Consider the following 262,439-nt stretch of genomic DNA (forward strand, 5'->3'; position numbering starts at 1 on the left):
CTGGGTCACCGTGTCAAGGTCGCCCCCCCACGTCCCCCGACAGGGGAACGTAATCTGTACACATTAGCCGCTCCAGAGCAGCTTACTGCAGAGAAGATTCCGCCATAATGCCGAAACCGCAGAGGAACGAGGGAGGGATGCTGCTGAGTCTGCAACACCACCCAGGAAGAGAAGGGCGGCCTCGCTTCAGTCATTTTCTTTTAACCCCCCCACCCCCACCCCCAGAATCCCCAGCTAACTAAATCACTCCGCACTCCAACCAGGATATCACACCCAACAGTCTGTGCAGACATGGGAAGTTTCTCCCAGCCGGGATGAGAAGTGGAGCCTGGTGGCGGCCCCTTAGATGACTTCCTCTCTGGCTCGCAGTCTTCCAGGATGGGCTGAGAGAAGCAAGTCATTTCTCACAGTATGGGGGGGGGGGGGTTAATTTATATCTGGGAAAATAGGGCAGAGTGCTGCACTGATGAAACAGACAGAGTGTAATTAGGCCAAGGTTATCCTGCCTCACACACACACACACACACACACACACATTAATCGCTATTTATTATTAATTGCTTTGATCACGTACAATTGGGCGTCGGCAGCTTTACTTGCAAACACTCAGCACTTTGAGGCGTCCAGGACTGACAAATTATTCAGTTACTGTGCCCCAAAGGAAGGAAAGTTTTGATTTATGCGTACAGTTACCTCGCAGCCCTCTCACACATCGTCTCTGATCAAACCCCACTGACACTCCCCCTCCTCCCCCTCCTCCTCCTCCTCCTCCTCCTCCTGTGATCTCTCAAGACAAGGGAAATGTCTGAATATATCAGGAATCCTCAAATCTCTTCTTTATTTTCCTCTCCGCCCTCCTTGCTTTTCATCCTCCTCTGCTCGTCTCCTTGCCCCCCCCTTTCCTCCTCCAGTTTACAATACGTTTACTCCTTTTCACACCTTCATCACTCCCCTCCGATCGCTTTCATTTTCACCGCTGTCAAAGCCCACACCTTTCTCCCTGCAGCTTTCTCCTCATTTCCTGCAAAAAGGCGCACCCCCCCACACACTGACACCGACACCCCCGCCCCTCCCCCGCTGCAGCGCCATCAGCCCATGGAGCAGATGGACTGGCTGGCTGAATGACTGGACTGTGCTCCATCAAACTGACTCTCTGTACACTGTTGCTGTCCTGTCATCTTAATTTGACCCCTGTGGGAGGGGATCAGGGGGTGGGGGTGGGGTGGGCGAGAAGCTGCCGAATCTAGCAATGAGCTAGCATGTTTGCAGGATTGAAAATATTGGAAATAACCTCGGTTTTTGATGGTTTTGTACCAGTGGTATTCTTGCTATCATCTTCTCCCAGGGTCTCCCCCCCACCCCCCACCCCATCGTCCTCTCTCAGACCCAAACTGTCATTCCGAGCTTGTGTGTATCCAGTTAATCAACTAATTCTGCAGTTCTGCATGAGCTGGCATCAAAACGTCAGAGGAATCAGCTTTTGTTTAATGTGATCGCCCCCCTCTGGTGAGCCATATGAACTGCCTTTGGCTCTGAGAGGAGTCAGGTTCTGGAGCACTTTCTGGGCCAAAGAGAGCCTCTTTTCCTCCTGGAGCGGCAGATGGCAGCTCACCAGTGCACGGGCAGGGCGACGCTGCCAGAGCAGCATGTAAAAACACACATACGAGTGGATGTTGCGAGACACTCGCGCGTCCAACAGCGATTTGATGACTGTATAACCTGCAGCAACTTCTAGAAATAGCAAGTTTCCGTTTGAATTTATGCTTCTGGGTTTGTTTAACATGCTCAGTGTTTGGAAAAAGCTGTTTTTAGACAATATGTTGTAATTCTGGAGGAATCTTCCAGGTTTAATCCATTTCAGTTCAGACATCAGACCAATCATTTCCCCGTACTCTGACACCTCTATCTAAGAGGTTTTCTAATTTTAGCTTCCTCAAAAACGTGCAAAAAAGCACAAATGGGATTTAAACAGGGCATATTGGGTGGCCGTGCGAAGTTTCCACTCCTGCCTCTGTTAATATGACCACCGCTGTCACTTTGAGCCAAGTGGGTTGACACTTTGATGAGGGCACGCTAAGCCTCGCTGAGCGGTGCGTCACGACGATATGAGGCAGTTAGCTAATGTGGTGTAAAAGGATTTAGAGGATTTGACCCTATCAGTGCAGACGACACTCCGAGAGGCTCTGTTAATGACGCTAAATGAGCCTGTGCCTGCAGCAAGGCTCATAATGGTGTGGCATCAAAGCCAGGCTTGTGTTTGTACAGAGCGCTTTTTTTCATCCGGCTAATTGCTACGTGCTTGTGGAGCTAATATGCACGTGCTTACAATGTGTTACGACATTGTACCAACGTATTAGCACACCAGCGCTCGACGCACCCAAAAACCTGACGCCACGTGGCTCAATGATACCATGTTGACTGTAAACTCTGTTGATGTTTTCTTTTCTAAATTTCTGGTCCCGACTGATGTCCAAGAGGCAGCACCATGACTTAGCTGGAAATCCTGCAGCCAACCAACGCCCCCCCTCGGTCAAATTCCCTCGCTGGTGTCGCCACCACACTTTGCTTGCTGTGTTTGACCAACACGGCACAGAGGCTTGGTGGCCAGAGCTAGGGATGCCTGCTGGAGGAGGGAAAAACCAATAGATGGGAGGATAGCAGGAGCTGAAACAGATGGAGGGATGGGTGGAGGAAGAGGGCAACCGGCCGACTGAAAGGAATGTTCTGTATCCCAAATTCTCGGGGGGACATGCTGGGAGACGTGGGCAAGGGCTCGGTCTCTTCCTGTACTGGAGCATGCTGAAGAACCGGTCCAATGTTGTTCTGAATGTAATATGTGTCCTCTGTCTGCTGGCATGTTCCGTAACAGCACATAGTTGTGGAGGCGTCTGGAATTGTTGAAGGCCGCCAACCACTCTTCTGTTTTCATGTTGATGTTCCAGAGAAGCAGCAGGAAGCTGGTTTGGAGGCGACACAGTCGTCTTCAGCAGATGCACAGCTGGTTTGGTGCATATGTGGGCGCGTTTGTGCGGCCGTTTAATGCTGCTGGGGTTGAAAGTGTGTGTGCCTACTCAGCCGGCCGTAACACTCTCCCCTCCGCTCTCTTTCTTTTCCAGGAGACACCCGCAAGTACGTCGGTCTTGTGCATTTGGCCCCAGGGTCTTTTAGAGGCTTGGACGACCTCGCTACCATGAAGGGTTTAGGGGCCAACCGCAACAGGCACCTGTCTGACTCCTGTGACCCCTCCTCGGGCCATCCGGAGTCTATGTACCCTCAGAGGAGCGGCGCCCTACTGCGCAGCCCTTACCTGCTGAGCCCCACAATGGACCACTATGGCACCATGGAGCCCCACCTCTATCAATCATCCAACCCGGGCTCCCTTCCACCGGACTGTCTCTTGCCTCTCAACAACCAGATGACCAACAGCAGCACCTTTCCCAGGATTCAGTACAACTCCTACGACCAGTCTGACTTCTCACCACCAGACGACAGTATTGGGGGGATCAGCACGGGGACCATGGGTACGTCCATGTCCATGGGCATGGGAGCCGGCATGGGGATGGCGGGTCTAAGCGGGCGGACGCCGATGATCACGAGCGGCTCAGCGACTATATCCCATCATATGAGCAAGGCCCAGACGCCATCCAGTCTACTGGACTTCGAGAAGCAGCTGCCTGTGGGCTGCGACGGCTTCAGCACACTGCAGTTTCACCGGACCTCCGCCATCGCCGCCGCCAAGCAGCGCACGGACAGCCCGGGCCGCATCCGCTACATGCTGCATTCGGTGCAGAAGCTCTTCGCAAAGTCGCAGTCGCTGGAGACCCACAACATGAAGGGCAACGTCAACGGACGCTCCACGGGCAGCGGCGGGGGCTCCTCCAGCACGGAGGATGGAGGGAAGCAGCACCGCAGGGCCAAAAGTAAAGACCGGGGAACCAAATCGGAGGCCAAGCGCAGGCCGCGATCCAACATGTCAGGGTACTGGAGCTCAGACGATCTGGACAGCAGCGACCTGAGCAGCTATCACAACGCCATGGCCATGATGACCCTGGGACGTCCGTCCGGCCACGACGTGCAGGGGGGGGCGGGCAGGTACATCCACAGCGGCTACAACACCATCAGCTCGTCCAAAAGCAGCAGCGACATGAAGTACCACGGCCTGGCCGTGCCGGGAGGCGGACAGGGAAGCGGAGGGGTCGTTTTAAGTGATAGCGAATACCTGAAAGGAGGATCCTGGTCCGCGCTGACCGTGGGCCACCCGAAGCCGGTCATTCACAAGGGTTCGGCTACTCTGGACAGATCAATGCTCAAATCCAAATCATGCCAACAGGATCTAACCTGCAATTACCTCCAGGTTGGCCAACGAGTGAGTGCCGACAGAAAGTTTGACTTTTACTTTCCCTCCTATAGTTATTATTAGACCCTCTTTAATGTCTCTTTCTCCGCCTTGGTTCTCCTGTAGGGTGACTGGAGCAGTTCGTTAGGCCGCAGCAGGGGCGCCAACGAGATTCCCTGCAGGCGAATGCGCAGCGGCAGTTATGTGAAAGCCATGGGAGACATGGAGGACAGCGACGACTCGGAGGGAAGCCCCAAGCCCTCGCCCAAAATGGCCGCGCGTCGCCAGAGTTACCTCAGGGCTACGCAGCAGTCTCTGAGCGACCAGCTACCCCCACGCAAGTAAGACAGCCCGCCGCTACACAGCAAAGCAGCAGCGACGCTCTGATGTTTGTTAGCTTCCGTGATTCAGGCTCAAGCCTGCAGACGCAGAACGGCGTCGAGTTTAGGAGTTCCGTTGTTATAATTCCACTTGTAGTTGCCCGATCCTGACCATCCGATCCTGCTCTCTTCTGTCTGCTCCACCCTGATTGGCATGAGCAGCAGAATCCTGGATTACACCTCGCTGCAGGGGGAGCTGGATGCGCTGTGGTCTCCGCTCCACAGCGTGTCCTCCCTGCACCAGCTGGGCAGGTCTATGAGCAGGTCAGTGGTAGGCCCGTAAGCTGCATTCCAGGGTCAGATCGTTGGCAGAAACGACTCTGCGTTCGCTCTCCTGAGCTCTCTGTCACATCTCCTGCCAGCTTCTCTAGAACTTGTCATTTGCCCGACGTTTTTAGTTAAAAAAAAAAAAAAAGGCCAGCTGCACCCCGTTCCATAATATTAGGGAGGATGTGGATGTGAATGGCATGGGAGCTAACTGCCGCACCACCATCTCTGTGTGCCAACAAAGAATATGTGGAAATTAAAGCTTTGAGCTGCGGCTGATTAAAATTGAAGCTTTTCTTTGGTCTTGGCACCAGGAAGCGTCACCCGACATCGCCGGCTTTGCATGCTCATAATGAAATGGACCTCCACAGTTTCATAAATGAAAGTGGAAATGAGGAAGAAAGAGGTCATATCATATCCCTGCGGTTCCTTTAGGCCTCGCTTCATCTCCGATTAACATCGACTCTTCCTCCATCTCTGCACTCCTTACACCCCCTTTGATCCTCCTCACATTTCTTATCCTCAGAATCTCTTATTTTCTTCCTCCGTAGCTGTCTTCCCGCGCTCAGAGAGCTCTCTAATAACCGTAGCCTGGACAACCTAGACTGCATCGGGGGTACACGCTGGGATGATGATGATGACTTCAGCCAGGCCTGCAGCACCTTGGGCAGACGGAGCTGCATGGGACAGGTGAGCGCGCACCGACCCGGCGGTTCATCCAGCATCGCGTCTACAGAAGTCTGAATATCTCTGAATCACAGGTTTTATGCCAGAGATATAAAAAAAGGCACTTTATGGAAATGTTTTCAGCAACGGGGGCGTTTGGATGGGAGGTTTGGTCAGCGGTCACAATGCACAGTTCATTTGAGTCGCTCCTAACGCACATTCAAATCACCAGCGAGCTCGTCTTTCTCTTCCTCTTGAGCTTCTCACTTTTAATCTCTCTAATCATTAAAATTTGCCTTTTGACGGATGCTTTTTGCATGTCTGACGCCGGCACTTTGCAGCCCGATTCCATGCAGTCGCATAAGAGCACGTTGCCTGACTGCAATAAGGTCAACGATGTGGTGAACAAATCATCTTTTTCATGAACTTCTCAAATGAGCCAGTGCAGGCAGTTAGCTTAGGCTTTGTGTCCAGCCTCTGAAAGGTCAGTCATTTTCCACAAAAGTGTCCAATAAGCTGCCATTCTTGATTCTTTTCATCTGCCTGTGCAGCAGAATGACAACTTTATTTCACCTCACTGAGTCCTCACAGGACCAGGAAACCTGCAACTTTCCTTAAAACAAAGTATTACTTTTCTCCGCTTTCTCTCCATGCATTCATATTTCTGTTCCTACGGACCTATTTTTGACTTCACACTTCCAATCAACAGAAATATATATGATTTTTTCACATTTCTACCTCTCCAAAAGCACTCTCACAAATAGCAGACTGTTCGGGGACTGCAGCTGCTGCATAAAATATACTATTATATATTATCTGAGTCATGGTTCATACTTTGTGGTTCATAAATTTGTGCTTTTTCTATATATGGAAACTAGATAAATATGCAATAACATGAATTTGATGCATGAGCGTTAAGCAGAATATCCCGTCCTTGTTTCACTGGGCTTTGTTCTAATCACTGCAGCAGTAATTGGGTCTGTTTGTTGTTCCACATTAACACAGATTTGGGGTTTTAGATACAGCTGCTGAGATCAAACTGCTTTTCTCGCCACGTTTCCGCTCAGTCTTCAATAAGTCTGTCCTCGTTTCAGCTAAGAGACCTGGAAATGAGTCATCACTATGAGGACCGCAGCTCTGAGTCCACATTCAGGGATTCCCGCTCCCATTCTCAGGACAACTCGGAGCCTCCAGATCTACCAATGCCGACATGCTTCCGATCCCGCAGCCACAGCTACCTGAGAGCCATCCAGGCCGGGTGTTCCCAAGATGACGACACAGCTTCAGTGGACTCGGGCTGCTCTCCACCTCTGGCTGACACCACTGTTCGCACCTACAGCACCAGCACAGGTGAGTGTTGCCTTTTGTATCTATGAAACTGTTTGAACTGGATACGGTGAGTCAAAGACACTAAATGGATGGTAGTGGTAAATTTGGGATACTTGTGTCCTTACATAAATACCATATATCAAAGGTAAATATTTTTCTATTCATTCTAGAACATTTTAAAGGGTGCAATACACCCGAATGTCCACATAGGAGCGCTGTTTCATTCAAACAATACACTCCAGACTGGAGACTTCAATCGCGTCCGGCTTTACAGTTTTTTCGGGGGGGGTGGCCGGCAATACATACAGAGACCTGATTGATGCGTTGATTCTTCTAAAAGTAATGCTATATAGGTCCATAGATAATATATTTAGTAAGCGTGTAATTTAATCTATGCATTTGTGCATCATATCAATTAAACGTCTGCTTATACGGCTCTAAAAGTGGAGAAAGTAATAAGGCCGAGGCGGCCGTGAACGCGTCGGTTGACAAGCAACCACGCCCCCTTCTGGACCCAAACAAAAGACGCTGGACGCGTTTTTACTCGCACAGCAGCGAATTCTGCTCTGGTCACTCATCTTTTATCTGCACCTGACTGCTGAGAACGAGTAGGTTATGTGCTTATTTTTCACCTTATCCCTTTTACCTTATCACTGAACAGTTTATCTGCTTTTTAAACTAGTCGTTTTTGACAAATGAAACCTTCAGCGTATGTGAATGTTGCTTTAATAATTTCACTTTAGTATCAAGACGCGATTTAATTTGAAATGCACGACTTACTTTCAGCAAAGTGTCAAATGTTGCACAAGTGTCAGCTTGTCTATAACTTATTTATGGACAATTCATGTAATTCTAGGCGCATGGTGGTGTCGGGTTACACTTTTACATCCAGCAAAACAAAAAATCAAAAAATAGGAATTTCAAAAGTGCTGATTCTCAACATTCTAACCAGTACAAAGAGTTATTTTAAATAAGCTGCTGCTCAAACTGTTTGACTGGCTGTTTGTCTGGGCCATTCCTTTAAATGATAGAACCTATTCTCATTAAAGCTTCTGCTTTTTAGTTGCTGAAATGGAAAAATGGAATTAAAATGGATTATTTAAAGTCTGTCCCACTTCAAAATAAAATCCTATTATGTAAGTGCCTTTTTTTAAAAACAGGATCTTTAAAAATAGTCTCTGGAAACAAATGAAGTGTATTTGTGCTCTTTGGCCCATTTAACCCAGAGCTTTGGTTTCTGGCTTCTCTGGAAATCATCAAAAGTGCTGTTTTAAGAGAATGAAAGTTTCTTGGTTGAATACTACCTTTAATTTAGAGCATTATTTTAATTTCCCAATAATCACACTGATGGAAACATTCAGTGAGTAAAATCCTGCATCAATATTTGTAATCTATTATTATTGTAACATTTCTAATTATAATAATTTAAAATCTGTATATCTCTGATATGCTCAAATATATATCTTCTCTCCAGTTCGGTTATTACCGGACCCTGGACCTTTAAAGTAGGGGTACTGGTACCAGGAGATTTACTGAAGGGCAATAGAGGAACTGATGGGGAGGAAATCCTGAACTGGACTCTTTTAGATCGGTTCTGCTAGAAAAAGGGATAGTTTCCCACCCTGAAAGCATTTATGTGAAAACCTGAACCAAACGCTCCCTTTATTTGTGCTGCTGCGGGTCCTCCTGCGCTGCCAAGAACCTACTAGATGCTGACTGCAACGCACGCACCTCCTATTTATAAGCGCGCCGCTGAAATCGGCTAATAAAAGTAGCTCGGCCCGCATTCGTCTCGTCTAATCCGAGATGTGGCTGCTGTTATGAATTCGGGCCTTGTTTCTGCTGAGCTAAGCAGATTGTGTGGTATTAAGACCTGCGGCTGTTTTCTGTGATGAAAGCGTGATGTGATGTTTGGAAAAGTGCAGAGCAGTTATCTGAGCACACACACACACACACACACACACACACACACACACACACACACACACACAGCTGTCAGTCAGGTACCCTGGGGATGGAGGTGTGGGTGTAGTCTGCTTGGATGCCACAGCATCGTTCACTATCCAGCGTTTCTGTCACGTCAGGGAAGTTAGACAGCAGAATGGAACCTCGCCAGGTTCTGCAGGACGTCGTCTGACATCAGTCAACGATGTGCGCTGATATTCAAACGAGGAGCCGCGAACGCGCTGGGCTGCTCGTGGCGTTGACGATTGACCCACGCTGCGTCAGCAACAGCTGAAACACTGAAATGTGAAAAGAAGCTCAGACGTAGATTAAAATGTACAACGAGAGTGTTGTTTTGGGCGTTTGCTCAGCAGCACGCACGATCCCGGAAAGGATTTTACAAATTCCGTTGATTTTTTAAAGACGGAATCTTTGGTGAAAGCGGCGCAAAGCTGGGAAAACTGTCATAAAATGCACTTTGAGTCTGTTGAGTTCCATCCGTGGTTTCTTCTTTCTTTATTTTAAGTTGGTTTTGATTTCAAATGTCCATTTTTTTAACTTTTTAACTGAGGATAATAGAAACAGTCTTCATTTAAATTTTAGGGTCGTATCAGGGCCCAAGGTTCCACTTTTAAACTATAAAAATGACAATTTAGAGGATGAAATTAAAATTGAGGGCCTTTTTCTTAATAGCTGTTCTTTCATTTCTGTCTCTTTGGCTTCAGTCTCGACCTGTATTACCACCTGTAAGAAGGCCGCCCCTCCGCCTGTCCCACCCAGGACCACGTCCAAACCTTACATCTCTGTAACGGTCCAGAGCAGCACCGAGTCCGCCCAGGACAACTACCTGGACCAGCAGGACCGGAGGTCAGAGGTCAACAGCCAGTCCAGTCACGCTCACAGCAACTCCTCCGACAGCCTCGACAGCACCCGTGCCAACAGCTTGGCGAGGGGCATTCCCCGCCCCCCGCACATCATCCCTACGCCCATCGCCATTCCGAGAGAGCCGGTCGGCCCCTCCACTTCCAACGCCTCCACTGAAACCAGCGACTCGGCCATCCAGCGCGACAAATCCGGACTGAACAGCGGGGGTCTGGCGGCAGAGGAGCCCCTGGTGGCACCAGTACCCAGACGGAAACTCTCCTCCATCGGCATCCAGGTAACCAGTGCTGGTACCAGTCAGCTGCTGCTGCTCTTGTCTCAGGAAGCAAAGCGGTTTAAGTCCAGATGTTTTACCTGCTCCTAGGTTGACTGTATTCAGGAAGCTCCCCGAGAGGAGACGCCTCCATTGGCCAAATTTCAGTCGATCGGCGTGCAGGTGGAGGACGGGTGGCAGTAAGTCCTTCTACTGTCCTTGTACCAATGTGAGAAATTTATATTATAGCCACACACACTCTTACACACACACGCCTCTGACTACTGTTTGCCTCTACAGGAGATTAAACGTCAAAGCTAATTTAGCCTCCTTGTGTGGCGCCGCTACGCTTTGTTCTGGCAATTTCTCTCCTTTGATCAATTTACCTGACACCTGATATTTGTTAAATAAAGGCTGAACCTTGACTTAAATGGTGTAAATTTAAAAGAGGTGTTGAATTTTAGACTGACAGCAGCTAAGGAGCCATCAAATGTCTTTAGTTTAGCAATATTCTTGATTGATTTACTATAACCTGAACATTTGAACATTTTCATTTAGAGATTAAGCCAATTAAATCCAGAAGAAATCCTTTTGAAGGATGTGTGCATGTTGGAGTTTGAGATGAGAGATTTTGTGTCATCGTAAGCCTGAATGAGGATGTTCCAACTGTAGTTTCTCTGCAAATCCCAATTTTGCTGATGTGCGCGACACATATATGTCAGACACTTCCTGTCTGATAACAGGAAGTTAAAATAATGCTGAGTCAGTCTACACCACTCATGTATTGTCATAATAAACCAATAAGAGACGTTCTGAGTGCTCGGTTATTCCATAATAAAACCCCAAGACGCTGCTCGATTCTGGTTATTAATCCATCTTTTATTGGGCTGTTTGACTGATTCAGCACATTCGGAAGGTGAACAAACGTGTTTATTTTGTCAGCTGGAACTCATAAATGTGGCCAGAAAGCTAATAAAGTTTCCCTTCTTGTGCTTATTTTTCAGGCCCAGTGGCTCCAGCAGCATGACCTCAAAACAGGAAACCGACTCAGACACCCACGACCCCCCCTCTGTCCCCCTCATCAGTCATGCCAAACACTCCGAGAAGAAAGTCATGGTCAACAGCGCCAGCCAATCCACGAGCCCCCCTCCCCGACGGGACTCTTTAGATAATGGCGGCACTCCTGGCGAGGCGTCTTCGCCCCCGCCCGCCCCCAGGCAGATCCTCAAGCGCTCCACCACGCGAAGCAGCTCGTCTTCCTTCTCCGAAAGCCTGGACCCGGCGCTGGACCCCTCATCTTTACCGCCTCCCGACCCGTGGCTGGAGAGCGGTAACGGGAGCAGCAGCAGCCTCCCCCAGTTCGGGGGCGGGGGGACGCTGTGTCGGAGAGACGGCCACTGGTTCCTGAAGCTGCTGCAGGCCGAGACGGCGCGCATGGAGGGCTGGTGCCAGCAAATGGAGCAGGAGACCAAAGACAACCAGCTTTCAGAGGAGGGTAAGGCCACGGGGTCAAAGGTCGCACCCCTTTTACGCCCTGAAGCAGAACCTCCTGCATTCTGCCCGCAGCAGCTCTCATCAGACATCCCCAGCACGGAAGGGTTGGGGCATTAATACCAGGGGGCTGCCACACACCAGCATCTCCGTAAGCCCCCAGAATTAGACAAATCTTCTCTGGAACTGATTAAACCTTCAGATTAGATTAGTCGCCCAGCATCAGCGGCGGGCGGGCACACGCCCTGGCACAAAGTGCGCAAAAGGCTGGTTTTGTAGCGCAGGGTCAGCGAGGTCGTCAGCTGCAGGTCACAGCGGCGCTACGAGGGAGACGCACACAGTAACAACCATCATAGATACCAGACGTTGCAGCTTCCCCCTAAACTGAAAATATTTTCGGTCTTTTTCTTCACATAACTTCAATTCAGGGATCCCAGTTGTGTTGAGGGCAGATGTTTGTCCTAGTTCTGACACAGCGGCAGACCAGCGCGGTGGCTAACTGAAGCCTGGTGTATCTATGTGAGCTAAGATGCTTTTATAGAGGATAATGTTGTCCAATACGCAGTAATCCTCTTCATGCATCCCCGTGGAGCTGATCTGGCGGGCCCTCCCAAACCGCACCTTTAACTGTTCAGACGTTAAAGCATATTGACGTTTCTATGTTCTCTCCTCAGTGCTGGGGAAGGTTCGCAGTGCAGTGGGAAGCGCCCAGCTCCTCATATCCCAGAAGTTCCAGCAATTTCGGGGACTGTGTGATCAAAACTTGGTGTGTATTGTGCTTCAGATGTGTTGGTGTGACAGACAACAGGAGAATTAGGTCGAAACTTAATTACAGTGTGATTATTTTTCTGCTTTAATTAAATACTGTTTGCGTCACATAGCTGCACTTGCAAATTTGAAGGGCACATTTAATCATGATATCCACATTTTAGTGGTGGTGGTTCAGTCTGCAGGGCACTGGGCTGAGAAGCGGAGGGTTCTCAGTTCAAGCCCCAGTTCAGACAAAATTTAGGAGATGTTGTGGTAGCAGGGGGAGGTGCCAGGACACCTGAGCACCACCAAGGTACGCTGTCTATGTCCAATGCAGCTGAGATAGGCTCCAGCACCTCCACATGAGACCCAAAGGAATAAATCAGAAAAAGCAAGCAAGAAAAAAGATAAACATGTTGAAAAATGAACACTGAATTACGAATTCTTCTCTTTAGATTATTTATTAATTTGACGTGTGGCGTGGCTCCCTCTAGTGGTATAAGTGAGAATAGCACTAGATGATCACGGCACGTCATATGTGCAGTAAAGCAACGCTCACGCGTACAGTGCTAAGAGGAACCCACTATTTAATTAGGATCCCATGACCAACAGGAGGATGATATTTTAGTTTTTCCTTGTTCCCACATCCTCTGCCGTCTCCTCCATCCTGTGTTGTTCAGAATGTGAGTGCCAATCCGAGGCCCAGTGCCCAGGACCTGGCTGGTTTCTGGGACCTGCTGCAGCTCTCCATTGAGGACATCAGTCTCAAGTTCGATGAGCTCTACCACCTCAAGTCCAACGACTGGCAGCCCGTGCCATCGGCGGCTCGCCAGTCACCCCCTGAGCGGAAGGTACTTCCCACACCTGCTGCCCAGTGCCCTGGCTGGGGTAGGAAAGCCGCCGAAACCGGCCTCTCTCCTCCCACCACCACCGCCATTTCTCCCACTCTTTTTTCTTTCTTACCTCCCCTTTCAACGCCCCTCATTCCGGTGTGGGATAAACGGAGGGCTTCCTGGCCAGTACAAAGAGGCCACAGAGATCCCTTTAGGCATGCATGGACAACTTCATGTCAAAGAGAGCTTGGCTTTGGGTCGTTTCGGCGCGAAGCCCTGATGTGCGCATGCATGTGTCACTCACTGGTGTGATTGTGGCAGTGGGGCATGGCCAGGATGTGCGTCGTGTGGCTTTTTCCTCCTCTTTCCTTTCTTTGTATTTTCTGTGTCCTTGTCCCATCTCTGATCCCTCTCTGTCTGTCTGTGTGTCTTGATGTTTCTAGGTGCCGTTAATGGTCTTGTTTGTGGGTTTCCACTCCTGTGATTGTGCTTTAAGTTTGGCCCTGTCATCGATTCATGTTCCCATTTTGTCTCAGAAAGTTTTCCTGAACCGTCTTTGCCTGTTTTTACCAGTCGATGTTAGCGAGATGTCTCTGTCCGCTAAAGTCCCGTCTGCCTAAGCAAACAGAGCCTCTTGACCAGGTTCCAGGTGACATTCTCTCACTCTCTTATCTGTGGCTGCCTCTCTGTCTCCCCTGTGTCATGTTTCACCACTCCAGGAGGAGGACAAGGCGACCCCTTCAGCGTCAAAGAAGCCCGGTAAGGGACGGCCGCTGCTGAGCCGCGAGAAGAGCGCCGACTCCTCGTCTACGTCTTCTTCGGCTTCAGCGGAGAAGCAGAGGCAAGAGGCTCGCAAGCGTCTGCTGGCTGCCAAAAAGGCTGCGTCCTTTCGCCAGAACTCCGCTACGGAGAGCGCAGACAGCATCGAAATCTACGTCCCCGAAGCCCAGACCCGCCTCTGAGACAGACGACGGCGGGCTGGGATCAAAAGCCCGATAAGTGTCATTGCAACACCTGGAAAAAACTCATCTGCAATGCGAATAAGCTGCTTTGAGGAGACACAGGAGGGGGTGACGGGGGAGGAGCGAGCACGTCGACGGCTGGTCCTCAGAGAACAAGAGGAAACAGCAAACTCTTAGAAATGTCCTCCTGCTGTGCAAACCCTCTGCAGATGAACCGCATCACGTCTCGTTGCTGCTGTTTATCCACGAACGCGTCGTCGCCATGGCGATTATGGACTGAGAAGACTCTTGGTAGACTGTTTTGAGGATCCGCTCTGAGGAGAGAAGGCAAACACTGAAAGCACTTCTGACTCCATCCTCTTCCCAGATCATTGGCCATCTTGTAGCGTTGCACAGCGCCACCTTCTGGCCATCACACACGCGCTACACCCATAAAAACTCACGTGTGTACGTCTTCCTCATACTTATTTAATTCGTCCCTTCGTTTTGTAGGGGGAAAAATCTCTTTAGATCTGGTGATTATCAATATTTTTTCAATGATGAATTTGACATATCGGTATTTACATAGTTTTAGCAAAAACTGTGCATACCTGTACTGTAAGTGTGCGTCCTTACGATGCTCTCCTGTCAAAAAGCTGATGAGAGTCTCTACAGTTCCGTTTCTTAGTGGTTTTGAGTGGAAACACGAGGATCAGTCAAAATGCCAGTAGCTACATTTACACCTAAGAATCATTTTTCCCCTCTTCACCACTCTGGAACTGGTACTAACGGTACCTCGGTACTGTCATTCAGGACTTTTGCAAGTGCTTTTATGCCCCACGGTCATCCTCTTTAAGGGTTTTATGAGAGCGATGTAGCAGGCTAGTGCAGGCGGAATGGTAACTTTTACACTTTTGTCTCGGGATCCATTTTATTTCCCTTCATTCTCTGTTCTCATTAAACATCTTACAGGTTTTATTGGTCAAACGGGAGCATTTCTCACCACTTTTTCCTTGTTTTCCCGACATATGTTCAGCATTTTCTCCTTCTTTCACAGAAGACGGCACAAGCCAAAGATGAATTTGCTCTTTCAGAGTCACCCGTCCAGTCAGATCTGAGTTGTGTGGAATGAGAACAGGGGGAGATTGCAGCCGGAGTGTATCTGCGCGTGTTTGCAGGCTTCATGTTAGCTTCCCATGGACACAGCAATACTGGTGATTGCTTTGTGGCGGTTACAATATTTCCAGGGAAGGTCATTTTTGTCCTCTTGGGAGCAGCAGAGGAAAATATCCCGCGAATGTTAGTGTTTTAGACACTTTGGAAAGGGATCTGTGCTGGCCTTGGACTGTTTTGCATTAAGGGGGAAATTGTGTACGCCATAATTGTATTTCTCATTTGAAGGCAGTTCCCCAAACACCAGCAGGTCTGAAACTTGTCTCTTTAGTCCTGTGAGGTGATGGCTTCAGTCCCCCTGCCATGGCTCGCTGCACAAACTCTTTTTTTTGACCGTCTTCTCCCCAGTTCCAAGCAAACATAACGTCCCCTTCCTCTTAGTTAGCTGCTCACCCCTCCAGCTGCAGCAGAGCCAGAAATCTGAAGGACAAACGGCAGCCATCGGCTTTTTCCGATTCAAAGAGCCGATGGCTGCCGTTCTTCCCCAGGATTTCTCCTGACGACAGGTCTTTGTTTTCTTGTTGTGGATGACTCCTAGCAAGGAAAATACCTCAGGGGTGTCAACGGCTTGTTCCTTGATTGCTGTCAATTCCCCGCATACCCCTCCCCACCCCCATAGTTAGCATTGTTAGCACTTGAGTTCCTTTTGTTTGTCTCAAACTAAAGTCGTTGGCTCGATTTGATTCCTGACTGCCAGAAGCTCAGAAAATGGGTGTCTGACAGATTAGGTGTCTCACACCTCTCTGCAAATTATTATGGAAAGTCAGCAGCAGTGACACGTTGAGGGGAATTTAGAATACAATCCCTGTCTATTTTAAAGCAGGAACACAGATTTTTTTTTTAAAAAGAGTTTCTATCGAATACACTGAGCATGAGAGCTGAAACTGAAGAGGGAAGTTGTAGCACCACAGACGACTGACACGGGTTTGTACAATGCCCTGAAATGTGCGTCACACACTTCTAAAGGAGAAAAGTTTGCAGGCTTGTGCGTTTTTAACAGCCTTTCTCTGCAATACACACATCCTGGGACACACCTCGGTCTATTTCCCAGCGAGGCTCACCCACGATCCAAACAGCTGCACAGTGGGAGGCAGTGTGGCCGTAAAGCCGTTGATTTAAGGGTGATAATGGTCCCCGCGTAGGCTTTTAAAAGTCTAAACGGTAACACTTCACATCCGCTGAAACAATGGTCTGTTCTGCCGCAGGTTGAATGTTTGTTTCCACCCATTCGTCTTTCTGGGAAATCTAATACCATTTAAACAAATGTAAAAGCAATCATATCTTTAATTTAGATTTATTTCCCCACTTGGATGACATATCCCATTGCTCTATTCTGGAGCTTCAGTTGCAAACCAGAGGAGGAAACACTCCCTAAAAGCTGAATTTAGTCCCTCCTCTACTGTAGTTTCAAGGCCTCCTCGCCAACAAGCGCGCTCATTAGCATCCCTGCTTTGTTCCACCGAGTCAGGCATTAAAGGGGTGAAGGGGTGAGGGGCAGAATCTGCACCGTTACAGGAAATATGATCATGCAAAAAGTGTTTTGAAACAAATGCAAGGAGCGATATTTTACAATTTAAGCACATTGTTTCAATAAAGGAAAATAGGATTTCTTTATTTTATAGACTGAAAATAGTTTGTGGGGATTTATTTTAGGCATATCATCTGAGAGTGAGTAGGTGTGTTGTTTTAAAAGAAACTAAATTCTTGTCAATGTAATCTGGGTATTTAAAGTATATGTGCAATAATGAGTTAAACTGTTAATATTAGATGAGGCTAATTATCTTTGCATTCCTTCCCTGTGCTTTTTAAAGTCATTTTCTGTATATAAGGGCAAAAGCAGACTGAAAACCCTCTTTTACAGGCTGTAGAGCTACAGTATTTATACTACTATAAAGCTGTTCTAATGTATAATGAAATACATTCAATAAAGGCACAAAATACTTTCTCAAGATAATTTCGCATGGTTTTATTTTGCCTAGAGCTGTTTGCTTTTAATCGAGTGTCTCATAAAGCATCTTTAGAATATCGCGTTTTATTTAGCCTCCGGGTGTTAAAATGATATAATTTGACTGACGTGGCGTGTGTGGCTTAAGTTTGGTAATTAGCGACATCTTTACTGCGATTCTTGGGGTCGTTAATTGCCATTTGGATCGCGCCAGGATTGAATCCGTCGCAAAGTTGGTTTAAATCTGTCAGAAACACGCCGAGGCCGCTGCAGCCGTTGACGTTTATGATTTATATAACCAGAACATTTTAGGTTCAGCGTTACGTAAACCCGCACCGCCACCGTCTCTCGCACATTAAAAAAAAACAAAAAAAAAACTGACTGCAGTGGTTGAAAGGAAGAAAAACGTCGCTGTTTTTGTGTCTGTGTAATCGCGTCGTGAAAAGAGCGTCGTTTGAATGACGGCCTTATATTTTGAATGAAATGGTTCTCCCGTCACTCACAGTGACACCGAGCCTGTCTGTTATCCGCCAGAGCCTCCTGATTGGCCAGCGCCAGCGAAGGAGGCTCGGCGGAGCTTCGCGATTGGCTGGCACTCGTTAAAGGGGGCGGGCTCACTCCGGCCGAGACTGTCAAGATTGGCAAAGCGCTGGCGCTGCTACGTGCAGGTAAAAAAAAAAAAAGGAACAAGCTAAACAAAACAGCACCGACACTCGCGTCCCGACGGAAAGAGAGAAGCGGGCTGGAAGATGACCCGGTGCTAGAGCCCAGCGATAAAGCCCAGAGAACCGTCCATCACCTCCAATCTCCTGGAAGAAAGTAAGTGCGGTTTCGCCAACCATCGCTCGGCTCGGACACGCTTTTGTCCAGCAACTTGGACCAGCTGCGCGTTTTCGGGGGAACCATCAACAAAGAATGAAAGCGCTGAAACGCGGTGAGTCCCGTCTTTATCTCCTCCAGGTGCCCCAAAGTGTGCGTCGAAGCCCCCTCTCGGGGGTTTCCCATCGGTTTTGGATGATTTTTGTCCCCCTCCTCCCCGCGTTCCAGCGTGTTTGCGTTTAAATTTGGAGGGACGGCTAGCCGAGCTAGTTACCTCCGGAGACAAGCGTGGTGTGTCCATCTGGCCAAGTGACATGCAGGAGGCTGCTGCTGCTGCTGCCTCCTTTGTGCGATCTACAGGGCTAATTTAGCTCCTAGCCCAACGGCTCGGCTACTTTTTTTAATGCTTCTATTGTCCTAACACGACTGTATGAGATGGTGATTAATGAATGGTCGAGTAACGTTTACGGACCGTTATGATGCCGTTGTTTGACGTTCCGGGGTTATTGTAGCGAGGGCAACTTTCCGCTTTTAGCAAACAACAACAAAAAAAAAGTTTAAATGATTCCCACAGTTTAGGAAAGGTTAGTCTGCGGATAATCCCGCGTCAATTGAGTGGGAGCATTTTAAATGTGAGTAGATGGGCAGAGATTTACCGTCTCTGGGGGAGGAGACGCTTGGTAAACAAGAAGTTTAGGAGTTCGCCTGGTCTGTTTGTGTCGCCTGTTCGCTGGGATTGCTGCCACATTTTCGATGTTTTCTTTTTGCTAATTCAACACACCATTGTTTGGATTTTTCTACTAGGTGCTTGGCCGATCCTAATTGCATTTTTAGTTTCTTTAAATTGCAGTGTGCCAAGACACAATGACAGCGTTGCTTCATAGTTGCCATCTAAATTGATGCTCTTCATACTTGAACAATGCAGCTCTGCTCTGTCAGTGATTTAAGTGCCCTGGTTAACAGACTCATTTAGTCATTGCAATGGTAAAAAAATTCTATTTGCATTTGCATGTCTGCCAACCGGCCCCTTTTCCTAATCTAACCTTGTTTAGGACTTCCCCTCCATTCCAGGAATGCAGAATTCAAAAGATTTTTCAACTGCTCCAGCAGTCTTGAGCCGGAGTGGCATGAGGCTAAAACGGCCTCCTTCACACAGTCAATAGGTTCCTGAGCCAGTAGCTACTGTGATGTTGATATGCACACAATCTTCTTTGTGAAGACAGGCGCTGCCCCAGGGGTCAGGTTTCACCCAACCCCAGAGAAAGACATTTACTGCATTCTACGGCCCACCCCTGGGATCAGGCATGCTCCATTTTGAGGGTAGAGTCCCTCCAGTGGCCATCGGGACTGACACAGACCCCACAGCAGAGTTCAGGCCACCGAGCCTGTGTTTAGATATCAGTGGCCAGTGAAACTTTTAACAGTCCTACACTACTCGTCAGCTCATTCATAGTTTTCTGAGCGTATTATATTTGATTGGAGCAATGCAGGCAATTTCTTGCACAAAAAAAAAACAATCAAATTTTAATCAAGAAACCAAATTTGCTTTGGCTGACAGCCCTCGTCTGCCCTCTTTTTCTCAGCCCTGGAAGATGAGCAACGCCCGGAGCAGGGCCACTCCTCGGCTCTGTCGGACAGCGACGACGGCTCCCCGCTCGACCTGTCGGGCAGAGGGCTCTTTGGGAAGCGCCGTCGCCGTGGCAACCTGCCCAAGGAGGCAGTGCAGATCCTGCGGAGCTGGCTGTATGAGCACCGCTTCAACGCCTACCCGTCAGAGCAGGAGAAGCTGAGTCTGTCGCGTCGGACCAACCTCTCCGTGCTGCAGGTGAGTCGACATCAACATGAATCCAGTTTAAAGTGGATTTAATGCTTTTTGGAGAAAAAACATGTCACCTTCAGTATGAGTACCCCATTTTACTTGTCTAAGGCACAGAACACTGAAAAATCCAGTTTGAGACATCACTGTTCCATTTATTTTGGGTATTCCACCTCAAATAGACGGCAGCAGACGCTCTTGCTGTGTTCTGTTCAGCAGAACAGTTAGCTGCTTGTTTCTTCCACCCGGTTTATTTAAGCTCATGTTCATTATTGCCAGCTGTCTGGAGTCTGCTGTTCTGTCGTGTGTAGGACTTCGCCACTAGAGGGCGCGCTCGTGATTATCATTTGGTTCTATTGACCCTGTTGGCTTTCAGAAGCTCGAGTGAGATTTTCCCTCTTTTCACCAGATCTGTAATTGGTTCATCAACGCACGGCGCCGACTGCTGCCCGACCTGCTTCGCAAAGATGGAAAAGATCCCACGAAGTTCACAATCTCCCGCAAAGTCGGCACTAAAAATGAAGGAAATTCAGCCAACGGCGCAGGAGCCAGCTCTCCAGAACACAGCGTGTCCCAACAACGACCGTCCGTCATCCGGTCGACCCCCACGCTGGACCTCAGTCTTCTTGGGAACACCGCCACGGCTATCCTGACCGGAGCGTGTTACCCCAGCAAGGAGGGTTCCGTTCAGGCGCTGTTGAAGCTGGACACTCAGAGTCTCTTGAGGGAGGCCGAGGAACAGAGCGCCCGTCTCGCCAGTACGAGTGCGGCAAGCCCCACCAGCGGCCTCTTCAACACCCCTCCCCCGACCCCCCCAGAGCTCTTCCCCACCCAGGACTTCAGTGATTTGAGACTTCTGGTTGATGCGGCCCTGCAGAGGGCAGCGGAGCAGGAGAACCTGAAGAGGCTCCAGGAGAGTCAGAACCAGTCTACAGGGGAATCAACGACTCCGCTCATGGACACACAGAGCAAACCTCACTGTAGCGACACGGGGCCCACGCCACCCCCAGAGGACAGCCCGAAAGTCCTGGATACTTCCAAGGCGAAGAGCCTGGCTGTGAAGACCATACCTGTCCAGGTACCCATCGTGAATTCCTCAAAACCTCAGGTTCCCCTGTCCCTGGCGGTCTCTGTCCCAGCCCCTGTTTTGGTCTCAACGTCGAGGCTCTCCCCAGTCTCGAATAAAAAGGTCATCTGGACCCCCGTAGAGAAGGACACCGTCAGAGATTCCAGCCCGAACCAGCCTTGCGTCCTCTCAGCCCATCTGCCGACCTTTGTGCCGGTGTCTTCCGCAGTTTTGGGGCAGCCGAATTCCCAGAAGGCCGCCACTCCGACACCACCAGATGCGTTCGGTGCGTCGGTGCCCGTCTCTGCTCCGTCCGCAACCACAAGCTCAGACCCCGGCTGTCCTCCACACCAGGGTTCGTCACACAGCCCCGCCCCTAACACAACCGCCGCCCCTCAGACCAACACTGCCTACGCCCCTACCAGAGGAGTTCCATTTTACTTGCCACTGCACCAGTCTGCCGCACCCACCACGGCCCCATTTCCGCTCTCTGTCCACACCCCGGACATGGCGTCTTCCCAGGGTCCCGCCGCCGTCCCTGCTTCCTCGCCCTCTGGCCTGCCTCCTCCTCTTCATTCTTCCTCTGCAGCCATCAGCAGCAGCAGCGGGGCACAGAGGAGTTCTGCATTGGTGCCCAGTATTTGGAGCATGGTCCACGCTGACACCAGGCAGCCCAGCTCTCTCCAGGTGGCAAAGACCCCCATCGCTACCGTGTGGGGCCCACAGTACAGCCAGTACACGGTCAGCGAAACGGTCAACTGAAGCCGCCTGTTTTTAACAGCTGCTCGGACACTGTACATAGAATTCCCGTCCCCCCTCACAACCCCATGAGCTGGGACAAACCGACTTTGCTGTTTCAAGCAACCTTTTTAATATTAAAAGTGTTCGTTGTTGAGAAAACATTCCTCGCTGTATAAAGGATTTGATGACGGTTTCCCTAATACCTTCCCACGCTGCGACTGATGATGGGATGGGAGAATATCCCCGGAGTCGCTGGGTGTCATCACGAGCACCAGCAGTAAGCCTCTTCCTAACAGTGCGGACTTTATTGAATGTATCAAAAAGCTGTGATCCAGGCTGCCGTCGTCCACGACACCAGTTGTTCCTGCCTGCATCAGCTTCATAGATTCCTCTAGTTGTGCAATTTTTTTTGTCAATATTTAAAGTCTTTGTTTGAGTACATCATGTATTTTTCTTTGGGGATGAGCAGAAGGGACACGGTGCTGCGGCGCGCCTCGATGCGTGGATCTCTGAAGCGTCTCCAACCCTCCTCACACGTGGCGTTGCCTTCCCTCTCTCCCGTTCTCTTGGCTTTGCCTGAGATTGCGATGCGCGACCTAGAGCGGCGGCGTGCGGTTTTCATTGATTGTTGCGAGCGGTGGGGGGCTTGTGTGCAGCAGAGAAGGTCACGGATCTGTTGCAGAAATCAATCTGAGCGGTGAGGTGAGCAGCTCAGAGACCCATCAGAGCTCCTGACCTGTAACGCAAGACTGGCTGAGAGACCTCGCCTCGTCTCAACGCTCCAGATGTTGGAACGGGCCCGCTCGCTGCGTTTCAGCGACCACTGTCAGGACTCGGAGTAGATCGCTTCGTTCTTCCCAGCCGGGTGAAAACGGGAGCCTCTTTTTTTTTTTTTTCTCGACGAACATTATTTTCAGTTGTGTTTAGAATTGTTTTCTCTAGAATTTTGGATTCGAGCTGTAGTTTCCATGAAACTGTGAACATAAACCAGACAATATGGCTCAGATTACCAGCAGCAGAAAGTCATCTTAGCCGTTCATTTTTCTGAGCTTTACCTTCACTCAAACCGTCAGTGATTGGGAACACTGACCCCCCCTCACCCCCACGAAAGCTTCAGTCCTGTGCAGATAAATGTGCAAATATACCTCAATTTACACAGGTCACACCAGGCTTGGGTTATACATAGAATACTAAGTATTACAGTAATAGTTTTTTATTGTTCTAGCACCTCATCAGATGTACTGGAAGTGGTTGGCTGCAGATCAGAGGTTTTCCTTTTATATATACAAATATAGTTGGGTTTATGTGTTCTTTTTAGGCGCGCAGTGGTGCACCAGTCGAAATGATGATTGTAAATATTTTTGATTTTTTTTTTTTTTTTTGTTTTGTTTTGTTAGCATGACCCTTCTCTTAAAATCGTAGTTTCTATCCAGCCAAATACACTCAACAAGTTGATGGTGGGAATCTTGTTTGACTGGTACCAGTGTAACCCGGCTGCTGTGCCTTAAACTACAGCTGAGGGAGTTTGTCCCTTTTTTTTATACGAAAACTTCAATAGTCTGTGCAATATATGCCTTAATGTTAAAATGTGTTTGTTTTTGTATAAACATTTCAAAGAAATAAAAGTTCAGTTTTTTCATAAAGTGCTCTTCAGATTCTTCCTCAGCCTGTATCAGTGTTTTGTTCATGAGGCTTTTGATGCTGCTGTTGTAACAAAAAGGGACCAAAAAGTGCACAAATATACATTTATTTGCCTGAGCAACTTCATGACATCTGAGGATCCAAAACCAGACACACCGGATCCTTTGACAGACACACGACCAGATATATGAAAGCTAATTTCAGATTCAGAGAGCTTTGACGCACCACGTATGGACAATGAGACGCGAGCTAATAAGAGTAAGGCTAATTTTCAGAAACCTCAGCGGGTCGGTTGTGACGCTCGCTGCATCTCAAATGTCCAATCGGGCTTCCTGTGGTGATCAAAAAGGTCAAGAAAAGGTCACCCACCTCCCTTTGGAAAAGATGCCTGACGAATTATAATAAATTTCAAAGATGATGGAGGATAACATAATAATGATAAAGGCTGTTTGTAAAAAAAAAAAAAAAAGAAAACTGCTGTTTACATTTCGTCTTGAAACACCTGAGGAGGGCGGAGCTAAAGGAACTGATGGTGTTGTAGAAAGTGTTCAGGGTGGAGGAGGACCCTCCCGCTACTCGTCATCCTTGTCTTTGGCGCCGTGTTTGAGGATGCGGGTGAACTCTGCGTAGTTGAAGTTGCCCTTCTTGTCGATGGGCGCCTCACGGAACAGCTCGTCCACCTCCTCGTCCGTGAAGCGGTCGCCCATGGTGGTCAGCAGCTCCCTCAGGTGGTCCTCGTGGATCACCCCTAGGGCGCAGGAGATAGCGTAAAGACGGAGCTCAAACGGCCGGGAGAGTGCCTCCACGCGCCCCCCCCCGACTCACCGGAGCCCTCCTCGTCAAAACAGGCGAAGGCGTTGCGGATGACGTCCTCGGGGTCGGTGCCGTTGAGCCTCTCTCCGAACATGGTGAGGAACATGGTGAAGTTGATGGGCCCGGGCGCCTCTGCCATCATCCCCTCCAGGTACTCATCAGAAGGGTTCTTACCTGAGGACAGAACCCAGGTTTGCTGTAAAACTCTGGCCAACATGTGTGCCGACAAGAAATAAGATCTAGATCGTGTCTGAGACGGACTCCCGGGTCCGATGCTTCTGTGCACGTACCCAGCGAGGCCAGCATGTCGTGCAGATCCTCCTTGTCGATGAAGCCGTCCCTGTTCTGGTCGATCATGTTGAACGCCTCTTTGAACTCCTGGATCTGAGACTGGTCGAACATGGCGAAGACATTGGAGGTGGCCCTCTGGGGGCGCTTCTTGGTGGTCTTGCCCTTGGCGCGCTTGCTGGACATGGTGGCGGCTGGATCTGGACCTGCGTGCATGCACGTGACAGTCACATGACCGTTACGATCCCTGCCCCAGACCTCCTCAGTCTGTCTCAATGGCAGGTGAGGTGAAAGCGCCCCCCCCCCTCCTGCCTAACGCAGGCAGCTCCATGTTTAGAGCCATCACTCACGCTCAGGCCTCTGAGGATCTGTCACGCTGCGTCTCCCCAGCGGGCACCAGCAGGTGACGACGGCGGATCATTCACGTATGAGATGTGACATCGTGCCCTTCGAGGCGCTGAGCTGACGTAAATGCTCGGCCACAGGAGACACGACAAGCCCATTAATCCTGCCGCGTTTCACCAGGAGCTACAGGAGCGTGAGGATTCTCTTGAATGATGGAGACGAAGCACCTCTTTTTTAAAAAGACGAAATTTCTCAATGGGGCCTTGTTAAAATATGGAATAAACATGGCTTTATAATGAGGGCAGGCTTGAGTTGTCACATGACATTATTTTCCTTTCATGCCAAATTCTGCTACAAAAAAGTTAATTGATTTATTCTCAATCGAGTGAGCACAATTGGATCTATCTTCTTTTGTTTGTGGTCCTGTCACGCTCCTGAGAAATGGTGGAACGCTTCAGCTTCTCGCCGCTGTTGCTCCCGTCTGAGGTTTGACGGAGGCCGTTTCCATTTATGAGCGCAGTTGTTTGAGCTGCAGGTGTGGAACAGCAACTTTTCTAATAGCTGTAATATGGAGGCTTTGCTGTGAACTGCCCCTGGAATTCCGCCCTCTCGTCTGGAGCAGGCCCAATCAACCCAGCAACGAGCCACATTCTTCTTCTTCTGTGATTTCACCATTTTACGTGCCTGAAGAGGAATCATTCCAGTGGAAGCTTCAACAGCTCTGGCTCAAGCAGCATGGGGGTTTGACTGACGTGCATTTGCTCCACTCTTCTCCGCTCTTCTATGGACGCTTTAATCCACCCAGATGATGACAAAGCTCCTCTGTTCCCTCATCGAGCCAGCACACACACACACACACACACACACACACAGACGCGATGATATCACCACTCGGGCTTTCATCCCCTCGTCCTACCTCCAGGTCATGTGGGTCACCAAAGACTGACCGACAGGAATCCCAAAAACAAACACGGAGGGGAGTGGAAGTCCAGCGCTCCTTGTCTACGGCAGCACATCAGAGGTGTGTGTGTCTGACCAGTCGCAGGTACAACGTCAAGAGTTGCGCACTTTTATAATGCATGTACACACTGGTGTATTATCAGTTGGTCTGTCCTCACCTGGATCAACAGATCTGATAACTTTACACCTTTGACAGCTCCAGACTAGACCCGTGACCCCAGGAGTTGCCCCCCACCCCCCACTTAACCCCCCCTTTTTTATGCCGTCCCGCTGTAAGAACCGTTTTCTTACCTCGGCTTCAGGCAGAAATATTTGTCCCTCAGACTCCCCTTTGTCTGGCTCCAACACAGCAATACGAAAGGGAAGCAGGCAGTCCTACTGGAAAGTTTGTTTAAAGAACCCCAATCCTGGTGGGCCCCTCCCACTCCCACCCCAGCCAATAGGGAATCCGCCCTGTCCCGTACAAAGACATCCCAGGCCAGGCCATTTGTCCATACAAGGCAAAAGAATGCGCAGCTCCGCAGCCTGCTGCTGCCTGCGACGCTGCTCAGGATGTTTGTGAAAAAGGCAGAAATGACAGGAACTACGAGGAGGCTGCCTTATTTAGAGAAAAGGGCCTAAACATTCAGAGGTGGTTCCCTGCAGAGGAGAGAGGAGAGAGCTGAGCAGATGCAGAGCAGGTTCAAAAGTCCTGTGTTTCTGGGGCGAGACTATGGATCTCCTTAAATAGGCAGCTCGGCTGGACATCAGCAGGGCTCCGAACACACAAGGAACACCTGAAACATGTCATGGGGGCAACATCTGTCCTGTGTTCCCTCATCTCTTGATGCCTCATCTAAACTAACTCTTTCGAGGTTTTAATCCAAGAGCCTGTGGTTGTATTTAGGGTGAGAGCATTTTCTCCACACCTCTGCAGACACGCATCACACCTTTATGTTCCAGGTTTTCATGGTGTGTTCTGCAGATGTTTCTGGTTCAGCCTCGTTCTTTATATCACATCTGTTTCATGCCAGAATATTCCGTACTATTGCATCACAGCTGAGGGGTGTGTTTTTTTAGGTGATTTAAAACATTATGCATTGTAAAGGGTCATTTTTCATTACGTCAGTGGTGAATTTCTGTGTTGTAATTACTTAAATAACCAGTGTTTCAATTGTTTGTTCCTCTTTAATTTCATCCATTTCAGATTTGGAAAAGCCTTTTGGATAAGATTCAAAACTTATCTAAGTCCAGTTGCTTACTGAGATCATGCTTTGTGTAACCATGACCTGGATGAATAACAACCCACATTGACATTATTTCTTCCTCTAGTCTTTGTCTTTGGATTGTTTGGTTTGCATCCTCCACCTTTTCTATTATATTAGGTTGTTTCAGAGTGTAATTATTTCAAAATAATGTGTATTTTTGTGCTGGTAGTATTGTCTGCCTTTTGGATATTAACTTGGGTAACAAGGACCACAATGACAATGCATGGAAATATATAAGAAAAATTCCAATTATTAGTTATTTAAAGCAACGCAGTGCAGACGGATTTAATTATATATATGACTGAGAACCTTCACAGACAATTATATATGGAACTTAAATTACAACTGCTCAATGCAGAAAGTCTCGTCGACTCTTATGACGCTGCACAGTGATGCCCTCTGCTGGGCTTCTGTAGGTACTGCTTTATACATGCACACTTAGAATATCACTCAACTTTGTGGCCTTGTACGTTCAAATTCAGGGTAAAGAAAGTAGAAATTACCATACAAAATCTTTATCATTCAATACTTTTGAGCTAGCAATGTTTCATTTCCCTCTCTGGAACTTTGTGGCCGAGTTCCACGTCTTTGTTGACCGACATGATGCATTTTTCAGGTAAACTTTATTATGTCTGCATGTGTTACTGCAGGTTGACTCCTGCCAGGGGGACCTTTCCACCGAGTTGAAAGTGGAGAGCAAAGCTTTAAAAGATACAGCGTGCAGCCATACAATAACTAAACTGTGGCTTTGTCTCACTTTTGAGATATAATTCATTCAGTTGTAACATGGCATATTTTACAATTCAATCCATATGCTTTTCAGAACACTGAAAACTAGCGTGCAATCTCAAGCAAGTATTATTAAATTGTCGTACAGTGAGCGTAGAAATTGCAACAATAAGAATATTACTATAATAATGGCAACAAGAGACGTGTTTTGTCGGGAGAAACGTTTCTAGAGATGCGGGTCACGTGTTAGTTTCAAGCGATCTCATTGGTTCGTAGTGTGGTGACGTCGTTTGCGCAGGCGCAGCACACTAGGAAGTTTCCAGGATGGCACTTGTTTTCCAAACTCTGGGAAGAACCTAGGAAGGTAAGATGTCATCCACGGGCTGAGAGTTCTGCAAGATTTAATAAGCTGTAATCAACGGCTGAAGTCGCGACGCGTTCTGTTCGTTTGTTTCGGTTGTGGATGAGTTAACGTTCAAGCAGCGCAAAGTTCCGGATCTGAACGATGAAACAACCGGAGTCGTTTGAAAACAAAGACGACATTTAGAGTCACCACTTGACCAAAACTCGTAACCTCTGGTCTTAATCTCAGAATGAGGGGAAATAACTGCGTTTTTGTTGACTTTGTTTTGTTCCGGAAGTTACTTGAGCCGTTGTAATTTGTAGTTTTCCCCAAATGCATCCGAACGACTCGCAACAATCTTTGAGATGACGTCACAAGAGGTGACGTAACAGACACGTTAGAGGGACTGACGCAAAAGTAAAATCCTGGCCAGCGCGAGTTCTGTGCGTTCACTTGGATCCACACATACGCGCACCTCATTAAACACGCCCGTCCACCTCTATCCTGCACACGTCCATGTGTCAGGATGATACTTCAGGTTTGCCCTGGTGTTGCTGCATGGCCAGGCTGATCTTCATTCCCTCTGGGCTCTCTGACCTTCCCCTGCCCCAACGAGCAGCGCAGGTTGTGACGCCCATCACATTTTGCAACTTATTTGTTTGACATTCCGCATTCATGGCTGGGTGTCCGGGTGTTCCAGGGTGTAAAGCGCTGGTGTCCACGAGCTCTCTGGGCCATCTAGAAAAACTGGGGTTTGTATTTCCACGCGGCTTGTTTGAATGGTCTGTCCCAGCCTTTCAGAAACTGCTGGCCTGGCTGTCATGTGTAGTGAAGTATGAGTCCACTGTGGCAGAATTGGAGGTGCAATCGTTTGAGTTTGTGGAAGCATTAGAGGCTGAATGTACTGGGACTCTCGTTTTTGTGTTCTGGGTCAAACTAGAGTGAGTTTCAATATTGTAAAGTCCCACTGAGATTGGAATGAGTGCGTGTCATTTCTCTCACCGCTGGACAGGATAGACTAGTGTTGACAGGTTCCCCTGGGGGGGTGGTGTGGGGGGTGTTGGGTAAAGCTCCTATAGTTGGACAAGAGTTTTAGCATTGTCACATGGCTGAAGGAAACCAAAAGCAGCCCAGGCTGGTTGGGAGGGGGCGTCTCCATCCTTCAATGTGGGTAAGAAATGTGGTGATTTGTGCTATGGGCCCGAGGATGCGACACGCAGGGTTCAGTCGGTTAGAAGATTTCTTACGGTGCATTTTAACGGCCCTCTGCGAGTCCTGCTGCAGGACGGATGTCTGTTTTCTGTAGCCTTGGACAAATTTGACCTTCTTGGCCCAGTAAAGCTCCTTGTTGAGCCAGCTTTGGAGTGCCAAGGACAACAGGATATAAATGGATTTTCTGTAACTGGAAAGTAATCCTAGAAATTAGCTGGCAGATTTGCACATAATAACCATTCTGCCTCTTGTGTTCTAAAAAAAAAAAAAAGTCTTATTCTGTCAGGCTACAGCGTAGCCCCCAGGGGGACGCTCACGATCTGGTTCCAAAGGTCACATCTTGTTTTGTCAAAACAGGAGAGACCTTCTTCAGTTAGGGTCACGTTGAGCTCCAAGCTGAGCTTGGTCAGCTGGGCAGAAAATCTGCAAATTCCTGAGTTCGTAAGATGTTCGTACAAAAGGTCAAACTGCAGGTGAGAGTCAGATGTCTTGAAAACTGTAGCGTTTTGATTTACTCTCCAGACCCAGACCATGAATCTCGTGGGCCAGTTGGCGGAGACGGTTTTCGTGACGGTGAAGGAGCTCTACCGAGGCCTCAACCCCGCCACGCTCACGGGGGGAATCGACGTGATCGTGGTGCGCCAGCCGGATGGCTCGTTCCAGTGTTCCCCATTCCACGTCCGCTTTGGCAAGCTGGGCGTGCTGCGCTCCAAGGAGAAAATAGTTGGTGTTGTTTGGTTCCTTTGAAGCATTTGGCCCGCTCTGTTTTGCTCAGTGGAACAGTCATTCTCTGTGTTGCTGATTCTAGGTGGACATTGAGATAAATGGAGAACCAGTGGACCTCCATATGAAGCTGGGCGATAATGGAGAAGCATTTTTTGTGGAAGAAAATGAAAACACTGGGGTAAGTTGATTAATATTTAATGTAATCTCTAGTTTGTTTGTTTATTTTTTTGGTCTTTTCGGAGCAGCATCTTACCCAGAGAGCTTTTCATTTGAAATTGTTTTATTTGTCATCTTCTCAGTCCAAGGTGCCAGCACATCTGTGCACCTCCCCGATTCCTCTGGAGATTCCCGAGGAAACGGAGGAGAGCCCAGAGGGAGCTTCCTTGGCTGTGTCTGGCACCCGCAGGAAGAAACGCCGCCGCAAACGCAACCGTCCCGATAACCACCCGAGGGATGCGGCCAGGTCCTCGTCAGAAGAAAGAGACACAGACTGGGAGCGGGAGAACGAGGCCGGGCTGGAAAGTCCTCCTACAGAGCAGCTAGTCAGTCACTTGCAAGTCAGGTTAGAAACCAGGGCAGAGCTGGTATCACCTCAGAGTTGCATATGTTTCTCAATCACTCAGCCACGTATTTCACCATCTGTCCCAGCAGCGGTTTCAATGTTTTTTCCCACTGTATGTTAGTAAATCGGTGTACTTCTCACTGTCGGAGGAGCCATTCGAGGATTTCGAGGCCTCGGAGAACAGAGATACTCATCCCTTCTCGGATGGTGAGCAGTCGCCCACAGAGAGGTGACTGCTTGATTTGAACCTCAGTTTCAGTTGACAAAAATGATGTTGTGCTTGTTCATTCATGTCCTTCCTTTACTTCCATTAACTGACCTGTCTGCTCCTTCCTGAATGTGTCCCAGCTTTAGCAACGTGTTCTACAGCCGCCCGTCCTCTCCAAAGAGCGACTCCGAGCTTGTGGTCAAACCCCACGATTCCACCGGGCCCCAGATGCAGTGGAACTGGGGAGGATTTCCCACGGTGTGACCAACACACACACACACACACACAGACAGCTGTGGTTTTACTGGCTCAGTGTTGATTCACGATTGTCGCACACCGTGTCAAATTGCTCTTTCTGCCCTTCGTCTGACAGCTGCGTCAAACGCAGGAGACGCCACCAGAGTCGCAGGGCACTCATTTCCGCACCATTGAGAGGCAGGACTCCTTTGACCTGGGCTGTGAGCCTATAATCAGCTGTGGGTGGGTGGGGAGTGTAACAGTGGTGAAGCCTCAACCCAGGACCCAATCTCTGGACCTGTGCAGCCGCGCAGGGCTAACCTCCCCTGTGTCGGAGGAGGACGCCTCGTTCGTTGACCTTACCACCCCCAGTGAGCTGTTCGGGTCATCTTCTGAAGCAAAGACCGACACAAACTTGACAGTAGAGTTTGAGTCCACATCAGGCAAAGAGGAAAATGTAAAAGATCTAGGGGACAGTCCAGAATCTCTCAGCGGCAGAGGTAGTATTGAGCGCTTTATCTCTGTGTCTGAAACAATCAGCCCTGCAAACGTAAACGGCTTTGCACAAAACCAACCGGCCAAAGGGAGCAATGATGGTAGCGACACAGCAATAAGTCCCAGTAGAACGGACTCAACACATCAGGATAATCAGTGTCCGTTATCAGTGCACGTCGACCAGGGTTCGAGCAGCAGTGCTGCTGTCAGTGAAGGGGACAGTGGGATAGAGCCCTGTGCTGAGGGGGAGGAGGGGGGTCCTGGGTTGCCGGGAGGCTCACAGACCAGCAAAAGTGCACCAGCTGATGTCAGCGGGGCTGCTGCAGATGCATTCTCCAAAGCAGAACAACAGGATAAGAAGAAAGGTGATGTTTTTTTCCAAGGTCTTTGATTTGTTTTGGTACTGTGACAAGGTTGGTTAAAGGGACATTGTGTCGCAGGGAAGCGAAATCACCACCTAGGCCCAGCTGATATTTACCTGGATGATCTGACCACTTTAGACCCAGAGGTTGCTGCACTCTATTTTCCCAAGAGGTAATAAAGGTGTAACTAGTCACTTCAGGCCTTCAAGAATGACACTTTTCCTGGTAAAATGGCTCAATAGAGAAATGGTTCTGTTTTGGTTCTTGTCCTGCAGTGAGACAGAAGCAGCCGCTGCCTACCAAGGGTCCTTCTCAAGCAGCCAGTCCCCTCAGTCTGTAGGCAGCGGGGCCATGGACAGCGGAACAGAGTACCTGTCCGACTCCTACCCCTACAACATGGACGTTAGCATGTCCCTCTGCGGCCAAGAGAGCGACACCAGACAAATCACCAAAGGTAAGCTAACATTGGCAGCTAATATCAGTGGCAGTTGGTCACCGCTGGACAGCTTTGAGTTTCTTGCTGTTTTCCACATTATCCAGAAAGGTTTATGGAGCACATTGTGACATACCAGGACTTGGCCAATAACCCCGGAATCATCGAGGATCCAAGTCTTGTCATCTGCATCAACTCCAAGTAAGTTCTTAGAAAAATGTTACTCACAAAACCTGCTTTCTGAAGAAGTGGCTCTAAAATCTCCTTTTGTAGATATTATAATTGGGCCGCGGCTGCTCCGATGATCCTGTCAGCAGCGGCTTTCCAAAAAAATCTACCCAAGGTATTTTAATGTCTCCGCCTTCAATGTTCACAACATTACAGGTTTTGAACCATCCCTGTGTTGCTGTGTTTCAGAGCTCAGTAGAGCAGCTGGTTAAGGACAAGATGCCCAAAAAGTCTGGACGCTGGTGGTTCTCCTGGAGGAGGAGAGACATGAGCAGGAGCGAGGTACGACCTAGGACCTTCAACTCAAAATCCGGTTCCCCAGACGTGCCTGATGACGCCTTCCTCTTGTTTTTTAGCAAAGGGAATCAAAGGAGGAGGCAGAGGAACCGCCGCCAACAGATTCTCCTACAGTCAAGTAACTTCTGCTGTTCACCACATTCTAATTTCACGTTCGCCTTTCAATTTTTATCCTATTTTTTCAGATTTTATGTTTATATTCATACCTCCAGAGTGTACATCGGTGTGTTTGTTGTCCTCCAGAGCCACACCGAGTGACATCGGCTTGGAGAAGGCAGCAGAGCTTGACTCAGAAGCTCCAGATCAGTCAGCAGAGGCTCTCAGCACCACTCAGCGTATCAGCCAGATTTACTGTAAATCCCTACGGCTGACCTCTGAACAGATAGTAAGAGTGTTGCAGAAGGATGAAAAGCTCTGGTCCTGTTTGATACTATCGTTAACTGTGTTTCTCAACACACAGGAGAAATTAAACCTGCGTGATGGACCTAACAAGGTGATGTTCAGTGTGACCACACAGTACCAGGGCACCTGTCGCTGTGAGGCCACCATCTACCTGTGGAACTGGGACGACCGCATCGTCATCTCAGACATAGACGGGACCATCACCAAGTAAGACCCGTTATGGTCTGAAGGGTGCTAAAGGGAGCTGGGTATAAATGGGACGATTCTGAGTGTTGCTTGTGTTCCCCACAGGTCTGATGCTCTGGGTCATATTCTGCCTCAGTTTGGAAAAGACTGGACACATAAAGGCATCGCCAAACTCTACCACAAAATACACCAGTGAGTGGAACCATTTTTAAAAAATGATTTACTATTGACACTACTAAAGAGTTAACAAGGGCAGCGCGGGGCTGCATTGTTGGCTCGGTAACCTCATAACGAGAGGTTCAGGCTCTCTCTGGGTCTTTCCTGTGGGTAGTCTGCATGTTTTCCCGCCTGACTGGAGACTCCAAGTGTTTGTGGGTGACTGATGTGTGTCCTGAGGTTCTGGTTTCCCTGCTCCTGACAGAAATGGCTACAAGTTCCTGTATTGTTCAGCACGTGCCATCGGTATGGCCGCCATCACTAAAGACTACCTTCAGTGGGTCAATGACAGGGGTACCGTCCTCCCTAAAGGCCCGGTGCTATTGGCTCCCAGTAGCCTCTTTTCTGCGCTGCACAGGTAAGACCGCACCCACAGGTACAGTCGCGGCCTACCCACAGAGATTTACTCATCTTCTCTGTGCTTTCCAGAGAGGTTATTGAGAAGAAGCCTGAGATTTTTAAAATCGCCTGTCTCAGTGACATCAGGGACCTCTTCAACCCAAAGAGGCAACCCTTCTACGCCGCCTTCGGCAATAGGACCAACGTAAGCGGCGCTAGCCACTCGCTTAGATTTCTGAGGCCAGATTTCTGCCTGACCGCTGCACCTCTCTCTTACAGGATGCGTACGCCTACAAGCAGGTGGGAGTCTCTGACACTCGGCTGTTTACAGTCAACCCCAGAGGAGAGCTCATCCAGGAGAAGACCAAAGCTAACAAATCCTCGTATGTAGTCGGACACCAGTTTCTCTTTTCTTTATTTTCTTATTTAATGATATTTTGTCATCATTCATGGCGGTGTGTGTGTTTTGCAGGTACAGCCACCTCAGTGAGTTGGTTGAGCATTTCTTCCCTCTGCTTTATTCTGAGGGCAGCTCATGTGCTTTGCAGTGTCCTGAATACAGCGCCGTCTCATACTGGAGGGAACCTCTGCCAGAACTGGACCTGGACACATTACTGTAGACACGAGAAACCGAGTTTTTCCAAATGTTTCGGTGGCATCTTTTTAGCTTGCGAGTTGGAAAGGTTTCTGTTGTGGTGACTGAGCTGGACTTTTCATAGAGAAGTAGATGAGAGAAGTTCCAAAAGGTGTGGACCTTTCATTTCAGAAGTGTGTATTACGGTACTGCATCCATGTGCGCACACTATTTTGCTATCTTTCAATGAAAATCCTGCAGCCATCATCTTGAAAAATGCCTTAAATGTTGTTGTTTTTCTTTGTTTGGCAATGCTTGCACAAGTACCAGTCATTCCAAAACACACAGTCCAGTCAGCACAAACTGCTGCGTTCGTGTCCTGTTACAATCAAAGGTTAAATCACAAACGCTACCAACCCCTTTTATTCCTCTGAGATTAGAAACACCAATGTTTGTGTATGCTGGTTGTACTGTTACCAAAGAGAGTTTAATGTCTCTGATACTTTATGATTGTATGTTCAAGCACATCATTTGCTGAATACATTGAGTCTGTATTTTTTTTTTTTTTTTTTACATATTAATGTGTAATTACACATCTATAGACCATATCTGATTACTGTGAAACACTAGCATGCACGCCTGTCTTCCTGAAGACGTGGACCTATTGTGCCTTCATGCTAAGATGCTTGTATTTATTATGTCGTGGAAACGTCATTTCCCTTCAAACCAGACGTAAAAAGCAACCAAATCATGCACTGTGGTCTGTGGTCCGCTTGAGTGTCGTTTATGTGCTGGACTGGGTCCAATGCCCTCCCACATGGTGGGGTGGAGTTTTGGAGGTGCGGTTCTATTCTCAACCAGGAAGCCTGCAGATAAACACCAGTGTTCCGATAGGCAAGGCGTGTTTGCATTGGCTTCCAATTTATAGGACTCTGGATCTAAGTGAGTGTCGATACGGTTGTGTGATGTACGCGGAATTATACAAAGCTTTACTTTATGAAGTATTAAGTTTATGATTATCACAATCTGGATTCGAATAGTTTCGGTAATCGGTTTGTGAACGCGTCTGTCGCACTTTTGTTCGCCTCGTGTGTGAATTGATAAAGTGCCCAACCGATTATTTCAGACAGGTTTTATCTTAATCCAGGGGACATTTTGATTGACGCGTCGTGGTCTCCTCTTTTTTTATGGAAAAGCAGATTAAAATAAATTCAATACGCACACCGTTGTGTAATCCGATTGTCTGCGTCACTCATGACTTCAAAACTAATATGCAGTAAAAACAAAGAAAAAAACTCTTTAAACTCAATAAAGAACCACCATTATATGCAACTGAGTGTCAGGGACACTGAGGAAACATAATTTCTTGTACCTACTCATAAACTAGCAACTGGATTAACTCCTAATCTCACCATGTCTGTTTCAAAATGGCAAGAAGTATCCCAAACAGGACAAGACTTGAAAAAACAAAAATAAAAGCAATCAGGGAGCAAAGACCTCCACCTAACCTGTAATTTCCCCTCATAATGGGACTTACACCTGTAGTATCGTATCGACTGTCTATAGGCAGGAGGAATACAAGGTTTCATTCATTTGTCAATGAAAGAACCTACATTTATTCAAAGTTTCACACCCACAATTTTTAACTATACTTTTCCATTTTCCAGCATCTTCCTCCATGTCTACACTTGAGATGAATGTGGCTCAGAATAATGATCTGGACCCGTTGGTTCTGGAGCTAACCTGCCCGATCTGCTTGCACCTCTTCTCTAATCCGGCCTCTCTTCCCTGCGGTCACACATACTGCTTCGCCTGTCTGCAGACCATGGGGGAGGGCCTGGACCAGCACTGGTGCCCTGAGTGTCAGGCAGAGTTCGGTGGAGTTGAAGATCTTGTGAAAAACTTCAAAATGTGCAGCATCGTTGAGTCCTACAGAGCCGCCAAAGAAAAAGCCCAAGCCGGTATAAACTGCTCTTTGAGTTCTGACGTGAGTGTTGGAGAAGAGCCAAAGACTGGAGACGAGGACATGGTCCAGGGGAGTCAGACAGCTGGCCATGGCTCTGAGGGAAGGGGTGGCTTTCAGGTCGCGTCTGGATCCTTGGAACAGCCCTGTTATCCAGAACAAACAGAAAAAGCCAGGAAAGAAATGGATGAATCTAAAATCCTACTGGCATCTCAAGTCAAAGAGTTAAATCTCAAGCTGGAGATGGCAGAGAGCCTGTTGACCAAAGAGCAGGAATGGGAGATGGAGGCCACCACCACCACCAACCAGCTAAGAAAGAAAATATCCGGACTTCTCGGTCAGATGGAAAACTCGTTGCAGAGCTACTGCACACAGGTGATGCAGCTGCTCGAAGAAGAGCTGGTTGGAGGTGAGGCAGATCTGAGCGGGCGAGTCAGAGGAGCTTCTGAAACCACGAGGCAGCTGAGAGAAACGGTGCTCAGAGCTGAGTCCCTCCTGACCAAACAGGATAGGTCTGAATATCATGAGGAGCTCCAGACTCTACAACCACACATTGTAGAGTTATTGACAAAGCCTGTGGGAGAAGAGAAAGACCACCCTGACATGAAGTTCAACCCCACTCAAGGATGCCCCAAGCTGGAAAAAATGAGCTCCGAGCTAAGGGAAAGAATCAGAGAGATTCAACGTGTGCTGCAAAACACTTTTAATCCTTCAGAGGTGACATTTGACCCCGAAACTGCCCATCCCAACCTAATCCTCTCCGACGACTTAAAGACGGTGACCTTCAGCACCACCAAACAGCCCTACCCTCTCTCTCCTCTCAGGTTCTCCAGCTTCTTCCAGGTGCTGAGCACCCAGACCTTCACTGAAGGTGACCACTGCTGGGAGGTGGAGCTGGAAGGCTCCCCGTGGATCATTGGCCTATGCTACGGTGGGAAACTGGAACGCAGTGGGTTGGCATCTGCCCTGGAAAGCAGCCAGAACTCTTGGTGCCTGATGTGGTTCAACAACCTGCTGACGGCCTTCGAGCAGAGCCACAGTGTCCCGCTGAAGAGGACCACAGTGTCACGAAGGCTGGAGATCAGACTGAGTTTCAAGACGCAGAGGTTGAGCTTCTACAACATCAGCCCCGTCAGCGGGAACACGCATGTGTACACATTTAATGTTAACCTGACTGAACCAGTGCACCTGGCCTATAGGATGATGTCAGGCCACCCAAAAGCACACGTCACCATTTGTTCATGTCAGTGCAATTAATGATGTATTATTTGTTTTTTGCCAAAGCTAAATAATATTCTTAAATATAATTTAAGACTTGAAAATTGTAAAAATATAGAATGTGTCCCTGGTTTCTTAATAAATAGATTCCCTGTCACTTTAGATAACTGGTACTAAGATATGTCCGCTTAAAGGTGATGGCTGCTTTTATTTTGTCATGTGGATAAAAAATAATTTAAATAAAAAAAACAATTATTAATTGTCTGTATACTCGCAGTTATGATTATATGTTCATTTGTTTTATTGCCTCACTGAAATAAAACGGAGCGAAACGTATTTTCTTTATCCACAACATTGGGGATGAAAACAAAACTCACGCGCCGTCGCATGATCCCGCGAGGTTTGCTGAGCTGTGTCTCATCTCGCGAGAAATGATACGCTTGTTGGGTGGTGGTGATAGTGTCAGGTGACCACGCTAACGAAACCACAGCCATGTCTCGTTTCCGCGATCAATTAATCGATCGATTATTGCGTGTAAGGTGTGTGCAGAAGACATATTATTGCTGAATCTTTTTGTCGGAGTTGTAAATTTGAAGCAGGAGACTGATAAAACGGTAGGTTTCTGTATTTATAACCAGATGTCTCTTGGGTCGGAGTTATTGCACTTGCTTGGTGTTTGTTTTGAAGCTAACGTCATGTAAAAGAAAGTCATGTATAATCAGACCCTTATTTCAGTATCACATCGGAATATATTTATCTATATTACAAGCATGAATGTAAGTGTTTGGAGTCACTAACTGTTCCTTATGTGATAATAGCTAACACGCTATAAATAGCAACGAAGGCTAACAACTAATCTTCTTAAAACCATAAGTGAAAGTATGAAAGTAACGCCAACGAGCAACGAGCAACGATTCGTTTCACTACGTAATCATTAACCAGCTCCGCTATAAAAACAGCTGAGATCTGTAATCTTCGGATTTATGGACTGTTTCAAATTTTCTACTTCCAAAGACGGCGTAAACAGATTTTAACCAGGTGGGTTAGCTTGTGAGACGGGTTGAAACTTTAACCCGAGCCACACTTTCTTGGTAAGAACATCAAGAACCCTTAACAGGAACATCGCTTTAAACAATGTGCTGATTAAAGTGGAGAATTAGGCTGCACCTGTCACAGCATCGCGACCACCGCGCCCCTCGCAGTCCTCAAAACGGCTTCATCCCTCAGGATAGTCGAAGTCTAATGTATTTTATTGTCTGTAGCTCGCATTCTTCAGCTGAAATTATGATTTTTTTAAATTATTTGCTGTATGTGTTTTGGTATTCTTCAGGTCTGACACCATGTTAGCCACAGTGACCTCTGCGGTCAGCTTCACTTCATACAATGGCAGTATTTCAACCTCCCCGCTGGAGAACACATCGGTTCTCCCAACGTGGCAACCTGACCCTCAGTCCAACATCACCAAGCCTCACCAATGCCTGCAAGTTCTGTACGAGGACATTGAGAATTCCAGGTAGCATCTCTTTAAGGAAACAATGGAATCCCATGACTTGCTGCTGACAGTATTGCATTTGCACAAATGTAAAACGCATATAAAAGCTTAGACTGCCTTCTCAGGGTGCGGTTCTGGGACATTTCACTGCTCGTGCCGAATGTGGCCTTCTTTGTATTCCTGGTGTGGAAGTTTCCCTCTGCCAGAGCCAAGATCAGACTCACCTCCAGCCCCATCTTCATCACCTTTTACTTGCTAGTAGGACACCAAACACAATTCAAACTGTTTACCTTCTTAACAACTAGATTTCTCTGAACTGTTGATGCCCCGCATGAAAGTAATTTGTCACCTAATATGAAGGATTTTTTATTGTAGGTGTTTGTTGTGGCAGCAGTTGGAATTACCCGGGCCATCGTGTCCATGACAGTGAGTGCGTCCAGTGCTGCAACCATCATTGACAAGGTTAGAAACCACTTCAAGAATGGATGAATGAAGGAGTTTGACCAAGGTTCACACGTATCAACACACATTCATCTTCAAACTCATAGCTGACAATTTGAACTCACCCTGAAAGCTTCTCATCATATGAGGAGATTGGCTTAATGCAGATTTTTCTTTTTTTAAAATAATTTTTGTACAGTTCAGAATTAGTATACCTTTAATCAATAATGTTCGAACGGAAAAATGTTAAATTGCCCTCATACGTTTTTATTTAAATAGTCTTGATAGTTTTCCTTCAGAGAATAAACATTTTTTTGACTTTTCATGTCTAATAGAAAAGGAATGGTTGTCATTCTTTACATACCACTCAGATGCTTTTTATTTTTAACGTTTATTTAAGTTTAGTTGTTCATAATGTATTGATTATTGTTTTGACGATTGAAGTTTTGCATATGTGAATCCTCACAATCGTTGTTGCCTTTTCAGGTGCTCTGGGAAATCACCCGCTTCTTCTTGCTGGCCATTGAGCTCAGTGTCGTTATTCTGGGACTGGCTTTCGGTTAGTTATTTCTACCAAGTTCACTTCTCATTTACCACACACCTGAAACAGCATGTTGGTTTAGACCAGTGCTTCTCAATTATTTTCTGTTACGCCCCCCCTAGGAAGAAGAAAACATTTTGCGCCCCCCCCCCGTGACTATAATTAGTATCATTTGTCTATGAAATTGTTATAAGTACACCTCTGCATAACATTGTATCCTTATTAATATTAAAGAAAACGAAAAAAAGAAAGAAATATAGACCAAAGCGGGATGATTGTTGCCAATATTCGGCACGTTTTTGCCGAAAAAACTCAAGCGGCTGATCAGCGTGACTGGGGTGTAATGTCTTTAAGTGACGCCTTCATTTATTTGGCTTCATGCTGTCCTGCCAACATTTTTAGACACAGTAAACACACTGGTCTTTCCTCGTCTCCCACTGTCGTCGCAGTGAAGCCAAGCGCTATATATGCTTCGTCATATTTCCTCGTCTTAGCTTTCGGGAGACTTTCGTTTGTCTCATTATCTCCGTCTCTCTCCGCTTTTCTTTTCATCACTGTTAAGTATGTTTTCATGCCGTCTCTTGGTGGTTTGTTCACTGCACTTCCTATCTCTTGCTCTGTGGTGTGCGCGCGGGATGTACAATTACACTTTATTCTAGTACGGCAAAAAAAAAAAAAACATGTTCTCCAGGGTCACACGCGCCCCCCTGGCATCGCAGGGGCGCGCCCCACTATTTGAGAAGCGCTGGTTTAGACACTGTTCACTTTCACAAGGTTTCGTTGTCCATCTAATTATGTGCCTGACTGAAAATCTGTGCTGCTTTTATATCTGTTCAGTGTATATATTTTTTTTACCTTCTTCGTGTCTCAGGTCACCTGGAGAGCAACTCCAGTATAAAGCGTGTACTGGCGATCACAGCCGTGCTGTCTCTGGGCTACTCCATCACACAGGTAATGACCTGGAGGTGATAAGCAATTCTCGTGGCGATTCAGCTGTACCCTTGTGGAAAACTGGACTTCTTCATGCAATGACATTGACACTTTATTCCAGGGAACACTTGAGATCCTGTACCCAGACAGTCACCTGTCCGCCGAAGACTTCAACATTTACGGTCATGGAGGACGACACTTTTGGTTGGCCAGCTCCTGCTTCTTCTTCCTGGTCAGTAGTCTGTGACCTTGTTTGTTAACATGTATTTGGTAACTCACTTAACCTTTAATTTTGTTTTAATAGGTGTATTCCTTTATTGTCATCTTGCCAAAAACTCCAGTAAGGGAGAGGATATCTCTTCCATGTGAGTTCTGGGCTTCAGAGTAGCTTTTGTTTTTACATGTGATCTTCTCTCTACTCTCCTTTAATTCTTGCTTTTCATCTTTTGTCCAGCCAAGAGGAGTTTCTATGTGTACGCTGCCATCCTGGCACTGCTGAACTTCATCCAAGGTGTAGGCAGTGCTCTGCTGTGTGCTGGAATCATCGAGGGACTCTGGTCAGTAACATTACTGGACTGTAATCAAAGATGGCTGATATGAGGTCAAAGCCCATCCTCCTCATCGTTTTCTTTTTAAATGACAAATCAAACACTAAATGTTCTCCTTAAAAACTGGCCAGTTAAATATTAGCTACAATAGAAAACAAGCTCAGGGTGTTATGGTGGCATCCTCTCTTGTTTTGTGTACCAGGCTCCAAAAATGTACTATTTAGATAATACTTTAATTTTTCTTTTACAGCTGCGTTGATGTCACAACCTTCCTGTATTTCTCTACGTTTGCTCCACTCATATATGTCACATTCCTCAAAGGCTTCTTTGGGTTTGTAAAAAACATCTATTTAAAATACATCACAAAATTTATTGCACTTTAACCAGTTGAAACCTTTCCCCCCCCCATTTTTTCAACAGTTCAGAGCCCAAGATCCTTTTCTCCTACAAGTCACAGGTGGATGAGCCTGATGAAAGTGACGTCCACCTTCCCCCGACCGTCGCTACGACCATTGGCCGCAAGGAGCCGACGGACCAAAACCTATACAACTCCACCCAGTTCGATGGAGCTGGTCCCAGTAGCTCCCGCATGTTTGGACACCTGGATGATGTTGCCTCTGGACCCTATGGGTCTAGCAGCATTAACAGCGTTGAAGCAGACCACTGGAGACCCGTTCGTGTATAACATGATGAGGAGAGACCAAAAGTTTTTGAACTTAAAGGTTTTTGTAATCTGCTGCAGATCAGAGGACTTGGCTGAAGAAAACACAAAACTACGTTGGGAACTTATTTTGGCTTGGGTTGGTGCAGGATATGTGAGTGGATGAGGAGAGATGATTGCCAGTGTAATATCAGAGGGACTGAATGTTTTTAACACTGTTGCCAAGCACTCTGCTGCTACACCGTGGCCCTGACAAAGCTCCATTAGATCTATTTCAATGATTTATGGAACACGGCTGACTTCTCACATTTCTTAGAGCACATTTCTCTCGACCCAGCATAGATCTGCTCAATCCTCAGTGATGACCTTTTAAAAAAACTCACGCTAAAATCATTCTTGGACATTCCCAGCGACTTTTCACTGACTCTGTTGTCTACCAGTGTCTGCTGTCCCTCTTCAGACCATAGACCAGCTCTAACCTGTTTTTATTGGTGTATTTTGTCTTGCCGCTGCCCCTGTAACCCAGTGACAAGTGTTTAATGTTTGTTGCTGCAGTATGATGAGTAACAGGACTGTCTAAATGCAGACATTGTGTCCATGTATTGGGGGGGAGGGGTTTCAAATGTCTGAGCATTGATGGCAAATCCTGCACTTGTGTCTCAGGCTTGCAGTTATTCCTCACCACCTCTTATTTATGTAGTTGTTTAGTTAATTTGATAGAATGGATGAATCATTCCTTGCCTTTAAAGCACATTTATCTGGAAAGACGTGTGTCTTCAACAACACACACAGGAACCTCTTTTGTATATTCCAAATTAGATAGTGTAAATCTTTCATCTTTGCTTGTGGTGAAAATTTAAATTCTTCTGATTTTTGCTGCCAACATCTGTATTCCGTGTGTTCCATGTCTGAGTTGTGTTATGAGTGGTGCAATTAAACCCCAAATGTTCATTTTGCAGCAGTAAATAATGTAACTGAGATTATTTAAAGATGTCAAATTCTCTTCTGAGCAAGCCGGGCTTCGTCATTTGTATCTCTGATGGAAATGTGATCCAAGATTCTCCTCGAATTGCTATATATTTTATAGATTACAGTTGCTGACAGTATTTGTAATGGTGAATGCAGGAAAAATACTATTGTTTCTAAGGAATCGCAGCATTTGCTTGACTTTTAGAGAATTCCGAATCAAGTTTCAGTGCGAAATCTGCTTCCTGTTGCAGACTAAAGATCATTTGGCAGAAAGAAACTCAAGTGTGTACTGGATTGACATTTGGTGTTTCAAGCGTTTTGAGATGATTTCCCTATTGCCGCCTTATTCATCTGCATTGATTGTTCAACAATCGACCCGATTGATGCAATGTAATGAGCATTTGATGTTTCAAAATAAAACATGGACTCTGCTGACTTTTGTCTTTATGGGTATGACGTTGGGAACACGCCATGCGGTGGCTAGTTCCGGTTTTTTACAACATCAGGGCTCTACTTAGTGCTTTTCTTAGGACAATTACACACACATAAATGTGTCTTATTTGTGTTGGTATACCATAACGTTTTGCAAAACAGCTATTTTATTGTTTCGGATGGTAGTTTCCGTTTCGATGTAGGTCGGCTGTCCGGATCCCACTGGAACTACAACTCCCATCAACCCTTTCACTGTGATTTCAGGTACACCGCCATCGATGATTGGCTCTAAATTATTTCATCCAACGAATGAGCGTGGAGGATACTGCAGCGCGAGAATGACCTTTATTAAAGTGTTTTGAGCACCGTTGGCCGTGGTGGCCGTTGTCATTAATGTCCGCCTGTCCCGGTACGAGAGGGAGATATTATTTTGTTCAAACTGGTGGGGATAAAGAAGGCCGGTCGAGATGGGAGGCAACGGCAGCACGAATCGGAAAGTGTCTTTCGGAATGGACGAAGACGAGAAGGTCACTGTAATTGAAGGAGTGAAGGTGCATTTATTATTATTACACGGTGGAACTCAAGTATATCGAAGCTGATCGGATACAATGACGCCCCAAAGTAAAGGTGCTTAGCTAGCGAGCTGCTGTTCAGGCCATGTCAGAGGTAACCGAGGGGTTGACGGGTCCCGTATTACCCCTGAATGACCCCCTTCCTCTGCCCCCCTTCCCCTTATTTTGAGGTTCACAGTATTGTGACCCTCACAATACAACAGTATTGTGATCGGTTACTCTCAACAGCGACATTAGCCTGAAGCTAACCAGCTAATAACGCACTCACACATGCGGTTCCACTTCACTACATTCTCACAGTCATATAATTTGGTTCTTTTCTGTGTCATCTAGGTCCTAGATGCTTAATAAAGTTGGTTGTGAATTAAAGATACATTGCATTTCATGTATAGGTCCTTTTGCTATATACACAAGGGTGGAAAGTGCATGTGTAGACATTTCCTAATTCCCACATTTTCCTTCAGCTCTCAGCAGATGTGCTAAGGAGAATGAGAGAATCTGAGCAGGCTGACAACACCAAGTCACCGTCATCAGTGTCTGATAACCAGAAGGATCCATCGAGTAAGCTCCAGGCTGTCGTACAGAGATCTTTGTGGGACAGCCATTGTGCAAAAGTTGTTTTTCCATTGTAGCTAAAAAAAACCCAACCTCACAGCGAGCATGAAAGACAACCGTCTATTTACTGTTAGACTGTGAAACGCATTGACTAATAGTGTTGATGTTTACATCTTTGTTCTTCAGGTGCAAAACCAACGGGACCCTCATCGACCGAAATACAGGAAGAAATCCGCAAGAAGTGAGTGCCCATCATATGGAGGTCTGTTCTTACGTGAATGTAATGCTAGCACTTTGCTGCCCTTGATTTGTGATTAGGATCGGAACAAAGTACCATTTGACTGTTTCTTTAGAGGCCAACTTCAACTTAGTGCCTAAGAAAAAGGACTGAGTGTTTGATCCTAGCATGCATTTTGCATGTATTTTTCTCTATGTTTGCTATGTTGCCGGGCCAGTGAGCTAATATTGTGCCGTGCTCTGTAGTGAAAGTAACAGGCAGTAAAATGTTCTACAAATGTGAAGCGTTTATGAACAACATACAAGCTGTCAACATGCTGTCCTGATTTACTCGTAGGGCCAACAGAAATGTTGACATGCTGCTGGAACGCTCGTATACCGGTACTTTCCCTGGCTTCAGTCTATTTACGAGTCGGCATGTTCAACATTGCTTACCCGCTGCAGTCAAATGAATCTCCTAGTTGATGTTTATGAGAGTAATTTATGAGAAATGTGAGGTAATATTAGCATTTGTTTAGGAATTTTCCCACCCAAGAATCATGGTGATTTTGCTGGTTTATAATAGAGAGAGATAAGAACTGAGATGAGACAAGCCAAACACTGAATGTCCAGAGAGGGATATCCAGCCTCGGAAACAGTTCACATGGAAATGATTATGCAGTTATTATCTATTCATGACCGCTAATGGAGGTTAGAGTGAAGTGAGAGGTCCAAGGTTAAAACAGGTCTTATCTTGTGTTTAGTTTTGAGCGTCAACAGTCCCTGGTGCAGGAGCAGTTGGCAAAGTTGGCCCAGCGGGAGAGAGAGTCGGCAGCAGCCAAAGGCCTGGACGAGCTGACCCCCGCCTTCATTACTGAGAAGCAGAAGGCCTACAGAGAGCAGGAAAACGCCAAAATGTTGGTGAGAGACGGGATTTCATTTACATCCAGATCACACAAGGAGTGGAGGGCAGGAACATCAAATGAGGGGCAAATATCCTGTATTTAATTAGTCATTAACGCTGAGTTGTAACCCACTTGTTTATTGATCAGCGGTAATCATTTCTGTCTCTTTTTCAGTCTTTGTTTTTCAGTTATATGCTCTTGCTTTTTATAAACTCTTTCAGGCTCATTTCTCTCTCTGTCCCCTTCATTGATCCATCCTGGACTGTCTGCTTTGATTTGCCAGTCAGGTCTAATCGGTATTGATCGAAGCTGCTGGATTAACTGACACTAGTGACTTAATGATGCTTCATTAAAAAGCAAAAGTTACATCTTTCTTCTCTGCTCTGACTGAGCACCTTTTGACCCTGTGAGGGGGGACGAGGACCTGATTCTTGGGTATGGATAACAATTTAGTCAGAACTGTTAAGGCTGGGAATGAAATTTAACAGCCAGGAGTCTGAACTTGTCTGAAAATCCATAGTTTTGATAGTCCCAGGTCATGCTGGTTAATTCTACTCCATCAGGCTTTTATGCTCATCAATAAAGCACAATAAGGCTTATTTATGATATTGACTCTGCATCATCTGATAAGAGATTGCTCCATTGATTGTTAATCTCCGAGGTGTCGGGCCTGTGAGCCACGAGTGTTTGGATTTCCAGTTTCTCTTCATGGGTGACGCACCAAAACTACTGTTACTCCCTCGTGCACGAGCTCAGAAGGAAAAGCCTGAGGTGCCTGAATGGCAGTGACGTGGTCACTGTTCTTTTTTAAGCTTCCACCCTTATGAGCTTTACTTTAGTCTTTGCATTTTTCAGCCATTTATTCCCCGGCTGAAACAACTGGATGCTTTAAAAATCATCACCTGCTGTCTTCATCAATTCAACATTATTTTAAACACGCACTGCTCTAATGCCAGCATCCGAGACCACTACCATCTAGACCCCCTCCCAGTCTGTTTTATTTGCCCCTTATTTTCCTGGTGGAGGTTGAGGGAGGTCTGTGGAGGAAACACCTGTCAGAGATCTCTGTGACTCCCCACAATGCCTCGGGCTGCTTGTCAGAACCACTAACATTAGCCATTTATTCCTGCCTCTGTCCCCCCCCCCCCATCAGGAGCATTTGTGTGGGCATGGCAGCACTACAGTGTGTTACACACCTGTTTATTAAAGAGGTTCAGAGCTCATTTACATGATGGCGTGTGCGTGAAAGGACTAGACAATAGCCATAAAAAGTCTCCTGAAGTGGTCCTGTGTCAGGTACCATAGAAACACCAACGGTAGTTCTGTATTTAGTATTTATTCTAAAAAAGGTGAGACGAAATGGGATTAAACCCTGTCAGTGACCACTAGGTGGCAGTGTCGGAGCATATTTGCTTCAGCAGGGGACCGACAGCAGGATGGATGTGTGTTCCGCTTAACAGTGTGTGCTCTTGGGCAACATGCTCTCCCACCATTTATTCCCCCTTCACCTTCTCTGTCTCCCCTCTTATCTTCCTCCTTTTCACCCCTTAGCTGATGTTCTCAGTGTGTGCATGCGTGTCTGTAAAAGATCACCCAGAGTGAAGCATCCGGCACTGAACGGCCAAAAGAACGATGATGAAAACCAGGGCGAATAACTCAGCATTCCGTTAAGCCAGAGCCGAGATGACAAACACAGATGACCACCCCGGCCGATGATGAAACGGGCTCGTTAATGTGTTCCTGCTGTGTGGGAGCATCAGGGAACGACTCACCACAAATGTTGTTTTGAGCTGAACATGCAAACCATGACATTTGTGCAGTCTCTGTCTTCAAGCATTGGTTTGAATGTGTAACCTCGCACACATTTGTCCCTTTTAAATGCACGCGCGATGCTAGATTGTGTGATTTCAAAGAAACCAGCCCCCGCCACACCCCCACCTTCTGAACTTGCCCGTGGATACTCCGATCTGTCATTTCACATCACTTCAGCTCCCCTCAGTGTTTGCTTTCTAAAAGCAGATGGACGCGTTGTCTGAGGTGCGCTCAGCCAATCCCAGAATAATCCCCTCATGGATATATTTTTCTCCTTCAGCGAAGAAGCGGCACGTGTCAGAAACAATAACAGTAAAACCTCTGCGTCTCGGCTGATGGCTGACACATAACCCGGACAGTAACAAAGCAAGATGGCCACATCATCCATCCACCCATCCTCCATCCATCCATCCATCCATCCATCCATCCATCCATCCATCCCCCTCCATCCATCCACCCATCCATCCATCCATCCATCCACCATCCATCCATCCCTCCCTCCATCCATCCATCCACCCATCCATCCATCCATCCATCCATCCATCCCTCCATCCACCATCCATCCATCCCTCCATCCACCCATCCACCCATCCATCCACCCATCCATCCATCCACCCATCCATCCATCCATCCACCCATCCTTCCATCCACCCATCCATCCATCCATCCATCCCTCCCTCCATCCATCCACCCCTCCATCCATCCATCCATCCATCCATCCACCCACCCACCCATCCATCCATCCCCCCTCCCTCCCTCCCTCCCTCCATCCATCCATCCATCCATCCATCCATCCATCCCCCACCCATCCATCCATCCATCCATCCATCCATCCCCCCCACCCATCCATCCTTCCATCCATCCATCCATCCACCCACCCATCCATCCATCCATCCTTCCACCCATCCATCCATCCATCCACCCACCCACCCATCCATCCATCCTCCATCCATCCATCCACCCCCCACCCATCCATCCATCCATCCCTCCATCCATCCATCCTCCTTCCACCCACCCATCCATCCATCCATCCATCCCTCCCTCCCTCCCTGCCTCCTTCCATCCATCCATCCTTCCATCCACCCACCCACCCATCCATCCATCCATCCATCCATCCATCCATCCCTCCCTCCCTCCCTCCCTCCCTCCCTCCTCCTTCCATCCATCCTTCCATCCATCCATCCATCCATCCATCCATCCCTCCCTCCCTCCCTCCCTGCCTCCTTCCATCCATCCTTCCATCCATCCATCCATCCATCCCTCCCTCCCTCCCTCCCTCCCTGCCTCCTTCCATCCACCCATCCATCCATCCATCCATCCATCCACCCATCCATCCATCCATCCATCCATCCATCCATCCATCCATCCTGTCAGCACAGAGCTTAGCTGTCGTACTTCCTTCCTATTTTATATCCTCTCAGAACAGCAATGGAGTTTTCCTCCTCAATATGTAGTTAACAGTTATGTCAGTTATGGAAGCATGAGAACAGGGAGAAGAGCGAGACGCCTGGAAAAAGGACAGAGGAGCCGAAAGGCGGAGAGAAGAGATGTGCTGCACGGTGCCGTAATGGATTCAGATGTCTGCCTCTGACAGCCAGCAAGCTGGATAACTAGCACCACTAGTTGGTGGAAGATGACAGACGGCTCCAAGGCAGAGAAAGAGTGCGAATACAATAAATATTGATTAAAAACGGGAAAGGGAAGGAAGCGCCGAGTGAGAGGGGTTTATGCTGAGACTGAGCAGGTTGACGTCCCAGGGATGCTCTCTGGCGAGGAAACGCTGCTGCAGCACACAGATAAAAACTCCCAAACTCTTCCTGCGTGTTTGCACATGCTAAACCACTTGTTATCAGCGGGCATAATCACAGACTTGACATCTTTTCCGCACGCCATAGCAGCTACGGCCTCAGCACGCGCTCGCGCGCCATCACGGGAACGCACACGCGCTCATTGGCCGACTGGAGTGGCGGTAATTGCTGACGAGCGGAGCCTTTACTGGCTGAGGAGATTCTGATCGCAGGCTGGCGGTAAGGGAGGAAATCTTCAAAGGAGAGATTTTGTATGGAGGAGTGGAATAGCCTTCCCAGCAGGGAGCGGTATTAGCGCCACAACACATCTGGATTGGACCGGTTTGGAGGGAAAGTAATGTGTTCCAGATGCTGGTTCAAACGTGAGGGTGTAGGCAATTTGTACTGGAGTACTAAAAGTTTGGCTCTGAGGGGGTTTGGGATTTTAGGTGAATCTTAATTAAGAATCCATTTTCTCGTCCTCTTGGTAGCATCTTAATCCATTTAAAAGCACATTTATCACAGTCAGAAAATAAGGACGCGCGGCGCCGATTTGATGTGCGCTAATGTGGCGAATGTAATCCCTGCCAAAGATTGTTTCGCGTTAACTCGCTGCAGACATTTAACCGCCACCGTTTCCTTCCATGTGGAATCACCGTGTGTCCATCATGCACAGGTGACGCCGTCATGGATGTAGAGGGTCATCAGTCTTAGCCAGAGGTTTCTGGTGTGTTTTGGTGTGTTAATAAGCTTCTAACAGCAGAGCAGAAAGCTGGAAATCTCTCTCTCCTCTCTCTCTCTCTCTCTCTCCTGTTCCAGCCTTTTAGCTCTAAACAAAGAGAAAACACACTGTAGTGCTTTCAACACCCTCAAACTTTGTTGTGCAGCATTTGCCTTTGTGACAGGGTGCGGGTGCATGAGGGAACTCTTTCCTGGGCGTGAGTGTGGGAGGAAACCAGGGCAATAACCTGTCGTTGCTGAACTCAAGAACGTGCTACCGTGAGGTGACTGTGCTAATGAAGGCAGCACCCCGAGTCACCAGTGTTTTATAGACACGTCAACATGCTGTAATGTTCTGTTTTAGCATCCGCACCCAAACAGGAGTGGTGGTGCGGTCATTACCTGAAGCATGTGTAATTACCACATGATGAATCTGCCTCCCAGATTGCAGCCCTAAATTAGACTGTGGAGATCTGTGAGCTGGAGTTGTCTCCTCTCTGTCTGTATGCTTGGTTTTTTAACTCCTCTCCCTCCCTCTCTCTCTCCTCCCTCCCTCTCTCTCTCTCTCCCTCCCTCTCTCTCTCTCCTGCTCCCCCCCTCTCTCTCTCCCTCCCTCTCTCTCTCCCCCTCTCTCTCCCCTCTCTCTCTCCTCTCCTGCTCCCCCCCTCTCTCTCTCCCTCCCTCTCTCTCTCCTGCTCCCCCCCTCTCGCCCCCCTCTCTCTCTCTCCCTCCCTCTCTCCTCTCTCCTCTTCCTCCCCCCTCTTTCTCCCTCCCACTCTCTCCCCCCTTTTTCCCCCTCTCTCTCCCTCTCTCCCTCCTCCCTCTCTCTCCTTCTCCCCCTCTCCTTCCCCCCTCTCTCCCTCCTCTCTCCTCTCTCTCTCCCTCCCCCCTCTCTCCCCCTCTTCTCTCCCCCTCCCCTCTCTCTCCCCCTCTCCCTCCCTCCCTCTCTCTCTTCCTTCTCCCCCTCTCCTTCCCCCTCTCCTCTCCCTCCCTCTCTCCTTCTCCCCCCCCTCTCTCTCCCCCTCTCTCCCTCCCTCCTCCCCCCTCTCTCTCTCCCCCCTCTCTCTCCCTCCCTCCCTCCCTCCCTAACCTCCCTCTCTCTCTCCTTCTCCCTCCTCCCTCCCTCTCTCTCTCCCTCTCTCTCCCCTCCCTCTCTCCCTCCTCTCTCCCTCCCTCTCTCTCTCCTTCTCCCCCCTCTCTCTCTCCCTCTCTCCCCTCCCTCTCTCTCTCTCTCTCCTCTCTCTCCCTCCTCTCTCTCTCTCCCTCCTCTCTCTCTCCCTCTCTCCCCTCCCTCTCTCCTCTCTCTCCTCCCCCCTCTCTCCCCTCCCTCCCTCTCTCTCTCTCTCCCTCTCTCTCCCCCTCTCCCTCCCTCCCTCTCCCTCCCTCCCTCTCTCTCTCGCCTTCCCCCCCTCTCTCCCCCTCTTCTCTCCCCCTCTCTCTCTCTCCTTCTCCCCCTCTCTCCTCCTCCCTCTCTCCCTCCCTCTCTCTCTCCCCTCCCTCTCTCTCCCTCCCTCCCTGTCCCTCTCTCTCTCGCCTTCCCCCCCTCTCTCTCTCTCTCCCCCTCTCCCTCCCTCCCTCTCTCCTTCTCCCCCCCCTCTCTCTCCTGCTCCCTCCCTCCCTCTCTCCTCTCTCCTCTCTCTCTCCCTCCTCTCTCTCTCCTCTCTCTCCCCCCTCTCTCTCCCCTCTCTCCCCCTCCCCCCCTCTCTCTCTCTCCCTCCCTCCCTCCCTCTCTCTCCTCCCTCTCTCTCTCTCTCCTCTCCCTCTCTCTCCCCCTCCTCCCCCCTCTCTCTCCTCTCTCTCTCTCTCCTCCCTCCCTCTCTCCTCTCCCTCCCTCCCTCTCTCCTCTCCCCCCCTCTCTCTCCCTCCTCCCTCCCTCTCTCTCTCTCCTGCCCCCCCTCTCTCTCTCCTCCCCCCTCTCTCTCCCACCCACTCTCTCACAGTCACAAATGAAGCTTTTACATAATTGATTTCCCAAAAACAATTTCAAACTGCATTATGGTTGCTTTTTGGTGTTGGAGGTCAAAAGTTCTCATTGTCCTGTCACATCTGTCTTTCACGCACGTGCCCCCGTGCACGCTCACTGACCATCGACGTCCCAGTCCTGAATCCAACATAAAATGTTGCAAAAAAGAATCAAGCGCAACGACATCAATTTAGTTTCAATTTAGTTTTGCCTGGTGGCTGGTTGCAGTAGTTTGTATTTGATTACCGAGTTTGTCTGATTACTTGATAAATATAGAAGAAGAAGCAACACCTTTTACTTATCCTTCACCGGCCTGTTGCTATGGTAATCCCCGCTGTGACCCAGCGCCAGTATGACAGTGTAACTGGTGATCAGCCGCGTAATGTAGACTGAACAGTTTGATGTGCCAGCAAGACGGCGAAGTTTAATTATGTCCTGACACGAAACTCCGAGCATTTTGCAGAACCGTGATAATGGAGGGCGCCCCCGCTAACCTGTGACACTAACTTTCCATCCCAATTATCACTTACTATTCACCAGCGTCAAACGTCCAACACCTTATAGGATCTGTTACTAAATTAGAATGGATTTGATGGATGGTGTAATATTCTAGTAGTAGGGTTGTGGGGCCAGAGTTCTCCCTGGGGGGGGGGGGGGGGGTCCACACAGGTGCGTGCCAGGACACCATCATGTCCACCGTGACCTCTCTGAGGACAGGCTGTCTGTCCCGGAGTTGATTAAAGTGGCTCACAAACCTTCCACAGAACATCAACTGTGGTTCACCCTGTGTGAAGAAGCAGTGTGAAGTGAAGCTCCACTGTCCAGTTCCTGGTGGACCCCCCCCCCCCACTGTGGTGCACAGGGCCTGGCAGGGAGTCCACCTCCTAAGAGAAGCTGCAGAGGGTGATAAAGTCAGTCCGGGCGACAATCGTCTGGCGTACCTGGATCGCCGCCTCTCGTTGCCTCTCCAGAACGAGGAAGATCATCCGCGACTACCTGCAGCCGACCGACACCACCTGCTGCACTCAGGATGGAGATAAAGGAGACGCAGACAGAAGAAGAGTGTCTGTGGGACGCCACACTCCACGCCCACATCTTTAATTTAAAGTGTTTTTCTGGCCCAGATGTTGCCTTCTTTGAATTCCTTTAAGCACCTTCAGCTGCAGCACACTCGGTTGTCACCATGTCTTTTTACAGTCTTTTTATTCTACCTGTTTTTTTCATCTTTGGCTTGAGCTCCTGCTTTCTTCACACCCCGTCTATCTGTCACACTAACCCTCGTGCTTTTTCTCCTCCTTAGCCAACAGATTTGGATGCCTGGGTAAGCAGCGCTGCCACTGCTGGTCTCTCCTTTTTTTTAAATAAAAAAAAGAACCTCAATTCATTCCTCTTTTCTCTTTCACACCCTTTCTCTCTGTCTCTCGTCGCCATTCAGATGTCATGTTTCCATTGTGCATTAAAGCAGGGCTCTGATTGTGCCGCAATGACTATTCTACACAAAAACACTTTTAGAGGTATTCGACTAGAAAATTACACATCATCTGGGCTGCTAGCAGAGGTGATTTCGCATGCACGCGCGTACGCACACACGTGCACGGAGCCCTTAAGCATCAAACATCCTCTGTTGAAAGAATAAGTGGAGTGAGCGTGGCACAGGGATTTGCAGGTGGAGTCTTTGGGGATTCATGTGCCTATTAAATGCAGATTAGATTAGATTAGATTAGATTACAATACATGTAATTCCTGTCTCGCTTTCTACATGACGATTTGTCTGCATACCTGTGTTCAGCAAAGGGTATATGCAGATTGTAGTGGTAGATGGGCTGCTCTGTCATTACCTGTACATCTGTATATAGCAGTTTCTTATTGAGCTATATACGTATACGCTGTATGCGTTACTGTTACCAAAGGTCATTACAGCATCCCGGTATTTTTTTCAGTAATTGCCATGTGCACATGTCAAAAGGAGGATTTGACGTAAGGTTGAAATTTTAACTTAAAATGGTCAGCGGTGTCCTTAAAAAAACAAAAAACTGTTTTTTTCCGTAATGCCGACGCCATTAATCCTCCTGGTTTACCACAACACACGTGTGTCAGCTGCCCCGTGACGCCCGCCGCTAACTGGTACCACGTCTATGTGTGACTCTCTTTACACCTCTGCTGCGTGCATGCGTTCATTCCAAACGTGGTAACTTCTTTTGTGTTTCTGTGCCATGTCTCCCTCTGCTTGCATGCTGCTATGACCATGGCTCAAACTTTCACCTCGTCTCAATGCCAGCATCACCCTGTCAGCCCCTACAGCTTTTTGCCACCTCACTTTGTTTGTAAGTTGCGCTATTGTGGAATACAGTCATTTACTACATGCATAAACCTCGGTTTTATTACAGATTTTCTATGTAATGAATTAATTATCTTTCTCTAAAATAAGGTGATGTGAGATGTTTCATTTAATGTTCCAGCTATCTGTTCATAATGTGGCTTTTTTAGCTCTTTTCAATACATTCAAGTTCATCAAAGACATGTTTTGCTCTTGTTCAGATCACATTTATATTTTTAGCTTTAAGTCTTCCCTTTTCCTCCGAACTCGAGCTATTGCCACCTACCTACGCAGGTCACATTAATGCAGTACATTATCACATCTCAGTAATAAGCCTCCTTTTAAAATAATTCTTTACTTTACTCCTCTTTCTCTGTCTTTCCTCAGGCCAGGCAGTTGGAGAGTAAAGAGAAGGAGCTGGCGAGTATCTCCGGCTTCTACAAAGAACAGCTAGAAATACTGGAGAAAAAAGTAAGAACTATTTTCCACATGATCAGATCATGATGTTTCTTCAATGGTGTCAAAATGTTTGCACTGAATGAAGCCACATATACAACAAACGCTGTCATTGTTTAGGCAGAATGTTTTATTCTGTGACGAAGGTTTGGAGTGATATCTCACTCTGTCCTCGGAAAATAAAGTTCTTGTGACACCAGACAGCCTGTTGGGTCTGGAAATGTCAGGCCTCCGTGTTGTCATGGTGCTTAAATGTAATCAATGAAAGTGTTCCTTCTTGTTGATGGAGCAGCACTTCTTCTCCTTCTTCTGGTTTGTTTTGTCTTTGCTCGATGCGTCCTTTCTGCCATCCGAGTGGTCTTCTCAGAAAAAAGGAAAATGGTTAAGTATAGGTGCTTTTAAGAAATTATGACCTGTGTTCCTTCTACCTGCAGACTAATGGATTGTTGATATTTGGCTCTGTAAAAGCCCGAAGCTGAGCGGCTTGTTAAAAGCTGGATTTATGAGTAATGTACAAAAAATCAGGCAAGAACTTCAGTGAAGGACATGTTTGAACCAATGGAGGAGATAGAAGAGAGTGAGGTAACGAAAGGAAAACCCAGGGTCCCATTGATGTAAAAATGATTAAAAATATCACAGGGCTTTGAATCAAGTTAGCACAGTAAGCACTTTTACGTTTATTAGATTAAATTTCCGGCAGTATAATAAGAAACGGTACACACTGGACCCTTAAAAGAGGCTATACGAGCACTGAAAGCTGAACACAAACACTCTTTCTCCTATGTCTCTGTCCATCACACCCACATCTTCTCCCTTCTCTTTACACTTCCCCTTTACCTCTCTTTACATTCCCCTCTCCGTCTGGCAGCACCCATCAGGCATGCAGGGACCTTATCTGGTCCCCAGCACTCACCTCCTTTAGGCCCCAGAGAAAACCTTTTACATAGGCAAGTTAAAGGCGCGCCATGCAGCGGGCAGCGTGTGCTGCAACGGTTGAAGGAAGAGGCTGATTGGCAGAAGAGCGGAGGATGCTCTATCTTTCTCCACTCGCCACTGCAGCCGCTTTTCCATCACCCCCCCCCTCACTTGCCCATGGCTGACCTGCATGTGGATGAGGAAGAGAGGAGGAAGGGGACTGAGAGCAAGAGATAAAGAGGCTATATGGACTGTGCATTAAATTGACACTGTACCCTGAGCGGACGTCCATTTCCCTCCTTCATTTTTCAATCTCGTCTTCCATTCTTCCTCTCCTTTACCATTTTCTCCCTTCCACTCATCCTGTCCCTGTAAAATATCCCAGTTGAGCCCAGATGAATAACTGCTGAGATTTGGCATTGTGATTGATGAGATCACGCACGTACAGTAAACCGACGTGTGTGTTTCTGAAGACAGCTCGATTCGCCATTAGTCAAATATTAAAGCTGCCTGGGCTGAATAGGAGATTTATTATAAGAACGCGTGGAAGGAGTCGTGCTCATTGAGCAGTGCTGCTGTTTGGACGTGTTAATGATCTGAGGCAGATATTTAAGCCGAAGGTAAGAGCAAGCAGATTAGGAGGAGAATCCGGTGATAATTGGTGTGTGATCTCCTCTTGAATCAACATTTTACTCTGCTTTAGCAGCGCTCTCTTCTAATAGTATAATAATTCTGTGTATGAGGGAGACTGTGTGTCTGAGTGTGTGTGTATGTGGTTAATTATGTGTAGAAAAACACACAGAAGCACTCTCCTGTGTCCGGTTTGTGGTTGTTGCCCATTACTGAGGCGACTGGGTGTTCCGTGTTTACACATAGCATGTGTAACATCACCCAGTTTGAACCTCCACTCCTTCCAAAACATACCAGCACAGTTTCTTCTGCTCTTTCAGCATCCTTTCATCTGTTTCATTGACTTATGAACCATCCCCCATCTCCTCTGACGGTACAGGTGAAGCGTATCTCTGTTCTTCTGGCAACATACCCCGTGACTTTGTAAACAACTCTCAGTTTAAAATTCACCTCTTTTAATCCCCCTTGAAAAATTAATCCCCCCTCGTCCAGGCGGGGAGCCTAAGACAACCCCCTCCCGTGCAATCCTGACATTAGCCCGTCTCGATCCACCGTGGCTGGAGGGTGTTTAAGTGGAAATGCATGCAGGGATCATCTGAACACTCACATTCTCCAAAACACCACAGATTTTGTCACACACCTGCATGTATGCGATCCCATACTCGCTCAGCACATGTCCTCCCGCACTAATCCTCTCCAGAAACCCCCAAACCTCGCTTTTCCCACACTGGGAGTTATCATCCTCACTCTCCCCCCCTCTGCACGCCGGGCTTTTGTCCCTGTTGGTGCAAATGAGGAAGAGGCGAGGAGCTTAGAAGGTGTGCGCAACAGTGATAGTGCTGCCACTTGTCTGGAGTCATGAGAGCTGGGACTGTTGCCTCAGTCTACCTACAACAAGGTGGCAAATACACAGCCTTGTGGTCCTCCTACGTTTTCAGTGGGTTTGCTCAACCTTCTAGAGCACGAGGACAGCAAACTCTGTCAAACTTGTGTTCTCCTCACCATTGCCTTGCTAGCATGTTCTCTTAGCAATCCATTTTATGGTCTTTGAAATGTTGTATTTAGCCTAAAGCCTTGCTGCGTTACTCGTTTCTAGCTGTGAATTGTCAAAATCAGACGTGTAGGACGCTCCGCCATGCATGGCCCAAGGGCACAGGCAGCGGACGGTCCCGCTCCCCAGCTGCCACTCCAGTTCTTTAAGCACCTCTAACGCCTTTACAGCGAACAACTTAAGGAGCTGAGAAGAGATCAAACGGCGTGTTCTCAGGAGAATTTAAGTTCTTTAATTTAATCTGATGAATCACTTCATTCAGATGTGGGATTTTCTTTTCAAGGGTTTCATAATCTGAGGTATCCATGGGTTTAAATCCCTGTTGGTCTTTATTTTTTTTTATTTAAATATCTCCACCTCGACACTAGAATTCCCACAAGTCCCAGTCCTCCCCCCGTGCCCGCCGAGCCCTCAACCTTAGGGTAAAATCCAAGTCCCTGTCATTTACTCATGGCTTTATCCTCGCCACCGCGTTAGCGTTACTTTAACATTATAACCAGCCTTTAATAAATGTGCAGAGACTGGACCAGTGGGCAGATTCTAAAACTGGGGAATATCAGGTTGGAGTAAAAGATGCCCGTGACGTTGCTTGAGACTCTTCCAGCAACAAATATTCAGATGAAGCACGTCTGTGGATCAGCCATAATGAGATATGAAAATGACCGGGGGGCACTGGAGGAGCAGAGTTAGCGATCGGTGAGGTATTTGATGCCATCTCTTTCCTCGCTCAGTCACTTCAATTATTTCCCTCTCACATCAGCCCATCTTTTGGGAATATACGGAATAATTAAGTAAAAGCATGAGCGGCGCAGTTATTGGTTTAAAATGGTAATTACTGTGAGTGAAGACGTGCGAGAGGCTCGCTGACGTGCGAGTCGAAGCAAATATATGATTTTGAGGCCTGCAGAGGCGTCGCCGTGGGGATCTCGGACATCCTCGCGGCACCACGCCCCTCTGTGAGCAGCTCTGACCTGTGACCTCACCTCCACTTCAGTAAGGACCTTGATCCTAACTTGATTTCATCTTCCTTTTTCATTTTCTGCCTCTAGAACTTTGACAACTTCAAGCAGACTGTTGACCAGTACAACCAGGCAGCTACTCAAGCAGAGACTCGCATCCGGTAAAGATTTCAACACCTTCGTCACCGTGGTTAAATTGTTATCACAGCATCCATTTCTAAATGATCTCCAGTCTGATGTTTTAGTCCCAAATCTTGCCTGGGATTACTGCAGATCAGATGAAAGGTGACTCATTAATTCAGTTTTATTTTTAACTGTTGTTCTCACCTCTTTATTCTTCATCAACACATCCTTTCCCTCTACCTTGCTGAGCAGGTGTATTAAAATGTGAAACACTTCCACAACAATACCTGAAACAGTCAGAGCAGGAGCCATTTACTGCCTGTTCCCTCTGCTGCCAGCAGCAATAATCCAAATTCCATCCACCTCGGCGGCAATAAACAGGACAGTTGGATACATCCTAAATTGTGCTGGTATTTATTAACAATAACCTAAATTAATCAAGATAATAAACCTTTCCCTTCTGGAAACTGAACATGGACTTGTGGGCTACTTATTTTTCATGCCCATGACCAGTTGTAGATTTTTTTAATGGAGGCTTTTGAGGTGAAGATCAGCATAAAATCATAAAAGTAAAGACTCAGATCAGCTTTTTATCACTTTGTTAAACTCATTGTGTTTCTTACTTACCATGGTGAGGGCGATTGGGTTAATCTGGATAACAGAAGGCTCTAAAAGTAAATCTCAGTTGATTTTTAAGAATCTGCAGCGCACTTCTATTAGCACACAGCAGGACAAATTCTTCACAACGGGCAGAAAAGAGCAAAAATGGATTGCTTGGATATATTTCTAGGTTTTAAGCACCTGAGACACTGGAATCATCTCCACACAGAAACAGTCCGTTTAATGTTCTTCCCATTTGAACAGTTTTGTGCGTGTGTGCCAACAGTGGAAACACAATCAGCCAATCAGATCACAGATGTGCAGCCCACGGGAGCCAGCACGCCCCCTACCGGCAGTGGGAGTAACTACACCGTCCTCACTTCCGGAGTACAGTCATGTAGGGCTGTGTTGCTTTTGAAGGAGTCAGAACGTTTGCCTGAATATGATCTTGATCTTTTGCAGCGCAGCAACAGTTTTTAACTTACTGCATTGTGAAGAATCCCAAGTATGTGAAATCAACCAGAGACTCTGAGTGTCCATTCCAAATGATAAAGTTGCTGTAGTCTCATCCGTGGGGCGGGCAGTCATCCCTCGCCACGTGACCGGACTCACAATTCAATGACTGTCAGCTGCACTAATTTTGAGCTGTCTTCCAGCCAACCAAATGCCAATATAGCAAAAGGCTAAGTAAAAATTGTGATGGTTGCCACGGGCAACTATTTGTACATGCAGGGAGCGTCGCTGTTTACCATTTAATTCCTAACTGTCACATTCACTCCCTGTCTGTCTGTCTTTCGCTCAGGTTGCATTCACTTCTCTTTTCATGAATATTCCCTCAGCAAGTGATTTATTTAATCTTGTCGTTTCACCCTCTGCTGCACGCACGCATACACACCAGACACACACACACACACACACACCACAAACACACACACACAGAGCACAATACACACACCGGCACAGAGAAATTTCCTTTGAGCGGAGTTTATCTCATCCACACACATTTGCAGTGCATTTAAAAGGCACAGGTCACACACACACACACACACACACACAATAATTCAGTACATTTGTCCACTAAAGCAGCCCCCCTTAGCTTCTGTTTAGGTCCAACGCCAGTTTGTGCGTGTGTGCACGTGCAGCAGCTGTATCAGCATCGTTTGTCACATTCTTACAGTTAAGTTTTGTTTGTGATCCAACATGGGCAGTTGTGTTTTGAAAGTCAGCGTTTCAGAACAAAAACCAGTCACCTTAGTTGGCATCTGGGCTTGTTGTTACAACAACCTCCTGGTCGCCGCCGCGAGGCAACAGGTGGAACTCGGCAGCAACCAGGCAGGACTAAAGCTATGTTGTGTTTTGCTGTAGATCAGGACAATACAAAAAAAACAACTCGCGCTATCTTGCCTATTTTATTTGTTTATTGCCGTATTCTGTTTTGTGACTATACTGTTTATTTGCTGTTTTGCTCTGTTGGAGTCTAATCTGTTCTCATTTGCTTTAGTCTGTTGCTCTTTTCTATCAAGCTCTGTTTTTATCAGCTGCTGGTAAACTGGATATGAGAGCTTGTACAGGATGCAGCACTGTGAATAACAAGCTGCATCTTTGAGTGTGTATGTGTATGTGTGTCCTTTATATATTTCAATCCTTCCTGTCGCTGCAGAAGGTAATTTAGTACAAGCAACAAAGCACTCGAGGATTACCCTCATGTCGGATTAGCATTCACTAGCTGCATTTGCCGGAGTGTGTGTGTGTTTTCCTTTGTTTGTTCCTTTGTGTTGTGTAAAACGATTGTTGGTCTTTGTCTACACACCTGTACTGTTTGTGAAATAAGATAAAAAAAGGGAAAAAAGTTTGACTTTGACTCCAGAGAAACTCTCTACATGTATTATTCATCTCTTTCCCTGGGCTTCACACTGTAGCATGTGAAACTTTTCAAACGCAGCCGAGACACTTTCTCACACCCGGGAGGTTTAATAAGATCATGTTAATTAAAATAAGCTTGAACCGATGTTCCCATGGTTGCAGCGACTCACACTAGCCACCTGATATTGAACATATGTTCAAAATGATCAGTCAAGTTGCATTTGTGCACCTGTGTTTGGGATTTGAATGAATTATTAAAGAGCGGTGTGCATCCCTGAACCCGCTGCTGGCACCGAAGGGCCACAGTGCTTCACCGCTCTCACGGTGCTCAGAAATGAAGCTAAAATGCTTTGAGCTCATTTGCACCTCCTCTCTGTCCTCCACAGAACGTGCAACACCGCGTCGGTCTGCACGGAGCTGCAGTCTAAGGTGCTCCAGTGCTACAGAGAGAACCCTCAGCAGACCCTGCACTGTTCCAGCCTGGCCAAGCAGTACATGGCCTGCGTCCAGCGAGCCAAGGTGAGCAGTGAGCAGACCCGTCCTCTACCGGGCGCCTAAATGTTCAGGCCCAAACCTCCTAGATGCTACTTTATTGAAGATAAATCCGGCCCAGTTTTTCACTGTCAAAAGTTAGCAGGAGTCTTAAACCGCTTGTTTCTTTTTTCTCTCGTAAATATCAGTATTGAAGCAGATTGGCCTCTTGTCTGACTCCTTGTAATCACTCAGTGACGGTGAAAAGCAGCCTCCAACGTTACTTCTACTTGATTGTGTTTAAGTAACAAACTCAGCGTGACCGCGTCCTGGATGATGGAGGCTTTAATTTGCCTCCGGTTTTTAAAGATGACAGGGAGATGGCAGCTAATGAATCCCAACCTGGAAGGAGCTTCAGAACAACAAAAAGGGGAAGAGACAAATGCTTCTTCTACACATCCTTGACTGACTTAAAGACTTAAATAATGACGAGGTAGCTGGGTTTATGTATAAATCACATCAGGTATTTTGGAACTTGGTGATGGGAAGATTACACCGTTATTAGTGTATTAAAATCAGTTTTGGCATTCAGCTCTTTTAAATGCACTCTGCTTTCTGTCGATGCTTTCCCAAATACCCCTCAGACCCTGTGCTTATCTACAAAGTGCTGATTTCACCCAATTTTTCCATCAAAAACAGTAATGAATGGGGCAATTTGCACATTATTATCATGACAAAATACACCGATATTGCTCCTGGGAAGACAAAAGGCAGCAAACAACAATCGGAGAATCTGGCAGTTTAAACGGTCGATAAAAGCGACGCAAAGGCTCACAATAAAAGCAGTCAGTCCTTTTAAAGATGGTTCAAAAGATCCATTTGCCACTTTGTTGTTTTGGAGAATTGAGTGGTATAAATTCAGAGTAAAGGAAAGCTGTTTTTCTAGTTTGTTTGGTTTGGGCTTCTCTTTAAAAAAAGAAAATTCTAATTCAGTTTCCATCTGGCATATTTATGACGAGAGCGTTTTGACGTGTGAGTGACAGTCAGAAGAATGCAGGCGAGCGAGCCGCGGAGAGGAGCAGACAGATGGAAAAGGAACTGCAGGCTGCTTCCAAGGGACTGCAGTGGAATTCCTGTAAGGAGAAGCTTTCGTGAGGGAATTAGTGAGAATCTTCCTGAAACGACGCCAGTGATCGTCCTGGTTTGGGTGGTGCGCACGTGGGTTCCCCCTCTGTGATGCAACACCTCCCAGACCGACCGCACGCTATTTATTTAAGTTTTCGTTGCACCTGGTTGCAGAAGAAAGCGTCGGCAGTTCAAACGCTTTATCCCCGACTGCGCCCCTTTCTAACCTTTCCTTATCGGGATAAGCCAACCGAAATGGAATCTTGCTTTTCAAGAGTGATCCTCACTTCTCCTTTGGAGATTGTTGGATTTTCAGGTTGGCCTTTAAGATTTCTGAGGAGTGCTTCGAAATAAAATGATGTATGAATGTTCCCACGACGTTATCGTCAGATCTCTGTTTGAGATCTAATATTATATTCTGTGCATATCTGCCACTGGCTCTAATGGGAAACCCTCTTTTCTCTGCTGCTATAGGGAGATTTCTTTCTACCCTGGGCTCCAAATAATAATTTGATTTGAATGTTTAAACCCAATTCCACATCACAAACAGTATCCAAGATAAGGCGCAACCTGCGTGCGTGTTCAGAGGAGACTGACTCAGGTCTTAATTTGAGATCTATTCCCACACTCGCTCCAAGAGCCCCCTCGCGGGACCAGGTTGGGGGTCCAGGCCAAGTCCACAAAGCAAATACGGGCGGATGAGCTGGATATGCAAACGCTCGTAAACCTACAGCAAACAGGATAGAGGCCGCCGGAGAACGCGCTCGCCGCGCTGTCACGTCAGAGGCTCAGCATCGATCCCAGCTGCCAATAAAGGGCAGGAAGGACTCGGCCGTCTTCCTCAAACATCCATTTTCTACCTAAACAAACACGGCGCTGGCGCCAGACTGAACAGACAGTAGGTGGAGGAGCCTCTGTCGGTTCAGGTGTTTTTGAGGTCGTGTTCCAGGCTGTGATTGGGTGAGAGGCTGGTGGGCGTGGCCCCCGACTTTTGTCAGCTGACCAGTGGAATGCTCCTGGACCCGGTCCTTATCAGCCCCACTGCCTGTTGCTGGGCAGAAATATCAGCGATTTAATGAGCGAAGGCAGCTCTTCCTGTCCCTGTGACTTTCCAGCTTTGTGTGGGAATACCGGGAATGACGTGGCTGTTGAGTTGACGGCAGATATTCTTGCTGCTGGCAGCCTAAAAGCATGATTCTTTTGTTCTCCGTACGCGCCTGTGAGGATTTTCTACAGCAGAGCCTTTGTTATGTGTGATTAAAAAGAAAATGCTGTATTCTGCCCAAACAATCTTTGTCTGAAGCCGATACCTTAAGGTTCTCCATATTCCCACTCCTCATCTTTGCCTTTTGTTTCTTCTCCTCCTGGAAGCTGAATGTAATCAGCTTCATCTGTCTAATACGATGTTCTCTCTTCACTCCTCTCTCCACCTTGACTTCGGTGGAGTTTATCCATGCATATACCTCTGCTGTATACCTTCCTCTTTGTCATGGCGCCTGTTTGTCAATCAGTCAGAAACGAAGCGCTTATCTCTTTTCTCCGCCACTCTCCTCATCTCGACACATCTATCTCACTTTTTCTGTCTTCTGCTTGAAGTCCCCCCAACTCACTATCTACAGTGGCACAGCCTTCCATAAATGTCACTCAAAAACTTCCTTTACCTTTTGAGTGTGCGCGCACGTGCACGTGTTTCTTAAACATTCTGCCCTCTGCCATCTGTTAAAGACTGATGCTTCAGACTGTGGCCCTGCACCTCTGCTGCCATCGGTTGCTTCATTGTCATGCATATGTGTGTGTGTGTGTCTGCAGGGGTCTGTGTGTGTGTGTGTGTGTGTGTGTGTGTGTGTGTGTACCATAAATGTCAGCTCACGCAGGCCTGTGAAGCCTCGTGATTTTCGTCTCCTTGCTGGTGTGTCTTTTGATAGAATCTTACTCTCGGATCGCCATTATTGGAGGTTTAAAGTGTCCGTGTGTGAGAGTGTGTGTGTTCCATTTAATAGTCTTTACACTCTTTTTCTTCTTCCGCCTCAGATTTATTTTGTACATTAGTGTCCACTTTGATTGCATAGTTGGTGACATTCCGAGATATTTCAGTGTATTTTAAAATCCGGCTGGTAGTCAGACTTGGCCAATAAATAGTTTACTTTCTGGCTCCAGATTAGAGGTGAAAAGGTTATTTCTGTTCGGAAAAGTGAAGGAACGACAAAGCAGAGAAGGAACAGAGGAAATGTCAATCACACCGAAGAGGGGAAACATGAGAGCGAGGTCAGAAATGCCAGATTTAAAATTGTAAAGAGGAAGTCAAAACTCTGTGTGTGTGTGTGTGTGTGTGTGTGAGTGTGTGTGTGTGCGCGCACCTGCTTTGGCCTTTCTGCTCTTATCTGATAACACAGCCGCAGGTTTTGCTGCCATTTTTGCTCCGCGCCTTATTCCAGAGGGAGCTCCTGTAGATATTAATGCTCCTGTAGATATTAATGCTCCTGTAGATATTAATGCCCTGGTACGGACGCAGCAGCAGTCGTGTTTATGACCAGTAGCTGCTCTATTTGACTAACTTACTGTAACGTAGGTAAAGCCGAGGCGCGCAGATGTGAGTGTGAGTGGAAAGGCAGGCTCACATAAATCTGAATTCAAGTGGGATTCGTGCACGAAAGCCGACGGACCCGACGTGGAGCAGCTTCGGCGTTACGCCAGAAGAAATATTGACACGTCTCTGCTCGTTCCTCACAATCATACGCGCTCGCTCGCCTGATTTCTTTTCTTCGCGTCTCTTTCTTTCCCCTCCTTCCGTCACTTGTCACCATGACGTCCTTCATCTCCAAGGCGACCACCCTTCGGAGGCACAGGTCACGCAGAGATTAGTTGCTCACTCTGGTGCCTTCCCTCCATTGTTTAGCGCGCCACCCCCCATCATATCTATAGAAAGACTCCATCAGCATCCAGAAAAACGTTTGATCCGCGCCGTCACGCTCCGCTGACTGCCATCCCGGTGAGGAGGGACCAGCCTGGGGGGGGCAGGTTGGGCCAAACTGACCCACGACGGCGTGAAAGTGCCACGTGTTATCGAGCGTATTGGTCAGCGTGTGGGGTTCTACGCTCCCCTTTTCTTCTTCTCTCACTAATCAGCCGGTAAACCGCTGAGCAGTCAGCAAAACCAGTCCGGTTCAAACGGAACCGACTCCATTTCTGCTGGTCCTGCCTGGCAACCGCCGCTGCTCCAGCGCTGACGGGAGCGCCGCTAACGGTGAGCGCGGAAGACAGTTATTGATTTTCCACTCGTCTATTATTTTTTGTTTTTCCACAGAAAATGCGAGCGGGCGCGGCCGCTGCCTCGGCGCGCACGTGTAGCCGAGCGCATCCTCGGATTTGGCGCATTTGCTTATCTGTGGGGTTGCTGCATGTCTGCGTATGGCCCAACAGAACAGAACCAGGGAAGCACACACACGGCGGCTTCTGTAACGCTCGCCGCGTCCTGGCCGAGGAACAGAAGCCGTCTCTCGCCGCCTCCGCCGCTCGCTAATTGGGTGGAAACTGGCAGGTGGAGGGAGAGCCTGTCTGCATGCTCTGCGTGCTTTTCTGTGAATCAGCACATTAGATGTAATTTCTTCAGACACCTTTCGTCTTCAGCACCAGTCTGCAGTAATGAAGAGAACTTGTCGGCTCATGTTTGCTCTTTTTGCTCCAACCGAGTGTAAATAGTGCAGCATTTCAGATCCAGCCCGTAGTTTAATGTGGTTAAATGTTGGTAATAGCTAATGAAATAGGGCAAGTGAGAGGAAAGGTCTAAACTGTTGTGTGTATCTTAGCTACAATAGCCACAAAATTAGACATAAAAGTAAAGGAAAAATCAACATTTAATACAAAATGAGGCAAATAAAACAAGCAATTTCGGTTACCCTCCGGAATAGCTAAGGAGCAATTACTGTCCCGCGTCTTCATTAAAAACTCAGCTGGGTAATTAAATCTCAGGGCAGATCTTAAATATTTGGATGCCCTCTCTGCCCCTGTCTTTGAATCATCCAAGCGTGGATGGTGGCGTTCCAGATTTGGACCTGTGGAAACCTCCGACTGAAGTCGGTGTCAGAGGTGTCGGGGGTCGGCGTCGCTTCAAGAGCCGGCTCATGCACATGCATGAGGAGTAATACTGCGTCATGCTGCGCGGACCTGGCCGAACGCGCCGAACGCCCGGGCAAAAGCGAAGGTGTGCATGAACTGCTGCATCCACAGACAGTGGCACTCTCAACGTGTGTTCCTGTGCAGACACAGACACACCCCCCCCCCCCCCCCCCCCCTGTGTGAGGAACGTGAGCGGAAGTGTAAAGAAAATCCCCCGCCACAGTTACTGCTCATCTCCAATTCAACGGCACAGGCTGCGATGCCCTCAGATGCACTTGGCAAGTGAGCAGCTAACCTGCCCATCGGCGTATCTGTCTGGCAGCCAGGCGCCGAGGTAGTTAGCATGCCAACTAGCCCACCCAGTAGCTACAAGCTAATGCTCCACTAACCCCGTCTTCGCCTCTGTTCCCTCAGTCGCGTGATGAAGACACAAGAGCTGTTGTCGTCTGCAGTGTGGCGATAAATAAATGCCCTTTCATGAGGGCTGTTTCCGTTGGTCTTCGTGTTGTTGCTTAATGTAGACTGTTTAATCAAGTAAGGTCACATTTGGACGTGCAAATAGTAATAGACAACCATTTGGGATGTCCTAAGAACCGCAGCATTGGCCTAGATCACAAACAAAAAAGCATTTAGGGGAAAATAATTGGGTTTTTTTGTGTTCAGTTACTAAATAAAATCTTTAATAATGGAAAGTAGATCCACATCCCGTCTTTCATCAGGCCCTCCGGTTACAAAAGCAGCACGCACCACTTCAGTCCTGCACACCGAAAGCTCAAAATGGCTTCTTTTTACCGCAGTTCTTCCAGTTCACAGTCTTCTGCGTGAGCCTCCGCTGATGTTGTCAGTTTAGCTCCGAGAGCTGGTGCCATGGCAACCACGCAGAGTCTCACAAAGCCAGTAAAAAGCAAAGCTGTTAGATTTTAGGGTGGAGTTCAGAAATCGAATGTGAAGCGTGCATCCAGCGTGCTGCTCTCTGTGCTGTTGTGGGATCGGTAAAGCTGTAATTACCTGCACGAGTCGGCGCCAAGTCACCCATATGATGGTAATGTACAAGCCAATATTGTTTAAATTAAAGGTACCATTTTCAGATTGCACTTGTAAAAGGAAGTGATGGAAGCTGAGAAAGGAGAGAACATTCCCAGATATTCTCTGATAATACATACGTGAAGAGGCCCTATTTCCTGGCGTTTTCGGCACTCCCCTGACCCATCCCGACTTTTATGTCTTTCCTCCTGGGTTCTGTTAATGGAAATGTAAACCCGTTGATTTCCCTCCTCATTCCTTGTCTCCCTCTCTTGTTTTCCAGAGCCTGCTGACAAATCACGGCTGAGAGCGGAGAGCAGAAGAGGCGAAGGAGGAGCGTGGCTGCATCCACTTCCCGGCCCCTCTGTGCTTCTCTTATTAATCCCTCCATTTATTTATCCACCATCACCGAATAACCGTCATCCTTCTCCCGGCTCGCCGTCCTTCTTAATTTCTGAGTGTATTATCTTGACCTGTCACTCCGGAGTGCACGACCTGTTGATTTATTGTCAGGTTGCACCGGCACAACCCCGACTGTGGCTGAAATAAATCCCAGCGGTTTGGTGATGAGACTGCAGGTTGTGTGTCTGTCTCCGTGTGTGGCGGGCGCGTGTGTCTGCGCTGCGCGCTCGCTGACGAGACGCTCCGCTTGTCAAGACGCGCTAATAATACTTCCACTGTGGGGAAATGGGGTCGCGTGCACCCTTCTGACAATACGTTTGGGGCCCAGGGGCTTGATTATGCACCACGCCCGTTATTAAGAGAGGAGAAATGAAGTGGAGGAGAGGAGAGATGAACAATGTCGCGTGCGTCGTGAACCCTCGTGTGCGTGCGCCGCCGTGCAGCGGCGCCGAGCAACACCCCGGACAGGCCGCGTATTGTCCCTGCTATTTGTGTTTCCATGGTGACAGGGAGGGTTGGCGCTGGCGGCAAGGTGTGGAGAAACCTTCCAGATAACCCTGAAGGTCAGCACGCAGCCACAGCACACAGCATCACTCAGTGTTCGCTAACTTAACCCCCCTCGTGTGTGTGTGCGCGCGTGCGTGTCCGTGCGCACGCGTGCGTGTGTGTGCGTGTGAGAGTTAAGATGCGTTTCCACTTATATGCGGACATGCTTGGCCACCCTCGGAACGACAGAGGCTCGTTATCACACAGTCACACTGCAGACGCACACCCGGAATATTAATGGACTTATAATGTGGTCGCACGCTCCTTCCCGGATACGTGCACGCGCTCGCGCACGCCGGTGGCCGTCAGCGCTTCGGCAGCAGAGCGCATTTGTTTATCATAGCGGCGAGAAGTGATCTATTGATCACCGCCGGACGCCTGCTTGACACCGCGGCATCGACCGCCGCGCAGCGACCTGCGATCCCACCTGGAAATCTGAGGGCAGAACCACTCGGCAGCGCGTGTCCGCGGGCCCGGTTCTGTTCCTGGGCCGGCGGACACCTCCCTGTGAACGCAGCGGGGGATTAGGCGTCTCCAGTCCAGCGGACGGGACGCACTTATTACTAATATTAAAGGCAGCCAGCATATTAGAAGTTTCAGCCCGTGACTCTCATATCCCCTCTCTGCCTGACATTTCTTTACAAATACCAGTCTCTATTCACTCTGTTATTGCCTTCTCCCATTCAGCAATTCTCTGATTAAACAAGCCGCTGAAAGCCCCGGCACCACTATCTGCCATTTGGCTTTTATTAGAAACCCGCCACTTTAATTAAATCGGCTAAATAACACAAATATCAGGGATATTTCACAAAAATATTGGATAAGAGAGCACAATGGCTGGGAAAACGCGGCCTTTTATGAGATGTTTCGGGTGCGGTTGGCTGCCGCGGCCAGATCAGCGATCAGGATGTGTTTTATTTACAAAATGACCCAATTTTATGTGTATATATACATATAAAAATAAATATATACATGTACACACACACACACACACACACACACATATATATATATTATTTCCACATGTAAAAGGGTGAGGAGGGTCAACGGGCCACTCCAATGCAGCAGTTTGCAGCACACGTGCACGAGTGGCCCTGGTGCGCGTGCACGCTGTAATTGTGGCGGTTTGTTGCAGTAATGTTCACAGCCACCCTACAGTAATTGCTTTTTCCCATCTTCTTCACTGCAGGTGTTTTTTCTGAGAAACAATTATTGCTGCCAGAGCCTCTTAAACATCTTGAACCACGCGTTGCACAAGCACGTGCGCTCATCCGGAGACTCCGAGCGGCTCGGTTCAGATTTAACGATGGAAGTCGGACAGTGTGGGAAACGTCCCCCCACCCCTGAGGGTCCACTGCGGTGCCCTCTCCTCTCCTCTCCTCTCCTCTCCTCCTCCTCTCCTCTCCTCTCCTCTTCCTCTCCTCTCCTCTCCTCCTCTTCCTCCTCCTCTCCTCTCCTCTCCTCTCCTCTCCTTACCTCTCCTCTCCTCCCCTCTCCTCTCCTCTCCTCTCATTTCCTCCTCTCCTCTCCTTCCTCTCCTCCTCCTCTCCTTTCCTCTCCTCTCCTCTCCTCTCCTCTCCTCTCCTCTCCTCTCCTCTCATTTCCTCCTCTCCTCTCCTCTCCTTCCTCTCCTCTCCTCTCCTCTCCTCTCTCCTCTCCTCTCCTCTCCTCTCCTCTCTCTCCTCTCCTCTCCTCTCCTCTCCTTCCTCTCCTCTCCTCTACTCTCCTCTCCTCTCCTTACCTCTCCTCTCCTCCTCTCCTCTCCTTTCCTCCTCTCCTCTCCTCTCCTCTCCTCTCTCCTCCCCTCCTCTCCTCTCCTTACCTCTCCTCTCCTCCCATCCTCCTCCTCCTCCTCCTCCTCTTCCTCCTCCTCTCCTCCTCTCTCAGCCAACTTGGCAGCGTTCATGTGAGAAGTCGACAGAGAGCCTAATTGGAATGTGACTCACCATTCTGTTCCCGTGCACAGTTGTGCCGAGCTCGGCGGCTAATTGAATAGTCTTTTATTAAACTGTGTTAATGTGAACTGGAACTGGCTGCTGGTGAATTGAATTAGACCCCCCCTTCCCCCGGCCGCCATTATAGTCACAAACCGTATACATGCATCCACGCAGCGCGGGGGAGCTCAGGAGGACACCGAGAACCTCAGCGCGAGGGGGGTCGGCGGGCCGCCACATTGGTTGGCGTGGGTGAACGCGAGACTGGTTTGGAATTTCCAAAATGGCTTCTGCCATTAACTTCCATTCTTCCCATCTTGACCTGACGGTCGAAGAGTTTCAAAGTAAAAGCCTGAACCCGCCGGGGGTCCTGGGATCTTCATCTTTGAAGGGGTGGAAGAAGAGCGGAGGAATCAGACGGGGCAGAGAGAGCGAGAAGAGCCCTCAGAGGCGTCGCGAGGAGGATATCTGCTCCTCTCCCGCTTTATTAGATCACGCTGGTGAATAAAAACAATCCCGAAGTCGTTAGAGCCCAGTCGGAGCGGCTCAGAGGGCAGCGCAGCTCCTTGACCCAGCTCAGCACGCGCCAGGACGTGCGCCCGTCTCCGAGGGCGTCTGTTTCTGTGTAAATGCACGAGCACGCCTCCTCCAAACCAGCACGTGGCTAAATCCTTAAACAGCAGCTGGGATAAGCCAGCAGCCTTATCGCTCCTGCTCCCTCCTCATTCTCCTCCCTCACTGTCTTTCCTCAGGAAACTATTGTCCCCCCTCCCTCTTATTAATACCCCCACCCCCAGACATTACGCCGCTTATTCCGGATTCGGAATCTTCTGGCTCCTCTGGGGCTTTGCTTCCCATTCTTGCGGTGGGATCCCTCGGGATTTTACAGCGGCAGGATTTCACATCACGCCCGGAAGTGCAACAGGTCAAGGTCACCGTCCGGGGTCGCGATCACCGCCACCCATCAGAAACTACATCTTGAGGCTCGTTTTCTGACGTTTTTCACGTCCTGGGGATGTTTCTGATGCTCCGCGTGCGTTTGCGTCCCGAAACGCCAGAATCGGCCGCGAGGAGCGGAGGAGCCGTGGAGCCGTCGGGGTCCAGGCTCTCGTCACACACTCACTTCTCCTCCTTTGTCACGCTGATGCGCTCACACACCAGCGCAGCCATCAATAATGGCAGGGTGCCGCTTGTGTAATGATCGTATCTCCCCGGACTGACGGGGGGCTCTCGGCTTTGTCTGACACACAAAGAGAAGAGGCGGAGTGAGCAGAAGTGACCACACACACACACTCATGCCAACATCGCTACCTTTGTTGGCCCATTCTATTGACTTTCATTCATTTTCAAGTCATGACAAATTCAATGTTGAAGCCTGAAATTTAGGCTCTGAAAAGACAATGGACGCCCACCACATGAGTGAATTATATATAGGAACACTCTCACACACCAACGCTATCAGAATTCCTCACGGAGACCTCGTGTGTCAACAGAAGGTTTATTAACTGCAGAGAGCAGCTATGCTTCATATCAGCTGGAGAACATTAAGATCTGGGTCTATATTCTCTCTGCCAGGCCGACGTCTTCTCCGGATCACCTGTATTCACCTAGAACTCCTGAAGGCACGTCCGGATATTCCGTTTTTTGTTCACTCCTTTCCTTTTCCTGCAGCCTGAATCGTCAGGAGCCAGGTTCCACACTGACAGTATGATTTTTACCTTAAACCCCCAATTAGCTGCCTCCGCCTCCGTGTTCCATCAGTGCTGCGCAGGGATTCCTGCCCTCGCCACAGCCGAGGCGCCGCCACCAACTGACGGCTACTCTTAGTAGGCGCGAATCAATGTTTCGCTTTTCTGGAAAGTTCTGCATTTGCGGCCGATCCACTGAGGACATGGAGTGTGTTTGTGTAGGGGGTGTTAGTGACAAGGTTAGGACCCGTGAAAGGCTCCGTCCGTCTGCTGTTTGCTAGCGGGGCCGTTGACAAACGGCAGGAAACGCCAATCAGCTGAGGAGCGGTCGAGAGCGAGCTTCTGAATGGACTGAGGATCTCTGCAGGTGTGTAGCCACATAGAACACCGCATCATGTGACTGACAGGTGAGAGCTGCAGGGCCCAAGAGGATGTGGGAGGTTAGAAGCCACCTACAGGGGGCAGCATTGGGCTCAGAATCCTCTGGCAGAGACCCCGAGACGCTGTCCAATTCCTCTTTAGGGTCAGTTCAGGTTATAGTGGCTCCACCACCGTCTTGTTTCCTGCTCACAGACGGGGGGTTTATTCCCAACCTCCTTCCCAGAATAGATTAGCTGACTGATCTTAAGCTGCTGTTAAATGCAGCCATTTGTTGCTTATTCTGGGCTGCTGTAAAATCCTTATTTTGTTCCACGGCGGCCACCGTAGCCTCTCAGGACTGACATCAAAGTGCAGACAGATTCTTGTGATCTCTTCTCCACCGACTTTTCTCCTTTACTCGGGACTTTCAGGACTCCAAACTCTTCCTGAAAGAGGTACCTTGAGGGGGGGGGACCCTTTTTTCAAGTTTCTAAGACTTCTGGAGGGGCGGGGGGGTGTGGAAGGATGCTGATTGGTGGAGCTGGACAGTCAAGATACCCCCACAGTTTGCCACATTTTCTTAATCACCCTGGTAATTTGTCTTTCCCCCCTGGGGAGGACGCTCCCCATCAGAGTGGCCTGCCTCTGCTGCCCTGATCCTGGACACCACCCACCCCTCCGCCAGAGCCGCTCCATCATCTGTTCCTCAGATGCTTCTACATCCTGTCGACTATCACAGCCCATGAAATTGATTCCTTTTATCTGTGTGTTTGCGAGCGTCGACACAGGTTGCTACCCCCCCCCCCTCGCCGTACAGTATCTGTTGCGTCTGTGTCGTGCGCCAGATACTCATTTCATGCTTCATTTGTCGCCTCACAACCTCGGTTAATAAACAAGACACCCCTCCTTTTCTTTTCCCTCCTTTCCTCCGGCACCTCTGCGCCAGGGCGTGTGTCGCCTGTCAGACAAGCCGCCATCGCCGCGTCGGTGAGGGATTACACGCACTTCAGCCAATAGATCGAGTCGATCGCTCCCAGATCGATGGGAAAGCGGTTCTGACGCCTCAGAGACGACCGTTGTCCGTCCGTCCGTCCGTCTGCTGAAAGAAAGCTGCTCAAGGCCAGTTTTTCTCTCCCATCTGCCCACAATGCACCTGTGATGCATTAACACCTAAAACACACACACAAAAGCTGGATTCTGCCTCTGTCAACTGTCCTCTTCTGCCTTTTCATCCGTCTTTCAAGGCTGCTGCAGTTCAGGCTCTTTGTGTTCGAGCCTTTTCTGTTAAAGAACGTGTCCGTCGTGCAGGAATATGGCTGTGAGTCACGGCGATGGTGCGCTCTGCCTGGAGCCAAGCATTAAATTTAGAGTTTCTCTCCTTCGCAGCGTTTGTCTGTTATTAAAACAGATCGGAGACAGTGACTAATCTGTTCCCTTTGGTCCGGCAGCCAGTAATCACACTTCCACTGTTCTGCTCGCTCATCCCTCCGTTACCATCAATGCCTTATCTCTGTTTTCCTCCACACGCATGTTTGCTTGTGCTTCTGCTGGGGTTTTTCTCGAGCACTTATTAAACAGTTCTCGCGCAGGCGTCTCGTGGCTGCGATGCTAAAATGAGTGGCTGCCCTGCACGTCCACATGCATCGATCTCCCCGCAGCCTTTGGCCGGATCTCACGTTGTCATCCGAGCGGAGGTCACCCTTTAATGTGTGAACATCCCACCCTGCCCTCCCGCCCCCAGAAGGCAGATGAACCTTGGAGCTCAGACGAGGCTGTAAAACTTTGTCCCTGAGCTGCTTTGCACAGCGTCCAGCTCTTCTGCCTGATTTGTTCCCTGAGAGGAGAGAAGCTGCTGCGTAAACCGTAAACCTTGTAAACCTGCAGCTGCAGGAACACGACCGTCCACCAAGCAGCACAAATACGGGGATTTGAACACCTTTTGAAAGCCTCAAAATCCTTTTAATTATTGTCTGTGTAGATTCTCAATCATCCAGGTCATTTAAATATTGTGGTAGCAGAAGGCGACCCTCTATTGTTAGCCTAGCCGCTAAGTTTGTTTATTAGTATGTGAGTTCACAATATACAATATATACAATATATATACAATATACAAAAATCTGTGTTTGTGTTTTGACTGAGGGGGAAACGGGGTCTGTATCTAGAGCGATAAATATGAATAAAATAAGCCATAATTTTCTGCTTCAGGTGGCAGATTACGGTATGATTGCCGGAAATGTTTTCAGAGTTCAAAAGTTCATCACTTGTAGTCATGTGACCTTGCAGGATGCACGACGCACGAACTTAACTTTTCTACTAAATGGGGGACGAAGGTTCACACTCGTCCATCGCTACGGGCGACTGAGCTTGATAATCGACTGGGAAACTTTAGCCTTCACTGAATAAAAGCACGCCGAGAGTCTGGTATTTCAACTAAAAGTGAAGTAAAACTGTCCAACTATTGATTAGGAGAGTTTGAGTCAAATGTTTCTATTCCGATAAAGGCAGAAATATGCAGGCAGGAGCCATAATGTGGAGTTCTGCAGCTCAAATGTATTTCAAACAGGGTGTGACAGCAGCAGACAGGTAAGATGGAGGTAGCGTTGACTGGAGAGGCTGTGATATATTGGAAAGCAGTCTGTGAAGCTCGACTCATTCCCTCTCCCCGGGGAGCCCTCTCTGTCAGCCTGCAGGGGAAATTGACCTGTGAGTAAAGCAGCCGCTTCTTTTTTTCCTCTTTTTTTTGGGATGGTTATTTATTGAAGCGGTAGAGAGGAGACTTGATGATTCGCTGACAGCTTCGGTCACTCGCGCATGTCTCCATGCGCGCAAATAAATATGGAGGCAGTGCGGGGGCGAGTTTAGCACCATGGTAGCTTAGCGTAGCTCAGCGCTCTGGTTTTATTCACCATCTTTGTTGGTGAAGTCAAAATAGTAACTTCTTTTTTTCATTAGGCTCTCAGAGGGACAAAGAAGCTCAGGCCAAGAGGATCTCACAATAGCGTTTATTGAGAAACACGCCGCCCACTCCGGCGGGCCCGCTGATCTGATGCTGAGCGACATGACCTTCAAGTCCAGCCCAGCACCACAGAAAGCCCCCCAGGTACTCTCCCATTCACAATCACCTCCCTCCCTCCCTCTGAAAAACCCTGCTTCCTATCTGGGGCTTACCCCGCTCCGGTCTGAGACCTGCTGTCGTTAGCTCTCCGCAGACGTCACGTAGCCACGGCAGCACCGAGGTGCAGCCATGCGTGAGTTAGAGCACCTAAATTATGGAAACACGGGTGGAAACATCAGATTTCCTTTGGAGTTCGTACGCAATGATGTCAGAGCGAAGAGGGGAATCTGCTCCTCGCCGTGTCTGTCGTCTGTCTGTTGTACTGACAGCTCGTTGTCGTTAATTCTACCTGATTGATTATCTTCCGCTAACGCCGCGACTATGCTAGTCCTGTTCCTACGATCTTTTTCTTGCCACACGTGCGCAGATGTGAAAGAACGATATGAATCAGATTACTTGCTATAGATGCACAGAGACATTGGATCACTGGGGAGAAATCGTTAATAATCGGGTCACAGACCGCATTAAGCCGCTCACATGATCTCTTGAATAATCAAATGACCGAAATCAGACGATGATCAGATTTTCACGGTGACGCAATCCAGCCCGGTGGCATCATACATTCCCCAGCCCCTCCCCCTTAGCCCCGGCGCCCTCGGATCCAGTTTGAACAGGCCCGATTGTTCTTGGAGGCCTCGGCGGATCATGTGCCTCTCAGCCACATCAGAGAGTTCAGATAAACACGCTTTTCCTTTTCATTGGGTTTGTTTTTAGCTGAAGTAGCTTTGCTAACTGCCTGCAGCCAGTCGTGTCCTTGCGCTCGTTAGCGGTCCAGCGGATCTATTTGTGACTCCAGAACGGTGGAATCTCGGATGTTCTCCGAGAACATGGGACTCCCGTCAGAGGGTTTAAAAGTAATCCGGAATTCCTGCAGCTTAAACTTTGTCTCAGTGACGGCGCTCGAGGTCTGAACCAGGAACGCAAACAGTGCGTCACCTCTGGAAAACCATCCGGGAGCCTCCTCTCAGTCCACCCCTGCTTTATTTCTGCTTCGTCTGTGTCTGTTTGTGAATCTCTGCGTCTGTTTCAGGATGTTTAAAAAGAGAAAATGTGAGAAAGTCCAGATCAAACTCACACAGCAAACCAGCCTCTGTTCATAGTTCTATCTTTATGAGGACTTTTATATATATATAATACACTCCCCGGGGCCTTGCCTTAACCTAAAGGCCCTAAATCCAAATCTAACCTTCAGCCTTAAATGAACCTTTAAACTCTCAAACGGTCCAAAAATGTCCTCACTTTTGAAAAATGTCCCATCGTTGCCAGTAAAATACAAACTGTCCACACAGACCCAAACAAGATGTTGGAGATGGTTCAAAACTGGAACACGGGTGGGCTCTGGGATACAGCTGTGTGTGTGTGTGTGTGTGTGTGTGTGTGTGTGTGTGTGTGTGTGTGTGTGTGTGTGTGTGTGTGTGTGTGGTGTGTGTGTGTGTGTGCGTGTGTGTGTGTGTGTGTGAGAGAGAGAGAGAGAGAGAGAGAGAGCGTCAGAAAACTGTCTTTTGGACCTGGTACTAATTTAAGAGCCGTTTCTTTTTTAACTTGTTACACCAAATTCAATCAACATGCTTCTTGTTGCCACGGCAGCAACGGACACGCCAGAGAAAGCAGCATTACATTTGGTCTTTCCTGCTTTGTCACTATTTATAGTGCACGGATGCAGTTTGGCAACTCCAGGCCATGAATTCAGGCAACGCTGCAGAGGATCGATCTTCTTTAAGTTGGTGTCACACCTCCCAGACTCTTATAGGTTTTAACTGGAGACCAGAGTGTTTCATTGTTTTGGGAAGCGCTGCAACTCTCTCGGCTTTTATTTTGGTTTAAAAAAAATCCCGAGGTCACCGTGACTCTTCCATCCATTTCCCGTCACAGAGGGTGCCCAGAAGAGCGAGGACGCCCTGAACGGGTCGCCGCTCCGTCCCAAGACACACACGCAATTCAGGTACGGCTTCAGGAACACGCCGTTCAGAGCCCGAGACTTTGATCCGGCCTCGTCCTTCACAAATCCTAATCCGGTTAGAGATTCAACGGACGCAGTGGAACCGAAGATGCACAAACATCAAAGACAGCGGCGTTGCATTAGCTGCACCTCTCCCATCCATGCACAGACATGTCAGCAGTGACATTGGATCAGTGTGGAATGACAGCGGCGAGGTCTCTGAGGCTAACAGCGAGGACAAGGCTAGCAGGACCGGGCGGGTGTGGGGGATGGGTCAGTCAGATAAAGGAGGGGCCACACTTGTACGATCCAGGTAACAGCGTGGAAAGGTGCAACACCTGCAGTATTTTAGAGGTATGCAGCAGCGGCAGGAGAACCGTTGACAGGTCTTGTCTCCACGCCATCAGCGGCCTCCGTCTGCATCACCTGATCAGTTTGAGACGCACCACACGGGTAATGGATGGCGGCGATGACAGCCCAATCACCGCGCCATGCTTTTCTCATCAATCACGACCTCCTCGGCCTCACTGCCGCTTTGACTTGTTTGTTAAAGCGTCCTCGCTGTCTGCAAAGGTTAAAACCTGGTCGTTTGACTCGGCTCGCCGTTCGTGGGCGGGGCCTAAACTAAAAAGTGCTTTTAAGAGCTGCGCCATTTCCCTTTTTGGTTTGTTTGGTCGCGGCGCCATAAAAACTCCGAACCAGTCAATTTGCATTTAGTGAGCGATAAAGGTGAAGCGAGGGATGGACGGGGGGGTAAAGAAGGACAGAAGACTGAGTGAAAGTAACAGTAAACAGCGGGATGATCGATGAACGCCTCGACGTGACTCAGCTCTCTGTTGCCAGTCGGCGTTCCTACGGCCGGCCGGCCGCCTCCGCGACGAAGACAAACGACCCGGCAATGAAGGAAAATGAGGATTTTATCACCCATTTCCCTCTCACCGTTGCTGGCTCACACTCCTGAGATTGCCAGCGTGTGTGCGCGTGTGTGTGTGTGTGTGTGTGTGTGTGTGTGTCAGCAGTAGGAAGTTAACCAAATGTGTGTCTCCCTCTCGCGGCTTATGGTCCTGCACTGGCCCAAGGGTGCAGTTTACAGAAATCACTCACTCAGTTGGAGGCTGGTGGAGCCATGCCCAGGGTCCGGAGCACCTATACGTTACCTGTGTGTCTGCAAGTGTGTACGTGCAAAAGAGTGTTTAAAAGGACATTCATCTCTTCCTCGGATATAATTACGCTGCCCAGGGGCATCCTGGAGTCGCCACGCTCTTCACTTCCTTCTCAGATCCCTCCATCCCTCACTTTCAGCCTCCCTCTGTCACACTTTCCACCGACCAAAGGCTGAAATGACGGCAGGAAGTTGTTGTGCGGATCCCGATCTCGAAGGCGGCTCCTTGTTCTCCGCACACCCCAGCAACCCCTCCGACAGCGACCCCGCCTCGCGTCTGGAGCTCCGCCTCGGGGGAAATCACGTCTCGCTTCCCCTCAATTCATCCAAAATATGAATCGCTCCCAGATCTGCTCGCGAATGTAATTAAATACGCAAAATTATTCGGTATTCGGGGGGAGTGTAACTGTTACGGCGGAAGCAGACGACGTTAGCGGGTGTGATCGGGTTTTAATCCGCAAAAGCTGGAGCCGATAAAGCGCTTTCGCGGCGATACCTGGCAGGAATCCGCCACCTCAGGGAAGAGCTGGTGTATGACCTCCTGCTCGTGAATCCCACGCCCCCGTGGGCTGCTGGGTAATGACACCTGCCCATGTGATGTCTTAAGGGGAAGAGCTTTAGAAAAGGCGTGATTGTCAGGGTCTTGGGGTGCAGCGACCACGTGAGGCCTCACAGGCGAAATATACAAGTCTGCCGCTAACGTGCTAACGTAAGTTTACCTCAAGACCTTCCAGTAACATCTAATGGTAGCGGCCACGATCAAAATGCACAATCTGCCCCAAACTAGCATCTTAAATCATGTTTCATTAAGATCTCAACTGTATGTGTTTATCAGTAACAAACATACAGACATATGCAGCTAAAAAAAGGTAATCTGATTACAACACGTAATTAAATTGAGTACTGTAATTCCATCTGACAACTAGGAGCCTCCGCCTCAAATATGATCTCATGTGCTTGTTTCACCCGGTCTGCTGATGAAACAGACCAGGCTCCGTTTTTCTGGGCGCGCAGTCAGAAATCATGTCCTGTGGACCCTGGAATTCTATTGTCCCCTGTCCTCACCAGCGCAGCCATCTTCAGCCTCGCTCAGGGGCATAACGATCATGTGCCGGCCTCCCTCACGCGCACGCAACCGGGCGTAGCTTCGTCTCCGGTCATGAGTCGGTGAAATCGGGCATCGCGGCGGGCCGCTGTTATAAAGAAGCCACACATATTCTGACACAAGCCGGGCATTTATCAGCCATAATGTGATTGTGCTGACGTGCCTCCGCTCTCGGTGGCAGAAGGGCAGGATGGGCCACATGGTCGGGGGTCGGCCCCTCCCCTGGGCCCTGCTTTTACTCACAGCGGCGCTGGCTGTTGTTTGCTCAAATGTCATCTGTCAGGAGAGTCGGGCTGATCACAACTGACCATTCCTGCTTTGAGCGCCGCGCCTCCTGCTCTTCTTCTCCTGTTTTTGTTCACTATCACAAAACAACAACAACAATAAAACTAAATACAATTTAACTTTGTAGAGTGTAGAGTCTGTAGAGGTGACAGTTTCTAAGCACCTTTACAAACCCAAAGCCTGAACCCTGAACAAGCTTCAGCAACAAGAACCCCCCCTTCTTTTTAACAGGCAGAAACCTTGAGCAGGACCAGGCTCTGCCTGCTGTATCCTTTATTAAATGGGCAGGTAGAGTTTTACAGCTCGTAAAAGTCTCCGGTAACACCACTAATTGTTCACCTGAATCTAGATCCAGACAAAAGAGGAAGTTGTATCAGGTGTCAACGGTGTGACCTCGGCCCTGTTGCACACAGCTCGTGTAGTTCCGGGTCTTTGAGATTCAGCCCAGTCCAGCCTGTGTGAGTGGAACCACCTTTAATTTCCCTTTTCCTTCAGGCTCAATTTTAATCATTTCCATCCAGGAGTCTTCACCTCCTACTTTATCATCCACCTGCTTCCCCTCCCTCTGTCCGAGCCTCTCCTGAGAGATCCGTTCCACATTCCTCTCCTCACTTTTTTAACCTCTGCTGTCCCGCTCCTCCCATCCTCGCTCCTGTGGGAAGCTTCCAAACCCAATTTCAGAGTAATGGTTCATTTTGACCAAGTGTCACGACTCTTTCAACCACAAACGTCTCCTGAGTGACGGCTCCGGAGATGGAGGGAATGCCAGTCAGATTGCTGTTGAAGATTAGAGAGGAGAACCAATCTCAGAAGGCAACTGCTTAAATATTCTGCTCAAATTTCTTTCAGGGATGCTGCTGCAAAACTACTTCACATTCAGAGTCCACGGACACTCTAAAAGCTGGTTCTGGTGCGGGCTGATGGGTTGTTCCTAAGGGGGCCGTTTCTAAGGGGGTCGTGTGGCTCTCAAGGGCCTAAACCAACAATGGTTCTGGAACAACCCAAAAAGTCTGAATGCTTGTTTCCATACTGTTTTTATCCCATATGTGAAATAACTTTGCTGCACTTAAACGCTCCTTGGGGAGAGGTGGGAAGCCACTGTGCAGTCCCAGGGGAGCATTTGGGGGTTAAGTGCCAGGGGTTGGAACCAACCACCTTCCGGTCACATGCTTCTATAGGCCTCCATTCCCACCTAATTAGAGTGAAATGAGTTAATTTAGACGCAACAAGTCACACGTAAAGTTCTGGAAGTTTCTGTACATGCTTGAGTTTGGCCTTGTATTTAGAGAGTGTGCTAGAATTGGCGGCATCTAGTGGTGAGAATAAGCATTGCAACAATTACCAGCCCTGCCAGGCTGGGCGGGAGGGGGAGGTTAGCTCCCAGAGGACATAAATATCCTGTTTGTCCATTTGAGGCTGCTGTAGAAAAATGGCAGAGCAACACTGTAGCGCCAGCAGAAGTGGAACCTCCTACGAGAACAAAAACGGTTCCAGCTTTTGTTGGACCGTGACGAAGGAGGCGACGCTTCACATGTAGCTGAGAGGCAGAGCAGGGGCGGGATGATGCTAGAACCACTGCCTAAAAGAGCCCCATCCAGGCCAAGAGAAATCCATTCTTTTATCTCCGTCTCTCAGGACACACTGGCCGTGTCTGTTTGCTCCAGAGAGTCCCGTCCTCATCAGGCTGCTCTACCTTCCCCTCTTCTTCCCCACCTTCCCCTCCCCCACCACCACTTTGCTGGGTTCAGTTCTTGACAAGGCCCGACATCCTGCTTGTTGCTAAATGAATAATACATGCAACACTGTGACACAGAGATAACAACTGGTGACAGTAAAAAAGACACGAGTTTCGGAGCTTAGAGTCCTTTTTTTTTTTTTGTGGACCGTAGCTAAACTCGTGTGTGACGGTAGATTCGAACTGTGTTGCGTTCACACTCTGAAGTTGCTGGTTCCATTCCAGTAAGGGAGGCGGGGTTGGGGGGGGGTTGCCTGTATGAATTCCACGTCTTTGTGTGTCAGTCACAGCGCCGGCTCTCGCCATGTTTTCCAGGCCCCCCCGTTAGTTCCCTGTAACTGTGTCTGCCCTACATTTTATCATCTCCTCTTACCCCGAACAGCCCGAGATCAAAGCCGTGTGCCAGGAGCCAGCCGAACACGCATGCATTATCAATCATGTGTGCGGCTTTGTGTCGCGCAGGAAAAAAAATAAAAAATCCTGTTGAGTGCAGATCAAAGGGAAAAGGTCATCAAAGGGAGAATAATTTCCAACTTGTACGGGGTGGGTTGACATGTACACAAACACAAGAGGCTCGGACGGACCTTTTAGCGGCTCGGCCGCGCGCTGTTGTTCGTGTTTGTGCGCTTGCAACAACAGGAAGTGTGACCGGGAACATTTGGTGTAATTGGTCGCCCGACCCTGGATTCAGACATCTGAAATGTACGCGCTATACTTCAGAGAGCTTATTATTTCTCTCTCCTCCCTCTCTCTCTTTTCCCAAGACAAGGAATTCCTTGCAAAAGCTCGATATGTTATCTCAAAGCGCACACGCAGAGTCTGATGAGCCCCGAAAAAATAAAAATGCCGAATTACAGAGAGCTGTATTCTCGCTATTTCCACGTTTATTAGGAAACAGGGGGCGGACGGATGGAGCGGCGAGGGACGGGAGTTTGGGTGGGAAGGCAAATGGGGTTTGGCGTTGAGTGACTTTTTCGGGGATGGATGGAAGCGGTTGAAGCTGGTGCGGAGCGCCGACTCAGCGTCGTCCATCGCTCCAGGTGCGGCGGAGGCGCCGCCACCTGAGACAGGAGGCTGCTGATTGATGCACTTTGACTTCCAGCTTTGCGCGTTCGACGAGCAGCTCAGGAACGTGTCTGTGCAGCCCTGTGGCAGACGTGCACCAACGTGCACGGCCACTTTGTTTCCAGGTACTTAAAAGTGAGGTCAGTCATGTCTTTAACCTTGAAACGATGGTGCACCTGACCCAGATGAATGACTGTCATTTGTATCCAACACTCTCTCCCTCTCACACACACACACACACACACACAAACACACACACACAAACACACACGAGAGGACTTTGCAGACTTAGGGGACGTGGTTTGACCTCTGAGGAACACCACATGGGTTAAATCAGGTCATCAATAAAGATTAAGAACTATGTTGACTAAACTGACTAATTAAACTAATGGAGTTTTCCTACCCCCCACCGAGCCTGTCCACCTGTGTCATGACCCTAATGTAAATCAGTGTTGAGCGCTGAGACGCAGGAGGTAAATAAATATCGTGACATTCAGGAAAGTCAGTAAAATGGAGGATCCCTCCCCAGGCAGACGAGCCTGAAGCCGGGAACAGATGTCACAGCAGAACCTCGCATGCTTCAGATGGCACAGCGGCTCAGCACCTACACGAGATGCATCTCGGGAAGGCGTGCAGCTGCACGACAGCCCTCTGCCTTTAAACACGGATCAGGAGCTCAGCTGCGCTCGCCGCTCCGCGCCACAGTCCCTCTGATTGCATCTCTGCAGTTGTTTGATTTCTCTCTCGCGAGCGCGCACAAATCTGCGTCCCCGACTTGCCTCCCTCGTCCCCAGCGCCTCCTAATCGCTTGTTTCTCCCTCTCTTTTTCTCTTCTGGCCCTCGCTCTTTCGTTCTCACCTCCTCTTCAGCCTGAGAATCCGTCGAGGATTCACCACAATAGAGTTGTAGACTGGATTAAGCCGTGCGGTGTCTGATGGAGGGGGTGTGGGGGAGGGAAATCAATGGGCAGATGTGATTTCCTAAGCCACTAAACATCCTCTGACACACAGACCAATTAGCTGTGTCAAATGGGGATAACTTTACTATGTGAACGAGGTCATTAGATAAGTATGTTTGTAGCTGCGTGTGTGTGTGTGTGTGTGTGAGAGAGGGAGGGAGGGAGGCTATGAGATGGAGAGGTTTCTGAATAGAGCTCGGTGTAATTCCTTTGTCTTGATTACCTGCCTGCATTTCACACGAGCGTCGGGGATCCTATCTTGTCGCCCTCGTTCATTTTCCAGAAATGAATCCAGAAGCAATTTCTGCCTCGCGCGGCGAGTAAACACAGTTAGAGGAGGCTCGGCTGGTTTGTACCGACGCCTCAGTACACCCACGGCTTTTCATTCCTGTCCTTTCCTGTCACACCTACGCTCGCGGAGGGAGGGAGGGAGAATGAAGGACAGGGTGAATTGTTTCATTTCATTCTTTGAGCTCAAATGGAACAAACCCTCTTCACATTTCACTGTTTTTAATTGGTTTGATGACGTCAACGTCACTCTCACTCGTTGGACCTTAAAGAACGCCCCCGAAGAAGCCAAGCACATCCATTTCTCACCTGGACCAGATTAGCTCGTTCCTCCTGACTGGAAATCAAGTAAATCCTCTGGTGGAGAGTATTTTCCACTGGAATTATGGCTACCTGTTGCCTGGGGCTAAGATATGGTGGCTGAAAACACGGAGCAGTGTCCCTGATAAAAGGGCCCCTGGGGACACTCAAAACTTCTTAAGAGCCACTGGAAGGGAATTAAGTCAAAGCAATGAACTTTACCACGGCTTCCAAAGCTTCTTTAATACCACAAACCGGCCAGGACGCAGCGAGTAAACACCGCCATCACTGATCTTTTCCCTTCCTTCCTCTTTTAGAATTCCATAGGCTGAGTTTTATTCTGCAGGATGGCTGTGCAGGAATCCCAATCTGAGATCTGTTTCATATGTCTGCAAAGGATTTCACCACCTCTTTAGAGCAGTTTTAGTCTTTTCAAGCTGGAATTGTGTCGGATTCACCGGGACATGACAGGAGATCGGAGAGACGTTGGTGTTCGCTTTCATCCCAAGTGAAACGAGGCCGTTCATTTCAACAGGGTTCCTGAATGCAGCCGACTCTGGCGCATCTTCAACAGCCCTGAGACGCTTCCAGAATTAGGATTTCTGAAATATAACCTGGTGAGACATTTCAGAACTTGTTTATTTGGTCATGGTTAAGGAAGCGAGCACAAACAGCTTCTGGGGGGGGGGGGGGAGTTGCAGCAAAATGCTTGAATCAATGTAGAAAAAGCTCCCAATTTCAGTGGGTTCGATCAGTCACTGTCAGCGTTGGTCTATGTAACACTTTAAAGTCACAAAGTGCTAACTTATATTGGAAAATGTACAACAAAATGAACGCTAAAAGCAAGTCTGTCATCTCCGTCTGCCGTTTTAGCCAATAAGCAACACGGTAATTGCATAAATCCCCGTTTGGAGCTTCCTGGAACGGCCGCTGCAGCCGGAGACTCATCAGCGAGCTGTGAAGAGGTGCCGCAACAGGTCGCATTGTTTAGCATTTAAATAACTTGTTGTCCCTCTATCTCCTCCTGCAGGAAAATTGCACTGCCAGGCACATCTTGGCGTCCCAGCCTATCGTGGTTTTCCTGCAGGCCCTGGATGAGCTCGGCTGACTGACTCCAGGACAGCTGTGAGTTAGGGGCCGTTCAGCACTCTGTCAGGGATGCACCGGACTGAGCCCCCCCCCCCCCCCCCGAAGGTCCAGTAAGTAAATAAATCCAAAATCCTCTGAGGACTTTTGATTTGACTGATTGCGTCCGTCATGAGGTCATCCAGCTTTGAATGGAATGTCCTCCTCCTCCTCCTCGTCCTCCTCCTGTTCCTGCTCCTCCTGCTCCTCCTCTCCTCCTCCTGTTCCTGCTCCTCCTGCTCCTCCTCCCCCCCTCCTCCTCCTGCTCCTCCATGGATGCTCCAGTGCCTGGAACACACACACCTGAAGACAAACTTTAATATTTAGTGCCTGTTCCTTCCTTCTGCGGAGCAGCCGTGTGTGATCTATAACCCTCGTGGTGCCATGGCAACTAAGAAATGAAGAGGTGAGTTTACAGCAGGAACTCCATGAAAGAGCTTTTTTTGTTCTGCCGGCGTTATCGCGGTACCTGCTGCAGACCGCATCGATCCCCGGCGGCCGCGTCACCTCTTTGATTCCCTTCGCGGAATAACAGGAATAAGGGAAGAGACTGAACGTCTGCTACACTGCCCCAGATTCTGCGTTTGTGGAATTCATTCGAGCCTGAGCTGCCTGTGACTCCGGCGCGGCTCGGCCTCCGTCCACAGGCGCTCGCGCTGCCTCCACCTTCTCAATAATTCAGCAGAAAGTGGAGACGTCACCCCTGGTATAATTACCGCGCGGCGCTGACACGCTCCTCTGTCAAGGACGAGAGGGGCCCGAGCTTTAGAGTCCCGAGGAGGGCCGGGGGACCTGGCAGCAGCCGGGCTGTGAGTGGCAACAGCCTCGGATAAACACGCTGATGAAACTGCAGGTAATGCAGCGCCGCAGAAGGAACGCAGCGGCCTTTCTGAGCGCCGCTCCGCTCCGTCTTGGCGGTCAAGAGGCAAAACAATCCATCAGAGATGTGTGTGAGTGTGTGTGTGTGTAATGTGATTACAGCTCTGAGAGCGGCCCGGATGCCAGACCTCCATCATAAACACCAGGAACTTCCTGCCCAGACAAAGCTGAAGCCAAGATATGAAGAAAACAGAGCTGAAGCCTGGCGCGGAGCAACGGCTCGGCACCGGACGGGCAGGACGGTGGCCGATCGCTGGACACGGATGTTGGGATGCACCGGATCTGGACCAGAACGTCCCCGAGAGCAGGAGCGTCTTTGATGTAAAAGCCCTTCAGAGACCACCAAGAGGATTCACAATCACTTTCATTGATGTTTTCATGCATCTGTGGGGGGTTTTTCTTTCATATTTTCAGCTCGACAGAAGTCTTGTTTTCCTTCCTCTGTCCTTATTGTCCCGAGGAAAACAATCGATGAGGGAATAAACAAAAACATGGAATATTTTGACCTCAAACGCCTGGTGCGTCCCAGTCATCCCCTCCCTCACAGCCTGGTGAGGAAAGGCCACGTGCACGTGTGATGGCGCCCTGACATAAACAACCTGCTCATTAGGTGCCGATTTGGCCTGATCGCAGTGTTTTCGTCACACATCATCAACCTGCGCCGCTAATTAACCTTGACGCTCTGACCAACTTATTCCATCAATCAGTCCAGGTGCTTGAATTCCATGAAATGCTTCACTTAATGCCTGTTTTGACAGCCCCGACCGTACGCGCGGCCTTGTTGTGGCACCTGTCGAGGAGGACGCCACGGCCCAGAGGAGGAGGTGACGCGGCTGAGGAGCTCCGCTGAAGACAGGTGATTCACGTCTAATGGATGTTAAAGCGGCGGACATGACTGAGGATCTCCCCGGTGGTGTACGCTTACAGTTAATTGATAACTGGGGTCTGTGAAGAGATGCACATTAAATCACGGCCAACGAGCCCGCCTATGAGGCTCTGGCAATTTAAGGAACAAGTCTCCAGAGTCTCTTTAGGCTTCCCACAACTGAAATGTACTTTGGATGAATAATTAACCCACATTACGTGGAGATGTTTCCTTTTCCGATACGAGGTATGCGGAATGCTCAGGTTCCGGAAGGCTTCCATCTGCTCCACCTCAGCTTCTGAGTGTTGCCTTCCGTGGTCAGAGCCAGTTTTTTTTTTTGACTTGTTTAAAGCCATCTGGACATTAATGACTTAATAACTCTTTGCTGCTCTCTGCTGTGGACATCTGTCACCTTATTGACGTTTGTCCTGCAGCAGATGAACAAAGATGCTAACTTGTGGTAAAGTAATGACTTTAATGAGGAACTTTGATCTGTCCATTTCCTGGGTTGCTGAGGGCTGTCCCGGTCCACCCCGATCGGGTCGCCGGCCACTGGCGGCACCGAGGGTCAAGAGCATTATAAGCTAATTGACAAACGATTCATCTGTGCAGCTGAACACCACCGACTGGTCCAGAAATGAAGAGGTGTGCTAATTTTTGGTGTTTCGTTGGGCATTTTCAACCCCTCCGCGGAGCAAACAGCATTTTGCAGCCTTGACTCGTGCATACTTCATCTGTAAACAAACATCCCAAGCCCTTATCTGATCTGAGCCGTCTGTCGGCGACGCGCACAGATGGCGCCGCTCCATTAAGGGTCTCAGATCCTGAGAGGTGAAATGGGATTAGAGTGACTGTGCAAACAGATCAGACAGGTTTAGCCAGATGATATCCTGAAACTGTCCTGCGGAGCACTTCCCAGCCGTCCTGTTGTTGGCTAATTAACGGCCGATTACCTGTTCGGTCGGAGCCACGCCACCTCAGGTTAGCGAGACGGCTCCATTTCACCTGATGACTCAAATCTGATTAGAATCTGTGCAAAACCTTGCGTAGATTCTTCTAAAGGTTTATGAGGCCTAAAGGTTTTAAGAATTAAAGTATTAGTTTTGAAAGTTTTTAAGTTGTAGAAACCAGAGCTAACCAATCTCTGATAACACACAATAACATTAGCATGCTACTGGCTAATACAGGCCCTCCTCTACTAGCACTGTCCTTTTCTTCTTCCAGGACAGGTATTCACTCCTGCCAAGCTGTTGACTCACTCCGAGCTGCAGCCAGACCTCGCGCGCTGGATGCTCAGCGATGCGTGCGGAAGGATGGAATCGTGCTCGCCCACAGCTCTTGACTGTCTGCTACACCTAAAATGTGGTTCTGAAGATAAAAATCTCGGCACCTGGACTTTACAGCCAAACTTGAGTTTGTGTTCGTCTCAGACTCTATAAAACGGTCCTGAAGTGGAACGGGCCCGACGCGAGCCGCGCCGGGTCAAAGCTAATCGATGCGTCGGTGTTTCATTGTGAGATGGGGAACGGCTTTGTCCGGAGGCCTTTCACGTGGTAACTGAGGCTAATCTCTGATTATTACTATGGCCAAACCAACCATTTCTAATTGCAAACAGTGAGCGTTTGAGAATCACTGCAAGCCGGGCGGTGCCATGGACTCAGGGGAAATTTTCTGGCAGGCGCAGAAATTCAGCTCTTTTATTCGCATAACACGCACTTGTTTTTTTATTTTTATCTTTCCTGATTTAAAAATCTGCATTCACCCTAACTCTGAGAACCCCCCCCCCACACACACACACACACACACACAGACACACACACAGTGTAGGAGCTTCTTGCCCCCTTCACCTCGGCCCTGCAGCTCTCCACTTTACTAACCTGAGACGCTGACATGTTTTTCCAAACCTTACATCCAGTTTACGCCCCGGGTGACGGCGGATGGCCCAAATATTACCCGTCGTTCTGTTGCAGATGATCAGGAAGAATTAAAAGTTGTCCGCATGGCCTTTGGGGCGCAGCTTTATATCCAGGATCTGTCTTCCGAGTGACATTCACTGTACGTTAGTGTGAACGTGTCGGCTGATAGGACACGACAGAGGGGCCCGGGGCCTCCTCATTTAATTAGGAGCCCGACTTGTTTGACTCACGACTAAACCTGTCTCTCATTGTCTGAGGGCAACGTCTATTTTAATCCTCAATTACAGGAAGTATTCTCTTCGATGTTTTCCTGCGACGACACGGCCCCGCTCTGTCTTACAGTACTTTCTGATGTTTCCTGTAAATGCTCGAACTCACCCGCTGGCGTTAGCAAACCTAAAATCCGAAACGTCATCATTCGCTTCAGGACAAATGATATTTGCAGGTAAGATTTGTCTATGGTTTTGTTTTCATGTTGAAGTCTCCCTGAACTTCCTGCTATCATGTGAGGGTTTCTGCTTTGTTCCCTCAGACAGCAGCGTTCTGCAGTAAATAAACACACAGTTTTCTTTTCTCGTAATTTTGTGTCTTTGATTCTGTTTTTCTCTTGGATGTAAAGGTGCAAAAGCAGAATTATATCTTCTCTTTTTTTATGATATTACAAAGACTTTTTTTTCACGAGAGGAAAAAGAAGAAACAATCTAAACAGAGACAGGATGCTTCCGTTAGGCGTGAGAAACTATTGTTTTTTGCATTAAATGATCTTTTTCCTGAGGCTGTCACTCCCTCTGTCCAAGCATTATTCGCTGGCAGGACCGTGGGCTTGATGTAAGGACACAGATTTGACTGTGGTATGTAAAAACAGAAATTTCAAGAAAATAAAATGAGGAACGGCAATTTCAAAACTCAACAGTGATCAAAAAGCCATCTTTTTTTCAACCTGCTATGATGAATTTCAACAATATGGCCATGAATTAAAAGCTGAGGCACATTATCAAGTATATATCTTTCGTTGTATGTGTTCTTTGTTTCAAATATATATGCCAGTAGGAATCTCTGTGCCTGTGAACAAATATATACCTTAACATATGCTTTATTTTCATTTGTCCACTTTGTCGAAGGCCTCTTGGAACATATAAAACGGATACAAAGGTCAATAAAGAAACACACATTTAAAATTATTAATTCAAATCTTTAATTTAAGTAGTATCTATAATAATTGTGCAGCAGTGGACGAGTTTAAAGTACCTAAACTAGGGGAAATCTTGTCTGACCGCTGACTCTCACTCGTCCTCCCGCTTGGAGCGTGAGCCGGAGCGAGGGCGCCCTCTATGAGCGCGGTGTGGTACTGCAGCGGCGGATGGCCTCCCTTCTCCTCCCCCCGTCTCTCTCTCCCTCCCTCCCCCGGTCGGAGTTGCATTCCTCTCCTCTCCTCCCCATTCACACGCAGGGAGCCGTCGGAGAGAAAGCACCGCCGCTCCGCGACCCGTGTGGAATGCCCCCAAGTTTTGGAATTTAAAACCATGGCGAGGAGATCTTCCCGGAGGATCACCTGAATCCGTAAGTAGCCATGAACTCAGACGCGGCGGGGGTTTATTTTCCGCGTGGAAAAAAAATGCAAGTTTTTTTTTTTAGTAGGAACCGGGTGGAATATTTAGGCTGCGTCCCCCCCCCCACCCCCTTTCCCCTCGTTGCTCCGTGTGCTGAGTTCACCGTGTTTTTCACCCCGCTCTCGGAGTTCAGGAGAACCCCGCGGAGGAACGCTCATATCCGGCCACTCGTGTCGGCGGTGCCGGCGTCTTCGCCGGGGCTCCCCGGTGAGACTCTCCCGCACCTCCGCTGTTAAACTGCGCACATTTCAGGCTCCGAAGTTCTTTGATTCACACTTTGGTGCCCTTTTAACGAATTCGCCCTGATCACCTTGTTGGAACAGGGGGGAAAAAGGTTGCGAATTAGCTCCGATTTGCTGCAGCGGTGGTGAGTTTGGAGCCGCAGTAAACGGAGAAAAAGGTGCTTTTAAAGCCCGCAGAAGCGCCGGCTGCTGCATCCGGACGGTGTTTCGGTGACTCCGGCGTGTTTCCGCGGCTGCTCCACGGTCTCGGAGGAGGAACGTCTCCACCAGCGTGCGTAATTACAGGTATCGGCGGCGCTGCCACGCTCCCCCGGCTGGGAGCGCGGACCCGGGGAGCCTGGAGGAGGCTGCGCCGCTTCACGTCGCACCTCCGCGGCCACGCTTGTTTATTTCTGCCGCGTTGGAGCGCAAACTGGCCCCGGATCCTAAACGGCCCTGAGGGAGGAGTTGTGTTGGATTTCTCCAAGGGGTGACGGCGGGGCGGTTGATGTAAAATGGGGGAGAAAAAAATCGATCCACCTATTAGCTTTGGAATAATTAGGAATCTTGTTGCGGTGGTGTGAAAAGGGCGTTAATCTGCTAACGAATGAAAGGCAATTTGTAAGCTTTGTTATTCGGCAGCAATTGAATTTTCCCTTCTGAGGGCGGATGGAGGGATGAGGGATGTCTGGGGGTGTGGAGAGCGCAGTGGCCATCGCTCCTCTGTTGGCTCCCCAATCCGATCTCGGTTAACCGGATTAGAGCGTCCGCCGTGACCCCCTGGACTCATTTGGAGAGTTTGGCAAATATATATTGGTGAATTGTGCCTGATGGGGGGAAGCTGAGGCCGTTTTAGCCAGGGGAGAGGGGGGGGGGGCAGACAATCACTGCAACATCTGCTGATTATTGGATCTGATCTCCTGTGACACCACTTAAACACTCTGGTGTTAAATGAAGAACTCTTTATCATCAGAGACGTGACCCAGTTCTGCCTGGTCCAGCCAGGCAGCAGCTTCTTATTGACAGGTCAATGGTGGGACCGCCTTTCTTATGTAAATGATGTGTGTGTGTGTGTGTGTGTGGGGGGGGGTCTCATCCGTGACATGGGTGTTTGTTTAAGAGGTGGTGACCAGCCTGACATCATCCCGCCTCACGGGCTGGAGGTGCACAGCAGCCGGCCGCGCGTGTGCCTGGACGCTCCTGCGTGCCGGAATGATTCGGTTTTCCTGAGATTTCCAGTTCTCCCTCTCAGAGCTCCGGCCTCACGCAGCCGAGGATCCCAGAAAAATCACTTTTTGCGGGGGAATCTGACCCTTTTTCACATGAAAGCGGGCAACTCAGCCAGAAAATTACAAGTAATTTGCCTCAATCTTCCCTAATTATGATACAGATCTGCTCCACAATGGAGCGGCGCTGTCCTGAATGCTCAGGGTTCGCCCCCGTGCAGGCTGGCTGAATATGCTGGGATGTCCAAACTTGGGAATCTGGGCTGACACATGCACTTTGCACCCCGCTGCCTTTGTCCTCCTCCCCCCCCCCCCCCTCGCATTCCTTCAGACCTTTCAGTGAGCGCCATATTTAAGTTCTAATTAGATTGGAGATAGATGACGGAGCAGACTGAGCCGTGTGGCGTACGACGCTCCGTCTCTCCTCCTCGGGAGATAATGAAAGACGTCACGCAGCCACCGACGGGAGGATTCAGGCTAAATTCCGGCTTTCTCGCCGTTCATTATTTTAAACCGACACCAAAACCTCGTCTTCAGGCGTTTCCTTTTTTTCTCGCCTTCTCTCCCTCCGCCTGGTTCTCCTGCTTCCAGACTCTCTGGCTTTCCTCCCAGTTTGTTCCCTCCCTCTGGTCAAGAGCCCGTTGTTGTCTACAGCCGCCTCCGCCCTTCCACACCTTCCCCGTTTCTTCCTTATTTTTATCCTCATTCTTTCCTAATGTCTCCAGCACTGGTTCAGTCACGTGCTCTTTCCCCTGAAGAGCCCTTCCACCTCAGTCCTCCCCCCAGTCTTCCTCTTTTCAAATCCCTCCATTCTTCAGACGTTTCCCCACCACATCAGGACGCTCCTCGGATATTTCCTCCTGGAATCTGCATGATGGGATACCGAGCCCCCTCTCATCATCCCTGCAACGTCCCAGCAGGAAACGCACGAGTGGAATCGGCTCCGACGCCAGCACGCGCTGAACACTCGTGATTCCCGTTTCCACTGATGCCGTCGGATCTGAAGCTGCAGCTTGGGTCGTTGCCCCGCAACAAAAGGTTGTGATTCCATGGAATGACAGATTCCGGACCACAGTCTGACTCCAAACAACTTTTTGTCAACACTTAAGTAACACGATCAAACTTCGCTAACAGTTTTCATTTAGCACGTCAGCCCGTGTTCCCGCTCCTCCACCCCATCGTCACACCTCTCCCCAGCTCTCTCTCTCCCCAGCTCTCTCTCTCTCCCCAGCTCTCTCTCGCTCTCTCTCTCTCCCCCAGCTCTCTCTCTCTCTCTCCCCAGCTCTCTCTCTCTCTCTCTCTCTCCCCAGCTCTCTCTCTCTCTCTCCCCAGCTCTCTCTCTCTCTCTCTCCCCAGCTCTCTCTCTCTCTCTCTCCCTCTCCCCAGCTCTCTCTACCTCTCTCTCTCCCCCTCTCTCTCTCCCCTGCTCTCTCTCCTCAGCTCTCTCTACCTCTCTCTCTCCCCAGCTCCCTCTCCCCCAGCTCTCTCTCTCCTCTCCCCCAGCTCTCTCTACCTCTCTCTCCCCACTCTCTCTACCTCTCTCTCCCCAGCTCCCTCTCTCTCTTTCTCTCCCCCAGCTCTCTCTCTCCCCCATCTCTCTCTCTACCTCTCTCTCTCCCCCAGCTTCTCTCTACCTCTCTCTCTCTCTCCCTCTCCCCAGCTCTCTCTCTCCCTCTCCCCAGCTCTCCTCTCTCTCTCTCCCCCATCTCTCTCTCTCTCCTCTCTCTCTCTCTCAGCTCTCTCTCTCCCCTCTCTCTCTCCCCCCAGCTCTCTCTCCCCCAGCTCTCTCTCTCTCTCCCCCAGCTCTCTCCCCCTCTCTCTCTCTCTCTTTTGGGTGTTTTTCCCTGGTCTCTCTTGGGATTGTTCAGGCCTCGAGGTGAGGAGCCGAGCAGCCGCAGCAGGGATATTAAACGCACTAAAGAGGGGCCGGCGGTGGTGCTGCAGCCCCAGGGCCATGCTGCAAACACCCACACGCACACACGCACGCGGCCTTTGCGTCGACAGGCTTTAATATGAAATAAACCCGCACGCCAATACCTGGCGGTCCTGTCTTGACTGACTGCTCAAATAGGAATGACCTCCATTTGGCCCGAATAAGAGGCTGGGATTGAGAGTCAAAGGGCGGCGTTGAACTGCAAAAGTGCTTGTGTGATACCAATCATATCGGGGGGGTGATTTCTGGGCGCCGGTGAGAGAAATCTGGTCCCATCCAAACGGTGGAGATCTTGAAGGCGTCTGCGAGTTTCGTCACATCTCCGAGGCCAATCGGTTGGGTTTAATCTGAATCGGAGAGGCCGCGTGCTGCTGTCGGCTGTGTGGGAATCTAAAATAAAAGGTGGGGTTGGGTTGTTTGACACCTTGACCTTCTTCAAAGGTTTCCTCTTGCATCCCTCACTTCAGACGTGGCTAAATAAATAGAACCGCTGGCAGAGCTGAAAATTCCTCAGCCAGAAAATGGCTTTTTTACTTCCACTATCTCTGTCGTGCTCATCCAAGTGAACGGTCTGTTATGTATAATTAATTTTCTCCTCTTTCCCAGTTTATTTTTATCACCCACTTTTAAGCATTCCTTCAAAGGACCCCTCCCCCGCTTCCGTCCTCCGCAGTGCCTGCTGAAAGTGACAGCTGTTGGAGTACGGGGGATGCTTTTTGAAGCAGGCACTAAAAAGGCCACTCGCTGGAGATGACTTGGAATAGAAAAATATCTGCTTTTCTGACAGAATCCGAAAACACGGCTGCTAATCTGCCTGCAAATTGATAATGGGCCCCGTCTCGCCTGCTGCTAGGGAGCGAAATTTGTACAGACTTGTTTTGTTCGTGGTTGCTGATGAGCTTTGTTGGTGTGTAAAGAAGAGCGGTTGGTTTCTGTAGGATACAAAGATGTTCTCTAATTCCCTGGAATGCTGGTGCTTGGGTTTATTGACGGCGATGATGAATACTTGCTCGCCAAAATGACAGTTTTTGTTTGGAGTTCTAATTTTAAGAGAGACACCCTGAAGGTCAATCTGAGGGTCTAAATTGGACTGTGTCTGGGACTCTCACTATATCCTGCTGGTCTGCAGGGGCTATCCCAGCATGCAACACTCTGGCAACCTTCTGTCCCTTTAACTCGGATTAACTCGAGTGAAATGAGTTCATTGTCAGCCATAATGTTCTACCGAGAGGTAAAATGAGCCCGGCTGCATGTCGTCAAGAGAAAACCCAGACTGCTAACCTGTTCGGCCATGGCCGGGACTCAAACCCAGAACCTTCAAAGGTCTTCTAGTTGTCAGAGCCAACACCCTCAGCCAGTGTTTTCCACATGTTACGTGAAAACTCCCCTCCGCTGAATTCCGGTGGTTCGGTACCAACGACTCGTGTCTGGCCCTGCCCGTCAGCATCATCGGCGCAGGGTGTGATGCTGATGCTCAGAGAGTTTCAGTTTGGATGAGGGAGCCTACTGGTTGTTTACCGTGCTCACTAGAGTCTGTCTGCCTCTTCAGGCATGTTTGGCTTGCTAATGAGAACCGCTGTGTGAGAGCGGAGCCAGCGCACTGCCTGCGTGTGCCTGCGCATGCATTTGCATCCAGAAGAGGGGGGGGGGGCAGCGCTGTGAGTTGTTGATGTGCACGTGACATGGAGGAGGTTTGTGTACACTGATTGTGTTAGTGTTTGTGCTCGAAGAGTTCTTACACATTTATTTAAAGTTGCAATTAGTGTTAATGGCACCGAACTCCACAATTCCCGGGTTCACGCCGTCGCTAATGCTTTTAGCATGTGCTCTTCTTCAGGCGCACATGCACACCCTCCTGGTTCCAGTTGTATTTACCAAGAGGGAATCTTAAATAATTCAGGTCTGCCCTATCCAGCCCTGTAAATAAGACTAATAGAAGGTGGGCCTTTGAAGAGAGCCCTTCGCCCAGGGAAAGCATGGCCACGGGCAAGTCAATAAATCAGCAAGCTCCCTGTCTGGCCCCTTTACTGTGTCTGTGTTGCGAGCTCATCAACAAAACCCCCATGTTAGCGGAAGCACGGGGGCAGGATGCTCTGACAGTTCAGTGGTGTCGCGCCTGAGGCTGTGGCGGTGACAGTGAGGCGGTGGACGCACATCCATGCAGGACCCATACATGTTCGCTGGCTGCCTCCGGCCAAAGTTGCCTCCCATTTTGTAATGTTTCTTCCGTGGAATGTCCAAATATCTCCAGGATTTAAGATGTCTATTAGCATATTGTAAACAGCAGCTTGTTAGCAATACGTTAGAAAGAAACTGTGGAGATTCCCTGCACCCATTGTCTCATGTCTGCTGTGGACTCACGTTCAAGTGGTCAACAAATGTTACCTGATTGTCCCCTCAAAGGAGCGCCCGAGCCGGATAGAATGTCCCGCGTCTCCACCTCCTCCCACCACCCCCTTTTCTCTCTGCGGCCTCTTTGTCAGCCCTCTTTTGTGCTCCTCTCAAAGGGTTAAAGAGGGAAAAGTGATGAGTGGCCCGCCTGGCTTCCATTGTGTGTTGGCATTGTGCCACTGCATAGCATGTCGACCACAGACACATGTACAAGGGACTTTTCTTTTTTCACCGGCTCAACAGTTAGCCAGTAATTCTACCCTCACCTCTTTCAAATCAATGCAAATGCTCTCAAAACAGCAGCGGAACAATGTTATTGCTGACATTTCATGCAAAATGCGTCTTGGCTCTGGGAAGCCTTAAACAAGACGTTCCGAAACAGCTTTTGGATGTTATTTGTTCTCTTTGTCCCAGCTGAGAGCACCTTTCGCTAACTTCGCACAACTTCAGACACTTTTTTTGGGATGCTCCTGGTTGTTTTTCCTTTGCTCCCTCAGTGGAAACATGTGCTCAAAGACCATAAAACCCCAGTTTCCCTCCTTTTCCTCCCTCACATTGCTTGTTAGGGGGAAAACCACTCAATGGCGTGTTGTGCAGAGTATCGGTGGCTGCGCCAAATTTTTTGAGGAGACCTGGTTTCCCTCCTTGCCACAGTCACACAAGTTGTGGGGGTGTTTTCAAGTTACCTCTCCCCCCTGTTGAGGAGAGGCACGCAGGGCAGGGGGGTGCTTTGGAGTTAGTACTCCTGACCGGACAATGGAGGAATGGTGGGAAGGGGGTTGGTGTATTGGAACTCAGAATAGATGAGAAGGCCTTTGAGGAGAAGGCCTGCAAACTTTAAGGTGGGTTTGTTTAGGGAAAGGTCAGAGGTTAGGCTGATCCCTATTTTAAAGGCGGCATGGGGCTGTGCAGGTTTTATTACCGGGGTCCTTGTGTTGCCTTTTGACCAGCCTGGGGTGGACCTCTGAGAAGCCATGGCAGCACGGGGGAGGGGCGTTTAGGTGGCTGTAACCACGAGCTGCACATTGCTATGCCATGATGGATACGCTCATGTTTGGTGACCTTTGACCTCAGCCTCCACTCCACCCAGTCATAGGCTGTCATACAGGTCATCAGAATGCTCTCACATTAAAAAAAAAGAAAGCAATAGAGGCACCGGCCTACATTTAGTCTCTTAGCCGGTTTACCCCAGCAGATTTTTTCCCCGTGCTGGCAGGTTTTCTGGGGTGGATAAGGAGGCAGAGCATGTGATGAAGCAGCGAGCAAACACGATGGAATGTGTCAGCGATACCATTCTGCTCGCCGGGCCGCCACATTCCGAACGAAATGGGGCGTGTAACTTGTGACTTGTGTGATGTGCTGATGTGTGGCAGCTGGGAGGAGGTGCTTCCTTTCTATCCGTGTCTCTCACTGAGATCCAGGAATCCCTCCGTCTCTGCCGCGTGAAGGCTAGTTCACGGCTTTTTCCCAGAGTGTGACCTCATTCCGCTCTTCAGATGAGCGCGGCATTGCCCCCGGTGAACCAGACGACCCTCTCTGGTTGCCCTCTGACATTTGACGGATACTGTTTGTCCAAATGGCTCTTGGGGAATCAATGATTGTTCAGCATAGCTGGAAAACAAAGCTATAAACAAGCAAATATAAAAACATCGAGCCGCTTTGTTTGTCTCCGGGACACGGCTGAGCTTCCCGCAACGTGGCGCAAAATCAAGAGACACCTAATCGTGCCCTCGGCAATCGGAGCCTCATCCAAACTTGGCCGAGGCGCAGACACGTTCCCAAACGTCTCCCAGTCTGCTCACAGCTGCGGCAGCAGCATAAAAGCTCCGAGCGCTCAAGATTTGTGAAAGGGCGGGATGGGGGAAATCTGAACAAAACGATGCCAGCGCCTGCACCTTGGCCAGAAACATTGGAGGGAAAATAAGACAGCAGAGAGGCGAGGGAGGGAACTTGGCAACGCGATCTCGAAACAGAAACACGGCGGAATAATAAACAATGTTATTGTGGGGAGAAACTCCCCGTTCTTGGCAGGGCCGCGAAAACTGAAGATGTGGTGAAAAAACAAAACCTTTGCTGAGTCAACCTTTAATCCAGGAGCGGAGCAGCTGCCGTCGCCGGAGTCGCTCCGGCTCTACGGCTTATGGTCTCCGAGCCAGACAGATGTGAGGAGGGGGCGGTGAGCTCAACAGACGAGAAGTTTGGTTTCAGAGAAATGGAGGGAATTTAACTCACCCACTCGTCAGCCTGGTGATTTCAGGGAATTAGTGTTCTATTTGTCTAGTCTTGGCAACGATGGTCATCAGTCCACCCACAAACTCTTTAAATCCCTCAAAGTTTACAATAACCAATGATTTTGCCAAATACTGATGCAATTTCTAAACGATATTTAACCGTGAACGATCCACATTTACAGTATTTACAGTCACGCTGTCTGACTGACCAACATTTTAGGGGTCAGTATGAGTTTGGGGAGCTCAGATTGCGCCGAACAACCTTAACTAGGTCCTGATTTCTGCGTGCAGACACATTTGATACGTGTGGCTGTTAACGGGCGGCCAGTTCTTCGCCCTGATTCAAATGTCTATCATCATCAACACAGAGAGATGCCATTTTGTTGTGCCTGCTCGCCTCCTTTATCAGTGTGCCTCGCCCCGTCTTACTCATTCTGTCACACTCCTATGGAGGACGTGATGAAAATGGCTGTTTAATCATGCAGAGAGGTCAACCAATCAAAGGGCCCGGGCTGAGTGATTTAAAGGCCCATTCGCGGCACAGCTGGAGACACGGAGCGAGCCGGTTTGGAGCTTGATTGCTGTTTGGTGTGAAGGTCCCATCTCATCCACTTACGACTGGTCTCCTTCCATAATTGTCCCTGATGGGTTGATGTATAGGCAGTCGGATGGATGGGTGGAGTGGCTAGAGGGCAGATCTGCACAGAGATGTGCACGTTAGCATTGGCATCAGCCTTTGGTGATGAGATTTGTATAAACGCGGAGTCAGCAGCTTTTCAGGCCCCTCCTCATGTCAACGGTATAGCGATCCCACAGGAGAGGCCCGACTGTCTCACCTGAATGTCGGTGGGTAACGATGACAGATGGTCTGGAGAAGCAGGGGCAGTAAACACAGATGGGCAGTGAGTCCTCAACCAAAATTAAGCACTTGCAGTTTTAAGCTGTACGTCATCTGCATAGAATTTGAGCCTTTTTGAGCGGCGGCTCCTGTAGTTGTGGCCCTCCTGAGACCGTAGAGGTGACTACAGAGTTTTCTGAAGTTTATTTTCCAGATGAGGAGTTGAGCAAAGCCTCCTCGGCCATGAAAATCTGTAAATGGGTGTAACGTGTCCACTTAAAACAGTCTCATTGGCTTATTTTACAAATGTGAGCCCTAATATTGCTCTAACAGTAGTGGATCTCTCCTCTCTGTAAATGTTCTCAGTTGATTGCACTCATACTGGACATAATGTTTCCATAATTGCTGAAGACAAATGTAACCCAGACGAGAAAACTGGTCGATTGCTTGAATGGTTTTTTTCTTCATTGTAAGTGACCTTACAATTTTTTTTTTAGTCAGTTCACAGTTTTGTGTGAAGCCAAATATTTAATAATGAAACCTGTCACTCTTAATGTGCACTTAGAGGTTTCATTTGCTTTGGGTTATTTTACTTGTGCAAGAGAGGTGCATTGGATCACAAAAGGGGAGCCCGAAGTGTTGCCAACTCGTTAGGCTAAAAGCAGGTAATCTTTGAGAGTATCTTCAAATAAATTGCTCAAACTCCAAAAAAAACCCTTTCAATTTGCAGCAGAAAAAAGCAGCTCATACTCCTATTTTCCAAAGCTTTAGCATTAAACTTAAGCATCTCGGTAATCCTTCTGGCTCTTGATTGACTTTTTCGTTCGTGGGCGACCTTTTTCCCCTGAACGCTGCTGCAAATTTGCCGACCACTCCAGCAGAGAGCCTTCCCCTTTCTCCTCTCTCTTCCTCTCTTCCTGTCTCTGTGACCTCGGCTCGGCGTGTACTGATGAGTGCATGAGCGGTGTGCGTGGCTGCGCGTGCCGGCGCTGGAGAAGCCACGGGAGCTCCATTTGTTGTGTAAATGCAAGCCGCTAATTGACTGCCGGGCACGCAGCCTCTCCTTCACCGGCTGAACCCTGCCCTCCGCTGCATCCCGGGGATCCTGCCAGGGAAATATTTGCCCCATGCACTCTCCCGCTCACTCTCTCTCTCTCTTTGTTGGAGCACGTCTGGCACTGGGCCAAAGCATGGATGGGCAGGCGCTCTGCCTCCTCCTGCCTGTTTCAGTGTGGAGCTCTGGTAATGAAAAGCACGCTGCATCTATCTAGGGAAACACGTCACACACCACACACGCATTATTCATATCAGGTTCATGTGTAGCTGGACCAAGAGGAATTCTTAAACCAGGTCTCGGTCCAGTTACAGGATCCCAGGTGCCCTTTTGACCTTTCTGACTCCCCATAGTTGGCGCTCAAATGAATGACATGGAAAAATCTAAGGTGGGAACGAGCGTCCGTGACTGTGCAGAGGTTGTAAAGTGCTGAATCATTGTGGGTCTGGTCGTGAGGCATCAGCGCCGCGCCGCGGTCCCTCGGTGGTTATAGACCGTGCACCTTTTAGACAGAAGCTGTGACGCAGAGGCGATTAAATCCATCCCATACGCCCGCGCAGGTGTTTTGGCTCTGCAGCAGGGCGGGATGACTGTCCAGAGTGTCGCATGTTCTCATGCAGGAAACGCAGGAGGAATTACAATTCATCTGTGGCAGGCACGTAAACACCGCTGCACAGGATCCGACCTCCTGATGGCAGGTTTTCCCAGGCCGGTGTATTGTTCTGCAGAGGTAAACAGCGGGGAGCGCAAAGAGGAAGAGGCAAACAATAAACTGACACACTCCTGATACACTCTGTTTAGACTGTAAACACCGGAGAGAGCGCGCGCGTGCGTGTGCGCGCGTGCGTGCGTGTGTGTGTGTGTGTGTGTGTGTGTGTGTGTGTGTGTGTTTGTGTGTCCTTCCCCAAAACAAATTCTAGGCTTGTGAAAGAGGAGGAGGATAATATTGTAATGCAGGAGCTGGTGTGAAGAACTTTGCTGATTCGCTGTTATTAATCTTTCCACCACTGACTGAAATGTTCATTGAATTCTGTCTAATTCTGTTCCGACACGTCTCTAAGTATCAGATCCTGTCACCTCACACTGGTGTGATGTGATGTCCGGTGTGCTCGGTCATGGTCCCTGCAGGGCGTTCACTTCAGAAGCAGTCTACTCTGAAACTGAAGGACAACTCTGGCTGTTTTATGGCTGCAAATGAGACACAAAGAGACAAAAGCAAGGATTTAACATCAAGCTTGCCACTTAGACTCCCGAGTCAACAACAATAGGATTAACTGGCACGCTCAGTAAGTAAAGCCAGGGCCAAGCTCCTTATACTGTCAAGGGCCTTTTTATTGTATAATAATGTGACCTGAAGTTTCTGTGACACTTTCAAATGCCTTAAACCTTCATAAATAGAACTTTCTGCAGATTTTATCAGAGAACCGATGCCCAAGTAAAGGAGATGACGTAGGTGTACTTTAGAGATTCTGTGCAACGGAAGCATTTGTTTAATCCCCCATTTGGTGTCCGAGCAGAAGCAAACCACAAAAGAGGGGTTAATTTTGACCACAGCGCCATTCCAGTCAAATGCATTTCCTGTTTTGATGCGGATTGTTTTCTGCACCTCTCTTCTGTAGAGGCCACTAAAGCGTATTGAATCCTATTGACCGTGCGCGGAAGCGAACGACGGGCAGAAAATGGCACTGGCTGGAAAGTAGAGCAGAGGAAGCGAGAGCTGAGCGGAAACGAAAAATTAAACACAGGGCGAGTTTTTAGGGAAGGGGCACACGTAGGCCAGTCGCTCTTCCCCCTGCCAGCTGCACCGGCGGTATTATAAGCAGACACGCAGCGTCGAGCCTGAGTCAGCACGACTTGAACGCCGGCCCGAGCCCGCAGCCCCGGGGCCCCTTGTAAAGCACACAGGCACATGTGCGTACGGTGTCAGACCTGTCGCCCCGGTCTCCTTAGCCCTCCAGCCTCGTCCCTGACTGGAAGCGTTCAGCCAAATGCTCTTAATTACTAGCTGCCGCTGCTGCCTGCTCTGCCCTGGCGCCACTGTGGTAAAACCCCAGCCCCCTGAGTTTCTGCGTCTACACAACTGCCTCCGCGGCACTTTCAGCTCGTGCATGTATAGATTTCTTGTAAGATTATGTCACTGCAGGTTGATTAAGAGAAGCCTGGAAGAGCTCCGGTGCTTGTGACTGCTCAGCGGAGGCGGCAGGTTTCTGCATCCTGCAAAGGCGCCTTTCAACCCTGCCATCTTTCTCTCCCCGTGCTGTTTGTTTTTAAACTGCAACCACAGAGGAAAACCCTTGAAGAGCACGCTGAGTTAGTGCTTGATTCTGAGAGGCTAAAGGGACTGGAAGACTGTCAGGGAAAACTTTACTTCCCCTTACTTCCGATGTTCTGGGAGCACTTAAGTAACAGAGTGTTGACTTCATAGTTTCAGGAGATGGAGTCAAGATCCTGTTTCACTGCTGTTGTTTTTTGAGGTTTATGTCTGCCGTGAGCCAAACGTGCGTGCGTTTCTGTGCACATTTGTGTGTCTTTATTGCTTAAATACTTGGTCGTACATCAAGGACCACAGGAGACAAAGATGGCATTGCACACACGGCTCCCCGCGTATGTTCCCACTCCATATATCTTCCTCCTTCCTGTCCCTCATCGCATCCTGTCATGTTCAGAGAATTTGGTTGTGGCAACTGGCAAGGGGCTCATCAAAGCTGTGGCTCTATCTGACACATTTCTCCCCCAGGAACCCCCTCAGCGCAAACACATAGTTGGAGCAATGCCAGCAGTCCTCTACTGCTGCTGCTGGCTAGCTAACGAAGGCAATGTCGCAGTGAGAGAATATAGGAAGACTAGCGCAGCCAATCCCAATCCAGCACTGTGGATTTGGCCCAACCAGCCCCACAGGCATGTTTTCCATGCGTCTGCAAACGTACCAACAGCACAGTAACCCAAATTAGCAATATTAAAATGTGGGTAGAGATTTTTGGGTGAGGTTGCAGCAGAAAAGAAGCGGCGCACAACTGTCGTCTGTTATTAAAATGGATTGTAAGCATATGAGAAGGTAGCAGAACAGCAACGCACTTGTATTGTTGAGGTTTCAATGTGTGCGTATAAGTCTAAAGACACTTCCTGCTTAGATGCATCGTATAAACCAATCAGAGCCCAGTGGGTGTGGCCAGAGGACCAGGGGCAGTTCAGCTACGAGCTAAACAGCTTTTATAAGTGACATGTGCCATGTTTCTTCTGCATAATAAGCACAACTGTTCCCCTCTGAGCCTGCAGTAATGAACCTATAATAAAACCCGTTGTCTCAACAACCTGGTGTCACAAACATCTTGGATTCAAACCCATCAACAGCAGAACAAACTTAACTCAGACATCCCCCAGCTCGGGAGATTTATTCGCTCGGTCGGGAGCTTGTAAAATAGTGTCGCTTCACTACAGGCTTTCCAGGATTTCTCTTATTTGACATGCTAACAGCTTTAAGAGGTTTTTGACGACGGTCACAGTATTTGTGGTCAGCCTATATAATCTGCCCATCTATTTTGCCGAGAGTCTCTCCTTTTATCCTTCTTTCCCCAGCGAATCAGCTTACAGGGCAGCTTCGTGTTCTAGTGTGCTTGTTAAGCCCCATTTGAAGCGGCACTATATCCCTTCTTGAGCGACAGATTGATGCGCGTGCCTGCCCAAAAAAATCGAGATTGAAATAAATTCTCCCGCACTAAAGTCTTAAACTGTTTGCATCTGTTTTGTGAGTGTAACAAATTACTGACCCACAGCTGTTCAGTGAAAGTAAAACCCCCTCAGTTTTTATTTAAATCTTGATTGTGTTAGCGTCACATGCTGCTGAAGTCTTCAGATGAGGGCTGAGGAATAATGCCCCCCCCCCTCCCCAAAGAATGAGTAGTCTGCATATCAAATAAGAGATTCAATCTGATTGAAGATGCTAATGTAGCCTTTGGGCTAAATGAATAGCGCTTGGCCGTGCTTTGTTTTGTTGCATTTACTCATTATGATTTAACGATTGCTGCGTCTCTTCACACAGATACCGCCAGAAGGAACGGATTCACTCCGTTTGCTCCTCAGAAAGGTCAGGGCGCCCTCGCAGACGCGCCGTCACGAGTCAATTCTTTCGGAAAATGCACTTTCTTTTGGGCAATTGAGCCGCGGACCTGCCGGTTGCGTGTGTCTGTGCAGCTGCTGGAATTCATATGAGGCTCTCAGGTGGAGATGTGGCTATTCGCAAGGGAAAAGCAAAGATCTTTGTGACGAAACGCTGGGTTTTCCTGCATTTCTAGCTGAATTTATGCTTTGTGTTGTAATTTTGCTTGACTGCTTTATAACAGTAATTTGCAGAAGGTAAATCTCTACTTTCTAATATTCATAACAATGTTTTATGGACGCCATTTGCACCACTTTGACACAGTTTGTGTTAACGCTCAGCAATATATGATAATGGCGCGTAAACAATGCCCCGGTCGTATTTCCAATCGGGCTTGAACGAGGAGGAGAGCGGCTGAAATGAGCGAGGGGCCGCGGCGTTATGAATGACGGTCGGCCCACGGGGGCCGATGGAACATGGCAGGTCATTTGCCTGGCCGCCGCTGCCGTGATGTATTTGAACGCCACGGTGAGGCAGCCGGGCCAGGGATGAAGGCGCTTATTCAGCAGGCTGGAATGCAACAGAAATAGACTTAATCAGGCCGGAGAAAAGAACATTTAAACAGATCTACAGGAAGAATTCCTGGAGTCCTTTTAGGAAGACCTTCCACAGACCTCCGGGCTCACTGATGGAAAATATCCTTGGTTCCCCTCATCTTCTTTTCCCTCTCAACTGGATTCCCCTCACTCACCACTCCCCCCCTCATGTTTGCCCGCTCCACTCCCCTTATCTCTCTTCCTCTACGCTCAGGTTACTGTATTTCCACCGTGCCATGTCCCCCCCGTCTCTCCTCGTCCCTCCTCAGCCGTAACATCACTGACGGGCGGCTTCCACTTCCATCCTCATCCTGTCCCTCCTTAACTTTCACCGGCGGTGCTTCCCACCCCTCTGCCAGCCTGGTGGGAGCGTCCAATGTAAACTTAGACATAAATCCAGTTACACATCAACAGAACACACGCACACGCACACACACACGCCCTGTTTACACAAGTGCCAGCTTTACTAATGGTGCTGTCTGACAAGTTGAAAGGCAGTTTCGGTAATGCGACCTGATGAGCTTGTCCCCGAGGTATCTGTATGTTTTATGTCCTGATGCTCCTCGGAGCTCCCTCCCAGAGTTCCCTGTGACTCACCCCCCCGGTGAATGCTACTGGCCCTTCTGGACTAACTAGCTGGTTTAGAACTCCATGAAGGGAGGGCTTGCTTCAAACTCGGAATGCTGCCACTTCCTGTTTCTTTATTGCCTCTATGATTTGTGAGTCTGCAGCCTTTATTTCCATCCCTGTAGTTCCTGAAAAGCAGCAGAAACTTAGAAATCTCAGCAGCGAATGTAGCATCGAACTGCAGCTTTCCTGCATCTTCCTCATCTTCAAATGCACCAAGAGATATATCGGTGTCCGTGGTCAAGTGGAGGCTGCATTTAAAGCCTGTTCTGGTCTACAGCGCCGCTCTGAGTACTGGTTGGAAGTACTGGTGTGAGCCGGAGTGGTGCTGGGTATGGTTATGAGGCCCAGCTGCCTGCTAGCTGAGAATAAAAGTTTCCCGTTTTCCCTAACATGCACAGGCTGCTCTCCTCTTATCTCGCTCCATTCCTCCTCGTTCCACCTCAGTTGTTATCTGAAAAGGTATAGCCGGCTCCCCTCGCTCACCCCTCTCTCCCTCCCTCCTTCCTCGCCTCTTCTCACCTGCATCTTCTCTCTTTCACACATCCTCTTTCCCCCCTGAAATATTTGTCTGCAGACGATGTGAATCGTGTATCCTCTGATATAATTAGGAGGGTTTTGTTTGGTGGGGCTGCTGCAGTTGCCGATGCTCTCGAATGAGCTTTGAGGCGTGCTCGCCGCATTTACACCCCGGCTTCTGTCCCCGCCGCTGCCTTTTATAGCCGGGCAGTGATGTGTGCAGTCCTGCGCGCTTCATCAAGAATACAGCATGTGCTGATGATCTGGGACGAGCCAGGAAGTCGTCTGAGCTCACAGGCCCCCGCTCCCCTCCTCCATCACGGATGGGTGTGCACACACAATCGCACCGGGGCCGCCGCCTTGAATATTCGCTGGCTCAGGGCTGAGCTCCTGAGCTAAAAACGGCGGCAGCAGACGAGCTTCCTTTGTTGCCGCTCCACAGCGTCGCGGTTGAAGATAATTGGCCTTCGCCTCAAATGACACGGATGTAACGGTGTCATTTAAGCTAAATGAATGGTCTCGTCCCCGGACGGGGCGGCGTGTCTGCTCAGGCTGTGAGCTGCTGCCGCTCAACCCGCTCGCCGTGGCGACTCGCCGCATCGATGGCGGCCATGTTGACTCATTTGATGCCGCGCTTTGCAAACTTAACCTGCAAATGAAATTGAAGTGCCTGTAATGTGGCACATTTAGCGCTGACGGCGGTGAGGCCGCGGCAGATCTGCTGTGTGGACTAGCGCGTTAGCGTGCAGTCGGGGACATTTCGTTTCGACACATTTAGCTGCGTGATTTCGCAGCAAGCAGACGGTCATTTTTTCAGTTGAAACCAGACGGCAGATCTGCTGGGATGGCGCTCCAGCAGAACTCCCACCAGAAGGAGCGATCCGGGCGAGGTCCTGAACTTTAGGCGGCGCTTTAAAGCGCTCGGGTCAGATGAGGGTCTCTGTGATGGAATCTCTTTATCTGCAGATGCATATTTCTTCTCATTCCTCAGGCTGAAACAGTCGTGCCGCAGATGGGACGGGCCACACGGAACATGCTCACACCATCGAGGAGTTCTTAATTAACTTACGTGGCGTCCAATAATTAATAATTCTAAATCTCAGTGCATCTGTTGGTTTGTAGCTGATGAATTTTTACATGTGTACCGATCAAATCCCCGCGTGCTGCCAAAAGGAGCGTTTCCTCTGCTACTGACAGCAGTATCTGCTCCACAAGATGGAGGAAGGCTACATTCCCGCTGCCAGTAAAACAAAAAAAGGATGCTTTCATAATGCGACTCCTCTTCCACCCTCTACTGGCACCGCCGGCGCTGTCCTCAAACCCTTGGAGGGCTTTTTTATAACGCCATAACTGTTCTCACTGCGATCAACGCTGTTTTTATAACACGGTGCAGCGCGAGTAGACTCCAGCGCTGCGGTGTCAAAGGTCAATCAAGCCTCGTGATGGGAGGGAGGGAGAGGAAGCAGATGGGAGGGAGCTTCAGCTCAGCGCTGTAATAAGCTGTTTTGGGCAGAGCGGGCTGCATTCCATTACAGTTAAATCAGCAGGGAGAACACAAGGAGCGCTACGAAAGAATGCCTGGGTTTTGTTGCATCAGACGGGCGGTTTGTGTCGGTGGGTGCACCGCTAACAATCAACAGTTTAGATCACGTCTCTTGATTTTTCGTGGGGGAAAAAAGAAACCGCCTGCATGTTCAGAGTCTCAGTTTCAGTTAGTCAGTTAATCCAGTGTCCACAGGACACACAATAGGCTCCAGTCACCATTGTGTCCCCCGTCTGGCAGAACCTGTTCTTACCTGTGCGCTGCGAGGCAGAAACACCTGCACAACCTGCTCGCAACCAGCTGACCGCAGCGTGATTGGCGGTATGAATGACTGTGGCAACCGCAGAAGAGATGTGGTTAACCCTCCGTGTGACTGGCACGGCTCAGGAGGTTAATTCAAGCCAGCCCAGCGTGTGGGAACATGCAGGCGTTCTGATAATTAATGGCGCCCGCAGGCCAGATTTGGATGTTGAATATTCGCTTGTTTTGTAATGGCGATACCTGGTAATTATCGCACTCGGGGGGGAAATTCATTTTCACCGAGGTTCTCGGATCTTGTGTTCCGTCTCTGTTCCAGCCCGAACGTCTCGGATCTGGAAAATGAAACCCAACAAAAGCTCGGTTGCCGTGGCCTCGTATCTCTGACACACATCGTTTGTCATCCCAGTAACGCCGTGGCTGTTATGAAACTTTGCTCGGGACAGTTTGGTCGTTACAGGGAAGTGTTTTTGCTCAGCTGCGCCGTGCGCGGCGTTGAGAGCAAGTATTCATGTCAGTGTTCCTGCAGGGGGTCTTCTGGCACTGCCCTGCGTGTGGGACGGCCTGCGTGCCTGGTGATAGGTTAATGTTGGTATTTAAATTCTAATTGCTTCATTATTCAGTCAAATCCACGGATGCTTCCAGCTGAATTTACCGACTATATTAGCTTTAGCATTAGCAGCCAGTCTCCATGATATTGATTAAAGCGCTATGATAATATTTTTGTGAATATGTCCAGGTACTTTGGCCACTCTTTACCTGCTGGTTCTGCTTGCTCCACTTGTCTGTTAAAACTGAACTTTTTTTCTTTTTTAAATCTTGGATTCTGTCTGGCTGTGTAATTCGGTAGTAATGTTATTCCTCCACCACACAGCACAACTGAACAGCCTGTTCTTGTGTTTCATCACCTGCTCTGATCGTTCAGCTCCACTCTTGTTCTCATCAGATCAGATCTTACAGAAACAGTTGGGCTGCAGGCAACAGTGGGATATAACCTTGATGAACAACTGGTAAAATATTAAACTCACTGCACTGTTGCTGCCTTGTGACTGGGCCCGCTGAGGCCTTGACCTATATATCGGCAGTTTCTCACCTTCATTCTCTCTCTCTCTCTCGCTCTCTCTCTCTCTCTCTCTCTCGCTCTCTCTCTCGCTCTCTCTCTCGCTCTCTCTCTCTCTCTCTCTCTCTCTCTCTCTGACACACACGCAGACACACACACAGGATTTGTCATGGAAAGAAAGACCCAGCCGCACAAACACAGTGAGAGATTAACAGTAAACCACTAATCTGACGGGGGCTGCATTTGTGTGTGTGTGTGTGTGTGTGTGTGTGTGTGTGTGTGTGTGTGTGTGTGTGTGTGTGTGTGTGTGTGTTTTCCGATGGATGCTTTTTTGAATTGTGGGCAGGTTTATGTGATGGCTGTTCCTTCCATTCCTCATTTGTGTGTCAGTAGCTGGAAAGAGGGGTGTCAGATTTCCAGGAATGTCGCCCAGGAGATTTGAAATGCGGAGGGCACGAACCCGCTCAGGTGTTCATCTTATTGGGGAGGGGGGCAGAAAGACGGAGGCAGTGTGTGTGTGTGTGCGCTGTATGTGTTGCTGTAGCGACGGCGCGAGCGTGACTGGGCACTCGCTCTTGTGCTCAACGGCCAGTTCAGGTCCAGTTTTCATAAACCTTAAGTCCAAACAGCTCCAGCTGCTCTAAACACAATGGCTCTTTCATTCCTGACTGTCTTAGTGGGAAGATAAAGTAGAAGGCGCGCGCCCAAACACTCAGCAGTTACATATAGACGGTGTGTGTGTGTGTGTGTGTGTGTGTGTGTGTTGTGTGTGTGTGTGTGTGTGTGTGTGGTGTGTGTGTGTGTGTGTGTGTTTGATGGGGTGACGAAGTCGCCGGAGCCATTCGTGCCTGCCAGCATTCCAGTCTGGAGCGAATTTTGTCGCCAGCGTTGGGGTTCAGAGAGGTCGCCTGGGCCGGGGCGGGCGTTGTCGTTGTGCTTTTAGAGGCTCGCGTTTGTCGGCGAGAGTGTGAATTCCGGTGTGAAGAAGGAGTGCTCTTTAGAACTGTGCTCTTCCTCTTTCACGTCTGATACCGGTTTGGTTTATGATGACGTGCTGCGTCATGACGGTGACATCAGTGCTGTCAGATGCAGGTGGCCTCTGCGGTGTAATTTGGCGTTATTATTAGCATCGGCGTCGCTTTGCACAAAACATCCGTTCGGACGTTTGCAGGTTTTTACCGCTGCATCTCTTCATCGTGCTTCATCTTGAGCCCCAGAATGATCCGCGTTAAAGAGCCGCGTCTCACGCCGGCCTCACTGTTGCTCCCTGTTAGGAGTTTGATTACGTTGTGATTAACGGATCCCCCTCCCCCGCCTTTGACCACCAAGAAATTCAATTATTCTCTTAGTCGCCGGTGAAACGACTGTGAAGAATTCCTCCTTTGCCAGTTCATTAAGTCAGACTGAAATAGAGTAAACCGAAGATGACGTCTGAGGTTCTTCATCATTAAAGGCGCAGCTGCTCGGAATGTCCAGACATGGTTTTATCTCTCCAGTCGGGCTGGTGGTTCGAAGGTCTGCGGTGTCTCTGTCTCTGACACACACACACACCACACACACAAACTGGGTTCAGCAGAGGGAGACGCTGCGCTGGTGCCTGTCTTCCACTAAACTGATTTAGGCCGCCTCTGAAACAGCCCTCATAAGGGCTTTTTATACGCCCCATGACCTGCCCGTCAGCTCGTTCTCTGGGCCAAAGCTGGAGGGAAGTGATAAAAATGCATCAGATTGCGCAATACTGTCCAACATCAACCTCTGATGTTTGGCCTGTTCACGGCGACACTTGTTTGCATCGTTGCTCGTGCTTCGTAAGCCTCGGCGTCTGTGGCCTTTGGTTCATTTCTGCACTATTGAGCAGCTTTTCAAGCGTTTTAGATCATCTTTTGTCAATATCTTATTTCCAGCAACATAGGTGGGGGCGTTTGGATGCAGCGTGGAAATTTCAGTTACCAAGAAAACAGTTTTAGGTGTCGGGTGAGTCTGATTGTGTATTAGACCGTTGCCCCCAACGCATGGCGATGACTTCTGCGTATTTTCATAAATGTAGTATTTAGTTGGGAAAACAGCCTAAAATATCCTAAAATTTCAACACAAATTGCGTGTCACCCCTCCAGCCAGACTTTGTGTGTCTGCTCGGCGAACGCCACGCTTCCCCACACCAAGCCGTGCCCACGCCGGGGCGCGCTGGGGGATGGTAATCCATTCTTCCCATATGCAGATAGTGCCGGTGAGATTAGGCAGACCCTGGGAGAGGATTAAGGCTTCAGGGCTTGGCTCCCCTTCCATCTCCCCCTCCTCTCTACCCCCACCCCTCTACCACCCGCTTCCTGCCGCCTCGCCGTGCTGTTGGAGCCCTTGGACACCCCTCACCCACCTCCCCCTCCTCTCGCGGGCAGAGCTGCAGTCTCTCGAGTGTGCTGGCTGTTGAGTGAAGAGGTGGAGGGCAGATTAAGTTAGAGAACCATTATGGGTTTTTTTCCCCCCAGATGTCTGTTTTGATTTCTGTTATGTAGTGTTATCCCAATCGTGTGTGTGTGTGTGTGTGTGTGTGTGTGTGTGTGTGTGTGTGTGTGTGTGTGCAGATGCAGGTAATGTGTGTTTGTGTATGCAGTTTGTGTTGCACCATATTGCTCCCAGTCACCACCTCGGCTAACTCACGGTCGGGTTTTGGAGTTTGTTTACGAAGATGCTGACGTTCCGTAAACACGGTGTTGGTGAAACCTGGTTTCCACGGTAGCCAGTGTTTGTACAGCATCCACATGTTACATCAACATGGTTAAGAAAGCCTCCGCGCAGGATGTGACTGTGCGGTGAAACCTAAGATTTTCTCATTGTAGATTGTTTATCCCCTTTTCTGAAACTGCTTAAGTGGTTTGGGTGTTGTAAACAAGAATGTTCCCAGTCATTTTGCCTCTTAAAGGTACAGATGGAGCTGTTGATGCGGGTTCTCCTCGGCGGGTTGTTTTCTAGCTCTCTCTCCAGGCACGCGTACGTCGCCGTGGCGCTCTCCCATTTCTCGAAGCCCCCGTCCCACCCGGCATCGCGACCCCTGTCTCAGCTGAGAGCCACGTGTTGTGCCGCAGTTTAAAAGACAGCCAGTATATTGGAGCGCCGCTGCTCTTCGTCCTTCTTAATCACCATCCCTCTCTCCTCCTGCTCTTTCTCCCCTCCAGTGGTGAGTGCTGTAATTGATATGCCACTGGCAATAAATCAGCTGAGCTCGCGGGCTGAGAGCCGACCATTATCTGGACGGGCAGGTTTAGCTTCTTTGGAGGGGATGGCGCAAGAGGGAGAGTTTATCCACCTTAACTGACGAGTCCACCACCTCCTCCTCTTCATCCGCCACCCTGTGTCTGTGGGGAAGCCCTGTTGAGTCAAATAAACTAATGCATATTAAATCCCTCTTGTCTAAGCTTGATGATCTCTTACATTTAGTCCCGTATTTCAAACCCATCAACTGATAGGGTGTCCAGATACCAAATCCAATCAGCTCGGCCCCTCGCAGCTCACCCTCTTAAATCTTCTCCTCTCATGTGGTTTTGTCCTCCACTCCCCTGATATGGCGGCTGCCCTCAAAATCGCAGATTTGCCTCATTCCAAAATGATTGACCTGATATCACTCGATGGTGCTGGATACGGCTAACAGCCTAGCTTCAGTTCAGTGCATCGGACTGTTCCCGGGCTGCGTATCGGGCAGTTGGGACACGCAGATGCTGTCATTTGAGCTCCTCTAAAGCCTCAAATCGAGCCAGAGCTGGTCCGAATGATGAGGAAATCACTGTTTTTCACATATCCCCTGGTCTTTTTTGTCGTGACCTGGCAATGACGAAGCCTTCGCCAAACGTCACCAGATTGGCTCATCGAGAAGGTTGTTTGCTCCATCCCAGCTTTTCCCAGACCTGGCTGGTTTCCAGTCGAGCCACAACTGCCTCAACAGCCTGTTTGCAGCGGCTGAAACCGATTTGCATTTACCGTCTCTTCTAAATAAAGTCTCTTCTAAAGTATCTCAGACGTTCTCAAGGATGCCTGCTTCGACCAGAACACTCACTCATCCCTCTGAGGGTTGTCAGCTCACCGCATTTCCTGACCTCTTTAGCAGCCAGCTGACAGATAACCTTGCTCTTGAGTGGCCAAGCACAGGAAAGAGCGGGACGTAGATAAGGCCAACAAGAAAAAGAAAAGTCCCATTCTTCTTCAGTTCTCTGTCCCCACTTTGATTTTCTTTTAACTCCTCCTTCCTTCCTCCCCCACCCCCCTCCGTCTCCCCATAATGTGTCTCGTATATTCTGATTTGGTCTGGTCGTAAAACTCAATTCGCGAAGGCGCTTTGATCGTCAAGGTGAAATCCAAGTGTCGGGGTCCCTGGATGAATTGCATCCCCTTTTACATAATCGGAATTTACAGGAGAAATAATTTCCTGCTCTTGCAGGGACATGATTGGTCTGTAGCAGCACGTGCCTGGCCAAGCCTCCTCCTCATTATCGTTCACATTGTCATTGGCAGACACCCAACGGGACAATGCCGTCTTCCTCTCCTCTTCTTCTCTTCCAATACCTGTTCTTGACTCAGTCATTCACGATGTATTTGTTCTTTACCAGCTTTTAATTGCACACAAGGAAATAAAGTTGTGCTGATTGAGTTAATGACAAGGAATTATCTTAGGAAGCTTTTGTCAAAGAAAAACGTAGGCGCCACAAAGGTGTGTTAGCATACACACTAGTGGAGTAGCCTGGGCTGTTTGATTCCCGACTGGATCATCTGAGTCATGTTCTTGCCTACTTGGTTAAGCTGCTGTTGTGTGGAAATTATTGGATGGACAGGAAAAACAGGAAGTGCAAGAGCTGCAGTTTTGTCCAGTTCTGCATTCCTGCTCTGGGGTCAGGCTCTGGGCGTCTCCATTGTCACCAGCACAATATAAATAAAGCTAAATTGAATTGATTTCATAATCCTGTTGGCTCCAAATGAAGAAATGCCTTTTTTTCAGTCCCAACCTCTGGATGGCTGGACGCTAGTAACCAAGCAACCTACTTCCTGTTTACACAAGTACACATGACCAGTCTGCACAGAATAGTCCTCTCGTATGCTTTTTAGCCGTGTTGGCGTGTACGTAGACCTCATCTTACAGCCTGTAGATACTCGTAACATGAATGGGTGACATGAATGAAAATTCTCTTGGTATTTGCATACAATCTGAAGTGCGGCCTGAACCGTGAGTCAGAGAAAACCAATAAAAATGTGCTGACTCGGGTGTGTTACGAAATCTGTTAGCGCAAAGTTGAAAAAGAAGCTTGCCTGTCAATTGAAGGCAAAGTATGTAGTGAATAATGTAATCTGGGGGAAGTTGGTGTTTTTGTCAGTCAGCTGTGTTGACACAAGAAGCTAATACCTGTACGCAGTTGCCAGAGCTGCAGGCTGTAATTGCCACGGCTCCTGTATAGCATATGATAATGTTGACACCACCACGGGAACTCTTCTGAAAAGACCCGGCTATAAATCGCTGGCTGTCAGGGTAACGACGCCCACAGGCCCACGCTACTCTTGCCAAGCCGCCACGGTGAAGTTGAAAGTTATGAAAAATTAAAGAGGTTAGTGTAACTCTTTGCAGCGATGACTGGAATTAGCCGGGGCCTTTAATATTCGGCCCACGCTCGAGTTATCTTCTGCTATAATTAAATTCAGACACACACTTGCCTTCCAGACTTGATTTGATATCATTTATTTATCACCGGGGTGAATGTCAGCCTGAATTTCTTTAAAACTATTCTCAGTCTTTTTCTTTTTTTCCCCCCTAAACTCTGACCGTGTATTTTTCTTCGTGTCTTTCAGGGCTCCTGACTCGTGGCCCCGTGGACGATGTTCCTGATGACGGCTTGGAACAAAGAGAATCAAACAGTGGATCAATAGGACTCTTCTTTCCCCTCCTGTCCTCGTCCTTGTCCTTAGACTATTTTCTATTCCTCGACAGGGAAGGAAAAGAGAACCCTGAGCGGGACTTGATAACAGCACTTACGCTCTTTCTCCTGTCTTTGTCCTTTCCCACCCCCGCCCCCCCCAAGACTTGCCTCCAAACAGCCCAGACATGCCTTCCCTCGCGCAGCCGCTGACTGTCCCTGGCAGAGGGAACCTTTTCCTTCTCTTTGGGATCGTGCTGATCGTCACCTTGTCGTCCTCCGAAGGCCAACCCACCCGCTTCAAACGCTTTGCTCCAGCCGAGTGGGGGCTCACACATCTGGCAATCCACAACAAAACCGGAGAGGTCTACGTGGGAGCCGTCAACTGGATTTTTAAGCTATCTAACAACCTGACCAAACTGCGGAGCCACATGACTGGGCCAGTGGTGGACAATGAAAAGTGTTACCCCCCACCGAGTGTCCAGTCTTGTCCTTATGACCTGGCGCAGACCCCCAATGTGAACAAGCTCCTTCTCATAGACTATGCACAGAACCGCCTCATTGCCTGTGGAAGCACCTCACAGGGAATCTGTCAGTTCTTGCGCCTGGACGACCTCTTCAAGCTGGGCGAACCCCACCACCGTAAGGAGCACTACCTCTCCAGCGTGGCGGAGTCGGGGACGATGTCTGGGGTCATCATCAGCTCCCCGCACAGCCCCACCAGCAAGCTGTTCATCGGAACCCCCATCGACGGCAAATCCGAGTACTTCCCCACGCTGTCCAGCCGCAAGCTGATGGAGAACGAAGAAAACGCCGACATGTTCAGCTTTGTCTACCAGGATGAGTTTGTGTCTTCTCAGCTCAAGATCCCCTCAGACACTTTGTCCAAGTTCCCCGCTTTTGACATCTATTATGTCTACAGCTTCAGTAGTGAGCAGTTTGTCTATTACTTAACAATGCAGCTGGACACGCAGCTCACCTCCCCCGACGCCAGCGGGGAGCAGTTCTTCACCTCCAAGATTGTGCGCCTCTGCGTGGACGACCCCAAGTTTTACTCCTATGTGGAGTTCCCTATTGGCTGCACCAAGGACGGGGTAGAGTACCGCCTGGTGCAGGACGCGTTCCTGGCGCGGCCGGGCAGGCAGCTGGCCAGCTCGCTGGGGATCTCGGAGAATGAAGACATCCTCTTTACGATCTTCTCCCAGGGTCAGAAGAATCGGGCCAAACCACCCAAAGAGTCAGCATTGTGCCTGTTCACCCTGAGGAAGATAAAAGAAAAGATCAAAGAGAGAATTCAGTCCTGTTACAAAGGAGACGGGAAGCTCTCTTTACCCTGGCTGCTCAACAAGGAGCTGGCCTGCATCAACTCGGTAAGCTCAAATCGGCTTTTTCAAACCTTCTAAAGAGCCTTTTCTCTATCTACAGACGTTCTTTTTACCACATCAAATACGTTCATTTCCAATTAAAGCAACTGCCTCACTAGCATACATGAGAATAAACACACTCGAGTGCATGTTTGACTGCGCGACACTGACTACTCCACGTATCACGTAGCCACCGGCGTGCTACACGTAGCATTATTAAGTGTGAAAAGGTCTGATTTTTCCTCTCCGACAGTCATCTGATTCACACACGCTCATCTCTTCCTCGTGGTGTTCCGACTCACTCAGAAGGGGAGATAGTTAGCTAGGCCCCCCGGATTTGTGCGATGTCACTGAGGAGTAGTCTCTCACACCCCCTCATCCACAGTAACGTTTGTGGCGCTGCAGTGTGAGGAGCTGGGGGAATCGAATGAGATACTATTGATATTTACCCACTGATCCATGGAACATGGGGCTGCATGCGTTAAAGAGGCCGTTGCTCACTCGCACCTCTTTTCTCTGTATTGTCCCCGGCCTTCTCTCCTCCCTGTCACCCCATTAGTCCACCATCCTCAACCTGCCCCGACCTGAATCCTCCCGTATCTTTGTTCCGTGCACGTAGCGAGCTCCTCTCTGTCGACCATCTGTCTCCGCAGCCTCATCTTCTGCCTCTGCACACTTAAAAATCAACCACCCGCGCCCTCCATGCCGCTCGCTGTTAAAATAGCTTAATTCAGAGACCTCTTCAAGCTAAAGCGCTCCTTTTAAATGTCAGCGTGTTTTCAGACGCACAACACACACACTTGTGCGTGGAACTCCTCCTTAACTGGAGTGCACAGGTGTGTTTTGTGTGGAGGTATAGAATTGATGTGAATGCCCCAGGCTGGATTCTCTTTCACCTCCTTTCTGCCTCCCGTCTGTCGCTCTCTGTGGTTGTAGCCTCTTTCCTGTCGGGTGGTTCTCTTCATTCACGGTCTTTTTTGTGCCCCCTTTCTCGAGCCCCATCAGCCCGACAATAGCTCTGAGGACAGAACAGGCAGACGCTCTCATTTGTTTCAATTAGACGTCAGCACCGGTGCAGCAGGAACTCCTGGGCAGTGTTCAGATAAATGTTTAGAGCAGGTCAAAAATGGCTTGTATTGGGAAATCAATCTAATCTTCCCTCGTGAATAATTAATAAAATGCCAAATAAGAAAATAGCCAATAACGCGATGCTGGTGGAACGTATGCTGCAGCAAGATACGGAAAATTCGATCAAGAATGCAATTCGGAACAAAAGGGAGACTTACGAGCTGAAGTGCGATACTATCTTGTAATTTACGTCGGCAAGCCAATCAAACACGCGCGTACAAGTGCCGCGACACCGCCCGGCAGGCTCAGCGCATTGTGCTGATACGCTTCCCACCTCATCAGCATTTAGCTGGAGGAGAAAATTATTGCTATCATGGTAATTCTCAGGAGATCGATTCTCCGAGCTCAGTGGAGTCTAAGCGCTGTGCTTTGTGTTGTCTTTTGATAAGACTCCAAACTAGACATATTGGTTTTCACCCGCCCTTCCCCCCCGCCCCCCCCTCCCTCCTGGCTTTGGAGCTCGTAGACCTGTTTGCTTGTTGCGGCGGCACAATCACACCTAACTCCAGTTAAAGGTCATCTTCATTAGGAACCCTCACGAGGACGCCTCCAGAATGAAGCTGGCATTCATTTTGATATTTGCTCCCCCCCCCGCTGCTTCATCAGGTCCGTTTCTATGGTTACGGGAGTCTTGATGAGGACTGTTGTAAATTATGACTGCTTTCATAAATAAATCCAAATCAATCTCCAAAGTGCCAGCAATGATGATATAATAGCCAGGAGAGGGATTGATCGGCTGACCCAGCGACAGCAGTAACCTGCACCGTCCGACCCCGGGGGGGTTACTGACGTCAGCCCAACCGTGACCCGGCGTCAGCAGCCCAATACTGACCTCGACCCTGGCCAGCGACACAAGTGACCTATCATCTGACCTCAGATCAGGACCTATTGGTGTCCAGTGTGAGACCTGGTGCGGCTAACGTGCGAAGGTGTCAGCTGACTGGAGCTAAAGGAGCTCTGATGGATTCACCTGTCAGCAGTTTCTAGAAGAGCAGCTTCATAAGTTCTGAAACAATAACTACAACCTGTGATCAGACGGCAGCCGATATAACGTGACTCACATCGAGTTACAGGTGAGATTTCAATGAAATATATACATTTGTAATCCATCAATCTCCCGTTCCGCTCTGCCATTGGAGAACCCCCCCCCCCCCCCACACACACACACACACACACACACACACACACCTCAGGCACACCCCCCTCCCCCCCAGCATTCCTGAACTGCGTGTGACTGTGGGAAAGCTGTGCGTCGTGGGAGAAGGTGAACATGTTTCAGGCGACCCTGCCACAGAGTGGTGGACAGCTGTTAGCCGTGCAGCCATGATGGATGGCCAGGTCAGAACCCCCCCCCCCCCCCGTCCCCGTCCCCGTCCCCCCCGGTGATTAGGATGGTGTGTTTATGAACACTCCGAGATAGGAGGTGGTGAGATTCCCTACGTACGTGCACCAGTCCTCTTACTGGGTTATATTTGTCTGCTGCATGTCTGTTTTTGTCCCTGAGCACTCCCTGTGAACCTTGACCTCCGCTCCGGCCTGAGAGCGAATCAATACTGACATTTCCAGAGAAAGGTGCCACGTGGGTGGGTGGGGGGGTGGGGGGGTGGGGGCGGGACACGAAGAGTCGGCGAACGCTTAAATGAGACGGAAGAAAACAAAAGGTGAATGATCTGGGCAGGTGGAAAATTGAGCACGTCACAAGGTTCTCAGACTGCAATTGCTCAATGTCGCAGTAACAAAGCCCCCCCGCCCCCCCCAACCCCCCCGCCCGCACCTCCTGTTTTATTCATGCAGAAAAATACACCAGCAGTCAGACTTATGAAGCTGCTCCAGTTCATCAACCTGCCTGTTGGTCTCTGTTTGGGGCTCTGGATGCAACTCGGTTGCCTTGATTTTGCCCCCTGATGGCGGGCGGCGTCCGTGCCCCCCCCGCCCAGGACGCCTGGTTTGTGCTCAACACGAAGGAAGAGGTGGACAGAGCAGAGGAAGATGGACGGTGGGCAACAGAGGGTTTGAGGGACAGAGCTGTGCACAGACGACGAGGAGGGGAGTCTGAGAGGAAGAGTGAGCGCCGCCTCGCCGCCGTCGGCAGTGACGACAGGAGGGAAAAACTGGGTGACAAGATGAGGAAGAGGGTGAGGGAACGCCAGCTGCCGCACCAGGCGCCGCCCGGCCGCGGCCTCCTCAGACGCCTGCCTCGCCGTCACGTGGGCCCCCTCAGTGGCGATCTGGCTCCGTGTGTTGGTCTACGGCGGCGGCGGCGTCCGTGGAACACGACTGAACTCACGTCTGTTGTCAGTTAACTCCGCCAGCAGCCACACGACGCCCCCCCCCCCCCCAATACTTCACTACCATTTGAATAATGATGAATCTTATTACTCAGAATGGCATCATCACAGGGGAGGGGTTTATGGAGCAGGTCAGCTGACCTGGCTGGACGAACGCCACACTGATGTTATATTTAAATTAATGTAAATTTAGGGTTGCTGCTAAAATTCCTCACATTGTGGCCAGATCAAAGCACCAAAAGCCCGATTTATTGGTCGGTTTCTTTTCCTTTCTCTGACTTTCCTCCCCCCGGGACACCTCGTGGTCGGCGCTCCGTGACGCTCCCGCCGGTTCTCGACACTCATCGACACATCGAGCTTCTTTGTCTGGATCACCTGATGGATGATGCGGCGTTGAACTTTGTTATCGGCCGGCCCATCAATCAAACGAAGAATCATTTCTGTAAAAATCCAAACGCTGTCACGTGCGGCGCGGCGCTCACACGGCGGCGGCGGCCTCATCGCCAAAACAATTTCTTTGATTTTACGGGGGAAAAAAGCATTTGCATTTAAACCCAAATCGTGGTGAAAAAAAAAGTTTATTCGAGGAAAACAATATGAAAGAAAGGCCCAGCGCCGCTTCCTGAACTGGAAAACCTTGTCTTTAGAGCGCCCCCTAGCTGAGGCGGAGTCCTTAAACACAAACATCTGTCGTGGGACATGTGGCAACTAATGCGTTGGCGTGATTAGATCTGATGGAGCCAGAGTTAATTGTTTAGCTAAACGGGTTAGTTGAGTTGTTATTGGTCCTCGTGGCTCATCTTTCCCTTTATATCAAAGACTGCCTTCACGTGCGCACAAGATGCTGCCTTTATTACATCGCTGCGCTTGTTAGCACGCGTGCTAACGGAGCCCCGCCCACTCCGCTCGAGTGCGGCTCTCATCCTATTATTAAAAGACAATAGAGAACCTTTTAGGCACGACCCCATGCAGACTGCGTGAGCTGCTTAATTCCGTCTCTCTCCTCCTGACCTTTATGTCTCTCTCCGAGGAGTGTTTAGCTCCACAAATCCCCATCTCCAGCTCCACACTAATGATACTAATTGTCAGTGTAATTATGTATTGATCTGTGCTGTGTGTGTGTGGGTGGTGTGTGTTGCATACATCATTATCAGGAGTAATCAACAGATGCGGAGCTGCCTTTGCACTTTGTGCTCATGTGTTTGGCTTTTTAGCTTTTGTTTGCAGCGGCGTCGTTTCAGATTTCCCTGAAAATTCATCCTGGTTTCAGCTTCTTTTGACCACGAGTGCTCGATATTGATCTGGGTGTCCCCCCTCCGCCCGTAATGTCCCCCCTCCACCCGTCACGTCCCCCATCCGCCCGTCATGCTCCTCCTCCGCCCGTCACGTCCCCGTCCCCCCTCCACCCGTCACGCCCCCCATCCACCCGTCACGTCCCCCCTCCGCCCGTTACGTCCCCCCTCCGCCCGTCGCGTCCCCCCTCCGCCCGTCACGCCCCCCCTCCGCCCGTCACGTCCCCCCTCCACCCGTCACGCCCCCCCTCCACCCGTCACTCTCTGTCGGAGTACAGTCCAAAGTCAAGGTGACAGCTTTGGGAAGCGTTTCTGAGCCGATACCAGTTCCTGGAGGCCCCGTCCCTCCGCCTGCAGGGCCTCATCGCAGAGCCGAGCCCACGCGACCCATAAATATGGAGCAGGTGCAGTTTATTAAATTATTGATCAGGGACGTGTTTAGGGAAGAGCTCAAGCAGCTCGGGAGCAGATCAGGGACGGCGACGCGGCCTCGTTTGCTGTCCGAGCCTGGATCTCTTGGACCCGTTGTTCCCTTCCTTTGAATGGTGTCATGTGAGGGCAGCGATGAGCCAGTAACATTTGATTTAACGCCGCGTGTTTGTTTTATATTCTCGTCCCACACGCTCCTGGCCTGTCAATCAGCCGCTCTCCCGACGGCCTTCGGCTTCTTTATTAGCTTAAAGGTGTAACGACCCGACGCCGCCCGGCCGATCCAACATCGATCAGTAATATTGATTTTTCCGGACCTGTTTTGAAGATTTCTGCATGTTTGCGAAGTCTTGCAGTAACGTTAAGATTTGTGTGTAATATGTGAGACACACACACACACACACACACACACACACACACCACACACACACACACACACCGATGTGGTGTGTGAGTTGGTTTAGTGACATGGTGAATACTTATGAGCAGAGTTTTGACTGACTTTTCTCCCAAAGGGCAGCATTTGCTGGGGGGTGGGGGTGGGGGGGGTCACACGTGCGTGCTGTACCTGCGCCACTCACCTGCAGCTGAACCTGTCACTGTTTTCCTTTCACTCAAACATCCCTGAATAAGCGGCAGCAGTGTTCCCAGTCACCAGCGCCGGGCCTGTTCCTGCACGCCAGCCAGCCCAGAGTGTTTCCATATGTTTTCCTCTGAATGGAGCTCACTATCGACAGGCTCCATTTGAGGCCGGCGTCACGTGTGTCCCCCCCCCCCCAGTAATGTGTAACGCAGCGAAGCGTTTCCCTTCCAGTGTTAAGTGTGTGCGTGCAGGTTTGGCGCAGCGAGGACGGCTGCATTTCATCAGGTTGCGGGTGAAGCCGCTCCGCTCTGAGATGGTCCACAGTTGTGGATCACATGACCTCCAGCCCTTTCTAGAAACCACTTAGCCTTTATAGACGAGAGGGCCCTCATATTTTACACCACCATTTCTGGGTTTCATATACAGTATATTTCCTGTGACCTTGAATATCAGTTGACTGTACCACACACACACACACACACACACACACACACGTGCACACGCGCCAGAATTACAATAGCTCTCATGCAGCCTCCATATTGACAGTTTTGGAGCTGCCATTAAAGACCACGGCTTAGGAGATTTGCATATTCTCCGTTCGGGTCTCTAGCAGAGCTTACGCGGTTTGTCCGTATTGATCTACATCCTGTCATTCATTTGGCTCTTGATTGACTTTCTCGAGTGTTAATTAAAGAGTTTATGTAATTATAATCTAAACCTGAACAGATCCGAGTTGTTACCTTGCAGTGAGGGGGAGGAAAAGGCTTCAGAGGTTTCTAAAAGATGTATTTTCTCCTTGATTGGAGTGAATTTTTTACGCAACAAATGGTGCCATCTTTGTGAAATAAGTAGATTTAAATGCGATATGGGGTGGCTGCGGGAAATAAAGCAACATTATCTCCTGTTTGGGACTGACTCCGGGCCTCCTTGAACTGCGTATGTGATAATTCATTCGGCACCACATACTGTTCTCATCCTGAGAAAATCAAAACAAGAAACCTTCTCTTCTGCATTTGTAAAGCCCCGCAGCCAAAGTCAGTGGAAGGTTGTTGGCTTAACTCATTCATCCCCGCTGGAGTTCCGCGTCTTTGAAAACACTGCACAACGCTAAGTATGGTCTCCAGCCAATAGCCCTTCAGAGATCAGAGGGGGAATATATTTCCTACAACAGAATATGAGCTCCGATTCACGTGGGAATCTTTTAGTGGCTTAAATTGCTGAAGCCGCATCAGGATGAAATGCATTCCAACCGCAGTGAGAACACCTTTAATTCTGTGCTGATCTGTGCTGTCTAGACCTCTGCGGACGCGCAGGAATGTCATAGTACCTTTACCCCCCGCGTGCTCCTATTTTATAAAGGCTACTGTAAGCATGCTAGCGAGTTCAGACGTGTTTGTGTTAGCCTTTACTGTCTCCAGGGGCCTCCGTCGACTGTATTTCCATCTGTTGGTTTCCTCCATAGAAGATGGATTAACCCTTTTAACTCATTTCCCTTTGGGTTTCACAGCATACGAGTGTGTGTGTGTGTGTGTGTGTGTGTTTTGGGGCCAACCCTGGTGCAGATAGATGGATTTCGCTCCCACGACTATGGTTTAAAATAGTTGCCCCGAGTTGTATGTCACATGAAGACAATATGGGGCTGTTTTGTTGCTTGTTGCCAGGCGCGTGTGTGCACGGAGAATAGCTGACCCCTGGGTTGAACGTGCGCGTTGATGAGTGTCCTCCCAATTGTTGGAATATGTCTTCAGCTGCCTCCGTTACAAGCTAAGATATCGCCCCTGGTCGTTAGCGATCACAGGAGAAAGTTGTTTCAGGTAATAGCTTTGTGTTAGAGACACACACACACACACACACACACACACACACACACACACACACACCACACACACACACACACACACAAAAATGAAATCTTATCTGATTTTCTCAACTTTCACTTCTTTTTGTTGACTCACTACGTGCAGCAGCTAATAGGACCGGAACACTAAAGTCATTGTTTGGATCTTCAGGGCTTCACCTTCATGTTTCCGGTTTTAGAGACACAGTAAAATGTGCAAATCTGTTGGCTTCATTAGACGTGTGAGTTCATATCAGAGATTTATGCCATGTGTCCTCATTTGGTCATTTCTGAGTAGAGGAATCAGGGTGCTGATTTTTGGAGCTTGTATGATTTTTTTATGTATAGCAATATATGGGGTGCCTTAAATCGACTTATACAATCGGTTAAAATGATTTCAGGGCCTCCTGACGTTGATGAAACAGGAAGTGACGCAGCTGATGTCACATCCTACGGCGTGTGTGCAGCCTCGCGGTGATGGGCCGGTTACTATAGCAGCCAGGAGGAGAGAGGAGAAAGCAGAAGAATGTAGAGTAGCAGGTTATTGACACCCGCTGAGCTGCAGGCAGGTCTGGTAGATCATCCGAGGGGGGGTTAGCGAGGGAGGTGCTATCTAATTCTCCTCTGTGGATCAATCAGATGATGTAGTGATAAGACTGTGGATTACACCCCTATTTACACACTCTGTGTGTGTGTGTGTGTGTGTGTGTTGTGTGTGTGTGTGTGTGTGTGAGAGACACTCGGCCACTGCCGCCATTCAAATATTTCAGTTTTTCATGTAGCAGGTCACAGATCTCGCACGTTTCTTCTTTACTTGTGCGTCTGGCTGACGCAGGAACAGATGTTAACGCCTTTATTTTAGCAAACGCTGCACAATAAAGTTGATTTTTTTATTTTTTGCATGTGTTGATTCGGTTGGGAAGAAAAGAGGGAGTGTGATTCTGAAGGGAGTGGAAATTGGGACATTTGTTGCGTGTTTAAGCAGTTGAGGACCGACCCTGCAGTGGTAGTTCTATCCTTGTGAGGACTCTCAGCTTCTAACCTTCGAACCAAGACTGAACCTTCAAACATTGTGAGGACCAGGCAGAATGTCCACCTCTTTCCTTTCAAATGCATGTTTTGGACCTCAGTACCAGAACACACGCTCTCAGAGGGAGCGTTGAGCAGAATAAAACTCTCAGGTGAATTTTTGGACTCCGTTGTTTGGCGTCTCATCCCTTTTTGTCTGCTCCTCCCTCCAGCCGCTGCAGATCGACGACAACTTCTGCGGCCAGGACTTCAACCAGCCTCTGGGGGGCACCAGCACCATCGAGGGAATCCCGCTCTTCATCGACAAAGACGACGGCATGACCTCGGTGGCGGCGTACGACTACCGCAGCAACACGGTGGCTTTCGTGGGGACGCGCAACGGCAAACTGAAGAAGGTAAGCGCTTCCATCCGGACGTTTTTGGCTTTTTTTCCCCTTTTATTTCCCCTTTGTTTTTCAGTTGCTCCGCTTTTCCCAGGGACGCTCTTGCAGTCAGTGGCGGCGTCTTGTTTCTAAGTTTACGCAAGTCCCGCCTCGTACGGAGATTAAATGCAGCGGAGTCCATTTTTCTCTCACCGGCAGCCCTTCAAGTAGCTCTTTAAAACCTGCGCATTTAACAAGCAATTTAAAAGCTGTCCGTGGGCAGTCGGGCGCTGATTGTCATGGTGGTCACGTCAGACATAAAACCTTACTGCTGTGTTTCCAGTGTGATATACCTCCTCCCCTCCCACTTAAAGGCATCGCCTTCAATCAGTCCAGCGGCGGTGACTGGGGGAAGCTGCTCCGTATTCATCAGCATCCGCGCGAGCGTTCCCGGAGACGCCGCCCTGACGCTCCGGTTGCTGTTGAGTTCCCACGTGCAGCCTGATGTGTTCCGTTGGTCTCCGGCTCGTATTTGTTTGTGTCACTGAGTCTAGTCTTTGGAGGACAAAGCCCTCGGGATAAATAGTAGCTCATTAGAATTCACTCCGGTTTCCCCCTGCAATGCTCAAGACCTGTCATCCATTCAATTTTATGAATATATAATCAGCCTGTGTGTTTGTGCGCCTTTAAAGTGCGCTTGTGTATGCACGCCGCATCCGCGTGTTTGTCACTTAAAGTACACATAATAATGCTTGTGCTTGTGATGTCATTGATTTGTGTGTGTGCACGTGTGGTTGTAAGGAAGTGAGGGACAACAATACAATGTTAGCTAAGATTCAGCTCTGTGCATTTGTCAAAGTGACACCGCTGGCAGCGGTCGCTTTATTTATTTAGCTGTCAGCGCTTAGCGACGCTAGCATCGCTAGCGCCGGGAGGGAAGGTTATTGATGTTTGTATTTGTGATTGTCCTTTTTTTTTGCCGCCGCTTCTGATGGAAAACTGCCGCCATCAGAGTGAAATTTGGAAGGTCTAAGCAGAAGGATCCCGATACGCAGGGTTTGTTTTTGTCATGATGCTAATTTACTTTAGCATGTTAGAGAAGGAAAACAGATGTGTGATTGGTGTGAGAGTCATTCCTGAGACCACTTAGCGATGCTTTCCTCCGGTGGAAGCTGTGCTCCAAGGTTTTTTCTCACGTCGGATGACCTCGAGCAAGTGTGGATGTTTATGCTGGCCCCCCCGGCTGCTGAGTAATTGCAAAGACAGACAAAATAAGGTCATAATAAAATGTGAAATGGGTAAATACACAATCAGACGACAGGGCCCCACTATTAAGCTGTTTCTGTGGGTGTTTCCATGGGCCATTTTGTTTGCGCAACCATATCCTGAGTGAGCTAGCATGTTTAACTCATTATCAAGTTGTTTTTTTTTACTACATCTGCATTAGTGGGACTGCGTTCAACCCATGATGAGGACAAGATGGAGCACATTCCTGTTCTTTGAAAGTTCCTCTGGATTGCATTAGTGATTAATGCTGTTTATGCAGCCAAGCCTGTGTAAGGGGAACAGAGAGATAAAGAAAGAACATTTGTAGGAGAGATCGTGTCGCGTAAGAGAAAGCAGCATCACATTGATTTATTCATATATTTTCAAAGGAAGAGGGGAGGTAGACAGAATTTGAGAAGGCCAATCCTGATGGAGGACCTTCAGGTGATGAAAGGAACATGTTTCCGAGGGGGTCATCTGTTTGGACTCGAAGATCTTTGATATCCTGTGTTATCTCCACATTCTACTTTTAATCAACTGTGCAGCTCGAGGTTGCGCAGAGCGGCACAGCGGCTCACAAACGCCGTGTTTAATGCACTAATGAAGCCCCCCCGTGCTCTCTCGCACACACACACACTTGCACACACACATAAATGCACACAGGAAGCTTTTATTAATGAGTCCTGCACTAATGGGACAAAGATGGGGGAAGATAAGAGGGAAGGGAGTGATAGAATGATGAATTTGAGAGAAAGTAGAGAAGAGGAAGACGTGATGAAGAGAGGTAAAGTCAGGTAATGTGTTGTTCACTAATTTTAATGATCACCTCCATCCCTTAATCAGTCAGCAGCACGTCTCTCTCTTACTGTCTTGTCCTGCTCTAAACCAGCTGAGCACTTGAAGGCACCGTGGGGCATTGACAAGGCAGGAACATTCATCCAGACCCACACACACACTCACACACACTCTGGACGGTCTCAGTAGATGACTCCGGGCCCTCAGACAAAAGAGCGGATCCCGGTCGATAATCCAATACCTATTGTAGGTTCTGTTTCAGATGGCGCACACACCCGGACACACAGACACTTGTTAGGATTCCTCAGCTGCGCCCTCCTTTGGGGGCCGATCTCAGCCATCTGCTGTGCGTCCGTGGCCAGTGTGCCAGGTGGTAGGAGCCCCCCAGCACCCGGTGTGTCCCCATTGTGGCCGTGCCAACCTCAGGTGGGGGCGCAGGAGCCCATTCATCTGAGGGTTGGGGGGGGGGGTAGTCACTGAAGCAGGAACACATTTTAGAGAGTTTGGTTTTAATTTTTAACAAATCTTTTGCTTGAAGAAAAAGAAAAAAAGAAAATGAGTCAGCAGAGACGCTTCTGATTCATTTAACTCTGATTCACTCATCTGTCCGTCTGAAATCCTCCACGTTGATCAGTTATCTCCCATTAAAGGACTCAGTGAGACTATTCAATCAGGAAATGATCAGATGATTTACAGTGTGTGTGTGTGTGTGTGTGTGAGAGAGTGTGAGTGTGTGTCTGAGTGTGTGTGTGTGTGTGTGTGTGTGTGTGGTGTGTGTGTGTGTGTGTGGTGTGTGTGTGTTGTGTCATCATTTGGATCAGCCAGCACAGCCACGAGTTGTTTGACCGCGTCGGCAGCACAGAGGCTGGCTTTGTGCGAGACTTCAGAACCCCTCGGTCATTAGTTCACACTGAATTCAGCAACACACACACACACACACACGTGTAACAGAACCAGGAACTGATGAGGGGACAGGAAGCAGAGAGGAAGAGACTGATTAAAAGACTCTGAAGCTGTGCAGGAAATCTGAGCTCCGCTCTCTCGCTCCCACTTTTCCAGCTAATTCCGCTGGTTTCCAGGCCGCGCCGCTCCTCACTCTTATCCCGACGCTCTGAAATTAACAGTAAAACGTGCGATTTCCTCCTCTGGCTTCTTTTGTCTTTGCCAGTGTTTAAATAGCATTTTTCAACCCCCTCCAGCTCAGCGCACGTGACGGCCGCCCTCTCTCCCAGCCTCACTGTTGATGGGGTCTACGTGCACGCTCACCTGCAGTGCTCCCACCTGTTGGTGGGCGGACACGCTCCCAAAGCAACACACTCCACACAAGAAGCATCCGTGATGCGTCTCGGCTAAAACAGCAGCAGCGCCGGAGCGCAGCATGAATTAGTTAAAGGAATAATGTGTCTCCTCTTCTCATCACCTCTCCGCGTCGGCGCCGTCTCATTCTCGCCGTTTCATCTGCTGCTCACATATTCTCTTTCCGCTCCTCGTCTCCGTCTCCATCTGTGATCAAAGATCCCTCTCCCCGATAATGGCTGAGCGGCGCGCGGGCGCCCGCACCCAGTCGAGGTGTCGCCGTTACTATTTTTCTCTAATCATTTCCTCTCATTAAAGGGAAGCGGCGCGGAGGCAGACAGTCGTTAAGACGTCTCGCTAATTGTAGCGAGGCAACTTTATAAGAGTTCACACACAAACAAGCTTTTGGATTAGTCTCATTGAACCTTCCAAAGCCTCATTTACAGTAATAATCCATATTTCTACCTCGCTCTCCCGCGCTGGTGACATTAAGGGCCACCGCTCTTTGCTCTAAGTTGATTATACTGGGAAATCTTATTAAATATCATAAATTCTCCACCAAATGGCAGCCTTTTAACACTGCTCAAAGCTAATCATCTGTGAAGTGTAGAATAAGTTACAGTGAGCTTCCATGTTATCTAATGCCATTAAACGGGAACGCTCCGGTCCTCCATAATCTCGCCGCTAATGCACTGAGCCCGGACGACCGGCGCGATTGTGTCATTTACCGCCGCCGCACCGCCGTCCCAGTTCAGAGCTGGAGGGGGTTAATGAGACAAAGTGAGGGGTAGATGATCGAGCCGGAGAAAACCGGGAGGAAAGGAGAGGAAAGGGAAAAATAGCGAGGCGAGAATGAATAATAAATGCTCAAATCCCTTTTTAAGGGAAGATTAGAGGAGTCTCGCTGTAAGCAGGGCCGCTCGCACGAGGCGTGCGTGAGCATCTGAGCGAGACCAGCCTTGTTTCTAGGTCATTCCTCAGTCTTCAAAGCCCCCCCCATGTTATACACACAGCATAAACTTTTTCCCTTCTTTTAGACCGCGGCTAAATTGAGCCAAAATCTTTATGGAGGAATGTGGACTTTAAGAACAGATTTGGACAAATTGGTGTTGGTGTAGACACGGGGCAATATTTGTGCCCGCAGAGAGGGCGGCGCCGTCCAAGCCGGCGCCTACTGCCAACGGCACACCTGCTAAATGCTGCCGTGCCAAGGCTCCACGGGGGGAGCGCTTTTGGCAACACACGCGCACACACACACACACACACACACACACACACAGTAAAAGATGTCATATCTCAAGTTAACAAGCCAGAATGAGCACAGCCACGCAGGTATATAAAACCGGACACACGGGGTTACGTTGGACGGCGGCACCGTGTCTGGAGGGCTTGGTTTGAGTGACGCCGCAGGCTTCAAACACCTTTGGCTCATCGAGACTGCACACACACACACATACACACACACTACATGTATTGTCCCAAATGCTCTTTCCTTGCAATTAAGCCCAGCAGCCTCTCGTATTGGCTGTGCAGAAGCTTCTGATGGCGGTCGCAGCCCGCCGATGCTGCGGGTCCCCGTAGCCATGAAGACAGAAATGATGAGCTGCGCCACACTGGCAATAAAAAATCTCATTGATCACCAGCTGTGATGGTCTCATCCCTTTTTCTGACAAATGAAGAGTGTAAATGAATGTAAATATGTGAGTTGCTTGCAAATTAGGTAATCTACTGTGGAGAAGGCAGACAGCGTTTGCACGCATACACACATATCAGATTACCCAGTGCAGAGCTAATAGATTTTTAATAGATTGTTTTTGATTAGTTCCTCCGGTTTAGTGACGTTAAGCAGATTAATGTTTGTGCGCAGGAACAAACACACGTTTGTCTTTGCCCGGGCCGGCGTGCATTTGAAGCTTTATCAGAAAAACCAGTGTGTCATCACATGTCTGTCATGTGCTTTGGGAGCATTTCAGGGTCACGCTGTTCAAGCTGGGTGTAGAGTTGTTACACACACACACACACACACACACACACACACACATGAAGATGGCTCCTACATTTGTGCTTCTTGCACAGCGTGGCGGCATCTCCCGCCGTCAAACTAATTACCCCTCCACCCGCGTCTCCCTAAGGAAAAATCTTCAGCCCGAGGCCTTGTCACAGTGGTGGTTGGGTTGGGAACTTGCCCCCAGCGTGCTCTGGTTCTGCCTGCTCCTCTCCAGACCGCTGCTGGCCACATTGCAGTGACCCTCTGGCTAATCCTGTTAGTGTAAGAATGTGTGCTAGTCAAGCGTGAGGTCGATCTTCGGCACTGCCCTAACACCTTCTGGCTCCCTACGCAGTGGAACAGTTGGACAAAGTGAACTTGCTGCAGTTTCTTTGGCTTGTTTGTCCGTTCTTGTGCCGGGCGGTGGCTCCACTCAGGCTGATGATTTGCCTAGCTTCGTTATAATCGGAGCCCTGATTAGCCATGCGTGTAAACACACCGACTGATGTTGCCAAGATGGTTGAACGTGACTAATGTATTAGGCCCACTTGACCTGGTGGCTTCACCCTCTCTGCTGTGGGGCCCCGACACACTGGTGTACGGGCAGAGTCCGCACATCATCCACCCATCCAAACCCATTTCTTTCAGTCATGTGTTCATTTCTCCCAGCTCTCCTCCAGTGTTTCTCCTCCAGGTTCAGACCGTGTTGGGTAGACTCAGTTGGGTGGACTCCTGCACCTCCCTCCCCTCTCTGGAATCAGTCATCAGTTGGCTGAGTGAGCTGATAGCGTTTATTCCCCAGGTATTAGCCTGTTCATCTCCTTTCTTCCCTTCCCAACTTCACTCCTCCCGGTTCATCCCCTCATCCGCCCACTCTCTCTCTTCCTCTATCACTCCCCATCTCTCCCGTTTAATTGTCTTTGTCTCCGATAAGATTTGGGCCAGCTGAATTAACAGCTGTATAAAAGTCCACAGACACTCCCAGCAGTCTCCTTCATGCTGTCTCACAAGCATTAATTGCACAGTGTCATTCTAAATTGGCTAACACCAATTAAGCCCTCACTGTTATATTTAATTGGCCGTATTGCCTGGCCACTGTTTGACTGGAGCGTCTCCCTGGAAATCTTTTCTTCGGCCTTCCGACGCGCACGTGGCCGTGGCGGAGACAGCTTCCTCGTCCCGTGGGCTTCCCTCGGTTCTGGCCTTCTACGTTGCCAGGAGGCGAGATGGAGGGAGGCGTGTCACTGGATGTATTGTGTGCGGGAAGAAGAGGCGCGAATGGCAAAAGCAGAGGCGTCGTCTCTGCCTGCCCGTCCCTCTGCCACCAGTTTTCTGCCATCCTCTCACCATACTCCTCCACTCCTCCATCCATGTGTTGCTTGTGGATTAAGCTAATTAAAGCACCACAAATAAGATCTCCAGGGAGAGAGAGAGAGAGAGATCGCCCTCACATCAACATACACACATTTTTTTAATGAATGCAGGATTCAGGACACAGTTCATGCAAAATTGTGCACTGGAGTGTTCACAACCTCCACTTTGGACCACTTTCTCATGTGCACTGTGAAGCTGAAAGTCCTTAATTATGGATTTCCATCGATATTTGTAGAAAATTATCAGTCATTATGGAGCGCAGGTCAGCGATTCTCACCTTTTATGCATCACATGCCTGTTTATGCAAAGCGAGCAGCTCACATCTGTGCTCCGAGCCTGCCAGTGTTAGCATCCACAAGAGCCTTGGGATCTATATTTATAGGTCACCGGCAGAAAACTAGTGGCCCAGAAAAAAACCAGCAGGCCATCTCAGAGATGATGGCTGATAAGCGGAATGTGCGGTTCAGCCAGTGTCACAGCGTTCAGCCTTTAAACTGCATCTCTGCAAGTGTGCGTTCATTTCCACGTTCCGATCACTTCCTCCGGTCACGCGGATACAGGAAGAGAGGCAGCGCCGTGTCACTCGGAGCCTATTCTTTCCGGATGTTTCTGCTTACAGGATATTGGCTGTGTTGCTTGAAAACTGCCTGCTTCCAGGGAAACCTATTGGATTACCGATAACCTTGGAATGGATAGGGCCAGCGTAGACGGGAGGGTGGGGTGGGGGGTGGGGGGCAGGAAGAGGCAGGCGGGAGTCTTCCTGGGTTTACGTAGCTGCTTTCTCTCGTCTTTCTCTCAATCATCACATTCTCCTGTGATCAAATCAATGGCGCGTCTGCTGTTACAGACGGTATATGTTTGACATTCACGCTTCCTTCTAAGGAGCGTTAGTCACGGCCCGTGACCTCGCCGACGGCCAATCAGAGAGCCGTTATCATTAGCGCGGCTCTGAGCACGTTGACACAAACCCCGCGACAGTCGGGCACGCGCAGAGCGCACACACCCAGTAATAACACAGGGGTCTTTACACCAAGTTGTCTTCAAATCCCACAGTAGCGGGCCTGCTCCTCGGTCGCCATGGCAACAGCAGCCGGAGAGAAAGCGAGTCGCGGCATTGATGTTTGCGATGCAGGCAGGGGATTTGAACACAGTCACAACAACCGAAACTGGGTTGCCGCGTTCGCTCCGTGCGCCGCGGCTGCACGATGCACAGGCGCGGCGCCGAGAGAGGCGGGGGGTTGGAAGTAAGTGGGCTTGTAGGTCACGTTCGCTGCTGCGCGCGCACGCGTTCGGGCTGAGCGGAGCAGACGGGGATGCACGCGGGCGCGGGAGGCAGATGAGAGGGGAGCGCAGAGACGGCACGCTCCCTCGCCGTGCTCGTCACGTCGGCGCACGTGCTCGGCTGTGCACAGCAGCTCAGACAGAACTCATCTCCACAGAACATTAGATCCAAAGTACCTCGCGTACATGCGCCTGGCACGCGCAGGAGTAGTTAGTTAACGAGCCGTTACGGAAAGGATATTTCTTTAAGATGTGACAGGAAGCCATCGCTCGGCGCTTCCTTCCATTTCCTACAGATCGCACCGAACAGCGAAGAAGACAGTGAATGCATGGCAAACAGGCGGTTAGTGTCAGGACTCTGATGAAAAAATCCATAGTTTCATTACAGGCCCAGTGGTATGAATGTGGTTGGGTGGTGACCAGAGCTCCATCACTGGCCCTACGGGAGCCAAAATAGCCGCAGTTAGCGATGCAGCGGAGTGAAGAGGAGGCAAGAGGGTCAAGGCTGCCGCTGGGGATGAAGAGCGCTCGAGCGGCGGGCGCAGCTGCCGCCGCGGCCCTCATCACGTCCTCCCTGCGTCTTCTGTCCTGCCGCGCGGAGGGTGCTAGCATCATGTAGGAGCCATCTGCTAGACAGCCTCCACGGAATCTGCATATATAGTGGCTAAAAGGCATGTTGGGATGCTCTGATCAACATTTCCTCCACACGCTCGTTAAACATCAGGTTAGCAACAACAGGAGGGAAGGCGTCCTGCCACAAATAGGATGAACTCATTCACATAAATGCTTCTCCTTTGACATCTCTGGAGATCAGAGAGAGCAACCAGGCCGCGGCGCCAATCAGGCTTATTGAAAAAGGCCTGCGGTGAGTCAATCACGGAGAAGGTAGCACCCCAGAGCTCCCGGCGAGTGTTTGTCCCAGCAGCTGATTAGAGTTCAGAGGCAGGCTTTGAGGGAAATTAGCTTTCGATTAGACTTTCTGATAAAGAGGTCGGATTGTAATTGTTAGTGACCTCCAGGACCTGAAAGTTAAGATCAGGTGGGGGCACCACTGTCCACGGTAATTGATTTGAAAACGTTTATTTGCTGGGGGTTTTGTACCAGCACAGGCACGAATGAATGACTGCTGTTGTCGGAGGTACGGCGAGGCGAGGCGAGGGTTACACACTTAATCACGCTGATTGCTGGTGGCTCTGACTCTTCTCATCACATCATCATCTGCCCCTCCTGCGTGTGTTTAGATGGGCGAGGTCCTCAGTAGAATGGCAAAGGCCAAGCAGGGCTTGAGAACGCTGCATCACTCGCCTGGTTTTAACAGCTCTGTTTCACATGCCGCAAAGTTTGCTTAATTTACATGTTAGCATTTGTCCCGGGGGCCGACGCATTAACGCAGTCACCTTCATTAACAGTCAGACCTGGTCACATCTCCCGTTGACACGGTGATTCAGAGGGCTGGATAAGTGGTTGCTAGGATGAAACTGTGAGTGCGCAGAGTTTAAAATGCATAAACAAGGATTAGTTTCCTCCCTTAAGGATTAAAAGATGCACATGTTGCCATGCTGACTTAACTGACGTGCATGTTTTCTCCTACCCCTTAGTTATGAAACTCTCTGGAGTGAACACACACACACACACACGCACATGCTCACACGGGATAACTTGTTCTTTACCATCTCCCCTCCTTGGAGAGAGTGATGGAGCCAGGAGCAATGCAAATTGGGTAAAATGTTCTGGAAAGTGGCTTTTCCCACTGGGACTTCTCAACTCTGAGTTAGAACTCTGTGTGAGTGTGTGTGTGTGTGCGTTCAAGTGCATCGATTACTCTGCTTGTGCTGGAGTGCATGAAAGTGTGTGTTTCTCTTCATCCCTGTTTGTCAGCGGCAGGAATGGGCCGTGATTCTCAGGTTTGGAGATGGCAGAAATGGGAAGAGTGCGTGATTGTTTGAGGGCGGGAGGATGCAGGACAGCTGGAAAAGGAGGGAGAACGGGAGATAAAGGAGATATTGTCTCCTGTAATGATGGCTCACAGTCCACTCTTTCTTGGAGTGTTTACTGGAGATCCCCACAAACAGGATTTTGTTGACACGGAGGCTCAAACAGGAATCATGTGGAAATCACGTTTTCACCAGCACGGCCGTTGAAACAAGTCCTCCGTTTACCGCCTGCTTGTTCCAGTCGCCTCCGCCCTCCCGCCGCTGCGAGTCCACGTATCCTCTGGATGAACTTTGGGACTTTGCAGGCTGCGAGCGGTCGCTCCCACCCCGTCTGTCTCAGGCCTGCATTGTGCTGCCGCCAATTTATGACCCTCCTCTGCGCGTGCACGTGCCGGCGCACCCAGTTTGGGTGGACGCGGAGGCCTCTCCTGCCCACACCTACAGGTCAGACCATCTGCGTCCTGGATTTATCCGCCAGTGTGCAAATCTTGTGACTGGGTTTGTGAATGGAAAAGTACCGTCTATTCAGAGTTTGTGACCCGACCGTAAGCAGTTTACACGCACGTCCACGCACAGATTTATCCAGCCGCCGACTCAACAGACTTGGCATTGTGCACGAGAGGGAGACAATGGAGGCTGTAACACGTCCTGGAAACCACGCAAGTGGAGGAAAAGGAGGAGAGAAGCAGAGCTCGGAATAGCAGACCGGAGAACGGGCTGGGTTTGTGAGGGAGGAGCGCCGGATGGTTTACGGCTGCAGGGGGGAAACGGCGGCGATACGGAACAAAACGAGGTGCGGGACGGATTCGTGGACGGAGACAAACGGCGTGTCTGCGGCCGGAGAAGTGAGACGAGTCAGCGGGCTGTGGGGGAGCTGCAGGTTCAGCAACGCTGCGCGTTACAGCTGCGGCCAACATTTTATCAGCTACTTATCTCAACCGCCTGGCGAATGCACACACGGCGAGACGTATTTACATCACCCCCTCCACACACACACACACACACACACCCTTCCTCCCTCCCCGGTGTTGTGTCCCGAGGGGAAACCAGTTAACTGTGTGTTTGTGTGTGTGTTTTGATATAAATGCAAAGAGTGAGCCTCGCCATCTGTGACGCGCTCACTTCTGGAAGTAAGAATACAATTCTAATTGAGCTTTTTAATTGTCCTCTAAATCCTGCTGAGCTCCCATGCTGCTGCTCACTGGTGTGTTTCCTGCAGGGAGGGTGTGTGTGTGTGTGTGTGTGTGTGTGTGTGTGTGTGTGTGTCTGTGAGCTGTACGCTCCGGGTCCACCCCGTGTTTCCCCACAAACACAGGTAGATTTTGGAATGTTACCAGCTCCTGTGGTGAGACAACAGCCATCCACATTCCTACCCCCAACATGTGCACACACACACACACACACACACACTCAAGATGTAATTGTGTGCATTTGGTGTGTGTCTGCTGGTTGTGTGTTGAAGACAGTAATCCAGGACATGTAGAGTGTGAAGAAGGTCCCTCCTCTTCTTCACTTGCTGAAAGACTGCGTAGGAGGCGAAAGGGTCAGAAGCTGGGAGGTGTGTGTGTGTGTGTGTGTGTGTGTGTGTGTGCGTGTGCGTGCGTGTGTGTTTTAGACAAAAGCAGTGGAATGAGGAGCGCTTCTATAAAAACCAATCTCGTGACACTCCTCTGCTCTCAGCTGACTGGAGGGAACGTCTCCACGCTTCCTTCGCCTCTCTCCTCTCTTTTCTCCTTCGCCAGAAACAAACATTGAGGCCTGAACTCGTGTTTCTGCTCCTCGTGTCCATTCGCTCACACCTCTGCTGCGCTTCTCTCCAGCTGACTAAGAGGAATGAGAGCTGAGCCTTGGACGGACGTTCTCTCTTTCTTCCCCCTCAAACTCATCAGATAAACCACACACACAAACACACACACACACACACACACGTTACACGTTGGTAACTGGAAGCCAGCTGCCTATAGGGTCTCACCTTATGGCTTTTCTCAGGCCCTGTTTTATTTCTGCCCTCGTTCCTCCTTTCATTGTGGGCGTCTTCCATCCTTCCCTCCTTCCATCCTTCCCTCCTTCCATCCTTCCCTCCGTTCTGGTGTCGGCTCTGCGGCCTCTTTGTTTGTGATTTCAGCTCAGCTTTTTCAACACGCGACAACACATTTTGGTTCAGGGTTCCTGGAGCAGAAACAGTTGGTTCGGAACAAAAGGCTGCAAACATTTGCGCGTCTCCCCCCCCCCCCCCCCCCCAGGTCTATCTGGACGTGCTCACCATTGTTGTGCGACTGCGGTTGAACCCGCAGCTCTCATCCAGTCGATTACAACTGTAATTGGGATCATTTGGCAGGAATGCCTTTGACTGTGGGTGGGCTGCGTCACCCGAGCTCATCCCCAACTCCTCCTTGGAGACAGACGTCACTTGTGGGGCCCCTCAGAGTTACCACGCTCTCCGGGCCATCCGGGGGGGGGGGGCAGCTGTGGTGGCCGGTCTGCTGCTACTGGAGTTTTGTCCCTATAACCCCGAGACTTGTTGGGCTTCTGGCATTTTTATGGGGACCGGAATAGGGAGAGCTGGTGAAGACTGTCGGGAGAGCAGTCCTGCGTGGTGGCAGACTCTCTTCACACGTGCACTGCGATCACCACTACCAGAATTCTTCAGTGTAACCTTGAATTAATCCTGACTCCAGATCAGCTCCCTGTGTGAGCGCAGCGGGGTCCAGGGCGGTGAGGGGGTGTGTTGCTAACTGGCGCTTAAAGAGAAAGACAACACTTGAGAGTGAGGAAGAGGAGTGATGTTTACACACGGCCCACACCTTCCCCTCCTACTTCAGAGGAGAGTGGTAGTTTCTGGTGGCAGATCCAGCGTCGGTACAGAAAAGGCGACACGAGCGACGGCGCAGCCTGTCTGAAACATGCGCCAACATGTCCGCCGCATGTGTGAACAGATGTGGATTTGGTGCTCCGCATGGAAGCGGCGTCCATCATCGGGGCTGCGTCTGTGCACTCTTTGACCTTCGCCTACATGAGCCGTGCTTGAGCCGAGGGTGTATTATTATACCTCTGGATATAGAATCACCCAACCTGCCTTCCTGGCTGAGTGATGTCCTTTGGTGTTCTCTAATCAGGAACACACGAGCAGCTTTTGTGTTTATTTGAAGAAAAGACATCATTTAATTGTCGAATAACCTTTTACGTGGTGCCAGGTTACAGAAAGAGAGGTCACTATAACTTTTCTTTTACTTGGGTGTGAGTTTTTCTTTATAAACTCACAAATGATGTGGGATTTTCCAGAGAAGTTGTTGAGTTAGCAGTTCACAACTCGAGTCCAAGATTGTGCAAGAAAGTGTTTTTAAGGGTCATTTTAGAAAAATGAACCTGAAATGACCCTTTTTCTATTTTTTTTCAACATCGCGGGATGAACAAGATGACAGCTATCAGTAAATTAAACAGCACGTCACTGACACATCTGCTTAATGTCAATATGTACTTTACACACACACACACACACTCACATGAGAACTCTACCTCTGCCGGTTCAGTCTAGTCGTTTGGCTCTCGGATCGGTTGTTCTTGTTGTCTTTGCTGTGTAGCCGCCAAAACCTTCCCTGTGGACCATTACAACACTGAGCTCAGACTGACTCAACAGGATGGGAAGAGGAGTGGGGGGGGGGGGGGTTGACTGAAAAGAGGAAAGAAAATAACCAGTGAATAACAAAAATGAAACGGCGTCGGTGCTACAGCGTGACTAGCGTCAGGACAGAAGCAACGCCAGGGACTTTCCTTTAGCTTCTCTTTAGAAAAAAGTGGTGAATCGGGATAAAATCCTCATCAGCACCTGATAAAAGTCATTGAAACTGATGACGGCTCATTCAGAACCACCGGTGGCAGCACGCCAGCACTGGCGCGCTAGTTATCGTTAGCATGCGGAGAGCATCGAACAACATAGTTAAGGATGAAAATGTGTTCTTTCTGGATGAAACGTTCCCATGGACACTCATCCTGGCGTTCCGCCTCCCTTCAGTTATGAGCTCATCTGTCAGCGTCTCGCATTGGCCTGCAAGATTTAACATCTGTGTGTCTCCCCCTGATGTTACAGACTCATAAAGACATTGCTTTGGAGGTCTCTGTAGGCTTTGTTTCTTGTTTTTAGTTGAGGAATAAACCCAACTAGTTTTCAATTTATTGTACTTTTCTTAATCTCATCTTTCTCCATTTTCCCAGAAATGATTAAGAGACATTCACGAGAACAAAAGGGTGGGTGGATGAGTGTAAAACAAAGTGTTAGTGTGTGTGTGTGTGTGTGTGTGTGTGTGTGTAGGCTTTAGGTGGAAGATTTAATCTTTTGAGTAGAATTATTGTGTAAAACAAACATTCTATCAGCCTTTGCTAAGTCTAAATATTACCCTCAAGGCTCATTTCAAACATAATCTTCATCCCACAAATATTCTGCCTCCACATTTTTGGATGTTCAATCAGTGATGTTGCCAATTTCCTTTTGTATGTTCACATCGTGCGTAAGTGTCCGTTCTGACGTAAGAGACGAGAAATCGACACCAGAAAGGAAGCAAAGCACAAAATGGGGGGAGGATGGAGGAAATAATGAGGGGTAGGTGAAGTCAGCCTTTATGGGTCGGCAGGGTATGGGACACATTCTCCTGAGCTGTGGTTTTGGCCACACACACACACACACACACACACACACACACACACACACACACACCACACACACACACACCACACACACACACACACGCTCAAGACAGTCCCACATCCTAACATTCCTCCACCGTAATTATTTTCCTTCTTATTCCTCCGTCTCTCTCTTTCTGTCTCAAATATGCTATTAGAGGCACCAGTGGCCATGTAATCACTTTGGGTTTCCCACAGGAACACACACATGTGCACACACACACCTACGTTGGTAATTACAGTTGAAGATTAGCGCGCTCTTCACCGTAATCCAACCGAGCAGCCGATGATCGGCCAGTGTTGCTCAGTGTCCCCTCATGTCATTGTATTAATGGTTCCAAACTCTTTTTTTGACCTTGTCATATTATTCAGTGAACAGCACGTACACACACACACACACACACACACACGCTCGCTCGCACACACGCATGTGCGTGACATTTCTTTACATCCGCTGCACTGTAGCATCCCAGCTACATGCGAACCCATTGTGACGCAGGCACATTTCCTACTGCACAAACGCTCCCTCGCCACTACACAAACACTCCAAACCCTGGCCGAACTGCTTTAATGCGTCCTCCACTCCTCTCCTCAAAGCCAGCTACACACTCCACAGAAGATAACATCTGTCCACCTCGTTGCTTTTAGCACTCTTACCAGTGCTTGTTTGGTTTTCCACTTTCCCGTGTCTGATAAGGCTCATGACCTGGTACCACGGCGCTCTCCCTCTCTCCCCACCTTTCTCTCTCTCCCTCTCTCTCTCTCCCCCTCTCTCTCTCTCTCTCTCTGTGGTGCGACAGGTTAGCATCTGTCCAATGTGTCGAGCCGCTCGTATTTACATGCACACACTCACTCCTGGCTGTAAAGCTTTACGTGCACTGGTCTTTTAGCATAAATGTGGTCGCTGCAGCGCTGATGTAAATGTGCTGTACTGTTTGGGTTGAGATGTTCTGTCAGGGATTTGCTGCACGTCTCCTTGGAAGAGGAAGCCTTTGCTCATTGGAATGGGGACACTAAAAAGGCTTTCAATTTGAAAGCTCCATCTTCAAGCCTCATCTTATTGTATATGATAATGTTGTGGTGCGTTTTCCTGCCGTGTTTGCGAGACGCCTGATGAAATCAGTCACAGTAAAGCACCTCTGCAGACGCCACGCTGGGGAACCGGGGCGCGTGCACGCAGGCGTGCGTGCGTGCGAGACTCCATGCAGATGATTGAGTTAGCGTGACGCAGTGATGGTCGGAAGATGAAACGCCGCTGCAGCGCCGTGTCTGGCGAGTCGCTACACACACTTATCTGACGGCTGCTAGCTAAAGGCATTTAATTTGCAGCGTGGGGGGGGGGGGGGGGGTGAATACACGAGAGATGGATGAGAGAAGAGAGGAGGGGGAAAGACGGGATGCAAAACATGAGATGGAGATAGAGGAATGACAAGTTCTTTTAATTTTGGCGAGCATGAGGATTAGGAGACCTTAACAATGATGAATTGGTTTAATTTACTGTTAAAGCAGCTCACTTTCTCTCACACTTTATTGTACGCGCGCACGTACGAGGACTGGGAGAATCAGAACATGTGGTTGCTGGAGGCCTCCTTGCTCCTCTGCCTCATCTGTCTGTCTGCGTGTCTGTCTGTCAGTCTCTCCCCTCCTGACCTTTGGCCAGCAGAAAGGTCACGGGCTCACACATGAATAATCAAGTCGGGAAATGTTTTGGTGCTGCCAGATGTGATGTGAGGAAGTTTGTATGTCTCCAATAAACATAAAGGATATCAAAGATGGCTTCAGTTCTAATGTGTTAGGAGATGGTCTGATCTGGGGGTCGTATTCAGATGGAAAATGTAATAGTTTTAAGCTATTTAGAAGATTATTGTAACCAATTCTGAGTGTGAGATGAGATTCATTTATCTTTGCTCCAAACTAACAACTTAAAGCTGTCACCGGTGTGACTGGACGCCGCCAGTTCCCCGGTGTTGATGTTCGATTAACACGACGCCACCAGAGAAAACACACGGAGGGTTTTGGTGGTGGGGTGGTGGGGGCCCCCGACCCACAGCAACAAAACCCCCTCAGATCTCACGTAAAGACGAAGGGAGGGAGATTCACGGGTGCATCTGTTTTCCCTCCCCGAGCTTAAAATAACCGTCTCCAGACACTCACCGTGTTATGATAGCAACCGCGGTGACATTCCATCAAGTGTGCGCGGGCGCCGCGGTGCACGCCTCCTCCATCACCGTCAGCGCGGCTCTTTGTCTGCGAAGGCGCCGTCAAAGGAGACGCTTCGCTTCTGTGACCGGCTGACCCACATATGGTCCAAGTTTACTCTCCTAAACGCAGGGTGTGTGTGTGTGTGTGTGTGAGTGTGTGTGTGTGTGTGTGTGTGGGCGGTTGTTCTATACATGTACCCACTCACGTGTGTATGTTCCATCTGCTTCCAGCTACACACAAAGAAGCACCTTCTTAATTAAAGCCAGTAATAAGAGGAAGTTTCACACACACACACACGCACCCACCACCAACACCAACCTCTGTATTCCATACATTCCCGCTCCTCACAGGAGGTAACTCCTCTTATTCTGTCTCTCATGGCAACTGTTGCCATTGGAGAACTGATGGATCTGTTTTGTCTGTTGGCGCTCCACTGCTGCCGAGCTGGAGGCGCGATAGCAGGTGAGTGATTCCAGCCTGGTATCGGGTCGTAAACGCCACATCGTAAACACGGCGCCAAGCCGAATTTACACGCCGTATCGGCTGTACCGAGATGCTGTGCGGCCGCGCTGTGGTCGGCGGCGCTCTGCAGCGTCGGGGCGGCGCCGTGCCGGCTGCTCCGCGTCCTCGCCTCCCGTCCTGTTTGACTTCACAAATGTCTGTCTCTCCGCCTCCCTCGCTCTTGTGCGCCGACTCCGCCAGTCGTCGTTCGCGGCTCTGACAGGCGTCGCTCCGTCTTATCCCGCCACCAGCGGCCCGATCAGATGCTGACGATCCCGCGTGCCGATGGCAGGTGACCAGGCCTGCTGCCGCAGATAGAAAAGACACGACAGAGGACAGAATATGGACAACCCAGAGGGGAGAGACGGGCACAGCTGATCAGAGGTGCCACACAGGTGTCACACAGGTGTTTCACACTTTATCTGAAGCTTTTCTGCTGACAGAAAATTAGGATGCTCATGAAATCCCAGCGGAATGTTTGCAAGCGGGAATTTTTGAGAGGTTTCGCTGGTGTTGCGTTAGACGTGAAGAGGGTATCTATCGGTATCTGTCATCGCTTATTCCACTGATTACAGCAGCGATCGACACTAATCAGATAGGAAAGAGTTTTGGGTTCCAGAAATTAATAATATATCTCCAAATCCTCCGCGACGCGCCTGCTGATTAAAGGAACCTCCTTCGCGTATCCAGTTGGGCAGAGAAAGTTTCCCGCTCACATCGTTTCGGCCGCCCAGTGAGCCGAACTGGGTGTCCGTCAAGCCTCCTTGAACATTTCCCATCATCCTCTCTGGTCCTTATTCCAGTCGTCTTCTGTACGGCGTTATGCGCCTGTGTACTTGTGTGATGTTCGCCGTCCGTAAATGAAATGTATCCTTTGTTTACAGGCTCATTATCTAGATAATAACATCCATATTTCCTCTCGTCTCCAGCGTGTTATCGCCCTCCCCCCCGCACACACACACACAATCACACTCACACTCACACACTCACACACACACACGCTCCACAGAGCCGCGCATCGACATATCTCACCGCAGCAGAGAAAAGATAATGGGACCTGGTTCATTTTGGTGAAAACTGCAACTATTATTTGCATTGCAAATCATCGGTAGTAGCCCCCCCCCCCCCACCCCCCCCACCCAGTCGGACATGTTGGCGTGCACGTATTCGTCACCGCGTTATTGTCCGTTTTCTAAAATCTTCCGCCGTGCGTTTGTGCGTTTCCAGCCTCATTGTCTGCCACCACGGACGGCTGATACCGGTGTGAGTTGACAAAGCTCTGTAATGGAGAGCTGATACCCCCCCACCCCCACCCCCCCCCCCTCGCTCTGTGCTTTTCATTTGCCGGCGAGATGACTTTGGCCCTCAGCCATCCCAGCCAACCAATCTCCTATCTCCAATCTGCACCATTATTTTCCATATCTGGGCAAATTGTTCGCCAAAAGCTCAGAGAGGCAAATTTGAGGCGTCGGGCTGGTGTGGCGGTCCTCCACAGGTGTGGGGGGTGATTAGGTTTCCATTAGAACAGATAGATGGGATCTTCCCCGGCTTTATTCCGGAGCACATCTCCTTCATCCGCAGCTGCCTTTCGTCACCGCTTCACTTCTTTAAGTGTTTTCATCACTTATTGCGCGGAGCTCCGCGGCGCCGCCCGTTCACAGTTGCACTAACACCATTATCCAGTCAGTAATGGGACTCTGCAAGCGCCAACTTCTTTAATCCTGCCTCCATTATGCGCTTGACATGGATTTTGTGGGGCGTGCGTTTTATTAATGATGTGATTTTTTTTTTTTTTTCCAATGAGAAACACGTGAAGAAGAAGGAATAACGGACTTCCTCTCTAACTGCTCCGTTCCCTTTGTGCCCCGCAGATCCTGGTGAACAGTTCCAACCGTCCAGCCGTGATCTACGAGAAGGTGACCGTGAGCGAGGAAGGCGGCCCGTTGCTGAGAGACATGCTGTTCAGCCCGGACCAGCAGCACATCTACGCACTGACAGACAAACAGGTGAGCTCCTGATTGGACAGATGTTGTCCCCATCATTCGTCTCATTGCTAACGAGCATTGACTATAAATGGTCATACACACACTCACGCTTTGTCTTCCTCTCTTTGTGAGGACCATCCTTAGAATCAAGACCTTTCAAATTGGGCGGCCCACACAATCCTCATGTCCTCAGTCTCGTTCGGTCCTCATAACACACACACACACACACTGTGCATCCTGTACAACACACACAGGTTGCCTGTTGCACCATTTCTGCCACAGTAATCTAGTGGCAAGTGTCCAGAGTATCGCTCACCTTCATTAGTCAGTGGAGGTTGGATATTGCTCCCCTCCACCCCTGTCCAATCAAACAACACACTCATTCCCAATGGATCCCATGTAATTACACAGCAGCAAACACACACACACACACACACACACACACACACACACACACACACACACACACACAGGACACAGATAGCTACTGTGAAGATCTAATAATGGAGACATAACACACCCAGACATACAGGCGGTGTTATAGGTCACATGTGGCCCGTGCACGCTCGTGCACGCACGCGTGTGCCTGCGGTCATTACCAGCCCCACCGCTGGTGAGCACCGTGTCTACTTTGATGGCGAGCTGGAGGTGGGGGAGGGACGGGGGACGCGGCGGAGGGCATGTTACATCGCTGTCACTCCCCGGGCCCAGCTGCTCCCCTCGTTATTCTGTCTCATTATGGTGGCGGCTGGGGGAGGGGGAGGGGGAGGGGGGGTGACTGGATGACTGTATTTCATAAAGCTAACAGTGGCTTTGAGGGGGGGGGGGGGGGGGGGTGACTGTCTGAGGCCTGTTCCAGGAGGAACTTGGTCATCTGTGATGCGTTTAAAGTAAAGAACCGTTAAATATGGACCGATTCAGCACCAGTCGAGTGAATCTGAACCAGAATCTCCTGAATATTCAGGCTGCACAGAAATGGAAAATCCATCATTTCTGCTGCTGCTTGTAGGAAATGTGAGCGTTTCTCCCATCCAGAACTCCGTCAGAACTCATTCCTCTCATCTAAATTCTGAATGCGAGCGTGTTTTCGGAGGTAAAGGCGTCCGCCTGAGCCTCGTTTCGACCACGAACGACAGAATCCGCTCAGACAGAACACCGGACCCGTCTGCAGTGTTTCCATCCCGCGCAGCTCCGATCCCACCTGCCGGGATAAAGAACGGCAGAGAAATCCGCCTGGTTTGTCCAGAGGCAGCAGAGCAGGTCATTACCGGGCGCCGTTACCGGCCGCCGCACCTAATCAGCCGCTGCGTCGTTAGGTAACCGCCAGGGTTTGTTCTTTATCATATCAGAGGAAGTTTTCCCGTGGGCGCGCCTGGTCGGAAGCTAAATGAGCTGTGCACACTCGCAGACGGGACAGATGGGAGATGAAATGCACCCTTTCTGTTGTGAGAGCGGAACGAGCGGAGCGAGCGTGCGAGACGCACGATGGAGGCGTGCAGATTATTACAAATAATACTGAGACGGGCCCGTCGCGCCTGTCCGTGTGTGTTTGGGTGTGTTAGTGTGTGTTAGTGTGTGGCCTCGACCACTTTATCTTAAAAGCAGAGAGCAGCTGAGGACGCCAAGGATGGACACACACACACACACATACACACACACACACACACTTAACAGGAGTTAAAGGCTTCTATACTTCATACACACATCCATTTGTTTACATTCATGGGCTTTCAGCCCCCCCCCCACCACGGTGAGACATGCGTAGACACCCCCACCGCCGCTGCTGCCGCCTGGTCGTGGGTTTGATCCCCATTAATGGTTTGCAGGCTCAGGTTAAGCAGAACATGCGGCGGTCTCTGGTTTAAAGCCTCTCTCCGCCACTAATGACCAGAGGGGGCAATTCCCTTCTCTTGCCCTCCATCTTACCCTCATCTTTATCCTCTGCCCTCCATCTATACAGCTATGGCTCCCTCATCTCTACTATAGGAAATCCGTGCCTGAGTCCACACACACACACACACACACACACACACACACACACACTCCCATGTTTCCATCTAAGCCCAAATTGAGTCCTCTCCTCTCGACTACCTACCACTGATCCCATTCCCATGTTTTTAATGATGTCTCACTATCACTGCTGCACCCCCCATCTCTCTCTCTCTCTCTCTCTCTCTGCCTGTCTCTCCCTCCCTCTCTCTCTCCCCCCCCCCCATACAACCATTCTCAGTAAGGCAGAAAGGTGGACGTGCAAAACCAGAGAATTAAGAATTTTACAGATTAAAAGAAAGCAATTATTCAGTGACGTTAGCAACCAACCTTCATTGCCCCTGTTTTGTCATTAAATAGACGCCATGCAAGTGTGTGTGTGTGTGTGTGTGTGTGTCTCTAGTTGGTTGCCTGTGGGGGTCCCTCAGACAAGCCAAGCACATTAAGGTGTCACTGGACATTTCCACTGATGCGTGGCCCACGACAAGCCCTCCCTGGGCCCCCACCCCCCCTCTCTCTCACACACACACACACAACACACACACACACACACACACACACACACCAAACTGAAGCTGTGAGTCAGAGTTAGAGGTGAGGCCTAGTGATTTATGACTCGCTGTGTTCCAGCTGTATTCATCACTGTCATTATTATCAATGAGAGGATATGACAGCGGGAGCAGGGTGTGTGTGTGTGTGTGTGTGTGTGTGTGTGTGTGTGTTGTGTGTGTGTGTGTGTGTGTGTGTGTGTGTGTGTGTGCGAAGCTTCTGAGACTGTAGGTTATTGCAGGAAATTTAAATGTTTATTTGGAGCCGATCTTGTCTGTGTGTTTTTCCACCATGTTTCTGCTTGTGTTTCACCGTATTTGGCTTTATTGAACCGTTCACTCATCGCCGACGCGCTGAACTATCTGTGTTTCCAGTCATTTTAAAGCTGGAGGAACCGCTTCATCATGCAGGGCTTTAGAAAATAACACTTTTACAATATTACTGTTTACGCTCGTTCCGCGGCACAAGCGCCCAGTTTTAGAGCCTCAGGTCGAAGTGGGTGCTACTAGTCCCAGTTTTTCTACATGTCCTCAGACGTCGCTACTAGTTTAGCTGCCTAGCTTCTGAAAATATGAGAAAGCGTTGGAGATGTGATGGACCAGGTGCAGACGTGAGGCAACCTTTTTATCCAAGAGATTTTGCACGTGTAACGATTCGCGTGTGGATGTTAGCGGCCACATTAAGACGCGCACAAAAAGCTCCTGTGCCTTTTAGGAATGTAATTCCCTACGTTAGCAAACAGTTGGCTGTTGGCTCTCACGTAATCATCAAGTAATGTCCTACCCATGGGGTTTCATCAGACATCATCTGCCCCTCTCTCTCTCTCTTTCTATCTCTCTCTCTCCCTCTATCTGTGTGTTTCTGTTTACATCCACATATTACTGGTTCGCTGCCAATCTCGTTAGCAAACACATTAGCACCGACTGACACCAACACACATAATAAGCAGCTGCTTGTATCAATCAAGACTGACATTTTAGCAAACTAGATGCAGCTAATCAGTCACTTCTAAGTAGCTTGAAGATTAATTCTCCTCAAATCGACTGTCTCTGCCGCCGACGAGCGGCTGAATTTAACAAGTGCACGACACCACGAGATGAGAAGTTTAATTTTGAGGAGCAGTATATGGTGCCTGATTCAAATTGAAACTTTTTACAATTATACATACATCAGATCAATACAAACAAGTATCTAAAAGTCTATCAATCCTAATAGTTTTTCTTTTGCTGTCATCCTTTTGCTGCTAGTTTAATGATAGCTCAACAGCTGGCTAATGCTTAGCTAATTGCACAGGCTAATTGAGGGAAATAGTAAATGTTTTGATCGTTAAAAGTTCCTGGAAAAGGGACCTTAACCTTTTTGAAATTCCCGTTGAACACGTGAGGTCTGGGGTTCTGCGTCTAGAGGAGGAGTCAGGGGTGGTGCTGCTGGCGTCACCGGCGGCGCTGCACATGGTGATCTACCTGACCCGGCCTTTGGTATAACTCTCTGTACCTTTTATGTCTTCGGCTTCATCTTTTCTACTCATAATGCTCAACACTTTGCCCCCCCCCCACACACACACACACAGCAGACTTTGAGCAAGGAGGCGGTCATTGTTATGTAAATGTTAATAGACTTGGTGCAGTGAGGCGGAGACGTGAGTACAGTGAGCAGAAGGGAGCGGCGGTGTAGCCGTGTCGTTTCCGGGCACTCAATTACAAGAGTTCAACCCATTATAGAACCTTCCTGAGCACACGGCTGGCCACATACACCCTCTCACAGATGAACTGTTAACCACTCGTTGCTCTACTCTCATGTGCCAGCATATAGATTTTGTCATTTACGGGCGGTTTTTGTGCGTCTGTCGTGTCAAATCGGTGCTCCTGGAAAGACAAATTGAGAAACTCTTAACCCTAAACTGAGAAAAGGTCTTTAAATGCTCATTTTGCGACTATTATTTGCCACCTTTCCCGCCAAACCTCCCCTTTTTCCTCTCAACTGTCTGACTTATCTTGTTCTTCCTTTCTTGTGGTTTGGCCCTTAAAGACAACCCTTGATTGGCCATCAGGAGGGGGCAGTAAGACCCTTGTCTTGGGGGTGATGCTATCAGTGCTAATGGAAGTCAAGCTGCCTGTCTCTCATCCCTCTGTTTTACTGTCGTTTTCCCTGAAGATGGAGTGATAGAGTAGACTGATAGGCTTAGCAACGAGGACCAGACTGATGGGGAAGTTAATGGTTTCGCCCTGTTCATCTCAGCATCTATCAGCTGCTGCACGATTGCTCCTCCCGTTGCTTCGTGGCAATTCGGGGCAAAAAAAACCGGGCTGTTGATGTCACTGTTGTCAGTTGAGAGCGAGCTCGGCTGGTCTGGAGTCAGTCCCTCGTCCCCAAACGCAGGAACGGCCCGATGGAACCGTCGCCCGAGCATGACAGAACAGTTAAACGGTCCTTTCAGAGTGCTCAAGGGTTACTCAGCAGTTTCTTTACAAGACTTTGGCCTTTGAACACAGCTGTTTTCTACAGAGGGCAGAAGGTTCTGGGGTCCAGGCCCGTGTCTGGGTGTGATGCGGAGTTCTGTCAGATGAATCCAGAGACGGTTTCACCTTGATCCCACCGAGACGGTTCTGAGTTCTGGTGTTGTCAGACCTCCTTAAAGCTGCCGTGCACGTGGCAGGCGTCCCAAATGTGCTTCTAAATGATATCAATCACAGCCTTTTTCTGATTTGGGAGGTTTCCCCCTCTTTTTTAGCCTCTCTGTCTCCCTGTGGTGTGGTGTGGGGGGGTCACGTTGCTGTTCTAACAGCTGTGTGAGTCTTCACTCTTCACCAAGTCCATTTTCTAAAGTGACAGAGTCATTTACCAGGCCGGTGGCCTCTCCCATTCTCACTTAATTAGAAGAGCCGCGGGCCTGTCCACCTCGGCCGCTCACATTTACCTCTTCCTCTCTTAGAAATCTCTGTTCCTGGGCCCAATCCCCCCCCCCCTCCCCTTTTCATTTGCTGTTTTCTGTTTTCCTTCCATTGCTTGGGGGGGGGGATTGTAGTGGGAGACGAGCTGTTTTTGGAAGAGCTAATGGGAACGTCCGGTTGATGAAGATTGATGAGCTCGGTGGAAACGTTTGTTTCATCTTCCCCGCTTGTTTGACGCAACGTCACCAAGGAAATATACAGACCCGATGGAATATTTCTGATTTACAGGATTTTAGCTTTGGCCCTGAACTCAGCACCGGATCAGATGAACGACGACGAGGGTGTTTTATTCTTTAATCAGCCTCTTGTTTTGGCTGAGTGTAGCAGGAGATCAGAAGTGAGGACGAGAGTGATGTGAATGAATAATACAGCTGAGCACCGGAGACGAGGATGAGGAGATAAATGAAAGAGGCCTCGTTGGGTGGGCGAAGGAGGTAAAGGGGGGGGGGCACAGTTACTTCAGAGGAAGTTTGGAAGGAGAAAGTAAGAGTGAGCAGGCGCGAGAGGGCGTAATTACCCAAAACAGGTCTGTGGTAAACCTCTGCCCTGGAGCAGTCTTACAATATACAAGTGCCCCCCCCCAAAAGAAATCCTCCTGCTCAGATCCGAATCCTCCCTGTCTTGTTTGCTCTGCTCCTTATCGCCAGTCAGTCAACACATCCAGCTCCTGGCCGCCATCGATCTCTTCCAATCCAGTTGATGCTCACATGCTAAGCTAGTCTTTGATGCCCCCCCCCCCCCCACCCCCACCCCTAGGTATTCCAACCCAGTAGTTACACAAACATCCTGTCGAGGGCCGAGGTTCCACACGAGAGTGAGCAGAACTGTGGAGAAGCTGCGAGTTGTAAAGCTCAGATGTACAGTGATGGGGGGGAGCAAGGGGAGGTGGGGGGGGGGGGGGGCAGTAATTACGCCTCATATATTTCTTTACCACTGACATGCGTTTAAAGGTTGGTATTGATTTTCCTTTATATAACAGAATTAGTTTTACTCCATTTGTACAGCGTGATGAACCAGGCGGGGGGGGTATCCTCTCTTCATCCTCTCTTCATCCTCCCTTCATCCTCCCTTCATCCTCTCTTCTTTCCCATCATCCTCTGCGGCTCCATATCCACCTTCCATGTTGCCGTCCCTCCCCTGAATTGCTTCTCCCGCTCCGTGAGTTCAGGCAGAACTTTCAGATCCACGTTTCTTTGATATTTCTGCTGTAAAATCTAAGATTCGCTGTTTCTTCTTCCCCTGACTGGGCTTCAGAGATGCACCCCCGCTCTCCTTTGAGCTGATTTTAAAAACTAAATCAAATCTGTCTGTTTCAGAGTTAAAGCCACTGGAGGTTAAGCACACGGGCTGTAACTGCAGCGGGGTTGGAGGGGGGGCATTACTAATTTATGAAGTGAAATGAAAAAAAGGCAGAAAATGATGATTCTTTCTTCTTCAGCCCAGAGAGGAGCCGCTGCTCCAGCAGACCTCGCCTCCGCCCGTCGCCTCCTTTGTGTTCGGAGGCCGATCCTTTTATGTCCGTATGAAAAGCGCTGCTAAAAGCTTTATTGGACCTTTGGGTTCCGGGGGGGTGACGTGTCCGAGCCCGTCGGCGTGATGTTGGAAGGCAGGTGATGGCGTGCTGGGTGGGGAGGGAGGGCGGCGAGTTTATTGCGGCTTGGAGATGCCGCGACTCCGCGATCTGGTCCCAGCGGACGCCTGCGGGCGGGGGGGGGGGGGGGGGGGTGGGGAGGGGGGAGAATTGAGTTACAGCAGTAGATGCTGTTGTAAATAAGGAGATGGCAGGAGAGAGGGGATGCCGGCTTTGTTTTATAAGGTCATTTAAAGGAGTAATGTGGCACTCTGTCGGGAATTGACTTTCATTAAAAGAGCCAACGAGGTGGGGGGGTGGGGGGGGCTGCTCCCGTGTCTGCGCAGAATTCCCAACACGCAGGCAGGCGCACATTTTTTGGATCTACATGCGGTTGTACAAACACATTCCTGGCTCCAGTAAAGCATTTTATATCCCCGCTGGGAACAGCCGCCATCAGAGCCCCCCCAGTGCCACTCCAGCTGAAGTGTGCTGCCGCGGCAACAGCTGCGAGCACCGGGTCATGTTCCGGTCCCTCGAGGGGATCTCAAGATCGCAACAATTAGAACAAATTCAGGCGCCGCCCGTGAGCTCCGCCCGACCTTTGATCCACTCGGGCCGCCGTCATCAAGTTCTCTCCGAGCTTGTTGGAGAACGAATGGAGGTTGAGGACGTCTCGGAGAGTCCAGACCCAGACCCGTGCGCGTTCTGACAGTGACACATCGCAGCCATCCGCCGCCACACCCGACCCGCTCAGGTTCCTCTGCCCCCCCCCCCCAGCTGATGACCATCTCCCTCCTCTTTGCTTCTCTCTTTTGCATCATTTCATCCGTCTCTCTCTCTGGGCAGCGCGCCAGCAGGTCCGGTTCTGTATTAATGATGCTGGACCGGAGGAGTAAGAGCTGGTTCCTCTGCGTTGAGGTTCTTTAAAGGGACGTTTCTGAGGAGCTTTGCTTCTGAACTTGATCAAATATCCCCAAAGGATGCAGGAGGTTTTACAGCTTGAATAAACCCCGTAGAATCCGAGCCTCTACTTCCTGTTTTCTTCTACTTCATCAAGAACTCGGGTCCCACCGGGACGGACTCCGCTCCGCTCGTCACGCCATCCCGCGTCTACATTTAGGATACGTTACTTCATTATCAGCCTTCACACTCTTCTGCCTGCTGATCTCATCAGCGGCTGCTGTCGCACGTGCAGAACGCACGACACGGGATCACTGCTGCTGCGTTATTCCGTGCACGCGTGTCGCGCCCTTAAAGATGCTCACACTCGGGGTCCGTTGAGACCGTGTCGTGAAGCACCTGTCATCACCTGTTTCACGAGCCGAGGCCGTGCTCCAACACTTCTTTTAGCTTCTCAGGCAACATCTGTGGACTGTCGCCGAGCTCCTGCATTCCAGTACAGCCACACACACACACACACACACACACACACCACACACACACACACACCACCGGTGTCCACATGTGTGCTGAGACAGACGGGACACATGCTGCTGGTCAGTCCTCGTGCTGCTCTGCACCCTGCGGTTCTCGAGGTTATCCGTCAATCCCGACACTGTGTCCGCGCCACCTGTCAGGTATCCCAGCATGCACCACCAGCCTTCTGCTGCACACACTTGACAGCCACTGTTGTCACTCAGCAGAACACACACACAGGCCCCCTCAGACACACACACACGCTGCTAAATGTAATGGAATGCTGAATCGTTCTTCATAACCCTAACAAGCCTCTGTCTGTCTGTCTGTCTGCCTGTCTGTCTGTCTGTCTGTCTGTCTGTCTGTCTGTCTGTCTGTCTGTCTGTCTGTCTGTCTGTAGGTGGTCAGGGTTCCAGTGGAGAGCTGCGAGCAGTACGCCACCTGTGGGGAGTGTTTGGGCTCCAGGGACCCTCACTGTGGATGGTGTGTCCTCCACAATGTGTAAGTTCCACACACTCGTGTCACGTTAGTGCTCCATGGATGATGCTCAAGGCAACGTATACGGTTGTAATGTGTAGATTATCATTATTATTATGGGTATTATCATCATTGTTGTTAAATTAAAGCTACCTTAGAAACTATTTTATCTCTTTGAACTAATGCAGAGGTAAAAACCTCCCAGCACTAATTTGTTATCAAGTTATTATCCATTTAGAACAAACAGTTTGAAAGCTTCTCATTTGCCCTGTTAGGATATGAAGACCATAAACCTGTTATAAAGCAATTAAACATCAGAACAGCTCAACAACCCACATTCGACTTTCCAACCAATAAAAATGAAAAATGTTTGGGTTTTTTTTTGTTAATGGGTTTGATTGTGATGAAATTGGCAGCTGGATCCTTTTATTTTTATCCTTTTAAAGGAATTACAGGAAAGCTTTTGCATATTTTGATGGATATTTTTTGTCCTGTTGTTCTAAGTTGGTACCTGCAGAGACAAAATGTTTGAAACTGTAACCAGTTCAAGCTGGAACTAATAATTCCTTTTCTGAGTTGAACTAATTCAGACTGCAGCGCTCTCGCTCACGCTCTCGCTCACGCTCTGTTTCTGAGCTGATGTTTCAGTTTATCCGTCAGATTTGTTCCTGTAGCAGAGTTTTGCCTGCGAGTGAGTGAACGGCCGTGTGTTGTTAGAAGCTGACGGGATGCTAAACTCGATGGGGGCTCCTGGGGCGTTTGAGCCCTCTGTGAGGTAGTTAAATACACAAAAATGACACATCGCCCTCTTGGCTTTCCTCAGGTGCACGTATGCAGGTGCACGTATGCAGGTGCACGTATGCTGGTGCACCTTTCAAAGTAACCCCGCGGTGAAGGGAGATTATTTTTTAGGACCCGAAAATGTTTAGCATCCACAACACAGCCCTCAGTCTCTCCCCCCCACTAACACACACACACACACACACAGACACACACACACACACTTCTTGGCTAATGATTAACTCCATCCACTCCAGGAGCTTCAGAAAGGAAAAGAGGAGCATCATTACAATCCTGTAATGACGCGTCAGCATCGTGTGTGTTGTGACTCTCGGCGGAGCTGTTGACCACGGCGGAGCGTGGCCATGGCTCGGGGGGGGGGGTGGGTTAGCTTTTTTGGCTTTCCTGCTATTGTTAAAGCCTCACAGAGGGCTGCATCAGCGTTCCACTCCCACCAGTGGGACCAGTTGTAATGGGTTGGAAGGTGAACGCCGCATCATGAACCGCTAAATGTAAAGTGTTCGCACGCAGAGCCGCACGCACGTCTCGTGAAACGATCGGGCGATTTGCAATAATTGGGGGAAAGGGCTGATGTAAGGCTGTAGGATTTGTATCGTTTTTATGACTGCGTGAATCTTTTATGATTGCTCGTATACTGGAGATTTCTTTTTAAAAAAAGGAAACAGGCCTGTAGATGGCAACACGAGGGTAAATGGGTGTTCTTATAGCACGGTGGGTCTGGGACAGATGTCAGGGCCAGTAAGGTAATGATATACAGGCCTGCACTAATATGAGGGGAGCTACTGGCCCATTTCTCTTCTGTTATTGCTCCCACCGCTGTGTGACGCTGATGGCTGTGCATGTTTGTCATTTTAATATGATTGTCATATTAGCCTAACCGTTTACTGACATCATTGCTTCACTCTTCCTCCCCGCTGCCTCCCCCCTCCTCTCTTCTGGTGCCCGTTCTGCAGGTGTTCACGTAAGGACCGCTGCGAGCGAGCAGGGGAGCCCCAGAGGTTTGCCTCCGACCAGCGGCAGTGCGTGGAGCTCACCGTGCAGCCCAGAAACATCTCCGTCACCATGTCTGAAGTCCAGGTTTGTGCTTTCACAGCTGCACTTGTATGACTAAACTATTGGAAGCTCTAAAGCTCCGCCTCATAGCCACGCAGAAAGCCCCACGTGCACACGCAGGTCGTTCAGCGGCAGCCTTAATCTAATCCTGGATAATGTCCGCGGTGACCTTTAGTCGTGATCGGCCGTGAATTAGATGTTCGGGACCCGCAGCTCGGTCTCGTACCTTTGAATAAACGCCGTTCTGAGTGCGTGTTGTGACAATGAGAGAGCTCTCATTCTGTCAGCAGCTCGTCAGCGTTAGCGCACCAGACTGACTGATTACATTTGGCTTCAGCGCACATTAACACACACAAGTTAACCTTGCAATAGCGACACTGATTGAAGCGCACAAGCCCCCCCAACACACACACACACACTCTTTTCGCCCCGCTGCTCTCACACACCTACAGACAAGCGTCACCCCCACCCCCACCCCTCCCCCAACACCCATTAACCCTGATGTCATATCTTATAACGATCCATGTACACCATGTCCTTCCATTGATCTTGTACTGATTGTCCTACTTTTCTCCCCCCCCCCCCCTCCTTGTAGCTGGTCCTACAGGCTCGCAATGTGCCTGATCTCTCAGCGGGGGTCAACTGTTCCTTCGAGGACTACGTGGAGACAGAGGGGCGTATCCAGGGCGGACACATCTTTTGCACGTCTCCCTCCGCCCGAGACGTCATCCCGATCACGAGGAACAAAGGTCAGGGAGGGGGGGGTGAGGTCTGGGTGGGGGATCTGCAGGGGACTTGATGGAGCTTCTTATTTCCTGCTATAAAACACGTTTTCTCTTCATTTTTCTGTCGATATCTTCAGCAATGTGTCTGTTGGCCACTGGCTTCCTTGGGGGTGTATTTTACATCAGTAGCGTGTAAAAGCCTGCATGAAGCACAACAGAATGTTAATCTGAGGAGATGATTTGCTGCCCGTCTATATTCAGAATACCTTGTCGCAGCCAGTGAAGATGGCCCGTTCCCATTCAAAGTCCCCAACAGGAGTCTACATTCATTTGCTTAAAATAGAACTGTTTTTGAATCCCAATTATCATGCATTATGCACCAGTGTCACTTTCATTGTTGCTGTTTCTCTCCACGTTGCTGCCTCCGGTTACGCTCCTAACTTCTCTTCAAAGCAACAACTTTGCTATTTTTAAAACTGCCCACATTTTTTTTTTTAGATTATTTCTCTATTTACACAGATTATGCACCTGTTTCATGTGTCAAACCGCAAACTTTGATTTTGACACTCAAAGCAGAGGAAACATGTCAGATATTCTGCTTCAAGTTTGCTGAAAGCGATACGTGAGTAGTCCTCAGCTGAGCCCATTATGCCCCATTACGACTGCTCATCAGCGCTGGCATCCAAACTCTGATTGGTGCTGCTATTTTTACTGCCACCCCACTGTGGGTGTGACATGAGCGGCGCGTTGCTAAGATACAGTGTTTCTTAGTGTGTGCATGTCTTAACTGAGGTGACGCCGAAACCTGATGAATTTAGTGCCCTGCCGCGATGTAAAGTATTTATTTTGGGGATTTTTTTTTTCATGGATTTGTGTTTGCATTCTGCAGGTGACAAACGGGTGGTGAAGCTTTACCTGAAATCCAAGGAGACGGGAAAGAAGTTTGCCAGCGTCGACTTCGTCTTCTACAACTGCAGCGTCCACCAGTCGTAAGTTCTGGTTTGTTCACGTGCACACCTGTAGTGAGACTGTCTTTGTCCCAGGTGACATGGGTCTGTAATGGGATTATATTTACAAATCATGTCGCCTCTGCTATGACAGGTATCGAGTTACGCTGTAGCTTGATAGCATTGGGCCAAATCACAATAGTCAATTAGGAGCTAGCAAGTCAGCAGCATAGCATAACCTCCAGTTTGCACCGTGTTAGTCAGCTGTTAAAACTCCTCCGTGTACTTTTTTACACGCCGTTCCACTTCCAGGTCAGAATCTGTCGCGCTATCACAGAACGTCCTGTCCAATTCCTGTCCCACGGGTGTGTAAACAGGCCGGAGTAGATCTGCCGTTGAGGCGAAATCAGCCCATTCTTTACAATTCAGCCTCCTGACGACGTCACTCACATTCCCTGTTGATGCAGACTCATGTTGGAGGATTCTTCCTGATTTCCTGATGTCAAAACAAAGATGAGCGCTGCAATTCCACTGGAGCTCAACTGGGTCATTTAACTGGGCTGCCATCCCAGAATGCACGCCTACATTCTCCTGTGCATTCAGACGTGTTTGTGTCCTTTTTCTGATTCATTTCTGACCATCACAACAAGTCACTTTGGTTTGACCGTCCCATTGTTTCCACCTGTGTGGCTAATAAAGGAGCCCACGCTTTAAAGGAATAAGTGGATCACAACAAGATGGGAAAGGGCTGAGGGGGAATTGGGATTGGCCTTTTAATTCCTCCTACATCCCCTCTAATTCTGTGGGAATGAGCGCATCCAGAGAGGGTCGGGGGGGTTAACTGAGTCAGAGGCGATTCGCTGAGGCAATGACGAGATCTTTAATGTTGTTATGAGAATATGGTCGAGGAAATTAGAGCGTGGCAGCCCGCCATACTTTAGGTAATTAATGGGAAACACTACACAAATAACCCCCCCTCCCAGTGACCTCCCCCAGAAGCTCGCGTTACCAGTGGAGGGCACAAAAAATCGAACACGCCAGATATGAGAGGGGAGGAACACCAGAACGCCCGCTCGTGATATTTGAATTAATTATCCAGTGGAGCGCTGGGATGCTTCTAAATAACAGAGTCTGACCCCGTTTATGTTGCTCTCGCGCTTGATTAGTGACTTTCCTTCAGCATCTTTGCTGCTTCTTTACACAAGAAAGGTGCAAGCACGTGTGTCACCGTTGTGAAACACCATCTCTTCCCTCGCGCTCTGCCGGCTGCTGCTGCTCCTCTCATCCACCTTCTGCCCCATCATGGAAACACGCCCCTGAATCAGCCCAACAGCTATTCTAACACTCTCTGCTGTAAAAGAATCCCCTGATTCCTCCGCTCCGACCACATGATACCCTCCCTCCTGTCCATCCAGCGCTGATCCAGGGGCGGCTAAAGCGTCTGCTGGGGTATTAGCCGCGGGGCAGCAGATGGCTCGGCTGGCTCAAGGGTAGCAGAGGGCTCCATCCAGGCTTCCCTCTGGACGTCAGATGAGACTCCCGTGGGGGTCGGCTGCAAACACACACACACACACATACACGCTCGGCCACACCTCTCGGGCCACGTCACCTGCAGCTCGTCGAAACCTCCGCCGCTTCAGACACCTAATCCGTCATTGCGACCTTTAACCCCCGGCCCCCCTCTCAGAAAATCCCCTGACACGACAGCGGCGATTAGCTCAGCCGGTCAAGGGCGTGGCGGTTCCCCTCCCCAGCTCCCAGTTCATTCATCTCCCATTAGGACCCTGCCAGCTTTGCTCCTGTTCCCAGCACCTCACACGCTGACGAGGACACGTGCGCTCCTCCGTCTCCGTCTATAGAAATGTAAAATAATAGCAAGAGCGAAGGGTTCGTCCCTTTGATTCGATCAGCGTCCTGGTTTGATGCAGCCTCTGAGTGACGTAATGCCCGTGTTTAATGGCGCTACAGATGTGGCGTGCTGCGTCTTCGGCGGCCACTCTGAAGGCAACGACACCGAGATAAGAATCTCGTTTTCGGCGGGTGGTCCGGCCCACATGCCCGCCGTCTTCCTCTGCTCCCGGACATCAGCGCGTATCTTCTGATGAGATCAGACTGGTAATGCCAGTGATGTAATGGCTCCACGTGCACGCAGCTGCATGTAGGGCTCTTCTACCCAGAATCAGGCTCACGTTTAAAATGCTGCGGACAGCCGCAGTTTCAGAAATTCACTTTTGTTCGTTAGGAACTGAGCCCAGTGGTGGAGTCGCTGCGTCACGGTCACCAATCAGTTCCACTGGCGCCCCAAGACCCAGCCCCCTCCTAAAAAAAGGAAAAACACACTCCCCTTCCCGCTTATTTACTCTACTGATTACGTCGTGATTCTCGCCTTCTAAAAAATGCCATAAATTTGCATAGTGTTATTAATTAAATTAGAATTCCCACTGTTTCAGTTTAAGCATTGCTGAGATTGAAATAGAAAATCACCCACGGCCATGATTGCTCCTTAATTAAATATTTCCTTTTTTTTCGCACATTCATTAAAGATGGTGAGAATATTCTGACAGCAATTTTGGGTTTAACGGTCTCGGAAGCGCCTTTGTTACCGTTGCTAATGCGTCTGGGACGGTTCCTGGATCATTATCGGTGTCGTTGAAAACGCACTCAAGATAATTGGTGGACAAAGTTTATTGAAAGTAATTTTGAGGCGATTTATGCGGAGGAAAAACCTGCGTTTTTAATGAAAACCTGAAGGAGTTCTGGCGGTCGGTGTTTCTGCATGCCTGATCCCCTTTCAGGATTTCTCTAAATAATAATATCCATCCAGAAAACATACATTTAATAAAATAAAGCTGGGACGCTGCTCACCAGCACACCCCCCATGTGTGAAATGCACTCAGTAATAATAGGATAGGCTGTCCTAGAGGACCATTAAATTATTCACCTCCACTCCTTTGAAATGAATAGCAGCAAATATTTAAATCATTTTGCAGGAGTGTCAGACGCACCTCACCAGGAGAGCGGATTGTATTTACTCTCCAGTCTGACCGTGGGGAGGAAATCACAGCCCATTGTGTCGCCCCCCCTTTCCCCCAAAAATACACTATCGCTCCTAAAGCTAGGCCGGCTCGATTAGCATCTGAATATGAATGGATTAAATTAGCATCGCGAGTGTAGCCGTACAGGGAGCGTGTCTGCCTCCGCTCACAGCCGAGGGCAGTGCCAGAGCGGCGGGGAAGAGGAGAGGTTCGGTGGGGGGGCGTCTGAGCGGGGGGCACCACCGGACAAGAGAGGAAGAATTATCGAACGGCTGCAAATGGCCCTGGGTGGGCCTGCCTTAAAAGGGTTGGTGGCTGGGCTAGAAGAGGGGCCGCTCGTGACAGGGGGCCACGGTACCACCGAGGAACCAAAGACGGAGCGGTAGGGGGTTGTCAGACGCCACCGTTAGCAGCTAGCCTGTGGTAGAACATGTGGAGTCTTTGATTCTAAAGAACTCATTAAAGGTACAGAAAGACGGCAGATGCGACCTGCTGATATCTTTATGGTCATTTAAACGCCACTGACACGACCCGGGCGTGTGTGAAGGTCTGCGCCGCTGTGATTGGCTCAGGGTTCTGCTAACCTGCTGCGTTAAGCTGCCTGTCGTACTGTATATTGATGAGCGCTGATCCATCCAGGGGCCCCGCACGGGGGGCGAAAAATCGCCATTCACATTGAAACTAGTAATTGTTTTGGAAGCCACCAGCTGAACAATGGGCCCCGCTGACCGGCCACATGCTCATTTGTCTGCATCAGTAATTTCATCTCTTCTTTTGTCCTTTATTGACACTTTCTTCAGCGATCCGCTCACCCGTAGTTTAGCTGTTTTTTTGTCTCTGCGCTGCATGCTAACCCGAGCCGGCGTAGCCTAATCGCTTTCCCTCCATTTGTCGGCAACATTGACAAATCTCCTATTTGCTCTCGTGAGGTATTAAGAGGCCTGTTATTTCCTTAGCTGCGCATCCCTCATTCTAAATGGACAGCTTCTCTCAGCACAATGCTAAATTGGTCAATTAAAGCGGCGGCGGGATTGAATTAAGCTGCAGCCTCTGATCTCGCTCAAAAGGAAGGGTCTGGTTTAGAACCCATTGCTTAAAGTGCACGGGGAACAAATGAGCGTCCCTAATTGATCCCAATAAATCCACGTCAGTGTTTGATGGAATCATACATGAGCCCCACAGCAAAGCTCTGGAGCTAAACCAGCAATTTTTCATGCGGCTGAGGGGACGGGCCGGCGCCGTTCTCCACCAGGCCAACATACACACCCTCCTGGTTGGGGAGGGGGGGTCATAGAGGGTGGTACGTGCATGCTACTCTAGCAGATGTGTTTGTTAATCACCCTCACGCCCCTCTCCACCGTTGTAAGTGCACGCCGGCCCGCCTCGGCGCCATTAATGCTGCGTTTGTTATATTTCCAATAAAACATCTGCTCGCTGCGAAGTTGTTGAGGGAAAACTCGGCAACTAAAGCACAGTAAAACCCTGCAATAAAATAAAAGGGTTTTATCTGAAAGCTCCGAACGCTTGCATCAGATAATCTCTCAAAGATCGAGAGGGGACCCCTAACACGTATGTTATAACACACACACACACACACACACAGTGTAATTCAGCCCCCTCTCCCAGGAGGCTCCCGAAGGCCTCGCCACATCCCCCCATCCCCCGATACCTGCCGTCTCCACCTCTTTCATGGAAATCCACCTACGTTTGATCTCCCCCTCTCCGCTCTTTCTTCCTCCCATCCGTCTCTCTCGGCGCCTCCATCTGCAACCAAAGCCGGTGAATTTAAAACGGCGGAGCGCTCTTAACCCCGCAGATGAAAAAGAGCTTTAGACAAAGAACTGGGAGAGAGAGCTTTTTTAAAAACCAGACGGCAGGGAATGAAAGGATGGTCGGAGTGGTGGGGAGAGAGGGGGCGCGGGGCTGAACGGACGGAGCGAATGATAAAACAAGCCTCGCTGAGGGTGCAGCTATTGTGGAGAAGCTGGGTGAACATGGAGAACATGGAGAACATGGAGAACATGCAGCAGGCGGGAGCATCCAGACGGTGATGAGCGAGCGTAGTCAGAGAGGATGATGGGTAACGGGGAGAGGGAACAGTGTCGCGGCGGCGCTTTAACCACCTCTTCTCTCTTCCAGCTGCCTCTCCTGTGTGAACGGCTCCTTCCCGTGTCACTGGTGCAAGTATCGCCACGTGTGCACCCAGAACGCCAACGACTGCTCTTTCCAAGAGGGACGCGTCAACGTCTCCGAGGTAGGAATCAGGCTGCAGGGTGTCTGACATCATTCCTGTGGTGATGCGCAGACGTGCGTTAATGCTCATAACAGTTGTGCAGGCAGGTTTTCCAGGATGTGCATGAGCGCTGTCGAGCACAGCGGTCGTACCTTCACAACCTTTCCCTTGCCTCCCTCCAAAGCTAAAGCTAAATTCCTCAGCATGGATGTAAGTCCTCCGCAGTTCCACGCCACTGACCATCAGGACACAAATGCGCTTCCACTCCGTCTCATACTTGTGGACGGATTTTCTCCGTTATCTCCGTGCTGATTGAGGTTCTCCCTTGTCAGCGAACCTGAGTCACTGGCCTTTATTAATTGGCCGACCTTTATCCAATTACTTCCCCCTTTATCTGCTCCTTCAACCGGCGCTGCGCAGAAAGCAGAAGGCTAACATGCTAAAGCACAGCCTCCGTCCAAACCAGCACACAGGCCCAGGCTTCACGCCTCACAGAGCTAATGTTAGCGGATTAGCGCGCCCATCTGCACGACATGGGGAGCGCGCCGGCTAGCACACTCTGAGCTGAGAGAGGCCAGAGGGGCAACGGATGGATAAACAGGAAAAGCCCACTGCGGGGGGGGGGGGAGAGCAGTGAAGGCATGATGTGAGTTCAACATGGAAGAAGAAGCATAAGCAACAGCAGGACATAAGAATAAGAGCAGCAAATCTTACTGGAAGATCGGCACGGCCCCTGACGCGCGTTCAGAGGAGCGAAAACCAGGAAGAGGTGGACGTCTGATGGTGACGTGTGGCCGCAGAGACCTGTCCTGTCACCTCATCCGCCAAAAGAAACCACCGATCACACACTCCACCGGCGAATCCATCCTCACACACCCACTTTGTCACTTCCGTGCACAAAAGTGTAAACATTCTGACAGCGGCACGCGCGCACGATCGCGCGCGGCCATTCATCATCCGTTTCCGAGCTGCCATATCCATTAGTTCTGCTCTCGGTGCCCCAACGTGGACGGTTCCTCTGGGCTCGACCTCCCCCTCTCCCTTCCAGGACTTGGCCGTCTCTCCTCGTCCTCACGCCAGTTTACCACCCCTTCATCCTGTCATTTCCTCTTCCCTCCATACAGCGGGAGCAGGGCCGTGGCGAGAACAGGAGCGCCTCTTTATCTAGCAGCAACGTGGAAATGAGTCGTGGCGCCACCAGGGACGTGCACACATATGCTCACACCCTTAATTTAGATCTCAAACGACCCTTTCGGCCATACTGTAGCGCAACTCTGAATACAAATTGCAGTGTTTAACGCGGGAGGGAAATCTGCTCCCCCGATGAGACATTTGTTGGCGTATTCGGCAGAAGCGGAGCAGACGGGATTAAATGAGACTCATCATCACTTTGCTGTGATCAAAGGTGGGAGATTGAAGGGTTTCGGGCCAGGTCAGAAGTTTCAACGCCTCCCGTGTTCTCCGTTCTGACTAATCAGGCCAGTTTTTTTTTATTCCGCATCACAATCGTTCCGTCTTTTTCTTGATTTTCCATTTTCCAGCCGCCGAATACCGAATACATTTAATTTAGGAAGTAGAGTGCGTTTAAAAATACCCAGCAGGTCTGAATTTCCTCTTTGTGTAGCTGTTGTGGCTGACAGTATCTGAGTCCTGTGTTACCGTGGCAACGGGGAGGCTTGACACGTTGATGCGGATTCCATCGCGCGGAGGGAATATAAATGGAAGTGAGCCGAGAGCGACCGAGGAGAAAACAAACGCGACGAGTGGCATTTCCACACCGAACGCGTGCGGATCGGCGGCGCAGCAACGAAGTCCTCAAATTAAGGAGCAACGGGGCGGAAAATCACAGCGGCGCTGCTTCTTTATCATTAAAAACACAAAGAGGAAGCTCTCGCCTCCTTTAATCTCTGTCCGGCCGCTGTCCCTTCCTCTGGTTACCATGGTGAGCCAGGGCCGACGCCGCTCAGCTATGCTAAGGTGGCGGTCACCCCGATGCTGCCCCGCCTCTCGGCTCTTAGGGTAAATATTCTTCCTGCTCTCCGGGTTCTCCGGAACACGTTCCCTCCATTCTTGCTTCTCTTTGTGCGGCAACATTTTGAGCCGTTAATGCCGTTAATTAGATGAGCGTGGAAATTGTTCCGCCGTCCTCGAGTTACTTGCTAATATTCCGGTGCTATAATGAAATTGAAAGATCAATTTTTTAATCTCTTGGCAAGTCGACCCGTGAAGCCGCGTCCCGAAGGTGCGTCTGTGCAGTTTAACGCATCACATTTTCCCTCTCAAGCTCCGCTGTCGGGTTCTGTGGGAGCGTTTTGCTCTAAATTTGGAGGCAGCACAGAAATACCCAGGCACCGCTCGTCAGGACACGCTCGGTGGCTGAAGGGGTTGTTTGTGATGGGACGGGGGGGGTGAAGGCCCTGGAGCGGGACAGTCTGGCCCGCCGTGTTTACCCAGACGCTGAGCGCAACACACGTGCGCACCAGAGAGCGAGGCGTCCGGCGGGCTGCGGGCCCGGGCCTCGCCGCGGGTGCTCGGGTTGTTTGCCTTCGCTGCTTTAGCGTGCACGTGAGAGAGAGGCAGAGGGAGGCAGAGAGAGAGGCCCGTTTCACACAGACCTGATAAGCAGCCATCTGCCCCGGCCCGGCGAGTCTCACACCACTGACCCATCTGCTCCAGTTTCTGCTGATGCCGAATTTGGGTCGGCGCGGGTATAATCCCGACTGATTCCGATCTGGGCAGGAACACGTGGCGGACTTCGTCCACAGATGTGAAGGAGAGCGCACGTGCTGGTTCCAGATGAACGGGACTGTTCTCAAATGTGAATGTTTAGGCTGAGCGGAACGGACGCGGGGTCGGGGGAGAGCACGGCGCTGAGAGGAAGGGTGAAGGTCACCCGTCTCACCCGTCTCACCAGCTTCTCCCACAACTTGTTGGCGCTTGTTCAGCAGCCGGTTATGGTTTCCCCCCTGTTTGGGAGATAAGCGTGGAATTATCTCAGTCTCCTCTCCATCCCTCTGACGTGTTAGTGGAAGCTGTGGTGAACTGAGCAAGTGTGAGCGTGTGTTGCGCAATCCCCACCGGCTCGAGAATCATCGATGAAGGAGTGAAGAATGAAAGTGCCGTCCAGTATCAGCTGGTGGGGCCCATCCACGCGGCGCCGCAGTCACACGAGAGCATAATCAAGAGAGGGGTTTGCACAAAAACTCGCGCTGCGCTCACGGCACGTGCACAGCAATGTGCACGTGCGAGAAGCGATTCAGAGTTCCCAGCGGTTTAATTATTCAGGCTGTATTAAATCTTTATCTCCGTAGCCCTCGCAGCCAGCCCACCTAATGGTGAACGCAAATGAATATTACATTTTCACCATGAAGCCGCGCACACGCGTACGTGCACGTTTTAGTGAGAGGAAGGATAAATGCAGAGTCACTGAGGGGGGGAGGGAGATGCACGGACAGATGAATAACTGTGCCGAGTAAGCTGATGGTAAAAGAAGCTGAAAGTGCAGGATGAGAGTGTGTGTGTGTGTGTGTGTGTGTGTGTGTGTGTGTGTGTGTGTGTGTGTGTGTGGTGTGTGTGTGTGTGTGGGGATGGGGGGGTCTGACATGCAGTGAGACTCATCAACTGTCTCTCATGCTGGGCTCCCTTCATGCTGTTTCAGGAAAGTTATTTTTAGCCTCCTCGTGCGACGTCACTTCACCGCACACGCTGGTCCGGCGGCGGCGGCGTCCGTCAGACGAGTCGGCGCCACGGCGGTGGCTGCCAAGTCCACCAGCGCTCTTGTGGAGCTTCGCTGGTAAATGCGGCGCCCTCTGACATCAGCGAAAGGTTTTGGGCGCCGCTGACATACCTGGGTTAGCGCGTGAGCGCGGCGCCGGGAGTCCCGCCTCGACCTTCTTCTGCCGTCTAGAATTCCACAAGTTCGGGGAACAAACGGGCTCAGTTGTTGAACCTAATCAGACGCCACCGCCGCAGCTTCCTGCTCCGTCTAAGATCTGCAGCGCAGGTTTGTCTGGAAGGTTGCTGATTCCAGGATGTTGCCTGGCTCCCTATAGAAGGTGACACAGATACTGTATATACACGCTGCAGCTATAGGAAGGAGCTCGTCGTGGTGGTTCCACCGCGCTCCCCGTGATCTGCACTGAATTATATTCACGTCACACAACATCCCTGCATGCACTTTAATTCACTCCTTTCTTCAGTCGCTCATCCCCCCCCCTCGCTCTTTCAGCGTGCGCTTTATCGCCATCTCTCTCTCTGTTAGGACGTGGGCGGACAGTCTTTCAGTCCCTTTCAAGGTTCAAAGCCCCTTTCCTTCGCTCTCTCCTCTCACTGTTTTACGCGCCGTCTCCCTATTAAAATGTTCTCCCTCTGCAGAAAGTGCGTGAAAAGCGGTGTGCTAATGAGGCTCCCCCAACGTGGAGCAACATACGTGCACGGCACACCCTACAGCTCTGTTATTAGCAGATGCAGGTGTCTGTCCTGTTAGGGGACACGCGGACACATGGCCTTTCGCCTCGTGTTCTCCATGTAAGCAACACAAGCCTCAAAGAACAAAGGACGCGTCGTTAGCTAGCTAGCATGCAGAGAGGGAAAAAGGTGCCCATTGATAATGTATGTTGGTTTTATTAAAGCTTCGGCTTCAGGAAACTTCATTAAATCTGGGTAATTATTGAGGGCTGATGCCTTTTTAAAAATAGCCTCTCAGTTAAAAATAAAACAGGATCACGGAAGCTAATTAGCAAAGATGTTGACGGAAAGTCAAATAGAATTAAAAAGTGGAAATGTTAAAGCTTCTATAATCTCTTCTTAATGCTTTAGTCAGGACGTCCTCCCCGTTTTTAATTAGACAACCTAAATATCGCTGCTCCCTTTATCTCCAATCCCCTGTTTAGTGGAATTCTGTCATTTTATTTTCTTCACCCCCCCCCCCCTCTGAAGGTCTCTGTGTGAGGACTCAAATATGCGTCTCTCATGGCCCCCGCCAGGGTCCCTAACAAGCAGAACATGTGACACACCGTGTCATGTATGTCAGTGGAGATAAAAGGTTGACCCAGTGCCGTATATTCTGATGTAATATTAATGTATGGGGCAGTGAAACACGCCAGGATGGGACTTTTGCCGGGGGGGGGGGGATTTGACGGGCGGAGAGGGACCTTTGAACAGTTTTCATGCACCCCTTTGTCAAACCCAGATCACACACACACACACACACACACACACACAGCCCCCCTCATTTGTGCCAGCGTGCCACCCCCACACTCCCGTGACCGTACGTGCCACCTCAACCCCCCCCCCCCCCCCCGGGTTCGCTGTATCGCTTTACTTCATTATTTAGTGTGTTATTTTTTTCCTCCACACTGATCTATAGCCCCCCACATCACAGAGGGGGATAATTAATTATGGATGGACTCAAGACGGTGGGGGAATAAAGGGAGTTTTGGGTTGGGGGGGGTGTGTGAGGATCTTAAAAAAAAAGAGCAGATACCCACCTCATTACATATGCGCAGTGTTTTTGGAGCTTTATTAATTTATATCTTGTCAGGCTTCCAAAGCCGTTAGAAGTCCTGTGTGCGCCCCCCCCGCCACATTTTTTTCTATTTATATAGCATCCAGCTTCAACGTTCGACCCCCCTGGTTGTCCCTGCCCCCACCCATCCTTCAGTACACTGGCTCCTGATGTTATCTCACCTTGTGCACATCTGCATCGCCCACAGACCTCCTCATTATCTGCTGTTGGCGGATGTTAAAAGGTGCTTTGTTCACTTGCTCCTGGTGATAATCCCCCCCCCCACCCCCCAGTAACGGGGGCGTCTCAGATCGGGATGTCACCGCCTTCATACCTCACATACGGACGCTTTGGAGCTCTTGTCTTACGGAGGTCTGAGCTAAACGTGGATAGAATCAGCCTAAAGCTGCTTCCTGAAACGTTCAGTTAGAATCTACATATGTATATTTGCCCCCACCGCTAACAAGTGAGAATTATGTACACGCCCAAGGCGGCCGGGCGAGCAGCGGCAGTTAAGTGAAGGCAAACACGTTAGAAAAGCCTTCTGGTGCCACACAGACGCGTCACGTTTCAACGTTTACGCTCTTCAAAGCTCTTTTTTTTACGGTGGATGTACCTCTCCTCGGCTCCGCGCTCACAAACAAAGACTTCTAAATTTGGCGGCAACGGTTTTAGTTTAAACACGCACACGAGGACGTCAGCCGCGCCGAGGCCGCCTTGAAAATAGAGCAGATGTTTTTTTCTGTGTGTGCGTGTGTGTGTGTGTGGAGCGTCTGCGGCGTGCATTCCTCCACGCGTCGTCTCATTTCACACACACGGAATCTTTCTAGAAATACGGGCGGGAGAACAACAACAGGTTGTTGGGCTGTGCATCAGGAGCGCGTCCCGTCCACGTCCCGTCCACGTCCCGTGCACGTCCCGTCCACGTCCCGTCCACGTCCCGTCCACGTCCCGTGCACGTCCCGTCCCGTCCACGTCCCGTCCACGTCCCGTCCACGTCCCGTCCACGTCGGAGCCTCTTCGCATCAACGGGATGGCGGCTCACATCTGCTCACCAGCCCCCGTCTTCCTCCCATGTGGGGGGGATTCTATTGTTCTGGTTCCGTATATCCTCCATTTTGACGCTCCAACGCTAGTGTTGGACTCTTGGACATTTTCCCGACTGTTTCCGGTGAAACGTTGTGTCGTTTGTCGTAAAACCGCCACCAGTGATGTCACGAGTCGCCCCGTTCTCCACGGGAGCAGGCTGTGTTGGACCCGTTACGCTAACGGAGCATCGGTGTCTCGTGGTAACGATGCGGAGGGATGAATAAAGGAAAAGGAAGTTGGAAAGATGGCAGCAGGAGAAAATGACAAAGAGACAGCTGAGCTGACACAAAGTCGATATTGGGATGAATAAAACATCGGCGAGCTGCAGCCTGTGCTAGAGGCTAGGCTGGTGCCCTGCTAGTTAGCTTCAGTGCAAGTAGCCTCTGTTCTTTTTTCACAGCTTAAAGGAAGCTTTATTTCAAAAGGCAGGAACAGGAATCACTCCCTGCTGTCTTCTCCTGTCTCTGGCTACATCTCCAACCCCCCCTTCATCAATTTTGGAGCATTGTGTGAGGCTCCAGGCAGTTAATTAACTGTGATGTTGTCGGGGCTGCTGGGCGACGTGGTCTGGATGAAGCCTGGCCTGTAGGCTGGATGGCGGGGGGAGATAAAGACAGAGGAAGGGACACGAGGATCCGGGCCGATCTCATATGTTTCCCTCTTTCTCATCTTTTTCTTCTGAACCTTCTTGTTCCCTCACATCAGCCGCTGTCTGACTTCCTTGTTCCGCTTTGCTCTGTTCCCAATTAAACCCCCCCCCACTCTTCTTCACTCCTCTCTACTCCCTTTTACTCCCATTTCCAGCACACCTTCATTTCCTCCGCCCTCTGCCATTCCCTACCCCCTCCCCATCCTTCCTATAGAATTCCCAGCTCTCATTATGTCTCCTGCATGTGTTTGTGTGTGATCAGACACAAGGCCGGGGCCACGCAGCCTAATGAACAAACTCCAGCATTGTGCTCGGGCCCCCGGGGACACGCCGGAGCTCCTAATGCGCCACAGCTCAGAGCAGAGGAGGGAAAAGAAAAATTCACTGACACGCAGCCAGATAACTGCTCAGAGGAAAAGCTGCAGCAGCCAGAGGAGTCCAGGCGGCCGCTCTGGCTCGCCGTGCCGTGAATATTTTACAAGGATCCGCTCGATGTTCTGGCGTCCAAAGCTTTTCTGACCCGTCAATATGTTGCGCTGTCTTGCAGCTCAAACTGGCAGAACCGGCGCCGACCTCTGACCCCCTTGTTACGCACGGCTTATCTTATTTTGGCGAAAATGATTTTATTTTATTTTGTAGCTTTAAACACAGTGTTGTCGGCTCCCGACTGCTTTTATTTATTTTTTTTTCTCCTTATTTCGGAGTCCAGAGAGAAAAATGCCTGAAGTTTTCCTTCTGGATCCCCTGTCTGCCACATATCTTGTGTGATTCATTTAACGGTGTCTCTGGGTCGTAAAATGCGATTTTTCAGCAGAAATCTGATTTGTTGTCCTTTTGGCAGGAAAAAGTACATGGCGGGCTCGGTTCGTTCCAACCAAACTTAATTTATGTTGTACCAAATCTGTCACTGTCCTCCCCCTCTTTTGCTCCCTCTCTCTTTCCTACTCTGTTGACGGGGTTTGCGTCGCTGTCCAGCGAGGCCGTAATGACTTGATTCCTTCCAGCACACGCGCGCATGCATATCGAGGAAGCATTACGCAGTGTTGCGTTCAAGAGCGAACGCTGACGCACGTTCATTCAGCGCCGGATTAAGGGAAAATATTTGTCCATATCTGTGCATCTGTGCATGGACGTCCTCCAGGGGTGCGAGCCAGTGGACGGACCTGACAGGACGAGGATACTCAGTACACACACACACACGTGCGCGTCCGCTCGGCCATGCAGGCAAATCAAGTCCTTCAGCTCATTATTTCATTCCACATATGAACATACTTGCAAAGATGTAAATAGTTTTTAAATGGATATAATCTGTCCCGGCCCGTTAGAGTTCCGCCGTGCTCGAGGGTGGTTGTGAGGCGTTTGGATCTGGCCGGGGGCCTGCGGAATGTTTCACATGCCTGGAACACATGTGAGCAGTGAATCACAGCACAGCTCTTTAGGCTGAAGGTGTGAGAGGATCTGGCGCCGCCTCAGAGCCCTCAGCCAGCTTTCTTTTCTTCTCCCCCTTCATCAACAAACAAGGGTTTGGTTCCACCGCCCGTCTTCCCGCTCCCCTGCGTCTCCTCTGACTTTACTCAACCTCGCTGCCTCTTCTCTCCGCAGGACTGTCCACAGATTCTGCCCTCCACCCAGATCTACATCCCCGTCGGGGTGACCAAGCCCATCACGCTGGCTGCCAAGAACCTCCCCCAGCCCCAGTCTGGACAGAGGAACTATGAGTGCGTCTTTCACATCCAGGGCGAGACCCACAACGTGCCCGCCCTCCGCTTCAACAGCACCTCCATCCAGTGTCAGAAAACAGCGGTAAGAGTCCCGCCCCCCCCCAGGTTGAGTCATACTGACAGATCAGTTGCGGGTGACCAGACCAGCACGAATGATACATTGAATTTCCACGTAGACTAAAAGCCTAAAAGGTCGTTTGGTTTGATTTGCCCCGTCCCAATCAATGCAGCTGGGTAACTGAATCATGATCCGAGCGGGGACATTGACGTGATCGGGGTTAAAGTAATGGCCTCCAACAGCTAATGACCTCCGTGGACACTAACATGCTCGTTGTTCTGATGGATCACCGTGCACCACTTGAACTCTGGCTTAGCCCCAAACTAGATAAATGCTCCAGTACTGAGCTTAACTCACTGGACAGATGTTAGGACTTCAGCTATGTAATGGCTGTATGAGTAATGTGTATGTTAAACAGGGATATCTTAAAGCACTTGTGGACGAGGGCTTAGGACCAGCGCCTTTTTATAGAAGTTTCTTTAATAAGAATCTGTATTTTGTGCTTGGAGGATTTTCAGGTGGGCCTATGAGTTTGTATACTTAGGTCCATGGCTCTTCTGCGTGTTAAAATAAGGTTGTGTGTGTGTGTGTGTGTGTGTGTGTGTGTGTGTGTGACAGATAAGAGGTAGCTAGCGTTGCGCTTCAGTGAGGCTGAAAATGTGAAAAGGAAGTGTCTCTGAACCTAGTTGAGAGCGGATTGATCATGTTTACACCTCGACTCCATACCCCTCTCCCTTTCTCTCACTTTTCCATCATTTTTTCCTGCCTGTCATTTTCCTCCCGCCTCTCTCCGCTTCCCTCCCTGCACCTTCCTCCTCACGTCTCCTCACCTGTCCTGTGCTTTGTCTCTGGCTATTTCTGTTTCCGCGTATCAAAAAGGATGAGCTGAGATGAGAACTGGCGGTGTTAATTTTACTTGAGATGAAGGCAGATTAAATTAAAGTAGAAACACATTGAAGTCGTCACACCGAGCTAATAAGAATTTACACCTTAAAGAGCATAGCAACCACGCTTCATCCACGTGCTGCCGCTTCAAAAGTCTCCAGCGCAGAGATAAGCTATATGTATAATTAGCACACAAAGGGCAAATAGCAGCTTTCGTGTCTGTTTAGCAGCATGTTCCGCTGTGAGTCCGTGGGTAGCCGTTCTGACAGCTAGTACAGCATCTGATTCCATCTGTATTGACGAGTCGACTTAAGGTGTTGGCGCACGCTAGGAAGTTGTTTGTGAAGGCAGGGCTAATTAGCTTGTGATAGGGTTGTCTCTCCACAGAGATGTCTGTTTATTGACTCTTTATTGTAGCTGCAAGGCCAGTGCTAATCAGCAGCACAGCCCCAGCCAAAAGCCGAATTTCACCATTTGATGTCCGCATAGCAGACATGTTGGAAGCAATTAGCCCTGAGCTGTCAACGCTTAGCCCTTGTTAGCAATTAGCTGTGCCAGCTCGACTGCGCGGTCAGATATCGATGCAGCGGCACATCAGCTCAAGACAAGGTTGTGCAGATATTCAGCGGATTAAAAAAACAAAAAGTTGCCGGCTCCATGAACATTTCTTTGGCAGAAATGACTCGGGCCTGGAACTATGAGTATAATTAGAGTACGTGTCAAGAATTATTAGGTTAGCCGTGTAGCCGCGGTGAAGTATTTAAAAAAGAAAACCAAGCCTGAAAAGCCTTTTTAAAGATGTTGGTATCTCTCCTCTCCATGCATGCGCCACCGTGTTTGCTCCTACTTTGACAGTGTTCAGCGCCAGCTTAATGAATCATGTATGACTCTGCAGTATAAATAAACTTCATTATGCTGCGTGCACAGCGCTGCTCAGGTTTGCAGGCACACAGCTTTGGGGATAGGGTTAATCAGTGGCTGCGTGTGCACGTGCATCCTCCAGTTTGCCCGGGGCTGTGGATCCCAGGATAGCCGTATGTTAACGTGTGCAGTTTCATTACACCACCGCCCAGGACGACTGCGGGAGGGTGGGATTGGCAATCAATGGAGCAAACACGGGGGTGTTAATCCACAATTTAGCCTCCTGTTCATGATGCACACAAGCGGTCAGTGGAGTGCACTCACGTCCAAGAGAGATGAGGGCGCTGTTGCCCAGTGAGAGAGAGACGGAAAAGGAAAAGCACCCTCAGGTGGAGCCGGATAAATACAGAGCGAACAAAGATGGGAAAATGCCTACAGGAGGTAATGGCAGAGGAGAGCAGGGCACGTAGAACATAGCGATACGGAGCATATTAGCGGAGCAGACCATTACAGGTGTGGCGAGCGGTGAAAAGTGATCCAGAACACCACGGAAAGTTGGAGTGGGAGAGTGGAATTCTCCCCCGAGGGCCTGGTCGCTCCTATATGCAGGATCATCACTATTTAGAAAAGGAAATGATCCATCGGCTGGTCAGGGTATCCGTGGAGATCGGGTTTATGCTCATTTCCCAAAGTTGCCTCCTTTTACATTGAGCATAAAAGCTCGATACTCTCACATCGTGTCCTCTAACAAGAGCCTGTCAATACCCACTGTATATGTGACACGTGTGATATATGATAGTGGAACAGCAGCTCTATACTAACCCTGTTCAGTATCGACTGTCCATATCTGCATATGAGGGGAGAATATCGCTCCTCTGGTATTTGGGTCTAAGGTTACTGTACATAACATGAAGGGTGTGTGTGTGTGTGTGCATGTGTGTAAACTGGACAAAGCTGTAACTGTCACCCATTTGGGTTTGGTTGGTCCGTCGTCCGTCCTTTGTTCTTTCTTTGAAGTCAGATTGAAGCCAAACCTGGGAGAACGTTTTTGGAACCTCCGTCTGCTGACGAAATGGCAGAATTTCCAAGGTCCCGTCGTGGGGAAAGAAATGTTACTGGAGTCATAAATAGACACTTCCTCCTATCCCTCCGAGCCAAACTAGCCCACATTACCACTGACACACACACGGAGCCGTGCGCCAGGCCTTATGGTTGCTGTTTACTCCGGTCAGCTGCAACCAAAGCAACAAGCTGCTGTCCACATTGGTTCTTTCCAGTTTTTTTCCCCTGACCTGGCCTTGGTGCTTCCTCGGTGTGTGGTCCAATCAGAGGCTGAGGTGAGGGCGCGGAGGCCAATGAGACGCTGAGCTGTAGGGTGGGAAAGTGTGCTCGGAGGGCCAGACGGGTCATGGGAGTGCATAAACACATGTGGACACCACGCTCACACACAAACGAGCGTGCTCCGGGGGTCAGCGCGGCTGATGGACCACAGCTGGGCGTCGGGTGAAGGTTCACGCCGGAGAAATCAACTCGGCTCCTCCGTCCCCTTTTGGTACATCAGCGCCTCCATTTTCCCGCTCTTTCTTTCACTTTATCCTCCTTTCTAGTTACTCCCATGAGGACAGGAATGAGAGGAGAGATAATATCGGCGCAGGCCTTCCACCATTACCTTCCATCAGATAAAGAGCCCGGCCACTCCATCACCGCCTTTCTCCTGCTCCTCTGCCAGAGAAGAGGAGGAAAAACTGAGACACAGGGCAGGAGGACAAAATCTAGTTTGGGATAGGGTGTGTCTGGTGTGTGTGTGTGTGTGTGTGTGTGTGCGTGTGTGTGTGTGTGTGTGGAGAAAGCAGCTGTTTGTTGGGTGGAAATGGGAAGTATCAGGGGTCCTGATGGCATCCAATTAAGGCAGATAAAATGATGATGAATTGCAGCCGGGAAGCAGAAACAGACTCCGTGCACGTGTGCACAGGAGGAAGCATGAAGCACAGACATGTAGAGGAGGGAGGTCGGAAGGGAAAAGAGGGATTTAAAGGCAAATGCATACACAAAGCAATGATAGAAACCGGAAAATCTGCAGAAAAACCGCTTTTCTTCACACACACGGACACATAAAGTTGGGAGAGACGAGGCTAATGAGAGCCGAGGTGCCGGTCGGTGGAGGGTGGTCACGGCGTAGCACGGTTCAGGCCGGTCTGGCATGGCTCGGCTCGGCTTAATGAGATAAACTCTAGACCTGTCACTGCAGTCAGCCACAACACACTGACGCTGTTTTAATTGGCCCGCTGTGTGTGTGTGTGTGTGTGTGTGTGTGTGGTGTGTGTGTGTGTGTGTGTGTGTGGCTGCAGCAGTGTCCTATTACTCCAGTATACATTGTGGGTGTGCATCTTGTGGATTTTTCTGTGCTCGTTCTTATTAATTGATTAACTGATTAATGATTTCCTGACAACAGGAAAGTTAAGAGAAGCTGTCCTCATATCTGGGGCCTTCGTGTCTCTGTACTCCCCCATATTCAACCCCCCCACCCCCCAAAAAAAAGAATTAATTGCATTCCTCTATCAGCCAGACTTCCGCTGTAATACGGCTCTGTGCTCTTTACTTTAGGTTTTCCTCCTTTAATAACAGTCCCCCCCCCCCCCCCCCCATGGTAACAATATCACGTTCTAAATGTTTGATTTGTATGTGAACGTTCTAACTCGATTGGTGATGGCGAATGCAAACCAAGATGCTCTGAGGGGTTTTACTCCCACATACAGTCACCAGGAAGAAGGGGTGAGTCCACGGAGGGTGGAAGGAGGTCTGACTGTTTTAGAATGGGGACAGAAATCAGACTTTTGTCCTCAAAAGCTTACACAGCCCTAATGTGTTGGCGGAAAAATAGCAACCACTGGCTAAGGCATTATTTTTCTCTTACGGCAGCATTTTTCCCTCTTCTTCACCTCCCTCCCTCCCTCCCTCCCTCTTTCTTTCCGCCAGTGAAGACTGTATGTGAATTGAACATTGTGTGCAAACGAATGTAAGAGATAAGCCGAGGTCCAGCCGTGCCCTCCAATCCTGTTAGCATTAGCGATTAGCACTGGCTAACAGGCACCCTATTATGAGCCCAGGCCATTTCTGACCCAGCACATACATTTCACACACACGTGCAAACACACTGAGCTATAGGGAGGATTACCAGTTAATCCTTGATTAGGAAACTGTATCTGCCTGGAATGTGTGTGGGAAGCGTGTGTGTTTAAACTTTTATGTATACATCCCAACTTTGAAGCCTAATCTGCTGGAACGCCACATAGAGCAGGACCCGGGCCGCGTCGTCCACTTTCCTCTTCTGCCATTCCTGTCCGACCTCTGGCGACACCGGTCGCGACCCCCGTTTGGAAACACTTGAAAGTAGGAATCCAAAGTGTGCGAGAGACTCACGAGAGTCGGGCAGAGGAAACGTTCCTGTCCCCAGTTGTGGATTTTCCCTGGACCAGTTTGATATTTGTGCAGCATCTGCACCGTGCGCACCTTCAGAGTGACCTTTCCTGGGGTCGTGACCCCAAACGTGACCCTGTGCAGCCAGGTTCGCTGGCACAAACCTCCTTTTTGCTCATTCTTTTTCCTCTTTTTCCCCAGAGCCGCCGTTTTTGTCCGCCGTGCTCTTATTCCAGACAATATCAGCCTAATTTCTTTCTTCTATTTGCATTTGTCTCCCCGTCATGAATGCAAATCTTGACATTTTAAGAGTAACCTGCCCCGTGTTTGCATTTTCATATTGGTTTTCTCTTCGCAGTGAATAAACCGCGAGCTGGCTGCATGTGTGTATTCCCTCAACTGTGTATTGTGCAACTGCGCTGGTTTGGTATGAAACTTTAATAAGCCTTTAGTGCATGTGAGGAGATGAGATTTCTGTTGTAACCCAGTGCCCCCCCCCCTCACTGCCCATTAAACACGCACACACTTCTCTCCTTAACTAAATATTCATGTTTGCAATGTGAAGGTACATGCACTTCCTCATCCCTGCATCCTGCCCCCCCCCCCCCCCCCACACACACACACACACCTCGTGGAAAGGCTCGTTTTTGTGACCTTCAGTGTGTTTGAAGCGCTACAGAAGTGCGGACTAGGACGAACTTCCAAGCGCACGTCGGGTTCTTGGCAGCTCGGGTATTTAAATTGGACCAGTGCTGGTGCAGCAGTGTTTCACCAGGACAGGAGAGCGCACGTATGGTCACAGACACTGAGAGAGGACCGTCTTCTTCTCTGAGCGAGGACAGCAGCGCGACACATCTGGGGGAGCTAATTAATGACTCGGACCGTGTTTTTCTGACCTCGCCCTGCGTCCGTTTCCATGTGGAGCGACTCCCTTTTTCCCCGTGTTCTCCGTCTCCACCCAGGGAAAGGGTGCTGGGTCTCTGGCAAATTGCGCAACATTTGAGGCTAGAGCGGCGGCCAGACTGGGAGAGATTAAAGAAACGTATAACTCAAACATCTGTGTCCAGAAATAACAACAGCCGTGCGACACGTGTGTCAGAACCGTATCTTCCTGGGTCTCGCCTCTTTTCTTTCTCATTTTTTATTTCCCGTGCAAACATCGCTGTCAGTCTTTGATGCATTCGCTGGCATCCGTCTCTTGGAAACTGTCCCATGTGCAAAATGCATATTTATAGTATAGCGCTCGCATGTTTCCGCGGATGTGTTTGGTGTACGAGATAAAGGAATCTGCTCCATATTTTCTTGCCTGACTGTGGGCGTTCCGAGAGAAAGTCCAACTGAGATTGATGGGGGAGGAGGTTTGTAAAGAGGTAGAGGGAAGGAATAATGAGAGAGGGAGAGAAAGATAGGGAGGAAAAGAGGGGGGCGGATAGGAGGATTGCAGGAGTGGGGTGAGGCAGAGGAATGTGTGAAAAGACCAAGGCGGACATGTCAGGGAACAAATTGAAAATGCCAATTTCACTTTAGCCCCCACCAGCTCAGGCGCTTACAGGCCAGCACGGCCTCTTATTCCATGTGTAAATGAATGGTGTCCTCAGAATAACACACAATCACCCCTCTCTATCCATCTCACACTCCCTATTTCTCCTTTCGTTTTCCGCTGGGTTCTGCTGTCACGCCATTTCCTCTCTGCCCACTTTCTCATCCTTCTCTCTTCTCTCTCCCACTTCTTTTTTCTAACCGTCCCTGAACTCATCACTCCACCTCCGTCCTCTGAACTTTCTAGCATTCAGCTGTTGCTTCTCCCATTTTTCACCGCTGTTGACTATTGATCAGCCGTTCAGAACACCGCCATGAATTCTGTCCTTTGTCCAACAATTGTCATCCAACTGTTGTCGTCATGAAGCCCTTTTCTGTAGAGAATCGCAGTTTGGGCACGCAGAAAGAGGGATTCGGCCCTCTCTCACCAATCACAGTCTCAGAAAAGCTGAAGCATTTTTGATCAATGGTTGTCGGAGTTTTTCTCTATTTCATTTCTGGTAGCTTCCCTCCGCATTAATCCTCCATCCCGCGGAACATTCAGATGGGACGAACAATCCATTTTCTCTTTTTAATAACTGAACGTCTGCTGAGCATGACTAATTGTTTTGTCTATAGAATGACAATACATTATAAAGGCTAGGGGTGCCAGAGGCCCCGGTGGCATTTTTTTAAGACCCTGAACGCAACATTCTCATCATGTAAACATGTTCTTAAAGATTTTAATAGGCAGCGGTCTCTCTGGTCCTTAGAACAGAGTCTGTCCTGATGTTCGTATGTATTCTATATGTGCACGAGAGCTCCTCTGACATCTTCCTGTTTCTGCCTTCAGGCTGCACTAAATGTATCCAATCACAAAGAGCCAAGAACGGATTAATCTTCCTTTTGCACATGGTGACATTGCTGTGTCCTCTCATTTTCTTATCTTTCCATGCACATTTGTGGCCTCTCCAATTCTTTTCTAATGCACTATTACCACAGATGTCTAGATACATCTGGCACTATTACACTTGAGCCGCTGATATCACGTATTGCTGAAGTTGTAGATAGATTCGATCACCGAGGGCGCCGTTTTCCTCGGGCCCGGAGCTTTCACGTCGGATTTTATCACCACTCCACATGAGGAGAACGGTCTCGCAATCTCTCGCCCCGAAGCCATTGAAGATAGTGACCATACCAGCGGTGGCGAGGACGACTGCGGACCGTCTGACTGATGGGGGCATCAGGTTAACTCGGCCGTTCTCCGGCCGTACATCAACAGAGCAGACGCCTCTGAACACGGAACGGGCGAGCCGTCGCTGTCCGCCGTCTGTTTCAACGCATCAAAGGCTATTGATGTGAATGTGGCGCTTAATAATGCAAAACTGCCTCTCGGATTGGAGAGTCGAGGGAGTTCCTGATGAATGAGTATTATTGGATGATTGTATGTCTGCCGCAGAGCGTTTGGCTGCGCGCTGGGTTTGGCGGGGGTGGAACTTCTAAAGCTGCATTTTATTTGCCGGCGATAATCGTCGTCAAGAATTTATTTGTTTGGCGGCTGGGAGCGTCTCTCCGGAGCCTCCGCCGTTATTCTTTCAGTTAGCGCGGCGCCGTCACGTTGTGGCTTTTGGAACTCGTCGTCTCATTTGAAGCAATTCCATAAAACTGATTACGCCGCCGATGAGTCAATTACATTTCAACTCTTATTAGTTCAGGATGCAAAAATGAAATTAGACGAACATATTATTGTTGGAGATGTATTACACTTTTCATTCATCACTGAAATGGAATGAGTCACACGGTGCCGCAGAGCCCAATCTCTTAATCAAGTCTCTGTCGTGCCAGGCGGCTGCGGATGTGCAGGGTGTTAAAATCACAATATAGACCTTCTTTCATCACTCATTTTTATGGCCCCTCACTGCGGGCGATGACATTACCTCCAGCCAACAGGAAAACCTGACTGTGCTCTTGGAATATTCTCTAAACTGATCTGACATTTTGCAGGAGTCCTCAATGTTATTGGTGTGGGAACAGAGTTATTTCAGATGATTGTACATGACTGTGACTGCTAAGGTTAATCTTTGTGCTGTGCTTCATGTTTCAGTACATGTATGAAGGCAACGACATCAGCGACCTGCCCGTCGACCTCTCCGTGGTGTGGAATGGCATGTTTGTCATTGACAACCCCTACAACATTAAAGGTGAGTTCAGACAGTTAAAGGTTTCTATTAAAATCAGCACGGACACATGCGTCTTAAAAAGAGAATCCAGCAAGTACAAAACCAGAGAAGAGTCTTTGATTATTTGGAGTGACCAGTCTCCCTCGGCCAGCTTTACTTTTTTAATTAATTCCTGTATTCCTTCAGATTTGAAGCTGAAAGGGAGACACAAAAGCAAAGAAATGCTGGACGGACCCGCTCTAATCTGATCCATTTAGCCGAGAATATACTCGGTGAATTGCTGTGTTAAATTTCTGTCATTTTTCCCGACACAATACTCGTCAGCGGTTCAATAATTAAAGAGGTTAACCTGAGAGCTGCGGTGTTATTAAGATCCAGCGGGTTCAGCAGAGTTTTTGTGTCATATCGCTTCTGGAGAATATTTTATTACTATCATTTCATCTCTGGCAGAGGTTTATTCTCACGTAAGTCTCCAGGTATTATGATGAATGCATAGAACATCAATGCGATAAGGCCTGTGCAGCCCCCCAGCCTCCACCCCCCCAGAATGCCCAGACCTCTCCCTCACAGCAGAAGCCCCTGTGAGTAATCCTCCACAGTGAGAGAAGACAATGAGATCACGTCTGTTGGTTATAATTACTGCTAGAACAGTCGTTCTAATGCCGCTGCCGTAATTATCGTGGCCTGTGTGGCTCCACGGGGGGGCTGCCGCATTATTCCCCACCGCTGCGAAGTGAAGCAACATCGCCAGCCGCCGTTGCATTCGGCACGACCTTTGGACGGCGTGCAGAAGGGGCCCGGCGCATGGTCGTTGGCTCCAGAAGGTGGCCGGCTGCAGCGTCTCTGCTCACAGCCTCTCTCAGCTGCGTGGAGGAGCGATTGTTGCCGTTTCCTCAGTAATTTAACACCAGAGAGTCACTTTATTGCATTTATCGACATCAGTCCCTGGAGACTCGAGCACCAAGCATGCTGTTAAAGTCTCAGATTTCACGTATCCTGAGATATATCGACATGTTGGGAACGTACAACCGAACGTCTGCCGGAGCATCGGGACTCTGCATTTATGCCCGATGCCTTTTTTTCTGTCATTTCTTCCAAGGACAAAACGTTTCTGCATTATGTTGAGCGACGCTGAAAGCCTCCAGTATCAGCAGCATGCATCAGAGTCTCTGTATTGTGTCTATCTTGGCTATAAATCTGCTAAAAGCGCCATCAGGAAGCAGAGAGATCCGCCATTGTCTGTTCCTGAGCCCCCTCCCCTCTTTTATCTATCATGGTAATCATCTGATCAAGTGTGAGCAATGCTCCATTATCTTAAATACTCATATGTTAATGTAATTAGAGGAGAGACATTCAGCAGCCAGTAATTGGTACAGGGTTGCTTTAAAGCTGCTCCGTGACCAACAGGATTTGGGGATGGAATGACAGTGAGAGAGGGGAAAAGGACTTAAGTGTTTAGTTCCTGAGGCCTTTAAAAACACCGCCTGAGCTCAACTTTGTCTCGGTGATGTTGAATTATTTAGCGAGGGTACGCGCATGTCACTCGATTTGAAATGGAGGAATTTGGAACTTTAAAATAGCTCAGCTCTCTCCTCCGGTTGTTTATCTGTTTACTTATGCCAGCACAAAGTTGTGCCTCAAACCGCTCCCCCCTCCCTCGTTTCACGCCCTCTCCCTCGCCGTCCCGTCTCCGCAGCCCACCTGTATAAGTGCTACGCGCTGAGGGACAGCTGCGGGATGTGTCTGAAGGCCAACCCCAGGTTTGAGTGCGGCTGGTGCGTACAAGAGAAGAAGTGTTCCCTGAGGCAGGAGTGCACCCCCCCAGAGAGCACCTGGATGCACGCCACCACAGGAAACAGCCGCTGTGCACACCCCAAGATCATCAAGGTACGCTGTCACACTCGCGTCACACTATAAGACAGTAAAAAACAACACACACACACACACACACACACACACACACACACACACACACACACACACACAAGACTCCGAGGCCAGAAAACCAGGAAACAGCCCACTCTCAAATCCACATTGCACGCAGCTGCTAGGTTCAAGGTGGAAGGAAAAATTGTTTTCCGACTGAAGTTGAAGCAGCAGTTGCATGTTGCCGAGCAACAGTTCCCTCAAGAACAGGCGTGACACAAAGGGTCAGAGCAGAGTGGGCTGGAGTGAAGGGAGTCATCTGCAAGACAATCCTTTCCCTGCGAACGTTGACGAGACGCAAGTTCAAGGAAAATCTAAATTTTGGAAGGGTGTTTCTTGAGGAAGTGAACGTCCACCTGCAGAGCTTCATGATTTGGCCTCAGTGAGGGAAAGAGAGCGACACAGGAGGGAGGAGAGACAACTTAGAAGCATCACCATGACTGCAACCACAACACAGATGGGCCAGACAGGAGGGGGCATCTGACACACCACCACTGAGCACACTGACATGATTAGAGATGATGGCTACGCACGCACGCACACACACACACACACATACACATGCACACACACACCCGAGGAGTGTCTGTTTGTGAAAGAGAGAGGCAAAAATAATGTGCTGGTGTGTGTGTAGGGGTGTTCTTCAGTTGGTGTGTGTGTGTGTGTGTGTGTGTGTGTGTGTGTGTGTGTGTGTGTGTGTGTGTGTGTGTGTGTGTGCGGCTCACAGATTGGGTGAGCCAAGGCGTCTAAACACCACGGTGTACCCATCTGTTGCCACCTCTAGCCGTGGCGGTGGCCCTGGTCAGACTGTGACCCGGGTCACCGTCTCTGTGGTTCACCGCTGGAGCTGGTGCGCACGCCGGCACGGGCATGCACGCAGGAGCACGAGCTTTCAAACAACCGGTCCCTCCATTTTCCTGCGCCTTTTTTTTTTTTTGTCTTTCGGGCTCTGTAAATGTAACAGCGCCTCGGAGAAGACGCGGCTCGAGCGCCGCTCCTCTCGCTTTAAATAAGTGTGAAATATATGGATGATTTATAATGCATGCCCCTTTTCCCAGACGCAGTCTTTTATGGTGGGAGCCCTCAGTGCATTTCCTGTGTGACACCAGTAATGGAGATATTGGATAATTGGGGTAGAAGATAAATCTGTGAGCTTCTGCTCTCTCTCTTCCTGCATACTTGGGTTATCTCTGCACAAGCGTGCTCAGCCAAATGGGCTGCATGTACTGGGGGGGAGGGGGTGGGGATATGTATGCGCATGCGAGCATGTGCTCTCGCATGCACATCGAGGGGTAAATCCTGGCCCGGGGGCAGGATGTTGGTGGCAGGAATAGAGGAGCATCAAAGGCAGCGGGGGGAGAGAGGAAACGGCGAGAAGTGTCGCCGCCTCACCTCCCCTCCACCTTTGACATTTCCAATGTGACATTTAACGTCAGAAGAGCATCTGCAGGTGGCAGAATCCCCTCTCCTTTCGTCTGCCATTTCATCCTTCACCTCTCCCAGCGAGCGTCTCCTCCGCTACACAAATTGAGCAGCCCTCCGCGTTTATTTGCTGCTGTGGGAGATGTTGTGGGCGCACACGAGGCGCAGACACCCGCTTTTCACCTCCGGAGCTGCCGTGTCAGCAAGTGACCCCCTCTGGTGCACTTCTTGAGTGTGCTATTGCCAACTTAATGTTCAATACTGCGCAGGTGGGTATTGTTCCACTAATGGCGTTGGCGGCTAAACACAGCTCTCCGGACACCGCCATTGATGTTTTGGGCCGTGAATGACCGGTTTTATAATTTTTAAGGATGCGGGCTATTGTGTGCTTTTCTTATTACGCCAGAATTGTCCCTCTTAGATTAATTATTTGTGCTCTCACAACAAACGGCTGTGTGTGGGAGAACGGAGGGGCGAACACACACTCCCAGGTAGAATACACTTAAATGTGAAATCATGGTTGTAAGCATGGATTAAATAATCGTTACCTTCCAGCTCTTTTTTTTCCTTTTCGGCTGTTTCTATAAAGGCCCCCCCACCTAAAAAAACACATCCACAGGGGCGACAGAGGCGACTCTGTCCCCTTGTGGTGCAGCATGTGGTGTCCTAGCACTGGCCTTGGACGTTCCCTAACCCTCCGTCATCCATCATCTCCTGCCTGCCTACTCCTGAGGGACAAGAAGAACATAACAGCTCGCCCTGAGAAACCAATTAAAACACAGGCCAGGCCGATGTGTGTGTGTGTGTGTGTGTGTGTGTGTGTGTGTGTGTGTGTGTGTGTGTGCATCTGTGTGTTGCTTTATTAAGCTGCAACAGTGGCGTTGGTAGTTCCAACTTTTCTCTCTTATTAACCAAAATTGAGAGAGTTCACATCTCCAATAGTATTGAGCAGCTCTGGAAATGGACAAAATGTCTGTTTTGCTAATCATTCAGCTGAGTAAACACAATCCTCTCTGCCTCCAATAATCTGTTCTACGGATAATATTTGCTGTTGTTTACAGACCATGCTCGTACTCTATTCTGCTTCTTCTCCTCTTCTTGCTAGCGGATGCTCTCTGTGCAGCAACACTCGTTCTGGCCACAATAGGCCTCACACAAAGCCTTGACACAACAGGACAAGTCAGAGCCAAAGAAAAGTGGGGGGGGGAGTTTGAATGCATTTGGAGCACAGAGGAAGAGGAGAATAGAGCCAGTGTTTAGGCTGGTGGCTTTTATCAAAATGGCTTTTTGTTTGTGTTGTTTTGCTATGGGTGTAACAACGCGCGTGTGTGTGTCTGTGTTTTGATAAGCCGGTGCTCGTAGAGGAGAGGGAGATTTGATTACCATATCTGAAGATTGCGATTGGTGCACTGCTGTGTGCCACCGACTCTTTTGTCTGCGCCTGAAAATATATGCATTCAGGCATGTTGAGCGGGAGACAAAGAGTGAATTAAAAAGGCACAGAAGTGTGCAGAGGAAGAGGGACGCTCCTCTGAAGCAGAGCTGCGGGAAGAATGGAAGAAAGAAAGAAAGAAAACACTCCTTAATTATATCACTGGCATTTTCAGCCCTGGCCTGGGTGACACTGGGCTTTGTTCCCACTGTAAGCAGCGTCCGGATCACCTGTGGCTTTTACCAGCCTGCCCCCTCTGTAGTGAGGTTAGCGTGGACGCTCGGAGCCACCAGAGCTGCTTATATTGTATAGGAGACTTTATTAAAGCAGATGGTAAGTATGCTCGTTTTCTCTGCAGCTAAGAGGAAGTTGACTGGTGCTAATTTTATGTCAAGATGGTAAAAAATTACCTCGTTGATTGGCATTTTATGTAAATGTTGCTATATTTGTTGATTGCCACCACATATTGAACTTGGAGCATCCGTCTGATCTGACGCCAGGTTAAGATTAGCTTAGCTTAATAGCTTAATTCAATATTTTCCTTGCAGGTTGCAGGTTCCTCAGATCTATTCTGGGGTGTGTGTGTGTGTGTGTGTGTGTGTGTGTAGAGGGGTGTTCTTCGATTGGTGAGTTTTATGTCCTCTGAAGTGCTGTAATGTGTGTGTGTCATTGATCATTCATTTTTTTCCTGTCTTTATGGCGAGCCCCCGTACCACCACCCCACAGCACCCAACCGCTAATGTCTCTCCTCTCTCACCGTCCTCTCGGGCTGAGGTGACAAATGACCCCACCCTCCGCCTGCCAGGTTCTAATCCAATTAGCTTTAGCCCTAATTATACTACCAATGACTGATTACCGAAGGGGCCATTGTCTGCATCACCGGCTGAACGAGCGAAGCCATGATGAGCTGGGCTCGCCTCTGGTAACCATTAGCACCTCTGCACACCTTCTTCAGGACCTCCAGAGGAAAGAAAGGGAGCAGAGGTCGCTTTGAGGACTAATTATATTCAGTAGATTAATCGCCAAAAGGTTAAATGAGAGATGTAAGCAAGGGCTTTATGGGTGGGTCCAGGTTAAGTGTCTGAATTGGCAGCTTGTGAATGCTTGACTGAGCTGTGGTGGAGTTAATGGATCCGAGGTCATTTTTCATTTCCCTTAATGCGGTCGCCCCTATCTGATTATGTCAGAATATGAGGCGACCATAGTGACTTATGTAAACTGTCATTGTGTCTGACAGACAATATGTGTCCTGGTCGGCTGCATTGGGGGTGAGGATTGCCTAACACGTGTCCTCTTTGATTGGCTCTTCCACCAGTTGCATCCAGAGACGGGCCCCAGGCAGGGCGGAACCATGCTGACCATCACAGGGGAGAACCTGGGCCTGCAGTTTAAAGACATCCAGAATGGAGTCCGCATCGGTAAAGTGGCCTGCATCCCCCAGGAGGACCAGTACATCAGCGCCGAGCAGTAAGTTGGACCATTCGCTGTCCCAAACCTGAGTGTTGGGTTTCGTTTCGCCCGTTCACCCTTCAGAGGTAAATCCCTGGTCTTTGTGACCATAACTACTCCCCCCTTTCTCTTCTAAAGTTTTATCCCTGTAAAATAGCTCAGGGTACTCGCGTTTAACCCCGGGGGGGGCTATTGGGGATAAAACCTTCACTGGTGCAGCAGGATTTTTCTTTTAGAAATATCTCACTAATTAAGCTTGGTCCAGATTATCCCGACATTGGATTGAACTGTGAATGAAAACATGCGACGAGTCCCTTTTTTTGTGCCGCTGAATTCAAGCAGCAAAAAAGCTACAATTCAGGGGAAGAAGAAAAACCCTGTCACAGCTGGAGGTGTCCTCATTTTCTTCTTATGTAGCTGTCATTTGTACACGGATGCTCCATTTACCGAGTTCTGCGGCGTAGACCCAGCAGATTTATTTTCCCCTTCACAAAGGAGGAAACTCAAAGAAACTTTGATGGTTTGACAGACGGAACAACAGAACGCTGAGCAAATCTCCCCAGCAATGACACGTGTCCCAGTCTGGGATTAGAAAACACGCCAGTGACATTTCACTTCTGATTTATATTTGATGAACTCACACGTGTTGACGTATTCGCCAAAATGAGACAGCTAACATCCTCCTCGCCACTTCCCTTCCCTACCTGCTCCTTGTGTCAAAAGTCTCAGCGTTGCTACTTTTAACGGTGTCAGGCGCGTGATGGCGGCTAACGCCTGCAGGAGGTGTGGCTCCCTGTAGCGCTAATGAAACATCGCTAACGTTGTTCACGGCCCGGCTGCCTTCGTCATCCCGGTGACCTGCAGCATCAAAGATGGGCCCCGGGTCAAAGGTCATACAGTGGGAGGAGGAGGGATGTGCTCAATTGTGCAGAAGATGTGGACACGTGGTCACTCCGCCTTCCCCGTTCTCTCCGACACTCTCAGCGGCGCGTTTGACAATTCCGCGATTTTTGTGAGCGGAATTTTTTTTAAAAAAAAGGCGAATGTGAATCTTTTCGTCATCAGCAGGCGCAGTCGCTAAATGGTGTCCCGTGTTGACTGGAGTAAATGTTGTGAGAGCAAACAGAGCCGTACTGTTTGGCATATTTAACCTTACATTTAGCGCTGGCTAAACGTCATTGCCGTTTGCTCCTCCGTGAATAACCGTCAGTCGTGTTTAGTGGGTGACGGCCATTATTAAAGGGTGTCTGGCGTTTGTCTTTGGAATCAAAGGAAAAGGAGCCGCGGCTGCAGCGCTGCAGCTAGCATGGCGCGGAAGGGTTAACGCTCCATCCTGGTGGGGGGGGAAACTGGGGAAGATGTGTAAGATATGAGCCCGTTCAATTAATCAGCTTCTCTGGCTTTAACCCCGTCCTCTCCTCCCCCTCTCCTCCGCACTCTCACCCCTTTCTCTCCGTCTCATCCGCTGGCTCTGGCTAATTAACAGTCAAGTGTGTCGGCAGCAGGCGAAACACGAATTAAGTGTGCGTGCGCGCGCACGGGCGCCATCCCTGTGGGCCATACTTCCACTTCTCCCTGCACTCAATCATTTCTCTAGTGGATTTTCATTTGGCCGTGCAGTACCTGGGGCCAAGTGTAAAGATTGTGCTTCTACATCACACTCATGCAGATGTTCCTGCTCCAGGCTCTCGGAACCTCTGGAATGTCTTATTGGACTGCTGCGGTGGCGGCGCTCACCTCTGCACGGCTCTGTTTTTCAGGATCGTGTGTCAACTGAACGACGCCACGGGTTACCGCGTGCAGGAGGCTCTGGTGGAAGTGTGCGTCAGAGACTGCATCCACCAGGACTACAAAGCCGTCTCCACCAAGGCCTTCACCTTCGTGGTCAGCAGGACTCCACATCGTTCTGTTTGGATTCTTCTTCCTCCCTCGTCCGTCCGCCGCCACTGACCAGTTTTTCTTTCCAGTCTCCATATTTCACCCGCGTCCAGCCGTCCACCGGGCCCCTGTCCGGAGGAACGCGGATCACCATCGAGGGGAGTCACCTGAACGCCGGCAGCGCCGTGTTCGTGAAGATCGGACTGCACCCCTGCCGCTTTGAAAGGCAAGTGGAAGAGACGCGGAGGGGTTTGTTGTCAGTAGTGGGTGATTGTTCCGTTCAGATTTATTCCGATGATTCCGCACAGGCGGGCCTGAATCACCACTCAGGCCAGGTTTCATGACTGTGGTTGGAAACTGCAGCTTTTATTGTAATTCCCAGCAATTGTGTGAATGACAGTGTAGCCTTTCTCAGGGGGAGCCGATACCCCTGCTCAGCTGTGCTGCGAATGCCTTCAGTTCCTGGCCCACATTTTCCCACAGATATAACTATAATCTTGAAGGACTATCATGGGTGTGCTGTAAAAAGCCCAATTCCTTCCTTTTTTTAATGCGCTTAGAGCTCTTGTCGCGTTGTTTTCGTGGGTGTTTTTGCTGTTTTATGTCACTGTAATGTCAGAGTAATCAGCGACAACATGCAGCTCTTTTCCAAAGATTTCCAGTTTTTGAACAGTTTGTTTCTCATTAGCAGTTTCTTTCCAAGAGTTTTAGCAGTGCAACAGTTCCATCTACCGTGGGGAAAAGTGACAGGTTGAACTAATGAGCTCGGACTTTTTATATATCAAAAGAGAAAGTAAAGGCCAATTTAAAGCTCTGCAGCACATCCTGAGAAAGGTGAACATAATAGTCTTGGCCTTTCATTTACTCAGCAGCAATAACCTTTATGGCCAGAGTAATGAACTGGTTGAGTCCATCTCTTTAATGTGTCTTTGTATTCAGCAGAAAGTCTGCGCTTCAATCAAAACCTATTTACCCCGACTCGCTCATCCTCTTATCTCCCCTGTAAACCCTCTTCTTCCCAGCTCCTTTCTTTATTTCCGTATCCCCTCTCGGCTTTCTTTTGTGTGGCCGCAACCTTGTCAGAAATGCATACACGGAACCACAGCCACCCTCGGAGGTGACAGTGTTGTGAAAGTGGTTGCCATGGAAACTCGGCACTGGAAGAATGTGGAAAAGCTCTTTAAAGAAAAACCGTCCTTCATTTTCTTCTCTCTTCATCCTCTTTCCTGTCTCAGAAATTGCCTTTTGGGAGGCGGCAGGCATGTGTCCAACAGAAATAGGTTTTCTTTCTCTCTTTGAAAGGAAGCAAAAACCACGTTTATGTTTTTGCATCACCTACATCTTCCTTTTTTTTTTAAACTTTGGTGCCACATTAAGGAGAGACTTTGTTATGTCTGTTGTACTCATATTTAAAATTGTCGACTGTGTCACTGTCGCGTGTTGACACCCTAATGATGAAAACTACACAGGCATGTACCACAGCTTCACATACCCCCCCCCCCCCCCCCATCTGTGTGAGTGGGGAGGGGACAGAGCAGCGAGTCTCTGCACCTCGATGTCTCCCAGCAGGTCACAACTGTCTGACTGCAGCAGAGGGAGTTGCATCACGCCGAGAGACAACGAGCCTGATCTGCCTGTGTAGCTCTGTGGGCCAGAAAAAGAGCCAGAGCGAAGGACAGACAGACAGACGGACGGGCAGGCAGGCAGGCAGGCAGGCAGACAGACAGACAGACAGGCGGACGGACAGACAGAGAGGCAGACAGAGAGGCAGAGAGCTTTGAAGCCTGGCTCTGTGATTTTGGCTGATGAAACCACAGGCAGACTGACTGAAAGATATTCTGTATGGGCAGCTTTGTCACGTGTGTGTGTGTGTGTGTGTGTGTGTGTGTGTGTGTGTGTGTGTGTGTGTGTGTGTGTGTGTGTGTGTGTGTGTGTGTAGCTGTGGGATAAAGTTCTGTTTCATACCTTCACTGAGCAACAAACATAAATCCCACTCAAGGTCTCCCCCCCCCACCTCCCCGTCTCCCATCAGGCGGAGCAGCAAGGAGATAGTGTGCGTGACCCCTGCGGGACAGGCCCCGGGCACAACTCCAGTCATGGTGGACATCAACTCCGCCGAGCTGAGGAACCCAGAGGTCAAGTTCAACTACACAGACGATCCCAGCATCCTCAAGATCGAGCCCGACTGGAGCATCGCCAGGTGAGGACGCCGTCTGACGCTTCTCGGGCTCCTTTCTGCGTATTAATAAAAACCACACATTTATTTAGAGCACGGATTATTGTATTATATATGCCGTGCGGTTATTCCATTATCTATAATTCACAGCAACACTGGTTGATGTGAGATTCTGCTTGATGTATATGTAAGGAACAGATGCATACATTAATGCATTATTAATGCGTTGTGCTGATTGAGCTGCAGAAAAATGAGCTGTAAACTGCGATAAATACGTAATTCCACCGACACCCTCTGCAGTTTGTGCGAGACGGAGCACTGACGAAATAGGCTGCTCCATTTTCACGCGAGTCTTGTTTTTCCAAGGAGAAATTGAAAATTTACGCCGTTCATGTTTAAAGGTAAACATCTGAAGGAAGCTGCAGAAGCAAGACGCCGCTGGTTGATGAGCATCAGCGTGGATTTATCTTTAAATATTCTAAACATGTTGAAACTACAGCCAAAGGGGGCTTCTGAGAAGAAGAAAGCCATTCGTAGTTTTCAGTTGCTTGCAAAGCGGCGAACGTGACGTTTGAGGAGCTTTTTTACTTATAAAGTAGGTTTTTATTTGCTAAACTGACTCGTGTGCAGTCAGACTGAAGCTGCTTCCCATCAGAAGTATCCAGGAGACGACAGCAGCTTATTCTGCAGACGCTGTCAGTTCAGAGTAACAGTATGGTGCTCCATCCTAGCGGGGGGGCGAGGTGAAAATGGGAGCCGCGTTTAAAACTGTGCGAGGAGACAAAGTCCCTCTTCACATCAAATAGGTGTAAGCAGCTGAGAATTTTCATTTGGAAAGGAATAAATGAAAGGTTGAGGGCAGGTGAGGGGAGACGGAAACAGGGGGGGGAAAGTGTTAGCTGCAGCCCCAGGGGGGACGGAGAGGAAACTCAGCACTTAGCTTGTCTTTGGTGGAAACGTGTCGCTCCCAGTGGAGGAACAGTTTGGTTCTACGGGCCAATCCCGCTTCCATTTAGGAAGCTATTTCGTTGCCCGGACTCCTTGGGTGACCACCTCGCCGGGGACATTGTAAACACCTTCTTTGACACGACCTGCCTGCCTCCGATATTTCTACTTAATTTCAGTTTATTACAGTGGAAGCGGTACAGGCTGCTGTGTGTGATAATAACTGCTGGGGGAGGGTCGAAACACTGAGCCATCATATCATTTCCTGTAGCAGTAGGGTTCAAACTGGCCCTCGGCCCTCGGCAGTCTTTAGGTCACATGCTAACTTATATATTTGTCTGCGATCAGAATGCATCTTATCACATGGGTTCATCATTTGAGGCTCGCAGAGGCTGACAGGAAGGAGGATTCTGACTCTTCCTGCCTTCATCTCCACGGTTCATTGGCCAGTGTGGGTCACAGGTGTAAAGGTCACGCCACGTCTCTGACAGCCACGCTGTCGACGCTAAAAAATATCCACAATAACCTGAAGGAAAAAAAACGTGCTGAAAACATCCTTTTAAATTCAGAGCTGAGTAACAGCTCTCAGGAGCAATGCCACGCACTCACATTAGCCTCCATATTGGTTAGGAGGGGGAAAAAAAAGCTTTTAACATTCACATGAGGGATTTAGCATTAGTATCATTACCTGAAAATGGGCTTTCAAGAATCAGCTGGCAAAAGGCTGCAGCCGGACCATTAATGCTACAGTGGCACATTTATTCCTCCTAAAACCAAAGGTGGACTGCATGTGGTCTGAGACTCCACAGGAGAGGAGGTGCAGCTGAGAGAGGCTAATGTGTGACAGGCACTTTCACATGTGATATAATTGGTTTTGTCTCCATTTTCTCTCTAACTCCTGTTTCCTTTTGTTAGTGGAGGGACCATGTTGACCATTACCGGAACCAATCTGGCCACCATCAAGGAGCCCAAAATGAGAGCCAAGTACGGAGCCGTGAAGTCAGAAAACGTAAGTGTATAGACTCAGACACCTGCACATAAAAAAGCTGTCTGGGCTGCACAAGTGAGCCCGATATAGGCACTCGGGCAGTCCTCCCACTCTGAGAACGCTGATTTTCAGGTGCTGCTCACACTCTTGGGACTCTGACGCACACACCTGACCCGTCGGTCAACTAGCCGAAGGCCCATTTTCTGTTTGTTTTTGATGTTGAATTTCCTTTTAGCAGTTTAACCTTTGAAATGTCAACCAGCAATAAAGTGGCTCTGGCAAATCCCCCTCTCTTCACCTAGCACCACGGGGCCCTGCTAACCTTTCTCCCCCTCTTAGCCGAAAGTAAAAATACCCCCTCTTTTATTCTTCCCTCTTTGTCGCAGTCGGTTTTTCCTCGTTAATGTTCCTGTTGACCTGTAAACACCACACTGTCCTTGTGTGTGAGCTCTTACCGGAGAGGCTGAGGAACATAATGTGGGGCTATAACACGCTGGGAAACTATTCAGACATCTCCCTGGGCCACGCTGGGTGTCGGTAACAACTCCTGGATGACCTCCCTTGTTTCTCCGTGTGTCATTACACTCTCATTTGCTCTTCTCTGACTGATATAAGTGTGAGGCCCCACAGGGACTTTCCAGTTATTATCAACACTGATTACCACTCTGATACTATTAACCCAGCCTCCTGCTCATTATGTCATTACTGAGACATTTAATCACTGGTATCACATGAGTGTGTTGCATCCATCATATAGTTTCATATTTAATATCGGATTTTTTTTGCAAGCCGAATTGGAAATGCAGAATCGTTGTCCTCCATTCTGACCAAGATATTATCCCTCTCTTTTCCTTATGTTCCCCCTCTACTTGTGTAGAATTGCACGGTTGTCAACAACACTGTGATGGTGTGTTTGGCGCCCTCTGTGGCCGGCTCTGATAAAAGCTTCTCGGAGGCCGGCAGCAGCCCCGACGAGATCGGGTTCGTCATGGACAACGTGGTCGCCGTGCTGGTGGTCAACGAGACTTTCAGCTACCACCCAGACCCTGTGTTCGAACCTCTGAGCAGCACGGGTCTGCTGGAGCTGAAGCCCAGCTCGCCACTCATACTCAAGGTAAAGTGCCTGGCGCTCTCAGCATTGATCTGTTTTGGCCTCGCCTCTGCCTCATATTGCTTTACATCCATCACTTCTGTTATCTTTATATTCTTCTCATGTTTCTCCCACCTACGAAACATTTACATTCTTTTTTTTTTAGCATTTCAGTCTTGTATTTTTTCCCCGTCTGGCTGAAGTAAGAAAAAAAAAATCAATTTCTCACTAATGAGCTGTGAGTTTGTGGTGTTTCCTGTATATGACTTTAAAAATTAATGTATCAAATGAGGACTAAACAGTGTTTGCTAATTCACGTTTGCAACTTTCCTGTCATGTCGACTGTTGGTCCACAATATAGAAGGCGACTTTTTAGGGAGCCAAACGCAGCAGCAGCAGCAGCAGCAGCGTCCCAGTCGATAACTGACAGCGACAGATGAAATGTAACGATTCGAACATTCCCGCACCTCTTCTAGATTTGAGACCTTTTCAGCGCAGCCATCGCTCTCGTCTGGCTCAACCCTGAAAGGTTCTATTTTATTTGCAGCAGAGACCTTCTGCTGAGACCTTTTAGAGACCTTCATGGCATAAGAAGAATCCCCTGCAAAGTCAGGTGTGATGGGAAATATTTATAAAAGTGGACGCTGCAGCCTCGAATCAGATAAGACTGTAAACTGGGGAGGCGGGGTGATGTTAGCCCCGCCCACCCACAGGTACACGCATCCCTCCACCCCTGCTGGGCGGCAGCTTCTAAAGTGTGAGGGTAGGAAAAATGATGGTGCAATTTCACAGGAAAACAAGGCTTTTCCCCCTTTTTCTGTCTGGCTGGTGCTTGAAAAAATAAACACATCTCAGCCCCCCCTCCCCCCCCACAAAATAATATATACAGTCTGATTCTGTCATGAAAGGCTGTGATTGCCCCGCCACGCTTTTGGTGAAGGATTGAAGAAAGAAGCAGTGCAGAAACAGCATCCTATTAAATAATTGCTGAGAACCTAATTGTTCTTCAAGGTTTGTTTTGACTTGTTAAATGGAATTTTACCTCTGAGCTGCACCATTTTTTTGTTAGGCATTTCAGTCACAATCGCAGCTCTGTTTGAATAATACCATGTTTGTGAGGGGTTTTATGTGGCACAAGCTCTGTTTCTATAGTTACCTGTGGTTTAGAGCACCTTGCACCCTCGGTGGAGACAAGGCAGCCAATGAGGAACCTTTTCCAGCCTCGTAAACGGCCTACGTTCTAATTATTACTGTTAGAACGGCCTCAGTCAGCATGTGTGTCTCTGTTTCCAGGGTCGCAACCTGATTCCTTCAGCCCCAGGAAACACCAAGCTGAACTACACGGTGCTGATCGGGGAAACGCCCTGTGTGCTCACGCTGTCTGAGACCCAGCTGCTGTGTGAGTGGCCCAACCTGACGGGAGAGCACAAAGTCACTGTGAGTAAAAGGGAACCAGGGCTCTTTTATTTCTCCTCTCTGCCTTCAGTACCTGTCATCTCACCGTCCCCTTTTATTTCATACCACATCTGAGGGTTTCGACTCCCTCTCTCAGCCTCTTATTCCTCCTCTTCTTTGCCTCCTGTTCTGGATTCATCCACCTTCTCTCTGTCAATCTATTTCCTGCCTTTTCAGTCATGCATTCAATTCTCTTCCCATCCGTCAGACCTAAATCTCCTCAATTACTCTAAATTTCTCCTCCCCATTCATATATCCACAGCCTCACAGACGTACGCACGGCGCCTTTCATACCATCGGCGGCGTTTGCCGGCGCATTTATGTCTCGGAGGCTTGTGATTGGAGTCATTCGCCTGGCATTCTCCCTGGAATTTGAACGGAATTGATATTCAATAGAGACCAAAAAAAGGCTAGTGGGCGTGAGAGGTCTGAGTCTATTTATAACTTCCTCCATTTGGCTTTTCATAGACGTAAGCCAGTTGAAAGGAGGGAAAAAAGTGGTGGGGGGAGATGGGGGGTGTGGTTTATCCCACCGTTTGTTTTTGTGTCCGCATGTTCTTCATGCCAGAACTGTTTTGATGTGATATGCTTGAAAGTCACATGGATTTGCAACCGCGCATATTTCCATGTGTTCGGGTTCCAAGGACAACCCCGGGACACAGATGTTGCCTCCCCCATCCTAGATAGAAAAAGGTTGCAGGGAATTTTGGCCCGCACGCAGCACAAGTTAGCGTAGCGTGGATTGGCAGTATAAGTGCAGTGAGAGGTTTGGCCCAGCGTTTATGATGCCGTAATCGCCGCCATTTTAAACGTCCATGTGAAACTGCCAGTTTCCTTTGTGTCTTAAACGGTTATTTTTTTGTTTAGGTGCGAGTTGGTGGTTTTGAATACTCACCGGGGACACTGCAGATCTACTCAGACAGCCTGCTGACGCTGCCCGCCATCATCGGCATCGGAGGGGGTGGCGGCCTCCTGCTGCTGGTCATCATCATCGTGCTGATCGCGTACAAGAGGAAGTCGCGAGACGCCGACCGCACCCTCAAACGGCTGCAGCTGCAGATGGACAACCTGGAGTCCAGGGTGGCCCTCGAGTGCAAAGAAGGTGAGTGTGAGGGGGAACTTACCCTCGTTGGCCCAGTTCTTTTCCATCTTCCTGTAACTTCTGTCACTGCTGCTAACCTCAAAAGCTCCAATTCAACAGCGTGGAGTTCATTTCTCTCTCCATGTTCTGCTTTTTCTCGCTGCCAACCGTCTCCCTGCTGTTGGGTGGCAGCAGTTTGTGGCAGAGTGTGTGTGTGTGTGTGTGTGTGTGTGTGTGTGTGTGTGTGTGTCACATGTGCGCCGATATTGGTGTGTTTCCAGAGGAGTACTTTGATCTGGGCCAGTCACCAGATGTTGGCTCTCCACCTCATGAGGGAGCCGCCTGGCTGGCCTCGCTAACATGCACACTGAGGGGGTGGGGGGGATGGGGGGCTGGAAGTTAGGTACATACAGGCCACAGAGGTGAGAAAATGAGCAGCGGCACAGGGGAAAAGGAGAGAGACTCACCAGTAGAGGAGCATATATTCATCTGGCAGGAGGCAGCAGGGATCCAGTCGGAGTGATGGTGTTACTGGGTCGTCTGGCGAGGGAGGGAGAAGCAGATGGAAAGATGAAGTCGAGGAACATTGATAACTCTAATCAGACTGGGTTGGCTTGAGAGCTCACATCACTTGTTGCCCATTTTCCTCAAGTGTAATTTATGTAACGTCCATCCAGTTCAACTCATCTGAAAATAACATCTTAATTGATCCAAAAACATTTTAAAAAGATGTACAATTTTTTTTATTTTATGATAAACTGATATTAGGGCCACAGATCATAGTCATGGAACCAGTAACCAGTTCTGACTGCTAGAAAGCTAAAAGAAGGATTTTCTTACTGTATATATTATTCATTAAGTATTTATAATTCATAATTTCTTCTGAAGCTTCTAAGCTTCAAGCCTCATGCAATAGTTATTTTGTTTATAAAGTAAACTTTTGGTTTGACTGTGTGAAGGGATCTAGATTTTAAAAAGAATGGTGGACATTGATGTAAACAGTGAGCGGTTCCTTCCTGGTCAGTGTGGAAACCTTCCTGTCAGATTTCCGGGTGCGCCTTTAAAAAGTTGTTAGAAACGAGCGATAAAATCTGCTTTCTCCGTTTCAACATCGATGAAAAACACCCTGAAAGGCTGCGGAAAACGTCGAGGCGCGCGCCAGAGCGACAGTTTAATGTTGTTAACAGTGTCAGGAGGTGACAGCCCGTGTTTATTCTGCCGGAGCGCACGTGAACTCTGTGCCCCGCTCTCTCCCGGCTATCTCCAATCACCCGCGCATTAAGTCGCACGGCGGGTCAAGCGGTGATTGGCTGGGGACGTGTGGCGGCGAGGCCATGTGACCTGACCTTGTCTGTTCCCCTCGATCACCACGGCATGGACGGGGGAAGGAGCGAGGGTGATAAATAAGGAGGACCGTTTGGGAGAACGCGAAGGAGACGTTGGCACTGTGGGAAAGATGGATGGCGTCCGGAGAGATCCGATGGAGTCAGCGCGAACACAACCGCCAGAAGGCTGAGATTGAGAGACTGACGGAGGCAGAGGAGGCGACCGCGGAGAAGGAGGTGACCTCTAGGATTCAGAAGGAGGGAGGAGAGAGGGAGAGAGGAGATAGTGTGACAGCAGCCATCTGTTTGTCTGGGCTGTAGTTCACTATTTGTTTGGGCTGTTCACCCGTGTGTCGGTGTAATTTGGATGACACTGTAGGACACAAACGGCACAGCTAATGTAATAGTTCCCTCCTGAAAGAGTTCGGAAAGTAGAGCCAGGCTTCGCTCCCACGTATGATGCAGTGCTGGGTTCCGTCCCGAGACAATAGTTTCCCCAGAACACAGAATGGGGTCAGAACATTCTGACTGGGAATTGGAAATGTGTGAAAACACCGACACGTGCGCTCACATAAATCATCTGGGCGCTGGGTTATGTGTTCAGCTGAGGGGCAGGACACAGAGTGTGTGTGTGTCTGTGTGTGTGTGTGAGGTGCGATCGTGTAATGTGTGTACTCACAAGCTCATGTTCCCTCCTGAACTCGCCTCCAGCAACCAAGTACCACAGCACCCTTCATCCCTGCTCCTTTTCTCCACTTTCCTCATGCCTCCATTTTTACCTGCTGGTGCACCTCCGCTCATTTGTTCTGCTCCTTTACCTCCGTGCTGGCGTCTTCTCCCAGTTTAACCACCCTCTTGCTCTCTCCACAGCATTTGCAGAGCTACAGACTGACATCCACGAACTCACCCAGGAGCTGGATGGAGCCGGAATCCCATTCCTGGAGTATCGCACTTACGCAATGAGGGTCCTCTTCCCTGGGATAGAAGACCATCCTGTGCTCAAGGAGATTGAGGTAAGGAGCAGCAGAGACTGGCACACAACCGGGCCAGATGTTGCTAACGTTTCCGTCACATCTTCAGCTTTCATCCACAACAGCATCTAATCCGGGAGGCAAAGGCAGATGATCAAAACCTCAATGATCTATAGATAAAAAAGCAACTGTGGCGGCACCAACCTGACAGAACCGTATCTGAGTTGTGTGTAGAGGAGACAGAATGCTTCTACCTGTCTGAGCCTGTTGACGGTTCTGAAATAGCAGCTCAAGCACATTGGGATGCTTCTGCAGGAGGAGCTCGCTGATGTTCCTCACGCACGCTCCACCCATTGGTCCAGAAACGCGCACCTTCCCTCTGCCGCGACGCATGCACAGCGTGGACCGCAGCAGCAGGGGCTCCGAGACGCCCGGTATCTGCCCGCGCCATCACCTGTGTTCCAACAGGGGAAAGTGTAGCGTGACATTGGATTTTCATTTGTTTGGTCCAGGCAATCACTGGCCACAGTGGTGCACGAGCAGGCAGATCAATTTCTTATTACAGCATGAAGCTCACATTCCCACTTCAAACCTCAGTTCCTCTTCATCAGAGGGGGAGGCCTCCTACGTGTCCTCAGAGAGAGGAATTGGATATAAGAGAGGTGCTGGAATATCCAGATTATAAAGTGTCATTTCACCAGTGCAATCCCTGAACAGAGCCATTCTATGAGTGCTCCAGGAATATGAGTTTTCCTGAATGTGATGGAATCTTAACACCCTGATCTCACAATGATGCAACATTTTTTGCTCAAGAATGTAGCACAGCGGTAAAATTGGCCCATATTCACCTCTTCTTGGCCCATATTCACCCCTAATCTTAACCTTTGTTTCCTTCGGTCCAGGTGCCTGCAAATGTGGAGAAGGCCCTGACATTATTTGGCCAGCTCCTGACCAAAAAGCACTTCCTGTTGACCTTCATCCGCACCCTGGAGGCACAGAGGTCCTTCTCCATGCGAGACCGGGGCAATGTGGCGTCCCTCATCATGACGGCGCTGCAGGGGGAGATGGAGTACGCCACAGCCGTCCTTAAACAGCTCCTGTCTGACCTCATCGACAAGAACCTGGAGAGCAAGAACCACCCGAAACTGCTGCTCAGGAGGTACGAAAGATTGTGCATAAACATGTCGCCGGTAGTTTCCCCGCTGAGGGTTCAAGTTCGAGGTTACGTCCCTTTTGTTTACCTCCCGGGTTCACACTGACCTTGAGCAGAGGTGCTCTGCTGGAGGGGAGCAGAAGAACCAACCAGAAAAACAAAAGTTTTCCAGAGTTCTGATGTAATTCTGCGTGGCTGTGCAGGTTGGTGCACCTGTATCCTGCTGTCAGAGGACAGTTCCAGCCTGTTATCACATCAGTAGAAAACCCTACCTGCCATATTTGAAAGTGACATTGGCTGTAAGTACAACCAGATCTGGGTCTTAAGGACACACCGGGGACAGATTAGAGTCAAAGACATTAGTAGACAAGTGTTTTACCTGAGCACATTCAAGGAGAGAGTGGGTTTTTCTGTATTTGAAATGTCCTGGATCCATAATCTTTTTCTGGTCCCTTTGGAATAATGAGCATTTTCCTCGCTCTTTTTGTGGATCGAGGCAGCACCAGCCGAGTCGTTGCCGCAGCCTCTGAGCCGCACATGCGTTTTTGTGCCGACGTTGCACGGAAACTCAGCCGTCGGTGTCCTTTTACCTCCGACAGCTGAAGTTGAGGAGCGGAGGAGCAGTGGGCAGGGAGCGTAGCTTTTAGAGGCTAACGTGATGTTACCTTGTCTACCCTGTCGCTGTCAGAGAGGATTACACCCCTGAGCACACACACACACACACACACACTTCCATCAGCGCTGCAGTCAGAGGCCACTCTCCTCCCTCAGCAAGGATGGGATGGAAGTACAAGAAATGTAAAATGGAGATGAGAAGGATTACTATGAAGAGAAGCTGGAGGATGAGAGAAAGGGGAAGAATATAATATTGAAGAATGATTGACAGAAAGAGACGACTGCACAGACCAGAGCTGGATCGATGGAATGAGGCGCAATAAGGAGCAGGCCGAGTGAGGGCAGCTGAAAGATGCAGTGTGAGAAATAAAACATGAGCACCTGCAGACTCTCAGGCAGCACAAGATACGTGCCTTCAAGAAAAGACTAAATTTGAAGAATGGCCCGTCTCCAAATAAATTAGAATTAGACATTCAATGTTAAAAAAGTAATATATTTTCATTCTTCCATCTCCTCGGAGAGATATTTAATTAAAAAAATCTAATCAAATAAATGACTCACTAGCAAGTGCGCCCGTGTAAAGCATTTCCAATCCTCTCCTGGGGCGTACGGGCACAACACGCCGTCCCTGCTAACTACGGTAGCCTCAGGACCTGGCCAAAATAAGCCGGGCGGGGGGTACGCGCTCTTCACCCTGTTTTCCTCCCTCTGACTATTCCACTGTCCTCAATGGAAAGCAACGCTTAATACGGCCAATGCTTGTGTGAAATCTTTGGAAGGAAGGTTGTTTACCTGAAGGAGGCGATGTTGTGAGTCAGCCCCCATCTTGTCTGGACGTGCCCCCGAGCATGTTCTGTCCAGGTGTGTTCACCTCCGTCCTACTCCAGCCCTCCGTTTCCCCCCCTGTTCCCTCATCTTTCATCCGCTGCATCCGCTGACAGCCGTGGAGAAAGCAGGCTGCTCCACATACTTCAAACAGGGAGGCTCGCAGAGGCGTAGGAGTTCACATCTCATTCCTGCTACAGGCCTTCGCCGCTTCCACAAGCACGTTGGCCTACTTTCCGGTTTCTTCTCTCAGTTTTGAAAAAAAATGGAATCTCAATTTCTGAGTCGACAAAGTTCTTCTGCTGCTTGGAATCAACAGAAAGGGTCGGTGCCAACAAGAGCAAGACAAATATTCAGCCTAAATGTGGCCCAGGTAGACAGAGGACTCTGGGTGTGGAACAAAAGGACAGCGAGGGGAGCTAAATCTCGGAACGACGACAGCGAAGGAGAAATAATCACTTTTAAGCACTCCCCCCCCCCCCCCACACAGCCTTACTGCTGGTCTCCCTTTCAGCTGTTTAACAAATTAGGCACAATAACTCCCTAATTACAATGCCATTTAATTGCTTTGTTTTCATTTGCTGGTCGTTACCATGTGTCTGCGTGAGAGCGTGCACGTGCAGAGGTTCCCCTCATTACACGGCAGGTTTGTGATTAACGAGAGAAGTTACCAAATTATACTAATTGCTGTATTTTTAATGAAGACAAGTTTGCTTGAGGTGGAGAGGCGCTGGAACAGGGGAGGAAATCGGGGGGTTTGTTTGGGGAAGACAAATTGTTTGCACGTGCTGGAGACAGGAAGTCTTATTTGTGTGATTGATCAAAGCGTTAACGCCGCCCTTAAATCCCTCGTAAACCTGCTGTTGTCTTTTCCACACGCCTGCTCCGGCCGGTCCGTCACTTCCTGGTTCGCGCTCACCGTCTCTCCTCTTTTTCCTCCCCCAGGACGGAGTCGGTGGCGGAGAAGATGCTCACCAACTGGTTCACCTTTCTGCTTTACAAGTTCCTCAAGGTAAAACTGTCCATCCCAGCAGAGATGCATAAATCTTTTGAAGCACTGCTAATACCTGCCGCTGTTTTGGGAGTATGAAAGGTGCTCCGCCAGCATCCACGCGCTCCCAGCTGCAGCGTTAGATAAGCCGTAAGCACAGAGCTGCCTATCCTTTACCTCTGCCTGATGGAGCAGTCTGCATTTTGAAACGCTCTTCACACGAAGCTACTCATGTTGTGATGACTGTCGCACGAACCCGTCCTCTGGTTGTGTCCTTCACTGGTGTGTTTTACAGCCGTGTGTGTGTGTGAGTGTGTGTGTGTGTGTTTCCTAGGAGGCCTCACACAAATCATTCTGTCTGCTCGTCTCCTCCATTTGATTTTTTCCCCTCTGATATAAACTCAGAAAGCACAATTGGAGCCTTTAAACACTTTTTAGCCTCGTGGACATTCAAACGGGGGCTGACGTTAAAAGTTTGCAGCGGGTCATTCTCATCAGAGCAGCCCTCAAAGGTGGAATCAGTGTGTGTGTGTGTGTGTGTGTGTGTGAGAGAGAGAGAGAGAGACAGCTCTAGGTGGGACACCACACACAGAGGGGAGGGGGACTGCGATGCTAGGGATTGTTCTCTAAATAAGAGCTGCGCTTATGAACTTGAGACAAAAGCCACAGAGCAAAGGCAGAAACATGGCGAGGACACCCTGACAGATGTAAAATGAGGTTTGGAATGAGTCTCAGGTAAAGTGAGCGGGGAGGTGGGGGTGCTGAAGGTTAGCCAATAAGCTTTTATCTAACCTCTGCAGTCCGGCGTCGCTCCTTCTCCCCAGTTTTCACGGCTCACACAAGTGAGGAGCCTGGAACAATTTCAAGGTTCATCCAGGTGTGAATGGAGACGGATAAAGGTCAAGTAGCTGTTCAAAGGGAGGAAATAGATAAAGTTTTTACCTACCAAAGGGAACACGAGTAAAAGAAAAATCCTTTTATCCATTACCCCGCTGGACCAGCTCACTCCTGCTGCTGTGGATTGTTTGAGAGGACATTTGTGTTTCTGTGTTGCCTTCAAGTCCTCTGGCAGAAGAAAGTGAGAATGCTGGTTTAACTGGAGTGTGAGGCAGCTTAGTTCACCGTGAGCCTGTCAGGATGACTGACGTGTGGATGGAGGAATGTGCTGATGTGAGCAGAGCGGGATTTAAATGGCACTTCTTCTGCCTCACGAAATGTTAAATGTAGCAATAAATCATCGGTCACGCGTCTTTAATCTGCGACGGAGAGCGTGTAGAACGTCCCCGCAATGTGGGGAAAAAAAATAACAAGTCTGATTGATCGGAGCCGCGTTCCCTGATTCACCAGAGGAACTCTTGACTCCAGAAGACGGCGGTGTTCTCCGCTCGCCGCTCCTTTTTCTTACTCCCACCACGCGGATCTGGGAGTCGATTCCAGAACCTTCTCTCTTTGAGGTGACAGTGTGAAGCCTTGGGTGTAAAAATAGTTGAGGGTGAGGAGGTAGACGGATATTTACACAGCAGCAACAACAGGATGGAGAGATGTTAAATGCTTCTGGCGCTGCAGACTGATGCTCGGCGAGGAAATCAGGAGCGGACAAGCGCGTCGGCAAAGGAAATAGGAAGGAGGAGAAAGTGTGAGGAAAAGATGGTAATCTTAAAGAAATGAGGATCATTTTAAGGCTGAGGAGCCGACCGGGCCTGGTCGAGTTAGGAGGAGGTAAAAACGAGTCCCGGTCCCAGCGCTCGTTGCCTGGTTGACACGTATCACACAGCAAAGTGCTTCGCGCAGCATTTTCACGCCGTGGTTGTTAACCTTCTATTAACTCCTCCATCATTTGCCTCGCTCGCTCCCTTTCCGTCTCACAGTTGTCAACGTTTTGCTGCGCTGCTCCTTTTTTATTGATCCAGCCGAAACATTTGCATTTACACTAGAAATGATATTTTCATGTGTTTCCCCCTTCTGTCCTCCTCCATCATCGTTCTGCCTCCTCTGACCACTTCCTGTGTGTTTTTCTTCCAGGAGTGCGCCGGCGAGCCTCTTTTCATGCTGTACTGTGCCATAAAACAGCAAATGGAGAAGGGGCCAATAGACTCGATCACCGGAGAAGCCCGCTACTCCCTGAGCGAGGACAAACTCATCAGGCAGCAGATTGACTACAAGACTCTGGTAGGTCGGGTCTGGAGAGTCGATACACAACAGATGCCTAAACTATTTCCTGTTTAACCTGGAGGCAGGTTAATATTCAAGGTTGGTGAGGTAGTTCGGCTCCGGTTTTCTCACATTAGGATCCGGTGGCTGACAAATGGAAGTCCTGTGATGGATCCATAACTATAATAACAAAAGCTGCATACGCACCACAGAGTATTGATTGAGGAGGGGTCAACGGTCAGGAGTCAGCGCAGGGTCGTGCTTCCTCACATCAATAGTTAACACTCCCGGCGTGTTGACTTTCTAGTCTAAATGTGATGGTTGACCTTTTGACCTCTGCACCTGCAGACGCTGCACTGCGTCAACCCAGAGAACGAGAACGCCCCCGAAGTGACGGTGAAGACGCTGAACTGCGACACGGTGACGCAGGTGAAGGAGAAGCTGCTGGACGCCGTCTACAAGGGCACGCCGTACTCGCAGAGACCAAAGGCCTCCGATATGGACCTGGGTACCAACACACACACACACACACACACACACACACACAGCTGTCAGCTTCACTGCTCGGGGGCAACAAACACCACCTCACCTGTCTCCTGTGTGGGACAGAATGGCGGCAGGGCAGGATGGCTCGCATTATCCTCCAGGACGAGGACGTCACCACCAAGATAGACAACGACTGGAAGAGGCTCAACACTCTGGCTCACTACCAGGTATCCCAGCCCCATCCAATCACAGGAAGAACTCCTAAATGATTTATTATCGCGCCTCAATCATGTTTTTTCAGACAAAATCATTCAAAAAGTAACTTGAAAAGCCAGATTTTGAGTGCGTGATTGAATTAGAATCCTCCCCCTGGACCTGCTATGCAGCCGTAACTGCAGCCGTTCTGTAAATGCCTTTTCAGGTGACAGATGGTTCCGTGATTGCTCTGGTTCCCAAACAGAACTCAGCCTACAACATCTCCAACTCCTCCACCATTACCAAGTCTCTCAGCAGATACGGTGAGTCTGCGTGTGTGTGTGTGTGTGTGTGGACGCATTTAATTTTTCATCTCTGCTTGAATCGAATTGCTCGTTTCCGTCGTTATTGGTGAAAGTCCAGTATTTACATATTCAGAGCAGCAGACCAGATTTTTCTATTTTTTAGAAAAAGGAAGAATCTTTCTTGTGGTTCCCGCGCTGCGTCCCACAGAGGACGGCGTTCGTGACAGCTGTCAGCAGCACAGTTGGACCCTGAGTAGAGCGGCTGGTTCTGTGTCGCTGCCAATGGCTTCCTGGCTGTCCGGCGCCTGCACTGACAGCCTTTTTATTGCCGCTCACTCCTCTGATGTCAGTTATACGTCACCCGTCGAGCATTTTTGGGGGAAAAAACGTGTTAGAACTGCTGCGAAAATCCCCAGGATTCCGACGATGACAGAAATACCTGCACACCACAGGGAAATGCAGGATGGCAGGGCGTGGCGTTGCATTGTGGGTAATATTGTCCAGCTTGTGCTGCAGTGCCAGAGCGATTTAAGGTGACGTTTACAGCTGAGGTCACGTCAGCGCTCGGCAGAGACCGAGGCGACAGCGCGCGTGTCTGCCTGCCGGGACGGCGTATTTATGACGGATAAATGCAAATCCACATACCTTCCAGCAAGCGTTGCGTAATAGACCCCAATTTCTCACTTTCTTCAGCTCTTTCCCACTTTCCCAAATCCTTTGCTTTCCCTCAGCTCTGCCTCAGTGACATAAATACCCGTTAACCCCCCCCCCACCTTCCCAGGTCTGACATTTTAAACCTCTCCATCTCTTCCTGCTTCGGCGCGGACGTGAAGCGACAAGCGTTCCGACCGGTACTTTAATGCTCGCGTGACAGAGGGGGGGCGATTTAAAGACGGAGCAACATGAAAGTGGAAGAAGTTCTGACCTTTTGCAAATGCGCTCCAAAAATTCTCTCTTGAGATTTTGCACCCTGGACCTGCCCCAGATTCCGTATTCATGTGTCTTTTATAGCAGGGCAGCTTCTAGCTTAATTCTGCTTTTATACCTTTCAGATTTGCAACATTTCATCTTTTGGCTGATGTTTGTTAAATTCAGAATGATTTTAATGTTTTAATCACTCCAGAGAGCATGCTCAGGACGGCGAGCAGCCCCGACAGTCTGCGCTCTCGGACCCCGATGATCACCCCCGACCTGGAGAGCGGCACCAAACTGTGGCACCTGGTCAAGAACCACGACCACCCAGACCAGAGGGAGGGGGACAGAGGCAGCAAGATGGTATCTGAAATATACCTGACCAGGCTGCTGGCCACCAAGGTAGGTAGACCCCGCCCTCAGCGCGTAGCCCTGACCTTTGTTTAGCACTTCACTCAGAGCTAATTAACATTTTTCATACCCTTTTGCACAAAGATGCACATTTGCACGGGGTTGAACGTGTGTCTTAATAAGGAGGATGACCTTTGACTATTGAGTTGTTTGGCTGCTGTTACAGGGGGCTTTTTATGGCTCAGACCCGAGATCGTTACTCATTCGATCACAACGTTCGGGCGCTGAGAACTTCTGCTCAGGTTTTCAGTCTGTTCGTCCTCAGATCAGTTTAGGAGATAGAAACAGGAAAACTGTCGCTGGTAATCAGCCCAACGGGTCTTTCCAACTAGCTGCTTCCCACTAGCGTTGCAATGATGCCCAGTTCCTCTGAGTGGGCGTGCTTCCTCATGATGCACGCCGTCATTAAACATGTGCAATCGGTCCATTTACGTCGGTCTGTTATCGCTATGCTACAGTCAGGCTAACCCAGCAAACATGCAGCAAGCAGTCAACTGCTATGTCGCTAACTTTTTTGTGAATTGTTTGGTTCCTGGAGATCGGAGGCCGGATTGCCACCTATCGTAGCAGAATCGGACATGCGTTTGTCAGGAAATCGATTCCTCCGCCTGTATCCTGAGACGAGGACGGAAGTCCAATTAAAGGCCGTAGACGAGCCGCTCGTAGCTCATCTTAACCGTGCGTGTAAATGGAGCGTGTCAAGCTTTTTATTCTCATTTGCTGGTTCTTGTTATCTCGAGGGATTCAGCTAGCCTTGGTGCTTCCTCTCTCCAGTGTTCCAGTCATTAGTCCTGGATTTCCACTCCCTCGGCTGCAGGTGGGAAAATGCAAGGTTAGCAGCGGCGGCGTGATTATGAAATGCAAAGCAGTGGAAGCTAATGGTGGGAGCGCGACTGCAGCACTTTGTTCTTATTTATTACACCCCCACAGCTGCAGTGGTCCTTTTTAGGAACCTGTTTTGTGGAGGAACAGAGCACATCTACATGCCACCACTGGCCAGTTTTAATTGGCTTTTGTTAAAAGGTGAACTGGGTGTTTCAACCTCAGAAGATTGTGAATGCTGGCAGTTGTGTGATGCGCTAAAAACACGTCAGGACAGCCTTGAGATGAACTCTCATCGGGACCCATCCTAAATACCACACGGAACGCTGAGCACGGAGCATCACAGGCTCGGGAAGTCGGAGTAAAAAGCAAAGTAGTGTTCATCTTTCAGACATCAGTGCTGACAGCCGTCGCCTTCAGTCAGACTGTCAGCAGCAGAGAGGCTGCTGTTTAGCTTTGTGACGGCTCAGCGCCGTCCTCTACCTTCCTTTACCTCCACATTCTTCAATAAAAAGCAACTTCTAAGGGTCTTTCTGCAGTCGTGCCATCTGCTTGTGTGGACAGATGATGTTCTAATGAACGTACAGATTTAGCGGGAGTGCGTTGGCTAAGCTAGCATTGCTGTTTGTGCTCAGGGCACGCTCCAGAAGTTCGTGGACGACCTGTTTGAGACCATCTTCAGCACAGCGCACCGAGGGAGCGCCCTGCCTCTCGCCATCAAGTACATGTTTGACTTCCTGGACGAGCAGGCAGACAAACACTCCATATCAGACTCGGACGTGCGGCACACTTGGAAGAGCAACTGGTGAGTGCGCCTGCACCTGCTGTGGACGGAGCCCGGCTGGTTTGTGTCATGTTCTAATGGAGTAATGGAGTTTGTTCTCCCTCTGCTTTAATCTCATCAGTCTTCCGCTGCGCTTCTGGGTGAATGTAATCAAGAACCCTCAGTTCGTGTTCGACATCCACAAGAACAGCATCACAGACGCCTGCCTGTCTGTGGTGGCTCAGACCTTCATGGACTCCTGTTCAACATCAGAGCACAAACTGGGGAAGGACTCGCCCTCCAACAAGCTGCTGTACGCGAAAGACATCCCCAACTATAAGAACTGGGTGGAGCGGTAAGCTGACCAGCTCAAGACTTCGATGGCTTCGTCTGTGAAGCGCTCGATTAAACCGGGTTCCCGTCCTTCAGGTACTACTCCGACATCTCCAGGATGTCGGCCATCAGCGACCAGGACATGAGTGCCTACCTGGCGGAGCAGTCGCGGCTGCACGTCAACCAGTTCAACAGCATGTCGGCCCTGCACGAGATCTACTCTTACATCGTCAAGTACAAGGATGAGGTGAGGAGTCGCGAGTCCAACGCTTCGTCCGGGTTCAAAACCCGAACCGCGACGCTTCCGACGCGCCCGCAGCGTCTTTCTGACCTCTTGACCTTTCCTCCTGCAGATCCTGTCGGCGCTGGAGCGGGACGAGCAGGCGAGGAGACAGAGACTGAGGAGCAAGCTGGAGCAGGTCATCGACACCATGGCGCTGGCCAGCTGAGGACCCTTCGGCATCTTCCTCTCCTCCTCTTCCTCCTCACTCCTCCTCTCCATCAGTCTGTCCCACTCGCTCCTCACACCCGACGGACAACTCCAACCCCCCCAACAATCCCACAGACGAACCGCAGACGGACCGAAGCAGTATACTGCGAAGCGGGGGAGGGGTTCGGCAGAGATGGGCGGGGCCTGTGTGCGCCAGCGTGCGAGCGTGTGTGTTTGTCTGCAGCCACGTGCCGTGTGTGGGCCGGTGTCTGGACGCTTTCACACACGCACACGTGGAGACGCGCGTCGACTGACAGCATCGTTTCGTGGACATTGGTGTTTGTTGTTTGCTCGATTTTTGTTTTTTGTTTTTTTTTCCCCTCCTTCATGAGTTTTGTGGTGGTGAAGCGGCGATGGAAGCCTGGAAAGGAACTCCGCACTTGGCGCCACGAGCAGGAAGGACCAATCTGTGATGAGCCAATGGAGAAAGGCTCTTAAGGTCATGTGACAGGTGTCACAGTTTAAAAGGTTGTTTTTTTTTGTTGTATAAATGTAGTCGACTGCCCACTCTCTGATCTCTCGCCACTTGTATTACTGCTGAATTTGCACAATTTACAGAACCATTACAAAGGAAGACGATATAGATATATATAAAATACAGTTACGTTTTTAACAGATTAGTAAGAAGACTCTTGCTTTTCCTTTTAAAACACGCGATAAAACGTAGAGTTTAAATCATGATTTGATATTTCAAGTGCGAAAGAAAAGAACAAACAAGGAAAAAAAACCAACAAAAAAAGTCGTACTGTGCCATGTTTTCTTTGAATGTTGTTTAGTGCAAAGACATTTTGTTAAATGGAATGTGCTACCGTATGATGATTCTTAAATATGAACTTGCCTAGTGACTGAAAAGTTGTCGAGCAGTAACCCATCGTGAGGTCCTTGTATGAGGAAAAACAAAACAAAAAAAAAAGTAGGACGTCTTGAGGGCCGCTCACGACTCGGACATGAAGTTGCCGTTGCTTCCGAGCCCCATCAGTGCAATCGCTTTGGTTTTAGAACCAAATCATCAGGACGGTCGCGTCCCGGCGGCCGGGGCGGCGCAGACGCCCCCCTGTGGCCACGTCGCACGGCCTGAAAAAACATCGCCAAGGCTTGTTGCCGCCGTTCGGCGCCGTTTACGTCTCCACGGTGGCAGCAGCGGGTCAAAGCTTAGCATTGTGAATACCAAAAGAGAGGCGAAGAACGACGTACCGAGTGCTTCTCTCCACCTCTAACGTATCGATTGGAGTCAGCGAGGGGGGATACTAGCTTTTACCTGCCGGGGTGGGGGGAGTTTCGGAGACGCGGGGGTGGCGGTTAGCTGAGTAATCCTCCCCTCAGCCTGCAGCTCTCGTTTGGAAACTAGCCTACTGCCATGTGTGGCTTAAGCTTTTTTTTATTCTTGCTATTCTCTTAAGAAGATTTCTTTGTTTTCCTTTTGAAGTCTTGAAGTCAGGGGTTTTGACTTTTGGTGGTTCTGATTTTTTTTTTTTTTTAATTATAAATTGGTTCCGTTTTCCGTGCTTGCCGAAAAACCAAACTGTGGTCTGTTTTTGTTGTTTTTCATTTGTATATTGAACAAACGCCGTTTTGTCTTTTTGTTCCCAAACTTGTAAATTGTACATTTTCCGGTACGCAGAAGAGGAAATTCTTTTGGTTTGCCTGATGAAGTACTTGACCCAACGGGAGATTTGATTTCCTGATATCAAGAATCAAAATGAAACTGTTGCATCAGACGAGCATCTGTGTCTTTGTGGTGAAAATGTGACTCGCTGCTTTATCTCTTTTGTATCGAACATTAGGGCTGTCGTTTAAATGCCGTCGCTCTTTTCATGCCAGATTCCTTAAAAGAAAAAAAAATCTGCCACATTTTATCGTCCAAGATTTGTGAGAGCACAACTTCCCGGATTATTCCCACCGCATCTTTTCGTTTACACTTCCGAGGCGCGACGTCTCACACGTCAGCCTCCTTCAACTGGAAACTTTAGTTTGTACCTGCCGGGAAATAAAAAAAAAAAATCTGTTAGTACTGCAAAACCTCCACTTTTTCTGTGGTATTGTCGAATTTGCAGGGAAAAAAAACCTCATCCTGCAGAAGCTCGCGTCAGCAAATCAGTCGGGCTTGTTAGCGGACACCTAAAGCATCCTTATTTTGTTCTCAGGTTCACTCACTCTTGCGTTAGTTCCGTGTAATTTGGCAGATGAAATGGTTCAATGGGAGAGTTAGCTTGTTTGTGTTTGCATGGCTCCTCCTCCAGGACCTCCCCCTGCTGCTTTTGTCCTTCATTTGGACCTGTTTGGTGGAACATTTGACCCGTATTTATTGTGTCGGAGGTCGTGGTCAGCATGCTTGTGTCTGGGAGTGTTTGGCGGGAGGAAGCGGGCCTCGGCCTCACATCAGGACGCTCGCGACCGTTTCCTGCTGGGCCTCCAGACCGGGCAGAGCGCTCGTATCACATTTGAATCTCCTTCGATGTGCTTTTAACCTCCCCAGAAAAAAAAGACAGCAACCTCAAACACCCTGACATAATCCTGTTTTTCCCTGCTTCCTTCTTCCAGTTCTTTTATCCTTTTCTTTTGTACTGTCAGTGGGAGTTCTGTAGAATCCAAGGAAACAAACATAAATTCTAGTACAACAACTCAGAGTTTCAGACTTGAAGCAACTGTCACAAGTTTGCAGGTTAACATTCATTGTGTAAATATTCTGTTATTTCCTATTTTGCAGATTTACTACTTGTAAATAAACACATCAAGGAGAGATTAAACATTTTTTTGCTAAATAAAACACAGCTGGGATTTTCTTTATTCACTTTTTTTGCAGTCGTCTGCGAGTTTCCCAAGAAGTGTCGAACGGTTTGATTTTCTTTAAGGTCGTAGCTGAACCATTTAGGACCTGAGGGGGCCACGTCTGGACTTTTCCTGTCCTGGACTTCTGCACTGGCACCACCAGCACAAAGGGCAGAACCCCCAGCTTCACTTTTCTACATGAAGAGCAAGTGTCCTCACCTCATCCTTCTTTTCCAACAAGGTTATTAGCATGTTAGCATTGAAACATGTCTTATTTCTCCTAACAGCAATATTACCACAACTGGGATTATTCTGCCGGTACCTGAACTTCTGGTCATATTGTTTTGTAAATTTGTCCAAGCTAGCCGACTGGTTCTGATATCTGCCCAGCAGCAGCAGCATCCAGTCAGCCTCACCTGTGCTTCTGCGGTGGAGCGCGGATCGATGTGGATGCAAGAGAAACCACCGTCTGAGCACACTTGCATTGCAGGTTCTGGCTCCAGGCCGTGCTGGTACACGAGGCCCCTGGATCTGGAACAGGACCCAGACCCGGCCTGGATCCGAGCTTTTCCTGTCAGTGAGCCTGCAGCTGGACGGCCCCCATCCTCCATCCCTGCTTTTCATAAACCCAGCAGCATCATTAATCATCCTCATGTCAGAAGACTGGAGTAGATGTTGGGGGGGGGGGGCTGCTCCCTGGAGGTGTTGATACTCACATATTTACCCCCCCAAGCCATACATCACACTTCCACTGGCCTCTGATAACGTGGGCACTCACGCGGAAGAGCACGTCAGTGTGTATTACAGTAGTTACAAGTTCTGATGGGCTGGACTGGTCCGTTTCCATGGCGCGCAGTGTTGCAGAACAGGAAGCTGCAGGATGCATATGGAACAAAGCGGAACCACCTCGTCCTGTGTGTGTGGGGGGGGGGGGCTTACATTAAAGTGTCAGCACTCGCCTCTCCTCAACCCCAGCAGAGTCGGGGGGGCAGATAGACAGAAAATGTTATCGTTCCCACCATGTGGAACCATCCGGGCTAATTCAATTAAAATTCCATCCAAGGAGGAACGCTGAAATTGCGTAATGGTCGTGGGAGCAGTGAATCTCGTAATGATCCTGTCAAGAGGCAAATGATCGTGCAGCGCGAACATTATGATAAATTCCTTGCAAAGCACAAGATACCCCCCCTCCATCCTTTTCACCTCCTCTCACATGCAAATTCTGTTGCCATAGTTAATAAAAGCCATGATGTGTATTTGCCCCCCTCCCTGTTTAATCTCTCTTGGCTACAACTGAGGAGGCCTCTGTTTTATCACCCAGGTAACCTGGAATTCTGTTTCAGCTGAGGAGGCTGTTGGTGGGGGGGCACCATGACTGGCAGCGGCCTCATTTTCTGCCGGCGGGGTGAAGGTGACAGCCGTGGCGTGCTGAGGAGATGGAGATGGATGACTGTCACCTTTCTCCCTGTAACGGCAGCAGATAAAGACGGGAGTGTGCGCGAGGAGTGGGCGTTAACCGCCGACCTCCTTCAGCCCAGCAGAGGCTGGAAACTAATGAAAGAGCTCCTCCGCAGGAAGGACTTCAGGTCAGGTTGGACCTGGCTCAGCGTTTGGCCTGTTTGTGCTCTCTTCTGCTGAGGTTCTGACTCGGTTCCTGCCTCCTGACCATCGGGCCGCCCAGGTCAGCAGTCGGTAAGGCCTTCATTACGCACATGCAGGACATTAATGTCAAGAGATTCACATGAGCATCACGTGTGCACATCAGGCTCCGCTCGATGAAGCTGAAACTCCGAGCCCCCACCAGGAGGGAGCAGCTGAAGCAGCACCGACCAGGATCTGATCCACCAGAACAGGATCGGGCTGGACAGAAGCACGTTTGTTGATCTTTGAGCGCTGAGCTTCAGCTTCACTGATCTTTCTTGAAGGGCGCCGAGACTTTGACCCATAAATAAAGAGGGGACAGGAAGGCCCCACCCCCCCACCCCACCCCTGAACTCTCTGTGGCAGCTGTGGCTCCACGTTAGGGCTGCGGTCGGTCTTCACTGGGTTCCCCTGACGCGAGGCCGTCTTTGCTGAAGGTTTCTGAAGCGTTTCGACCATCGACGAGTACGCCAGCACTCTGGTGAACATGTAAATTCATCATTCATGCCACTTTCCCAGGAGGGACTTTACACAGCTCATTTAAACTCTTGATTGTTGCATTTAAAAAGAAGTTTGAGTGCGTCTCTTCATCAGGTGGAATGTGAGGTCTTCCGCTCTGACCGGCTGGTTAATTTCTCCACAGGTAGAAACCATTACAGACAGCATCTCCCTGTCAGGGAAAATCCATTCCCTGCTTCACTGACCTAAAGCTTCCTGATGTCTGATTAACACACCTGAGTTGACAATCTATACGGCGCAGCGCCGAGCTTTTAAAGAGGCTTTCTTTACTGTTTTCTGGAACTAATCTGCTGAACGCTGTGCAGCCACTCATGAATCGTGCTTCCTGACAGGTGGCGTTCCCCTTTTTCCCCATCAAGTCAAAATGCTTTGGATCGATTGAACTGAAAATAACTCTCACTTCCCATCTCTCTCTCTCTCTCTCTCTCTCTCTCTCACACACACACACACACACATTTACGCAGTAAGATAGTAATAGTAAGAGCCCCCAATTGTGGATGAAAGTCTTCAAACTCCAGCCCAACATAGGTGTAGAAACGTAGACACGGACCCCCGGCTTTGAACTTGAAGGGAGGTCCGTCTGATTCGCCTGTCTTCCCCACCAGGTGATGGGTCACCTCCCCCAGGACCCAGAGGAGTCAGACCGGTTAGTTCATCCACCCCTCACACCTCCACTCAAGGATGGAGAGACGAGCCGCGCGCGTGTGTGTGTGTGTGTGTGTGCGCGTGTGTGTGTGTGTGTGTGTGTTGTGTGTGTGTGGTGTGTGTGTGTGTGTGTGTGTGTGTGTGTGTGTGTGTGTGTGTGTGGATACTTTCACATACATTTCATCACCCCGCTCAATGTGCCCACACATGACTGGGCTGTGTGCAGTCTAGAGGTCAGAGAGGTCAACTTCAGACTTCCTACACAAGACATCGACGGTCAATTTAATCATGAAGCAAGCAGCTGATGCGCAGCAGCATGCTGATAAAATCCTTTAGAATTATTACTCGTGACTGGAGTCCACAGTGGGTTTTTCTCTCTCTTACACACACACACACACACACACACACACACGTCAGCCCTTTTGATCTCGAAATGTGTGTTTGGCTGCAGTATTTTTTTTCTTGCCTCTCACAGCTCTACTGAACCAAACTTAAAAGCAGACGCTTTTCCTTGGAGAGAAGAATTGAATCTCTTTAGGTCTATTGTGGCATTAAGCTTTGAGGGGTGAACAACAAAGAAGACAAAATAGATACGTACACGCTTCCCGGCTTCTTATTTTTCACAATGACTTCAACAGCTCTTGAAAGCTCCAGAATGATTCTCTCCTGGTTTGTAATTTAGCAGGAAAGGGACGAGGAAAATGGGACGGATGAAAGAGGAAAGTGTTTACATTGGAAACATGCAGATGTGACACATTCACTCCCTGTAAAACCTACCAAGCGATTAATTGTGATTAGCTCTATCAGAGGAAAGCAGACGTCTCTAATCCTGCAGAGTTGCGGCAGAAGTTTGCCCTTTGACCCTCCCGTTCAGGCCGTCTGTCCGTCCGTCCTCTGATGGACGTGGCGGCTCAGCCTCCTTCTCGACAGCCTCCCACACATCCATCCAGCCGTTGCTTTGATGTCAGGGGGACGTGGCCCCGTCTTAACGACCCGGCTCTCGTGAATTAATTAACGGCTCCTTGGGAACGGCGGCAACACAGCAGCTTGTGATCAAGTGCATTGTGGGATTGAGATAAAGTGCAGATTTTTTTCCCTGGCATTGCAACTGACAGGGGGACCTTTAATTAGCTCAGTTAATTAACCATAGGGGTGAGACCCTGATGGAGGCGTACGCACGGGTGCCACGGCGTCGCAGTGGTTAGCACTAGTTAGCATTCACCTCGTAGCAAGAAGGTTCATTATTGTTGCATTTTAAATTCAAAGATTTTGTTGGCAAATGGTGAACTTACACAGAAATGTCAGAATGTCTGCAACCCGATTGGTCCAGTGAAGGATAATTACCCAGACAGTCCGGCAGTCATGTAGTCGATCTTAATACTCGTTACGGTTTAATATCATTTTTAAGTGTAAACAAGCTCTAAGCTGTCTGCAATCCGCTGCCTGAAATACGGCGAGATGGGAAAATTCTGCTGTTCCAGCGGCGGCGGCGGCGCTGCGGAACGCTCAGCTGAGCGGGAGTTATATCCCCTCTGCAGGCCGTATATCAGCGAGAGGATGGAGTCCATAAAAGGGAGCCTCCATCAAACACCAGAAGATGTTTTACCAACTCCATTTGACTGAGAATGTTTGTCTGATTGATAAAACTTTGAGGAAAACAAGCTTGAAAATGAGTTGTAGACCAGAAGAATTCAGTAGGATCTGAGTCCCGCTCTGTCCTGTTCCCTGTCAGTGTTAATTCTGTCTTCTCGCATGGTCGAGTCAGTGCATCTGGTCTTAAAAACACCAGAGAAAATGACTGGAGTGAGACTTTCAGCACACAGAAAACATCCAGTAAGGATCCCAGCGCCTGTTGTCTATTGCCAATGAATTTTTTATCACCTCTGTTGCTCGTCATCGCCTCTGAGCTCAGCTCTCCTGCAGCTGCAGCTTAAAACCAGCCAGCAGCCTCGACCTGCTCTCCTCTCGGATGGAAAACATGCAGAGGGGAGCGGCGATGGAGGTTGGCGGGAGCAGAAGAGCGAAGGTTAGACCAGGGGCAGCTGCTTCAGAGCAGATGGATGGACGTGTCTCCGCCAGTCGTGGTAACCCGTCTCACGGGAGCGATCTGGAGATGGCTGGGAGCACATTTAAACAACTGGTTTAGCACATTTCACCGCGCAGTGGATGGCGAGAGAAGCGTTTCGTCTTCCAGTGGCACAGGAATCGCCGAAACTATCAAATCAATGTCAGCGCTGGAAACAAATTGTGTAAAATAGGTAGAAAAGCACCAATGTGGGCCTTCCACTTGATTTTTTATTCCTAAAAAGTTCCATTAGTCACGGCGGCATGAGCGATCTCAGACAGACACGTGTAAGATGAAGAGGCAGCAGGTGTGGCTGGTAATGACCAGGTGGAGCTGGCCCGGCTCCGGTTCCCCTCCATCGCTCCGCTGAGTCCTGGGAGGCAACAACGGGGAAGGGGGGTGGGGAAGGTGAAAAGGTCTGAAGATTCAAGGGAAACCCACCTGGGTGCCCCCTCACCTGAGCTCCCGTCAGAACTAGACTGGACGGACCATCCATTCATACCTCACTGGACCTTGAACTCTGCTTCGGACTGCTGCGCCATCATTTGTTCTGAAGAGAGTTCTGCTGCTCCGTCCTCACGCAGACGCTGGTTCTCCTCAACAACGAGCCGGCGCTGCTGCTGGTGCACGTGAACGGAAGCGCTGATTGTTCTGAGATCAGCTGCGTGCTTCAGGTTTATTTTTACGTCTCTTTATTTCACAGGCTGCCCCACCCCCACCCCCACCCCCACCTTAATGCACCCTTCCGCGGTGTCTTGTTATGGTGCACAGACGGCTTGACTCTGAGTTGCCAGCTCGCTGGCTGTGCTTGAAGGTGGGATGAATAACACAGGGATGAAGGATGTGTGGTGATGCAGTTTGACTGATGCACACCTACAGAACGTATCGCAGCGCAGGAACAGAGAGGAAGTGGCGTTCTTTATCGAGCGCACACAGAAAATCCCGCCGCTGGGATTTTCTCTACCTGTCACATTTGCATTGGCTGCAGTTGCAGCCTAAAAATGTGGAGGTCTTTGTCAGCAGGGTGATGACGCTCCGTGCTGGGAGAAGAGACACACTTGTCTGGTCCACTTCCGCCCCCACAACGGTGCGCTGTCACGTTCACCAAATCTGATGCGATTCCTGCCCGGGCCAGAATAAAACATGTTTTCCGAACCTCTGGGAGGATGTGGAAGAGCCAGTAATCCACTGTGTAAACCGCAATCTCTCTCTTCATGCCGAGGCGGTGTCGTCGCCGTGGGGAGCCTGAGATCCCGGTTAGTGTGAGGTCCTTTTTAATGTCATAATACCTGCAGGCGGGAGATTTTTCTGCCGGGAAAAGAAGAAATTCCTGAAAAGGAAATCCAGCGAAGTCTTCAGTGACCCTCATGCACTCACCTACAGTCTGAATGACTCCATTGTTTTATTATGTTTTATTAATAACAAACCTCTCACACTGAACTGTGCCTATAAAAAGGGGAAAACATATCATGAAGAAATATTGACAGATTTCTCCACTAAACTCCACTAAAGTGCTGTGGAAATCTGTAAAAATCCCTCAAAGTCCCAATATGACAGTTCTATAAGTGGAAAATGTTCTCGCTTCTGAGATCATTTACTTCACAGGTTGATTTTGGTTTAGCCCCAAACTACATGTCAGAGTTAAAATAAGGGCAGCCGTAGCTTGTAAAAGTTGCAGAAACTCAAGTTTGGTTGAGGAAACAAGAGAAACGTTGAACAAAACTCGGATTTGTTGAGAATGTTGTGTTTGCTGTTTGGTGTCAGTGGAGCATCTTTTCTTTTCCCAGACTGGGATCTGACTGTTTTGATGGTGTCACAACTCAGAGCGCCGCGCCTTGATGGTTTCCTGTCTGACAGATACAGTATGTTGTTTCTTCCACCCCCTTCAGTCCCCCCAACACACTCTCTTTCTAGAAAGTCTGCTTGTGTGTGTGATGCTTCGGTCTGAAGGAAAAACAGTTGTCAGAAAAAAGTTTTTAGCTTCTCTTTTTCTCAGAACAACTTTGTGAGGAGAGAAAACAGCACTGTGATGGCAATTAAATGCAACGTATTAGACATGGTGTCATCAAAACACACACACACACACACACACACACACACACACACACACACACACACACACACAGTGGAACTTTACTGCAGTTGAATTGCAGACACCTATTAGCCTTTTTCCAGCTCCCATAATACCTTGTGTGAATAAATGGGACTTCCTGTCACCAAGCGGGAAGTGACATTTACTGTAGTTACTCAAAAACCATCAGTAATGACCCCCCTCCATCCTCCACACACACACACACACACACACACACACACACACACACACACACACACACACACACACACCTTTTATACAATACTATAATCATAAGATCATAATGCCGCAACCTGATGCCAAACAGCAGCATGACAGTCTGATGTGAGCGTCTCATCTAGATGCTCCAATATGGAATAAGGTGAGACACATTCCCAACTGCTGCTAGAGACTCTTCTAATGTGGAAACAGCAGCTGTTCGAGGAGTTAATATTTGCCTTCTGCCATAGGGCTAATCTGACCACCTGGAGACACAGTGCAGCTGTTAGCGTTGTAGTATGTTCTTGATCCCGTCGCTACAGACGGTGAAGGGAACAGTGTGACGCTATCTGAGGTGCATCTGGGAGCCACACACACACGGTGTTCTGCCTTCAGAACCAACTCAAAGTTCAAGTTCAGCGTGATCTGGATCATACTGGGGTGGTAGAACTTTAAACCGGTCCATTTTCCACCAATAAACATAATCATGAGTGAAAGACCCTTCAGTTAGCAAAAGGAACTGTTATTAATCACAGGACAATTTAATATGTATCCAAACGCTTGGCAAAGCACACACATTCATCTTGGATCCATGAAGAGAGCAGCAATTAGAGTCCCTAACATGAGATATGTGGCTAAATTGGATTAGAGAGAGATTAAGTCTCGAGCGTTCACCTTGAAAAAGAAATACTATATTATCCACGCATGAATGAGGACACGCGAGACAAGGTGGCAGCCATGTTGTTGGGTTTCCAAGGTGTTCCTCAGCTGCAGACGGGGGGGCCTGTAATGCAAAGAGACAGATTCAGGTCGCTCACTCATTGCTGGGATGAATATAGGAGAAGTCAAGATGGTGCATGTTGGAGAGGAGGAGTGGTGTGTGGGATGAAGAGAGCGTGGAGGTAAAAATGGAGGCCTGTCTCAAGACCAACAAGAAGATGGAATCAATGTGGGATTAAAGTAAAAACAGAATAAAGAAAGAGACGGAACACAGGAAGGTGAGGAGCAGCGTGATGGAGGGAGGAGAGGACGGCAGCGCAAAGCAAAAAGTAAATGATGAACATGAAGAATGAACAGAGAGAATGGGTGGAGCTGAAGGAGGGATGGGAGAGAAAATGGAGGGAGGAGGTAGTTGACATGAACAGGAACTGACAGGTGAAAAGATGAGTATGTAGAGAGGAGGATAAAGTCAGAGAGAGACAGAATTACTATTGAATGAAGGGGTGATGGAGGGCGGTGGGAGGGGGCGCAGACGGAAGGAAAAGTGAGCGAGCTCTCGCACGTAGCGACATTCGATTAACACGACTCACACGCGGCCTAAATCATTGAACAAAACAGCCTGTGTAATAACAAAAGATTGTACTTTAGCTGCGCATAATTCATGTTCCCAAGGAGATTCATATGCACACACACACACCCTCACATTTCTATCTTTGTGGGGACAGTCAGACAAAAGACTTCACCCATGTCCGTCCCCTAACCATCCAACTAGCTCTTAACCCTCAGACAGTCCTTTAAAAGTTGTGGGGCCCAGCAAAATGGTCCCTAGTAGAATGGGGATTTGTGTATTCATTATGTAGTAAAGGTGAACACACACAAAAAACTTCAATTGTATCTCACAGAACGTTAAAATTTCCCTCCAAATATACAGTTTGAACTAGATTTTGGTAAAAGTGTGACAATTGCCCAAATCTCCTCAGGTGCTCCGTGTCCAGTGGCCTCGGTCGGCTCCAGCTGCTGTCAGAACACGATGTTCTGGTAGAACACTGCTGTCCCAGAGGTGACTTGGCTTCCCCTCCAGAGGATCCACTCCAGCTCTGCTTTTGATGGCATGCCAGGCTGCACGGAGGTAATTACACCAGACAGGAAGTTCCTGCACAATGTTTGTAGTGAATGTTTCAGCAACCTTTCAGAGTAAAGAGAGTCTCCACTCTGCAGGACACAGTGATTTTTAAATATCAGCCGCAGGTGCTGCTCGCTGAGAAGGTGGGGCAATTTATTGTTTTAGTTCACCGCTGGCTGCAGAAAACAAACGGACCCCTCCGTCAGGAGTGAACTGTCACACGTGGTTGGAGCGCAGAGGCTTGGCTAATCCCAGCTGGTTGGAGGTGCTGCTGAAACTTTGTCGTTCATTACTGGGTCAGATGCTGCAGGAGGAGGCAGGAAAGAGTCGCTGCTGAACAGCAGCGTTGGAGATATCGACCAAAAGTGCATCGGTGGCCGGCAGCCAACTCCTGTGTGGCTTTGCACACGGAGAAGAAATTAATGTTTTGAAGTTTAGAGAAATCCGGCAGAGTGAAGACTTGTTCGGCATCAGGGTCAGTCCATGTTAACCTGGAGTGATGATGGGAAATAATGTGGACACACACACACATACACAGATATTGACTGGCTTCTTAACGGATTCACACACTCACAGTTCACACACAGATCACAAGAAAACACTTAGTGTGATGTGATTTTGTCCAAACTCATTAATGCCACATGACACCCACTCGCCCCTCTTGGTGGGGTGAAGGTGCGACCTCTGGCTCTCTGCCTTCAATAACTGGCAGGTTGAATTAGAACGGAGAGGAGGAGCAAAGGTTGGCGAGACGGACTGAGTGAAGACGGGTGTTTTGAAAAGGTGTGTGTGTGTGTGGTGTGTGTGTGTGTGTGTGTGTGTGTGTGTGTGTGTGTGTGTGTGTGTGTGTGCTGGAGACGGGGTTTTGTGTGCCAAAAACTCTGCAGTCATTCAAAAATAACCTTATTTGTGGAATCTTTGAAACTTAAGTTCAAGTTATGCTTTGGAGTGGACTGGATATCTTTAACAATATAGCCAGACTACCCCCCTTCCCCCAGAACCCCCTTCCCACACACACACACACACACACACACACACACACACACACACACACACACACACACAGGGGCTGCTCCCCTCCTGACCCCCTCTATCCTGGTGGACCGAGCAAAGATCATAAGTGAGACCATGGGGGCTGCGAGTGGCCCGGGCCACTTTGACAACCCTGCTCTGACAGAGTGTCAATACAAAGCAATTTAGGTGCGCCTGAAAAATCGACCCTCGATAACAGGCAATTTCTCTGCTCCGCTGCCTCGAGAGCTGTGACCCGCCTGGCGAAAGTGGGGAGGGGGGGAGGATAAAGATGAGGAACAAGGAAGGAAGAGGGGGAGAAGGGTGATCATGGACCAGTGATGTGATTACTGTAAAACAGGAGGGAGGGGTGACGTGGGGGACAAATGGAACAGTGGCGATCATAACCTGGGGAGCAGGAAGTGATGGAGGACGAGGATAAATGAGCCAGAACAAACTTCCAGAATGGGAAGGGATGTCGAGACTGCTTAAGAACAAGAGTGGCGTGTAGCCACCAGTCAGGGGGAGGAGCCAGATATGGTGCATCACCTACAGCACGGCGAGCTTTTTAACTCGCACACAAGAAGTCACACAGATGGGTCAAACAATCGGTCCTGGATTGATCAGATAAGAGGTGATACAGCCTGAAAGAGCAGTGTGTGTGTGTGTGTGTGTGTGTGTGTGTGAGAGTGTGTGTGTGTGTGTGTGTGTGTGTGTGTGTGTGTGTGTCTTCTGTTAGGATGGGACCCTTCTGACATCTTATCCTTTTCCAGCATCTGGATGTCAGGAGAGAGTTTTGAAAAGTTCAAACGTGCACATTTGATTTAATTCCTGATTGTAAAGTATCTTTGTAGCATTTGCCCTTAACAAACCTCCTAAATACTGTTGTATTTCATTAAAAATGGTCTGTGAGGGGCCCAAATATCAGCGACATGGTTGCTTTGTCCGTTGTGAGCATCTATTTTGGTTCCCCCTCCTTTTCCTCCTGGTTTGATCCGTTTGGTGTCTGCCTGCAACAAGTTTGCATCCTTGCAGTCAGGTTATTTTGCTCTTTCTGTAAAGGACACCCAGTTCAGGTGGAGGCTTAAATGCACCTCTAACATTAGCAATTTGTCAAGAAAGAGAAATCTTTTCCATTGAATCATTTTGAGTAATGTTTGGGATGTGAGAAAGCAGCTTAGTTTGTTCCAGGCTGCAGTTAAATATAGAACAAGATGCCAGCGAAAGCAAACATCTAACAGGATATTCCTCTGGGATCTCTCTCTGTAGTTTCATTGCTGAAAATCCTGCTTTTTGCATATGTGCCACTCAGTTGTGTGAGAGAGAGAGACATCTCCATGATGAGGATTTGGACAGTAAAAATGACTTGATTAACACTTTCAAGCAGGGGTATCCAAACCCAGTCCTACAGCCCTGTAATCCAGCCAGGTTTTCTACTCATCCAGGCAGACAAGCTTTAACCTGGGATCTCACGTTCCATGAAGAAAGCGGTGCTATACCGGTAGGACAGAAAACCTGGCTGGATTGCAGCCTCAAGGACTGGGTTTAGAGCCCTGCATTAGTATTTACAGGCTAGTCACAAATTGGATTTCTGAAAGTTTCTTTCTCTAAATAAAATAAGGAAGTGGAATGATTATGAGTTGGTGAAGATAGACGCGTCCATGTTGATCTGCAGTCAGTGGATTCGGTGCGGTGCCATCTCCCTGGCACACGATGCCGCTGTCTGTGTTTGACACCCACTCTCCTGGTAGGCTAGCATAATCTGAACCATGCTGGCACAGATCTCCTGCCAGGCTCATTTCCCATGAAGAGACGGCGCCGTCGGAGGACGTTCAAAAACACACACACGGGCAGGAATGGAAAGAATGTGCAGAGCAGAGATAGAGAACTAAGAAGGGGAGCTAAAAGAGCATGGACAGCAAGAAGAAAGAGTTAAAAAGGGACATAGTGACTGCAGATGTGATAAAATGGGAACGAAACAGGCAGAGGCTGGAAAAGACGGTCGGGGAAAAAAAGACGAATGCCCAAGAGGCCCTTTATTCCGTCTGTTCCTCCCAGTGCAGAGCCAAGCCAGCCCTCCTGGCAGACGTCTCCTCCTCCACCCTGTCCTCTCCACCTGCTTCCCCTCCCTTTCTCCGCCTGCTGTCCTCCTGCTATCCACCTCCTCTGTCCTGTATGGTACACAGCTGCTCAGCCACACATATGAAGACTGGTGCAGGTCCTGAAACACAGTCTGGAACTAGTTTTTTGCAGAATTGAGGTCATATGGAGCGAATAGGACAGGATAACAAAGGATTTAGATATGATAGGCAGGTCTCCAAAGGTCACGCAAGTGTCTGGTGGCTGCTGTCGACTTAAATTTCCTTCAATTAGGGTCTGGAGTATGACCCAGATCTGCGGCAGCAGATATGGAGTTTTGGTGCAGATGAATCCACAGTGAGGAGCAGGAGAAGATCCTGAAGTTTCCCCCACTTCTGACGGAGCCACGTTCAAGCTCATGCAAACATTGGCCATTCGCCTCTGAAAATGATGGCAGATTAATGCCTCCTAAATGAATGTAAATTCATGTATTTACGCCTGTCGTTTCTGAAATTAAAGCCAAATTAGGACAAATCTACTGTGCATTCCTCATAATGTGCAAACTAAGTCCACCTGTGGGGATTCACAATAAAATTATCCTCTCGTATTCCCGCCTAAACACGTGGAGGGTTGTTAAAAGTGGCGGAGAAATCCATAATTCATGTCGATGGGGGGGAGGGGGGTTGCCTCAGCTGCTCAGCATCTAAGAGCAGAAAGAGGTGACATTTATGAGTCAACATATATAACATATACATAACTTAACACAGCCGTTTGTGACCTTCATTTCTCAAAATGCAGCTGCGCCAGGGTTCATCTTTAACTTCTTTTTATATATTATGAACCACGATTAATTTACAAGAATGTTTTGCTTGCTCACTCAGCCATTAAATGCCAGATCTCAGCCCCCACTCTCGGGGTCGGCCCCCTGCCAGATGATTGACATTCTCTAGCCGGGACCCCATATTTACAGAAAAACAGATACTTGCTTTATTTATATTCCCATTGTTTATGGATGTGAAAAGAGGGGTGCAGAGGGTGAGAGAGGTGGTGGGGGCCATGTTTTAAAACAGGCTGGCGATGATCACAGAGTCTGGGGGGCCGGTGTTAATGACTTATTCATGGACCCTTCTGGCCCCTCGTGGCCACTGGGAATACACCAAACAGATGCAAACAGAGAAGAGGGAAGGATTGGGAGGAAGGTGGGGGAGGAGTGAGGGAGGAATCGGGAGGACGATGGTGGAACATAGATGGAAGGAAAAAACATTTTAAATAGGACAAATGATGAAGATGAGCGCGTTAATGACTCGGTCCTCATCATTCTGACCACATTTCCTCACATCTGTGTTTCTCTCAGGAAGGAAAATCTGTCTGTGGGCTTTAAAGGCCACTGAGATCTGAGGAAGATCCATCCCGATCAGACATCAGCCCCTTTCAATTCCAGTCACTATGAAATGGAACATGTACAAATACTCATAGGATAGTTTGCATCTCAAACATGGCAATGAAAACATCATCTAAGGTCATTATAGTGTGAGGACTATTTTCACAGCTTCGTGGAGAAGATCAAAGATAAATGCTGACAATTAAATGTGTCTGATCCACAGTCTCATCACCGTCTGATTAAAGCACCACCTTAAAATAGCTGCAGAGCAGGAACAGCTCGTCTGCGGGTCGAGTACTTGAAAGACTGATCAAATAAATTTCACTTTCCTCCCTTTTTGTCCCCCCCCCCCTCGCTGTAATAAAGATGCAGCTTCATTATCAAACAGATGAGTTTTGAGACCCAGGTGAATTCTGAACTTTTCAGGTTTGCACTTTTGTTAAAGCGCTTGTTTACACGTCTCGAGACTCCGCAGCTCCTCCGGTTGTTTATCCGAAGCCACCTGAAATCTCTGTAATAATCACTGTTGTGTTCAAAAGCAAGATAAGGTCTCGGCAAATCTTAACCCACCAGCGAGACACTTCACAGCAATTTACAATCTGTCTGGTTGTCTCATTGGGACGGGGCGGCAGATATCAGCCAGAGTGAGAGGTCTGTTTTTAGTGAACGACGTCTTTAGTGGCAGAATTTAGAGCTCCTGCCATCTTGTTTTGAGGAAACGGCTTGAAACCCGTCCCAGCATTTGCAGAATTTTGTTGCCATACATTCAGAAACTATTTCTGACCCGAACGTTCATTTCGTTGTCTGCTGGTTTAAAATCTCCGTCACTCTGCCTTCGGATTTGTTCAGACAGTTTGCAAAATTTCAAGTAAGATCACTCTGAAAGAAAACAAGCTTTACACAAACTACGACAAATCCTGGAGAGAAAAAAAAGAGGCAGAGCCGGTGCATAAAGCGTGCACTGGATGGCAGCATGGAAGGGGAAACCCATTTTTCATTGAAAGGCGCTGCCAGTTGGGCTACTTGTAGCGCAATTCATGCGATATCAAGAGAAAGGAGAGCCAAGGGGGAAGCGAACGCTCCAACAGCCTGAAGTCTGACGGTGGAGGCTCCAAGACGATGCTCGAAAAGGTTGCATTTTTTGCGGGTTCGCAACTGCGAGTTGGCCTGCGTGGCTCCCCATATGCTGCGGGTGATAAGATCCCACTCGTGAATGAATAAATTCAAACCCACGAGCGCACGGCAACCACGCGTCGTACATGTGGCCCGAAAACCCAGCAGAGCAGTAAAGTTGTGTCAGGGTCTGAGATTAGTGGCTCGTTGCCATTTCTTAGTAAAATAGATATTTTTTAGGAGAGTTTTACAGTAAGTGCAGTGATTGTCGGTTGCATTTGAACAGTTGCATTTATTTTCAAAGACAAGTCAGCCGATGATGTATGACGACATCCAAAAGGATCTGCTGGTGCGAAGATCTGCTGAGGCTGGACAACGTTAAAGTCCACACTGGACAACTTTTCCTTTAGACCATGCAACATGTTCTTTGAATCCTTTTACCCACAATGCCCTGCTCTCTCTGTTTTCTTCTGAATCCATAGTCACGTAAACCTTTCGCCACTTTACTGCCCCAAAGCTCTGGTCCACCATAATGTCAGTCATGTGCCCCTAATGGGGTCTTATTCCACAATTAAAAAGACCCCCACCCAAGTTTCTTGAATTTTCTGCGCACACACACGCCAGGTTAGTTTGCTTGACATTCATGAAGTATCTGTTTATAGTTTATTACCCACCCTTATCCAATAATCAGCCCTGCAGCAATAGATCTCGATCTGCATCCTACAAACACACACTATGAAAACATCCTCCCACCTGTTCTCTCTCTCTCTCCCTCTCTCTCTCACACACACACACGCACACGCACACACGCACACACACGGCTGTTAACACCTGCTTATACACACACATTAGTTGTGCATGAGTACCTGTGCAATGAATATAATCCATCACGACCGACGCTACTGTAGTATCACACAGGAACTACAACACGGGCGTGCAGATGTTGGGCACGCCGCCAGGCCCAGAGGGGGCAGAGAGGCCCTCAACACTACCCCCTCCATACTTAAATGGCGCCTCTGCTCTTACAAAGATAATACACACAACAAGCTTGATTATAGGTTCACGCGCAGCACAGTTCTACACAACCGCCGAGAGCAGCTGCTAATTAGAGATCTTAGAACACAACTCCATTAGCTGCCAAACCATTCTCTTATAAGTGGAGACACCAAACACCTGACTAAATATACGCTGCAGATGAGCAGGTGGCTTTTCCGTCACCGGCAGCTTTTGATCGCTTGGACGCAAGAAACAGAGAGGAATTATTAAAGCCTCACTTTCCACTGAAACTGGAGGACAATAAAGCTGGAGGTCTGATTTAAACAGCGGAATCCTTCCATCTCGTGCATTTTCATGCATGAAAAGCTGGGACATAAGTGCCATCTGATCAAGTGCTGGCCTCTGATCGCGCCGCATTCTCACTGAAATCAAAAGGCGAGTAAAAATTTAATTGGTCTCTGCGCTCACGCTCTCTTTCTCTCCTCCACACGAACATCCACACATGTACGCAGGTAAGAACACTCACACATTCCCAGACAGACACACACCGTGTGTATCACCACCCACCAGCAAACTAGCACCATCTCGTTCCATGCACACACACCTCTGTCACAATCATTTGTATGCAAAGTGGCTGGCGGCAACGGGTTGCTATGGTTGCTGTTACCAGGTTGTGTGGCAAGAAACGGCAAGTTGCTTTACCTTGCATTTGTGCCAATTTAAGGTGTCAGAGCAGACACATTCCCTGGCAAAGCCCATAAGTAAATAGCTGCACAAGCTGACACGTGCTGAAGCAGTGATGGAGAGGTGGGCCAGAGGGCGCAACACGTCGGCGCTGCACTTAACGACACAAAAAACCCACATTTAAAGAGAACCTTCCAGTCGACGGCGCCTTGAAAGAGACAGTTATTCCGGTTTCTGCTGTAGAGGTAGCAACCAGGCTAGCTCTGCTGGAAAAGGAGATGCACAGATTTGTGAAAGGGAAGGGAAGACATTTGATAGCCGGCCAACATGAAGAGCTCAGCCTGGTAATTGCCTCCGTGAGATTCGTTAGTATGCATGCGGGCGCGTTTGAATCAAAGTGAGTAGCGCTGGTGTGCATGTCTCCGGCTGATAACGCTGGCAGCTTAAGGTCATGAAGCAGGGAAGGGCACAACTGGAGACAGTGTATCTTTGATCTCAACGCAGAGATGCGAGATGGTGTGCCTGAACCGCCGTGGCGAATCGTGGAGATGGATGGCAGAGTCAGCAGGCTGTGGGTGGGGATGCATTTGTGGTCTCAGGTATGTTTAATGCATGAACGTGCACTTTTTGTGTGGGACACAGGAGCGTTGTGTCGAAGGGTTTTGGTCGCACTTGTCTGGGAGGGGAAAAACAGCGACCTGCATAAGCAGGTGATAATTAAAACTCCAAAATGATCATTTATAAGCTTCAATATTTACTAAACTGCATTTATAAGCGGTTCAGAGTGCTTCGATTTAAAACTTGTTACAAAATCCATTACTATACTTGTGAATAACCCAAATGAACAATGACTTTGTCCCCATCGTTTGTTCATATTATGGGTCTTGAGTCTTTGCCAGCAGCAAAGAATCATGGGATTAATGAAAATATAACGGTGTAGTTATTTTTCCTTACGTATGACCACCTAAATAAACACTTTAAGCGGGTAATTTGATCACTAAATTCTGATTAAGAAGCGATTTTGTGCGACTGGTGTGGATCAATTTCAGTGGTGAATCAAAGCGGTTAATCAATACGTCTGACTTCTTTTTCAGCCTTTGAACGGGGCGACAGGACGCGGCGTCGGCGGCCTGCCGATTCTCATAAATGTCAGCCTTCATTTTGCAATAGACGCACCAATTTTATTGAGCAACTCGAGGAAGAAGTCAGTGCGATCGAGATTTCTTTGTGTGCTATAATCACATGTAGGTCTGCCAATCAGAATGTGGATAATAGACGGCAATCAAGAGCGTCTCTGGACAGTCTTCTAATGGAGCCTTTGACTAATTAACTGAATCTATCCGTGAACTGCCCCAGCCCCCCCTTAGCTTCATCGTCACTCCTTAATTGGCTATTGTTCTGTTGTTACCACTTCTCCAGGGCAGAACCATCTGCCAGCTCCAACAGGTGAGATGTGAGAGGCACGTGTGCTTGTCGCCCACATCTGCTCTTAACAGATTCATCTGCAGAAGACCCAATTTGTGTCTGCCTTTTTAATGATACGCTCCTCCGAAGTCACATTTCCACCATAACTTCTGCACTTCTTCCCTCTGGTATCAGAAGAAGGCGGAGCGGGCGGGAGATGGCAGCGTGGGCCTTTGCTGCTGTGGAAGGAGAGACGGCGGAGCTGCAGGAGGACGAGTGGGACCTGTATCATTTATCAGCCGTGCAGCAGTGCATGAACTGTGCAGGCTACAGTATTATTTTAACTCTTCCTCTCATTTACCTTATTATCTCCTTATCTATGCACATCATTGCGGTGGCTGGAGTCTGTGTGATGAATAGCCTTTTTGATTAAAGATGCACGGTTCCTTTACTTTAACATATGGTGAAAGGACTGTGTGCTCTGTTGAGCTCCTGAATCTAATTCTGGATTATATCATTAAGGTGGACCTGGCGCTTCTCTGCTTGTAGCTTTTTGTGCTTGTTAATGTCCACTAAAACACAATTCTGACCTTTTTGCATGTTTAGGAATAGCACTGTGGAATCATCACACTCTGTCCTGACCTCTCTCAGGGTGGGAATTTAAAAAATAAATCATTTAGATTCTAGCTTGATGCATTGTGCTAAAGATGTGGTGAGTATTGGCTTGTTGTGTGTTTTGATCTGGAGAATTTCACATTTTGACACTTGTATGTAAAAAGAATACTCAGTTTTGGAGGTTTAAAGGAAATGTTGCAAAGCAAACATTTAGAGATGTAAATAGGAGGCTGCGTGACTGAGGGCTACTACTGTATATTCAGCTAAACGCTTACTTGGCCTCTTCCATTTTCACTCAGTTTGGAGCTGAAACGTGCATGCTGTGTCTCTGACAGGATACAGATGATATGTTTGAGACAGTCGTGCCCACTAGCCTGACTGTAATGACTGCTAGCTGCTAATTAGCCTGTTGCTAGATGCCAGATACAGCAGTAGCTAAGGCCTCGTCAGTGGGGCAGGGGAGAAAAGAGCTGCTCTAATGAGCTCTCAGTGGTGTGTTTACTGTTAACCAAAGTCGTAGCTCCAGTCTCACTGCGCCTCCCGTCATGCAGTGCTTGCAGACTCACACAAATCTCAACATCCAGAACACAAAAAAAAAATATCCATAACAGGAAGACACGCACCGATTCCAGTCTCAGCGGCTGGCGGTGATGGAAGCCTAATTAACGTGGCTGCTTCATCGCTTGTTATGTGTAACAAGCCAGTCAGACTTGTTTGATGCATTTTCTGTAATTCTCCGCTGCGAAGACAAGTTTTCAGATTTTGGTCACTCTGGATGTGTTTGAATCAGGTGCACTTTTTCCCCCTCACTTGACAATTTCAACCTGAGCTATGACACCAAACAAGAGCAGACAGATCACCTTAGGAGCGGAGACCAAGTCAGCTGTTTGAGACTGAGCACTGCGCACTCTAGAGCTGTCATCCACGATAGAACCACTTCATGCAGAGCAGCTATGAATCACCGACAGCAGCGACTGTAGGACGGCAAAGGCTGCAGTACGCGCACGTGTGTGACGCGCTGTTTTGTTTTCTAAAATTAAAGCATTCAGATGGAAACATTTGAAAACAAGCGTCGTTTACAGGGGGGCCTCACAAAACGCCGAGAACGCTGTAGTTGCCCTGCCAGGCCACCAGTTGGCGTTTTGCACGATGCAACAACAAGCAGACACACCTAATCGCTCGTGCACTAAAGAGTTCTGACTGCAACAGTCGTGCATGTGTGCATGTACCTCTTTCAGAAGACTTTCTCTCTTTTTGTGGAAAAAAAGACTGGTGTCAATTGTCTGATAGGTTCTTAAACTTAATTAGAACCTGACATGAAACATTTTGCACATTTATTAGTGTAGGAAAGGATTTTAAACTGTAAAGCATCCTTAAGTCCACGCTTTGCTTCAGAAGGTCAGTATTGTCATGTTAGCTTTCATACAGTCATTCCAGCCTTCACATTCGTTTGTTTTTTTTCCCCATGGAGTCAAAGTGACTGGTGATTGGTGGCAGTGTGAAGAAAGCCCAAAGAATTCTTTGTCTCGAGACTGACAAATCTATTTTTGTTATCCAAGTTGCGTCTTTTGTGTTCCTACTGCAACAAAACACTGTGGAGTCCACAACAGAAATTGCTAAAATTGCAGGTTGCGGCCCCTCAGGTGAGGAGCTGTTAGGAAAAGGTCAGGGTCCGTGGCAGCAGCTTTCACTCCTCGCTGTTCTGTTCAATATCTTCTCCCTGCATGGCTCCCAGACTGCAGAGCCGTGCTTGCTGCGGATGCTTGAATGGCAGGCCTCAGCGTCTGCTGCATCTCTGAGGTGACGCAACGAGGCCCCACGTGGACAGACGGGGACATAGTTGCACGGGCATGCGTGCACTAAAATGTGCGGCTCCTGTTGCAGCCACATCTGCACGCACGTGTGGTGAACATGTGTGGTTGTCTTGGACTCAGTATGTATCCAGCTCAACAGCTGGCACTGTGAGACCCTCCCATATTCCCAAGCAGGTGTGCACAGGTATGTGTATCTGTGTGTGAGAAACAGAAGCGTTTCTCTCATGGACTCCTCACTGTCACGGTGGAAAGCCGATTATGGGGCACGCCGGGGTGTCAGGAGCACCCCCCACCATCATACAGACTGGCAGCTTTCCACTATGATGCCAACATTTTATTTCCCAGACGTTTCCTTTATTTCCTTGACTGATTTACAGCATTTTCTACATGGTCCTGAAGCTTGACTGATTCATCTAAAATTGGAATCAGTCTTGATTGAAAAGCCAGCTGCAGGATTGAGACTAAGCTTAACACACTTTGAGCCTTGTCAAAGGAAATCAGTGTTGTAAGTGGTTTGGTGGGGAGGAGAGAAAAGACTCAATTATCTAAAAATGGTTCCCCACAAAAAAAAACAACAACCCAACAAACAGCATCCCAAAAGCTCTATTGGAGCTCTGCAGCTGAGAAGCAAAGGCAGGGCTGGACTGGTGGGCCACTTCCCTCACTCTTAACTATTCTGCCAGGCCCTGATTGGCCAGGTTGGAATGCACCAAGCTGCTCTCAATCATTAGTTAGGAGTCGACCTCCACACCCGGGACAGCAGGTGAGCTGAATAAAACCTCAATCAGCTCAGGGGGGTTGGCCTTCTGATAAAAGCAACCCAAAAAATAGCAAGAAGCAAGTGAGGACAAATGTGGAGAATCTGGAGAGACAGTTGAGACCAAATGTTGTGGTTAGATGGTTGTTTTTAGATTATTGTGCTTTAATTGCTTATGGAAAGGCATTATTATTATTATTATTATTATTATTATTTTAAAGGTTCCTCAGAAAGACCTCTAAGGAGAGGAACGCATCAACAGCACAGTCACATAAAGCTCCACTCGATCCTGGCATTTTTATAGGTTTCCTATCATTTAATGAAACAGCTATTTGCCTCTTAAATGGTGATATCTACACCAGAATTAATTTCTCTTTCAAATCAGGTGGGGAACCAATCAACCTTTCAAATTATTTATTTTTCTTCCCCACTTTTCAAAACTGATGCGTTCTGCATCAGAGCGTTTTGACAGCCAACAAATGTAATTATCAGTAATCATGAAGTGCTATTTTAAATAGGCTGAAGGAGAGAATGAGTCAGTAGGAAGCACGGCCGTGCAGCCATTCTGGCCTTTAAATGGTCCATCTTCTCCGCGTTCCTCCCACAGACCTAAAGTATGCACATTAGGTCGACTGGGGACTCTAAATTGCCCCCAGGTGTGAGTGTGTGTGTGTGTGTGTGTGTGTGGATCTCCTAATCCATCTGTCTTAATCATCTCTGTTATTCCTTAAAAACAATGGTAACTTAAAAGAGTGAGATGGGAGCTGTTCCACCGGCTGGTTTCCTGGAGTGACCACACAAACACACACACACACACACACACACGGCTGACAGAGATACATATGCGGGTGCAGCAGCACTCTCATTACAGATACAGTGCGGCCTCCTGTCAGCTGTGTTGCCAGGGACATTTGGTGGTGGAGAAAGTGACTAGCCTCCCATGAGTACCCAGTCCACACGGGGCTCTTCAGTACCCGCTAATTATTCTTCACACCTAATCTGAGAAGGAGAAGGAGGAGAGAGACTGGCGACCAGTGGGACTTGTGCTTTCCTACTGGAACAATGACTCACATGTAGCCGCCACCTGTCCAGTGTTGTCCCTTCTGTTGCTCTCAGCAGTGCCGACAGGACTGTGTTTGTATAGTACTGAGCCAGCCATGTTGGTGTTGGCTAGGACGGCACTCAGCGGGCATCAATAACAGGCAGGGCGGCTCTTAGTCTCTATTTATTGATGAGCTTTGGGATAGTTTTACCTCCTTTTTCACTACTATAGCTGTTTATGGGTGTTGAATACCTCAAGCTATGCACTGTTTTTTGTTCTTGTGGTGTTTTAGTCAGAGAACAAAGTGAGAGGTCGCAATGGAGAAACTCCATCCCAGAAGGAAGTTGAGGTAAATTAATACATCTTTCTATACCTCAGAATTCTTAAGGGCTTCCAGGTTGGTGTTCCACAATCAGGGGTCAACACTGTTGACTCTGAGCCAGAAGGTCCCATCAAATGTCAATCACTGAATTAGGAGCTTTTGTCCTGGAGCTTCTCTCATCTTTGGCTTACAGATACTCAAAGATGATAAAGGATGAAGCACAGAAACAATCAGGCTGGAACGTCAAACTCCACATTTATGTTAATTGCATGTCTACTCTGACAGATGCCTCGATGATTGATCGGGACGTTCCACCTCAAGTGTTTTTGGTGTGACAATCAACAAGTCCGTGGAGTCGGACTGTTCCCAGCACAGCTCTTTTGATTTCAAGGATCTTCTGCTGTGTTTGTGTGGTTGGGGGGGGGGGGGGGGGGGTATGTCTGGATGTGTTATATGTGTGGGGCCTGGGCGGGTGCATGGGGATGTGATAAGAAAGAACAAAAACTCAAAGTTAAAATGATTGCAAGATACCATAATTGTTGTTTTCACGATTGAATTTTAGCCATGCAGGGGTCAAGGGTCAACTCTGTTACTGTTCTAGCATTTTGGGGATTTTAGTCTTCAAGAACGTCCAAAAGAACAAGTGTAATAGACATTACCGCTAATCTAAAATATCCCAACTTCAACAAGATTGATGTGAAATGTGATGTCCCGCAGGGCTTCCTCCTATGGCCACTTCTATTCAGCCAGTTTGTCCACACGACAGATATTATTATATATTATTAGAAATCATAACAGCAGTTCCATGAACATGCAGATGATATTCCTATTTATTTGAATTCTGTGTCTTTAAAAGTACAACTTGTCCAGAAACAAACTGAATAATAAATGTGTTTGAATGAAGTAGGATAAAAGAAGTAGAGATAAGAATTTAGAAAATGTCACCCTTTGCCACCCGGCAGCGAGTGTCATTGGGTGGTTGATTACGATGTCATAGTTTTGTCAGTGCTCCTATCTGCGTAATTTCTCATTTATATTCTGGCAAACAGAGGCAGGCAGCCGCGGCGCCCCTCCTATTATTCCTGTGTGTCCACCTCCGTCGTTCCGCTCAACCTTGGACTACATCCTGAGGCTTCGGGGAGAGCTGGCCAAGGTGAAAATTCCTTTTGGTGGCTCCACCATCCCAGCAGCATATGGACACATGCTTACTCTCCACCTCCCCCATCATCCCTAATTCCATTGCATCCTCAATCAAACCCCAGAACTGTCCCACTGCCCCCCCCCAACTCTTGAGAAGGCCTCAAAGCATGGGTGTAATTACAATCAAACACGCACCCCTTGCTCTCTGCTTTCTGCCTGAGCCGCGGCGCTAACCTCCCCTCATAGCCCCCTCTATTTCCTGGTTGTCCTCCACTGATCTTCCACCACATACGTAAAGCCTGTGACCCAGTTCTGCTACCTCCATAGCATGTATTGAGCATGTACGGGGACTACTGAGGCAGCCAGAGAGGACAGAACCTCAGTGGTGCCGGAGGACAGCAGGGTGTATCTTTCCAGCATTAATTAAACTGGATGATTTTCTATAATCTGCCGCTCCCGCCGCTGCCGGCTGTCGGGTGTGCGTGAGCCACTGACGGCGGCGGCCGCCCAGAGCCGCAGCCTGTGCAGCCATGACAGTTAATCTCAACGCAAACATCAGTGAATATGAGCTGATTTATGATTAAATTTCAAAGTACTTGACAAATTGATAATAAATTGATACCAAGCTAATGCCTCTCTCCCCGAGCGCTAACATAAATCTGATGTTATTTAGACGCTTAATGCCACCAGATGGTGCATATTTAAGTCACACTAGTCTTCCATCTGATGGTAATTGTCAGCTTTACCATGCAGGTGTGCTGTATACATTCTATTTTGCAGGATACTGCAGCTCCTCCTGGAGAAGATGCACCCTATATGTGGCAAAACAGCTCTCAAAGGTCCAGAAAATTCTCATTTTTGCCACATTCCTTCATTTTCTTTATATATATATATGACAAAGACGACCCATCCCCTGCCTGTGTTGATGTACGACGGCCTCTGGAACACATGGCGGTAATATACACAGTACATAAATCTCATGGCGTACAGAGCCCAGCGCTCCATCCAGCAGTGGAGTCATTCTGTACTGTACGCATTTTTTTTTTTTTTTTAACAGGGAGGAAGAAAATGCTGGTTTATGCTGACCCAGGCCTGATCAGAAATGATGTATAGCAGGCGCAGCAAGCAGAGAACTATAATCGCCCGCCCCGGGCTTTTAATACTGTTTCTCCCTTTCAATACAGGGGTCAATTACTGGCAGGTTAAAGACATCATTAAAGTGGTGTTTCCTGAAGTGCCTCTTACTCCCTGTCAAAATAACTTATGATGCATCGACAGGATTGATTTTAAATGGGGACCAACAATGTGCCTGTAAAGCCGTCGGCGGAGGCATCTATTTTCATTATGCATCGTGTTTCGTCTCCAACAAATCTTTTTGTCTCCTTGGACTGAAAACTGGTGATTTGTCTCCTTTTTTTTTTTTTACCCCTTTGCTTTCATGCATTTTTCACAGTCCGGAGGCTCATTGATGGACTAGGCTGGAATTCAGCTGGCATAAAATCTTTTGATTTTTAGATGAAGGTTTCCTGCCAATTATCTGTGCACGCATGCATGTGTGCACTTGAGTTTGTCTCGGCGTGTGTCTGCGTGCGTAAAAAATTAACCGAGCCATTAGAAGAGTGTCGGACCTCTCAGCGGAGTGGTGACAACAGATTGCGTCGACAGACTGATCTATAATCGGTCCATCTTTACTGGTTCAGCCATATGAGCTGGATGCAGAAGCCGCCCTCATGAGGATGTTTGTGCAGGTGTCATGAATTCATCTCATCTCCTCAGCTTTATCTCGTTTCCCTGATCAGCTAATGAGCTTCAACTGCGTCAACGCTGCATCTTAAATTGCCACCGCCGCTTCGGGGTTGTTGTTTTTTTCAGGTGATATTTTCAGTTTGTTTGGTTAAATCCCGTTGCTGAGGGCCTTCCCATAATCCTGCTGTGGCTCTGTGACCTTCCCATCAGAAAAAAAGACACATCCCAAACAAATCGCTTCACAAATTCATAAAGCGCTGAAGGTTGAACTAAAGGTGTCAAACGTGTGTGTGTGTGTGTGTGTGTGTGTGTGTGTGTGTGTGTGTGTCAGAGATTGATGACAATAGACAGAGGTGTGACCATTAGACTAACTCTCTTTGTGATGACTGGTTATGAAAATGTTTTCCTTGATGCAGGACAGATGGAGCCGGGCCTCATTAAAAATGACCATGCGTGGCAATGCATGCTGGGAGCTGCTCCGACAGTAACCATTGATCCTTGACACCGGTGATATAGAGCGCGGCTTAATGAATTCAAAGAACAAAGTGACTGAGATTAGAGAGCAAAGACAGGAGAAATGAAGGGACAGTAAGAGACAGATAAAAATGGAGGGGTGGGGAGTCAGAGAGGTTTATGGGAGCAGAAGGGATGAGGCTATTAAAGAGAAGGATGAAATGGTATTGTTCCCTTTTCCCTTTTGGGAGTTTTTGAGTCTTTGTGAAGCTGCCAGATCACTGAGCCGAAACTGTGTGCTGTGGGTGTCTGTGTGTGTGTCTGCGGTTGTGCACAAGGAAAAAAAAGAAAAGAAAAAGGACAAGGAGAGAAAATAGTCTGTAAAAATGTCAGATGCAGAAATGTTTGAGAGTCATTTCCTCTGTGTTTGTGTCAGAGGACAGCCTTAATTATGAGTCCATGGCAGCTCAGAGCAGGAGCACGGGCCAAGCCAAGCTGAACCAGACTAAACCAGGCTTGGACCTACTCCGCTCAACATGCTTTGTGCTTTAAGCCCTGGCTAATTGGGCCAGAGGCGAGCCAAAGCCCCTTCCCAGCTGTGACGGCTACTGGACTGAGAAAAGAAAGGGATGGAGAAAGAGGGGGAAGAACAGGGCCGAAGAAATTCATTTTACACGAGTTCCCGCTGGATCAATACCATTTGTGTCGTTCCCATGTTTGAAATTCTCGCTTCTCTTTTATTGGCTCAGCTGGCTGGGAGCCGAACGCTGCATTTGACGGCTGACAATGAGGCAATCTGGCCATCGAAAGAAGAGGACGGCGTGGAGAGGACGGCGTGGAGAGGCCTGCGCTTGTTGTTGCTATCTGTCAGTCTGTCGATTTAAAGAGAGCCACCGGATGTGTCAAGTCCATCTAACAGCTGTTTTAGCAGCAGGGGTCCCCCTTAGCTTTGACACAAGGACATGAGAGTGTCTCTGTGTCTCACATCCTATTAGCTACCATTTAACCCTTTTAACAGGATGAAACCTTACGTACTGGAAATATTAATTCAACGGCCGTTAAGGTGGTCCGCATCACTAACGGACATCTCAGAAGTTAAGGGAGCGTCGTAATTTTAAAGCTCCCACAGTGGGACGGTATTGTTGCAGCCGATTGCATGAGCTGCGTGTGTGGGGGACTCTGGCCTCGAGGCTAATCTTCAGCATGCACGTGCACGTGCAAAAGCACATATGTATTCCACACATGCCTCCCGCTCCTCACTAGCGGAGCGACAACATGACTACTGCATGCAGCCTCTCCATTATTTAACAGCATTAAAAGGGAAGAAGCGAGCGCACGTATGAGAGGTGAGGTAAGGCGACAGAAAGAAGACAGGACGAGACGTGGCCACATGTGTTGGTGTCTTATTACTGATGAAAATGAAGGGAAAACCAGTCGGGCCGGTGCTGGAAAGGCCGTTCAGTCTGAAATGACTGACTAAACAGAAGCGGCATCACAATAAAGCACACAGGTGTTAGGTGGAGGAAGGTCTGAGTGTTAAAAGATGGAGGTGGGGTCTTTCTGAGACATGTCTCCACATCTGATACCCCGTCTTAACCGAGGAGCTCCGGTGTTTTCCTCCCCTGATGCTGATCTCAGTGATTAAACGCTTGCTTGTTTTTAGGGGTTTTCTTACCTTTTGATAAACCGTTGCAGCTCCACCCTGAGGGCAACACTGTCTGTTTCCACCTACACCAGCATCCCAATTTAACCTGCAGGAGAAGTTGAGGATTGTGGGAGGTGGAAGTGGCACTTTGGAGCAGGAACGCATTCCAGATCTGATCAGAATTTAAGTTAAACATGTTTGTCATCATCCCCGGCTGCTGGTTGTTCCTACATGACAGCCATTACAGTCTTTATATTTCCATAGAATTCCCATAGAATGTGCTGCATTGTTTTTATATTGACTTTGACTCTTGGACAAATTTAAATTTAGGGTGAGACCTTGACGACGACCCTGAACAATAGTCACACAGTCTCTGCTAAAGTTATGGCGCAGAGAGTTTCTGAATATTCCCGCCCTGTTTATCATTTTTGCCTCATCACCACTCCCTCTCTTATCTCCATAAAACCACCACAAGCCATTTCTGCTGAACAATGCCCCCTAAAATAGGCTTTTGTGTCCCTGTAATTGTGCATAATTGAGAACACTGTACACAATATAGTGGTGTGATTTCGCTGTGGTCCCCTAGAATGGAAAAGTTTCGAGCATGAGAGGTTTAGATTGGATCGCAAAACTAAAACCTACTCCACAGCGCTGCAATTATGCAAATGCAATGGATGTTTCAATCAAATCATGTACATAAAGCACACTCATAATGATCTGAATTAATCACAAGGCATTTAAAAACTTACCACCCATGATTGAGTGCCTGAAGAACATTTTGAGAGATATAATGAGGCACAGTTTGGCTACTATACTGGAAGAAAGGAAACAATGCTGGAAAATTAGCTAACAAGAAATACAATCTGCTCACACTGTATTACACTGTAAATTACTTCACCCGCAGCGTTCTGGACAGGTGTCGCTGTACAGCAACACGCGTGCAAATCTCCCACTTGGACTTGGACTGCTGCAGCGTGGACACGTGAGCGCAGCGGAAATAAATATGCGGCGGTTAAAACCCAATTAAACCGATTCAAGTTAGGAGAAAATGATTGTTCGTTGCCGTAAACTGGACTTTTCTTCTCAACACAACGTGGAGATAATGCAGTGTTTGTTGTCTCGAGCTCAAATGCAGCGTGTAAATAAGGTCTGAAGGAGTAATGGAGGAAAGGGTGAAGACCAGTGAGCTAATGGTAGCAGCAGTGACAGCGGGGCTGTCATGGCAACAGCAGATGTATTTCTTTGGTTTAGTGTTTAGTGCAAATGTCAAATTGGCTTTTTTTCCCCATCCGTGTGATGTGTTTGCTGAAGACGTGGAGAAACTGTTGGGGGTCAAAGGTCGACACGTGTTTGAGGATTTGATGCCAGGACCAGCTGAAATCTGAGAAACTGTGTTCAATCTGGGTTTCTTGGCGGCGAGGAAGTTCTCGTTTGATTTCCAGCTTTTGTTTTGCTTTTTTTTTGTATTTTCCTCCATGAAGTCTTTGCATCACAGCTGACTGAGCAAGGAATATCGATTTCCCCATTTTCACCGGGCGATAATGAAAAGGAGATCGTATTTCACCTCTCTGACTTTCAGGGAGGGATTGAAGTAAACCTCGTTGCTTCTTTAATATCTCACAAGAGCTCCCCGTAACCAAATCTGGTGTCACGTTAAATCCGGTGTTGCATATCAGCGGCGTCTACCTGTTGTGCAGCGGATATTCCCCTGCTGTCACAACCTGCTAATTAGCATCAGTTCGGTTGAGGAAAACTCTGAATAATGTTGCCTCTGGCTCCAGTTTAGAATCCAAACACATGAGCTCAGCGTGGGGTGGATTCCGAGGTTTCAAGGCAGCAGCGACTCTTGTGACCTACGCACGACAGGGCAGCCTCTGACACTTCTCACCTTGTGAGACGCACGACGCCGCCATTTCAGATGAGGCGCCTTTCCTCCGCTAAATCCTTCGCCGCCGGGGCGACGCGCATTACCGGAGTCGCAACCCCCGACGCGTAATTTATGGGAAAGCAAAAATCCTCGGCGCACGCAGGTCGGGCTGCGCGTTCTAATCAAAAGACGCGCGGCGACAGAAGCAGCCGAATGAGGTTCTTGATGTTTTGTCAGTTGGAGTGTTGCTGGGAGACGTCGGGAGAGCTGCACGCTTTGGTCGTGTAGGTGCCTCTGTCAAAGGGAAAATACAGAGGAGAGGGATCCAGAAATACAGCGTGTGTGTGTGTGTGTGTGTGTGGGGGGGGGGGGTTATATAAGCACTGTTTTTGAAAAAGTTGGGGAACTTTTCTTTGTGAACACAGCGGAATGATGGACAGGTTAATGATTGTTTCAACACGACTAAGCTGCAGTTATGATGATGGCAGGAGCTGCTCGACAGCACCTTTTATAGGTCACCACCTATAACAAAAAGTGGAAATGACTCATTGATTTTCTTACAGGAACTGAGCACCATCAGGAGGAGCTGAGACCCGAACATTAACATCAGGACGCTGACCAAAGGGCTTTTTTTAATTTCTTTTTTCTGTTGGTGGTTGGCTTCAATCAGCTTATTGTACTCTAAAGTATCCTTTTGAAGACGTGGTCAGTGGTAGGTCACATGGCAGTCACATGACTGGCTTTTTTTCCCCCAGTGTCCTTACTGGTTTATTGTTATTTACTGGAATTGCTGCTTCCATTGCTGAACAGACCTGATCACAGGCTCCTTTTTGGACCTGGATACAGAAGCTTCCTTAGATCTCCACCTCCCACCTGTATTTATACACCTTCAAACAGCATTGACTCACACGGCAGCAGAGCGGGGTGATTCTCTGGATTCAAGAAGGAAAACTGAAACTTTTAAAGAGTTTAAAACCATCCAACCTTCAGCTCAAGAACAGGGATGATGCATGGCTGGACTGGCTGAAAGCCTCTGCACAGCACCAGCACCAGGCAGAGGAACAGTGACCGCCGACTGTTCTCGATGGATGAAACATTCAAATTTTCCATTCATCTTCATTTTTTACTCCCGGCATCAGGATATTAACGTCTAGTTCACACAACTGACTTTGGCCATTTGTGCTGTACCCGCTCAAGCATCCTGGTCATAAATATCTTTATCTCAGACAGCGATATAAGTTAGAGCTTCCTGTCTGTTTGAAATGAAATGCACGATATTATTCCCCAGATTAATAGAGAGAATATTGACTCCAACGCAGTTCAAGCCTCCTGCAGTATTTACCCTCGCAGACATAAACCGACGAGCTCATACAGAAACGCTTCATTAAAAACATGGATTTAATCTCTCTGTAGGAACAAGTATTCTTAATACCAGCTGCCCTGGAATCAATGCGCTTAATAAATAGTAGCTTACAAAGGCTGACCCCGGGGTCTGAGCTGATGAGTGCATTTGTCTGAGCGAGGAGGCAAACAAAGGGAGAAGCTAATCTCACCATCATCATCGTCGCCAGGATCAGATAGAGGGAGCGAGTGAGAGACTCAGAGACAGACAGAGGAAATGAAGAAAGAAGACTATGGGTATTTCGGTCATTATTTACAACAACTCAAAGTAAAGAAAGAGGGATGGATGCTGGCGCGGTAGAGTGACCAAAGATAATACATTTTCTTTTCATGCTCAGTCATGTCAGAGGCAATATACGAAGACAGCGGTTTTCATCGTGGAGATCAAATCAACACATTATATCCTCAGTAAATGTTCAAATGAAAGTCGCTTTTATCTGCAATTCAACGGGAAATCAATGTAATTCAGCCACGAGCGACGGGGTGTCTGTTTTTACAGGCTGATGGTATCTCTGAAGGTGCCTCGCAGCGTCCTCACATTTAAATATTTTATATTAGAACCATCCTGATGCACCTGCAAAGACCAGAACGTGCCGACGTGAGTGCAAACGTCTCCTCAGACGCGTTCTGGCAGCTTTTTAAAGGGGTTTCAGACAGATTTGTGTTCCTACCTCCCCTCTGGATCAATCAATAGTTTTGTTAACAGATCAAATAACAACGTGTAATGTGTAATGAGGTCAGTGATGACCTGTGACAAACACACGGGGGAATATTACTCCATCCCATGTTCTCATAGTGTTTCACCGCCATCGATCCTGTCGCTCCTTCTCCAAATGAACCGATCCGATACACTCAGGACAAAATCCCTTTCCATATTAATTGGCCTCCAAGAGTGAGAGAACATGAATTTAAGATTTTTTTTTAGTAGAGCCGGAGACTGGGATGCACTTTTCTGCCTGGCAACAGCAATGCTGAAGAAAATAAAAGATGTTTGTATTATTTAGGCTCTAACTGACCCATCGGCTGTGTTACCGAAGATTTTAGTGATAGAAATTGTCTTTTCTGTGGTGGAATTCAAGAACTACGGGATCCCAAAAATGCTGAAGAAAACGGAGAGGGAGGGTAGAAAACAGAAAGCAAGAAAACCGCAACAATTTTCATGCTTTCTCAATTTACTAAAAAAAAGAATCCATCGCTGTGTTTTGACAGTTGTGTCGTGATGTTTGTCCCAGGATCAAAAGTCCCGATCAAAATCGTCCCACGTGTTGACAAAACTGTGAATTCTCCCTTTAACTTGCAGTTAACCACAGTTTTGCACCTCTTCGGAGGAGCCTTCAACACCCCGGAGTTCCCTCTTCTCGCTGCAGACATTTTTTTCCCATCAACTCCAGTTGATGATTGTGGGTTACTTTCTTTTTTGGCTCCGCCCACCGCGATCAGAACGTCTAATTGGCATCTGCCTCGGTCCTTCGTCGGGCTGTGAGGCACTAACCAGTCAGTGACAACAAAAACAGGCTGCGACTCCCTTCTATGTGATTCAGACCAGACACTGACAGCACCGAACGCAGCTCTCCTTCAAACGACCTGCAAATGATGCGGCAATTATGGCGGAACAAGCTGCTGCCGAGCCTTTCCTCATTATGTGAGTAGCAGACAACGTTGGTCTGACTCTGCGTCCCGCCCTGATCTCCTCTGTGATGATTTTATGCAGGTTTCTCTGCAATCACTGCTGTGAATATGTATTTCCAGCACCTTTGAGCCGGCAGGGTAGCCCGCCGCGCCGCTGCAGCCCTCTGGAGATGGCCTACATGGCGCCCTCAGGTACTTCTTACATCGGCTCAGCCACCTGCCGCCCCCACCAGGTTCCTCGCTTCTGTGTGAGTAATCAAGCGCCTTCACAGGAACGACTTTGGCAACCGGGATAAATTTTTAAAAAAAATGAAATTGATTTTCAAAAGTTTAATATTTAGGAGAGGAGCGAGCACGGGGTCTTATTGAATAATGCATTTAGTTATTTGGAGTGAACGAGGCGGAGGGAGAGCCGGCCGTGCTGGAGGAAAGCACAACTCCGATGGGTTATATAATGAACGGCAGATCTTTTCCTCTGCCCTCTTGTTTGAATTTCATAACTCGGGATCACGCCTTGTTGCTTTTAGCTCAGGCACTTTCTCTGGCTTCAAACATGTCCACATTATTCATGCTACTTCGGCTGCACCTCCACCTCGTTTTCAATAACCTCGTTTAAAGTTATTTTTCTTTGAGAAAAGCAATTTTGGAGCGTACCAAACAGCCGAGTTTCCTTCAACTTCACTGTCACGGTACAACTCATAGAAAAGAATCAGCGTGGTGCAGCTGCTCGATGGTGTTTAATGGTAATTTAACATTGCAGATGATGAAATGTGATCCTGACATCTCATTTAGATCTTTCCTCCTGCTTAGACTGACAACTTCTCCTGGAATCAGCAGCAGTTAATGCTGAAATGAGAGCATGTTGACATACCTGTGGCCTTTGTGACTGCTGCTTAGCAACAGCTTTACCACAACAGGAGATGGAAAGAATAACTCTGAAAGCTGCAGATCCAAAACCATAAGTTGAAACTGAAAGCAGTGAAGAACATCACATTTTAGACTGTCTCCCGTGTCCTGTTACCTGCCCCTCTCTGATTTATTCCACCTTCTGTCTCCTCTGTGTCAGTTTCCAGGTGTTGTCCCAAAGCTCCGTTTCTCCATCTGACAGAAGTGTGGGGTTTTTTAACCACATTGTTTGGCGTTGCTTGTCTACAGACAGGCAGTCAAAACTGTCCTGCCTGATTGACGCTGGGTTGTCTGGCTCTTCTGAGGCTGCTGCTCCAAAGGCGTCGCGTTCGTTACCACAAGAAGCTGCTATAGGAAAGAATATCGAAGAAAAAACAATGTTGTGTCAAAGGCTGTTCACAGCAGGAAGAGAAAAACACAAACCTGGTGAACATGGCACTTGGTTGCCGGTAGCAACAGCAAATGTTACTGTATATTGCGGTGTTTAACGATCATCCACTTCCTGTTTTATGATGCTGATGACTGTGAAATATAAAGGCAGATTTTTTAACTTGATCTCATCAAGAGTTTAAGACCGACAGAATGAAAAGGCTGAAATCTTTAAAACCCCAGGGTGTGCAAATGGTTGACTGTCACGGGAAATTCAAAATGGCTCGTGCACGTGTGCCAGAATTCATTTTAAAATTCCTCTGTCGCTGAAGCACCAAATGAATCTGCTCCTGGCCACACGAAACCTCTGCTTGTGCAGCGCGAGCCAAGGAAAAAGGCTCAGATCATCAGCCAGTCGTCTGCTGGACGTCCCCGGTTGGGTTCTAAAGCAAGTGAAGCTGTATTCTACCACGCCTCTAAAGATTTGATGCATTTTCAGCTCTTAGGAAGGACCAAACCCTATTAGAAAGTAGACTCAGAATATAATATAATAATAATATGTTCTTTCTACATATTCAGATGGATTTTAAATGGGTTTGCTTTTCAAGATAATCTGCGGCTCTATAATAATCCTGTTAATAGAGAGAAGTGCAGAAGTAAACAGTGATTTCATGTTTTTCAACACCTTTTCTAATGCACGTGACTGTTCTACAACCTCTCGCCAGAAATCAGCTCACAAGTTAACAAGAAATAAACAAGTTGGAGGAAACAGTCTGGAACAGGCAATATTGGAGTGTAATTGTCCTCTTTGCAAAGCTCTCATTTCTCTGAAGAGCATGTTGTCATGTGAAGAGCGCTGGCTTTTGTTTCCCTGCATGCAGTCCTCCTCGTTTTATCCTTTTAGTTCATCTCTCTGCTGATCCCACTGTGCAATCAGATATACAATTGTTACAGTTCCTCAGACAAAAACATGTTTTGAACGGCTTCTGCAGATGTGGTCTCTGAAAATTAAACAATTGTGTTCTAATTGCTTCTCTTCTTCTCCTGCTGCAGCAGCTTTTTCTATCCTCCATATGAAAAGAAAATTGGCAAACATAGAAAAGTGCTGTACTTTAACCTTTATCGCTCTGTCCTGCCTTCGCCACAGCTATTGCCGTTTTTTGCCTTTCAGCATGACATCGTAGATCAGGTTCCATGCGCATGTGTTCACGTGCATGGTAGAATCCATGACCATGTTAGCTCATCTTTGGCTCATTAGATCATATATTCTGAGGTTCATGTCATTTGTCTCTGTAATCCAGTGGGTGTAGTTAAGCTGAAGCCTGCAGGAAATCAATAAAAGCCTCAAGAAAGCATCTTTGGGGGCGGGGGGACACATGAGTCAACGCTTTGGTCATTTGTCTATTGTCTCTGTGCAGAAATGTCCATTAGTTTGTTAGTCGTGTATAAATTAAACCTAGCTGCTAATTGTTGACTCAGGTAATATATTCAGCTGAACTGTTGGATGGACATTTGTCCTGCGCAGTTTTCACCACAGGGGATGAAACAGCCGAAGCAGAAAACCTGTAAAAGTGGAGGTTAAATATGCCGTTACAACAGCATACTGGCAGCACTTCCCTGACTGCCTTCAGATGTGGTTGGTACATGATGTGTATTTTGACCTATCTGCTACCCAACCATAAATATTAATAATTTAAATAATAAATGGCCTGTAGTTTAAAGGCATCACAGAAGCCTGATATAACTCGATTTGAGTTAGAAATAGTGGAGAAGTTGGTCCTTGAACTCATCATAATAAATCTACAGTAAGCTGAAGCCTGGACACTGCTGGAGTGAAGGTAATTGCTATGCAGCAAAGATGCCAGAAAAATAATAAAAAAAAGAAAGTGAAAGAGCTGCAAAGACCTTGAACAGAGTGTCCTGAGTAACTTCCTGTCTTGGCTCAAAGCTCCTCTCAGTCTGGCTGATAAGGTTAAAGATAACGCGACAACAAAGATGTAAAGAGATGACTGAGGTAAGTCATGTACAAGTCAGGAACACACAGTGGTGATTACACATATGCATAAAACATCCCGTGCAATAATCTGCACGCTGGTAAAGTGTTGCTTTATCTGCCTTTGCACCTCATTTTGATGCATATAAAACAAATCCTGCTAAGTGGAGGCATACACTGAATGGCGATTAAAGGAGCTCTTTTTTCCCCAACCACGGGTGCGTCCATCTCATGTCGCCGTCTGCCTCCGCAGTTCTTGTATCTCTGCTTCTTGCAGGTAACGGGAGACAGGAAGAGCACATCCACACTGCTCTCCTCCCAGCTCGACTGTTCAGAAGGTCCCTGGTGGGTGCTGCTAGATAAAGTGAAGAGGAGGATATAAAGGAGACCAGCTGCCGATGGATTAGCAGCCGTGTTTACACAGTGGCTGATTTAGTCTGCTGCAGCCAGCCAAGAATGATTTATTGATACTGAGGGACTGAGAGAGTATTGGATGTAGAAGATGTAGGAGATATAGAGAGACGGAGAGAGGAGTGAGAAATGGTGAGCATGAGCAGAGAGAGAACCAAACAGCCCAACAGGAAGTGTGCATGTTAAGCATTTCCGCCTCCCTTTGAATTCCAGGACACACGTGGCGTATTTCTGGTGGCATGGTGGACAAAAAAGCCCAGTGCAGAAGAGGCTCCAAAAGGGAAGAGTGGAGGAAGCCAACCCAGATCTGTCATCACTACACCGTGAACATCATCGTTCGGTGCACCTTCAGGGTGCACTGAGCGCGATGGTGAGTGGTGTAAAGAAGAGTATGAACACTTCTCAGGGGTTCACCCTGCCATCTTGACATCTCACCGCCAGCTCGGCTCTTAAAACCTGCCAGAGAACGAGAGGCGAGTATTCACTGATCGAGGGAATCAGTAGCACGGTAAAAGGTTGACTTTAGGAACGAGAAAAACAGCAGTTTTGGTTGGTAGAGCCCATGCTGAGAGTCAGAGAGAGCCAGAAGTACGACTTAATAAACCCATCTCAGATTGGAGAAGAGATATAAATATGCAATCACACATTAGCTACTTAATTAGAATAAAACTGCCTAATAAAAAAGTCAAATACTGCTAAAAGTGGCTGATCAGAGGTCTGCTGAGAGGGTTTGAGTAATGACTTTAATGTGAATAATCATGCATAAGTCAAATAGCAGGAAAGCTGCTCGCATGTAGGGGGACGATCAAACTGTGGAAGGACGTGTTTGAACTTTCTCTGGCTGCATTTACACTCAATAGCCAGGGAATTACTGCCCTTTACGGTACACACGCAGCACATTTCATGACTACCAGTGAAATAACGTTCATCATCTCCAACAGCCCCTTCGGTGCGGCTGCACGGTTCCGGGGGGCTCCGGGGGCCCCACCTCTCCCGCCCCTTTTTTAGCAAATTAGACCGTTTAATTAGGAAAAAGCTCATTTGGATCAAATCATTTACATGGTGCAAGGGTATTGTGATTGATGGCTGTTGCCTGGGGTGATCCTGCAGTGAGTAGATCTTCATGTGTTTCCCCCTAAAAGAGTCAATGACGTTATGGCCACAGAAAAGGAGAGAAACTTTATCCCTGATCTGATGTAGAAGCTACTCTAATACTTGATTGTGGGTTAAAAACCACTATTTTCACACAATTTGTCAAATATTTTCAGCCGGATTGTCCTCTGTGTTGTTTTATTTCATAATTGCATACAGTTCAGGCCCTGGAGAGATTCTCTGGAGCCTCTTGTGCTAAAAAAAATCCACATTCAGCCGCCCACTATCAGGAAACAAGATTTCTTGATGCCACGGTTCCCTTTCAAAAAGCTTTATGTATCAGTGTTCCCGCTGAAACCCGTCTGCCGAGCTGGGTCCCGTAATGGGCCCATCTACTTTCTCATTGAGCCTTACAAATGATCCATTGATGAGGCTGCTCTTTGACCCCGACTGAACAAATGGGAGCTGCTGATGTTTGAAGGAAATGGGATAAAGAACAGGAACAAAAAGGACGGGGGAATATTAGAATTCATCCAGCGGCGCAATGAACAGCCTTTCAGAGCGAAGTTGTGCTCCGCAGCTGCACAACAAAGAGGCAAATGGTTTCCATGGCACCCCATGTGAGCGAGCCTCCCGGTCCTTTGCAGTTCTGGTTCTTTCAAGGAGCCTCCAGTAATTACAGCCAAAGTGAACCTCAAGATGTCAATAATCCACATGACTGTTCATCACAATGAATGTCATTAAATAACCGATTCTAAAGAAATAAATCATGTGATTCGCTTTCAACTGTGCAAACACGTTACATGTGAGACTTTTGCCTCACATTTCCCCTCTGCATCTAGCAGAGCATGTGTAACCTGGTGTAGCGGTGCATCTAAACCTACACGCTCGCAGCGATTCGGTCCTTTACAACCCTCACTTTGTCATTTTTTTAAACCTGTGAACTGGTAACAATAATAACACGGCTCAGATGCCACATGTAAATAGACTCTGACATCAACTCGGCCTTGTTTTCACGCTTCCTTGCCGCAGGATTAGGAATTACCGCTTCCCCGAATTGTGTCTGCCTCAAACTTAAACAAAGGGAACACGACGCGAACTTTGAACCTTGGGATACAGCGCGTGTTTGCGTCAAGATGCTGCACATTCACGGCTCGGAGTTCCGAACCTGCCGTGATTTCAGAGTCACAGTCGTATTTTGGAGCGCGGCGAGTGGCTGCTCCTCTGTTCCGCCTTGTTGATTGCATTATTGGGGACGGACACAGAAGGAACAAAGCACATGTTTCCATCTCTGATGTCTCTTGTCGACTCAAAATGCCAAAGCCAGTGTGAGCGTGTCTGCAAATCTGCCCCCCCCCAAAATCCAAATCACATACATCTGTGGTCCGAGCAGTGACAGTGAGGGACCGAGGAAGGGAAGTGTTTGAGGCTGCTGTCTGAGTCTCTTTTGGGTTTGTTTGGTAATGATTTGGGTGAGGATGAAGGGGACGAGAGGAGATAACAGCGTTTTGGCCTCTGTTTTAAGACCGATGTGAGCAAACGCTGGATTCTAACAGTTGAACAGCAATGAAAGCGTCTCGACTCATCGTTTGAGCGTAAAGTTGACTCCAGCTTCAAAAGCACTCATTTAAATTTTGCAGGTTAAAATTGAGAAACCCAGAAGAAATAAAGGAATATGTGAATCCTGTTTTTAAAAATATAATATATGTGCATAACTACCCAACTCCGACTAGAGAAATTAAAAATATTTTGGTTGCATTACATCTTAAAGATGAGAGATAAAAGCTTTAAAGGATTCTTAGTCCAGAATGGGAATGCGGCCGCTACACCATTAGCTCTGTTAGCTGAGAGGGCTGTTTGCAGGAGCTGTTTTAGCCAGAAATGATAAAGTAATTGCAGGTGATTTCACAGATTCTAATTAAAGTGTCAAGTCCTGCGAATGGTCTACCTCGGCAAATGGAACTGAACCAGAATCAATTTCCAAAGAGTTCAGTGAGTTTACGCCAAAGTCTTCAGTGAGGACAGCAGCATAAAGGATTAAACTGACATCTGATTCCTTCTTTCAATACAATTACCGGCCTGATGGAAGACGAGGGAAGAGCCACGTTTGTGAGGAAATGAATGAATTCGTGGAAAGAGTTTACTCCTTTACTGTTGAGAAACTTCGGCCTGTCAGTAGGTCACACGGTATAAGTCCCACGACTGTATTCTGGTAGTTTTATATAATTTTCCTATTATTTCTCTGTCTGATTCTCATGCTTGACTTGTGCAGAGGATCCCTGGGTGCTGAGAAGTATTGACTCCGTCTGAACCTCGGAGGTCAGGCGGTCTGCTCCGCTGAGCACCAAAGGCCGGCTGCAGTGTGGGTGGAGGAAGTGCAGAAAAAACCAAGTCCTGATTTTCTGGTCAGTTTGCTTCTCTTATCTCCTCAATAGTCTCATCACTGACAGCAACCTCAGTTCCTGTATAGTCGGCCGGGAGATCTTTGGGTGGCAGCTATCGGAAATCCTTCGGCTGATAAGTAGGAGCTTGTAACAGTCTGCCAGTTCACCAACTCTTCATAGATCATCATTTTTCTGTCTCGTACTCGTCTTTTACACGGTATTGATCCGCGTGGTTAAGAGTTCTGGTGTGTTTGGTTGAAGTGCGCGAGGATGTTCTCTCCTCCTCTGCCTTCAGTTTTAACAAAGCTGTGCATTATTTTGTGGAAGTGAGGATGAAACAGGGAAAAATAAAAAATCCATAACCCTCTTTGGCCTCCATTCTCTACTAAAGGCACTATTTTCAAATGGACTTGGCCCCCAGCTCCTCCGGGACCACCGTGACTTTATTCCCAGGCATGCAACAGGTGCACTCTCTTCCCATCCCTCCCCTCTCTTGCACAGAGCTACAGGTGCCCCCCCCCTGCATTGTTATTCATCAGCCATCCGTCTGTGAAGGTCAACAGTTTGAAGGAGGGCATGAGAGGGAAAAAGCCAATCGGAGGGGAGAGATGAGATGAGGTGTGATTGACTGGCTCGCGGAGGGAAGGAGGGGATGATGCAAATCCAATATGCACACCCTATAAGGAATCGGCAGATGAGATGGCCTTGTTGCCATGGCAACACACCTTCTGCGGTGGAATATTGGGTGTGACTTTGTTGATGCGAGTGCTACAAGATTTTGAATTGGGTTTGATCCCAAACCACATGACGCAGTCTCGTATGGAATGTGCAGCTACCTCTCTGCCTGCTGCACACTAATATTCTTCTTCTCGCGCCGTTTTGTCATTTTGGCAGTAAAATTTTGGTTTTTAGTGCTACATAACGATGTATGGAAGACACCGACGCTGCAGATGCTTTTGCAGTTTCAACAGGGCCAAAAAGCAGAACAAACTCGTCTCTTATGGTTCCAGACTTGCTAAATATCCACCAGAATTCTTAGATTTGAGCTGCCATTTTTGTGAAGCTCCTACGGGATGTAACAGGAAATTAATAAATTAGGGCCATCATTTTTTTCCTCGTACAAGGTTTAGCTGTTTAGGACGTATGTGTCCAGCTCTCATTCTTTTTATTTAGCAATGCTGCGGTATTATAACTATGTAACACATTGGTCAATAATTATTAAATAAGTACTAAACAGATCGATATGTGATGATTTGGTCAAGTAAAGCACAATATCCTTAGATTGCTTCTATGTATGATGAAAGAAATTCAATATTTCATTCATTGTCCTATTTCACCAAAACTGTAGCTGCATAAAATAAAGTAAATCTGAGTCAGACTCTGCATGACAGTAGGGAGAAAGGGTCTTCTCCTCCTCCTCCACTTCCCTTTTCCCCACATCTCTTCTCCTCTCTCCCTCTCTCATTTATTTCAATTTGTCATGCTTTACTTTTCCCCTAAGAGAGCACGCTTGTGGTGCACGGCCCCATATAGGCCGCGAAATTGTGTCTGCGCCTCGGCAGTAATGAGACATTTGCAGGGGAGAGTGATGCTTGCACATTAATACATATGGTGTTGCCAATCTGAGCCTCGGCTACAAGCAGCCGCCTCAGCCTGCTGCTCCAGAGGGCTGAGAGATGTTTCTTATCTCAAGGCAACTTTTCTTTCTTTCTTTCAGTGGGTCAAAGGTTTTCCTACCGGCGCGTGATGGTTGCGCTCTTCTGATGAGGTGATAACAGCACCAAGGAGCGAAGCGTGAGTTAAATATTAGCAATACTGCTGGCACTGACACAGTAATTAGGATTCTACTGCTTGTATAAATCTTATAATGGAAAACGACACCCTTCAACAATAGTTATGAAGTCATAGCTAGATTTGAAGTGAGGCTCAGTTGCTTTACTCCCACCTGACTTAGAGCAAAACACATAAACAGATGAAATATATAATAAATATGCAGGGATTATCTTTTTCATCTATGTAAACTCTCCAAATGTGTGCCACAAACTACAGATTTCATGCTTTGGCTTGACTTAAAATCCTCTCTACTGTCTCCAATTAATCTCCAATGCTAACTAAAGAGTTTAAGTATTTTTCTGCATGCCTAAATAAGTTACCGTGGCAACCCCTTGCCTTATCTTTGTAATTAAAAGCCCCTACAGTGTGTATGATTGCCGAGCAGCTACTTTGCCTTTTGTACGTCACCTTCACATCTATGTTAAGATCTCAGCAGCTCAGTAAAGATACGGATGTTAAATTAATTAAAAAGGTTGTACCGTGACAGGTTGGGTTGCTAAAATTTCAGCAGTGTAGTTTGCATATTTCATCCGCACAGACGACCATAAATTCTCTGAACGCTGAACTGTTTCCATTGTTGTTGAGCATTAAATTCACTGCATTTTTCCATTTAAATCAAGATGCATTTAACTTAACTGCACTTCCTTCGGTACAATGCCAACACATTTCCCACTCTTCTTTCCTGAATTGAGAGGGGGGGAAATCCAATAAATTTGACGTTTCCTTTTTTTCCCCTGTTTTTATCCAGGCTGTCTCTGGCTTCAGGCATACACACTTTTCATTACATTCATAGCTCCACTGAGACTTCGCAGACATTTTCAGAAGCAAGTGTGTGTTTGTGTGTTACAGAAGGGTTTGACATTGTAAGGCAGTGTGTGTGTGTGTGTGTGTGTGTGTGTGTGTGTGTGTGTGTGTGTGTGTGTTCAGAGATCAAACAAACTTCATTGTGGCTGCTCACATGTGTTTGATTTTGGCTGAAACTGGGCCGACTTCTCTGTTCTGAATGTGCGACGATGCTTCTGCAGGATCCAGTTTCCACATTTTGTTCCACAACAATTACTGTAAAATGGGAAATAGTTCATATGAAACAACCAGCGTGGAAGTGTGAATGAATATTATAGAGAAATTGCACTTTTATTCTAATGTTTAAAGCCTATTTCAGTGAAACGCTGCTGCTGCTAATAACATTATTATCCTCAAAGCTGAGGAGAATCCTAGCTACTAAAATTAAGGACATGCTTTATGGTAACCCCGACAAATAATTCAGGGCTTTTCCCTCCTGACAACAACTTAATGTTAAAGAAAAATAGCGCTACCGGCAAGGTCACAGGGATTCCTGTAGAGATTATCAACATCAGCAGCAAATCTATAACAACGGCATCTTTACAGCGCGCCGCTAAATCACGCCGCGCCCGGAGAGCACGGGGAGAGAAGAAACCACTTTCTATATTAGTGGTACAGCATTAAAGGCAAAAATTTGTCTCTGCAGAAGATGAAGGCGGCAGCAGCAGAGGGCAAGGCCAGCGGAGTTGTTCCGCTCAGAAGAGGTTGTCTTATAGCGAAGGAACAGCAACAAAGCAGCATCAATAGAAAGAAGAAAAGGGCAGAGACAGAGGTTAAATTAGCATTTGATAAAAGACACCAGAAATGAGCTTGTAAGACATTTACTCCCTCACATGAATAATGCGCTGCTAGTGGGACTAGCCTGTATGATCATCACTCGCGTCAATCCTGTAACCTCGAGCCATAGCATAACTTATGTTCTATAGCTCATACATTTGCATTATAGGTTTCCAGAACCAATTTAAAAATGGCTCAAATCCTTCCTAGTAAGTCCATTCATTTAGGCTGTGCAAGCAGCATGACGGACTTATGACATAACCATCTTGGCTAATGTAATTAGTCTATAGTTATAAAAAGAAAGGCCGTAATGAATTGTTTAATTCTGTGCCGAGAGTAATCCGTTTTCCTGCATAAAAGTTCTATTATCTCACTGTAACACATCCTCTCAGAGAGGGAGACGATGTCGGACTTCCCTGCTGAGCATTCTCATTGTACGTATGCACTGATGAATAAATCCTGCTTTTACAAATACAGCTGTACAAAGTTCTAATGATGTAGCTGCCACACAATGATGCACGTTTGCAAAGCTGTCTTGTTGGACACGTCGGCCTGATCTTCCCTTCAGGTGATGGGAAGTGAGGGCCTCAGGTTCCTTACAAGGGGGGGGATATAGACTCTGCTGTCTGCTGGAGGGTGAAATGAGCCCAGGTAGAGCATACTGAGCAGCGAGACCAGATAGAAGGTTCTCCAACCTTTAGCCCTCCCGCATGTTTTCCAGCTGATAAATTGAATATCTGGTTTGGGAGTATGGAGCAGGGACGCTCTGTCAGTTTTATGAGTTGGGAGGTGCGCGGCGTGTGTGTGGGGTGGAAATGCTAATAGTGGCGATGTGGGTGACAGCTTGAAATCCACTGATTCGCTTGCAGCTTGACCGATCATGAATGGCTGAAAAACTATCAATAAAGCTCCAACTGTATCAAGAATTAAACACACTCACACCATTAAATCAAGAATCAGCACACTATAAATGGCCTCTGCAGCAGGCCAGCATGTTGAACCGACCCCACATGGACGAGAACAAAAACTAGATGCATCACCTCCTCATAAGAGGACAAAAAAACAAATTTTACCAGATTGATTTACTTTCAAATGGAGTACTCACACATAGTGGAAAACGACACTTGTTTCCTACTTTCTTATCCCCCCCACCCTTCCTGCACTGCTTTGCAAATTAACTGGAGTGTTTGTGACAGCTTGATGCTGGCAGAAGCAACAGCAAGCAGAGCTTTGGATTGCAAATGTTCCCTGAGGGGGCCGGCTCTGGTTTGATATACTTAATAAACTTCAAATCCGACAGACTGGCAGAGGCAGTAAGGCGCTGCTTATTCCTCTCATTTCCCACAGTGAGATATAGTGCCTGGTGGAAATAGGAACAGGGAAACTTTACACTCTTTTATAGAGCCGATCTGAAAAGAAAGGAGTGTGTGTGTGTGTGTGTGTGTGTGATTGTATTTGCTACATATTGAGTACCAAAGGGCATCATTCTACTATCAAAGTGAGGGCATGTTTGCAAAGGGGGACCATTGTGCCTGGTCCCCAGGACTTTACAGTACTGGTGTAGGGTTAAGATGTGGTTTAAAGTTTGAGGCTAGACTGGGTCAGGTTAGGGTTAGGGTTGGTCGGGGAGAGTCAGAAATACAGGTACAGGTGTGTGGAGGTAGGTGTGTGCGGTCCAGAGAAACAGTGTTCCTTTTAGAAAAGCAGAAAAAGACACCAGCGAGTCTTTAATAATAATAGCGCCTTCTCCTGGGGTGAGGTGTGTGTTGGGATGTTTGGGCCTGTTCTGCAATGTGGTGGTAGCTAAGTTGTGCCATTGCTTGATTTATGAATACTCAACTTGAAAAACGTGAAACCTGAACCTGCTCACAAACAGTATTGAATTAATTATTGTAAGTACTGAGAATATCTTGGCAAAATATCCCAATATCTGTAGAGGTTTTTATTATTTACAACACACACAGTCGAACAGCACAGGAATTTAAAACAACTGCATCCTCTGGCTGTTGGCGTCAGGCTTCATCTTCCTCTGGCTGCCTGAGATACCAGCACGGCCCATTCCTGGAATAAGTTGAAAACTTACCAGCCCAGCAGAGTAATCCTGCACAATCTCTCCGTTTAATCCTCCCCTAGTAAATTAAAGCAAGAAATTGAATTAGAAGCTTTTCTTGTCCAATAATACAGATTAAGAATAAAGTGGCTGATAGAGTGCAAATAGAGTGGTCTCCTCTCCTCCGTTCTGACGTATTGTCAGAAGTCTAATCTCTCACGTACGAGCGGTGTTTGATGTCTAATTAATGAGAATGCACACGAGTGAACATCCTGGTGAAACCTCTTTATCTACAGAAGGGAAATGTTCACAGCTACCTCCTGTCAAAGTGCCTATTATCTGCATTTTCCAACGATGCCTGGCTATTTTCAGACTTAAAGGGTAGATAAGTGGTGATATCAGGGAGGAACACAGCGTTGGCAAGTCGAAACTTTGCCTTAAAAGAGTCATTAAAAAAAACAATCTTAGGAAAGTTTTCACGCCTGCATTATTCTGTATGTCCATATTAAAAAGTATTCATGAGATTTCCCAAAAGACTGAAGCAGAGGCTCCCAAGAATCTGTTTCAGTTGGAGGCAAACTGGGCCACCGGAACCCGTAGCCCCCGTGTCCCCTCTTAATTAACTTAACATCTTTGAATCATGCAATTTACTGCAGGGAGATTACTGATTAACACCTCAGTGACGGCTCCGGCATCAGGGAGCTCTTGTAAAGGTTTTGCTAGTTAAATGCCATTTATGACCCGATAATCCCAGATTAAACTGGAATCTCAAGACATCGTCGTACGGCCACCTCCCATCGGGTAAAATAGTAAAAGGAGGCACTAACACGAGGGACGAGAGTGGTAGAATTCTAGGAGGGAAGGAGAAGAGTGCGGGTTCAATAGATGAGGAAGGGTTGACAAGGAGGAGAGGAAGGAGGACACAAGAGTCCAACAAGGACAAGGACAGACAGGCGAAAACACAAAACTGACTCACAAATCTCAGCCCTGACAACAGGTCAGACCCTGATGCCACAGAGCTGTTCTGAATAATCAGCTGCTCAGGCTGCCCGAGTTTTTTATCTCCTCCTTCTCATCCTCCTTCCTCCTGGATACAGATTAATATCCTCTTTACCGTCACAATCTTTGAAAGCAGAATTTCAAACGAGGAAGTGACCTTTCTGCTCGCCGCTGCAGAGCCGCTGCAGTGAGAATGTGTCTGAAGTCCGGGTGACGTGAGCCTGGTAATTGTGAACCTCTCTCCCCTTTTTCTCCGCCGGCTGTTGTGCGGGAAACAGCCGAGCGTGTGCTGAGGTTGTGAGAAGCCCTATACCATTCCCTCTAATAAGCCCCAGTGGGACCCGCATGTACACTGCTGCAAATACTTGCAAGCAGTCTGCAAAATGAGAGCGCTAGCTACTTTTTCTCTCTCCCCCCTTTTTGCAAGGGCTTAACAAGGTAAGTGTGAACATTCCTGGTTATAGAATAATGACCTAATATAGATCCCCGCTCTGTGACAGGTTATTGCCAAGCACGGCGGGGTTACACTAAGATGTCACATTCAATTACGGTTCGGCTCCCGGTGTGGCAGAATGTTTCCTGGTGCGGGAGCTGAACTGGCAGGACTTTGTGTCGACGCGTGCGATGCCAGTGACCTCATCTCCTCGTCCCGACTTTGTCTAACTCAGATTAAAAGGTAGAACATACTGATAAGATTGAATACCTGAAAGATGGATAGAAAAAGCTCAGAGATGCAATTATTTTCCACATTCACATGGGGGAACTTGACTTCTCTGACTTCTCCATCTGCTGGCATGTCACCCTCCCCCCCCCCCCCCCACGACAGCTTGTTGTGCTCTGCAATCTTGGTGCCTGACAAAGGAGCCCAGAATGTCATCAGGTGCTGAAGATGGAGGCGCTGGTCTCCAGTAATTAATTTTCCGGCAGGCTTGGCCACAGAGCCCCAGAACCTCTTCCTTTCATTTTCTATCAGGTTCAAGAATCTTGCCCCCTTTTCCAGCTGGTGGTTCTGCTGCAGGGGTCTCCGGTCTTATCGGTACCCAGGTCTTATCTCCGGCTTGTCCCTGCAACCTCACTGCAGAAAGATTAGCTCTGCACCTTCTTGTCACCTCCCGATTTTTTTCTCCTTTTGGCGGAGATGGAACATAAGCTAAGATTAAGTTGGTACTGTGGGTGTGTTAACCATGTCCCTCCAGAGGACTGCGGTGGCTGGATAAAGGTCAAACAAGTTCCATTTAAGCCTTTACTTTTACAAAGTAATTACACTGGTGAAAGAAAGGAGGGGAAAACTCACTAAGGAAGTCTTGATGCTGTCTTCTACACACTGTTTATCTCTATTTATGATCTATTCTCTGTAGTTGAACATTAGACGGTCAATAATCTGAAGTCCTGATAGATCCTCGACATCAGGGATCTAATTAACACAGGGCAGGTGGATTCTGTCTCCGGCTTTTGTGCTTCGGTGTGGGTCAGTCGCTGGCTCAAAGCTGTCACGGGAGGGAAAATAAAAAAGGGCACAAAGTTGAGGGCTCGCGTGAGGGGACCTTCTGGAAGAGATCAGAAGTTCAGCCAATTAGCCGCTGAAAGGATGATGCTGAACTTTGACCACATGTGCTGTACTTTCATTCGACAGAGAGATCTCGTTTTGTTCATTAGGGCCGGCGTGGCACACTCTCCGCTGTCTACAGCCCGCAATTACACAAGCATCAGAGACAGGGCGAGGGCACAAACGCTCCAATTACTATTTCACTTCAGTGTTTTGACATTAAGCAGCGAGAGATAGAGGAGGGAGCGTTTTGGGGGAGATAAATAGTTCCTCTTCATCCTTAGAATTTCTGCAGTCGGAATGAAGTTTAGCAACATTGGAGCCAAAGCGCCTGATGATCCTAAAGCCACAGCAACAACTTTAGATTGAACAAGTGAGCTTATTCTACAGCGTGAGCAGGTCTGACCGGACTGTCCTGGTATTTTACATGTACAGCCACGGTGCCCCCTCGCTCCTCCACTTACATCTGACCTGACACGTGTTTGAGTTGGCTTGTCATGACTGAAACAGGCAGAAAAGCCTTTGTTTGTGCAGCCTGTGTGTCACGCGTGTGTCGTGAGCACACACGGATGTGCACCAACCTGTCATCTGTATTTGAACTGGGATTCTCCCATCCCGCTTGACCATCTGCGGGCATTCCCGCCGCCCTCGGCGGGACTTGGACAGCACGCCGTGGGCTTAGCGTGTCTATGGTGTTTGCACGGGAGGAGAATGTGAAATCTGCCACGGCCTGTTTATTTCAGCGTCAAGAGTCGTCTTGAAGCAAGGAATCGAATCGAAACTTGAGGTGTGACGCAAACTTAGCGGTAATTACATGAGAGAAGTAAACTTTCCCAGGTGGAAGGAGCCTAATGTCAGTTGTGGAATCTTGTGGCTGAAAGGGAAAAAGCTGCTCTTTGCTCTGATACTGTGACAGCAGGGTTAACAGGCTGGGAAGCAGGCTGCATCTTCAATGAGATGTGTAGCAGTGATGCTCTCCCGTGTTTATTTACACGGTGCAGAGGCTGAATTCCTAAACCTGGCACGGGAATCTCTCCAGCACGGTTTACTCGAGAGGTAAGAACCTCCTCATATCTCATCTCGGATGGCTGTGGATGGAATTTTTGCGTGAACGTTTCTCCACTCTTGCTTCTGCGCTTCTCTCGTAATGGAAAATCCTGAAATGAAGATGTTAAATGAAATGTTTTACCTCCCGAAGCACCTCAGATGTGACCAATTATTGGACAGCCAGAAGTGTTACTGGGCAGCGGCTGAAGCGTGTCCACTCTAAAATGAGCACGGCCATCACTTCTCTCGCTCCTAAACCAAGGATCCTGCTGAGAGCTCATTATTCTGAACAGAGAAAACATAGAAGCCGCCCAAAAATCATCCGCATTTGCTTTTAAACTGACTTGAAGGAGAGAATATACATTCCCTGTAACATTAGATTATTAGGACATTAAAGTGAGAACAGAGATGTGTGTTCAGGCCTACAGCAGCGATGGCGTCGGCTGTCTGGTCCACAACCACATCAAAGTGGGTGCAGAGAAAATGATGCTTTTAACAGGAAGGATGGCTACCAGAATATTCCCTTTTCACTGCAGCCTGTTGCCTTTGTCATTGTCGTGTAGCTTTTTTTTTCTCAGCTAAAAAACCTTTCTTGCAGTAAGCGTTTGAAAAAAAAGGCAAAATCGATGATTTTCAGGTGGAGTTGCTTGTATTTCTCAGCTCGTGTTAAATGTGTGGAGCCGGAGAGGCTGGATTTTCTCACAGTTGCATCAGTACATTTGGTGATGAAATGAAAGGCTGGAAGAAAAAAATGCAAGTGTAAACAGGTGGAAACTTCTCATTCTGACATGTGCACACACACACACACACACCTCATTGGTGTTAGGAGTATTGAACTACAAAGATCATTTAAATTATTATTCCTGAAGTGACAAAAGGAAAGACCTCCAGCAGCAGAAGCTGTGAGAAGCAGAGCAGACACAGGTGCGTAACCCCTGCTGGGACCAAGGGTCACCGAGCCGAGCGGGCGGGTTCGCTTCTATTTTAAGAGGCAACAGGCGGCGAGTGATTGACAGGGGAGAGCAGGGAAGGAGGATATGAAGGAGTGTGTGATCGGTGCAGCGGGAACACAGGTGTCACTCACGGAGGCTAATTGAAACAAAGCAGCGGATTTAATGAGAAGTGATGAATGTGCCGCAGCACCCACCTCTGTCAGGTTGGCTCTGACAAAACCATCCTGCAGAACAAAGACCGTCCTATGAGGAACGGTACCGGACAAGGCAGAATCCAGCCAGACACGTGCTGTTCCCAGGCTGATAAACAGGCTGCGTGTAACTCCTGCACCATTGTGTATATATGTATATATAGTAGCTTGTTTTGTTGCCATTAAATGAACGTCAGTATGTATGAGCAGTAAGCAGCCAGTGCGTCCTCGCTGGGTCTTAGTCCCATCAAGACCAGTAGGTGGAGAGCTCTGGAGCACAATTGGGAGGGAGCACACAAAAGTGGATGTAAGGTTGCCAGATTTAGGTGGCTGGTGAGGGCAACTAGCACTAATTCACCTGATTCTCCTGTGTATCCTAAATTGAACTTGTGCAGCCTTTGTGCTTGGAGCAGGAAGTTTCCCATACTCTACCTTTACAACCCCCCCCCCCCCTTCCTCCTTATTCCCTGTTGTGGTCTTTGTGGCTTTATCTGGGTCTGGCCCCTTTATGTAGATGAACTTTCCCTGTTCTAGAAAATTACCTGAATAACCCTAATCAGAGACCAGGTAGAGGAACTCTAATCATGATGCTGCTCTTAACATAAACTCTCTGCACCCCACGCACTGAACGGCACTTTTGTAGGCTGCTTCGATACAAGAGAACTGTGAACTGTGAGGGGATTCATGGCAGAAACCTCATTTTGTGATTAGAATCATGCAACAGAGCT

The 262,439-nt window shown here is 48.8% G+C and overlaps 8 protein-coding genes and 1 long non-coding RNA gene across 18 annotated transcripts in view; 8 read left to right on the forward strand and 1 right to left on the reverse strand.

The window, feature by feature from the left end:
- The window catches only part of dlgap4b (discs, large (Drosophila) homolog-associated protein 4b), a 46,521-nt gene extending 29,322 nt beyond the window's left edge, over positions 1–17,199 (forward strand). For 5 of the 7 annotated variants that reach the window (XM_057031387.1, XM_057031389.1, XM_057031385.1 and 2 more), the window contains 11 exons: positions 3,117–4,366; positions 4,463–4,677; positions 4,879–4,980; positions 5,535–5,673; positions 6,744–6,999; positions 9,648–10,081; positions 10,169–10,257; positions 11,062–11,552; positions 12,223–12,314; positions 12,979–13,149; positions 13,851–17,199. In XM_057031387.1, the coding sequence (XP_056887367.1) occupies positions 3,191–4,366; positions 4,463–4,677; positions 4,879–4,980; positions 5,535–5,673; positions 6,744–6,999; positions 9,648–10,081; positions 10,169–10,257; positions 11,062–11,552; positions 12,223–12,314; positions 12,979–13,149; positions 13,851–14,093 (3,408 nt within the window). In that variant the 5' untranslated portion in view covers positions 3,117–3,190 and the 3' untranslated portion in view covers positions 14,094–17,199. Of the gene's footprint in view, positions 1–3,116; positions 4,367–4,462; positions 4,678–4,878; positions 4,981–5,534; positions 5,674–6,743; positions 7,000–9,647; positions 10,082–10,168; positions 10,258–11,061; positions 11,553–12,222; positions 12,315–12,978; positions 13,187–13,850 lie in introns of all 7 variants that reach the window. The other 2 variants (XM_057031392.1, XM_057031391.1) reach the window with 2 other exon arrangements.
- A 597-nt stretch (positions 17,200–17,796) lies between these two features.
- LOC130524885 (mucin-5AC) lies at positions 17,797–23,275 on the forward strand. The gene is made up of 3 exons (XM_057031397.1): positions 17,797–18,124; positions 19,593–19,834; positions 20,235–23,275. The coding sequence occupies exons 1-3, from the start codon at positions 18,106–18,108 to the stop codon at positions 21,651–21,653; spliced, it is 1,680 nt and encodes a 559-aa protein (XP_056887377.1). The 5' UTR covers positions 17,797–18,105; the 3' UTR covers positions 21,654–23,275.
- Positions 23,276–23,363: 88 nt separating this feature from the next.
- Positions 23,364–26,124, reverse strand: myl9b (myosin, light chain 9b, regulatory). Its single transcript, XM_057031399.1, has 4 exons — positions 25,971–26,124; positions 24,377–24,580; positions 24,099–24,260; positions 23,364–24,021 (listed from the first exon to the last, which is right to left on the reverse strand). The coding sequence occupies exons 2-4, from the start codon at positions 24,558–24,560 to the stop codon at positions 23,846–23,848; spliced, it is 522 nt and encodes a 173-aa protein (XP_056887379.1). The 5' UTR covers positions 24,561–24,580; positions 25,971–26,124; the 3' UTR covers positions 23,364–23,845.
- A 1,759-nt stretch (positions 26,125–27,883) lies between these two features.
- zgc:123305 lies at positions 27,884–35,698 on the forward strand. Of its 2 annotated transcripts, none has more exons than XM_057031394.1 (20): positions 27,884–28,019; positions 29,733–29,933; positions 30,019–30,114; positions 30,236–30,498; positions 30,620–30,727; positions 30,847–30,964; positions 31,080–31,803; positions 31,879–31,972; positions 32,076–32,254; positions 32,341–32,434; positions 32,507–32,576; positions 32,651–32,743; positions 32,818–32,876; positions 33,002–33,143; positions 33,219–33,367; positions 33,452–33,538; positions 33,768–33,920; positions 33,992–34,106; positions 34,181–34,284; positions 34,374–35,228. In XM_057031394.1, the coding sequence occupies exons 2-20, from the start codon at positions 29,742–29,744 to the stop codon at positions 34,519–34,521; spliced, it is 2,988 nt and encodes a 995-aa protein (XP_056887374.1). In that variant the 5' UTR covers positions 27,884–28,019; positions 29,733–29,741; the 3' UTR covers positions 34,522–35,228. The 2 variants fall into 2 exon arrangements, with proteins under 2 accessions (XP_056887374.1, XP_056887373.1); XM_057031393.1 differs by lacking the exon at positions 27,884–28,019 and adding an exon at positions 28,239–28,622 and having other exon boundaries at positions 34,374–35,698.
- On the forward strand, positions 35,150–37,932 carry trim107 (tripartite motif containing 107). Its single transcript, XM_057031395.1, has 2 exons — positions 35,150–35,417; positions 36,143–37,932. Exons 1-2 carry the CDS (start codon positions 35,150–35,152, stop codon positions 37,693–37,695), a joined length of 1,821 nt encoding a protein of 606 aa, XP_056887375.1. The 3' UTR covers positions 37,696–37,932.
- Positions 37,933–38,087: 155 nt separating this feature from the next.
- Positions 38,088–43,673, forward strand: tpra1 (transmembrane protein, adipocyte asscociated 1). The gene is made up of 11 exons (XM_057031398.1): positions 38,088–38,270; positions 38,987–39,169; positions 39,274–39,406; positions 39,524–39,610; positions 40,076–40,148; positions 41,002–41,081; positions 41,182–41,292; positions 41,365–41,425; positions 41,515–41,617; positions 41,859–41,939; positions 42,029–43,673. The coding sequence occupies exons 2-11, from the start codon at positions 38,997–38,999 to the stop codon at positions 42,291–42,293; spliced, it is 1,167 nt and encodes a 388-aa protein (XP_056887378.1). The 5' UTR covers positions 38,088–38,270; positions 38,987–38,996; the 3' UTR covers positions 42,294–43,673.
- A 316-nt stretch (positions 43,674–43,989) lies between these two features.
- On the forward strand, positions 43,990–68,426 carry LOC130524373 (MICOS complex subunit mic25a-like). Of its 2 annotated transcripts, XM_057030449.1 has the most exons (9): positions 43,990–44,221; positions 44,707–44,803; positions 44,984–45,038; positions 45,778–45,934; positions 53,501–53,521; positions 54,905–54,988; positions 58,619–58,689; positions 61,501–61,633; positions 68,133–68,426. In XM_057030449.1, the coding sequence occupies exons 1-9, from the start codon at positions 44,138–44,140 to the stop codon at positions 68,154–68,156; spliced, it is 726 nt and encodes a 241-aa protein (XP_056886429.1). In that variant the 5' UTR covers positions 43,990–44,137; the 3' UTR covers positions 68,157–68,426. The 2 variants fall into 2 exon arrangements, with proteins under 2 accessions (XP_056886429.1, XP_056886430.1); XM_057030450.1 differs by lacking the exon at positions 53,501–53,521.
- A 22,335-nt stretch (positions 68,427–90,761) lies between these two features.
- LOC130523802 (plexin-A1-like) lies at positions 90,762–212,213 on the forward strand. The gene is made up of 32 exons (XM_057029357.1): positions 90,762–91,076; positions 115,546–116,980; positions 125,773–125,955; positions 145,110–145,244; positions 154,102–154,202; positions 155,933–156,056; positions 156,628–156,781; positions 157,647–157,746; positions 162,879–162,993; positions 171,819–172,019; positions 180,781–180,877; positions 182,553–182,743; positions 186,952–187,103; positions 188,846–188,969; positions 189,053–189,189; positions 190,996–191,163; positions 193,000–193,093; positions 193,950–194,186; positions 195,456–195,599; positions 196,485–196,719; positions 198,894–199,036; positions 199,897–200,153; positions 202,533–202,599; positions 204,601–204,747; positions 205,078–205,237; positions 205,339–205,442; positions 205,637–205,733; positions 206,839–207,029; positions 208,496–208,665; positions 208,766–208,978; positions 209,053–209,203; positions 209,310–212,213. Exons 2-32 carry the CDS (start codon positions 115,799–115,801, stop codon positions 209,403–209,405), a joined length of 5,670 nt encoding a protein of 1,889 aa, XP_056885337.1. The 5' UTR covers positions 90,762–91,076; positions 115,546–115,798; the 3' UTR covers positions 209,406–212,213.
- Positions 212,214–243,649: 31,436 nt separating this feature from the next.
- Positions 243,650–248,603, forward strand: LOC130524281 (uncharacterized). Of its 2 annotated transcripts, XR_008950096.1 has the most exons (4): positions 243,650–244,330; positions 244,400–244,565; positions 247,863–248,128; positions 248,210–248,603. It is a non-coding gene; the product is annotated as an uncharacterized LOC130524281 (long non-coding RNA). The 2 variants fall into 2 exon arrangements; XR_008950097.1 differs by lacking the exons at positions 247,863–248,128; positions 248,210–248,603 and adding an exon at positions 245,384–246,619 and having other exon boundaries at positions 243,653–244,330.
- The last annotated feature ends 13,836 nt before the right edge of the window (positions 248,604–262,439 follow it).

This window comes from Takifugu flavidus, chromosome 4 (genome assembly GCF_003711565.1).
Source record: "Takifugu flavidus isolate HTHZ2018 chromosome 4, ASM371156v2, whole genome shotgun sequence".
NCBI lineage: Eukaryota > Metazoa > Chordata > Actinopteri > Tetraodontiformes > Tetraodontidae > Takifugu > Takifugu flavidus.

Bases quoted from the DNA above. Each gene is read 5' to 3' on its own strand.
- LOC130524885 (XM_057031397.1), top strand. The intron at 19,835-20,234 runs GTGAGTCGACAT...TCTTTTCACCAG, and splicing joins CCAACCTCTCCGTGCTGCAG to ATCTGTAATTGGTTCATCAA.
- myl9b (XM_057031399.1), bottom strand. From the start codon at position 24,560: ATGTCCAGCAAGCGCGCCAAGGGCAAGACCACCAAGAAGCGCCCCCAG. The intron at 24,261-24,376 runs GTACGTGCACAG...TTCTGTCCTCAG, and splicing joins CGACATGCTGGCCTCGCTGG to GTAAGAACCCTTCTGATGAG. The intron at 24,022-24,098 runs GTGAGTCGGGGG...CCTGCGCCCTAG, and splicing joins TTTTGACGAGGAGGGCTCCG to GGGTGATCCACGAGGACCAC.
- zgc:123305 (XM_057031393.1), top strand. From the start codon at position 28,515: ATGTGTCAGGATGATACTTCAGGTTTGCCCTGGTGTTGCTGCATGGCC. The intron at 32,577-32,650 runs GTATTTTAATGT...GCTGTGTTTCAG, and splicing joins TCCAAAAAAATCTACCCAAG to AGCTCAGTAGAGCAGCTGGT. The intron at 34,107-34,180 runs GTAAGCGGCGCT...TCTCTCTTACAG, and splicing joins CCTTCGGCAATAGGACCAAC to GATGCGTACGCCTACAAGCA.
- trim107 (XM_057031395.1), top strand. From the start codon at position 35,150: ATGCTAAGATGCTTGTATTTATTATGTCGTGGAAACGTCATTTCCCTT. The intron at 35,418-36,142 runs GTGAGTGTCGAT...TCCATTTTCCAG, and splicing joins TTATAGGACTCTGGATCTAA to CATCTTCCTCCATGTCTACA.
- tpra1 (XM_057031398.1), top strand. From the start codon at position 38,997: ATGTTAGCCACAGTGACCTCTGCGGTCAGCTTCACTTCATACAATGGC. The intron at 40,149-41,001 runs GTTAGTTATTTC...TTCGTGTCTCAG, and splicing joins TATTCTGGGACTGGCTTTCG to GTCACCTGGAGAGCAACTCC. The intron at 41,618-41,858 runs GTCAGTAACATT...TTTCTTTTACAG, and splicing joins GGAATCATCGAGGGACTCTG to CTGCGTTGATGTCACAACCT.
- LOC130524373 (XM_057030449.1), top strand. From the start codon at position 44,138: ATGGGAGGCAACGGCAGCACGAATCGGAAAGTGTCTTTCGGAATGGAC. The intron at 45,935-53,500 runs GTGAGAGACGGG...TCTCCTCCTTAG, and splicing joins AGGAAAACGCCAAAATGTTG to CCAACAGATTTGGATGCCTG. The intron at 58,690-61,500 runs GTAAAGATTTCA...TGTCCTCCACAG, and splicing joins CAAGCAGAGACTCGCATCCG to AACGTGCAACACCGCGTCGG.
- LOC130523802 (XM_057029357.1), top strand. From the start codon at position 115,799: ATGCCTTCCCTCGCGCAGCCGCTGACTGTCCCTGGCAGAGGGAACCTT. The intron at 125,956-145,109 runs GTAAGCGCTTCC...TGTGCCCCGCAG, and splicing joins GCAACGGCAAACTGAAGAAG to ATCCTGGTGAACAGTTCCAA. The intron at 188,970-189,052 runs GTCAGCAGGACT...TTTTCTTTCCAG, and splicing joins CCAAGGCCTTCACCTTCGTG to TCTCCATATTTCACCCGCGT.